General features: G+C 42.8%; 1 long non-coding RNA gene across 10 annotated transcripts; it reads right to left on the bottom strand.

The window, feature by feature from the left end:
* Nucleotides 1–29,972: 29,972 nt before the first annotated feature.
* Nucleotides 29,973–222,055, bottom strand: LOC137339941 (uncharacterized). 10 transcript variants are annotated; one of them, XR_010966648.1, is made up of 5 exons: nucleotides 221,555–222,055; nucleotides 193,785–193,968; nucleotides 191,461–191,825; nucleotides 191,260–191,316; nucleotides 188,759–189,375 (listed from the first exon to the last, which is right to left on the bottom strand). It is a non-coding gene; the product is annotated as an uncharacterized lncRNA (long non-coding RNA). The 10 variants fall into 10 exon arrangements; XR_010966650.1 differs by lacking the exons at nucleotides 188,759–189,375; nucleotides 191,260–191,316; nucleotides 191,461–191,825 and adding exons at nucleotides 29,973–30,395; nucleotides 67,703–67,876 and having other exon boundaries at nucleotides 221,555–222,051; XR_010966639.1 differs by lacking the exon at nucleotides 191,461–191,825 and having other exon boundaries at nucleotides 221,555–222,047.
* Nucleotides 222,056–251,837: the final 29,782 nt, after the last annotated feature.

Raw genomic sequence — 251,837 nt, 5'->3', positions numbered from 1 at the left:
AAAACTCCAGTTATCCTTGCTCAAAGAGATCCAGACATCAACTAAGTATGAATTTCTATGGATCTATGAAAAATTCTTGAAATACTCAACAATTACATTAAATATCATTGTGTTCAAGCTAATTACATCCTTTTTTCTCTAAGAAAAATGAATAGCTAACAATCTAGTTTCAAGATTGAATTGCTTATAACCATTTACTATAAACCCGATGGAGCACATCATTTGTAGAATTCACACCTCTTTATCCTAAATGAGTAATACTATTGACTAACACAATTGCACATTGCCTTGTCCAATACCAGTGTTACGCATGGAGGAGTCTTGGTTTATAAAGAAATGGAAAACATTGGAAATACACAACATGCCTGTCAGCAGCAGTGAGGCAAAATTGCTTCAGTAGAGATTTTTCGTCAGAATTGATTTCCAGCATTTGTAGTTTTTCTTTTTGATCTCTTGGTATTTAAGAGTTGCCCTGGTCAGAGAATACAAGATGTCCAATATCATGGCAAAATGCAGAACAATTGGTAATTGATATGAAAATATAATATTAAGTATCCAAGTGAATCAAATCACATCATTCATGACTTAAGCAGTTCTGCAACCATTATAATTCCCTCTTGAGATGGATCAACTTTCTGGACAGCGTGCAACCAGTACAACAGACAGCACCTTCACTCCGTTACTGTGAAAAAACATTCAAACTTATGTATAGGGAAATGAGATCAAGGTAAGATCCTCTTCTATAGGCATTTAAATTAAGTTATTTGATCCCTGTAGTTTCAATTGAAAGTATTCAAAAGTTTCTGTCTTAACCATATCCAGTGACAATCTACAATGGCTGGCTACTGTTACAAGGCTAGAAGGTAGGAGTGAAAAAAGAACATTCATCTAGTTCAGTTCACCCCAACACTTATGTCCTTACTGAGAACCTGAACAAGCCATTTTTATCTCCTTCCTTGGCACCAGCACCATATCCCACTACTCCATCCATCGCTTCTGAATGCTTCAACAAATTTCACAATCATTGTGTTAATTCCAGAATCTGTCAGCTCTAAATGTGGAGTGTTTACTCTTAACTGTACACTCAATCCATAGATTTTACCAGTTGGCACAGCTGGCAGAAGGCTATTTCCAACAGGGCCAATACTACAAGTGCCCCCCTTCCACCCAAAGAAGGGCACCACTAACACTGGTGACCCAGTCTAACTAAAATTCTGTAATCAAATCAGGATGCTGTTTTCATGGTGTCCACTGGTTGCGGAAGGCCTCAAGTGTACCGGTGGACACTGCCTGATCTTGTTCTAGGGTCACCTGGGCGTGCACAAGACCTCAGAAGAGTGAAGAGCAGGCTGCTGGCAGAGAGCCTTACCTGCTGGAACTGCAGATTGGAAATTTAGAAATATTCTGCCCATGATTTGCTGATATCTCTGCTGGGAATGCTGACTTGTAAAATCACCCCCATAATCAGCCCAATAATTTACCCCATAATCAGCGCAATAAATTACCCCCATAATCAGTGCAATAAGTTATCCCCATAATTAGCCCAATAATTTACCCCATAATCAGTGCAATAAGTTATCCCCATAATTAGCCCAATAATTTACCCCATAATCAGCACAATAAATCACCCCATAATCAGTGCAATAAATCACCCCCATAATTAGCCCAATAATTTACCCCATAATCAGCACAATAAATTACCCCATAATCAGTGCAATAAATCACCCCCATAATTAGCCCAATAAATTACCCCCATAATCAGAGCAATAGATTTTACCCCATAATCAGTGCAATAAATTACCCCCATAATCAGAGCAATAGATTTTACCACACCCCCCTCAGCAATTGTCTTCCATGATCTTAAAAACCTGGATCTGACTTTTTTTCAATTAGCATCACTCCATCACCAGTTGTTCTTTGAACCGATTCTAATGTCTCTGTGGGGCCTATATTTGAACTGTTAGTAATTTTACTGCCCAATTATCACTGAGTGGAATATTGAACTTTTGATGGTCAAGGTACTTTTTGTGGTTTAACCACCGTGTCCAATTTTCCGGCATAGAATGAACATACTAAAAAATGCTTACTGAACCGATTCTGAACTAAAAGCATTCATTTAGCTAAATATTAGAGGGAGGAGCCAATTAACTTAAGTAAGTCTGTCATTTTCAGATATTTTAAATTCCTTGTGCCACCAGAGCAATGCATCAAATTCCATCCAGGTTTGATTGCTGCTGACAGTCTTAATTCACTTTTTTCTTTGAAAATATATGATGGAATTTGCAATATAAAATTATCAAATGATTCTTACTATTTCATTATGATTCTTCATACTGCAATCTAAATCATTTTTTTCCTGACATTGTTTTGTTCAAAATGTATTACAAACCTATTAACATAGCATTCTAGTGCTTCAGTGTTCTCAATAGGCATTTAGGAAATGTTTGAAATTGCCACATATTTGTGGAGGAATTTGTATATTTCAATTACCACAAGCCAACCTACCTTCCATATATGAAGGAAAAGATTAATGAAAGCAGGACCTAAAGGATAAAAGGCTGCTAACATGTGATGGAATGTTATAGAAACTTTAAATGCTGTAGCAAAGAGGGTAAACAGACAATTTGCTGCAGATTCTTTTCCGTTCATAAAATGGTAAAGGACAATTGGCGTGGGAAATAAAACAAAATGGAAAAAGGGGGTAATAGAAAGACTTTATTTATATAGGGCCTTTTCACTTCTCTCAGAAACATCTCACATACAATGAACTTACTTTGCAGTGCAGTGATTATTCTTATGCAGGGAAACTCAGCAGCGAGTTTGCACATGGGAAGATCCCACAAACAGCAATGAGAGGAATGATGGGTTAATCTGTTTTGGCTGGTACTGGCTGAATGAGGAATGTTGGCCAAGATAACTTTCTGCTCTAGCTTCACTTCTCACAATAAATTAAAAGAAAGCAATAACAAGTAAATTGCCAGAACTGACCAAAGGAAGTGCTATCAATATCTGACCAGTTTGTTCACCAGATAACAATAGGCCTGGACAGCACTTTTCTTGTGTGTAGTGCTGGTGCTCACCTAGAAACATGAAAGAAGGAACTTGTGCCTTTCATGTCCTCATGCTTTTCTCCTGTTTGTAATGTCAGTTGCTAGATCTGCTTTATTATATCTTCATCCAGTCTCTTCAGGACCATTTCATTTTTGACTGAATCAACTCAAATGCATTCCTCGCTACTTTTGTGACCTGCTTAGGAACACTACAGCAGCAGTAGGCCTTGCAAACCCTCCAGAAGCCCCTGTCCTAACTTCATGTGTTAGCTTCTGTCAATTACCCAAAGGCAGACAGTGCTTTAATTGCAGAAAATGTTCTGTTCATTAGTGTATAGCAACAGAAATAATGTGGATGTACATCAATACACACAGGAAAAAAAGAGAAATCTCCTTTCAGGTGGACAGAAATCTTGTGACTTTATGGACTTACAGGGTCCAGAAATCCAGGTTTGAAAACCTGGGCCTACACTCTCTGGAATTTAGAAGAATGAGAGGTGAACTCATTGAAACATATGCGATTCTGAGGGGGCTTGACAGGGTAGATGCTGAGAGGCTGTTTCCCCTGGCTGGAGAGTCTAGAACTAGGGGCATAGTCTCAGGACAAGGGGTTGGCCATTTAAGACTGAGATGAGGAGGAATTTCTTTGCTCAGGGGGTTGTGAATCTTTGGAATTCTCTACCCCAGAGGGCTGTGGATGTTGGGTCATTGAGTATATTCAAGGCTGAGATAGATAGAATTTTGGAATCTAAGGGAGTTAAGTGATACGGGGATAGGGCGAGAAAGTGGAGTTAAAGTCAAAGATCAGCCATGATTTTATTGAATCATAGAATCATAGAAAGGTTACAGCACGGAAGGAGGCCATTCGGCCCATCGAGTTCGCGCCGACTCTATGCAAGAGCAATCCAGCCAGTCCCACTCCCCCGTCCTTTCCCCTGCAAATTTTTTCCTTTCAAGTACTTATTCAGTTCCCTTTTGAAGGCCATGATTGAATCTGCTCCACCACCCCCTTGGGCAGTGCATTCCAGATCCTAACCACTCGCTGTGTAAATAAGTTTTTCCCCATGTCACCTTTGGTTCTTTTGCCAATCACCTTAAATCTATGTCCTCTGGTTCTTAACCCTTCCGCTAATGGGAACAGTTTCTCTCTATCTACTCTGTCTAGACCCTTCATGATTTTGAATACCTCGATCAAATCTCCTCACAACCGTATCTGTTCTAAGGAAAACAACCCCAGCTTCTCCAGTCTATCCACGTAATTAAAGTCCCTCATCCCTGGAATCATTCTAGTAAATCTCTTCTGCACCTTTTCTAAGGCCTTCACGTTTTTCCGGAAGTGCAGTGCTCAGAACTGGACACAATACTCCAGTTGTGGCTGAACCGAATGGCGGAGCAGGCTCAAGGGACTGTGTAGCCTACTCCTGTTCCTATTTCTTATGTTCTTATGTAAAACCTACGACATATTCACTAATGAAAAATATACAGATGTCCTCTTGGGATTTAGCAGTACATGTATTCTTCAGTTTTATTGAGAACTTCTGGGTATCTGTATTTATGGTCTGAACTGATTATTCGCCTTCTTTGTCATAGTGGTGTTCAAACAAGCTTCTGCTGAACTTCAGTGGGACTGATCTGTACTTTTGGTACTTGACCAGAACAACACCAGAAGAGTTTTCAGTGTCTAACCCAGACCCCACATTATTACGAAGAAGAGAAGAACAGCTAATAGTTGCAGCGCAATGCTCCATATTAATTTAGAGAGTCTGCAGACTATTAGCAGTGAGGCTTCATAAGTCATGGTTACAGCTTGTGTAGCTCTGACCCAGGACTATTTTAATTGGACCAAAGAGTGACACTGGGTAATCCAGTGTTACCGGGACAGAAAACAGCACTACAAGTGCCCCCACACTCTGAGGAGGCCATCATTATTGAATCATTCTTGCAAATAGATCAATGAAACTAAAAGATGCACAAAATTATCACGGTCAATGATGCAATTAACATCCTGCAGTGCCCACCGGTCGCTGAAGACCTCAAGGTGCCAGTAGACACCGCCTGGTCCCTCTCCAGGGTAACCTGGGTGGACACAAGAGGCAGGCAGTCACAGTGTTCCTCCTCATGGATCCCAAGCATGCTGGACCTGTACATGGCAGTTTTGGCCAGGCTCAGGAGCAGGCCCACAAGAAGGTCGTCTGATCTGCCCATGCCCCCTTGTACTGGGTGGCTGAAGATCAGAAGCCTAGGAGAAAATTTAACCAGAAGTTGAGGAGCAGCCCTTTTAGATAATAAAACAGGGGCTGCAACTTCTCACAATAGAAATAAAATATGAAGGACAGTTTTCTCCAGGCCACAGAACTGACAAGCGGCCTGGGTGACTCTGTCCCAGGCAGTGCCATTTTATGGAACTTTGTTCCTTTTACAGCAACGTTTAAACACAGAGTTAATCGTCTCCAACTGAAAGAGGGTTGTTAGGGCATGACCTTGGTCCTGGAAAGGCACTGGTTTTGCTCATTAGCGCAGTAGGCCTTGTTTATGGGCACACTAGATTTCATCCATTACCACATTAGACCTTATTAGAACATTAATAATATTTCTTCAAATTTCTTCATGTTCCCTGCAACCAATAAGCTCAGTTTTGTGAGCTTACCTTCAACATTCATTGAGTTCTGACGAAGGGTCATTGACCTGAAATGTTAACTCTGTTTCTTTCTCCACAGATGTTGCCTGACTTGCTGAGTATTTCCAGCATTTTCTGTTTTTATTCCAGATTTCCAGCATCCGCAGTATTTTGCTTTTGATTCAGTTTTGTGAGACATTTGTCCCTGGTACATTTGTGTCCAGCTCTACCATCAACCCTGAATAAAACCCATACATTCCCAATTCTTCCCAATGAATTTTTCTCCCTGTGCACTTTATCAAATTAATTTATTTTCCACTTCTCTACAAGGATCCCAGATGGAATATTGAACAATACAACTGCCATATGTCAATACTTGAAGCTAGAAGAAGTTGTCTAGGGTTTCATTGCTGTATCAGTGGTGACTGAGGCAAAATTTGAGAGCAGGATCCCAGTATTATAGCATACAGGAAATACAATACTATCTTCACATTCCAATTAATGTGCCATTATGATCATTCCTTATGATGAGGAAAAGTAAATCTTATGCTGGTGGTGGAGAGACTGGAGGAACAAATCATTAAAGCAGATAAATTGACAATGGTGATCTCCTTTATAAAAAGTGAGAGTAATAGATGCCAATCTAAGCAAAATTTTAATTATACAGCACTGCCTGGTACATGCAATAACCACAGAATGCTTTACTTAAACATTAATGCATATTTTGGAGTTCATTGTTAAAGACCAGAATTAGAAAACATCAATTAGCACAAGAAATACCTTGTTTTCATATCATATTACTATACACCCCATCACCTATCATATTACAAGAACCTAACTTGATCCAAGCCTCTAAAACTGTATTTAATATCCCTATTGCTAAGAATATTCCATTTCAAACTCTTTGGAATTCTTATTGCCTCTACAAGCAACCCTAAATCATGAAATTACAGTTCCTGTAAGACTGCACTGCATTTCACTAGGCAATAAGATCTTAATAGGCAAATTCAGAATCCAATAGGATTTATTAGAAGTTGTTAAAATGTTGTTCCAATTTGACAGGTTCCAGCAATGTTGCAATGGCCCAGCAGCAAGTTCGAGGAAATTCAAGGCAAATATCCCACACAAATACTGACCAGACCTGACATACACATTGGAAAACCTTTTACTGCTGATCAATCAGCTTAATACATTTTCTGGATAATTTGATTACCATTCAGATTTTGGACTGTGGACCACATCACATGTTTGTAAATCTCTGCACTTCCATTTCATTCACATTCCTATTTTAATGTTGAACAGTGTTGAAAAATGAAACCTGCAGATAATGATGTGGTTTAGTGATTTACTACCCATAGGAACGTAGGAACAAGAGTAGGCCAATTAGCCCCTTGTGCCTGTTCTGTCATTCAATTAGATCATGGCTGATCTGTACCTCAATTCCATTTACCCGCCTTTGTTCCATATCCCTTGATACCCTTACCTAACAAAAATCTATCGATCTCAGTTTTGAAAATTTCAATTGACCTAGCATCCACAGCCTTTAGGGAGAGCATATTCCAGATATCCCCAACCCTTTGAAGGTAATTTTGATTTTGGGCGACGATTTAAAACACATGTGGGGATAATTTTAACCCCAAAGAGCGGGTGGGCTTGGGGGGCAGGTGGGAGGTTAAAATAACAGCTTTCTCAAGCGTGACCGCAACTCGGCTCCATAGCGCCCACTTCTAGGTTTAGCGTGGGTGCATTTGAATGCGTGCACACAGCCGAAACCCGGAAGTCGCATCCCCAGTTAATGCCGGCGGGTGGATTGTTAACGGGGCAATTTACCTACTTGACGTACTTGAGGTAGGTAATTTTTTGTTGATTGTAAACCTGAAACAAATTTTACTTAACCTGCATGGGTTGCCCATGGCTTCTGAATCTCACCATTTAAATGGAGGTGAGATGCAGCCGAAGTTCATTTGGCCCTTTAAACCTGTGATTGACACATATCAGTAACAGCTCAGGTATTGCAGCTGGTCTCTCAGCTCTCTCAAGCAAACGTTTGGCTGAGAGTTCTTTGTGTTGGGTCTCTATTCACTCTTCCAGCCATCACTCAATTAAATTAAATATTCAGAAAATAATCAATTGTTAACATCCTGAATCAATCTTGAGTGTGTGCACAAGCTTATATTTTTAAGAATGGTGACAAAATCTGAACTATTGGAATATTCTGCAGTCAGGTTTCTTGAAAGATTCATAAAATATTAAGAGAACTTGGCTGTTTTGCTAACATAAATTATAGCACCCCAAATATGTTTCCAATTCTCATCCATTCTTTATCTTTGTCTGCTCCATCTCTTTCTTTTTTCTGGCTTTCTCTCTCTCCATCTTTGGCAATAGGCTTTCCATAGATTTTTATTACAAGCTCGGACTCCCACAACTATTTGGATTGTGTTTCTTCCCACCCCACTTCCAGTAAATACTTCACCCCTTTCTCTAATTTTCTCCTTCTCTGTATTATCTGCTCTAATAAATCTACTTTCCACACCAGACCTAAAGGTCCTTCTTTACCCTCAGCTGAGTCTTCCCTCGGCAGTGGTTGACGGGTCCTTTGATTGAATCCATCACATTTCCCATATGCAGCAGAAAATAACTGCCAGGGACATCAGATATCCTTTTCATCTTTTAATGCTAATGCTAGTGCTGGTGCTGTTAGGAAGTTCAAAATATGAATGTTATATTGCACTGATCATCAAATTGCTTCTCTGCTGCTCACCCTGGTGTATGTTCCTTATTCCTGGCCTGACATTTACCTGAGGAAGGAGGAAGCCTCCGAAAGCTTGTAAATTTCAAATAAAATCGTTGGACTATAACTTGGTGTTGTAAAATTGTTTACAATGAATCTGGAGCCAGCTCTTCATGCTCTCCTCCCCATGCAGCCGCATGTACTGCAGTGGGTGTGAGATGTTGGTGGCTCCCATAAAAGTCTGTACTATAGTTTTGATGTAACTCGGTGTAATCCAGCATTTGTCCCCCAATGGCCGAGCCTCCCCCGGTGGCCAAGAACCCCCCACCCCCCGATGGCCGAGACCCCCTCCGATGGCCGACCCTCTTCCATGGTATCTCTGACCCCCCCTCCCCCCATCTCAGACTTACCTGGCATCCGCTCCGCAGTTGCTTTCCCTCCCGACATCAGCTAGCTTGTCAATCTGGCTGGCATGGGAAACCCGGAAGCAAAAATAATTGCCTTCAATTGAGTTGTGATCACAGATTCTGACGGTCTCACTTTACTTCCGGGTTTCCCGTGCGAAAATCTACCCTCCCGCTGAAGTAAAAATAAGGCCCATGATGTCATGGAAATGAAAATCAGGAGCAATATATCACGGGCAGCTGATCCGATATTGTCCGTTTTACACTATTGCTCAAAGTCAAAATGACCCCTGTGTGAAAAATGTGCTTCCTGATTTCACTCCTAAATGGCCTAGCTCTAATTTTAAGATTCCCGGCAGTTTTACATTAATTGCAGAATGGAAGCAAGGAACAACACAAATATAGATGCACTGGACAGGCAAGCCAAATGTTATTGAGCAAATAAGAAGCAAACATAGTTCTGAGATGTCAAGCTGTCCCCTTTATCATGAATGTCATATTTCATACCATGCACGATTGAAGACAGGCAATAATGTATTGTTGAATGCCATAAGAATTTGCCTAGACTACTTTACAGCTTGTGTGTGCTACGTCAACTTAGGTCCTCAGTTACTTCCTGACAGCTGACAGTTAACATCAGGGACTTCAGACTAATAATATAGCCTGGTTTGTGAAATGAACTTAAAGTAACATAAATCAATAAACGAAGCATTGCTGCTCACACATTCTGTTTCCTGCCTGTCTTTTGTCATCTCTGTGGTTTGGATTTCAGACGTAACCATTGCTCCTTGACATGCACTTCTCAACTGCCAGCAAGAAAACCTCAATTTGGCAAGAAGCTAAAGGTCACAATAAAGTACTGAAATGCTGTGTCACCTAGACTTCTGAAGATGATTGTGCCCAAGTCAATGCGCTTCAAATCAAAATAAAGTCAAATACATTTTTTTTTGGAATTGTTATAAATAGTCAAAATGAAATGGTACAAAGAGAATACAAAAATTTATGAGTGGTGAGTGACTGCACAGAAATTATAGAATTCATAATAATTTTGCAAATTCGAACTCCTGCCAGGAGTGCATATCGGAAATTTGGAATCGCACTCACCATGACTATCCGACCGTTAATTTTAACGGACAGAAAATTGTGGGGGTGCGCGTTTGAATTGCTGACATTTGTTCACAGTGATTGAAGTTCCTTGCTGGGACTGTGAATTCATAAAATGACTTCTCAAGTCTACAACTTGAGTTATCAGCCTGCACATAACTTGATGATGTGTTTTTCATGCTCGTGTTGCTGAGGGGGCAAAAACCAATACCAAAGGGCACTGAGTACTGCATTACGGTCCAGAAAGATTCTGTATAGAAAGAATGCATATGCACAGCGGGCCCATAATCGAGTCAGACACAAGCCTTTGAGAAATGGAGCCAAATGAGAAGCTGAAGCTGTAAGAGAGTCAAATATAAAAGAAACTAATGGGAGTTAACCTATTTGGCCCTGAAATTACCCAGTTGTTCTGGTGGATTCGCACCATGACTCTGGGCCCCGGAAGTCCATCGGAGTTTCCAGTGGCTTTGTTTGGGTGGATGCCTCTGCCCCTCTCAAACAATGCTGCTGACATGGAAGGGATGGGCCGTTAGCAGGGACTGCCTATACTAGGTGCTCCTGCCTCAGAAGGACCTAGTGTAAACCCGGAGGTCAGTATGTCGAGTACCAGCCTCTTTAAGTGTGCTCATTGGGGCAGATCAGGAAAGCGGCCTGGACCCTACGGATTGTCAGTGGAATTTGTAAAATGAAATAACTGCAAGTGTCAAATGAGACCTCTAGGGGGCAATTTCTAAATTATGGGGGCAGAGGTGCGGTGCGGGTGGTTCCTGACATTTTCCCGATCAGGCATGGACACCAAATTCTTTGGCAGCTAGGGTCAGGCAGGCATTCAAGATACGCCTGTAGTGGCACAGGTACAGGCTGACCCCATGCAAATTAAATGCCCTCCCACTGACCTCCGCACACTCCAGTAGGGTCAGTGTTGGAGGTCACTGGTGGGTGCAATTCTGCGTAAGTCCTGGGACTGTGGCTCCTGGAAATTCGGTCACTTTGTCTTTTTTACACACTTGCACAACTTTAGTGTGTGCACATTTCCTGGAAACTCAGGTGTGTTAAGGTGTACTAATTCGAAAGCACCTGAAGAGTAGCGGGCACCCTGGTAGTGCCAATACTGGGGCAGACACTCATCAAAATTAAGCAAATTGCTTGATCTTGGAAAATCTGATGGGGTCTGGCTGGAAGGTGACCGGCGGGTCAGAACTCCCACTTTGCCATAGTTACGGGACCATAAAGTCGGCTGGGGTGTGTTTAATGATTTATAGAGAGATTTATAGCGAGCCACTTTACATGACTGTGGAAGGGGCAGAAGTGAGGGCAGTAGAAAGGCTGGCTGCTGCTGCATTGGCATCTCCACAAGTCCCAATGAGTCACTTCAAGCAGAACTTTTCCCATTGACCATAACCATCTGCTTTCCTTTGTCAAGCCAGTTTTCAATCCATCTAGCTAATTTGCTATTAATTCCAAAAGCCCTTGCATTTTGAAAAGTCTCACTTGTGGAAATCTATTTTCAAATGCTTTCTAAAAGTCCTGACATATGGCAAGTAACATTTGTGCCACATAGATGCCAGGCAATGATCACCTCAAACAAGAGAAACCCCAGTCATCTCCCCCTGACCTTTAATAACACCACCATTGCTGAGTCCTCCACCATCACCATCTTGGGGATCACCATTGACAAGCCTCATCAACAGCATGGCTAAAGGGCAGGGCAGAAGCTGCATACTCTGTGCCAGTTCACCTCCTAGAATTATAGAATCATAGAAAGGTTACAGCACGGAAGGAGGCCATTCGGCCCATCAAGTCCACGCCGGCTCTATCCAAGAGCAATCCAGCTAGTCCCACTCCCCTGCCCTAACCCCATAGCCCTGCAAATCTTTTCCTTTCAAGTATTTACCCAGTTCCCTTTTGAAGGCCATGATTAAATCTGCCTCCATCACCCTCGGGCAGTGCATTCCAGATCCTAACCACTCGCTGTGTAAAAAAGCTTTTCTTCATGTCACCTTTGGTTCTTTTGCCAATCACCTTAAATCTATGTCCTTTGGTCCTTGACCCTTCCGCTAATGGGAACAGTTTCTCTCTATCTATTCTGTCTAGACCCTTCATGAGTTTGAATACCTCTATAAAATCTCCTCGCAACCGTCTCTGTTCCAAGGAGAACAATCCCAGCTTCTCCAGTCTATCCATGAAACTAAAGTCCCTCATCCCTGGAATCATTCTCGTAAATCTCTTCTGCACCCTTTCTAAGGCCTTCACATCTTTCCTGAAGTGCAGTGCCCAGAACTGGACACAATATGCCAGTTGTGGCTGAACCAGTGTTTTATAAAGGTTCATCATGACTTCCATACTTTTCTACTCTATGCCTCTATTTATAAAGCCCAGGATCTCTCTGTTCAAGTACCCCTTTTAGAGTTATGCCTTCTAGTTTATATTGTCTCTCTTTGTTCTTCCTACTGAAATGTATCACTTCGCATTTTTCTGCATTAAATTTCATCTGCCATGTGTCCGCCCATGCCACCAGCCTGTCTATATCCTCCTGAAGTCTATTACTATCCTCCTCACTGTTTACTACCCTTCCAAGTTTTGTGTCATCTGCAAATTTTGAAATTGTGCCCTGTACACCCAAGTCCAAGTCATCAAGAAAAGCAGTGGTCCCTGAGGAACACCACTGTACACCTCCCTCCAGTCTGAAAAACAACCATTCACCACTACTCTCTGTTTCCTGTCCCTTAGCCAATTCTGTATCCATGTTGGTATTGCTCCCTTTATTCCATGGGCCACAATCTTGATGATAAGCCTACCATGCGGCACTTTATCAAACACCTTTTGAAAGTCCATATACACCACATCAACTGCATTGCCCTCATCTACCCTCTCTGTTACCTCATCAAAAAACTCTATCAGGTTAGTCAAACACGATTTGCCTTTAACAAATCTGTGCTGGCTTTCCCTAATCAATCCACCCTCGCCCAAGTGACTGTTAATTCTGTCCCGGATTATCATTTCTCAAAGTTTCCCCACCATTGAGGTTAAACTGACTGGCCTATAGTTGCTGGGTTTATCCTTACACCCTTTTTTGAACAAGGCTGTAACGTTTGCAATTCTCGACTCCTCTGACACCACCCCCTTATCTATGGATATTTAGAAGATTATGGCCAGTACCTCCACAATTTACGCCCTTACTTCCCTCAGCAACCTAGGATGCATCCCATCCGGACCGGGTGACTTATCTACTTTAAGAACAACTAGCCTTTCAAGCACCTCTTTGTCAATTTTTAGCCCATCCAGTATCTCAACTATATCTTCCTTTACTGAGACTGTGGCAGCATCTTCTTCCTTGGTAAAGACAGATGCAAAGTATTCATTTAGTACCTTGGCCATCCCCTCTGTCTCCATGAGTAGATCTCCTTTATGGTCCCTAATCAGCATTACCCCTCCTTTTACTACCCGTTTACTGTTTACATGCCTGTAGAAGACTTTTGGATTCCCTTTTATGTTGGCCGCCAGTCTCTTCTCATACTCTCTCTTTGCCCCTCTTATTTCCTTTTTCATTTCCCCTCTGAACTTTTTATATTCTGCTTGATTCTCACTTGTGTTATCAACATGACATCCGTCATATGGCCCTTTTTTTCCGTTTCATCTTACTCACTATATCTTTTGTCATCCAGGGAGTTCTGGCTTTTGTTGCCCTACCTTTCCGCCTCATAGGAATGTACCTAGACTGTACCCGAACCATCTTCTCCTTAATGGCCGCCCATTGTTCAATTACAGTTTTGCTTGCCAATCTTTGATTCCAAGTTACCCGGGCCAGACCTGTTCTCATCTCACTGAATTTGAGTATTTTTACTTTAGAGTGGTCCGTCTCCTTTTCCACAGCTATTCTAATACTTATGATACTATGATCGCTGCTCTCTAAATTCTCTCCCACAGACACTTGCTCCACTTGGCCCACCTCATTCCCTAGAACCAAGTCCAGCAATGCCTCCTTCCTTGTTGGGCCAGAAATGTACTGGTTAAGAAAGTTATCCTGAACAGATTTCAAAAATTCGTCCCCCTCTTTGCCCCTTATATTATTATTGTTATCCAAGTCTATATTAGGATAGTTGAAGTCCCCAGTTATCACTACTCTTTAGCTTTTGCACCTCTCTGTAATTTCCCTGCAAATTTGCTCCTGAATATCCTTTATATCCTATACCAACTGCTAAAAAACTAGACTTCAAACACTCGATAGGACAACTATAGATAAAGAAATAGTACTGAAAATAATGGTTGAACTCAAAGTGGAAAAGGTACTGGGCCCTGATCACATGCATCCTAGAATGTTGAAGGAAGTCAGGGAGGAAATAATGACGGTTCTGAGTATAATCTTCCAAACATTCTTAGATATAGAAGTTCCAGAGGACTGGATTGTTACCATTTCTGTTTGAAAAGAGAAAAAAAGAGTAAACCAGGTAACTGGTAAGCTTCTTGAGGCTGTAGTATGCAAAAAAATTAATACTCATGAAAAGACATGAGTTAATTAAGGATAGCCAACATGGACTTATGAAAGGCAAGTCATGTGCAATAAATTTATTAGATTCTTTGAGGAAATAGCAAATTGGATTGATAAAGAAAATAATGTGGATGTTGTGTTCAGGGATTTTGAAAAGGCATTTGATAGAGTGCTGTGAAAGAGGCTTGTTGATAAAATTAAAGCCCTCAGTGTTGAAGGGAGTGTGACAAGATGGGTAAGTAGATGGTTAAATAACAGAAAACAGAGAATAGTTAATGGATTTTTTTTTGAAGTTGAGTGATGTAAATAATGATGTCCTCTGTGGTCACTGTTGGGACTAGAGCACGTCTCAATATTCAGAAATGTTCGTGATTTAGATATTGGGGCCAATATAAAAATTTCAAACATAAAAATAGGGACCATGGTTAACTGTGAAGCGTACTCTAAGTGACTTCAGGAGGACATAGATAGAATAGTAGATTAGTCGGATACATGTCAGATGACATTTAATGTAGAGAAATGTGAGGTGATGCATTTTGGAAGAATAAGGCAAGGACATATATACTAAATGGTAAAATTTTAAAAGAAGAAAAGGAGTATAGAGAGACTTAGAGACTGAGATAAAAGTGGGAGGAGAAGTTGATAACGCTGTAAAAAAAAGCAAATGGGATCCTAGATTTTCTTAATAGTAGTATAGAGCACAAAGCAAGGAGGTAATGCTAGACCTATACAAATCATTTGTAGACTGCAGTTAGAGTATTGTGCCCCTTTTTGAGTGCCTTACTTTAGGAAGGATGTCAAGGCCATGGAGTGGATGCAAACACATTCACTAAGATGATCCCTAGGATGAGAGGCTTTAGTTATGAGGACAAACAAGAGAAACTAGGGCTCTTTTCACCAGAACAATTGGATTAAGAGGATATCTGATAGAGGTGTTCTAAATTAACATAGCACATACAGGCACAGTACAGAAGGAGGCCATTCGGCCCATCGTGCCTGTGTCAGCTCTGTGAAACAGCTATCCAATTAATCCCATTCCCCTGCTCTTTCCCTATAGCCCTGTAAATTTTTTCCCTTCAAGTATTTGTCCAATTCCCCTTTGAAAGTTACTATTGAATCTGTTTCCATCACCCTTTCAGGCAGTGCATTCCAGATTATTAAAACTCGCTGCGTAAATAAATGTTTCCTCATGTTGCCTCTGGCTCTTTTGCCGATCACCTTAAATCTGTGTTCTCTGTTTACCGACCCTTCTGCCACTGGAAACAGTTTCTCTTTCATTACTCTATCAAAACCATTCATGATTTTGAACACCTCTATCAAATCTCCTCTTAACCTTCTCTGCTCTAAGGAGAACAACTCCAGCTTCTCCAATCTCTCCACATAACTAAAGTCCCTCATCCCTGGTACCATTCTAGTAAATCTCTCCTGCATCCTCTTTAAGACCTTGACATTTTTCCTAAAGTGTAGTGCCCAGAATTGAACACCACTGTGATGAGCTTTGATAAAGTAAATCAGGAAAAACGATTTCCACTGATCAGTGAGTCAGTATATAGAGGGCATAGGTTTAAGACCATCACCAAAATGAAAGGAGATGTTAGGAGAATTTCTTTTTACACAGTGGGTTGTTAGGATATGGAATTTCCTATTGGAAACAGTGGTGGTAGCTGAATCCATAATAGCTTTTAAAAGCAAAATGGCTAAATATCTGAAAAAGAAAAAAGTAAAAAGCTCTGGGAAAGGGCAGGGAAATGGAAATATGGGGATAGCTCTTTTAGGAATAAGTATTAAGGCCTCCTTCTGAGCTGCAACATTCTATAATTCTATTCCTATTAAGATAGGATACTGAGGATACTGAGAGGTGTAGAGGAATAGAGGCACCTTGGAGTGCATGTCCACAGATCCCTGAAGGTAGCAGGACAGGTAGATAAGATGGTTAAGAAGGCATATGGGATACTTTCCTTTATTAGCCAAGGTATAGAGTATAAGAGTAGGGGGTTATACCAGAACTGTATAAAACACTAGTTAGGCCACAGCTAGAGTATGGCATACAGTTCTGGTCACCACATTACAGGAAAGGTGTGATTGCACTAGAGAGGGTACTGAGGAGATTTACGAGGGAGTTGCCAGGACTAAAGAATTTTAGCTATTTTTTTATTCATTCATGAGGTATGGGCGTCGCTGGCAAGGCCAGCATTTATTACCCATCCCTAATTGCGCTTGAGAAGGTGGTGGTGAGCCGCCTTCTTGAACTGCTGCAGTCCTTCTGGTGAAGGTTCTCCCACAGTGCTGTTAGGAAGGGAGTTCCAGGATTTTGACCCAGCGACGATGAAGGAACGGCGATATATTTCCAAGTCGGGATGGTGTGTGACTTGGAGGGGAACGTGCAGGTGGTGTTGTTCCCATGTGCCTGCTGCTCTTGTCCTTCTAGCTGGTATAGGTTGCAGGTTTGGGAGGTGCTGTCGAAGAAGCCTAGGCGAGTTGCTGCAGTGCATCCTGTGGAAAGATGAGGAAAGATTGGATAGGCTAGGGTTGTTTTTCTTTGGAACAGAGGACGCTGAGGGGAGATTTAATTGAGGTGTATAAAATTATGAGAGGCCTAGATAGAGTGGATAGTAAGGATCTATTTCCCTTCAAAGAGAGGTCAATAACCAGGGGCATAGATTTAAAATAATTGGTAGAAGGATTAGAGGGGAGCTGAGGAGAAATTTTTCCCCCAGAGGGTGGTGGGAGTCTGGAACTCATTGTCTGAAAGGGTGGTAGAGGCAGAAACCCTCATCGCATTTAAAAAGTTCTTGGATCTGCACTTGAAGTGTCGTAATGTACAAAGCTACGGACCAAGAGCAGGAAAGTGGGATTAGGCTGGATAGCTCTTTTTTGCCTGACACAGACACGATGGGCCAAATGGCCTTCTTCTGTGCCGTAAATTTCTATGATAAGGGGAGAGCCTTGCTTCACAAAATTCGGCAAGACCAGGCTAGGCCTCCCTGCTGCTGGTCAGGGTGAGCCTGTGCCACAGACGAGTGCAGTCTCAATTTTTCCAGTGTCCGAAGGTTGGGGCTATAAGGGTGGTTGTCACAGCAGAAGCAGATAGCTGAGGCACACCATACGGTTGGTTCATGATACCATCTTCATTGTTACCTCTCGCTGTAATATTAGAGGAATTTAATCTGCTGTAGATTACTGGGAAATAACATGGAAGTCTACATCATAGATTAATTGCTTTAATTTTCATGATTGGGGAAAATAATCTGTTAATTATTTATCAAAATAGGTCATCATAACAACTCATTACTCATTAACTACTGGAATATAACCAATGTAATATTAGACTTTAAGTTTTTCATGAGGTTTTAAGCATTTCTGTTATTGTAAACATATGCTATAATAATTCAAATTAAATTAATTTTTCTATCATAATTTATTTCTACAGTCATCCGTATGATAATTCTTTGGAGAAGTAACAGAAAGAGTAAACAAGGGTAATGCGGTAGATGTAATTTATTTGGATTTTCAAAAGGTATTTGATAAGGTATCGCATAGTAGACACATGATTAAGGTCAGAGCATGTGGAGTCAGGGGACGGGTAGCAGAATGGATAGCAAGCTGGCTACAAAACAGAGAACAGAGAGTAGGGGTTAAAGGTAGCTACTCAGACTGGCAAAAGGTGGGAAGTGCTGTTCCACAGGGATTGGTGCTGGGACCATTGTTGTTCACAACTTACATTAACGATTTGGACTTGGGAATTGGAAGTACAATTTCAAAATTTGCAGATGACACCAAATTTGGAGGTGTAGTTAATACAAAGGAAGAATGTGACAAAATACAAGAAGACATTAATAAACTTGCAGAATGGGCATGCACTTGGCAAATGAATTTCAATATGGATAAGTGTGAGGTGGTGCATTGTGGCAGGAAGAATAAGGAGGCCACATACTGCTTGGATAATAGGAGTCAAAATGGGGTAGAGGAGCAAAGGGATCTAGGGATACAGAGACGCAAATCACTAAAAGTAGCGACGCAGGTTAATAAGGCCATTAAAAAAAACAAGCACTGGGGTTCATTTCGAGAGGGATAGAATTGAAAAAAAGAGAAGTTATGTTAAACTTGTATAGAACCTTGGTTACACCACACTTGGAGTACTGGGCACAGTTCTGGTCTCCATATTATAAAAAAGATATACAGGCATTGGAGAGGGTGCAAACAAAATTCCCAAGGATTATACCAGAACTGAGAGGATATTCTTATCAGGAAAGGCTGAACAGATTGGGGCTCTTTTCTCTAGAAAAGAGAAGTCTGAGTGATGACCTGATAGAGGTCTTCAAAATAATGAAAGGGTTTGATATGGTAGAGGTAGGGAAAATGTTTCCAGTTGTGGGGGAGTCCAAAACTAAAGGTCACAAATATAAGATAGTCACTAATAAATCCAATAGGGAATTCAGAAGAAATTACTGAAAGAGTGGTAAGAATGTGGAACGCGCTACCACAAGGAGTAGTGAGGCAAATAGCACAGAAGCATTTAAGGGGAAGCTAGATAAGCACAAGAGGGAGAAAGGAATAGAAGGGTATCCTGATAGGGTTACATGAAGTAGAGACGGAGGAGGCTCATGTTGAGCGTAGGTGCCGGCTTAGACTGGTTGGGCCAAAAGGCCTGTTTCTGTGCTGTGGACTCGATGTAACTCGATGTAGCTCAATGTACAGCAGTCCTATCCCTCATATAGTGTATAAAAATTGTGACAAGTGTGTTATTTGTAATGTCACCAGGAGATATTTGTGACTAGATCTGTTCAACAGAAAGATGGAAGGTATTAACAGTGCTAGCCATTTTTTCCAATTATAAAGCAACAGTATCCTTTGTTAAATAAGAACTTAACAGGAATACGCAGCACATTATATTTGTATTTCCAATAGGTTATTTTGTGATGACTATTTCTTTAGGAAATCCACAGTACTGGCTGTGTTCACTGTTATGCTTCGATGCCTCTGCTTTATAACTGTGTAAATTATAGTGACAGGTTCTGCTTCACAAAAGTTTGTCGAGCCAAGCATGTGTTTAATGGATATTATCTGTGTTGAGTGGAGTACATGAGGCAATAAAAGCCTTGCATGTTTTAACTCTTAACACACATATTATTGTTATTATAAGATACCACAATGCCCAATAAATTAAGATGTGGAGATGCCGGTGATGGACTGGGGTTGACAATTGTAAACAATTTTACAACACCAAGTTAAAGTCCAACAAATTTATTTTAAATTCCACAAGCTTTCGGAGGCTTCCTCCTTCGTCAGGTGAACGGTGTGGACCTGACCTTCGTCAGGTGAACGGTGTGGAAGGAGGAAGCCTCCGTTCACCTGATGAAGGAGGAAGCCTCCGAAAGCTTGTGGAATTTAAAATAAATTTGTTGGACTATAACTTGGTGTTGTAAAATTGTTTACAATAAATTAAGAGTGGTGTTTCTGATTAACTATATTGTGTTATGTTTTTGATAATATATTTTGTCCATGTTGACTACCATACTAGGCATAAAAGTTGAATACTGTGCAGTGCATGTGGCTGTTATTAACTTCTATGGTCCATTCAACTTTAAAATTACTATAACACAGTGCTGTACTATAGGCTTGTATTTATTTTTTGGGCCTTGGCCAGATTCTTTGCCTTTCCTTTATGTGTACCATTAATACACACATTCACATCTTTTGCATAATTGCCCATATCTCTATTTGCTGCAAAATATCTCTCCACTGGTCCATTATGAAGCAAATTATACATAATAAGTGATTGTGTCCATCTTTGTGCCTGCACACAAGCAATTTCCTGCTTAGAATCATGGAATCATAGAAAGGTTACAGCATGGAAGGAGGCCATTCGTCCCATTGAGTCTGCACCGGCTCTATGCACAAGCAATCCAGCTAGTCCCACTCCCCCGCCCTATCCCCGTAGCCCTGCACATTTTTTCGTTTCAAGTACTTATCCAGTTCCCATTTGCAGGCCATGATTGAATCTGCCTCCATCACCCTCGGGCAGTGCATTCCAGACCCTAACCACTCGCTGTGTAAAAAAGTTTTTCCTCATGTCACCTTTGGTTCTTTTGCCAATCACCTTAAATCTATGTCCTCTGGTTCTTGGCCCTTCCATCAATGGGAACAATTTCTCCCTATCTACTTTATCTAGACCCTTCATTATTTTGAATACCTCTATCAAATCTCCTCTCAACCTTCTCTGTTCCAAGGAGAACAGTCTATCCACGTAATTTAAGTCCCTCATCCCTGGAATCATTCTAGTAAATCTTTTCTGCACCCTCTCCAAGGTCTTCACATCCTTCCTAAAGTGCGGTGCCCAGAACTGGACTCAATACTCCAGTTGTGGCCGAACCAATGTTTTATAAAGGTTCATCATGACTTCCTTGCTTTTGTACTCTATGGGCTCGATTTAAAACGTAAATTGCGGGTGCATTGGGGGCGGGGGGGCTGCGAAAATTGCAGAAATGCAGAGCGGGTTCAGAAGCCGGCTCCAAACCGCCAACTTCCGAGTTCCCCACAGACGCACCTGTATGCACGCGGGCGTCCCGAATCCAGAAGTCCCGCCGGCAATTAAAGCCGGTGGATTGACAGTTAAAGAACCAAATGTACCTCATTTGAGGTACTTAAGGCACTTTTCTTGTGACATATTAGGTAGTTAGAAAGATTTTAACTTACCTGGGCGGCTTTCCCATGGCTTGTGATTCACGCCTGATGAAACCAGGTGTGAAAGGCCGGATCAGGCAAAAAGAAACAAAATAAATTACATAAAAAACCATTGCACAAAGTTAAAACACAAAATGAACCTACCTCTCCACCTGCTCCGATGTCCGATGTCTCCCTCTCCGATCTGCTTCTCTTCACCCCACCACGATGTCCCCCAATCACCCCCTCTTCAACCCCCCCGATGTACCCCCGATCTCCCACTCTCTCCCCCAATCTTCCCACTCCCACGATCTTCCCCTCCCCCGATCTTCCCCTCTCCCTCCCGATCTTTCCCTCTTCCCCAATCTTCCCCTCTCCCCCCCGATCTTCCCCTTCTCCCCCGATTTTCCCCTCCCCCCAATCTTCCATTCCAGCGCCGGATGACGTCTCATTCTCTCTCTTTCTCTCCCCCCCCCCCCCCACCTTGGCAGTGCAGCTCCTGTCGGCAGCCAGCCTGTCAATCAGGCTGGCTGCCAGGCGCGAAACCCAGGAAGATCTTTAATCACCATCAATTACGTTGCGATCACGTCGGAAACGGTAAGTTTTGTTTATTCGGGTTTGCCATGCGCACCTTCATCCCCCCCGCTGCCAACCCACCACCATTTCAAAATTAAGCCTTGTTCTTCTATTTATAAAGCCCAGGATCCCATAAGCTTTTTTAATCGCTTTCTCAACCTGCCCTGCCACCTTCAACGATTTGTGCACATATTCCCCAGATCCCTCTGTTCCTCTACTCCTTTTAGAATTGTGCCCTCTAATTTATATTGCCTCTCCTAATTTTTCCTACTGAAATGCATCACCTCGCATTTTTCCGCATTAAACTTCATCTGCCACATGTCCGCCCATGCCACCAGCGTGTCCAAATCCTCTTGAAGTCTATCACTATCCTCCTCACTGTTCACTACCCTTCCAAGTTTTGAGTCATCTGCAAATTTTGAAATTCCCAAGTCCAAGTCATTAATATATATCAAGAAAAGCGGTGGTCCCAGTACTGACCCTTGGGGAACACCACTGCACACCTCCCTCCAGTTCGAAAAACAACTGTTTACCACTATTCTCTATTTCCTGTCATTTAGTCAATTCTGAATCCATGTTGCTATTGCCCCCTTTATTCCATGGGCTGCAATCTTAATAGCAAGCCTACCAAGTGGCACTTTATCAAATGCTTTTTGAAAATCCATATACACCACATCAACTGCATTGCCCTCATCTGCCCTCTCTATTACCTCATCAAAAAACGCTATCAAGTTGGTTAAACACGATTTGCCTTTAACAAATCTGTGCTGACTTTCCCTAATCAATCCTTGAGAAACAAATGTAAAATTTGTAGGGTATCTAAAATGTGGACAAAATATTTTTAACACTACAGTCACTCTCAAACTAGCAACACTCAAAGATTAAAGTGTATATGATTTTATGATATGGGAAAAGAGACAGAACACAGATGTACAGAGTACAATATGCAATATACAATGTACACTAACAATAGTTACACAGTGTGCTTTTTTGTTAACCCATCCTCTGTTCTACTGGGTGAAACAGTGACACTTCCAAAGTCTCTGATATTAGGTCAGTCCAAGGAGATGATCTTGATTCAATTCTGCTCTTCCTCTTCATTCTCTCATTCATCTCCATTGTTCCTGATGTCCATTTCCCCGCTCTGCTTTGATTTTATTCCCCTTTCTCTTGGGGTCAATCGTTTCCATTTTCCACCTGACCGGGTGTTGGAGACGGTAGTGATACTGGCGAAGCCCTTCCATCCAGCTGGTCTCCATTTTGATTGGTACAGAAGGAAGAGGATATGCAGGATAGATTCAAAGATATTTGTCTCACTGAACTGGGCAGTACCTGTAGTGTTCCTATTGTATGATCCATCTACTTTGTTTACCTACTTATCAATGAGTAGTCAAAATAGACAGTCCTCACGCCAAATGCATGTTAATGACATGTGGTGACTTTGATATATGCAACAACACGTATCTGTGCGCATATGACTAATCAAAAACAACTATGAATGACTTTTCTAGCCCTCTCTCTGACACCATTGTCGTTTTTGATTACTCGTATGTGCACAGATACATATTGTGATACTAAAATCACCACGTCATTAACATGCATTTAGCATGAGGAATGTCCATCTTGATTAGAGGGTGTGTATTTACAGATAAATAGTTTAGATATTACACAACAAAAGACTTTACGACAACACATGATCAATGCGACTAAAGTGCTGCCAAATGATTTCTTATGTTAAGTTTCTTTTTTATACGTGTGCATGTGTTGAGGGAATATGACCTCTTCCTCTTTAAAATGATTCTTCCCTCTTGCACTGTTAGAGAGCTTGTGTGAGCGTGGCCAAAACAATCTGTACATCTGAAATAAGTTCTGAGACAATAATGGGCCGGGTTTTGCTGTAAAAATAATGGTGAGGCTAACAGTGCTCACCGTTATTCATGTGTAAATCGGACAGTAATTTCCGGTGACTTCACATGCACAATTAAACACAGAAATCCAGAAGTTGCTGTCGGAGATGTGATGCTCCTCCAAAAGCTGCGCAAAAACGACATCTCACTGTTTGATTCACCATTCAAATGTATTGAACGGCGTGAAATTCCTGTACTGACATCGGAGATACGGACTAAGCTCGCCACAAAAAGTTAGGGCTTACCCATTCCAGTCTAAATGTCAGCCGTGGCTTAATTAGTAGCACTCTTGCCTCTGAGTTAGAAGGTCATGGGTTCAAAGTCCCACTCTAGAGACTTGAGCACAAAATCTAGGCTGACACTCCAGTGCAGTATTGAGGAAGGTGCTGTCTTTCCGGTGAAATGTTAAGCTGAGGCCCCATCTGCCCTCTCAGGTGGATGTAAAAGATCCCACAATACTATTTCAAAGAAGAGCAGGGTAGTTATTCCTGGTGTCCTGGGCAATATTTAGCCCTCAACCAACATCACTAAAAACAGAATATCTGGTCATTATGACATTGCTTTTTGTGGGAGCTTGCTGTGTGCAAATTGGTTGCCACGTTTCCTACATCACAACAGTGGCTACACTTCAAAAATACTTCATTGGCTGTAAAGTGCTTTGGGACGCTGAGGTCGTGAAAAGCGTTATATAAATACAAGTCTTAAGTCTTCCTTTTAAGCACTCTTTTAACAGTATGGTAAGTCTTAATTACTGCCAAACAACCTCTCTGGCACTGAAAATTAATTTTTACAATTGTGGCGTCTCATTCCTTCAGCTTTTAATTATTGTTGGACATTACAAAAAAATTAATTAACATTTTTTTCTTACATTTTCTTTCTGTCTCTTTTATCTCTGTCTCTTAATCTAATCTTTCTTTCCCTCTCTTTATTTCACTTTCTGTACCTGATTTGACATTGAATTCACTATTCTAACTTACACTTCCTGGTTCAGACTCTGCGCTGCTCATTAACGATTCTTCAATCTGATTGGTTAAGAAGATACACAGTCGCTTGTCCTGTTCACACAGGTCCCAGATGTCCTGTAGAGGGCGTTGTGCTGAATGGATCTCTAACTTAAAGGAACTTGCCGTGCAAAAGCTCATAGAAAGTCTATGGGCAAGTGAAAGTCTAACGAACGACTGGCGCCGTTCATTTGCCGCTCACAGCAAAATCAGGCCCAATGACTTAAACAAAATAGAAACTACCATAACAAATGCACTTTGTACCAAATTTAATTTATGTTGATAATCTATTTGTAGTTGATTTGTTTTAAAGATGATCCAATCTTTACTGCCATCATAGCACAGGGGCAGTTTCTTTTTTTACGTTTCTTAAACTGCAGAGCAAAAGCAGCAGTGCACAAATACTGCTGATCGTGCATAATGAGCTAGAATTATAGGGTAAATCTTTCTCCCAAAGATGGAGCTTCGCTCAATGGGAGTATTGATCGATTCCAGTACTCCCAATGTTCTGCTGATTAAAATTACTCTTAACAAAATCATCTTAAATCTGAGCCAGCTTGTTCAATGGTCACTACCGTCCTGCAAGTTATAAGGTGTCTCAGAACATGTAATGGGACATTGTAACTGTATGACCGTTATATCGTAGTCTTTAATGATTACAGCTACAAGAGGCAGCAATTCTGTGTGTGCTGAAGGAATGAATGATTGATGTCATCACAATCAGAATATTTATTATCACTTTTGTCTGCCAGGAACTGAATGAGAATTTTAATGCATGCAGCACTATTCATTCTCCTCATTAAAACGGCAGTATCCCTTGTCAAGCAGACTCACTTGTCATTTTAATTGCTTCTACCATACTCTGTGAGCTTGAGCAGGTGGGTCCATCATGGATAAGTGACAGGGAGATAAAAGATTACGGGGATATATGTGGGTGGAAATGTACAGTTCAATGCTTACTAGTTTTTAAAGCTGGCTTATAAGAACACACACACACACACACACACACACACACACACAAACAGGACACAATAACATTTATGGCTAGTCCGAAATATTGTTTGCGCGTTTAACCAAGAAATGACTGATTGTACTGTTATGCATTCCTTCAAACCACCAAAGATATAATTATTTCTGCACTTACTAAGGCCATACAATTTCAACACTTCAAAGAGCATTATTACAAAACATCATTGTGGACTCATCGCCGTCATGATGGACACTTGCTATTGGTAGAAGCTATTTTAGGCTGCATCAAATCTTACTGTATTATCCTCTCTGGTCAGATGCCAATGTCCCTTTATGAAAGACATTTTGCAATCTAATTCAAAAATGATGTCATTTTTTGTTAGCTTATGGCCATATTTTTTATAGCAATTTAATAACCTCCAGATTGTAGGATGTCAATGAACATTTAATTTGTAAAATTCCAATGAATCTGAAACTTTTTGGAAGACTAGCAACAGTCAGTGGAATGTCACACCTACTTTGTAACATTCATCCATGGTGTATTGAGATGGAAATCCATCCAATTCCTAGCTTGATTTTTGAATACATGTATTCCAGGTCTGTATTGATCCAGCTGCAAACTTTCAAATCATATAAACTAGAGGCCAACAATGAAAAATAATTAAGAATGGGAAATTTTGTACTTTACTGAAACAAAATCTCAGTTAATAATGAATTTAGCACAGTAATGAAAATCAAAATTTGAAGGAGAGTAGGGAGATACCCTGGCCAACCCTCCTCTCTCAACTAACACCACCAAAAAAACAAATTAGCTGGTTAATCATTTCATGTGCTGTATATAGGACTTTGCTGTGTGCAAAAGGCTGCTATATTTGCCTACATTGACTACACTTCTTAATTGTAAACAATTTTACAACACCAAGTTATAGTCCAGCAATTTTATTTTAAATTCACAAGCTTTCGGAGATTTTCTCCTTCCTCAGGCAAATGTTTCAAGATCTCCTTGAAGCCTGCGCATTTATACATATGTATAAATGCGCAGGCTTCAAGGAGATCTTGAAACATTTGCCTGAGGAAGGAGAAAATCTCCGAAAGCTTGTGAATTTAAAATAAAATTGCTGGACTATAACTTGGTGTTGTAAAATTGTTTACAATTGTCAACCCCAGTCCATCACCGGCATCTCCACATCATGACTACACTTCTTAAGTAATTGGTTGTGAAGCACTTAAACATCTTGAGGATGTGATAAGATGCTATATAAATGTAAGTTCTTTCTTTTTTCTTTCTTTCTTCTCTGCTATCAGACTACCTCCTAAAGCCATAAAAGTGGAACAAACTGGATCATGGATTCTTCTACAGTTGGCGCCAACTGGACTATTATTGGCTAAAATGAGAGTTGGTACTGTAATATCAGTGGAGTGGGATCAGTAATATTATCCAGTATCCTCCCTCCCTCTCTCCTTCTAGAGTGCTTCACTGCTGCTTGAGTGCTCATCTAGTTGCTTAATGGAGGCCTTACTTGAGGGCAGATACATTTAATTATCAACAGAGACTGCAGGCCAAACCCTCAGGTACGTCTGTAAGAGTCTGCTATCCTACCGTCGGAGCTAATTAGAGAATATTTGAAATTCCTCCAATCTTAACCCTTCCTAATTGGAATCAAGGAGAATTGCCTACAGCATGTTACTGTATGAATTTCTGATTTATTTTTCCATAACAAAGAGGATTTTAGGAAAAAATAAATTGTACTTCAGAGAAGGTTCTACGAAAAAAAAATTGTACTTTAAATAATGATTTTTTAAAATGTGCTCATTGATGCTTGGTTCCATTAATGAAGCCAATGTTTTGTTGCATATAGAGAGGCTGGGCATTGAGACTTGTCATGGCAACAATTACCCAAGTGCTCCTAACTTTCCCCCTGAGCCTCCCACTCCTCAATGACAAGTCCCTCAGCCACTCAGAGACACTTCAGCTAATCTAGCTTTCAAAGTTATTTTCTGTGATTAAATCAAGATTGTAAGGCATTTCTAAGGAATCCTTAAAATCATAAAACTCTGAAGCCAGTAAAATTTCTTTACCACAGAAGTATTTATTCAGGTCTCTCCAAGGATATGAAATTAGAGGCTCTAAGCAGACAGCTGTCCATAGTAAGTGTATTAAAAAATTATTTGTAAAGGTATATTTTTTAATTTTAATGATGGGGGTATATAGGATGTGTTGTAAATGGTTCCCTCTCCTAAGGTATTATCTCCCTCTCTTTCAAAACTGTGGTCATCACCTGCCTCCTCAAAATACCCACGTTTGGCTCCTCTGTCCTTGAAAATTCTTGCTCCATCTCTAACCCCCCCTTTCCTCTCCATATTCTTGAATGTGTGGTCACCTCCCAAATCTGTGCCCATCTTTTCCTCAATTCTCTATTTGGATCTCTCCAATCAAGATCACCAAATCCCATTCACCCATCACCCCTGTGCCGCTGACCTACATTGGCTTCCGGTCCCCAATGCCTCAAATTTAAAATTCTCATCTTTGTGTTTAAATCTCTTCAAGACCTGACCCTCCTTACCTCTGGTAACCTCCTCCAGCCCTAGATCCTCCTCAAACGTTCCTCTGACCCTGGCCTCTTGTACAACCCCCCTCCCTTCTACCCACCACTAGCAGACTCCTTCTTTGGCTCAGCATTCACCTTTTTTCCATCGGCTCTGTGAATTGCCTGATGATGTTGTTTCTATATTATAGGTACTATATAAATGCAAATCGTTGTTGCTTTGTTATACTGCAGATAAGGAAACTGTTGGATAGGAACATTACAGTATTTTATTTTGAAATATTCCCTTCAATTAGTGGCCTCAACTGAGTTAAATGTGCAAGCCATTTACCAGATGTCTGAAATCTTCAATACATCCAGTTTTCAGATGTAATCTCAGATTATAATCATTTTTCTTAACAATCCACAAGTAGTTTTACTTTGTGTAAAATAACTCCATTTAATCTGCTAAAGTTTTAACGCATTTATTTGCATGCAATTGAAGCTGAGCTGTTACATTTGCAGCCACAAAGTCTTGCTAATTAAATGCACTATTTAATAACATGATATCATGTCTTCTGTGTACGATTCCTACAATCAGTTAAATTGCCCTAGATTACATTTCAAAAATGAGACATTAATGTCTTACTTTGAGAACTGAGAAGCAGGTGTTTTAAAATGTTCATGACCTTTTGCTATTAATATTGACTTCTCTGAATCTATAGTTTCCTTTCTTCTATCAAAGAGCATATTGCCTGACTGTTTAGATTTTTAAAAATATGAAGATTTTTATTCTTCATCGCTAATACATAAAACTTATCTGCGATGAATAGTACATTCCCTATTTCATCTTGAAGTTTCTTTAGTCTTCAAAAAAATGAAGCACATTTACATTGTATGTACTCTAAAACTGTCCCTTTTAATTAAAGCTACATCAAGCAGCAATCTGGAAGCCATCACTCAGTAACTCTTCATCATAATTACTTGCAGCTGAGAATCCAGGTCTCAGTAACATAAGAATAAAAGGGAAACTCAGTTAGTAACAAGTGCAATTGATTCCATTCAGAATTCCCCTGGTGCGCTGCCATGTTTGAGAGGAAACAAGCTTTTTTTCGAGCCAGGAAATGAATTGGCAGACATGAGATGGTCTGTGTGCTGTTAGACTCACATTTTCAGCTGGTCCTTGTTAAATTTGAGACTTTGGGGCTCCTGCTGTTGCCAGGAGATTTTTTTTCCCTTGTAACTGTGTATGCTTACCACTTCTAGAGAGGCTAACACCTTGACAAGCCACAGAAACCTCACTCGCTGCTTCACTCCTGTGATCACCATAGCATTCTCTATTAAAGCAGCCATCACCCCATTTAGCTTGGATTTTTAAAAAATTGTCCAAATCAAAGGTACATAATTCCTGATAATGGAGACCAGCCTTGACAGAAAATTTCAAGACATTTTTGAAATATTTCTCTTCAAATATTTCACTACCAAGAGGGTCAAAATGCCACTTGAAAATTGTATCCATATATAAAGATTCCCCCCTCCACAATCGTGTTTCTGCTGTTTCACATTCACATGAGCAATTCTTTACATGGCACTATTATATGAACCATTTAAATAGCACTACTAAATGCCAATTGCTTTTTCTGTTGATGGATTTACAAAGTTATAACAAATTATATCACCGTCTTAACAAATAATTCATTTCATGCCCCCTGATTGGTCTGCAGCAAAAAAACCCACTTAAACGTTCATAAATATTATCAACAAAGAAAGCACTGACATTTTGTGATTTCATATAAGCCTACTGATGGAGAAATCTGTAGAAGACTGTTCTTATCTTGTGAAATGTATTGTTTACCAGAGAAAGAGCATCAGAATTAAAGAACAGCCGAGATCAAGTGATCTGGAAAAAAAGGAGCTGCAGACTACAGTCAGGCTAACATGGGATTTTAATAAGTTCGGATATCACAGCAAATGACAAGTTTTGGATCACTTATTTATTACAATTCACTTAATACATGAACCGTAAGACAATCCTGACCTTTTCTTCTTTCTGTATTTATGCTCTTTTCTTCATTTTAGTCTTGTTTAAGAATATTAATAATAATACTAATAACATTAGGGCTTCATTCTGTAAAAGAGTTTTCATTTTTTGTTGAGTTTTGCCCTCCAAAGTGCTCAGGCCTCCAGTATAAAAGGGCTAGTGTCTCTTTTGACCTACTGTCGGGTAATTTGCCACGATGATATCTAACAAAAGACCTTTTTAACATGGCTGTAAAGATCATGTTTTATGAAAAGAAAATGACAAAATCAGCAACTCTGGATGTCACATTGACTTCACAGCTGCACTTCCAGTGACCATCTAAGAAGTAAGAATACATTTTTAATTTTAAAAAGTATTTTGGCAATATAAATCACAGGCTCCTGTTACAGATTTATTACAAATAATATTAAAAGATTGTATTATAAACATGCTTGTTCTTAATAAATCTTTTAAAACTGATTGAGCCAAACAATTCATCTTGAATCCAAAAGATCTTATCAGAACTTGAAGTGTAGTAAAAGTTCGAGATCTGAGAGCTGAGACCAGCAGACCTTGGCACTGAAAACATATTTTCCATCGACACCGCGCTTGGGATTGAATGGCGTTTGTGTTTATTCTACTGAAATGTGCTAATCTCACAGCTTCCACGAGCTCTCTTCACGATCAGTAGTTATGCCTTATTAGAGAAAAAAAAATAAAGTTGCGATGATTTAAAAAGACTCCTTGATTCTCCAGCAATAAACGTGAATCAATGAGCTGCGAGATTGCTGAAAGGAAACATTTTCAATGCTGCTTTTGCCCATAGTGGTGGGTTTAACTTTTTTCAGGTAGAAAACTGGTTAATATGCTCATGTCTAATTCCTTTGTCCACTAACCCTGTGGGCTAAGGACTGCATTATAATGCAGCACAAAGGAATTTTACACAAACACATTAATTGGTGTACGATCATGGAAATTGAACCCCTAGATGTGTTTTTTGTGTACGTGTGTGTTTATAACCAGGAATTAGAGTAACTATATTTACATAAAAAATGAATCCATGAGCAAAACACATGACAAGTTGAATTGATTGCTCCCACAGACTCCAAAATTCCACAGACAGCAATCCTGGCAGTCGTGCTAGGACAATGCCCACTGGTGCCCTCTAATACCGACCCCTACCAGGGTTTGTGGAGGTCATTGGAAGAGCACCTCATTTACATGGGGCCAGTGGGCATAACTGCCACTTGCCGAGCTTCAGTGGTGTCTGTCTGCCCCGTGCACCAGGTGGCATGGCTGCTTCACCCGTTGGGGTGTGAGGCTGCGTAGACACTCCCCAACTTTGCCATTGTTCCTATTGTCCTGTTTGGAGGCCAGGCTGACATGGGACCCACAAGCACCTTTGTGAAGACTAATACGCCTAATTTTTCTCGGCGTAGCGGCTGCCACTGATATGTTTGGTCCCCATCCAGGGCCAGGAGTGGGAACTCCCAGCTTAGGGACTCCCCACTCCCCGTCCATCATTTGCCTCACCCAACCCAAACAAAGCAATGTGGAAACTGGCAGAAATGGTGGACGCCTGATATCACTGGGTCTCCCCTATTTCCTTGGAGGATCGACTGATCCTCCGCTGAAGTTATGGCAGGAGACTGATACAAACCCTTGTGAAACTTTGGGGCCTTACATTTTAGTTGCAGTTGGAGCTCTCTGTCAAAAAAATAACGCAATAGGTTATTTTCTGGACCTAGTGTCAGGGTTTAAATTGAAAAACATCATCAAGAAAACGTCAATTGAGAGGGGATTCCTATTTAGCCATTTCAAGCTTATTGTGTTATTTACAGCTTAGCATTGGGATTGGGCAGATGTTTTAAAGCGATGTTATTCAATATATTAGTAACTAGCCACATGTGGCTAATTGGCAATCCAGATGCGGCTAATTGCATTTCTGATTAGTAAGTAAAAAATGAGTATTAGATACCGCTGTTGGGCATGTGATCTCAATACTCAAATTCACTATCAGGCAAACAAAAATTCTGCAGGGGCAGATTTTCCAGTAATTTGGCTTGGAGACCGTAAATTTGGTGATGGGTTTCTGCACCTGGCAGATATCTGACTGACCAAAAGAAAAGCCACAAGTGGGAAATGGGCTTGACCTTACAGCGAAGTAAACAACAACCTGCTTCAAAGCTGCAGACTACACCCCACTTTCTGAGCCGACATGCTTTGCATTTCAAAATGAACAAAAATAAACCCTGCGCAACATGCTTAACAACACACATGAGCCTCATCACAAAGTTCCTTGTTTATTGACGCAGGCCTCCTAACAATACCCAAGGGAAATCGATGGCACCACTTTAATGTTATTATTTTATAACAGAGTTGCCTTCTACAGAGTTCAGTGTGAATTATAGAAAGATCTCCTGAAACTACTGTATGGAGAGATGGAGAGGCTATTACTGTGCCAGACATTTTCCTAAATGGGGCCATAAGTATGTCATAGCCTCCCACTCCATTTAAATTTTAAAAAAGAGAAAAATCCCAATCACTATGTTAACTGACCCTTCCTCAGAAAGAGCAGGAGTTGACCAAAAGCTGAATTATGACCCCCTCCCCGTCAAATAGAAGCTTCTATGCCTGTGCCTATCCTGTAATCGTGTATCCTGCAGCTTTGAATGTTCATTACATTTCAGTTAAAAATTCTTAGTAGGGACGGCCCTTGGGATCTAAAAATATTTCCTGTTACCCAGTTGTTCCCATAACACAACACTGTAGGAAGTATTTGGAATGAACTGTTCCTTCAAAAAAGACTTTTGTGTATATATATTTTTTCCTAGGTTCTTCCAGTTTGAGCCTCCTGAGCTCTAAATACTGTACTCTGGTACCTCCATGGCCCCAGCTTACCTGGAGGGGCAGTGGGCGGAGGGGCATGGCAACAAGATGTATGTGACTGTAAAGCAACCCTGGGATCTCAAACTGTGGACATGGTTACCAACGTCCCCTTAACCAGACATTCCCATTAATGTGACATGCACAACAGCTGTTTTTTTTAAATGAGAAGCCTAGGCGAAGGGCCCAGGTCCATAGTGCAGGACGCCGCCAAAACTGAAAGGAAAGTAGATAAAGTAAATCAAGAACTAGCGATCAGATGATGCCAAACTTGAAGTTTAACGAGTTGCAGATTGTGGGAAGAAGAGAAGTAAGTGAGGAGAGGTGTTCCACAATGCACACAAAGTATTACAGTGCGAAATATCGAGATTTTTTATACTCTGCTGTGAATGATCGTTTTGTACATATTTCATAGGAGAATAATCAGATCCCAGTGTTTATTCAGACTCTGCCACCACCTTTATATCAACTAGTCTGGTTGTTTTTTTAAGACTGGAGGGAAGTACACAGTGGTGTTCCCCAGTATTAGGACCACTGCTCTTTATGATATATATTAATGACCGGACAAAAAACTTGGAAATGTGGTAAACAATGTGAAGAATAGTAACAGACTTCAGGAGGATATAAGACCATAAGACCATAAGAGATAGGAGCAGGAGAAGGCCATTCAGCCCCTCGAGCCTGCTCCGCCATTTAATGAGATCATGGCTGATCTGATTTTTACCTCAACTCCACTTTCCCGCCCTTTCCCCATATCCTTTGACTCCCTTGCTGATCAAAAATGTGTCTAACTCAGCCTTGAATGTATTCAATGACTCAGCCTCCACAGCATTTTGGAGTAAAGAATTCCAAAGATTCACGACCCTCTGGGAATATAGACAGACTGGTGAAATGGGCAGACACATGGCAGATGAAATTTAATGCAGAGATGTGAGGAGTGATACATTTTGGATGAAGAATGAGGAGAGGCAATACAAACTAAATGGTACAATTTTAAAGGGGGTGCAGGAACAGAGAGACCAGGGGGTGCACATACACAAATCTTTGAAGGTGGCAAGACAAGTTGAGAAGGCTGTTTAAAAAGCATATGGAATCCTGGGCTTTATTAATAGAGGCATAGAGTACAAAAGCAAGGAAGTTATGCTATACCTTTACAAAACACTGGTTAGGCCTCAGCTGGAGTATTGTGTCCAATTCTGGGCACCACACTTAAGGAAGGATGTCAAGGCCTTAGAGACAGTGGAGAAGAGATTAACTAGAATGGTAACAGGGATGTGGGACTTCAGTTATGTGGAGAATCTGGGGTTGTTCTCCTTAGAACAGAGAAGTTTAAGGGGAGATTTGATAGTAGTGTTCAGAATCATGAATGGTTTTGACAGAGTAAATAAGGAGAAACAGTTTTTGGTGGCAGAAGGGTTGGTAACCAGAGGACACAGATTTAAGGTGATCGGTAAAAGAGCCAGAGGTGACACGAGGAAACATTTTTTTACTCAGCGAGTTGTAATGATCTGGAATGCACTACCTGAAAGGGTGGTGGAAGCAGATTTAATAATAATTTTCTAAAGGGAATTGGATAAATACTTGAAGGGAAAACATTTACAGGGCCATGGGGAAAGAGCAGGGGAATGGGACTAATTGGATAGCTCTTTCAAAGAGCCAGCACAGGCACGATGGGCCGAATGGCCTCCTCCTACACTGTACCTACTATTACTATGACTAGGATGCAACTACAGCCTGAAACCTACTGTTGATGTTTTTTTTATTCGTTCATGGGATGTGGGCAAGGCCAGCATTTGTTGCCCATCCCTAATTGCCCTCGAGAAGGTGGTGATGAGCCGCCTTCTTGAACCACTGCAGTCCGTGTGGTGAAGGTTCTCCCACAGTGCTGTTAGGAAGGGAGTTCCAGGATTTTGACCCAGCGACAATAAAGGAATGGCGATATATTTCCAAGTCGGGATGGTGTGTGACTTGGAGGGGAATGTGCAGGTGGTGTTGTTCCCATGTGCTTGCTGCCCTTGTCCTTCTAGGTGGTATAGGGTTTGGGAGGTGCTGCCGAAGAAGCCTTGGCGAGTTGCTGCATTGCATCCTGTAGATAGTACATACTGCAGCCACAGTGCGCCGGTGGTGAAGGGAATGAATGTTTAGGGTGGTGGATGGGGTGCCAATCAAGCGGGTTGCATTGTCCTGGATGGTGTCGAGCTTCTTGAGTGTTGTTGGAGCTGCACTCATCCAAGCAAGTGGAGAGTATTCCATCCTGACTTGTGCCTTGTAGATGGTGGAAAGGCTTTGGGGAATCAGGAGGTGAATCACTCACCGCAGAATACCCAGCCTCTGACGTGCTCTTGTAGCCACAGTATTTATGTGGCTGGTCAATGATGACCCCACAGGATGTTGATGATGGGGGATTCAGCGATGGTAATGCCGTTGAATGTCAAGAGGAGGCGGTTAGACTCTCTCTTGTTGGAGATGGTCATTGCCTGGCACTTGTCTGGCACGTTAAATGTAACACCTGTGGTATTGTGGTATGCATGTGTTCCTCTGCTGTAAATTAGCGAGTATCATTTAGTCCTTACGTACTGCCTGATTCCTGACTGCTGTACAATTGCTGTGGAGTGAAAGTCGGTTCTGAGCACTACAGTGCTGAAGATGTACCTTGTAACCTTGTTATTGCCAGTAGGATATCTTGTTAAGATCCCATCACACCACAGGATATATTTTCACCATTTGCTCTCTCAGTGCTGACCGTTGCCTGCTGGAGGGCAGTTCAAGGAATTTGGGCCCATGATTTTTGTCCTTTCATTTTAATAAATGGAACACCATGGGACAACAACTAGGGTATGCACATGAGTTCTTGGTGGATGCTCCTTTTTGTGTGCCGGGATTGCTAAAGACAGAAATTTGCCCTCATATTCCAATATTAACATCACATGTGCAATGCATTGCCAGCCCTCATATTGAACCAATACATTATTTTATAGCATTCAAGGCTCCACTGGCACTGCAATTGGTAAAGAGGGACGGTAAATCATAAAAATTAATCTAACATTGGAATTTTAAAGAAGCACTGCAGATAACTCGGTCAAATGGGAGGCGCCTTACAATACAATCCCCCAGGGTCTCACGAATAATTGTCATTTGCTGCATGCTCCATAATTTCGCCCTGCAAAGGTCAAAGAACAGGATGTCAAAGCCATGGCAGAACAAGATGATGATGATGATAGATAGATAGATAGATAGATAGAGAGATAGAAGGAAAGAAAGAAAGAAGGCCCTGCTTTCATTAGTATATTCATTGATATGGAAGTTACAACAAATAGATTATTTCCTCTACAAAGCTGTGGCAATTGCAGACATTTCCCAACCTCTATTCAGAACACTCCATTAGTACAAAGTAATGTTGAAGGATGTGTTAAACATACTGAGCTATGCAGCGTTATTGAAAAAATAATCTGCATTACAGCACGCAAAATTATAATGGAACTATAAGGTTTCAACAGTCATATTCCATGGAAAAATCTGCAACTTATATTTTAAAAAATGAAATTAAGTGTTATTGATTTAGTTGGTGGCAATAAAACTTGATTGGAACTCGAGCGGTAATTTTCTAGTTGGCATTGCTGGTGGTTCCGGAAGGTAGTGAGTGTGGTGGGGGAGGGTTCAGAAATCTGACAGAGATCCATCTCTTTAGATGGCTGCTCATTCTAAGCCACTCACAAGCTTCAGCACTCATCAGGCCATAAGGTGAATTTTACCAAAAGCATGTAAGGGCTTTGTTTAAATATTATAATATATTGTAGTGATATATTTATAAGAACAGGCACAGTTTCCTATGAATTTCTCATGATTCTCAGCAGGACTGCACTGTGGAATGCCTGTATAAATCTTCCAGACAACCTCCACCACAGGAATGGCACTGCCAGTGGCTGTTAAGATCACTACAGCCCCAGAAGTTTTATGCGGCTGGTTTATGCCAAGCTGACACAGGGGACAAGCATGTTTGGGGCTGACAGGAAGCATTTAACGGTGTATCAATTGCTTTGGAAAAAAAGTGTAATTTAGATTTAGATTTCCACTAGGTGTTATTTTCAGTACTTTTTTGTAGGATTTTTATTTGCTCAAGAGTTTTGGCTGCTACATTTTTAGTTGCTACAATTACATGTTTGTAGGAGGAGGAGGCTCTGCAAACATCCCCATCCTCAATGATGGCGGAGTCCAGCACGTGAGTGCAAAAGACAAGGCTGAAGTGTTTGCAGCCATCTTCAGCCAGAAGTGCCGAGTGGATGATCCATCTCGGCCTCCTCCCGATATCCCCACCATCACAGAAGCCAGTCTTCGGCCACATCGATTCACTCCACGTGATATCAAGAAACGGCTGAGTGCACTGGATACAGCAAAGGCTATGGGCCCCGACAACATCCCAGCTGTAGTGCTGAAGACTTGTGCTCCAGAACTAGCTGCGTCTCTAGCCAAGCTCTTCCAGTACAGCTACAACACTGGCATCTACCCGACAATGTAGAAAATTGCCCAGGTATGTCCTGTCCACAAAAAGCTGGACAAATCCAATCCGGCCAATTACCGCCCCATCAGTCTACTCTCAATCATCAGCAAAGTGATGGAAGGTGTCATCGACAGTGCTATCAAGTGGTACTTACTCACCAATAACCTGCTCACCAATGCTCAGTTTGGGTTCCGCCAGGACCACTCGGCTCCAGACCTCATTACAGCCTTGGTCCAAACATGGACAAAAGAGCTGAATTCCAGAGGTGAGGTGAGAGTGACTGCCCTTGACATCAAGGCAGCATTTGACCGAGTGTGGCACCAAGGAGCCCTAGTAAAATTGAAGTCAATGGGAATCAGGGGGAAAACTCTCCAGTGGCTGGAGTCATACCTAGCACAAAGGAAGATGGTAGTGGTTGTTGGAGGCCAATCATCTCAGCCCCAGGACATTGCTGCAGGAGTTCCTCAGGGCAGTGTCCTAGGCCCAACCATCTTCAGCTGCTTCATCAATGACCTTCTCTCCATCATAAGGTCAGAAATGGGGATGTTCGCTGATGACTGCACAGTGTTCAGTTCCATTCGCAACCCCTCAAATAATGAAGCAGTCCGAGCCCGCATGCAGCAAGACCTGGACAACATCCAGGCTTGGGCTCATAAGTGGCAAGTAACATTCGCGCCAGATAAGTGCCAGGCAATGACCATCTCCAACAAGAGAGAGTCTAACCACCTCCCCTTGATATTCAACGGCATTACCATCACCGAATCCCCCACCATCAACATCCTGGGGGTCACCATTGACCAGAAACTTAACTGGACCAGCCATATAAATACTGTGGCTACGAGAGCAGGTCAGAGGCTGGGTATTCTGCAGCGAGTGACTCACCTCCTGACTCCCCAAAGCCTTTCCACCATCTACAAGGCACAAGTCAGGAGTGTGATGGAATACTCTCCACTTGCTTGGATGAGTGCAGCTCCAACAACACTCAAGAAGCTCGACACCATCCAAAATAAAGCAGCCCGCTTGATTGGCACCCCATCCACCACACTAAACATTCACTCCCTTCACCACCGGCGCACTGTGGCTGCAGTGTGTACCATCCACAGGATGCACTGCAGCAACTCGCCAAGGCTTCTTCGACAGCACCTCCCAAACCCGCGACCTCTACCCCCTAGAAGGACAAGAGCAGCAGGCACATGGGAACAACACCACCTGCACGTTCCCCTCCAAGTCACACACCATCCCGACTTAGAAATATATCACCGTTCCTTCATTGTCGCTGGGTCAAAATCCAGGAACTCCCTTCCTAACAGCACTGTGAGAGAACCATCACCACACGGACTGCAGCGGTTCAAGAAGGCGGCTCACCACCACCTTCTCGATGGCAATTAGGGATGGGCAATAAATGCCGGCCTCGCCAGCGACGCCCACATCCCGTGAACGAATAAAAAAAAATGAGCCTTCTATAGTGCTAAACTGTGTTATTTGGATGTGGAGATGCCGGTGATGGACTGGGGTTGACAATTGTAAACAATTTTACAACACCAAGTTATAGTCCAGCAATTTTATTTTAAATTCACAAGCTTTCGGAGGCTTCCTCCTTCGTCAGGTGAACGATGTTTTTTTTTCACATCGTTCACCTGACGAAGGAGGAAGCCTCCGAAAGCTTGTGAATTTAAAATAAAATTGCTGGACTATAACTTGGTGTTGTAAAATTGTTTACAAGTGTTATTTGGAGGATGAGGAAAAGGAACAAAGAAGTTGATGTGAAGTAGATCAGATTGCATCAGTGGTGGTTTGCCAACACCCATCCTGGAATTTGACCTCCAAACAATCTCCACCATAGGGGTGGCACTGCCAGTGGATGCCAAGGGCATGATAGCACAGATTTTTTCTCCATCTGGCTTTTTTCAAACTGACACAGAGGACATCAGCAATATCAGTCAATTTGTGCATCACAGATGTAACAAGCATCAAGTGTATTGATTTAGTTGGTGGCAATAAAACTTGATTGGAGCTTGAGCAGTAATTTTCCAGTCGGCATTGCTGGTGGTTCCAATTGACTGATGCATTGTTCTCTAGGGCAAACAATTTCATCATTTTCACTATGGGCAGTTGGTAGCAGGGTAAAATGGCTGTACAATATTTTTCACATGCCAGAATTCCTCAAAAACCAAGATGTCATTGATTTGCACCCATTTGGCCCAAGGGCCCCTTTGCACAATTCCCTTGCTATATGAACCGCAAGGACTTCCACTCCAACAACATGCATATCATCTATTTCCCAGGCAGCAGTTATAATGCAATAATTTTAAGGCAATCCATGGCAAGATTACTCGACAGAAAAACAAGAGTGCAAGGTTGATTCCCAGGACACCTCTTCAGCTCTGGCTCCTGACATTTATGTAGAGCAGCAAAGCACAGATGCAATGAAGCCCAGGCAGACTCCAAGTTCATTATCAAACATATGCTAGGCAGCTTGAAGGAGTGTTACAGATGCCTGGATAAATCAGGAGGCATCTTCTAAACAATCCTACCAGGGTCCCCAAGATCACTTTTTGTGCTGCACAGTTTTTCCATCCAAAGAGGCACAATCGTGGAGCTGGTGGAGGAAGAGGAGGACACCCACTTAAGCTGAGCAATAATGAAGAGGAGGAGTGAGAAAAAAATTCTGTTGAACCACCTTTATAGGCAGCAAGAGCCATAGGGCAGGCTCACATTGATGAGATCTTCACAATGTACCCCAACTGCATAATGCATGAACAGTCCTCTTCACATGTGCACAACGTGGTAGTCAACTGTTCGCCTCTGCTGTAACTCACCTGTCATGGCTCCCATTCCTTTTATTTTTCATGACCCTATTCTACAACAACCTAAGAAAATTCTCTGGACACAGTCCACATAAAGTGCAATGAAATTTAATAGCCTAACAATGGATTTGTTCATGCACCTAATGTTTTTGGTCCACTGTTTCTCTTTAGGTGATAGTGTATTGTGTATGTGCTCCAGACCTAAACTAATGCCCCTTCTAGGTGACCCTCCACCCCCTACCCCCACTGGCAAGAGTAAGTGAAGTCATGGGCAGATGAATATCGATGGAAGCCTTTTAGGATTGATGATCCTCTACCTCCTCGTGATGGCCATGAGTTGGCCATGCAATTCAGCAAGTCTGATGCTCATTTTCTGGTACACTACTGTCATTTGAGAAGAGGGGGGCTGGAACGATCAGATGTTGTATAGGCTTGAGAGATAATTGCCTCTTCCGTGCCTACCTCATCAATGACCCTGCTGCTGGGCATTCCCTCAGTGTGTCCAGTTTTAACGTGCTGGGGGATTAATAACAAGATCCATTATACCTTCATTGCTGCCCACAGACTGAAACTGGACATGATAGCCCCTTGGAGGTTGGAACCCAAGGCTTCTATAGCAGAATAGTGAACATTCACAAGAAAATCTCTGGCTGGGTTTAAGATCTCTGTCACTGGGGACTCGGCTGTGGATGGTTCTGGAGTTTTAGACTGTAGATCTGTTAAATGGCCGTGCATGACTGGATAGGGGCTCCTCCATAAGACTTTGCTACACCCTCTAATGACAGAAGGGAACCTTGTGCTGAGATAGCATCTTTCCTTTAAATGCAGCCCATCTGTGCGGTATGGATTCCAAGGCTGATACAAGCTGAGGAAGCATTTAAAATGGACCTCCAGCCAACTGGTTCTAATTCATCTTGTGCTACCACCACCTGCTCTATCTCCTACTCACCTTCTTTGTGCTTCACTCAAAGTATCCTTTCTTTGGGATCAGGTGGGGGTGAATGTCCCTGCGCTGGTATTTGTTGCAGATAGAATGAGTGTTACAAATTGAAATCAATGGAATGCAAATTGGGCGGATTCTACTAGGGTGGGTAATCTGCTCCACCAGGTTGCTGCCTGGCAGCGAAGCTGATAATTACTCCTGGAGTGTCAAATCCCCCCAGTGACACAGGTAGGCCCAATCTGGGCCAGAAGCTCGCCATGAATATGTAATGAAGCCGATGCAGGGAAATTGCTCAGAGGTCGTGCTGTAGGTGGTATAAACAATAACAACAACATTGCATTTATATAGTGTCATTAGCACAGAAAAATGTCCCAAAATGCTTCATGGATGCTTGATCAGACAAAAATTAATACCAAGAAATAGAAGGCAAGATTAGGAGGGCAAAGAGGTGGGTTTTAAGGAAGGCCTTAAGGGAGGAGAGGGAGGTGGAGAGGCGGAGGGTTTTAGGGTCAGAATTTCAGATCATGGGCCAAGACGATTGACAGCATGAACAGTAATGGTGGGGTGAAGGGGGAGATGCACCAGATACCAGAGTCAGAGGATCAGAGAGGTTGCGGGGTGTGTGTGGGGGGGGGTTGACAGTGCGGGGGGCTTGGTGGTGGAAGGCTAGAGGAGGTTGCAAGACATTGGACACAAGGCCATGAAGGGATCAAAACACAAGGATGAGAATTTTAAATTGGAGGCACTGGGGCACCAGGAGCCAATGTAGGTCAGCAAGGACAGGTGTGATGGATGACTGGGACTTGGTTCAGGACAGGTTATGGGCAGCAATGTTTTAGATGAGCTGAAGTTTGCGGAGTGTAGAGAATGGGAGGCCGGCCAGAAGAGCACTGGAATAGTCGAGTCTGGAGGTGACAAAAGTATGGAAGAGAGTTTCAGCGGCAGATAGACTGAGACAGGGACCAGAGTTGGGCAGTGTTATAGAGATGGAAGTAGGCGGTCTTTGTTTTAGAAAGAATATGGGGTCAGAAACTCAGCTTGAGTTCGAATAGGACGCCGAGGTAGCAAACAATCTCGTTCAGCCTAAGACAGTGGCTGGGGAGTAGATTGGAATTGGTTCCAATCTACTCCCCAGTTATAAAATAAAATAAAGTAAATAAAGAGAAACTGTTCCCATTGGTGGAAGGGTCGAGAACCAGAGGACACAGATTTAAGGTGATTGGCAAAAGAACCAAAGGCAACATGAGGAAAAACATTTTGATGCAGCGAGCAGTTATGATCTGGAATGCACTGCCTGAAAGGGTGGTAGAAGCAGATTCAATCATGGCTTTCAAAAAGGAATTGGATAAATACTTGAAGGGAAAAAATTTGCAGGGCTATAGGAAAAGAGTGGGTGAATGGGATTAATTGGATTGCTCTTACAAAGAGTTGGCATGGGCTCAATGGGCCGAATGTCCTCCTTCTGTGCTATAACCATTCTATGATTCTATGGTTGCAAGGGTACAGAGTTTGTGGTGGGAATAAAGATGATAGTTTCAGTCTTCCCAGTGCTTAACTGAAGGAAATTGCAGCTCATCCAAAACTGAATATCAGACAAGCAGTCTGACAACACAAAGAAAATGGAGAGGTTGAGCTGGATATCTTCAGTATACATGTGGAAGGTGTCCCATGTCTCTGGATGGTGTCACCAAGGGGCAGTAGGTAGACGAGAAAGACCAGGGGGCAAATGAAAGATCCTTGTGTGATTCTGGAAGTAATGGTGTGGGTGTGGAAAGAGAAGCCATTGCTGGAGATGCTCTTTCTACAATCACATAGGTAAGATTAGAACCACGCGAGGACAATCCCACCGAGCTGGACAAGGGAGAAAAGGTGTTGAGGGAGGATGGTGTGGTCGACCATGTCAAAGGCTGCAGAGAGGTAGATGAGGATGAGGAGGGACAATGCACCATGGTCATAGTCACAGAGGATGGCATTTGTGACTTTGGTTAGGGCCGATTCTGTGTTGTGGCAGGGACGCAAACCTGATTGGAGAGATTCAAACATGGAGTTGTAGGAAAGATGGGCACGGTTTTGAAAGGTGACAACATGTTCAAGAACTTTGGAGAGGAAAGGGTGGTTAGAGATGGAACAGAAGTTTCCAAGGACAGAGGGGTTGAGGGTGAGTTTTATGAGCAGGGAAGGTGATGACAGCGTTTCTGTAAGTGAGAGGGACAGTACCTGAGGAGAGGGAACCATTTATGTGTCAGTTTGCATAAGGGTCAAGAAGGGAAGTTGATGATCAGCAGTTTAGTGGTAAGGGATCAAGGGAGCAGGAGGTAGGTCTCATGGATGAGATGAACCCGGTGAGGGTTGAGGGGGCAGGGGGAGGGGTTTAAAGAGACGGTTGGTGGTGGAGAAAAGAAGCCGGATCAGATTTGTAAGCAGCTATCACTGTGTTAAACCTGTATCAAAAAATGGAGAGTGATGGTTGCACCATGAAAAGTACCCTTACAACCAAAAGTGCACTTTTCTCCTGATTGGAAAATTACATTATAAAAATAGAACCCTATATGTTTGGTACATGCACAGGAACTTTTGAGATACTGTCCAACTGTAAGTTATACTTCAAAATATGACAACTAACATGTACTGTAGTCGTTATAAGATAAATAGTGATCCTGCAGTCACATGTGATCATCTCTACAGTGGATGTAACCAATTTGACTTTTGCCATAGCCATTTATTATTTTGCACTAGATTGGTGTGTTTGCTTTTATTGTTGCTCAGGTCCCAGGCGTGGAAACACAGCAACACAGAATCAAGAGAGTTCAGAAGTCTGGGTGTGTGATATAATCTTGAACAGTTGTGCCATTCAACTGAGCCAAGATGGGGAAGTGAAAACAGCAAGAGAAACAGGGATAGTGCAAGAGTTCAATTTAGAAAAAAAATCAGCCTCTATATCTGAAATTAACATCTGTTTAAATAAATAAAGTTGTCAATGTTCACCAAGCAGCTATAATGAAGTTGCCTTTTTCCCTCACTGGCCATGAATCAGCTGCTTTTCAGCTTCTTTGTCTCTATGATCTCTGTATCCAGTAAAGTAACAACAATCCAAACTAAACAACCAGTCATGTATGAATTTTGGATTCAACCAAATACTTATGTCACATAATTTATGAAAATGATATTCTGCCAGATGCAAAATACAGAATGAAGATAAGTTTATAGAAGGGGCTGGAAGGCCTATTTCAGTGCATTGTGAAGAGATCGAGCATGCTGGGGCTTTCTTTATTTTCAGATATGGTGCAAACTGTATTGTGGGAGCAGTTGAAAATAACCCTGTAAAATTGCTGCATTCAAACAAGTGAGAATGTTAAATCTTGCACTACTGCTGTATCAGAGGATCACATGCAAACAGAGAGGATAGAAAAAGTTTTGCACAATTACACAGTTGTGAGTGACTGCAGACTGAACATATGCAAACCCGTGGAAAATGATTTTTAGGAGAGGTAAGAGTAATTATCCTCAACATCAAGGCAGCGTTCAACCACGCGAGGACAATCCCACCGAGCTGGACAGCGTTCAACCGAATACTGCACCAATGAGCCCTAGCAAAACTGAGGTCAGTGGGGATCAAAGGGGAAACCTTCCATAGTTGGAATCATACCTGACACAAAGGAAAATGTTTGTGATTGTCAGATGCCAGTCATCACAGCTGCAGAACATCACTGTAGGGAAGTGTCCTTATCCCAACCACCATCAGCTGCTTCATCAATGACCTTCCCTCCATCATAAGGTTGAGAGTGGGGCTATTTGTTCATGATTGCACACGGCTCAGCTCCATTCATAACTCCACCAAGAATGAAGCAGCCTCATATGAACTCACAACTGGACCTGGGTAACTTCCTGGACTGACAAAGGGCAGGAAATATTCACGCCACATAATTGCCAGGTAATGACTATCTGAAACAAGAGAAAGCCCAGCCATCTCCCCTTGACCTTCAATGGCACAACCATTACCGAGCCCTCTAGCATCAACATCTTGGGAGTCACCATTGACCAGATGCTCAATCGGACCAACCTTATCAACACTGTGACTACAAGAGCAGGATAGAGGCTGGGTACTCGATGATGCGTGGTTCACCTTCCCTCTCCACAAAGCCTCTCTATCATCTACAAGGCAAGAATGTGATGGAATACTCACCACTCGCCAGCATGGGTACAGCCACAACAACACTCAAAAAGCTCAACACCACCTAGGATAAAGCAATACACTTGATCAGTGCCCCTGCCACTGGACAATATCCACCTCCTCCATCACCAGCGCACATTATATGCAATCTACAGGGTGCACTGCAGCAACTCACCAAGATTACTTCAACAGCAACCCCCTCCCCTGCGATCTCTATCACCGAGGACAAGAGCAGCAATGTCACGGGAACACTATCACCTCCAAGTTCACGTTTGTGTCGTACACCATTCTGACTTGCACATATATCATTGTTCCTTTATCATCGTTGGGTCAGCATCCTGGAATTCCCTACCTAACACCATTCTGAGAGTACCAGTGCCTCAAGGACTCCAATGGTTTAAGGAAAAGGCCCACCACCACCTTCTTAAGGCAACTAAGAGTGAGCAATAAATACAGTTTTGCCAGGGTCACCCACAACCCAGGAACAAATAAAAAGAAAGATCAGTATGTTTTTAGTCTAACGAGGTAGTGCTGAATCTAGTTCTAGAGAAGTGGGGCACATGAAGGAAACAGAGACCATAACATAATTAGGTTCAATTTAAAAATTGAAAAAGGAAACAGTTAACGGTAAAGGTACTTGACTGGAAAAAAAGCCAATTTCAACAAGATAAAAAGGGAATTAACCTAGATAAATTGGAAAGAAAGGCTTTCAGATAAGACAGTGGATAAACAATTGGGAAATGTTTGAATAGGGAGATGGTTAGGATACTGAATAGACATATTCCCAGAAGAATTAATGGTGGTGCAGCAAAAACTGGAGTTCCTTGGATGAGTAGAGAGATTACATTGAAATGAGACTTATATGACAAACCTCAGGCTAATAACAAAAAAAAACAGACAGAAGAAACAAAAAAGATGAGAAAGGCGAAGAGCTGGTATGAACAAATATTGACAGGTAACATAAAGGGAAAATTATAAACCCTTAAAAATATATAAGAATAGTTAAATAAAGAGTAGGACCAATTAGAGATCAAAAAGGAATTCTCATGGAAGATGAAAGAGTGGCAGAGATACTAAATGAGTACTTTGCCTTGGTTGTCACAAAGTAGAGTGATAGGTGGGAATGAAAATGAACAAGAGGAGGAGGTGGAGCAATTAGGATAATTATAGATAGGGAAATAGTATTGAAAAGATTAGTGGAATTCAAAGTGGAAAAGGCACCAGGCCCTGAATAGAGTACATCCTGGAATGCTGAAGGAAGTCAGAGAGGTAATAGCTGAGGCTCTGATCACAATGTTTCAAACATCCTTGGACATGGAAGTTGTTCCAGAAGACTGTTAATGCTAATGTAGCATTTCTGTTCAAGAAAGGAGAAAGAATAGAATGGGTAACTATAGCCCAGTCAGCCTAACATTGGTAGTGGGTAAGCTCCTAGAGACCATAACATAGGATAAAATTATTACTTGCCTAGAAAAACATGGGTTAAATAAGGACAGCCATCATGGGTTTGTAAAAGGCAAGTTTTGTCTGACAGATTTAATAGTTATTTGAGAAATTAACAGGGTGTATTCGCAAAGAAAATGCAATGGATTTATGGATTTTCAAAAGAAGTCTGGTGACGCATAGAAGTCTTGTTAATAAAATCATGCTACACAGTATTAAAGGGAATGTGGCAGCAGGTATGGGAAGTTGGCTAAAGGCAGAGAGCAGAGACTCGTGGTTATTGGATGTTTTTCAGACTGGAGCATTGTAAACAGTGGCATCCTCCAAGAGCTAGTATAAGAAGCATTGCTCTTCTCTCTTTCTATGATCTGGACTCAGGTATAGAAGGCATAATATCATAAACTAGCTGACGACACAAATATAGGGAGTACGGTTAACTGTGAAGTTGACTGTATGGGAATTTAGACAGATTAGTAGATTGGGCAGATAGATGTCAGATGAAAATTAATATGGAGAAATATGGGATGATTCATTTTGAGAGGAAGAATAAGGAGAAGACATAAAGGAAGAAACAAAAGAAAAATTTGCATTTTTGTAGCACCTTTCACATCATCTGGTTGTCCCAAAGCACTTCACAGCTAATGAAGTACTTTTGAAGTGTAGTCACTGTTGTAATGTAGGTAAACGCCACAACCACCAATGAGTTAAATGATCATATAATCTGTTTAGTGCTGCTGGGTAGAATCATAGAAAGGTTACATGCCGGAAGGAGGCCATTCGGCCCATCAAGTCCGCGTTGACTCAATGCAAGAGCATTCCAGCTAGTCCCACTCCCTCGCCCTATCCCCGTAGCCCTGCAAATTTCTTCCTTTCAAGTACTTATCCAGCTCCCTTTTGAAGACTATGATTGAATCTGCCTCCGCCACCCCCTCAGACAGTACATTCCAGATCCTAACCACTCGCTGTGTATAAAAGTTTTTCCTCATGTCACCTTTGGTTCTTTTGCCAATCACCTTAAATCTATGTCCTCTGGTTCTTGACCCTTCTGCCAATGGGAACAGTTTCTCTCTATCTACTCTGTCTAGACCCTTCATGATTTTGAATACCTCTATCAAATCTCCTCGCAACCTTCTCTGTTCCAAGGAGAACAACCCCAGCTTCTCCAGTCTATCCACGTAACTAAAGTCCCTCATCCCTGGAATCATTCTAGTAAATCTCTTCTGCACCCTCTCTAAAGTCTTCACATCCTTCCTAAAGTGCGATGCCCAGAATTGAACACAATACTCCATTTGTGGCCGAACCAGTGTTTTATAAAGGTTCATCATGACTTTCATACTTTTGTACTCTATGCCTCTATTTATAAAGCTCAAGATCCTGTATGCTTTTTTAACCACTTTCTCAACCTGCCCTGCAAACTTCAACGATTTGTGCACATATACAACCAGATCTCTCTGTTCCTGTACCCCTTTTAGAGTTGTGCCCTCTAGTTTATATTGCCTCTCCTCGTTCTTCCTACCAAAATGTATCACTTCGCATTTTTCTGCGTTAAATGTAACCTGTCACATGTCCGCCCATGCCACCAGCCTGTCTATATCCTCTTGAAGTCTATCACTATCCTCCTCACTGTTTACTACCCTTCCAAGTTTTATGTCATCTGCAAATTTTGAAATTGTGCCCTGTACACCCAAGTCCAAGTCATTAATATATATCAAGAAAAGCTGTGGTCCCAGCACTGACCCCTGGGGATCACCAATCTACACCTCCCTCCAATCTGAAAGACAACCATTTACCACTGCTCTCTGTTTCCTGTCACTTAGCCAATTCTGTATCCACGTTGCTGCTGCCCCCTTTTTTCCATGGGCCGCAATCTTGATGATAAGCCTACCATGCGGCACTTTAGCAAGACTTTTGAAAGGCCATATACACCATATCCACTGCATTGCCCTCATCTACCCTCTCTGTTACCTCATCAAAAAACTCTATCAGGTTAGTTATACACGATTTGCCTTTAACAAATCCGTACTGGCTTTCCCTAATCAATTCACACTCATCCAAGTGGCTGTTAATTCTGACCCGGATTATCATTTCTAAAAGTTTCCCCACCACTGAGGTTAAACTGACTGGCCTATAGTTGCTGGGTTTACACTTACACCCATTTTTGAACAAGGGTGTAACATTTGCAATTCTCCAGTCCTCTGGCATCACCCCCGTATCTATGGATGTTTGGAAGATTATGGCCAGTGCCTCCACAATTTCTACCCTTACTTCCCTCAGCAACCTAGGTTGCCTCCCATCCGGACTGGGTGACTTATCTACTTTAATACAGCTAGCCTTTCTAGTACCTCTTCTTTATCAATTTTTAGCCCGCCCAGTATCTTAACTATATCATCCTTTACTGAGACTTTGGCAGCATCTTCTTCCTTGGTAAAGACAGATGCAAAGTACTCATTTAGTATGTCAGCCATCTTCTCTGCCTCCATGAGTGGATTTCCTTTTTGGTCCCTAATTGGCCCCTTATCACCTGTTTACTGTTTACATGCCTGTAGAAGACTTTTGGATTCCCTTTTATGTTAGCCGCCAGTCTATTCTTATACTCTCTCTTTGCCCCTCTTATTTCCTTTTTCACTTCCCCTCTGAACTTTCTATATTCTGGGGATAAATATTGACTACAACACCAGGAGAACTCCCCAGCACTTTTTCAAGTAGTGCCATAGGATCTTTTATACCCACCTGAGAGGACAGTCACCTCGGTTTAACATCTCATCCAAGTTTCAGCCTAGATTATGTGCTCAAGTCTATGGAGGCAAGGCTTGAACCCACAATCTTCTGACTCAGAAGCAAGAATGCTACCACTGAAGGCTGACACAATTTTCCTGCCCTCCCTTTCTCCGCTGAACAGCAGAGTCTGGGCTGAGGGGTGGGGTGAGTTACCTGGCGCAAGCCCATTTCCAGGTTTCTGGGGCACCCTTGCATCTGGGGAACCTGGGCCATATTGGCAGGAAAGTGATGGTGATTGGCAACCCTTCTTCTGCCTTATTTGCATTTAGAACTTGGGTCTATGACTACTGTAACCGCAAGACTTTGCTTCACCTCCTTGGGGGAAGATCCAGGAATCCTGGGGCAACATAAAGGGAGTAGAGACCCGCCAAAGCAGACGGGAGCTTTGGGCGCCTGCCCCAGCCCAACTCGAAGATTGAGCAGGGACTTGAACAAGTGGGAATCTGGCAGAACTGACTGCCATTGGATTTCCATACTTCTAATGTACCGCAAAAAAAATCCCTTAATTCTCTTTTCTATCTTTTTAAAACTTTGTTAAAAGAAATACTACAATAATAGCTCAAAAATGCATGTCACCTTTTGTAAGGGTTGCGGTTAGTTAGCTCTATGTTATGCTGAAATTAGGCTGTTATAGATCACTCACAAATGAGTGCTTTTGGCCTAATATGTACAATTTTCATTTAGTACTCCAATATTATCATTGGCCACTCCAATATTTTATGGTTTGAGTTAATTTGCAATGAAGTTATTGATGGGCAATCAGGCAGTGTTTCACATCTCTGGAACAATTTGCAAAGTCTCTTAAATTAGTTGGACACATCTGAAACTAGAACCAACATTTTTAATCAGATACATACCAGGACACGATTTATCCATGATAGAAATTTACTCTTCATATTCTTTTATTACAAACTGAAAATACTTTGAGATTTATTGCAAGTTAAGGTTCCTGAATATGTGGAGACTAGTGGAGATTTAATGGCACAAAATTCCTTAAAACAGGTTACTATGCAAATTCTTGGTGTTTGACTCATTGTGCTGTCACTTGCAACTGGAAAAATAAAAACTGAAAAATTCCCTATGGTGTTTTTTTTTGTGTTGTGAGAAAAATACCACAAAGAACAATATGGTTACCACAATGTGACTCCTCATATTGTTCTGATGGCATGACAGTATTATCCTGCACATCACAGTTAGAGCAATGACCCTCGATGAAAATAGAAAGTCAGTTATAAGACCTATGAAAAACATCCAGTTATCTACTCATTGCCTTGGTGCAGCACTGGTTTGTGAACTCAGCAAGCCTCAATGAGAGTTCATTATCCAGGCTAACTTGTTGAGAATAGCCAATTTTCGAGGACTTAATCATATATTACGTAAATCACAAGTGTAGACTCATAATCCATGGGATATACTTTTGATGCCCCAAATATGTGGATTATTGCCAACATTAACTGGTAATTGTCTAACGTTATTGCTTTCCTCATAAGATCATTAAATAAGCTTAATTGCTTTCAGCGCCTTAAGAATTTTCACATAAATAGAAAAACACCATTTAATACATGAAATCTCCTTCTAGTGTTTGAAAATAGTCTTCTGTTGTTGATTCAAATTCAATTGCGGCCAGGCAGGCTCAGATGAGAATATCCTGATGAAATGCTCTGATGTGATGTGATTTCAACCAATCTCACCCTTCAGTTGTGTCAATGCTGAGATCTGTGCTAAGGTTTGAAAGCTGAAAAAGAACCAGATGAAGAAGAGATTGGGGTCGATTATTGTCTTGCTACTGCTAATGCAAGGAAGCAGGGAATGTTCAGCTGAAGCCCTGTTGCTGTCTAAAAACAGGGTGGCAGTGGGACCAATATTGCAGAAAAGATTGAACCACTGACTTACTACCCCTGTTGGTCCACCCATTCCAAGTTTTGGGTGGACCTCGATTTAGGTGCCCAGAGCTCCTGCTGTAAATAGGCAGGGACCTCATTAATATATATAAATCAAGGTCAAAATGACGCAGTTAAGCCCCCAAAGTCATTTTTGTCTCAACCCGCGTTGCTACCGTCAGTTCCACAATCTGTCACAGACCATGGGCAGTACAAGTCGGGAGGCAGCTTTTCTAGTGGAATCTAAAGGTATCATCACTTGCTTTCAACTAAAACACTGCAAAGGTTTAGGAGACATTTTGCTTGTATTAGATTGTGATTTAAATTAGAACCTTATAATTATCCACAGGTATTATTTGATGCTTTGTCAATTTAAAACAATGAGAATAAATGAGCCTTGAAACACATGTTTTAATAATAATAATGTGCAGAGGTAAATAATGACTACAACCACAGAGTCAAAGCAGATAGTCTTCTCAATTATTTGGGAAACAATGCCCAATGTTTTTGATTATCAGTCTTCGTTATTATACTGCTGCCTGGAGGCTTTATATTTCTGAAGGAGCACAGGTTAATATATTTAATTTGTCTCAGCCCTAATAATGCACACATTCCTTTTTATGTAGGCATCATTTCAAATAGCTCTCATCCTTACATACAGAGAAAAATCAGCATTGATTATATGAACATGTGCTTCAGTTAAAAAAAGCTTCTTAGGTTACAACACTCAGATTCTGTGTATATGTACAAACCTTTGTGGTTAGCATTATGAAATCACTCTGGACTCTGCTTTGAGCACGCAACAGGAAGCTAATCTGTGCTCGGGATGACATTTGGGACAGCACTGAACTGAGTCTGTGATTGCTTCCAGCAAAGCTTGTTTGTTCATCATCATCCAAAATCTCCTTAAAAATAACCTGCAGACACAGAGCTGACAGCTGTGTGCATGAGAAGGAAAGCATTGTGAAGTAAATATTGATAATTTCAGAGGTGTCTTTAAAAACATAACCATTAAGTGTGCTATGGGTGGCTCAAAACCAATTCTTTCAATCCAGCAACTTGAATTTTAGCACCACAATATACTAAAGCAAATATACATGATGGGATTTAAGCTCCTAAGTCATTGAGCTTTTGTTGATATTTTCAGCGAAAATAGCAAAACAGCAGTTTTCTGTTATTTTTCCACTACACAAGGTGAGATTTCAAATAATAGAAAATTGCCAATTGTTAGTGGACAGGAAACAGTGAAAATAAGTGCTGCATTGAATTGAAAGCACAAAGTTGTCCAAATTTGGGTATTTAGGGTAATTTGCAAAGATCCAAAATTTGTTTAAATTCAGATCGTTTCAAGTTTGGAGATACAATCCTTAAAAAAAAAGTGCATAAGCACAGAGTGACAGAATGACCCACAAGACGCCATCTTCCATGCTGCATCCTAATCCTCACTTACTCAACATCCTGCTCCCTCGTCACCCATCTCCTTGCCAAACCCTAGTGAATTGGTTTCAAAAGCCTCATCGTTATTATCCAATCTCCAAATGGCCTTGCCCCGTGCTACCCTGGTGATACCCTAAAGCACACACCATTTGCTCCTCTAACTCCCTCTGCTCCACCTACATTTGGCTGCTTTTTCAGTCACTATGGCCCTGCCTCTGAAACTCCCTCACTGAACCTTGCCACCTTATTCCTGTTTTCAAAAGCTCCTTAAAAACTTTTCTCTCCAACTGTGTAATCGTGTCCACCTCTCCCCCTGCACCCCCCACCTACAGGTGCATGCTTTCCCCCCCTCTGTCCTGTAAAGCAGTCTGAGATGCCTTTCTGTACTTGAGGAGCTCTGTAGTAATGTAAGTTCTTGCTTTGTTGAGTGATGCTGGAGGTTGGGTAAAAGTTGCTGCTGGGACCGGAGTCTTAGAAACAAAGGTCACATTTTGTTTATTTCTTAAAAAGAAAACAGAAAAAGAACTATTATAGTTTTTGAGCTTTGGTGGAGGAAGGAATGGTTTGGTGGGTATGTGTTTGATTACTTGATGCCTTTCTGAAGAATGTGCGTCTATTTCCTTTGGTGGCCTCGATGACTGAGAGACAAATGGTGATAGATATATGTCTGAACCATGGTGATCTACAAGGGAGGAGAGCTGGATGGGATTATTTGCCTGTGTTCATTGGCGGTCTTTTGAGGCGCCCCTACCTATTTGGAACGTCACCCCTAGCTATTAGTCTTGGTAAAGCAACCTCAGGTCCTTACTAGGACACTTTCAATAGGTAGGGACAGATAGCAGATTACTACTGTCCGAAGTGGCTTAGAGAATCCAAACAGTTAGCCTCAGACTGTGGCAGGACTTTCAGTACAGTAAGAGCATTTAATCAATATAAGATGTGCCTTGTAGAGCTAACATCAACACTGTATATCTTGTAAAAGGACTCTGAAAAAAACAGATTTCATTAACCATTGTTGAAAGCAAAACAATAAAAGTTATAGGAGGAAAAAGTTACTGATTTTCATATTAATAAGGTTTTTTTTCTTTTTCCTCGTTGTTTTTTCCCCTCCTCTACTGGTGATGCTGACTCCTGCTAGGGTTCCATAGCTCACTATCCAAGCTGCCATTTTGCATGTGTGAGATAAGACAGTGAATTTTGGTAGGTTATTCAACCATGGAGGGTATTACGGTCTTCACCAAATGTCCACGTATGTGCACTTTCAAGCAGGGGTTGCTGGAATCAAGAACAGCGACCCCTGGCTGAATTCCCCCTCCCTAACTCAGGGGTGCTGAGCCCAACTGTCACATTCTTCTCACTACTCCAGGTTTCCATCACCTAGCTCAAGCGATTGAACCCGAGAATTTCCTGGCCTGTATGACTTTGTTCTGCACTGAAAATCTGATTTAAACAAAAAAATGATTGTCTGCATCAGACAGAAGTCACATTTCTAATCTAACATAACAGACAGGTTGTGCTTCAGTGTCTGGAAGGCTGATGAAATTATATGAACAATAGCAGCACTGCAGTGAGACAGTGCAGGAAGATTGTCAAACAACGTGAGATAGAATTGATATTGTTTGGATTTTCTATTAACATATATTTTATTGTTGTTAAAGGTTGTTTCCAAAAGGAATGATTTGTTATTCCATGTGGGGTTTCATTATTAATTGGCCTTGGATGTTTGGATTGTCAAAGACTGCTTTTTGTATAAATCCGTGAGTTGGTTTAGACTGTGCTTGTTGGGCGATGTCCACCTTGTGCTGCAGTTACACTGTCAAGGGTTCATCTGGCAGTGTATGGTGTTGTGCCACCTTGTGTTTTTAAAAGAGCCATATACCAGTATGCTGATGGTTTTACAGGTTATTCTGCAGCTAATTGTGGAATATAGAACGAGGATTCTTTGCAATTTTTTTTCCTGATTAAAATAACGGAGACCTTAAACATTATGGAGGCTGAAAAGATAAAATAATTCTTAACTGGACAGCAACTTTATGGTTGACAAAGGACCAAAAAAAGTTTGCTCTAAATTATGCAAGTGCATCTGCCCCAATACAATGGTTAAACAGAAGACTCCATGAAGGAGGCCTGTGAATAGGATTCATTCAATGATAACTGGTGGAGACAAACTAATATCGGTGAAGTGGGAGCAGCTCCGAGCAATTTTCTGATCAGAATGTCCAATGTAAAGAGAAAAGGTGAGTTCATATTTCAGGTGTACATCATTTGTTGGAATTGGGAACTGGAAGGCAAGTGAGCTCCTTTATAGGACTGAACAAAACAAAGAGGGAGAAGAACAATAGGTAAAAGTAGAGTCAGGTTTTCTAACTTCTATCACAAAGAAGCAGTTAATTGGTTTAATAGCTTATTAAAAAAACCTGGCAAGAGGTGAAAAAGTGGTATAAAAACATAGGCAAGGGTTTTTTTTTTAAAGAATGGGAGAAAAAGTACAGGTTAGTAAGGACAGAAGCTGAAAATACTAGCCTTAATCTTGGCCAGGCAGCAAAAGGTAACAATAGTGCCAAAATAACTCCAAATGAGGAAGTAGATGGGTATAACAGGCTGCAAAATTGGGATGACAGCAAAGGTTAATGTGCAGACCAAGGCTGTGCAGAATACCTAGGATCAGGATGAGATAATAAGGCCTTTATCCACTGGGAGCATGTATTGAGAATTCAGGTGTGGAGGTTGTCAAGCCCAGTGGGATTTTAAGGCCATTAATTGGGAGAGTACATTCATAAAATATACCCTGCTGTTCCTGAGGCTTGTATTGAGCTTGGTTGAAGCTGTATAGGAGGCCAATGGTAGAAAGACTGGAGTAGGAACGGGAAGCAAAATTGAAGTGGAAGCTATAGGGAGGCCAGGATCATACTTGTGGACTGAACTGAGTTGCTCAGTAAAGCAATCACCCAATCCACAGTTGGTCTCTTCAATGTAGAAGAGATTGCACTATATAAAGCAAAATACAATATGCTAGATTGGAGGAAGTAAATGCTAATGACTAAGCTCACATGTAAGGAGTGTTTGAACCCTGACATTAATTTGGAAAGAGGTGAATGGATAAGTATTGCATCTGTTATGGTTGCATAGGAAAGTGCCTGGGAAAGTGTAGCCAGAAGTAGGAGTGATGGGCCAAGAAAAATACTCACCACTCAATACATGAACAATTTATGGAGAGTCCTCAGTATAGAAAGAAACTTCCTTTTTCCACAACAATGGAACTCTACACTAAGTTGTTGAATATGGAACTTATCCAACAAGTGGTGGTGTGGGAAATGATGAAATAATTCACAAATGACTTATCAATGTGATAAAATATTTGTTTTATTATTAATTTGATTTTATTCAAGACTTTTGTAACTGTAAAGGATGCTTTAGTGCACTCTGACCTCCATGTGAGACAGCTTCTCATCTTTCCTTGTTAGGATTCTCAGTTAACACAAAATTCCTGTATGCATAGGAAATGTTATCTTTCCCCCCAAGGCTGGTCTTCACTTAATAAATGTGATCACTGCAATCTGAGAGCAATATGTGTGGTGTATTCTGAAAGGTGGTGTTTTAACTGTGAATAATCACTAGCTATGAAACACAGTATTTATTCATTACTCATCAAACTAAAGAAAGTTAAGAATTTGCATTATATAGTGACTTATCAGGACACCTCAAAGTGCTTCAAAAAGTAATCAGTTGGTTGTAAAGTGTAATTGCTCTTGTTATGTAGGCAAATGTGGCAGCCAATTTGTGCACAGCAAGGTCCCACATATAGTAAGTGAATGACTAGTTTGTCTGTTTTTGGTGGTGTTGGTTGAGGGAAGAATTTTGTCCAGGACACTGGGAGAATTTCCTGCTCATCTTCAAATAATAACATGGGATCTTTTACTAGCATCACATTTGGAATGTTTTTGCACTTGTTTTATGGAGAAAAATGTTTCATATTGCTAAAAACCCAATCAAGAGTTCAGAGGCCTATTGTAACATTAGAATTTAGAGGCAAGTACAGTGTCCAAAACAATGAGGTTGAACTTCCATGGGGATTTTCCTGATTGCTTCATATGTGCTGGCAAGGAAAGGTTTCTTTATATTGCTGCAAAGAACAGCTGTAGACTCAAGTTACATCTGTCAGTTGCCGCACATCCTCGGAGATTGACCTCAGTGTCTACACGATGTTCCTCAAACATCCTTCTGTTCAGGCAAGTACCCATGAGTTTTGGATCCTATGATTCTCTTCACCTCAGCCTCCGCTGAGAAGTTGGCATTTCCTCAACCTCTTCCCACTCCTCTGAGCCCCTCATGCTCTGTGAATCACCCAGTGCCTTATCCTACCATTATCTTATTCCCCCCACTCTGTGTGAAGTTGGCACCTGGGAGAGAGGAAGAATGTTCCGTAGGTGGTGAGGTATGGATTTTGGGGCAGAGAAAGGCGGAGCAGGATTACAGCTGCAAAGGGAAGGTATCTCATTTCTCATCTCCTTTCTTATCATTGTCACTGCAATGAGGGAGAAATATCTAAATATCTTCCCAGCTTCTCCTCTATCTTCTCCTCGTCCTCCTCCTCATCATCTTCCTCCTTCGGTGCCTTCCAACCCCCATTGTTGTTCTGGATCTTCAGGAAAGGATGGTAGAAGCTAAGAATGGGTGTGCATAACCCTCTGTGATTAAGGAGACAGAGAAGGGGGTGAAAGGTTGTGTCTGTGTGGTGCTACAGAGGGATTCCAGGGCAAAAGTGTCGGTGCTACGCTGCTTTCCGACGGCAAGAGCTGAGTGAGTGCCCACTAGCTCCATAGCTTTCTCCTCGAAGATGAGGGGTTTAAAGGTAGGGATACCCTCTCCAGTAGCCTGCCCTTGGTGGGCATTGTGTGCCAATTTGTTCTGAAAGAAGATAATTAATGTGGGTAAGGATGGCAGTTGAGTGTGTGCAAAGTGGCATAGGAGAGGTGTGGGGGTTTGAGGCTGTTAAAATGGAGGTGTAATTTTGTAAGTTGTGCATGTAAGTAACTGCTGTTAGGGAAATTGTGTAGCTATTGTGTGGGATACCAAGTTAGAGTCCCCCAGGACCAGTGCAGAGTTAATTGTGCAAGTGTTGCTTTGAGGGTGAAGAGCGTGCTGGTTCCCAGGGTGGCCAATGAAGAAAAGGAGACAGTGCCCAATGTGTTACCTTGCCAGCCCTGATGAGGTTGTTGAACTTTTTGCAGCACTGCTGTGCAGTCCTAGGATGAGGAAGTTGGCACTCGGTGCAGAGTTACATTCTTGGCTGGCTTGCTGATACCCACACCCAGAAGTCCATACCTCCTTCTTCAATTTCCTCGAGGAGGGCTTGGAGGTCTGCATCCTAAAGTTTTGTCTTCTTTTCCTGAATGGGTCAAATCTTAAGTGCCCCATTTTGACAACTTTGATTGCAGCAATCAAACTTCCACTAGTTCAGCTTTAAGAAAACACAAATGGCCTCGAATTTCCTCAGACTTTCTGCTGCTGTACCGCCCGAGCTTCGCTGTAAGTGCGGCAGAAAGAAATTACAGTGCTGCAGTGACAGAAAGTCTGAAGAAATTCAGGGCCAAAGTGTTACTGGCCTTTAATGGCCATTGTATACGGGTGAGCAAAGGCACTTTACACAGGCCAAAAAGATTGGCTAGAAAATTATGCAATTCATGAATGCAGTAGAGAACCAGCAAAATGGAACATCACACCACAAGCCAGAATCACACCAGGCAGAAAATATTCCCCATATTGTCCTCATTGAATCTCAATGCGTGAGGTAAATACTACTGACCAAACATTCAATAACCTTACTATGTTTGTCAGTTTAGAAATGTCTTGTGCGTGTCCATTGTTCACTTTGACCACTGATGTTACAGACGACAACAACAACAACAACTTGCATTTATACAGCGCCTTTCACGTAGTAAAACATCCCAAGGCACTTCACAGGAGCATTTTCAAACAAAATTTGACACTGTGTCACATAAGGAGGTATTAGGACAGGTGACCCAAAGCTTGGTCAAAGAGATAGGTTTTAAAGGGCGTCTTAAAGGAGGAGAGAGAGGTTTAGGGAAGAATTCCAGAGCTTAGGGCCTAGGCAGCTGAAGGCACGGCCGCTAATGGTGGAGCAATTAAAATTGCGGATGTGCAACTTGCAAGAATTGGAGGAGTACAGAGATCTCAGAGGGTTGCAGGGCTGGAGAGGATTACGGAGATAGGAAGGTGCGAGGCCATGGAGGGATTTGAAAACAAGGATGAGAATTTTAAAATCGAGGCATTTCCGGACCGGGAGCCAATTTAGGTCAGTGAGCACAGGGGTGACGGGTGAACAGGACTTGGTGCGAGTTAGGATATGGGCAGCAGAGTTTTAGATGAGCTCAAGTTTATGGAGGGTGGAGGATGCGAGGTCAGCCAGGAGAACATTGGAATAGTTGAGTCTGGAGGTAACAAAGGCATGGATGAGGGTTTCAGCAGCAGATGAACTGAGGCAGGGGTGGAGGCGGGCGATGTTACGGAGGTGGAAGTAGGCGCTCTTGGTGATGGAGCGGAAGCTCATCTCAAGGTCAAATAGGATGTCAAGGTTGCAAACGGTCTGGTTCAGCCTCAGACAGTGGCCGGGAATGGAGTTTGCGGTGGAGACCAAACACAATGGGGGTTATAACCCCCGTAACCGGGCTCGGGGGTTGCGTTATGTGATTAACTCGCTCCCGGTCATTGTAATGCAGGCAGCACGTAACATTCGTGCTGCCTGGTGATTTCCATGATTGCTGCGTGCAGCCAGCCTGACCTGCACTGTTGAGTGGCTGCTCACCAGCTGGGGGCCCAGATATCACGAGTGGCTAGCACTGCTTAAAGACAGCCTGCACCTCTTAAAGGGAAGGTGCATTGTGGCTGCAGGAAGTGATGGAAGTCAATTGGGAAGTGAATCTGCGCTGCAATATAGTGCAGCATGGTGATGAAGGGACCTTTGGCATTTTTAATGAGGAATAACCGGGCTGCTCAACGTTTGTGGGACTCTGATATTTGCAAAATATAAGATATGGGTCCGCACGGAGTCTGAATGGAGATCAAACACCGCACACGTAAAACACAGATGCAGGTCCCGCCCCTATGTTTACAAACTGTTGAGTTATGTTAAAACATTGAATAAAGGTTGCGCACTACTAAATCCCACATCCTCCAATCTGCACGCCAGACTTCATCAATCTGCTGATCTGAGTTTGTTCTGATCTGATGCTGGCCTGCGAGAGAGCATGCACCAAGGTTCTCTGCTGATGCACTAGAGACTTTGGTGCAACAGGTGGAACGATGGAGGGACATCCTATATCCACAGAGGGGAGCAAGAGGCCCTCCAGACATATGTTCATGAGGCAGTGGGAGACAGCAGGGGACGAAGTCAATGCCAGGCGCATAGCACCACAAATATGGATGCAGTGCAGGAAGAAGTTCAATGCCTTGACACGAGAGGTCAAGGTGAGTGAGGTCAACTGTCGAGTGGCATCTCCTACCAACTGCACTACTACCGCATCCACTGCTCCACACACTACGCCCCCCATCACCCATGTACCAACAAACTCTTTCCATCAGTGTTCAACTCTTCCAATCAGATGCTTCCTCTCACCCGCACACATTACTACTCTTGCCAGCCGCACATCCACAACTCACAGGTCACACACACTGGCAGCTATTCATCCATGACAGCTACATCACTCAAACGTCTTGCAGGATACACACCGACGTAAGTCCTGCTTTCTTGCAGGAGAAGGTGCCTTCCTGTCCCACCCCAGCCACTCCGCCAGTGCCCTTGCTGTTGCCTGTCAGCCAGCCAGCCCACTCTCTGTAGAGTATTGAAACTTTATTATAGGGACACAGGAAGATAGGAACAGGAGTAGGCCATTTAGCCCCTCGAGCCTGTTTCGCCATTCAATGAGATCATGGTTGATTTGTGAGCTAACTCCAAATACCCGCCTTAGCCCCATTTCCCTTATAACCTTTGGTTAACAAAAATCTATCAATTTCAGATTTAAAATTCACAATTGAGCTAGCGTCAATGGCTATTTGCGGAAGAGAGTTCCAAACTTCTACCACCCTTTGCGTGCAGAAGTATTTCCCAACTTCACTCCTGCAAGTCCTGGTTCTAATTGTGGGGGGGTCCTCCATGCTGCTTAAGACCTGTTCAGCTATGCAAGGTTGGCTGGAGCATGGAGTTCCAAAATCGCATCTGACCCTTTAAATCAGCATTGCACTATCGCATATTCTCCATACTTTACATGCTACCGACGTTTGTCATCTGCGTGTGTTCAGTCACCTTTACCAAGATGGCGACCTGCGCACGTCATGCTGGAAGTGTGCGCACGCATTCCGATCGCGGTTTTCCGTTTTTCTGAGTTTAGGAGTGTGTGTAGTGCCTTCACAAGGGGTGCTACGCAGCCCAACTCAGCCCCGATGTCTTCAATCTTCCCAATATTTAGTTGGAGGAAATTTTTGCTCATGTCGGACAAGCAGTGTGACAAATAAGAGACGGTGGGGGGATCGAAAGAGGTGGTGGTGAGGTAGAGTTGGATGTTGTCAGTGTATGTTGTGTTTTCGGATGATGTCACCGAGGGGCAGCATGTAGATGAGAAATAGGAGGGGCCCAAGGATAGATCCTTGGGGGATTCCAGAGGTAACAGTGCGGGAGCGGGAAGAGAAGCCATTTCAGGTGATTCTCTGGCTAAGGCTCGATAAATAAGAATGGAACCAGGTGAGTGCAGTCCCACCCAGCTGAACGACGGAGGAGAGGCATTGGAGGAGGATGGTGTGGTTAACCATGACAGGTCGAGAGGATGAGGAGGGATAGTTTACCACGGTAAACTGAGGGATTTAAATATGGAGTTGCGGGAAAGATGGGCGCGGATTTGGGAAGCAACAACACGTTCAAGGACTTTGGAGAGGAAAGGGAGGTTGGAGATGGGGTGGTAATTTGCAAGGACAAAGGGGTCAAGGGTGGTTTTTTTGAGGAGGGGGTGATGATGGCAGATTTGAAGGGGAGAGGGACAGTACCTGAGGAGAGGTTAACAATATCCGGGGGCCAGAAAGGGAAGTTGGGTGGTCAGCAGTTTACTGGGATTAGGGTCGAGGGAGCAGGAGGTGGGTTTCTTGGTCAAGATGAGCTCGGAGAGGGCATGAGGGGAGATAGGAGAGAAACTAGAGAAAGATGCAAGTTAAAGGAATAGGAGAACATGAAGGACAAGGAGAAATGCTGCTGGAAATATCTACTTGCCAGGGACTAATTAACTGCTATTGATTAAGCAACAATGTGTGCAGGACTTTTGCCTCACCAAAGATGCACACTCTGACATCTGCTACATATTCAGTTAAAACCTGAATGTCTATCACTGATTTCTGCAGCCAGACTGATAGCAATTAAAATAGTTGCTGGGAGCAGTTCCCCAACCACAGGCCTTTTCCAGAGAATGTTTGTACAGTCTAAAATTCAGTTATATTGAGGAAGTGATGGGTGCACTTATACTTAAAGAGGGAGATGCAGCCATTTCCCAATGTCATGAACGGTGCAGGTTACAACCCAGTAGCACCCATATGCCACTGTTGGATTTCCTTGTGGCTTTGAAGCTGTAGATTACATATGTCAGTGGCTATCAGATCCAAATGGTCAGTAGTTTTCTTAGTCTTTTCTGCAAGTTAGCCGTTTTTTTGCAATTGTGGTATGTCAGTAATATTGCACGGTAACATGAGGTGAAAAGGGCTTTTATACAGCTTATAAACAGCTAGTAAAATAATTTTGTGTGCTGTCATCTTAATTTACAAATAATAGTAAATTATCATGGGGGACTACAGACGATATTGTAGTTATGCCTCAGTGATACATATTCTCTATTTGCCCATATTTACCACACAAGTGCTTAACCGCCCTCATCCATGATGATTCCTCCCAGAGTCACTTTATTCTCCCAGCTCTGAGCCACAGTAACTACAGACTCAAACCCTATAGCAACTCTCTAATTGTGCTCAGCTGACTGCATCAGGCTTCATATAGATCATGGCTAGGGATTGTACAGTGTTTAGCTACGATTGCAATCAGATGCAACCCATAAACACTTCTACATGATTCACTTAATAGGTCACAAGGGAAAAGGGAACACGGGACACAATTAACTGGAACATTCTGTAACTAAAACAAATAACAAATCCATTTTGTAGAAAAACAGCTGTGCATATTTCTTTCAAATACGGTTAACACACATAAATTATCTCAGGTAACTTGCAGTTATATACAATGCTCCTTGTTTTGGACTAATGGGTATACTTGTGGCTTCACCACTCATGTACATATTGGCTGAAAATTAGTGCAAGTCTGCATATCTGCAATTCATCTATAATTGTGTACTTTGTATATGTAATTAACTTTAATAAAGGCTTACAATTATATTTTTATCTAGCTATAAAAGGGATTATTACAAGTGTAATGGATACCTTAATATCTCTTCAAGCCATCTCTCACTTGATGTGGGTGGCTACCATCTTGAAGATTCCTGCTGCAGGAACTCATTGGCCTTGAAATTCTACTAGGTCCTCCCAGTCTCCCACTGTACAACCCAGAGAAATGGCGTAAATGGCCATTTTTAGTCATTTACTCTGTTTCTCTCTGGGTTGTGCCGCCAAAGAATCCCGCAGAATTTCTGGGGTGATTGGAACCATAACAGAGCATCTCACTAACCTGGGTCCCAAAACTAAGATTACAATTTGCCTTCATAGCAAGGCACAGAGCTAAAAGCTCATCCCAGCAATATGGCTCAGTTCTGCAATATCATCCACTTTGCATTGAGTTGAACCTATAAGTTTGATGCCTTTTTCCTTGCTGAAGGAATTTTCAAGATGGTGACTGAAATGGATCTATGAATTTCCAGTAGAACTACTGGAATAAAGAAATAATCTAGGTTATCTTATTACTTTAGGTGCATTGAATAAATTCAATATTGGATATATATCAGATATGTCAGATACTTACTGGTCACATGGGTTGTATGAGTATTTTCTCAATTCATGGACTGAAATGCTAAGCAGAAGATTCCGTATGTTTGAACAAACCATTTTTAGTACAACCTCTTAACTGACAGAACAGTGAAGATTGCTTCTTATCGATATCACAAAACACAAGGTAGGGCCTTCCTTAAGCAGATCAAAATATGGCTCATTTTAAAAATAAGCTTAATCCAAAGGCCTATTGATTTGCAGCTCGTCAGTGATAATGATAAACCATTTCTCTCTTGGGTAATTGTAAACAATTTTACAACACCAAGTTATAGTCCAACGATTTTTATTTGAGTAAAGTCTCTTGGGTAAAGGAGAGCATCATTGTTGGAGTTTGAAGTTGTACAGATTGGATTGGTTCAATTTCTTTTGGTAATAAGATGGGGCCAAAATTCCTCAAGAGTTCTTACATTCCCCTGCTGTAACTCTGGCAGTGGGACTGAAAATCCACAAGTGCAATCCTGGCAGTCATGCCGGGATCACGCCAGCCTGTGCCTACAGTGTTGCTTCTGCCAGAATTTGCAGGGCCAGCAGGACGGCACCTCATTAACATGGGACAGGTGGGTCCAAACGCCACTTCAGGCATGTCCCCAACGCCCCCCCCCCCCCGCCCCCCTCCGCCCCCCTCTGCCAGTAGCTGTTGGAAATTCTGATACATGCCTGCCCTTGAGAGGGGAGTTGCCCAGGTCAACCACCCTGCCCTCCCACCCCCCCTCCCAATGCAGGCTATGGTCTCTGCGGTCCCCTGTGTAAGTGGGTCAATCTTTAAGAAAATGTCAACAAAAGGAATCCTTTTGTTTGGGTCACTTCCCTGGTCTGCACCCCAACAGTGGAGCCCACATTCACCCTTCTGGAGGCTGATATGCCTCAATTTACTCAATATAAATATTTGGCCAAGTCCTGACTGAGCTAGAGCAGTGGGATCTCCTGACATAGGGTCCCTGCTCCTGACTCTGCCCCCTTGTCGCCATTTGCTTTGTAAGAGCCTGACAGAACTTCTGGCTCTTTCAATTCAAAAAGGAAACTCCCAGAAATGTCAGAAACACAGTTTGTGCTGTTTTCCAGGGGTACCACTGGTCTCTTGCCAGAGTTATGGAAGGAAACTGGTGGAACGCCAAGGGAATTTTGGCCTCATTATATTTAGTTAGCACACTACAAAAACACTGTATGACAGTTTGTTATTTGTCCTTTCTTGATCCCAAACTCCTCATGCCAAATGTGTTTGTATCCATCTTGGGGGATATTGGCATAAAGAACTGACAATTGTTTCTTCACAAATTTAATCCAATTCTTGCAATGATCTGTTGGTCTACTTTATATATTCACATGGCAGTAGAGTGAACAGTTCCCTGGGGATTTCCTGGTGTGCAGATGTCTTTTATGTTCTTGAAGGGGAGATAAATCAATGCAGAGAAATGAATGCTTTCACACTTTAGGCACATCGAGGTCAGATATAACACAGTTGAATGCAGAGTAGCCACAACGATGTGCCTCAGTCCCAAGCTCAGAAATGTACCCATGTTGCAGTAGTGTGAATTTTATATTCCCCGTATTAGTTATCTATGCTTTTCTGAGGGAAATGCCAATTTAATATCAATTATTGTTGAATTAGTCAATTCTATGCCATAGTCTTTCTCCCACAACTACAGCATTAAAATCTTCTGATTTCATTTAGAGAGAGGACACTTTCATCCCACCAGCCTGAGCTGTGTTCAAATCCTTGTCCCAGAGGTGAAAGGACAGATCTATAATTGCAGTACTGGCCCCCTATATTACCTTGACATTAAACCACAAATATTTCTGGGTTTTCCTACATCTATGCCAGGAGCAATCAGTCTTCATTACGTGAGAGAGATTTTGCAACTATGTACTTATTGCAAAGTTATGACGATTTTTCAAAACATTTTGTTCTGAGGTGATGAAAAGGATCAACAGGAAGTCATATGCCTCATGAGAGCTCAAAGATGACAGTTGGAAAGACAGACTCGGCTTTTCAGTAAAGCCCGATTGCTTAAAAATGCATGAGAAAACATCCTGATGACACGGGATTGACAGTTATTTGTGAGGCAAAGAATTATTTATAACAGACGTGTAATTGCTTATATATTAAGAATAAAAAGGATGTAATATCTGTTCAAAATATGTCAGTCAGTTTGTTGAAATCTTTCATATTAGTGCAAGCTATTTAACCCTTCAAAGGGAATTGTCACTCAAGTTCAATGATGACTTTAATCAATCATTTCTTATAATATTTAGGTAGACAGATGAACTATTTAATGTGGGATTTTGTTACAAGGCTTGTCATGTTATAAGGTCATTATCAACTTTACTGTGGTGCAACAGCCTTCAACTGACATGACGCAAGGGAGTGCAGGCCAGTGGAGGAAGGAGGAAGAGGGTTAGATGCCGGGAGTGCAAAGGGAAGGTAAAGCACAGTTATAGGTTGGGGCCAAAGGGGAAGGTAGATTAGGATTAAAGGCCGAGGGGGAGAGGAAGGGAGAGCGAACAGGGAGAAGGTAAAGAAGAGGGGAAGGGAAACTGGAGAGGAGTGGAAGGAGTGGGAGAAGGGAGAGGGAAGAGAGGGGAAGGGGAGGATGGAGAGAAGATAGAAGGGAGGGAGGAAAGGGGATCGGTTGGGGGGAAGAGGAGGTCAAAGATGCAGAAGGGGAGACTGGCTGATAATGATTCTCAATTTTAAAAATAAATAACATCAGGTTGCAAAGCATAAATAGGCTCTAGAACTGTCTGAGTGCATTGATATTGATGAGGCTCCAATAGTGGCAGCCAAGGGGTAGAGGGTAGGAACAGGCCAGGGAGTGGCTGAACAGTGGGGAGTGGACTTGCAGGACTGCAGGCCGAAGAGGGCTTGGTAACCATAGAGCACCAGGCCACAGGCCTGAAAATGCACAGGCGAGAGCATCCAGAGATTAGTTTCAGGATGCTCCTACCTGCAGCCGCCATGGCAGATCCCGTGGAAGTTTGGGGAACTATGAGAAGTAGGCCTTTGGTGCTTTGGGGTAACATCTGGGCCACCCCCAGCAAAAGAGGTCACCTAATGTGGCTGAATGGGTGAGTCCCTGGCCCCCTGGGGAGCCCTGGGCCACTACCACTTTAAAAAAAAATGATTGTCACCTTTGAGGTTGAGGCAACGATCCTAGCCTGGACTCTCCTCCCCCTCACTTGTGTGGAATGGAGACTGGCATGTCTCTTCTCCCTCAACACACTGGCCTACAATTTTATGCTGAGACCCGAGGGCATGGGAATTCCCAGCATTGAAAGCCCCCACATGTTGCCCCGCCCCCTCTGACATGGGTGTCCAAGTGGATGGAGGTTCCACCATTAACCATTAACGGTAACTTCTGGAAATGGCAGCGACCTGATGCAACCCTTGAAGTTTTGGTCCCATCACCTTTTGATAAAGAAGTAATTAAATATGAACTTACCTGAACAGTTTAAAGGTCAAAATGCGTCAGAGTGGGGAAGAGAAAGCTAAGCAATTTATCTCTGCAGAGCTACCTCGTGGCCAAAGTGTAGAACTGCAGCATGGTAGGCAGTCAAATTAATAGGAAAATTGAATTAAAAACAGGCAGGCGTCACTAGATGGGGGCACAATTAACTCAAAACCTCACAGGCATTGTTGATATAGGACTTCTGAATGGAAAGATGACTGGACATAACCAATTTTAATAATATATAGATTATTTTCAGCAAAGTAAAAGCCACAAATACGGAATAATTTTCCATCTTTGCACTTAACTCCAACAGTTCTTTGCAGCAGTGATGGCAGCTTTCTTCCTCGGAGGGCCTCTCCTGTGGGGACTTCTCTCCAGGTCATTATCTGCATCAACAGGCCCCTTGTTGCAGCACTGCCGATGGAGTCTCTTACTGGCAGTGGCTTCTCTCCAGGTCGCTCTCAGCAGTGAGGCTGGGTCTAAAATGAACGCAGGAGCCTCATTTCAATAACAACATTATTATTATTTAGGACTCCTAAATTTGTTTGCCCTAGTTGGAACTTCCTTAAAGGGACCACTGAAGAGCGCTCAAAAAAGGCCCAAAAACGTGGAAAATTTTCAGTATTTTGTTGAATCGAAAGGAACAGAAGTGCTCATCCTGTCTCCACAGAACTACTGTGGGCCGCTACCAACCTGCCCTCAACCCCCTTACTGATTGCCGACCTTCTCTTCCCGGACTTATCACTGGGCCTCGGCATAAGACGAAATTTGTAAGGCCCTGATAGGTAAGCTGCATCGGGGCACCTCATTGACACCTTTAGCTTGCCTGATTTATTATAATGAGGCCCGAGGATGAGTTCACTTTGGTCCTTGGGCCTCTCCGTTCCAGTGTGCCACCGCTGCTTGTTGCTGGAATCGCTCCCGCTTTGGGGTGATATGGAATTTAGGACCCTCAGACTCTCAGTTTTATATGGTGCATCTGCCTGTGCCTCCACTAAATGTTTGTCTTCTTATTTTATGTTACCAGCAAGTTATTTTGTATCTCTCCAAAGGAATTAGTTTCTGTGAAAAGATAAAAAAGAAATTACAAAAATATTAAAATTCAGTGGCACTCATGTTTGATATACTTGGAACTGTAAAATGATGTCTATTGCTCTCATGGGGTTATCTTGTTACTATTATAGTAAGGCTGATGTTCTACGTGCAAGGCTGATGCAACATTATGATTACTACTGTTTCCATACAGTATGCACACTTAATAACATGAAAAGAAATTAGGAAATCTTTAGAAATTATCTATTTCAGGGCGAGTATACTAAAAGATTCAATAATGAAGAAAGGCAGAAACACAATTACATCAAATTATATCAATTATATTAAATTTGAGGTAAAAATAGCAACGTACTATAAAATTGACTAGTTTTAGAAAGGTATTTAAAAGATTGGAGAAAAAGATGCAAGATAAACATTCGTTCATGTCCAAGTTCCAAAAAGCGATTTCAAAAGAAATACTAACAACAATGAGGGTTTATTCTTTGATAATGGGGGTTAACTTCTGGGCATCATTCATTAGGGTCTCTGGCAGAGCTGCGTATCATACAGTGGAAAGAATAAATGAACATAAGGGAACACTTAAGTTTTCTTTCAGTATCCCTGTGTTCTCAGCTGTTTTACAAACATTATGGAACAAATCAAAGCTGACACGCAATTATCACAGTTTAGCACCTTAACAAGCAGCAACTGAGCCCCTTGATCCCTATAACAAACAAATATTCACCAATACAGATGTGCTGATTGGAAATTTCAGAGCCTTAGCTGAAAAAAGTCAACAAGAACATGTTTTACCAATGCCTAGTCACACCAGATCAATGTGTTGAAGGCAGCAGAATAAACTATTGTAAAATTATCTGCCTTGGAAAGTCTTGAAGATGTGACAGAAATTTAAATGGTGTAGCTACCTGTGCCTCCACTAAGTGTCTGTCTGTCTTATGTTATGTTATCAGCAATGAAGGTATGCCGATATATGTCCAAGTCAGGATGGTGTGTGACTACGAGAGGAACTTGGAGGTGAAAGCGTTCCCATGATATTGCTACTTTTATTTTCTCGGTGGTAGAGGTCACAGTGGAAGGAGATACTGTCTAAGTAACCCTGGTGAGTTGCTGTAGTGCATTCTGTAGATTGTACATTCTACAGCTATGGTGTGCTGGTGATGGAGAAGTGGACATTGAGCTTGGTGACAGGAGCACCAATCAAGCAAACTGTTCTGTCCCGGATGGCGTCAAGATTTTAGAGTGTCACTGCAGTTGCACTTGAACTTTGAGAGGACAGGAGATGAATCACTCATCACAGAGTACCTGCTGCTCTGCTCATGTAGCCACTGTATTGTTACGACCGGTCCAGTTAAGCTTCTGTTCCAATGTATAATAGATTTATTAAGAAGTTATATTAAGTAGTAAAAGATGTTAATATACAATAGTATAAGTTATAAGTACAATTATATGATGATGGAGTACTACCTGGCAAAAGCTCTACAGCGCAAAGTTTCCCGAGGTGATCAAACCCGACCCTGCGATAAGATATTGAGTTATCCAGTCGCTCTGAGAATATTCTAACAAATACGTTTTACACTCCTACCTACATACCAATAATCACACAATAAAACCTGCTGCATCCCAAACTTCCTTTGTGTTCATGTCAATCAATTTCTCAGTATGTCAAACACCATCTGCTGATTCCTTACATTCCACAACAAGGTAGTAACGCATCCCATACCACATGTTTATAAACATCGATAGTATTTGGAGACAGGCATCTCATAACCCGATCAATCGTGGACGCTTAGTCAACAAGGTTTGAGACAATCTCGAATACATTCAAAACAAGTCCAATGAAGACCTTCTGGAAAAATATTGTTACTTGAAAGTAGCCATTGAAGGTCAAGGGAGATGCTTGGGCTTTCTCTTGTTTAAGATGGTCATTACTTGGTACTTATGTGGAACAAATGTTACCTACTCCTTGTCAGACCAAGGCTAAATATTGTCCAAGTCCTGCTGTAGGCTGGTATGGGCTGTTTGGTATTGCAAACATGGTGAATGTAGCTGACCAGTATGGAATCACCATTGAATAGTCCCACTCCTGATCTTATGATGGAGTGAGGGTGCTTGATGGGATTAAAATGGTTGGCCTGAAATTCTGCAGTGATGTCTTGGAACTGTGATGGCTAGCCTCCAACAACCATCACTATTTTCCTTTCTGTCAGGTATATTTCAACCACTGGATGAGTTTCCTTTTGTCCCCCAATTACTTCGGTTTTGCCAGGCCTCCTTGGTGCCATATTTAGTTGAATGCTGCCTTCATGTCTAGGGCAGCTACTCTCGCCTCTCTCTGGCATTCAGCTCTTGTGCCCATATCTGGATCAAGGCTGTGATGAGGTCCAGAGCTGAGGAGGTTTGGCAGAGCAGAACAGAACCCAAACTGAGCATCAGTGAACAGGTTATTGTTGAGAAGGTATCGCTTGATGGCACTATTGACGACACCTTCCATCACTTGACAGATGATTGGGAGGAGCTGATACAGCAGTATTGCCTGGGTTAAATTGATCCTGTTTTTTGATAGACTGAAACATAGCTAGGCAATCTTTGACACTTTTGGGAAAATGCCAGTGTCATTGCTTAGCCAGGAAGCAGCAAACTCTGGTACACACGTCTTCACCACTGCAAATAGAATGTTGTCAGGGCCCATAGCCTTTGCTGTGTCCAGTGTATTCTGCCACTTCTGAATGAACCGAATTGGTTGGACCCTGAAATCCATGATGATGGGAACCCTGGGAGGAGGCCAAGCAGTATCGTCCATAAGCAATTTTGGCTGAAGATACTTGCAAACACTCATGTAATGGGCTCCACCTTTATTGAGGATGGGGATGTTCATGGAACCTCCTCCTCCTCCTATTACTTTTCTGGTTTCCCACTACCATTTTCAACTAGATGTGGTATGGCTACAGAGCTTTGATCTGAGCGGTTGGTTGTGGGGTTACTTAGCTCTCTTGATAGCCTGCAGTGTTTAGTGTGCAGGTGTTCCTGTTTTACAGCTGCAATAGCTTTGTACCTCACTCTAAGATAGAATTCTAAGAGGTGCTGCTCCTCACACGCCTTTCTACACTCCTTATTGAACCAGGGTTGATCTCCTATCTTAATGGGCCATGGTTACAGATTGTGGTGATATACAATTCTGTTCCTGCTGATGGCCCACAGCACCTCTTGGATGCCCAACTTTGGGCTGCTGGCTCTGTCCTTAGTCTGTTCCACTTAGCACAGTAGTAGTGCCACATTACACAATGGAGGATGTCCTCAGATGAGACTTTGTCTTTGCAAGGACTATGTGGTGGTCACTTCTACCAGTGCTATCTTGGACAGACAGGTCTGCGACAGGTAGGTTGATGAGGACATCATCAAGTTAGTTACTTCCTCATATTGGCTCTCTCACTATCTAATGTATGCCCTTCAGGACTCAGCAAACTTGATCCCTGGTAGTGCTACCAAGCTACTCTTGGAGGTGGACATTGAAATCTTCTCTCCCCCCACCCCGATCTGTACATTCTGCACCTTTTCTTCCCTCAGAGTTTCCTCTAATTAATGTGAATGTGATTAGTTTGTTTGGGGGGGTGGGGTGGGGAGGCAGTAATAGTGATCAGCAGGAGGTTTCCTTAACTTTGTTTAACCTGAAACCACGAGATTACATGTTCTCCAAAGCTAATGTTGAGGACTTCCACCTGACTGTATATCACTGTGCCCTCACCTCTCATGGGTCTATGTGAGAGAGGACATAATCAGAGATGGTGATGGAGGAGTTGGGTGTCATCTGCTACCATTTCACATAGTATAGTACTTGCATCTCTGGCGGGTCTTAATCTCCTCTGACACCACTCCTCAGCCAATCTCAGGTACGATATTATGACCCTGTGATCCTTCTTCTCGAGTTTTGTGTTTCTCCTGAGAGCACTGCGCCTGTGTTCTCTTACCACCCATTTGTCCTGTTCTTCATCTGACAGGCTGATGGTAGAAACATCTTTGCCAACCTGTTTCTGATGCTGGAAACAATTGTTGGAAATTGGTAACTTCATTGTTATACCCTTGTCCAAATTTCTGACACCCAAATACATGCCCCAAAGGTGCTTAGCCTGAAAGGCTCACTACCTATAAAAGTTTATACTGTCTTCATCATATTCTCTGAAGGAGGCTGTTATTGCAGGCAGCGGACTGTCTTTTACTAGCAGTTGTGTCCGAAATTTGTACTGATTTCCCAAAAGAGTTTTATTTGGCTGCAAATATATAAGAAAAATCCCTGGTCACTGTAGTCTTGGTATGTAATCAACAGATGCTTTTATTTTAATCTGCCAAAAAACCTTAGGCATAATCACAAAAAGTAACCTCTAATTTGTAACTATGTAATAAAATTAGCTATGTGCTACTACTTGGAATAATGGATACCTTGTGTATGTTTAAGATGATTGCAAGATATTGTTTATAAATTTCTCAATAAGTGATCAATCTGTAATGCTAGAACGTTAATCTTTGATTATGCCAATTATTTTGCATATACTTAGATATCGACTTGTAGATGAATGGGTGTGTTTTACAATGCTGTAACTCAATTGACAGGTTCAGATAACATCGCAAACTTGTGAGCTAAGTTTAAGAACATGAGTGAAAAGAGAAAAGATGATTCCACTCATCGTGACTAGCCCTCCAACAAGCCATGTTCATTTTGCCCTGTCACGGTCTCTGCGTCCTATTGTCCTGAGGGAGGTCAATATACACAGGTAATACTTCCACCAAGATAAAAGCGTGAATTTTTCATTTGAGCCCCAAAGGTAATCAACTGAGAACAGCAGGATACAAGTCTAAAATTACCCTTCAGATTATTCAACTCTGGTCGCATTCCACAGCTAACATTCCCATGGCCCCAAAAGGACTGAAGCCATAGGGGGTGAATTTCCACAAGGATTCTCCTGATTGTCCACTGTAATGGGAGAACCCATGCAGAAAGTCACCCCCATAGTGTTTGATAGATTACTATCTGTCTACTGCCTATACTTATCCTCGTAACCTTCCTTCCAGTTCTTAACAGGATATATATCCAATTCTATTTTAACTGAGTTGTTTAACACAGAATTAACTCTTCTGATGGCAGATTATTCCACATTTCTATTAGACTATGCAGAAAAAGAACAAAATTCTTCTAATGTGTAATCTGACTTGAGGCTTGCCTATTTTGTACTTATTTTCTTTGGCTTTTGTGATCATAGTTTAAATTAAATAACCATCAATCTTTACATCATGTTACCAGGAAGAGTGTAATATCAGGATTATGATGAAGCACTCAATATGATTAACATTAAATGATAGAAATTAAAGTGTTTTCAGGACACTTACTTGCACAGTATACTGTCACTATCTTGCATTATAAAATCTTAACATGGATCATTGTTACTTCTCTCAATGTTATTTCTATACATTACAGGTTCATTTGTCTCAACCTTTTATGAATAAAGACTGCACTCAGAATGGTAGCAGAGACAGATAGTTTCCCCACTCAGATCTCTTAATGTCACCAGTTTGAAATAATAGACAGAGAATCAATTCTAAACATGTGTTTTTAATTTAAAATAATTCAGCAATCAAGTTTAACAGGAACCTGATTACACAAAATGGGACTATTCAGCTCCCAGGACCTTGATCAAATTTTGGGGCACAGGAATAATGATATGAGAGAGCAGTTCTGTAGCCATCAGATCCTGTGCTGGGGCAGTGTGCGTTGTTTTAAATGTCTGTAGACAGATATTCACTGAGTGCCTTTTCTGAAATATCCCTTACACCTTTGTGTTTCTAAGAGTTTGCTATGCATATTAAGTCTCATCTTGAATTAATTCAAAGTGATTTGAGAGTCCTGCCAGAAAAATTCTGTTGCTACTTACCCAACAGAGATGCAGGGCCTGTATGATTACTAACATCTGTTGATGTCTTTTTAAAAGAATGTATAATTACATCATTTATAATATGTAACAAATGTCAAGAGTTATAAATAGTTGGTACAAGGATTAGTTGACTAGGGCCTATGGTTTGAAGATAACTTCCCTACATCAGAGTGTTTATATTACTGTCATCTTTAAAGATGCAGCATCCCTACTCATAGGTCTACCCAGACAGTATTTCAAGATTATTGAATAACTTGGCTGCATTTAATCTTTACTAACTAACCTTGTGACATTAACATTGCAGTCCAGTAAACACAGTTGTCTATTCATTTTTTAAATCTGTATTGCTTTAATTTTTTGTGTTAAATAATTTAGATTTTACAGTCTTACTATATGGGGAAAAGAAAGAAATATTAGCCTTAAACAGAGATTTGATTGTCTTAGTTTGTGTGTGGTGAGGATCAACAGTTATCTAAACTACAGTTTTGAATCTGAACTTATTTTTTCATCTTAGAACATCAGAATTAACCCACTAATTAGGAGCTAATTTTGTTGCACGAAGCAATTTTAGCCTCATCAGCAAAAAAATAACAATACATATTCTACTGTTTGTGTTTTTCTCTTCTGAATATGCATGGGATATTTAGATAGCTTTGCTCTCTATGTAATAGTTGCCAGCCTGAAACCTGCTTTTGGTTAAATCAACCTGAATGCATTTATTCTGTGCTTCCTTAAAAAATCTGGATAGGTGATATATTTTCCTGTATCTTACTGTCACTGTTGGGTAGTGAGCGTCAGGCACGCTGTGTAAGAGTAAGGAGATAATTTTAATCATGGTTCAGATTAGTCATAAAGGGCCCAAAGTTCCTGAGGCTGAAGATGGTAGAAAGCCCCATATCCATCTGGAGGGTTGGAGGTGGAAGGGGCCTAGAATTTGGGGTGGAAGCCGGTTAACTGGGATTTTAAATTCTGGTTTTAAATTTAAATTTTAAGCGGGGGCTGTTGGTGGATCTTCCGTCAGCGCTCCCATGTCAAGAGGGCATGTCCGGGGCAATTTCTGGACCATTATGGGAATTCCGAGCTTTATGTCCTCCATTGGCCTCAGTGAAATTCATGCCAGCTGAGAGCAAGCATGAGTCTGCTTAAGGCCTTAAGAGGCCATAAATCTTTACTAGGGAAAGGTAATCAATTGTGGAGGGGATCAAATACCTTCCCAAACAGCCCACTTGCTCCATTGAGAGCAGAAGATCCGAAAAGGAGAATTTTCTTTTGAGTTCTTACCAGACCTCCTGCCCTCTATCAGAGCAGCATGGCACCATCTGACATTCCAGTTGGCGGTCCAGGGCAGGTACTGCTCCTCTTGTTCCAAAATCTTATCTGTAACAATTCTCTGAGCAGACTGACCCAATTTTTGAATAGCATAGTAGCTAATCTCATTTTTGAGTTCCATCAGGGTCAGTCCTTGACCTCGTCTCTAAACCCTGTTAGAGGCCAGTTTGCAGACTGCTATAATTGCAGAATCCATACCTGCATAGAAAAATGCTGGCCTTGGACTGATCATCCTGATCCCTTTACTTCTACATAAAAGGCATTAAACCATAAAGTGCCGTGTAGGGAATAATCTGAAAACATTTTGGGACTGACATCACAATGTGTTCTGAATAGAAAGAAAGACTTGCATTTATATAGCGTCTTTCATGACCACAGAATGCCCCAAAGCGTTTTACAGCTAATTAAGCACTTCTGAAGTGTCAGCCTAGATCAATTCTTTGGAGTGGGACTTGAATCCACAACCTTTTAGTCAATTCCTGTACTATTCAACACACATTGTGATCTGGACATACATTCCCTACTTTCCATCCCATTCACTATCAATATCATAGTGTCATAGTAGGTACAGCACAGGAGGAGGTCATTCGGTCCATTGCACCTGTGCTGGCTCTTTGAAAGAACTATCCAATTAGTCCCATTCCCCTGCTCTTTCCCCATAGCCCTGTAATTTTTTTCCCTTCAAGTATATATCTAATTTGCTTTTGAAAGCTACTATTGAATCTGCTTCCACCACCCTTTCAGGCAGTGCATTCCAGATCATTACAACTCGCTGCGTAAAAAAATGTTTCCTCATGTCACCTCTGGCTCTTTTGCCGATCACCTAAAATCTGTGTCCTCTGGTTACCGACCCCTCTGCCATGGGAAACAGTTTCTCCTTATTTACGCTGACAAAAGCATTCTTGATTTTGAACACCTTTATCAAATCTCCCCTTAACCTTCTCTGTTCTAAGGAGAACAACCCCAGCTTCTCCAGTCTCTCCACATAACTGAAGTCCCTCATCCCTGGTACCATTCTAGTAAATCTCTTCTTCACCCTCTCTAAGGCCTTGATATCCTCCCTAAAATGTGGTGCCCAGAATTGAACACAATACTCCAGCTGAGGCCTAACCAGTATTTTATAAAGGTTTAGCATAACTTCCTTGCTTTTGTACTCTATGCCTCTATTAATATGTAGCAGATCTGACTTTGGCTGTAACTTTGGCAACGAAAACTCCAGGTACACATGTAAACTGGGATTCCATCGATCTACTGCTGAAGCTATAGTGGCTGATTGGAAGACCCTCACCCCCACTCTGGTAAAATTACTAGCGTTTAATCCTTAAATTAAACATTTTTGTTAAAATAATATGTAATTTTAGGAATTATTCAAACTGTGATAGTCTCATAACTGGAGTGGTCAGAGATGGGACTAGAACATAGAAAAAAATGGATAACAAAGTTTGAACTAGATCATGGAACAGCATAGACATAGAATAGGATTAGATCATAGAGAAGCATAAACACTGAGCAAGGATTAAACAACAGAGGGGCATGGAAAACAAAGCTGAGAGTAGACCACAGAGCAACAAGGACACCAGGGATGGGACTAGATCGAAAAGAACCATGGTCCATAGTTTAGACCATGGAAGAGCATGGACACTGAGTTCTAGGTTTGCTTGCTTATTTCCCTGACTCAAAAAAAAATACTATAGAAAGAATGGACCCAAAAAGGGAAAACTAGGGGTAAAAGTCAAAATGAATAATAAAATTAGGAAGAATGTAATTGGAAAATCCAATATACTTAAAATAAAACATGTGCTAACTTTCAGAATACATTCTATTTAAACATGTGAACTCACTTTAAGTCGCACAGTGAGATTTTTCTGAAACTACCAACAGATGGTTCTCAGTTTTTAAGACTATTATTGTAAGAAGTAAAGGCAGCTGTTGAGTCTAATATTTATTCAGTGGATTGGTCTGTCTGATTAATGCAGAATTAATGCAATCACCTTAGTGTTGTAGTGTCAGGTTGGACTAAATAGGTAACCAACATTTTTTTTTTGTTTATGCTATGGATGTTACCATAAAATTGAATTTAAAAATTGAAAATACTTCTTAGAGGGTCCCACAATTTAACACTTTCACTGGGGCTTGTTGGGTTCTGAAGACAATGTTTGTTCTGTAGCACATGATTTGTGCACTCAATAATTACTTTAGGAAAAACTGTTGCAGTTGAAATTGGTGGCATAGACTTATTCAGGTGGAGATAAAAGATCCCATTGGCACTATTTGAAGAAGAGCAGGGGAGTTTTCCTAGTTTTCTTGGCCAACATTATCCCTCAACTAATACCATCAAAACAAATTAACTGGTCATTTATCTCCTTGCTGTTTGTAGGACCTTGCTGCGCACAAATTGGCTGCCACATTTGCTCACATAACAACAGTGACTGCACTTCAAAATAATTCATTGGCTGTGAAATGCTCCGGGACATCCTGAGGATATAAAAGATGTTAAATCAGTGCAATTTCTTTCTTTCTATTAAAGCACCTGAATGAGTTAGTTGATAAAGGCAGTGTGTAACTGAGCTGTATAAACCAGAAGATCTCAGGTTTGATTCTCAGTCTGTGCTGAGTTAGCTAATCCCTGTCAAGGTGCTAACAGGGGAGGGACAATTGGGCTCAGCATCCCTGGGCTGGGGAGTGGAAATTCAATCTGAATATTAGCCCCTGATTGATAGCCAGTCATCCCTGCCGGAAACCATGATGTAATCTTATAAGCTGAGGACAGGGTCAGGCTCAGCTATGATGCTGTCCATTGTAAAAAGGCCCACTAATGCTCATAATCTAGTCTCACACATAAAGAAAGGGCACAAAAGCGAAACATAGGATGGCATGGAACAATAACCCAGTCAAGAAACTGCCTTCAGGAGAACATATGAGGGGTGATTAAACAATTTAGATTAAATTAGAGTTATATAATAAAAATAAATGATTGCTGAATCCAGCTTGTATATAAAATATTATATGCCTATGTCATGATAAGTCAGAAAAATGGTCATTCTCTTATCTGTCTTTCCTGTCTTCATGTTGCTGTGTATCTCTCTGTCTCTCCTCTTCGGCTTCTGTTTTTTTTCTCTACTCTTCTGCTTCGCTCCCATTAACTCTTTTTTTGCCCCTGTCTGTGTTTTTCTACTTTTCTTCCTGTCTTTTGGCTGAAAGACGGTGGGTGGGGAAATGATCTAATGGTAGCAAGCTGAATGAGGTGGGGACTACAGGGAAAACTTGCCCCTTAGTGGCTCCCTCCCATTGCCAACCCCAATCACCCATGCTTCCCTCTACCCCCTCACTCCCATATTGTCCTAGTCCCCGTCATACCCATTATCTCATATTCATTCTTTCTTTCTTTCTTTCTTTCTTTCTCTGAACCCAGTCTCTCTCTCGCTCTCCCTCACATTCCCTGATACAAGTCTCCCTCAGCTTAATACACTTTCTGAAGTTTATAGAACATAAAACAAAAGCTGTAACAGTTATGCAATCAGAATAATAGATTTTTTTCTCACCCTCTCTCCCACATAGGCATACACAACGGCCTCTCGGTTTAAAAAATATATAAATTTGACTGCAATAATGCTTTTGAAATTTATCTTCTTGATTTTCAAAATCATTTGAAGAAAACTTACTGAGCATAGAATGTTAAAAGGTAAAGAGAAATATTACATTTGTAGAGCTGATTGAATAGTACTGATGTATCCTGGGAATTTTGGTAAACTGTACATGTTCAGACTGCATAATCCAAATTCAGCCCAGAATCACAGCTCTGAGCAAAGTTATCAAACACATCAGATAATTCAATTAATACATTTAATCATGTTATTGAGAACTATGTAATTTTCTGAATTTTGTTCAAATTTTGGACTTGGGAAATTTTGGTTACTGAGAAAAAAAATGCCAGGTAAAAATCTTCTTGAACATCATTTCGAGTGATTTGTAGGAAGCCAGTGGCCAGATTGCACAATCAGACTGATGAGTTTCTATAAGCAAGGACCATTATAAAGGTGGACATAGGAATTTATGATGGAAAAAGTTGACACAAGTATAGCAAAAACATAACAACAGAAAGTCAAGTTTTACTGATAGGAAGCACTTACAGACATAAGATTTTTAATAAGATACAAATATGTCAGGTTGATAACATACGAGAGAATCAGGCAGAACATAGAAAGTTCAGAGGGGAAGTGAAAAAGGAAATAAGATGGGCAAAGAGAGAGTATGAGAATAGACTGGCGGCCAACATGAAAGGAAATCCAAAAGTCTTCTGTAGGCATGTAAACATTAAACGGGTAGTAAGAGGAGGGGTGGGGCCGATTAGGGACCATAAAGGAGATCTACTCATGGAGGCAGAGGGGCTGGCCGAGGTACTAAATGAGTACTTTGCATCTGTCTTTGCCAAGGAAGAAGATGCTGCCAGAATCTCAGTAAAGGATGATATAGTTGAGATACTGGATGGGCTAAAAATTGTTAAAGAGGAGGTACTAGAAAGGCTAGCTGAACTTAAAGTAGCTAAGTCACCCGGTCCGGATGGGATGCATCCTAGGTTGCTGAGGGAAGTAAGGGTGGAAATTGCGGAGATATTGGCCATAATCTTCCAAACATCCGTAGATACGGGGGTGGTGCCAGAGGACTGGAGAATTACAAATGTTATACCCTTGTTCAAAAAAGAGTGTAAGGATAAACCCAACAACTACAGGCCAGTCAGTTTAACCTCAGTGGTGGGGAAACTTTTAGAAACGATAATCCAGAACAGAATTAGCAGTCACTTGGACGAGTGTGGATTGATTAGGGAATGCCAGCACGGATCTGTTAAAGGCAAATCATGTTTAACTAACCTGATAGAGTTTTTTGATGCGGTAACAGGGAGAGTAGATGAGAGCAATGCAGTTGATGTGGTGTATATGGACTTTCAAAAGGCGTTTGATAAAGTGCCACATGGTAGGCTTATCATCAAGATTGCGGCCCATGAAATAAAGTGGGCAGAAGCAACTTGGATACAGAATAGGCTATGTGGCAGGAAACAGAGTAGTGGTGAACAGTTGTTTTTCGGACTGGAAGGAGTGTTCAGTGGTGTTCCCCAGGGGTCAGTGCTGGGACCACTGCTTTTCTTGATATATATATTAATGATTTGGACTTGGGTGTACAGGGCACAATTTCAAAATTTGCAGATGACACAAAACTTGGAAGGGTAGTAAACAGTGAGAAGGATAGTGATAGACTTCAAGAGGAAATAGACAAGCTGGTGGCATGGGCGGACATGTGGCAGATGAAATTTAATGCAGAGAAATGCGAAGTGATACATTTCAGTAGGAAGAACGAGAAGAGGCAATATAAACTGGAGGGCACAAAGGGGTACAGGAACAGAGAGATCTGGGGGTATATGTACACAAATTGTTGAAGGTGGCAGGGCAGGTTGAGAAAGCGGTTAAAAAAGCATATGGGAACCTGGGCTTTATAAATAGAGTACAAAAGTATGGAAGTCATGATGAACCTTTATAAAACACTGGTTTGGCCACAACTGGAGTATTGTGTCCAGTTCTGGGCACCACACTTTAGGAAAGATGTCAAGGCATTAGAGAGGGTGCAGAAGAGATTTACTAGAATGATCTCAGGGATGAGGGACTTCAGTTACGTGGATAGACTGGAGAAACAGGGGTTGTTCTCTTTGGAACAGAGAAGGTTGTGAGTAGATTTTATAGAGGTATTCAAAATCATGAAGGGTTTAGACAGAGTAGATAGAAACTGTTCCCATTGATGGAAGGGTCAAGAGCCAGAGGACACAGATTTAAGGTGATAGGCAAAAGAACCAAAAGTGACATAAGGAAAAACTTTTTTACACAGCGAGTGTTTAGGATCTGGAATGCACTGCGTGAGGGTGTGGTGGAGGCAGATTCAATCATGGCCTTCAAAAGGGAACTGGATAAGTACTTGAAAGGAAAAAAATGTGCAGGGCTATGGGTATAGGGCGGGGGAGTGGGACTAGCTGGATTGCTTTTGCTTAGAGTCGGCGCGGACTTGATCGGCCAAATGGCTTCCTTCCTTGCTGTAACCTTTCTATGATTCTATGTATGGTAATAGCATATACATTACTCAAGCACCAATTCTATGTTTGCTTATTCAGATTAATTGGATCAATCGATCATATTTACTCACCACGAGGGCATCCTCATTAATAGGTTTCTATTGTACACTTATTCTGTATCATACATCCAAAGTACCATCCAGCTTTTTCTGCAGCCCATTTGCTATAACAGCCTTTGCATCGAAAAGCATTTGTGATTCTTGTTAAAATGTAATCTCACACAATTATCGGGAGATACGTGGGTTGCTGCCCAGATTTGGCTGGGCTCTCGCATTCTTCATAAAATATTGTGCCTGATCTTAATCCTGTAATGCTTGATTTTTATCACAGCCATTCACATTTTCCTGGCACTGATTTAGTTCTTGTAGATTATGTCCAACATCTGTAACGTATATGTCACCTGGTATAAATTATGGCCAAAGGAAGCAGTGGCAGACAAGAATAGTTTTGACATTTGTGTTAGTCACACAGTCAATTCCCAGTAAAAATGTTTTACATGTAATGGTCTATGACAGGATCCACTATTTCTTTTCTCTCGGTGATGAAGAAATTGCTTTCACTGGTGATTGAAAGAGTATTAGCACATTAAGTACAATGGGTCAGTGAAAAAAGGTTTCTAAACTACATGATTACAGCATTGAGAATTAATTATAGATAAATTTAGGACTCTCATTTAAACTGGGAAGTTCAAAAAAGTGAACTGAATTGGGCCTATGTAAAATGAGGGTCCTTTAGAGAATATTTTAGATTGCCTTATTAAGGGGCTTTATTGCTGTACCAGATATAGATCTAACCTGGTGTAATGATTATTTTACATAGTAGTTTATGATAGGTGACTTGAATTAAGATCTTAAAATGCAAGACTTATTTCAAAATCATGTAAATTCATGAGGCTTTTGATATAAATGTTTGATTCACCATAAAACTGTCATCATATTTTGACACTGCTGCTTGTAGTACCATGTTCACATTACTCAAGGTCAGCTACATGCTTCAATATCACTTTTGAAGTGTTCAAACATATGCCCAAAAGGTCTCATCTGCATAAGTATCCTGTACAAAGCAGTGACTTAAGTCCCGATTTTGACTCTGGGCAGGAGTCAGCCGAGAGGCGACAAAGTGGATCGTAAACCATCCGGATGTTAGCAGTGTGAGGCCTGGGAGAGTCTCCCGCCCGACCCCGGCAGGGAGCGGCAGTAGAATGGCGGACAGGAGAGATATGTTGGGGAGCAGGACGCCACTGCCGGGGACCTGAAAGGACAGTCAGGTAAGTGGCTGGTAGGGGGAGGGGAAAGCCCAGAGCAGTGGAGGTCTAAGCTTTCCTTGTGACCTCTTCTGGCCCTGATTCCTCCTCTCGGTAGGTTATCATGGCGGGGAAGCCACAACGGTTAAAATTGCAGTTGGGCTTCGATGACGGCATTGGAGCCCAATCTGCATATTTAAAGGACCCTGCTGGCTTCCAGTGGATGACCCTCTTGCTTGCTTAGAAGAACAGGTTAAGATGAGAACCTGCCGGAAGACAGCAGGATCGATGCTGGTAATTCCCACGGACCATTTTAACTGCCTGCCTGCATGGTTTCTGCTGGGTGGGCAGGATTAAAATTGGCCCTTTAGTATTTGAAACCAAGCAATTTCAGTATTGCAGAGAAAATCCATACCACGTTTTTCATCTGCACGGTTTGTTTTTTGATATTTTCTTTGCAATTTCCTGAATTTACAACTGCACTGTACCACCACGCCTTGTTTTTGGCTCCATTTAAAAAAAATTCTCCTGTAGGCCATATTTCGAGAACTGATCAGTCAATAGTAATTGAACACTCTCGGTTTTCCCTTCCCCCAAAAAACTGCTCTCACTGCACTATGGCACTCCATCTACTGGCCTAGGTGAGTAATGACAAAACTTATTTCAACTGAAGGAGGCTTGTGATACTATTATAATTTGGGTGACTGAAGCAACACTAAAGCATCGCTGCTTCACTGCGGCCAACACATTACGACACAGTAAGCTTTGAGCTTTGTCTGAAATTGGAGACATCACTATACAGTGCTCAGCACCAAGTTTCTTAGGAGACTGTATTGTTCATTGGGCGCAAAGTGTGATTCTTCTGGCTGCACCAGTGGAGGTCAGATTCTCACTGTTAATGACTCGCTGCTTTCCAATCACTTTATGTTGGCTCCAGCTGTTAAATTGGTCCTGACATATTGTAAAAGCATGTTAGGTATAAACACAGAGGGATTGTGACACCTTGCAATTATACTGGCGATTTGATGTTAAATTTACACCAAAACAGGTCTGAATTCAGCCCCAAGTTGCTAGCATAACAGCATTAGAGTGACAGGCAGCCCCCACTACTATCAGAGTGACAGACAGCCCCATTACTCAATGCAGAACCTTATTGGTTGGCAAGCAGTCAAATACTTGAGCTGCTTTGCCCCAGGCAGTTCAATCTTTGTTTAATAATCGAATGGACTGCCAATGGCTTCCATCGGACTCAACTGCGACACTTCTGGAGAATTTCTGGTGGCCTTGTTTCAATGAGCAGTGTTTGGGTGTCAGAGCTCGTGCCTGTCCAAACAAATTTCTCCTGCATCTCATACTGTACATGTTTGGTTACCATCATTTTTCCAGGCACTGAAATATTTGACATTATTGGACAAAGTGGTTTTAAAACATGTCCAATTCTTGCAGCTTAACACCTATTTGGTGGTGGATCTGACTTGACAGCATATTTTGTCTCTAAGTTTAATTGATGTATAATTTTTTAAAAACGAAGTGCAGATTACAATTCTCTTTACATGCGTTGCTCGTATCTTATGTCAGATTAGTTCACATTTTATAGAATCTGATCTCAATTGGACTCTGATGTTTAGATTAACTTTTGTTATTTTTAAAAAATGGGTTTGGTAGTAGTCTAACCTGTTTTGTTGTATCAATGAGTACAGTACCTAAAATCATAGATGCTGTTTGCTCAGCAGCTATCTCTTCATCTTGGAAAGATGTCAATAGCTGAAACTTTCTTACAGTATGTATGGAGGAAGCATGAAGGTTTTACAGTCTAGCTCAGTGACAAAATGTTATCATTCCTTGCAGCCTCAAATGACGTCTGTTGCTGTTGCTATGAATACCTGTAACCTGTAAACAGAAAATATTACTATTGTGTTGTTGAAAGCTGTGAAATAATTACACAGTTGCATTTTCTTGTAAAGAAGGCCAAGCTTTTGGAGGACCCAGTCTTTCATCGACCACCTGATGCGGTTTGTACGTAGATGAGACAATGGGGGTGAAATTGGTCTTCGCCGGTTGTTCAAAATGGGCGATAGTCACGGAAAAGAAAATTGGGTGTATTGCACAACTGGCTGCCGATTTGCTACCGCCTGTTTTGCGCTACCGCCGAAGACCAATTTCACCCCTGGTATTCCTGCTGACTGCGTACAGTTCAGGTACTAATTACAGAGAATGAAATGAAGTCAACCACTGACCTCTGATGGTGAACACTGAATTGAGGATGATTGGTAATCGCGGTGCCTTTAAGCCAGAAAAAAACCTTTCACGTCACAGATGGTGTGATAGTAAAGGAGACATTTTCAGAAAGCCCACACCACTAGCAAGGCCTCCCACGCCGTGAGAGACTTATCAAAATATTGTAGGTGCACGGCCCATGATTTTGTGATAAGTTGTCTTATCCTGAGGCCCCGCTAGTGGTGCCGGGTCTCTGAAAATGTTGCTCTACCTGTCATCCTTTCAAGACAACTCTAATAGATCAGATTAGTGATAATAAATGCATCTGATTCCCCAGTCTGAAAACTCACACACATTAACACTGCAAAAGGGGCTGACCCAGACATCAAGTAATCTTCTGGTACAATTAATTTCTGAACACACCAGCAACGTCAACCAGAAAGACCATCTAAAATAACAACTCCTATTGAATCACGTGAGTTTCATGTATTGGCTGCTTTTCTGACACAGAAACAGAAAATACTCTATTAAGATTAATCAAAAGCTAATCTTTAATTCACATTTCTCTGACTACTTAAATTCAGATAAAAAAATACAATACAGAAATGTTCCCTCTGAAGTATTATTACACTCTCTGCATCTGTTATGGCTGTGGAACCGCACTCCAGCAAGAAGCTGGCACCTTTAGAAGAGATGGGGTGGAGAGGGGGAGAGGGAGAAAATTAATGGCAAACAAGAGCCATTTGAGCCAATGATTTATTGTAGTTAGATTATTCTGAAAAATGATGTACCGATGGCTGTGTGCAAAAATGCCAATGTTAAATTACTTCCTACGTCATAGGACCACGATTAGCATATTGGAATGAGGCTCCCGCCTGAAACAGGTGGGCACCTGCCCATGCGGAGGCCCCAGGGAAATGGTAGCAGATGGGAATGGGACAGGAACAGGGCGTTAAGTACAGCACAGTGATTTTTGGGCCACTGCTGCCCGGCTCCCGCTCTGCGGAGCAACTTAAAACCGGCCCCTTCAAAGGTCCAATAAAATGTTTGCAGAAAACAAAGCTAAAGAAAAATTCAATGGCAGTTCCCCCCTGCATTGGTAATGGTTGGAAAAATCCCTGTTCCAAGTTTTAAAAAACTGCATTTATTTATACCCCCAATATGTATATTTATATGCACTTATCTTGTAATCAGTAAGAACATAAATACATCTTTATGTTCATGCTTTGCTCTTGCTTCCCACAGGGTTTGTGGTAAATTCTATCCCTGTGAGTCACTGTGCTGTATACAGACAATTTGCAGGCGTTTTATGGGTTCTTTAGGATCATGCTTACTGTGAAGTCTGTACAGTCAGGGTTTCAGAAACGGCAGAAAGTAGCTGTAGAATTCATGTCAAAAGCTAACATTTTGAAAAAAATCATACACTGCAAAAAAAAGACCTCAGCAAAGACAACTTGCCCGACAAATATCTCTCAACACATGCTGCAGAACCTCTAGTGTGTCACAGTTCATGTCCTAGATCCTGCCACTGTTCCACATTCATTACATAGGAGTATGATCATACAAGCCTCTAAATTCTAAAGGCCCCTCATGTAATGTGACTGTTAAACTCTGTCTTTAGCTCTGCGTGAATCAGATTATATCCCTGATAAGCAAGATTTTACTAGCAAAATTCTAAGACAATGCACAGTCCATTTGAATAGGACTGAGGTGACTTTCACAATAGTGAGATTATAGTCTTTAGCAGAAATTATCGAGTCTCACACAAAATAAATGAACCTTTATCAATCTCCCTTATTGAAACTTTAATAATGAAATATCCCCCTCCCCCAAAAAAAAACATTTAAACTTGTAATTTACAGCAAACTGCAGGAATTCTTAGTATGATATTTAATGAATGCAGTTCACATTTCACCCCAGTAAAACGCGAACGGCATTTATCAAATACCATACTGCCGTCTTCAGTCCGTTTCATTCACAGTGAGTTTTATTCTTGGCATTCAAACTGATATAAGTTGGAATGTTGAAATTATCACAGTCTTTAACAGTGGAATGACACGCCAATATCTGACTAAATGCCACTGACTTATTAAAATAGCCAAAGCCAGCAACACTTTAAAAAAATTAAATAAAAATGCAATTCCATTTATTTTCTTTTGCTCTATGTTCAGCGAATTAACCACACATTCGTGAAACACGCCAGGGATTTTATTTCACTTATGCTTCTACAGTTTTTCTCACTCATGAAGCTAATCACAGCTTCTGCCGACTGATGTGTAATAAACTTTAAGGATATAAATCACTGAACACAGCTAGGAAATGAAACACGTTCTAGACTGTATGATCTCAGGTTGCTTGTGCAGTGCTGTATATTTTATGATTTTCTTAGCATTTTGTGCCTATTCCACGTTATTACAAAAATGATAATTTCATATTATTTATATGAAATGGTTTTCTGAAGATGTTTGCAGTCCAATTTCCTCTCGTGTATAATGAAGATTTATTTTCTGCTGATACCTAGTTAAAGGGACAAAAAAAAATCAAAAATCAAAAATTAATCAATTTAATTTGGACACCGAATTATGAAAATTATTTTATCAAAAACAACAAAACGGAGGTCAGTCATATAGGAACAAAAGTAAATTTCAAACACAGTTTACAGGAACTGGTATTTGTACTGATGTAACAGAAAATGGGTAATAGGATGGAGCAGAAGTTAAAGCCTTTGTTATTTCGTCATTGTATAGATGCTGAATCACATCCGTCCTTCACTACTATGCAAGATTATGTACAGACTGCAAATTGCGGTTTGCAATACTTATAGGATAAGTGAAATGGACAGCCCAGCTCATCATTACTTATTAATCAGCCAGCAAAATCCGCTTTCTTCCTGATATTTCCTCTAACTTAAATGTATATTTTCATCCAAAATTTCTCACCGATGAGCCATAAATTCTTATGTGCAAACAACTGGTTTAGAGTACGCAAGAGGGCAGCGGGAATGCAAAATTCCCTCAGTGGTTGCAGTGCTTTTGGATAGTTTGAAATCTACAATCGTCACACAGTAAGTTTTTCTATAAAAATGTCACCTTTGGACGTGAGTAAGATCTTCTAATGACAGAAACCGAGCTGCAAATAATATCACAGTAATGTAAGCATTACCCTTTCCTGCAAATTGAACAGTGGAAAACAGAATACAAATAACACCCCCTCCCTCAAGAAAAACCTACCTAAAAACAAGCCTTCCAAGAATGGCGCTTAAATATTGATGTTAAAAATGCAATGAAATGCTGTAGACAGCCAAAAATTACAGCAAAGGTGATTTTTCATGAATAGCAAATTTGCGACAAGCTTTAACATAACACATTACTATCTATGTTCTTTAAAGTGCCTTCAATAGCTAAATAAATTAAACTAATAAATCCCAGCGAAATAAAAAAATGGAAAAATGGCACTTTTCTGTTATATTCTGCCACAAGAGGGAGTCTGGTTGACTGGAGACTCAATGTTGCAGTTTGCGGTCTGCTGCACCAGGGGGCAGAGATACCTCATGTTACTTCTGAATTTATTCCTCTCTTATCTTAAACCTCTAAGTACATTGCTTCCTATGACAAAGCTTGGCTGCTATCATTCTGTTTGTCACATTCTTTATTTTTAATATCACACTGAATGGAGCTCATCGTACTTGTTACATTATATGTCAGGATATTTAGGCATTTTCAGACATGTTATTTGATCAGAGTTGGCCTTTTCTGAGTTTTGTTTCCATTCCAATCGTCCATTTGTTTGAAGAGTCAGATCTTCAAAAGGTTTATAATGTCATTGACGTAAACTTTGCTCTTACCATTCAGTAATGGGCTACTGTTGACAGTATATCTGTTTTTGACTAATAATTTCTGGATTTCACCCAGTATTAAATATGCATATTTAAAGGGTCACCCAAGTGTATCTCTGGTGGAGTTGTGGCCATTTCCTATGGTCACACCCAGTGGTGTGAAGAGGGCAAAAGTGCCGTCTTAATCTGGCTGTAGAGGTGAGTTTTCAATTTTAAAAATCTATTTATTCAGCCAACCTATCTTCTCCGTACTTTGGATGAAGGCCATTTGAATTCACAGCTGAAGGCACTTAAGTTGACTCTACAGGTGTTGTATCTATTGAATTGAGGAGTACATAAATGGTAACTGCACCGATTGATCTTTCTCAGGGGAGGTAAGGAAAAGAATTTAGTGCGTCATTTTCACCATTACCACCTGGGTGGTAATTTGGCTGAGTGGTTCGTCCGCCCAGTGTCAAACACACCTAATTTTCATCCTATTGAAATCAATGGGACAAAAATTGAGCAGGTTCTACAATGGGTGGGTGATCTGCTCCGCCAAATTACTGTCCAGGTGGTGAAGATGAAAATGACCCCCCAGTGCTCCTTAAAGTACAGGACCACACAGATGCAAGGGAAGGAGGGGAGGTGGGGGGGGGGGTGGGGTTGGTTGGGGTGGTGGGGTTGGTGGTCAGGGACTGCGAGGGTGTTGGTGTTGGGGGGTGGGGGGATGAGTCCATGATAGGATAAATGTGCATGGACTCTGAATGATGGGCTGAATGTCCTTTCCTGCCTTTAGACTTTTTTTAATGTTCTTAAAAGAAAGAAGAAATTGGCTAATGGGTTGGTAGTTGCTCTGACCTGCTCCTGTTAGACACCCTTGCTTCTTCCTTGGTGCCATCATTATAAGAGCGAGAGAGGGGAGGGTTAAACCTGAAGTAATTATTATTGGGAAATGAAAAAAGCTAAAGAAAACTGTCAGTATCCCTGCCTTGAGTCACCTCCACCTCAGCAAAACCCATGCTGTCCCACATACTGTCATACATACCCTTACGCACTTCTTTTGGATAAAATTAGATACAAATAAAATGCAAAAAGGTGAGCTTGAAAGCTCGGTTGTGACAATAATTCTCTTATCGTAATGAAATATATTCATCATTTTATTGTAAAGGTCAGAGGTGATCATTTGCTTGCCTAGTGGAGTGATGATGATTCACATGAAAAACAAAAATAATACACGCACGTGAATTATTGCCTGTCAGGTGGCAGCTTGGCACAACATCCTACAGTTAATTTAATTTAAAGGCTGTCTTTCACTGCATGGATGGGTCTTCCCGGGACAACTCATTACTGATAGTCAGTCTCATGTGTTCTTTCACTTGTGTAAACAACTGCCGTAATTTATTTGTGCACGTGACATTAGTGGGTTATGCATCTTGTGAAAGGAACAATGTTGAGCCTCCGTCACTGATGAGATATCTTCGACATAATACAGATAAGATAATGAATAACTCAATATTTCACTGCAAAAAGGTTAAGTCGTGGTGTTCCAATACCAGCGACAGGGCTGATGTCATGCAGTTGATTACACATCAACGAGTATGACTCTATGATGCCTCGAAACAGCCTGGAACACAAATAATTCACATGGAATTTGCCACTTTCATGGATAATAAAGTTGTGTATGCACTAAAAGAAAAAGATTGGTGTACAGGTAGGAAGCTGTTAACAACAGCAATAGAGTGCTGAAGTTCAGACAACATGTATACGCCACAGAAGATTTCCTCTTGTAATTTATGACATCTTAAAATCCTCTCAGTTGCAATGATAAAATCATAGACTCATAGGATGTTACAGCACAGAAGGAGGCCATTCGGCCCATCGTGCCTGTACCAGCTCTTTGAAAGAGCTGACCAATTTAGTCCTGCACCCCAGCTTTTTCCCCATAAACCTGAAAATTAGTCCTCTTCAAGTACATGTCCAATTGCCTTTTGAACGTTCCTATTGAATCTGATTCCACCCCCCCATTTCAGGTAGTGCATTCCAGACCTTAACAATCCCCTGTGTGAAAAGATTTCTCCTCATTTCCCCTCTAGTTCTTTTGCAAATTATTTTAAATCTATGACCTTTGGTTACCGATCCACTTGCCACAGGAAACAGTTTCTCCCTACTTGCTCTAACAAAACCCCTCATAATTTTGAATCCTTCTATTAAATCTCCCCTTAACCTTCTCTGCTCTAAGGAGAACAATCCCAGCTTCTTCAATCTCTCCATATAACTGAAGTGTCTCATCCCTGGTATCATTCTGGTAAATCTCCTCCATACCCTCTCCAAGACCTTGACTGCCTTCCTAAAGTGTGGTGTCCAGACTTATATGTTATATTTTAATAGCGTCTAAACCATCAATTATTTTATGTGTATTGTAGTAAATATTGGGATTAGCAGTCATCACCAACCTCCATCAAGTGAAAAACTTCTAAAAAAAGCTAAAGTGATGATAACCAGAGTGTGACTAAGGGTGCTAGCCCTGCGTAAAATACTACTGACCCCGTACAAAGAAAAAAGAAAGACTTGCATTTATATAACGCCTTTCATGACCTCAGGACATCCCAAAGTGCTTTACAACCAATGAAGTATTTTTTAATGTGTAGTTACTGTTGTAATGTAGGAAACATGGCAGCCAATTTGTGCACAGCAAGGTCTCACAAATGGCAATGAGATAATGACCAGAGAAGCTGTTTTAGTGATAAATTTTGATCAGGATACCAGGGATAACCCCACTGCTTTTTTTCCAAATAGTGCCATGGGATCTTTTATATCTACCCGAAAGGGCAGATAGGGCCTAAGTTTATCTCAACTGAAAGATGGCACCTCCAACAGTGCAGTATTCCCTCAATGCTGCACTGAAGTGTCAGCCTGGATTATCTGCTTAAGTCTCTGGAGTGGGGCTTGAACCCATGACCTTCTGACTCAGAGGTAAGAGTGCTACCAACTGAGCCACAGCTGACATGTATAGGGTGAATTTTCTGATTCTAGCTTTCTCGAAGCGGAATGCTGCACAGCAGGCTTTGCACCTACATTACCTCTGCACAGCCGACTTGACAAAACTTTTGGGATCAGCCCTCATTTAATATTCACAGTGAGCTCCCCCCTTGATTTGGGCCTCCTCCCCTCCCCGAGAGCTCACACAATTTCCAGTGCTACTGAAGCTTTTAAAGGGGTCGCAGCAGCCATTTAAAGAAGAGGTTTATTTTTGGCAGCCGAAGTTATACAGACCCTGGAAATATTATAAAACAATGGAGCAGCAGCAAGTAAGAAGTCCCATTATTATTCAAAGACGCAGCTGTGAAACTCCTGAGTCAGGTAGCTTGTGAAAGGCGCTATATAAATTCAAGTCTTTCTTTTTTCTTTGCTTGTAGGACAAGATGGCACATACTGGAGGGAGCAAACCCACACAGGAGGAGAAACCAGCAACTTTAAGTTCTTGAGAATCTTTATAGGGACCAATCTCAAAATCATAGGAATGGAGAGCACTGAAGGGACTAGGGAAAGACGAGCTGGAGTCCTTCTTTTCATGTTATTCTTTCATGTTATTCTTTCTTCCCCTACTCAATACTCACATTCATTTACTCTCGCACAAGGTGTAGATTCCATCACGACCTCATGGCACACAACATAGGGTATGTTTTATGATTTAGCACACCCGGTGAGAGGTGGGAGCACTTATCAGAAATTCAGGCATAGCAGTCAGAGTTACATTCTGCACAACTTCCCAACGATTAAAATTATACTCTGAATTCTCTCCACTTTTTAAATGTCCTTTTAAAGGTGAAGTGCCCAAAACTGTCCTTTTCCAACATAGCTTACTATTCAACCAAAAATAGCTTAAAAAAAGAGAAATATAAAAGCAAAGTATAAGTTAACTTTGATTTTTCAAAAAAGGTAATAAGGGTGATATTAATCTGCCATTACATTTTTCCACTTTAAATAAATGAAGAGAAAGACAGAGGAACAGCCTGTTCTGTGACTTGTTACTTTTTCATAATATATTGGATTTGGCAACAAAGCCCACCAGAAATCCCATTATAGAATATTTTAAATATTTATATACCATCGTAAAATAGTATCACACGCAGCTAGTCTGCGCAGCATGGGATACAAGTAGGAGTGGGGTAAAGTTAATGTGAATTGTCCGTATACTATCAGGGAGCAACTATTTACACTGCTTGTAGTTAATTAACTACATGATCCCATATGTGAAACTAGATTATAGTTCCTAGGCAGGAAATCCTACTTCTACTTCAATAAATGTGACAGACTTCCCCTTTTATAGAAGATACTGAAAGAAAGAAAGACTTGCATTTATATAGCGCCTTTCATGACCTCAGGACGTCCCAAAGTGCTTTACGGCCAATGAAGTACCTTTGAAGTGTAGTCACTGTTGTAATTTGTATTAACCTTCTGGGGTAGGTTTTAACTTTTGGGCAACCAGCCGAAGTGGACTTTTGGAGTTCACCGGTTCCTGATCGTGTAGAGAGCAAAGAGGCTGGAGCCATTTTGAGATCTTATTTAAACAGACCCAGTGAGCTGCATTCCCCAAAAGGGTGTCCTGATGGGTTTGGGACGATGTAATATTGGGCAGCCTCCGGACAGCAAGGTAAGACGTAGGGGGTGGGTTGCAATCGTGGGAGGGGAGCCTGGGGCAGCAGTGGCCCAGGTTATTTTTGTGGGGCCTGGAGGAGCACCCCTGCTTTAAAATATACCTTTCTTGGTCCTCCCAGCTGTACCGCCAGTAAAACAGGTCGGGGAGTGTTTGACGCATACTTTGCCCAGTTCTGTCTTAAAATGGCAATCGGGGTTTTATTTACATCATGGGACCCACATTTGCATATTAAAAGGTCCTGCTGCTTGAAACAGATGGGCACTTTGACCACTCAATGGTAGGCCCAAATGCTGGCAGCCAGAATGTCAGCGATAAGTCTACTGATCCCAGTTTGAGGCCATTAGCACCTCATTAATGCCGACTTGGCCAAGCTAAAATCATCACTACTCTTTCTAATGTGCACCAATCATTGAGAGTGAATCATTGATCTGGACCCTGTTGTCTCGTTCAGTACTAAGTGGAAGCATTCTAGCGTTATAAAGCACAAAACAGGCCAGGCACAAAGCAACATTAGTGGAAGCCATGGAGTTTGTTCTCTTAGCTAGAGTTTACACAGTGTGACCAAGGGACCACACACGCATACACACATACACACGCAAACACGCACACATGCATACACACACTCATACTCACATGTACACACATACACATGCACACATGTATACAGATACACACACACATATACATGCATACACGCACACATATACATGCATACACACAGACACACACATACACATGCACACACCCACCCGCACACGTGCACATGCACACACATTCGCACACACACCCACGCACACTCAAACACCCACACCCACATTCACACACACCATACACCCACACACCCACACACACACCCACACACACACCCACACACACACCCACACACACCCACACACACACCCACACTCATACACACACCCCACTCACACACACACGTGCACATACACCCATACCCACACGCAAATGCACACACACATACCAGCTATTTGCGATGTTTCACTGCAGGTACTTTTTGAGTTATATAACACATGCTAAATCTTATTGTTCAGTTAGTGAGAGTTACTCAATTATTAGAGAAAAATTAGTGCGTTCCATAATTCTTTTAGAATTTTTTACTAGACACAGATGTGATTTCAATGAAATGCCCAATACTGGGAAAGTATTAATAGAGAGATATAAAATACTCCATTTGAGACAAAATAATCAACTTTAAAGCCTCTTGAACAAAATATAAGGTGAACTAATGGAATACAATTCCAGGAAGCACAATATAAACAATTATTCCCATGTGGGGTTGAATATTGATGGATGGATTAATTCATTAATACTCCCTTCACCTCCTAGTGCTGTACAAAGGCTTCTCCAATTGTGAATGTTATAGATTTTTTTAATAAAAATTCCCATTAAAATTTAAAATTACATTTTAAAAGTGATACCCATTTGATAAGTCGCCGTTCAGATTCTAACTGCTGACTCAGGCTCATTTCTTCTCCGGCCAAAGCTACATTTGTCCGTAAATTGAAATTTTAATAAATATAAAATTCAATAGCACTCACTGTAATAAGCTAACTCTGAAGACAATTGTGATTTTACTCTGTTTCAATGTGGGGGTATTAATATCTAAAGTCTGATAAATTGACCTTCCTACGATCGTCAAGAAGTCTCTTCTGTGGAGAATTCAAATCTTAATATCCCTGCAATGAAACCCACTAAAATCCACCAGCGACCCTTTGTTGTAACACTGAGAGAAGATTGCAGCTTTCAAAATCTGTACATCTTTCCCCTCAGTAATAACTTTCTGTAAGTATGTATTCAACCAATTATACAAAGTAACTGAAGTAATTTCTTAATTCATTATCTTCTTGGAATGAACTCAAAGCTTCTTATTGTTCTGACTTTGGCACAATCTCCCAAAGGTTAGGTGAACATGAAGACGCTCTTAAAAACAATGAGATTTTAATATAATAAGTGATCCATTAATATGATGATAACATGGCAATAGTAAATATTTTATGACTGAAGAGTACTGAGAGATGATAAAAACATGATGTGCAGCCAAGTACCTTAATCTGATTGAGATGTCTTTTTCCAGCACAAATTTCGCTAGAATGTTAATTGGGAACAATAGTAGGCCGATTGAAATATGTAATGGAAAGAATGCTTTTAATCTATAAATGCATTCTCCTAAAAATAAAAGAGTGAAAAGCTGTTGATCTGGCTTAATGTTATAAGGGATCTGTGCAATAGATTAACTGGAGAAGGAATCATTTTACTATTTATATAAAGGTATGTGCAAATAAAAATTAATTACTGAATATTTTACAGAATTTTCAGATAGCCACATAATGTAGTATCAATTGTCCATACCTTATCATCGATGACACCAATGCTAAAACTGATGGCACAAGCAAAGAGTGGAATACTGCGAATAAATGCCACAAATTTACCAGGTTTCCTGCCCTAATTTCAGTTGAGGACCGGCAGAACCCACAAGGAAAGCAAATGATGGGATAGGGATGAGGACTCCCTAACCGGGAATTCCCACTCCTGGCCCTGGATGGGGACCCAGCATATCAGTGGCGGCTGATATGCTGAAAAGATCAGGCATATCTGCCTCCACAAGGGCATATGTGGGCCTTACCAGGAGATCCAGGCCCAGCAAGGGAGCCTGAGCTCCCATGGGACCCATTCCATATAATCTGCTGTTGATCCAGTTTCTTCACTTTCATCAGTTAAATATTTATAAAACAAAGTGGCTATAACAGGGTTCAGTATTAAATATCTTTATTTGAACACCACTTCATATAATGTTCACTTCCAATTTTTTTTTTACATATAAGCACAAAAAATTTATTTACTCACATTTATTTCTATAACCGTTCCTGGTTTGCTAACCCATGCTCACCATGTTCCATTCCCCTGCTCCATTCCCCTCTTCATGAGTTCACAAGCTAATTATGGATGAAGACGGCCATTTGACCCATCTTAGTTATTCATTCGGAATGACACTAAATTCCATCCATTGCCGCATATAATTGGGGGAGATATTGGGTTCCAACACAGAATCGGTGATGAATTGAAAAGTCGCGCCTGAAGATGGAGGTCTGGGGCTCGGCCCAAATTGGGCCTCGACCCTCATCTCTATAATTTTAGTAGCTGCAGATGCCAGTCGGACGTCCCACTGCAACTCGCTGGTTTGGCACTTCTGAAAATCGCAGGCAAGTTCTGGGAGGGGAGAGACGAACAGGAGGGGTGTGAGTGCAGACCGGCAGCGGCCCGCAGTATTGCTGTGGGTAAGTGGAAACTGGAAACTTATCACTTCTTCGGTGGCCACCAGTGATTCCTTTAAGGCCCTCTAGTTACTCCTAGAAAAACTGAGCAGAGCATACTCGGATCCGTCCAGATTTTTGCCCAATTTGGCGTCAGGGTCCTGAAACAGGCATTAGGCATCTCATTCCATAACCAAATGGCCTAACGCCTGTTTGAGGTGGGCACCGGGGGTGACTAAAAGACGCCCGATCCAGAGTAAAGGTCAGGTGTGCGATATCCCGGCCCGATTTTGGTTAATGTCTCTCTCATTTGAAAAACGGGCGCAACAAGGTTGAATTTCTCCTCAATTGTTTCTTAAATGATTCCAGGGTTTTCCCTTCCACTATTCCATCAGGAAATCAATTTTATGTATTCATCGCTCTTTGGGGTAGATTTTAACTTTCTGGTGGCGAAGAGTGGATTGCATTGGCTTGCCCGCCAGTGGAGCCATTTTGAGGCCCAGGCCTCATTTAAATAGATTCAGCAAGCTGCTGGAGCCAAAATGGGCATCCCGATGCAGCTTGTCGAATCAAGCCGGTGCAATATCGGGCAGCCCGGAGGCTGTTCAGCTGGCAGCGAGGTAAGTCTTGGCCAGTGGGGGGGTTTGCGATAGCGGGGGAGGGAATCCAGGGGTGGCAGCCGCCCCATTGAGCACTCCTGCTTCTCCTGGTACCAACAAAAATAACTTTAAACTTACCTTTTTGGGACTCTGCAGCCCATAAAATGAAACACGCGCTTCAAACTTAGGGCCTTCATGAAGAGAAAAGATTTGCAGGAGATTAATGTTCAGGTGATATCTGAGGATATTCGGCCCCTGAGTGTCAATAAACTCTTCGAGCTGGGTGGGCAGAGGTCTTCACAGCCCAGTATGACACAGCACACGCGAGGGGTCATGGGATAATGATTGAGGATAGGAATCCTGGCTAAACTTCCCACACTAGCACACGGATGCTGCAGCCAACTGGAGCCCCAACAGAGATCAGCTAACTCAGCGCAGAGCAACAAATGGGATCTTCTTAGTATGTACAATTTAGTATCACACCAGCCAGTGCCTTTGCCCACCTAGCCATCTGGAGAATATATAAAACAGGACTTAATGAAGTGCTTTGATACACATAGGAACAGAAGTAGGCCATTCAGCCCCTCGAGCTTGTTCCACCATTCTATTAGATCGTGGCTGATCTGTACCTCAACTACATTCACCCGCCTTTTCTCCATATCCCTTGATACCCTTGCCTAATAAAAATCTATCAACCTCAGTCTTGTAAGCTCCAACTGACCCAGCATCCATAATCTTTTGGGGGAGAGAATTCCAGATTGCTGCTACCCCTTGTGTGAAGAAGTGCTTCCTGATTTAATTCCTAAATGGCCTAGCTCTAATTTTAAGATCATGCCCCCTTGTTCTGGATTCCCCCACCAGAGGAAATAGTTTCCTGTAGCTAACCTATCAAATCCCTTATCATGTTAAACACCTTGATTAGATTACTCCTCAAACGTCTAAACTCAAGGGAATGGTTGCAAAAACCATTTTTATGCAACCTATCCTCATGATTTAACTCTTTAAGCCCTGATATCATTCTGGTGAATCTGCACTGTACCCCCTCAAGGCCACCTTTCTTATGGGGTGCCCAAAACTGAATGCAGAGCTCCAGATGAGGTCTGGATCTTGCTTGTGATACGAAATAACACTATTATGAATCAGCCAAATGTGAAATATGAAAGTTTTTTTCAAATATATATTATGATGTAAGTCACGGTATCCTGCATTTTAATTTAACACTGCATTGATCTTGTGGAGTTATCTGCATTATGGATGTAAAAAGGAAAGGGTTGCTATCTTTTATGAGGTTGAAGATTGGGCAGGGAGCAGGATTAGGAGCTGGATCATAGCTAGAGTTCTGAGGGGTAATTTGATGAGTCTGTGCTGCTGACAGAGAGCCTTGCCTGATGGCAGAGCATATTGTAAATTAGGGTGTGTGTTGCCCATGATTTTCCAACCATTCATTTTATTGATTGCAATATCATGGGCATCACAAGCCCGGATTTCCGATGTGCAGGCAGGCAAGGGTCTACGCTGGCAACACGGACTCGTGTAATTGCCCTTCTGAAGTTCTCTCTGATGCTGCTGAAAATTTATTGAAACCATTAGTAACTAATTATCCATCTCAGAAGCCCCAGAAAATTGAAAATTAGTGTTTTATTTTTAAAAATTGGACTTTAGTATTCGGTTTACATTTTAGAAAGTTCCAGACAGCTGACTGAAAAAATGGACATGTGGCAGCTCTGGAGAGGATGAATGTTAAGAATACATAATTAGCAAAAATTCTTAAAAAGAAAATAGGCAATTTAATGAACTTCAGCATTTAAGTGGTTAATAGTGCAAATACTGACAGAATGAACACCTGCAGTTGCTAAGTAAATAGTGAATCTTCCCTGTCAGGTTTCCAGATTTGTTTTTGTCTACCGATGTGGGAATGGTTCCTGACTCCGTCTCACTCACCACTTAGTCTCACCTTTCATTTGTTGAACAGTGTACTCTCCTCGAAGGCTTGGCAGCGACTTCACAGCACAATGAAGCAAAGCCAAGTCCTTTCAGTGTGGCTGCACTGTCTGATACTATATGCCAATCAAATGTCTTTTGGCTTTTACCAGCATGAATTGACATTGTGCATTGATCTCAATCGGGCAAGCATAAATAAATCGAGCACGATCATCACTGTGTAAGTACCTTTTAGCAGCTGGTAACAAAAGGGGAGCTTGCTGTAAACGTGGACTCAAATGCAGCACGGTATAAACACACACTACATAACATAGTATAAACAAATGAAAAAAGAGGTTAAGCAAAGGGAATTTTTCCTTTCCTTGAAATAAAAAAATACAAGTTAAAAAGAATAAATGAACGTAAGGGAATTTCTTTACACGATAGGCCTTTTAATGTTATCACAATAAACATGTTTAGAGAATGGCCCCAAAGTTCTTCGGGATATGATCCTGTTGGGATCATGCCTGCCGGTGCCCTTTAGTGCTGACCCCAGCAGAGTTTGTGAGGTCAGTGGGAGAGCCCCTAATTTCCACGAGGCATACAGGCACCCACCTGCCCCACGTGACTGGAAAATCTGGCACCCATGGGGTTAGGGGGATTGTCCCGGTACATCCTGATCCCGGCTACGTCTCCCTCTGTCCCCCATGTAAGTAGGCCAGTCGGAAATCCCTGGCCTGGACTCCACCAGCAGGACCCACTTTTGCCCATCTGGCAGCCAGTATGCCCCAACTCACTTGACACACCAACTTCAAGGGATAATGAGCCAGAGAAGCGGGAAACCACAATGTAGGGAGTCCCCACCCTTAGATTGATTGATGACATTTGTCTTGTAAGGGACAGGCAGAAGTCCCACCCCTTACAAAAGGTACAAGGGATCAGAAATACCAGGAAATGGCTGGTGCAATTGGGTATTGGGCATTTTTCAGGAAGTTCTGCTAGTATCCCACTGGAGTTACACCGCGAGACCAGTGGAATCCTCACAGATTACCATGCCCGATATCTCTAAATCCTCACAGGTGCCCCTTTGGTATATAGCTTATTTATTTCATATTTTTAGTGAACTGATGAAATGTAAGGAAAATTATGTGAGAGAAAGTGATGGGAGTGAAGTATAATATAAAAATACTAATTGGAACATTCATAGAAATGGTACAATGAAGATTTCTTAGAATTATATCAAAAATGAGAGATTCCAATATGTGAGAAACCTTGAAAAACTGAGGCTCTTTCAGAGACAGAGGGGCTCATTTTGATTTTGTGCGATAGTGTAAAATGGGTGGTAGCGAATCAGCAGCCCATTTTACATCTCTCCTGAAAACGGACTGCAGATTTGCTATCACCTGTTTTGTACTATCGCACAAAGTCAAAATGACCTCCCAGGGAATTTAAGAGGGAAGATCCTATAGAGGTTTTCAAGATTATGAAAGGTTTCGAGAGAACAAATATGGAAAAATTGTTTTCACTGTTGGTGAGTCGGTAACAAGGTGTAGACTCAGGATTATCACTAGAAGAGTTTAGGGGCAAATTAGAAGATTTTCTTTTCACATGGAGTGATACTAGAAAGTGAAATGCTTTATCACAAATTGCCATTGAGACAGAGACTGTAACATATTTAAAAGGAATTGGACAATCATTTGAAAATAAACAATATAAAGAATATGGGGAAAGGGTAGGGAAATGAGATTTAAATAGAAGAAGAGATAGCACTGGCACAGGCCCGCTGGGCCAATTGGGGCCGCCTTCTTTACTTTCCATGATTCTATGACATCCGGTCTATGTCTGTAATCATATTAGACCTGCATTGTTTGTTGCAATATACCAAGCAATACTTAAATTCAAAATGTGATGAATCCAGACAAAGGCATCAAATTTAAGTGCCAACAAAGGAAATAATCCTGAATATACTTAATCATTTTTATTATGTGAGAACATAAGGGTAGATTTAAATTTGGGCTGTAAACGGGGTGGTAGCAGTATTGTAATAGCTGTGTAGCACTTACTGCCCTGTTTATGTCGGCATTGATGGCGCTTCCATCTTAAAAGGGGTCTACCGCTCGGTGACCGGAGCACGCATCTCTTTCAGGTTTTTAATATGCAATTCGGGATCCTATGATGTACATAGGACCCCAATTGCCATTTTAGGTGACAACATACAGGCTCTGACCAGTTTTACAGGTGGTACAGCTGAAGATGCCCCAACAAGGTAAGTTTAACATTATTTCTGTGGGGTCAGGAGGAGCAGAAGTGCCCCTGCTCCCTCCGTGATCATGAACCCTCTCTCCTGGACTTACCTTGCTGCTGACCAGCCGTTTTCAGGTCGCTCAATATTGCACTGGTCCGATTCTAGCAAGTAGCATCGGGATACCTGTTTGGCACCTGCAGCTCACCAGTCCTATATAAAAGAGTCCTGGAGCTCGAAATAGCTCCCGGGTGGCTGGTGTGCTCCACCGGTCATCTGCCCAAAAGTTAAAAACTGCCCCATTGTTTTTTTAGGGATGTGGACAACACTTGGAATGCTAAATTTATGACCCGTCCCTACTTGCCCCAAGGCCAATAAGAGCCAACCACGTAGTAAGGGACTGGAATCACGTGCAGGCCAGAATACGCAGGGGTGGTAGAATCCCTTCATTGGAGGATATTACTGAAGAAGGTTTCTTTTTCTGGTGCTAGCCCACAAATTACCAAATTTATTGAATTCAATTTCTCAACTTGATATGGTGGAATTATGAACTCATGACCTCTGGGTTGGAAGTCCAGTACCATACCCACGATAGGCCATCATACTCTTTCCGAAAGTACCGGCTGTGGTCAGTTGAAATAATTTTAAGAGATCACTGTGCGAAAACAACTTAAATTAGAAGTGGAAAGTAAATTTTTAGTATTGATCAATATGACGTACAGTGGTTAGGTGCTTTTTTTCAGTGATTTATCATATATTTGTTATAACAATCATGCAAATTCCCAGACTGAGGGAATTTGAACTCTTGCCTCCTCCCATCAGTCTGGAGTAGGTAGAAGGATTATTAATGTGGTACCTTAAAAGATAAGACTAGAACTGATGCAAACACTTACAGCTGCTGATCAGGAATAAAATTTGTTTAACTCAATTGTTCTTGATGTAAGGAAGACAGTATTCTACAGGCTCTGTTGGTATTGTAGCTGATGTTTTGATTTACTCTAAGTTCAAACAAATCCACATGACAGGGCCAGAGCTGGGGAGAAGCAAGCCCTATATCTAGCCTAACACACCTCTTGTCCCTATCTCTGTATTAGATTACTTGGTGGAGGGGATCTGATCAACCCTACCACTGATATTGTGTTAAATTCTTCCTCTGCTCATCTATTGCTCTGACACCATGGTAAGTAGGGATTTTTGCAGGGTCTACTAATATCTAGCTCTGGTCTTTGTTAGGTTGAGTTCATCGTTATTGCTAAAGATCAGTGTAATTTGAATCCACCTAAAACAGAGCAGACCCACTCCAAACACAGGGTAAGGACAGTTCTCAAAGCATTTTCAAGGGGTCTGTTCAAGAGTCTCTCCCATCAACTTCCCTCGTAACATTCTTTAAGTCATTTTTCTGAGAGGATGTGACTTTTCATGACCCTTGGTATTACTTTAAATTATTATTCATATAACTTGCCACTCTCTCAGTGGATTATTGGAGCCAGCAGTTGCCTATGAAATGTGCTGTACAATACTGTTTTATAGTGCTGGCTACCAACAGAAATTGTTAATCATTTTACAGTCCTCTCCTTGCACAAGCCACTATTGCTCCTGATCAGTTATGATGATTTATAAAGGTGCCTTGAATGGAAATACAACATCCAGCTTCTATAAATTTAGCAACTTCTAGAAACACATAAAATATGTACATACAAATGTAGAAATATATTTATATGGTATCCCGATTCAGTTTAGTGTGAAGGTTGTTCACTTGTAACTAGTCCAAGGCCTGAAAACAGAGCAAAAGTGACACTGTACAGAAAGGATGAATGATGTAAGCAATACTTTATGGAAAGTATGAAGTATCAGACCACATGACACATAAGATCAGCGTCAGCAGATCGTTAATATTTAAGTTAATCACTGCTCATAAGTCATTCATTTGGGTTCTATCAACGTTCAGTTGAATCAATAAATAGTCTTAGCAGTTGCTACTGGGAGAAATAGCCAATTGCTCAAAGTATGGTGTTAAATTGTCAAATTGTTAATGTTTGATTGGGTTTTGGTAAAACACCCTATCAAATTCATTTATTCTTCCTCTTTATAAAAAGCTCAACTCCCTTTTGCTCGGTTCTTTAGTGTAGCAAATTCTGACTTTGAGCTGCTTGTGATTTCTTTCTTTTACTTTGAGATTTTTGTTGTTGTAGTTTTCTTTTTGAACCCGTCTATTCTAATGTAAGTGTGGCTTTTGTTTCACTCAGGGTTTTGCTCTACTTTCTCTGTGATCCCTTTCACTGCCTTTTTGTCGCGCCCTGGGAGACCTTCTTCTCAGGCATGCTATTGAGCTCATAAATGCTTTCAACCTATTTTTCACATTCTTTCCTTAAAGCTAAGCTGCCCTGTGTTAATTCTATTTTGAATGCATTTTCATCAGCTCATCAGTCTTTTTATGCACTCCACGTTACTTGTAGTCTCAGCAGGAACTATCTTCTTACTTAATCTGTATCTTGTGTCTGCTTTCTCATGGCTGTAATAATTGTTTCATACATCTCTATGTTACTGTCTTGTATTTCGTTCCCATTTCATTTTTGTGATCTTATGTTTCTAGCTGATATATTTATTGCTTTTATTACACTATTTCTCCTTTGTAGCACATTTTTAATCTGTTATACTTCGATGCTGGTGAGTCACTTACCATTTTCATTTGTTTCATGATTCATGACACATCTCAAGTCTTGCTAATCATTTCCTACAGTGTCATATGTCATTAGTTTGCTTCTCATTGGCCATTGAGTGTGGGGGATTTTCTCATCAGTTATGCCATTGCATCCCTACAGTCACCTCCTTTAGTAGCGTATCGCTTCAGTTGCCTCATTTAGCATGGTTATTGCTATTGTATTTTCAGCACATCCTGTACTATATCTCATCCCTGGTATCCTATTTCATTTAATTCTTGCCACTAGTTAGCTATGTTTACTTTGAATTAGCTTTGTTATTCTTTAGTCTCTAGAATGTATGTAATTTTAATAAATTAGTCAACTCCCTATAATTCTGGTGAAGGAGGTCATTATCATCTCTCCTGGTTGGTGTAGGAGGTTCTGCTCCTATCACAGAGCAGGAACAAGGCTGTTCCCCACTCCAGGAGAAAATGGGATGAAGGCTCCTGCTTACTGAGATAAAACAGTGAAGTCTGCATTGAAGATGATCAAGTTCTCCATATTTTTAAAACAAAAATAATTATCCTGGACAGTCTATGCCTCCCCCCCTCATTCCTTTTAGTGTCTGCTGACTGTTTCCGAGGTCAGGAATCCTACTTTAGAATTTATTTTTGACTGAATTTGCTACAAACTATGGCAGGAGATCGGGAGAACCCCGCAGAAACTCTCCCCCAGTGTCTCATACTAATATCACTTCTGTCATTTAACCGTCTCCTGTTTTCCACTCGAGCACTTTACAGGTCATTCTATTCCTGCTCCTTCTGGCTCCACTAAATCACTCCAGACCACTGCCTGCTCAGGCTTTCCCCCTCGGCTTTGCCTCTCCCTCTCCCTTTGGACCTACCTGTGGGCTAGCTTGGCATCGGAGCCGGCCAGAATTCATCAAGCCCTGACCGGTGAGCTGCATCGGGATGCCTGTTTGGTTCCTGCAGTTCGCCACTTCCATTGAAATGAGGCCTGATGCCAAAATCTGGCTCGGGCCTCAGGCTCGCATGGACTGGAGAAAAGAGCAATCGCTCCGCCCAAGTCAATTTTCTCTCCCAATGTCTGTTTCAGCCAGCATTTCAGAAAGTTAATATCGGCAAAATTCCTCAGAGTGTATGGAATCTGCTGACTGCCCTAGTGCTTAACTCAAATGAATAAACTATTACTTCTTTCAGGCTCTCTGAAATAGATTATTGCTCTGGTTTAGGGCAGATGGGGCCTAACCTCACTTTGTGCCCTTGACCTATTTGGACGACTTGAACTAAAAACAGTGGAACCCTGATAAATGCAGAACTAGTTTGCCAAGAAATTTTATGCTGGGATCAGGATTATTCATGGGTCCAAAATTATGAGTTTGTATACCTAAAATAACCAATTTGTAATATTTGCTCTTCAGCTCAACTATCATTTGCTTTGTCATTCAATTTAAATTAAAATTTCATGAACCATGCTGCTCTTATATATGTTTCATGGAAGGCAGGTTTTCCTGCCACCCCACTCTCCTACCCCAGCACTAGACAGGGTGTGCTGTTCCTGTCTAGCACCAGGGTCACCTTGCCCAGGCCATTTAGATGGCACAGGCGCATCCCCTGGCAGGGCCTGATGCAAGAGGATGAGGCAGGAGCAATAGGCTCAGCCATAGGCTTGTCTCTGTTAGGGTTGTCAACCCACCCAGATCATCCTGGAGTCTGCAGGAATTAAAGACCAATCTTCCGGACACTGCTGCAAGCAACCGGGAGATTAACACATCTAATGATATCATGGTGGTGGCGGGGGGGGGGAGGAGTGCAAAATTCTGAGGCCTTCCACCCAATAGGAATTAGCACCCTGAAAATGGTGTGGTGTGACTCACTGCCCTGTTCCTGCCAACGGTGTGGCCGCTGGTCTGCCGGAGTGCCTGCCTGAGCCAGGCGATGGGCCCTTTTAATAAGCAAAAGGTGTCAAGAGGACCTCGATTACCATTTTAGGACTCAACTGGGAGGAGGGTGCAGCTGAAGAGGAGTCCAGAAAGTAAGTTTTTATTTATTTTTGTGGGGCTGGGAGAAGCAGGAGTTCTCCTCTGAGCGCCACAAAAACAACCTGGGCCACTGCCGCACTGATTCCCCTCCTCCCGAGAACTAAATCGCACTTGGGCCTACTAATTTCTGGACCTAATTCTGCCAGGTGGCCAGATATTATGCTGGCTGAGAGCTGGACAGATTTTTGGTGGCGGCTGTTGGCTTGGTTTTATCCATGTCTAGTAAACCCAGCAGAGCAGGCTCGATGCTTGCTCCACTTTGGGCAGCCCAATTTGGCCGAGAAGGTCTTAAAACGAGTATTAGCATATGCAAGAGACCTAATGCTTGTTTTAGGCGAACACCCTGGACGCTTGAAAAATGCCGGGTGGGACACTTTTCAGGCATCCTTAGGATGCAGGGTGTTGGACCCCAAAATTGGGCCATAAAACAGGCAGAATGAGGTTTAATTTCTACCTCCAAGTATTTAAATGACCCCATTCCCGCAATTTTGGGATGGAGCCTGCGTCCACCTCCGTGGCATCCGGGACTTCTAGAATTTTGGGGTCTTTGTTTCTATTTCTGGGTATTAAGGAAGTTGAAGGCAGTAAAGTCAAAAGCTTGGGGGTCACTGTTGGCTAGAAGGTGCTTCTAGGGAGCAAGTTTAATTTATTCATAGTGTGCAGAATATAAACAAGTAGATATTATTAATCCTGCAGACCCTAGAATTCAGAGAAAGTGGAATGGAGCAGAAGTTGATGGCTTATTAAAGTTAGTCTGTCAAAAGAAGGGAGGAATGACTGAGTTTTGTTAAACTTTCTTTGATATGTCCAGTATGATAAATCATAATATGATAAACATCAAGTCAGAATGCTCTCAGGTTATGAGGCAGAATTCTTGTGGAAGCTGGAAATGTCCCGTAGAATACCCCCAGAATGCTGCCATGATGTAAGGAATGTAGACAGAAGAGGCAACTGCCCCCGAGAATAGAATTTACTGGACATTGGACAAGGGGCAGAAACCCAGCAGGTCCAGAGTTCTGCCCAAATTATGTTCCTCTGTATTCTACAATTTTTGGGTTAATGCTTTGAAAGACTACATTAAGGTTGAGCACTCGGGTAAGTTCAGACCAGATCTGGGTTTGGCTTCAGAAATTAAGCAAAGTCAAAATTTTAAGGTTGCCTCGGTGAGTGGCCGAACAGTTTTTTTCCAGTCTGCCAGAGACCAGATGGTAATAGTTTATAACCTGTGCTCTTTGGTATTGCTCAAAGTTTGTTGAGCTGTTTCCCGTAAACAAACTGCGTCATCCATTTGCACTTGTAGATTATGGACTCATCACTAAACTGCCAAAAAGTATGATTTAAATTTCAAATAACCTCTTAAAAAAGGACGTGAACGTGGTTTGCCCCATTGTGCAGATGGTGGGGGAGCTTGTAGCAGAACAGATAAATCAGTGAATACATGGACAGGAAGGCATTTTGTCTATCCACACTGGATAATTCAGGCATAGCAGAGGTATATTTACACATGAAGCTTTTGAATCATGTCATATTAACCCAAATTGGCCCAATATATGTCACTTTGGGTTTGGAATTCACTTAACTCTGAACATTCAGATGGTCTTGTTGCGAATGCAATCAAATACTGCATCGTCACATCATAACATTCACTGGGTAATAGATAATAACAGCAAGCTGCAAGTGAGTGACTCAATCAAGCAGTTCTAATGATATAAAGTACAAGAATGAAGTTCAAGTAGTTTATGAATATGTAAAACCTTGTGATTGATGTACTGACTGAAACTCACTGCCAGCTATTTGTTATTCTTCACAAAACATATTGAATATTTAACTTTTAAAAACATTTTCTTACTGTCATGCAGTGGGTAGTGCCGAAGCACTCTGATTTAAGTGAGAGGATAATGACGATCAAAGTGATGGGGATCTATGGCATCAGGTGACAGGTATGATAGTATTATAAGATTTATTTTGGCAGCAGATTATTGAAACAAAAACTGTTCAGGAAATATTGGGGGTGATTTTCAACTGCCGGCCACCCATTTCTTGCCTGAAAAATGGGCATCCAGCAGTTGAAAATCACTGGGGCATCTCAGCCACTCCATTGATGCCCAAGGCCCGCCTGATGCAATTTTCAGTTGGGCCAGTAAATGGGTGAGCAGTCCGCCTGTCTGTTTCCAACGGGAGGCTACTTAAATATGCAAATTCGGGTCCCATGCTGGTTGTAGGACCCCATTTGCAATTTTTAGGTACAAATAGCCGCTCAAGGAATGGCCCAAAAAGTTTGGGGGAACAGGAATGCTCCTCCTGGCTCCACAAAAATACTGTGGGCTGTTGCCAGCCCATGCTCAACCCCCTCTGGGATTGCCCCCACCCCACCGACTGCAGCTGCCAGCTGGATCAACGTGGGACCTAACCGATTTCCTGCCCTCCCATCACCGTCGAGCTGCGATGGGCCTGGGGGAACAGGACTGGTGCCCGCAGTTCACTGGCGGCATTCAAATAAGGCCCGAACCCGAAAATGGTTCAGGACTCCCAACACTGCCTTTGGGCTGACGGCGCAGCCGCTTCAGTGACTTTGCACATGTTTCGGGAGGAAGTCTAAAATCGCCCCCGTTATTTGCTGTTATACGACAACTTCAGATTTAACACACTATGTATAAATGTCACGCAAGCATAGAGAAACAACAATACTCTCCTTTTAATACAATCCCATTTTTTCATACAGTTGTTAATGACAGCAGTCTAACAAGGAGTGTACTATAAGAATGTTGGGGATGAAATTGGATCTTGTTTCACTCATTTTCCGGGCAGAAAATGAGTGCAAATAGGTCAATTTAGGTCCAACCTCCCATGCCTGGACAGCATCAGAAGCATGTCCGACGGCATGTTGGTTCGACGCTGTAGAGGCTTTGGAACATCATGAAGACATGATAAGATGCAATATAAATGCAAGTTCTTTCTAAAATATTATAACCACTAAATATTGATAATTTTTATATGGTACATGGTCAGTATATCTGTCTGTACATGGACAGGAGATGCATTGAGTATAAATTTCTGCTACAAATATGTTAACTAGTGCCGCGGGGGGGGGGGGGGGTTTAAACTAATTTGGCAGGGGGAAGGGAATGAGGACGTAGCAGTAGAGAGGAGAGACAAGGTGCATAGAAAACTAGGAGACACAAATGGCAACAGAATAAAGGATCGTGTAGAAAGAGCAGGAATTAGATGGAGGATAAAAGCAAAGCAGACCAGCATGGTGTTGGAATGCATGTGTGTTAATGGGAGGAGTATAACAAATAAGATTGATGAGCTGCAGGCACAAGTTGCCACATGGGATTATGACATAGTGGCTATAACGGAGACCTGGCTTAAACATGGGCAGGAAAGAGAACTAAGCAGTCCCGGCTACAATGTATTCAGGAGGGGCTGGCAGTATTGATCGAGGATAATATTACAGTTCTACAGAGGGATGATATACTAGAGGTTCAAAGATTGAATCTATTTGGTTAGAGTTAAGGACCAGAAAATTAGCTGTTACATTGCTGGGTGTTTACTGTAGAGCCCCAAATAATGAGATGGGGAGCAAATCTGCAGGCAAATTTCAGAGAAATGTAAAAAGTATAGAGCGGTAATAGTAAGGAACTTCAATTACCCTAATATAGACTGGGGAAAAAACACTGTAAAGAGCAAGGAGAGTGAAGAATTCCTAAAATGTACAGGAGAACATCTGGGTAATAGTGACCATAATATAATTAGGTTTAAAGTAATTACGGAAAGGGAGAAAGATAAATCAAAGTTGAAAATATCCAATTGGAAGCAAGTCAATTTCAGTGATTTGAGAAGGGATCCAGCACAGGTGGACTGAAACAAAGATTGGCCAAGAAAACAGTAAATGAGCAATGGCAGGCCTTCAAGGCAGAGATAGCTTGGGTACAAATCAAGCATATTCCCATAAGGAGGAAAGATAGATGTAAGGAATCTTACAACACCAGGTTATAGTCCAACAAATTTATTTTAAAATCACAAGCTTTCACCTGACGAAGGGGATAATCTCCGAAAGCTTGTGATTTTAAAATAAATTTGTTGGACTATAACCTGGTGTTGTAAGATTCCTTACATTTGTCCACCCCAGTCCATCACCGACATCTCCACATCGAGGAAAGATGGGGCATCCAAAGCTGGAACTCCTTGGATGACAAAGAAAATAGAGGTTAAAATAAAACAGAAAAAGGAGGTTTGTGACAAATGTCAGGTACAGAATACAGTAGAAAACCAGGCAGAATACAGAGAGTGTAGGGGGAATTGAAAAAGGATATAAGAAGGGCAAAGAGAGAATATGAGAAAAGATTAGCAGGTAACATAAAAGGGAACCCAGAAATCTTTTGTAAACATATAAAAAGTAAAAGGATAGTTAGAGGAATGGTGGGGCCGAATAAAGATAAAAAAGGAAATCTTCTTGTGGAGGCAGAGGGCATGACTGAGGTACTGACCGAATACTTTGTATCTGTCTTCACAAAAGAAGAGGATGAAGTTAATGTTACAGAAGAGGAGGGGGGAGCAGAGATATTGGATAGGATAAAAATAGATGGAAAGGGGATGCTAAATAGGTCGGCATCACTCAAAGTTAACAGTCACCCGGTCCAGATGGGATGCATCCTAGGTTGCTAAGGGAAGCTAGGGTGGAGATAGCAGAAGCTCTGACCACAATCTTTCAATCATTCCTAGATATGAGAGCAGTGCCCAAGGACTGGAGGGTTGCAAATGTTACATCCTATTCAAAAAAGGGGAGAGGGATAAATCTGGTAACTACGGCCAGTCTGTCTAACGTCAGTGGTGGGAAAACTACTAGAGACCATTGTCAAGGACAAAATTAAATCTCACGTGGAGAAGCATGCGTTAATAAGGGGCAGCTAGCATGGAATAAAAACGTGAAAATGCTGGAGAAGCTCAGCAAGTCAGGCAGCAATTGTGGAGAAAGGAACAGAGTTAATGGGCCTGTTGTTACCAGGGCTGCGGGTTCTTGGCGGGGGGGCTATCGGGCGCGTGGGTAATGCGCCCGGTGAAATTAGTCAGTTTCCCGCGCGATTGTAGCATCCAATCCACTAATTGGATGCACTTACCTGCTCCTCCGGGTTCCCCACTGCTGATCTGCGCGTCGGGCGGGCTGCGCATGCGCAGTACGATCTGTCAGCTGGAGGAGCTCTATTTAAAGGGGCAGTCCTCCACTGACAGATGCTGCAACAAATAGCAAAAATTACAGCATGGAGCAGCCCAGGGGGAAGGCTGCTCCCAGTTTAATGATGCCTCACTCCAGGTATCAATACATGGGGTGAGGAGGAGGGGGAGGACAGAGATCTTCCTCCCGGCGTGCGGGAGGAAGCGGCCTGCCTCTGCCACCAGGAAGGCCTGGCTCGAGGTGGCAGAGGGGGTCACCAGCACCACCAACATATCGCCCACCTGCATACAGTGCAGGAGGCGCTCCAATGACCTCAGTAGGTCAGCCAAAGTGAGTACACGTAGTCTTTCCCCTACACTCCGTCTGCCACATCACTGCCCCCACCCCACATCTCCTTCAGCACTGCCAACACAACTCTGTCACATCACCCCTCATACCCACTCAAACCTCATCCTCATCGTACCTGCACCTACTCACCTCGCCAGTACTTATCCCGCCACTACCGCTCAACCCAATCCTCATACAATCTCATGGCTCTATCTCATACTCACCCTATCGTGCATCTCTTTCATGGCCAGCCTCACTCAACCTGCCACCACCTGTGCTGCAGCCACAGGGCATGCATCACATATGTGCAGTAGGCAGCGTAAGGCAAACGTGTCGTGAGCATGAAGGGGATGCACAAGGGTGTTTGAGGGTTTGTCATGGGTGTTACTTATATTGAATTTCTGAACAACTCACATTACATATTATATTGGCACCACTACTGCCATGTCTTCGCGAATCCTGTCTGGTTTGTGCAATAATGCCCGCTCCTGAGGATCACTATGAGGACCCACAACTGATGCCACCCATTGTGTCACTGCAGAGTGGGTGTAGGTGTATTTGCAGGGCTCTTTTGCGCAGACGACTGAGAGACATCGGCGATGTCCCCAGTTGCACCCTGGAAGGATGCGGAGGAGAAGTTGTTGAGGGCAGTGGTGACTTTGTCAGCGACAGGTAAGAAGATGGTGCTCGGGCCAGCCAGGAGCAGCTTGGCATGAAAGAGGCTGCAGATGTCCACGACTACGTGATGAGTGACTCTGAGCCTCCGTGTGCACTGCTGCTCAGAGAGGTCCAGGAGGCTAAGCCTCGGTCTGTGGACCCTGTGGCGAGGGTAGTGCCCTCTGCAACGCATCTCTCTCTGCGGTAGCCCTCCCTCCTGCTGTGCAGGTGGATGTGTCACAGCACTGTGTTTGGAGCTCCACGTGTCAGAGGTGGACGGCGTGGATGGCGAGGCTGGTGATGCTGTTCGCCCTCCGAGGAGGTCATGACTGCAGCTACGGCGGCCCCCATCCGCAAGATGTACATCTGAGGGGGCCTGCAAGGTAGGTACATGTCTCCGGACCCCGGGGTAAGTGTGCAGGTTGGTGACTTTGACTGTCAGGAGGAGGGTGGTGGAGGCCAAACTTTGTCCCAAGTGACAGAGTGGCCTCCTGCAATGGGTGAGGGTCGCCCCCTCCCACCTGTCAAATGGACCTTTGCAGCTGCCACAGGCTGACAGCTGCAACATGTCCATTTGACCTGGGAATGTTTCTCCCAGTGTGGGAAACAGTCCCACTTTGTTCTAAAATCCCACATAATCCCTTAATCAGGTCAGTTATTGACCTGAAATACCTAAATAAATACTGTCAAGTGGCATCCCGCTGGCTTTAATTGCCTGCGGGATTCCCACCAGCGGGGGCTGCGCGCGCACGCCGGCGCATCAGCGGGGAACCCGGAAGTGCGCAGGTTCGGGGCGGGCTCCAGTACCGCGCCAGGATTCTCCGATTTTCGTAGCCCCCCCGCCAGGAATGCACCCGATAGCGGGTGCTAAAATAGAGCCCAATGTTTCAGGCCGAAAACCTTTCGTCAGAACATCTAGCATGGATTTGCTAAAGGTAAATCGTGTCTGACTAACCCAATTGGGTTCTTTGATGAAGTAACAGAGAAGGCTGATATAGGTAGTGTAGTAGATGTTATATATGTGGACTTTCAAAAGGCATTCGATAAACTACCATATAACAGACTTATTCGGAAAATGGAAGCACATGGGATTAAAGGGACGGTGGTAACCTGGGTACGTAATTGCCAAGGGATAGGAGGCAGAGTGTAGTGGTGAACAGATGTTTTTCTGACTGGAGAGAAGTATGCAGTGGGGTCCCCCAGGGGTCGGTATTCGGACCATTGCTTTTCTTGTTATATATAAATGACCTGGACTTGAGTATAGGGAGTACAAAACTTGGCAACGTAGTAAATAGTGAGGAGGGTAGCAGCAGGCTTCAAGAGGACATAGACAGACTGGTGAAATGGACAGACACATGGCAGATGCAATTTAATGCGAGTAGTATGAAGTGATGCACTTTGGGAGGATCAACATGGAGATGCAATATAATCTAAATGGCACTATTTTGAGGGAGGGGGGGGGTAGAAGAGCAGAGGGACCTGGGGGTGCATAGTCACAAATCTTTGAAGGTGGCAGGGCAAGTTAATAAAGTGGTTAAGAAAGCGTAAGGGATACTCGGCTTTGAAATAGCGGCATTGAACACAAAAACAAGGAAGTCATGCTAAGCATTTACAAATCACTGGTTAGGCCTCAGCTGGAGTATTGTGTACAATTCTGGGTGCCACACTTTAGGAAGGATGTCAAGGCCTTGGACAGGGTACAGAGGAGGTTTACCAGGATGAAGTGAGGGACTACAGTTATGTGGAGAGATTAGAGAAGCTGGGATTGTTCTCCTTAGAGCAGAGAAGATTTTCACACAGAAGGTTGTTAAGATCTTGAATGCACTACCTGAAATGGTGGTGGAAGCAGAGTCTATAGTCATCTTAAACACTTCAATTAGATTGCCCCTTAATCTTGTATATTCAAGGGAATACAAACCTAGTCTATGCAACCTGTCCTCATAATTTAACCCTTTTCGCCCAGGTATCATTCTGGTGAATCTGCGCGGCACCCTCTCCAATAGGTAAGAAAGCCAATATATGCTTCCTGTGATGCGGTTCCCAGAGCTGAATGCAGTACTCCAGATGGGGTCTAACCAGAGCTCTATACAGAGCTTTGTTTTAACTCCCATTTTCAGTATTTGTTCATTTTTTGCGTTGTCCGTGTATTTTTAGTATTACTCCCAATGTCTCTATTTTTAAATGCAGCTCTCTTATTTTTCCTTAAATAAGAGCCACTCATTGGCTGCAGATTTATAGTTTTTATTGAAAAATGAACAATTGCAGAGTTTAATTCCCAAACACTGATAACATCTCAGAATACTTTGTAAAGAACCAGAATTTGATTTATTCGGTCACTGTAAATCAGTGATCCTGATTACACATTCTGAGTTACATGACACAACACCATTATAATAAGGTGTCACATCCTCTAGCTCACTGAGAGCAACATCAGGGGAATCATCTATATGTACATATCTAGTGTGCACCCCAGACCATCACACCTCAGGCATCGCACCTCAAGGGTGGAACTGTCAACTTCGGCAGGAGCATAAAACGGGTGGTAACGGATGGGCTGCCCATTATACCCCCACCCAATTTTCCTAAAGGAAATATTTAGAACAGCTTCTTCTTTTTACCACCCCGTTGTCTCTCTGTGCTGTTTTTAAATTTATCCTGATGCCATCTGAGGGTATGGGATGCCAGTGGTGCTTGGCTGTGCTGTGATATCATCAGCTACTTGGGACCAAAATGGCTCTTGTCTCAGGGCATCCGAGTCTCAGCTGAACTCTTGAGCAGGCAACATTGGGAGGGCAGACCTGATGGTATCAGTTAGATCCTGTGGACCTTGAAAGATAGCACCTGGATCTCTCGGAAATTAGCTGTCATTGTTCACTTCAAACGATCCCCCAAGACCTCAAGGCTACTGGTCAATGTCTCTACTTTGGAGGCACTGGCTGGTCTCATACTTCTCCAAGAGGGGGAAAGGATGCAGAGACCCCTGATGCTGCCACTTGCTCCAGACAGTGCTGCATTTTGTTGGACCTTTTCAGATATTGACACTGAGTATGGCATGGGACTCTGCTGTGACTCCTGCTACCTGTCTCAGGTTCTACAAGATGGTCCTAAAAGCCTCCATGTGGTCCAGCATCCTTCTTTTCAGATCAAGACCCCAGAGATCTGCGTCTGCGCTATCTGGATCCAGAGGCTGACTTCTGCAGAATCTCTGCTCCCTGTTGTAAGATTCCACTTTCTCCTCTGACTCCTCTAGCACCTTTGAGTGCTGTGTCTCACCTATTGAAAAACCTTCATCAGAACTAACTACATCCCCACTAGGTGGAGTTCTTTGGTCTGGTAAATGACAGAGAAAGGGTGAATTTACTGTGTGGGTGAAGATGCGAATGGTTGGGCAGAGCTAATACTGATAATATTCAGGCACACCAACTTTACTTAGATTGGAATTCCATTGTTTGAACCCAATGTAAACTGAATATATTAAACCAACATCCTAACAGTAATATTCTCAAAAGCTTTGACTATCAGGTGCAATGCTGATATTCTATCTTGGAGGTCTAAGTCCTACATAACTACTTTTATTCACTGTAATCTCAAATGTTGTAAAAGGTTTGTACTACAAATGATCAAAATAGGCAGAATATTAAAAGCTTGAATGTCATAAATATTGCTCCTTAAAGAAGCCTGCATTTACTCTCCAGGTTCTATTACTTTGTTGTTAATCTGACCTCTGGGCGACAATAGTGACCTCTTATTGACTTCCATAGACATTAATTCCTGTGTTATCTTCAAACAGAGTGCATCAATCAAAGATCCAAATTACTCAAGGGGCACAAGTACATTATGGGCTGAAATTACGTCGCCATGGGGGAACTTTTTAATGCATCTAGATAACATACTTTCTCCTTCCCTCTTCCGAAGCTGCAGTATATGTTACATTGAAATTATTATCATACATTTTGCTGACGTTCATTCTGATTAATTTGCATGTATTTTGTTGCTAAAAGCTATTAATACCGTGTTGTTTTATGCTAGCACTGATGATGCAGTGTTGCTATATTTAATTTGTCGTGTTTCTTGCCCAGAGCAATTGACACAAAAGTGTTAAAGCTGTAATGTTCCTTTCTTTGCATTTTATAGTGAGGCTTGATCTCCAATACTCCGGCAGGCTGCAAATATCTTTTTTTCTGTAAAGAAATCATCGCAGGGTCAAATTTTCCACTGGATGCTGGTCAATGTATTTCCTAGTGGACATGGAAACATTCTGTTTTTGACCTACAGTGACTCAATATACTTAGACACGTAAAGTACAAAGGAAAGAAATGCAAACGGTGGGAGTTCACCCCATGAACTTTATTACAATCTCTATTATGGATGAGGTGCATAAATATGACCAGATTTTGCAAGATTCTGTTCCCAACGTGGAGTCTCGCTTGACAGGAGTTGAAATTGGAGAATAAGTCGCAGAGGTCAGTGTGCCTGATTCACGGCACTCTTGATTTTCAAGTAATTCATTTTAATTTTGAGCATCGCAAAATGTCCTCCCATTGTTCTTGACCCAAGGGAGCCAAATTGAAACTGTATGGTAAATTTTGGGACAGGACCTTGAATTTCATTCAATGTGCCATGGATCAGAGAATCAAGCTCTTCCTATTCGCAGTAGGAACTCCTAATTTTCTGGTGATTAATTTTAGTGATGAGAAAATCTGCAAATCAGATGTGCTGATCTCCATGTTCAATACTCTAAGGCCCTGCTGCCAGGAGCAAAGCCTGGCAACATTTACCCTTGGGTCTACTAATAGGGGGTTATTTTCTGAGAACATGCTGGTGGTGGGGAACCTCTCTAACCTCAGCATATATTGAGAAACTGTGGCACAGTGCCCCGATTTTCAAATATACAATGATGAAAGAAGGTTCCACCCCAAAACGAGGCCACAGCAACTGACAGAGAAGGCTGGGACCCAGATATGGCGGGTCCTGTCCCAATTCCCAGCCCTTCCGCTGAACCCCTGATGGGTCAAATGCTGGTGGTTTGACTTAAAATGAAAGCTTTGTGACAGCTGACTGGAAACCAAGCATTAATTTGCATAATGCCACGCTGCACATTAATAGAGTGGAATGCTTTAAATATTCATGTAGGCAGTGGCATTACATGAGAGATCATGTAGGGCTACATGGGTGCAATATATAACCTTCTGAATCTTCGGAAAGCCCGCCACAAATGCAATGCCCATTCACGGTGCTGTCAATTCTCCATAGAGGAGGAGATGGAATTACTTTCTTGAGCAAACTAGGTGTCACTGATTTGTTCAAAACTGGTTTAGTTTGCTAATGTCTTCATTGGCAGCCTGGAGTGATCACAAATAGGAAATTTAATGACATTCGTGACCTTGACAGCTACTGTCAGTGTCTTCCCTGTGCAGGGCACCTTGGGGAGAATGTGACAAAACCCTGTCATAACCTGTATTGTGAATTGGTGCCTTCGCAGGCACTGATCGACTAAAAAAAAGTTAAGGCATGTGCACCTCTATTTATAACGCCTCTGGTGCAACGTGACCAGCCTGATATCCCTCCACTGGTTCTCTTCTTCTTTTAAAAAGCACAAGGGTACGGTAGCATAGTGGTTATGTTACTGGGCTAGTAATCCAGAGGCCTGGACTAAAATCCAGAGTCATGAATTCAAATCCTGCCACGGCAGCTGGCGAATTTAAATTCAATTAATTAAATAAAAATCTGGAATTAAAATACTAGTATCAGTGATGATGGCCATGAAACTACCGGATTGTCGTAAAAACCCATCTGGTTCACTAATGTCCTTTAGGGAAGGAAACCTGCCGTCCTTACCCGGTCTGGCCTATATGTGACTCCAGACCCACAGCAATGTGATTGATTCTTAATTGCCCTCTGAAATGGCCCAGCAAGCCACTCAGTTGTAAAATCTCGCTACGAAAAGTCATAATAAGAATAAAACCGGACAGACCACCCGGCATTGGACCACTAGGCACCGGACACGACAATGGCAAAACACCAAGCCCAGTTGACCCTGCAAGGTCCTCCTTACTAACATCTGGGGACTTGTGCCAAAATTGGGAGAGCTGTCCCACAGACTAGTCAAGCAACAGCCTGACATAGCCATACTTACAGAATCATATCTTTCAGCCAACGTCCCAGACTCTTCCATCACCATCCCTGGGTATGTCCTGTCCCACCGGCAGGACAGACCCACCAGAGGTGGCGGTACAGTGATATACAGTCAGGAGGGAGTGGCCCTGGGAGTCCTCAACATTGACTCTGGACCCCATGAAATCTCATGGCATCAGGTCAAACATGGGCAAGGAAACCTCCTGCTGATTACCACCTACCGTCCTCCCTCAGCTGATGAATCAGTCCTCCTCCATGTTGAGCACCACTTGGAGGAAGCACTGAGGGTAGCAAGGGCACAAAATTTACTCTGGGTGGGGGACTTCAATGTCCATCACCAAGAGTGGCTCGGTAGCACCACTACTGACCGAGCTGGCCGAGTCCTGAAGGACATAGCTGCCAGACTGGGCCTGCGGCAGGTGGTGAGCGAACCAACACGAGGGAAAAACTTACTTGACCTCGTCCTCACCAATCTCCCTGTCGCAAATGCATCTGTCCATGACAGTATTGGTAGGAGTGACCACCGCACAGTCCTCGTGGAGATGAAGTCCCGTCTTCGCACTGAGGACACCATCCAACGTGTTGTGTGGCACTACCACCGTGCTAAATGGGATAGATTCAGAACGGATCTAGCAGCTCAAAATTGGGCATCTATGAGGCGCTGTGGGCCATCAGCAGCAGAATTGTATTCCACCACAATCTGTAACCTCATGGCCCGGCATATTCCTCACTCGACCATTACCAACAAGCCAGGGGATCAACCCTGGTTCAATGAGGAGTGTAGAAGAGCATGCCAGGAGCAGCACCAGGCATACCTAAAAATGAGGTACCAACGTGGTGAAGCTACAACTCAGGACTACATGCATGCTAAACAGCGGAAGCAACATGCTATAGGCAGAGCTAAGCGATTCCACAACCAACGGATCAGATCAAAGCTCTGCAGTCCTGCCACATCCAGTCGTGAATGGTGGTGGACAATTAAACAACTAACGGGAGGAGGAGGCTCTGCAAACATCCCCATTCTCAATGATGGCGGAGTCCAGCACGTGAGTGCAAAAGACAAGGCTGAAGCGTTTGCAACCATCTTCAGCCAGAAGTGCCGAGTGGATGATCCATCTCAGCCTCCTCCCGATATCCCCACCATCACGGAAGCCAGTCTTCGGCCAATTCGATTCACTCCACGTGATATCAAGAAACGGCTGAGTGCACTGGATACAGCAAAGGCTATGGGCCCCGACAACATCCAAGCTGTAGTGCTGAAGACTTGTGCTCCAGAACTAGCTGCGCCTCTAGCCAAGCTGTTCCAGTACAGCTACAACACTGGCATCTACCCGACAATGTGGAAAATTGCCCAGGTGTGTCCTGTCCACAAAAAGCAGGACAAATCCAATCCGGCCAATTACCGCCCCATCAGTCTACTCTCAATCATCAGCAAAGTGATGGAAGGTGTCGTCGACAGTGCTATCAAGCGGCACTTACTCACCAATAACCTGCTCACCGATGCTCAGTTTGGGTTCCGCCAGGACCACTCGGCTCCAGACCTCATTACAGCCTTGGTCCAAACATGGACAAAAGAGCTGAATTCCAGAGGTGAGGTGAGAGTGACTGCCCTTGACATCAAGGCAGCATTTGACCGAGTGTGGCACCAAGGAGCCCTAGTAAAATTGAAGTCCATGGGAATCAGGGGGAAAACTCTCCAGTGGCTGGAGTCATACTTAGCACAAAGGAAGATGGTAGTGGTTGTTGGAGGCCAATCATCTCAGCCACAGGGCATTGCTGCAGGAGTTCCTCAGGGCAGTGTCCTAGGCCCAACCATCTTCAGCTGCTTCATCAATGACCTTCCCTCCATCATAAGGTCAGAAATGGGGATGTTCGCTGATGACTGCACAGTGTACAGTTCCATTCGCAACCCCTCAGATAATGAAGCAGTCCGAGCCCGCATGCAGCAAGACCTGGACAACATCCAGGCTTGGGCTCATAAGTGGCAAGTATCATTCGCGCCGGACAAGTGCCAGGCAATGACCATCTCCAACAAGAGAAAGTCTAACCACCTCCCCTTGACATTCAACGGCATTACCATCGCCGAATCCCCCACCATCAACATCCTGGGGGTCACCATTGACCAGAAACTGAACTGGACCAGCCATATAAATACTGTGGCTACGAGAGCAGGTCAGAGGCTGGGTGTTCTGCGGCGAGTGACTCACCTCCTGACTCCCCAAAGCCTTTCCACCATCTACAAGGCACAAGTCAGGAGTGTGATGGAATACTCTCCACTTGCCTGGATGAGTGCAGCTCCAACAACACTCAAGAAGCTCGACACCATCCAAGATAAAGCAGCCCGCTTGATTGGCACCCCATCCATCACCCTAAACATTCACTCCCTTCACCACCGGCGCACTGTGGCTGCAGTGTGTACCATCCACAGGATGCACTGCAGCAACTCGCCAAGGCTTCTTCGACAGCACCTCCCAAACCCGCGACCTCTACCACCTAGAAGGACAAGAGCAGCAGGCACATGGGAACAACACCACCTGCACGTTCCCCTCCAAGTCACACACCATCCCGACTTGGAAATATATCGCCGTTCCTTCATCGTCGCTGGGTCAAAATCCTGGAACTCCCTACCTAACAGCACTATGGGAGAACCGTCACCACACGGACTGCAGCGGTTCAAGAAGGCAGCTCACCACCACCTTCTCGAGGGCAATTAGGGATGGGCAATAAATGCTGGCCTAGCCAGCGACGCCCACATCCCGTGAACGAATAAAAAAAAAAGTACGAAGGGATTCCCATGGGGAAACCCATTGTGCTATTGTTGTTGTCGTGGATAAGAAATATCAGGACCTAAACGATTACCCCAAGGCTGTTGACCATCTGAATGGTAACAGCAGAGAAAAATTAAATAAAAGGTGCAGAAATAGCCTTCAAATGCTCCCACCAACCTTTTTATAAGGCTTGTTAAACAGCATAGCTTTTAGCAACCGTTGATATCCATTTTAAAGAGCAGTTCAACATCAATGGAAATAAAAATCGGGAGAGATGTAAAATGGGCTGCCGGCTTGCTATCATTCGTTTTACATTGTCGCACAAAGTCCAGATATACCCTATAGAAGGAGGGCAATCAGTCCACCATGTCTGTGCTGGCTCCTTGCTAGATCAAGCCAAAACTAATCCCAGTATCTCACTATCTCCCCATAGCCCTGAAACTTCCTTTGCATCAAATCTTTATCCAATTTATCTTTAAAAGAGTTAATAGCTTCTGCCACAACCACTCACTGTGGCAACGAATTCTATGCTCCAACAATTCTCTGTGTAAAGAAATTTCTCCCAACCTCTCTCCTCACTCTCTTAGTGATAATTCTAAAATGACGAACCCTTGTCACCGGCCCAACCAGAGTATATATTCTTTCCCTATTTACTTTATCAAAACTCTTCATAATTAAAAACAAACTATTAAATACCTTCTTAGCCTTCTGTGCTCCAGTGGAAGTAGTTCCAGTATCTGATAACTACAGATTCCCATTCCTGGCATAGTTCTGGTGAATCTACACTGTATGATCTCTATGGCTTTAATATCCTTTCTATAATGGGATGCAAAAAACGGGAGATGACAATATACCAGTGTGAATGGTGGGAAATTGTGATGCAATTACATCATTTAACCTTCATTTGCATGATCTAATGGTGATGCGCTGGCATGTGCTTCCAGCATTCTTCAAAATTACTATCAAGAACTTGGTGGCAGCACAAAGGCTGCAAACACCTGGCATTCTCCACCCTTTTTTCCAATCAGTTAATGCCCACCTTATGCCCAATGTAACTGATCAGAAAACCTTCCTCATTCTTTCATTGCACCTCAGTTGTTCCAGTTAAGTTATACTGGTTACATGCACTAAATGCACTGGCTTCCTTCAAGGTTCAAAGTCCTATTGCATATGTATGCAGACAGATACATTTTGTTCTCACTTCCAGTTCCTTCTCTCACCTTTCCCTACCCCACCTCAACAAACTTCTCTGGCCTTATGTGCTCACTCTCACCTGCTGCTCCTCTAACATTGGACGACTCTTTGTTCTCTGGACCCTTTATTTCACAATTGGTGACATCTCTTTCAACCAATATACCCGTATACTCCAGCATTCCCTCCCTAGATTTCTCCAACATGTCATCCTCTTCCTGATTACAGAAACTTTTTCAAAACCTTTCTCTTTAACTGTGCTTTCACCCCCCCTCCCCCACAAAGTCCCATCTGCGCCCTCAGGTGGACATAAAAAATCCCATAGCACTATTTCAAAGAAGAGCAGGGGAATTCTCCCAAGTGTCCTTGCCAATAATTATCCCTCAACCAACATCACTAAAAACAGATTATCTGGTCATTTATCACATTGCTATTTGTGGGACCTTGCTGTGCACAAATTGGCTGCCGCGTTTCTCACATTACAACAGGGACTACACTTCAAAAGTACTTCATTGGCTGTAACGCACTTTGGGACGTCCTGAGGTCATGAGAGGCACTATATAAATGCAAGTCTTTCTTTCTTTCTTTGACTATTACCCACTCTGTCCCCCTTACTCCCTCCTACTCGGCATCCGGTATTTTTCCCCTGCCCAGCATAAAGCATTTTGAAATGTCTTTCTGTGCACGAGGACTGCTATCGAAGTGCAAGATGTTGCTGTTGTATCATATGTTGTTTCCATGGCTGCACAGGTGGTGGGGCTCCAAGGTTAACTCAGCCCAGAGAGTTTACTCAATAAGCAAATGAACCGTACAGATAGTTGACTTTAGCTAGGCAGCAGTAGAAGTTCTACAGTTGCCCTCAGTGGCCTTGAGTTAAGAAAAGGACAATCAGTTAGGATTCCACTCCTGACCACCAAGAAACACTCCCTGTTAAACGTGTTCACGTTTAGTTGTCAGGTGAGGACAGGACTGTGATCCTGCCCACATCAAGCAGCCTAGTAATGGTCACTGTGGAGGCTCACGCATGATTGACAGCCACAATAATGGGTAGGTCCCTAGTGGTTGTGGTACTGCATTAGCAACCCATGGGTTGTGCATTCAAGTGCCACCATGGGCAAGTTGTGAAATTGAATTCGAAAAGTGACCATGAAAGCTGCAGGATTGTTGTAAAAACCCAACTGGTTCATTAATGAACTTGCCCATTCCACATGTGACAGGTAAGTATTATTTTCAGCCATTGGCAGGCCGTTTTAAGCAGTAACACTGAAGCATTTCATGGTGCAGAACAGAAGTCTGTTATGCTGCCAACACTTTAGGTTACTATCATGGTTAAGAGTGGTCCTACACTGACAGGTCTACAGACGATGTTTAGTGCTGCATTTGTGACCTCACTGCACACTAAAGATTAAAAGGGGCTCATGTTTCACTGTACGGTAAGCCAAGGACTGAATGAGCTCTTATGATATTACAAAGTGCAACAAAATTTGATAAACAGGGAGCTCAAATCGCTACCAGTTAAAAAGAACAACAGGCTACTTTAGTGCCTTATTGGCACTAAGGCCCTTTAGATGAGCAATCATTGGTAAATACCTTCAGTTACCACCTGCACAGGAGCACAGCATAATTTGATAAACAGCAACCTATTTTACTGCTGTCACTAAATTAGCCAATCAACCTTGATTGCATTTCTTTGAATGCCCGAGTGGAACCAGTGACTGTACGAGGCCCTCCATGCCCTGATACTCTACCATCAGGGAATGTCACTGATCCCTCCCTCAATCCCTCACAGGAAAGCAAAAGTCTCTTCTACCACCTGTAACGTATCCATGCTGCTACTGCTCCCTTTATTCCATGGGCTTCAATCTTGATGACAAATCTATTATGCAGCACTTTATCAAATGCCTTTTGAAAGTCCATATACATCACGTCAACCGCATTGCCCTCATCTACCCTCTCTGTTACCTCATCAAAAAACTCTATCAGGTTAGTCGAACATGATTTGCCTTTAACAAATCCGTGCTGGCTTCCCCTAATCAATCCACATTTGTCCAAGTGACTACTAATTCTGTCCCGGATTATTGTTTCTAAAAGTTTCCCCACCACCAAGGTTAAACTGACTGGCCTGTAGTTGCTGGGTTTATCCTTACACCCTTTTTTGAACAAGGTTGAACATTTGCAATTATTCAGTCCTCTGGTACTACCTCCCGTATCTAAGGATGTTTGGAAGATTATGGCCAGTACCTCCGCAATTTCCACCCTTACTTCCTTCAGCAACCTAGTATGCATCCCATCCGGACTGGGTGACTTATCTACTTTAAGTACAGCTAGCCTTTCTGGTACCTCTTCTTTATCAATTTTTAGCCCATCCAGTATCTCAAATACATCTTTCTTTACTGAGACTCTGGCAGCATCTTCTTCCTTGGTAAAGGCAAGTGCAAAGTATCCATTTAGTACCTAAGCCGTGACCTCTGCCTCCATGAGTAGATCTCCTTTTTGGTCCCTGATCAGCCCCACCCCTTCTCTTACTACCCGTTTACTGTTTACATGCCTATAGAAGACTTTTGGATTCCCTTTTATGTTTGCCACCAGTCTATTCTCATACTCTCTCTTTGCCCTTCTTATTTCTTTTTTCACTTCCCCTCTGAACTTTCTATATTCAGCCTGGTTCTCACTTGTGTTATCAACCTGACATCTGTCATACGCCCCTTTTTTCTGCTTTATCTTACTCTCTATCTCTTTTGTTATCACCAGGGAGCTTTGGCTTTAGTTGCCCTACCTTTCTCCCTCGTGGGAATGTACCTAGACTGTAGCTGAACCATTTCCTCCTTAATGGCCGCCTATTGTTCAATTACAGTTTTGCCTGCCAGTCTTTGATTCCAATTTATCCGGGCCAGACCTGTTCTCATTCCACTTAAATTGGCTCTCCTCCAATTGAATATTTTTACTTTAGAGTAGTCCACATCCTTTTCCATAGCTATTCTAATGCTTATGATACTGTGATTGCTGTTCCCTAAATGTACCCCCACTGACACTTGCTCCACTTGGCCCACCTCATTCCCCAGAAACAAGTCCAGCAATGTCTCCTTCCTCGTTGAGCCAGAAACTTACTGGTCAAGAAAGTTCTCCTGATCACACTTCAAAAATTCCTCCCCCTCTTTGCCCCTTATATTATTACTATCTCAGTCTATATTAGTCCCCCGTTATCACAACTCTGTGGCCTTTGCACCTCTCTGTAATTTCCCTGCAAATTTACTTCTCTATCTCCTTCCCATTAGTTGGTGGCCTATAGTATAAACCCAGTAGTTTAATGGCACCTCTATTGTTTCTTAACTTTAAACCCAATAAATTAATTTAAATTACCATACCTCTGATATATGTGCTTATGAAAAGGCATTGAAATAAGAGTAGGTTCAGTTAACAGGAATAGACAACAGAACAAGCCACTCTGTTCTACTTTAATTTAAATGTAATTTATCTTGCAGTCATAATCTTTCATTGGATGCAAGGTTGGTATGATTGTTTAGCAAATGTGACCAGGTATTGGTTAGTCTGGTATATGAAATTTTTGGATGAGGCACAGGAGAAATGGGCGTCAATCAGATTGTTTCTAAACTCCTGTCCTTAAATTCATCTCATCCCTCCTCTGAGAGAATGATGGCTGTCAAAAAATGTTGCTAACCTCCCGCTGAACTAATACATTCCGTTTAACCCTGCTCTCACTGGGGATTATACATCTATATCAGAAATTTCCTGAAATAGGAACATGGCAAAAATTAATTGGATCCAACCATCCAATAACTGCCAATTGTCGCTTTCCTGCCATTTTATATTTATATCAGGAACTGAGAGCCGGCTGATTCCTACTCAGTTCAAACTGTGCACGTTCTTCCAGCCAGCCAAAAATTCTCTCACACATTCTGTAAAAGGGCTTCGTATTAGTGCATTCAAATTATCCCTCGGGTGATTACTCCCTTGCCCATTTGGAATATGTGAAAAGGGAAACTTCAAGTGCAAAGGAGCTCTTCAAAGGACACAAACTATTATCCTTTTATTTTCATTTCTTTCAATGGCTTTTTAGTGCTTGTGTTCTGGGGTTTTCTTCCTGCTTTTTGTTGTTGTTTGGTTTTGGTATCAGACCATATGGGGAATGAATCTTTAGAAACAAAAGCTGCTAAATATTTTCTGAAAAATCACCAGAAAATCAATTGTAATTGAAGCTTTTTGAAAGAGTGTAACAGAATAGTAAAAAAAAGGGTCATAAAAAAAGGCTCTTACCATCCAAATTTCTACTGCAGCTCAGGGAGTGACAAAGCATCTAACTGCAAACTGGAATCTGTGCTGGTTGGCAAGTCAATGGAAAATTAATGATGAATTCGCTTTTAAAATGTCCCAATTGCAGTATTTAATGGCATGAAAAAAGGCATGCCAGGAAGATCAGCTGTCACCAGAGCTGGAATGGCCATACTTATAATTATTCCACCAACTGATCTGCTGCAAGGACATCTGCATCAGAACTTCAGTAACAGCCAAGCTCGTCACTGTTTCTGCCTTTGCTTCATTTTAGGCTAGCATGCAGATTATCTGCACTATCAGCCAATGTGCTGCCTACAAATGTACCACAACGCATAGCCAGCACTTTCCCACTGAACAACAACAGGTGGATGACACAGCTATCGAATTTGACCATACCGCTGCATTTCCCACCTGTACACTATGACTCACCCAGTGCTATCTCCTCAAGCTCACTAGCTGCATCCCCTGGGATGTGTGGTCCTGTGCTATTGCTTGCAAACATTGGTGACAGGGACATAGGGTGCCTAGAGATACGTAGCCATTGGAAATCCTGGCAGACGGTTTGTCCAGGACTACAATGACAGAAAAGGAACACATATTAGAATACTGGCTGCAAGATAGACATTCAAACAGAGCTTGCGTACTGTGTATGGCGTTTGTGTGTATAACTGTGTGTGATTGAATGAGGAAAGAGACAAGGCACAACAGGAACAAAAGAACATAAAGAACATAAGAAATAGGAGCAGGAGTAGGCCATACGGCCTCTCAAGCCTGCTCCACCATTCAATCAGATCATGGTTGATCTTTGACCTCAACTCCACTTTCCTGCCAAATCCCTATAGCCCTTGATTCCACTAGAGTCCAAATATCTACCTATCTCAGCCTTGAATATACTCAATGATTCAGCATCCACAGCCCTCTGGGGTAGAGAATTCCAAAGATTCACAACCCTCTGAGTGAAGAAATTCCTCCTCATCTCAGTCTTAAATGGCTGATCCCTTATCCTGCGACTATGCCACCTAGTTCTGGACTATCCAGCCAGGGGAAACAACCTCTCAGTATCTACCCTGTCAAGCCCCCTCAGAATCTTATGTGTTTCAATGAGATCACCTCTCATTCTTCTAAACTCCAGACAGTATAGGCCCATTCTACTCAACCTCTTCTCATAGGACAACCTTCTCATCCCAGGAATTAATCTAGTGAACCTTCGTTGCACCGCCGCTAAGGCAAGTATATCCTTCCTTCGATAAGGAAACCAAAACTGTGCGCAGTACTCCAGGTGAGGTCTCACCAAAGCCCTGTCCAATTGTAGCAAAACTTCCTTACTCTTATACTCCAACCCCCTTCCAATAAAGGCAAACATGCCATTTGCTTTCCTAATTGCTTGCTGTAGCTACATGCTCATTTTTTTTTGTGTTTCTTGTATGAGGACACCCAAGTTTCTTTGAACACCAACATTTACTAGTTTCTCACCATTTAAAAAATATTCTGCTTTTCTATTCTTCCCACCAAAGTGAATAACCTCACATTTCCCCACATTATACTCCATCTGCCACCTTCTTACCCGCTCACCTAACGTGTCTGTATCCCTTTGCAGACTCCTTGTGTCCTCCTCACAGCTTACTTTCCCACCTAGCTTTGTATCATCAGCAAACTTGGATACATTACACTCGGTCCCTTCATCTAAGTCATTAATATAGATTGTAAACAGCTGAGGCCCAAGCACCAACCCTTGCTGCACCCCATTAGTTACAGCCTGCCAACCCGAAAATGTTCCATTTATCCCTACCCTCTGTTTCCTGTCCATTAACCAATCCTCTATCCATGGTGATATGTTACCCCCAACCCCATGAGCCCTTATCTTGCATAACAACCTTTAATGTGGCACCTTATCAAATGTCTTTTGATAATGCAAATATGCTACATCCGATGGTTCCCCTTTATCAACCCTGCTCATTACATCCTCAAAAAACTCCAATAAATTAGTCAAACACGATTTCCCTTTCATAAAACCATGTTGACTCTGCCTAATCATGTTATGATTTTCTAAATGCCCTGTTAGCACTTCCTTAATAGGGAGGAGGAGGCTCTGTGAACATCCCCATCCTCAATGATGGCGGAGTCCAGCACGTGAGTGCAAAAGACAAGGCTGAAGCGTTTGCAACCATCTTCAGCCAGAAGTGCCGAGTGGATAATCCATCTCGGCCTCCTCCCGATATCCCCACCATGACAGAAACCAGTCTTCAGCCAATTCGATTCACTCCACATGATATCAAGAAATGGCTGAGTGCACTGGATACAGCAAAGGCTATGGGCCCCGACAACATCCCGGATGTAATGCTGAAGACTTGTGCTCTAGAACTAGCTGCGGCTCTAGCCAAACTGTTCCAGTACAGCTACAACACTGGCATCTACCCGACAATGTGGAAAATTGCCCAGGTATGTCCTGTCCACAAAAAGCAGGACAAATCCAATCCGGCCAATTACCGCCCCATCAGTCTACTCTCAATCATCAGCAAAGTGATGGAAGGTGTCGACGACAGTGCTATCAAGTGGTACTTACTCACCAATAACCTGCTCACCGATGCTCAGTTTGGGTTCCGCCAGGACCACTCGACTCCAGACCTCATTACAGCGTTGGTCCAAACATGGACAAAAGAGCTGAATTCCAGAGGTGAGGTGAGAGTGACTGCCCTTGATATCAAGGTAGCATTTGACCGAGTGTGGCACCAAGGAGCCCTAGTAAAATTGAAGTCAATGGGAATGAGGGGGAAAACTCTCCAGTGGCTGGAGTCATACCTAGCACAAAGGAAGATGGTAGTGGTTGTTGGAGGCCAATCATCTCAGCCCCAGGGCATTGCTGCAGGAGTTCCTCAGGGCAGTGTCCTAGGCCCAACCATCTTCAGCTGCTTCATCAATGACCTTCCCTCCATCATAAGGTCAGAAATGGAGATGTTCGCTGATGATTGCACAGTGTTCAGTTGCATTCGTAACCCCTCAAATAATGAAGCAGTCCAAGCCCGCATGCAGCAAGACCTGGACAACATCCAGGCTTGGGCTCATAAGTGGCAAGTAACATTCACGCTAGATAAGTGCCAGGCAATGACCATCTCCAACAAGAGAGAGTCTAACCACCTCCCCTTGACATTCAACGGCATTATCATTGCCGAATCCCCCACCATCAACATCCTGGGGGTCACCATTGACCAGAAACTTAACTGGACCAGCCATACAAATACTGTGGCTACAACAGCAGGTCAGAGGCTGGGCGTTCTGCGGCGAGTGACTCACCTCCTGACTCCCCAAAGCCTTTCCACCATCGACAAGGCACAAGTCAGGAGTGTGATGGAATACTCTCCACTTGCCTGGATGAGTGCAGCTCCAACAACACTCAAGAAGCTCGACACCATCCAGGACAAAGCAGCCCGCTTGATTGACACCCCATCCACCACCCTAAACATTCATTCCCTTCACCACCGGCGCACAGTGGCTGCAGTGTGTACCATCCACAGGATGCACTGCAGCAACTCGCCAAGGCTTCTTCGACAGCACCTCCCAAACCCGCGACCTCTACCACCTAGAAGGACAAGGGCAGCAGCCACGTGGGAACAACACCACCTGCACGTTCCCCTCCAAGTCACACACCATCCAGACTTGGAAATATATCGCCGTTCCTTCATCGTCGCTGAGTCAAAATCCAGGAACTCCCTTCCTAACAGCACTGTGGGAGAACCTTCACCAGACGGACTGCAGTTGTTGAAGAAGGCGGCTCACCACCACCTTCTCAAGGACAATTAGGGATGGGCAATAAACGCTGACCTCGCCAGCGACGCCCACATCCCAATAAAAAAATTTTTTAAATAATGGATTCGAACATTTTCCCGATGACTGATGTCAGGCTAACTGGTCTGTAATTCCTTGTTTTCTCTCTCTCCTTTCTTGAATAGCGGGGTCACATTTGCTACCTTCCAATCCACTGGGACCGTTCTAGAATCTAGGGAATTTTGGAAGAACAGGATGGTACTAAGCCCTGCAGTTTGGGGAGACTTCTGGTTTCTCCTTCTTCAACTCCTTTGCTGCACTCATGGACAAGGATATCTAGGTGGCATCCTCAAAGGGAATCTAGGGCTTGTAATTTCTTGGTCCTCCTCCAGTCCAGGGCTGTTCCCTTGTATTGTGTGTCACCTTGTTGTGCAAATAAAAAAGTTGTGTTGGTGTGTTATCATTTGAAAGAGCACAAACCACAATGACAGACATATGCTCAGTCTGTATCATGTCTGTCAGTGGCTGATCATGTTTCACGTAACTAGGTTGTATTACCTTGATTTGGTGTGGGAAGTCCTTAAAAGACATCAGTGTTCCAAGGGTTTTAGTTGTATGTTATAGATTGATGTGTGCCCTGTTGGAGTATGGGCATGCATGGTTAACAATAAGCTTGTCTGAGGACTTGGCATGGGCCTGCAGTAAATATGTAACAGATTGACTGGGGACATCTACTTGATATACATTGTGTAGCTGTACCTTGGTAGCTTTTTTTAAGGTTTGTGTTACATTTCTGGGTCTTTTCTAACCTGCTTACTGTACAGTATTTTGGCTCTTGCATCTTACATGGCTGTCATAGGTGAGCCCAAACTCCCCTAAGCCTTCGACAGTATCTATCCGTGTCTTGATTTCTAGGTAAGCTTTCAGCAATGTGCCTGGCTAAACGAACAACAAATCCTGTTGGTAATTGTTTTTAGGTACTGGACTATCTTGTGCCACTATAAGATTTCTCTTCTAGTCTCCAAAAGTGCTAGAGCTGTGTGCAAATCAACTGCCGTGTTTGCCTATATTACAACAGTGACTATACTTCAGAAGTAACCCTTGTTACTCTTCTTCAAATCATCTGCACTCCAACAAATCAATACCTTTTTGAAGGTACAATACCCAAAATCCCACACAATGTTCTAAATGACTTACCAGAAAGTTGTCAAAGTTTAAAATAGCATGTGTTGATCCTGACCTTGAATTGCATCTGTGATTAAGTCTTTTGTGTGACAACCTTTTTGCAATGCAAGAGCACTTTCTGTAAATGGCTGCTAACCAAATCTAAATCTGTCTTAGAGAATCTTAATACATTTTAGAGTCACTCAGTGCAAATTTTTACTTCATTTGTAATGTACTAAATATCGGTTTACATTGGGCCGGATTTTGCTATGAGCGGCGAACGAATGTTTGTTAGACTTGCACTTACCCATAGATTTTCATTGGGTTTTGGAAGGCAAGGTGCTTTCATCTGACTCTCAATCCAGCCCGCACCCTCTCCCGGGCATCTGGGACCTGTGTGAAAGGGGCAAGGAACTGTCTATCCCCATAACCGATCAAATTGAAGCATGTTAATAAGCCATCCAGAGTCAGAACCAGAACCAGGAAGTGTAAGTTAGATTATTGAATTCAATGTCAAATCAGGTACAGAAAGCGAAACAAAGAGAGGGTAAGAAAGATTGAATTAAGAGACAGTGATAAAAGAGACAGAGAGAAAAAGTAATGAAATAAAAATTAAAACTTTCTTTTAAATGTCCAACAATTATTAAAATCTGAAGGAATGAGACTCCACACCTGTAAAGGTTAATTTTCAGTGCTAGAGAGCTTGTTTGGCAGTCATAAAGACTTATCACGCTGTGGTAAAAGTGTGCTTAGTCTTAAATAACTTGACGCACTTTTTTTTGGCGAGATTGCTTCATATCCATCAGGACGGTACAGGAAATTCACGCCATTCCATTTATTTTAACGGTGAGTCAGCCTGTGAGATGTCCTTCCCACAAAGTTTGCGGAGGAGCAGGTAATCTGGTGGAGCATCTTCCGGATTTCCGCGTTTAACTGCGTACGTGCGTTCATAGAAACATGGAAAATAGGAGAAAGAGTAGGCCATTCGGCCCTTTGGTCCTGCTCCGCCATTCAAAATGATCATGGCTGATCGTCTAACTCATTACCCTGTTCCCGCTTTTTCTCCATATCCCTTGATCCCTTTAGCATTATGAAATGTATCTATCTCCATCTTGAATATATTTAATGACTTGGCTTCCACTGCCTTCTGTGGTAGAGAATTCCACAGGTTCACCATCCTCTGAGTGAAGAAATTTCTCCTCATCTCGGTTCTAAATGGCATACCCCGTATCCTGAGACTGTGACCCTTGGTTCTAGGCTCCCCAGCCATCGGGAACATCCTCCCTGCATCTAGTCTGTCTAGTCCTGTTAGAATTTTATATGTTTCGATGAGATCATCTCTCATTCTTCTAAACTCTAGTGAATATAGGCCTAGTTGATCCAATCTCTCCTCATATGTCAGTCCTGCCATCCCAGGAATCAGTCTGGTAAACCTTCGTTGCACTCCTTCCATGGCAAGGATATCCTTCCTCAGATAAGGAGACCAAAACAGCACACAATACTCCAGATGTGGTCTCACCAAGGCCCTGTACAACTGCAGTAAGACATCTCTGCTCCTGTACTCAAATCCTCTTGCAATGAAGGCCAACATACCATTTGCCTTCCTAACTGCTTGCTGCACCTGAATGCTCGCTTTCAGTGACTGGTGTACAAGGATACCCAGGTCTCGTTGCACCTCCCCTTTTCCCAATCTATCACCATTCAGATAATAATCTGCCTTTCTGTTTTTACAATCAAAGTGGATAACCTCACATTTATCCACGTTATACTGCATCTGCCATGTTCTTGCCCACTCACCCAACTTGTCTAAATCACATTGGAGCCTCTTTGCATCCTCCTCACAGCTCACATTCCACCCCAGCTTTGTGTTGTCTGCAAACTTGGAAATGTTACATTTAGTTCCCTCATCCAAATCATTGATATATATTGTGAATGGCTGGGGCCCAAGCACTGATCCCTGCGGTACCCCACTAGTCATTGCCTGCCACCCGGAAAAAGACCCGTTTATTCCTACTCTCTGTTTCCTGTCCGTCAACCAACTCTCAATCCATGCCAGTATATTCCCCCCAATCCCATGTGCTTTAATTTTGCACACTAACCTCTTGTGTGGGACCTTATCAAAAGCCTTCTGAAAATCCAAGTACACCACATCCACTGGTTCTCCCCTATCTATTCTACCAGTTACATCCTCAAAAAACTCTAGTAGATTTGTTAAGCATGATTTCCCTTTCATAAACCCATGCTGACTTTGTCCAATCCCGTTAATGCCTTCCAAGTGTTTTGTTATCACATACTTTATAATAGACTCTAGCATTTTCCCCACTACTGATGTTAGGCTAACTGGTCTGTAATTCCCTGTTTTTTCTCTTCCTCCTTTTTTAAATAGTGGGGTTACATTTGCCACCCTCCAATCTGTAGGAACTGTTCCAGAGTCTATAGAATTTTGGAAGATGACCACCAATGCATCCACTATTTCCAGGGCCACTTCCTTTACTACTCTGGGATGTAGATTATCAGGCCTTGGGGATTTGTCAGCCTTTAGCCCCTTTAATTTCCCTAGCACTATTTTTTTTTACTAATATTAGTTTCCTTCAGTTCCTCCCGCTCACTAGACCCTTGGTTCTCTAACATTTCTGGGAGGTTATTTGTGTCCTCCTTTGTGAAGACAGAACCAAAGTATGTGTTTAATTGTTCTGCCATTTCTTTGTTCCCCATTATAATTTCCCCCATTTCTGACTGTAAGGGACCTACATTTGTCTTCACTAATCTTTTTCTCTTGACATATTTATAGAAGCTTTTACAGTCAGTTTTTATGTTCCCTGCTAGTTTACTCTCATACTCTATTTTTCCCCTCTTAATCAATCTCTTTGTCCTCCTTTGCTGAATTCTAAACTGTTCCCAATCCTCAGGCTTGCCGCTTTTTCTGGCAATTTTATATGTCTCCTCTATGGATCTAATACTATCCCTAATTTCTTTTGTAAGCCACGGTTGAGCCACCTTTCCTGTTTTATTTTTGCCCCAGACAGGAATGAATAATTGTTGTAATTCCTGCACACATTCTTTAAATATTAGCCATTGCCTATCCACCGTCATCCCTTTTAGTAAAGTTCCTCAATCTATCATAGCCAACTTGCACCTCATACTTTCGTGTTTTCCTTTATTTAGATTCAGGACCCTAGTTTCGGATTCAACTATTTCACTCTCCATCTTAATGAGGAATTCTATCATGTTATGGTCGCCCTTCCCTAAGGGACCCCGCACAATAAGATTGTTAATTAATCCTTTCTCATTGCACAATACCCAGTCTAGGATCGCCTGTTCTCTAGTTGGTTTCTCAATGTATTGGTCTAGAAATCCATCACGTACACACTCCAGGAATTCCTCCCCCACAGTATTATTGCTAATTTGGTTTGACCAATCTATATGTAGATGAAAGTCACCCATGATTATAGTTGTACCCTTCTTGCATGCGTCTCTAATTTCCCATTTAATGCCCTCCCCTACATCTCCACTACTTTTTGGGGGCCTATAGACAACCCCCACCAACGTTTTCTGCCCCTTGATGTTTCTTAGCTCCACCCATACAGATTCCACATTGTGATTTTCCAATATCCTTCCTCACTATTGCATTGATTTCCTCCTTTACTAACAACGCTACCCCACCTCCTTTCCCTTTTTGCCTGTCCTTCCTAAATATTGAATACCCCTGGATGTTCAGTTCCCATCATTGGTCACCCTGCAGCCATGTCTCTGTAATCGCAACTATATCTGTGCTGTTAATTCATCTAGCTTATTGTGAATGCTCCGCGCATTAAGACACAATGCCTTTAGACTTGTCTTTTTAAGATTGCTAGCCATTTTAGTTTTATTTTGTACTATGGCCCTATTTGTTTTTCGCCCTTGTTTTCTTTGCCTTCCACTATTGCTTCTTCCCTTTCTGTCTTTAGTTTCTATCCTTGTTTCCCCTTCCTCTGTCTCCCTGCTCAGGTTCCCATCCCCCTGCCATTCTAGTTTAAACCTTCCCCAACAGCACTAGCAAACACCCCCGCGAGGACATTGGTCCCGGTCCTGCTCGGGGGTAACCCTTCCCGCTTGTACAGGTCCCACCTTCCCCAGAACCGGTCTCAATGTCCCAGGAATCTAAATCCCTCTCTCCTACACCATCCCTGCAGCCACGCATTCATCTGGTCTATTCTCCTGTTCCTATACTCACTAGCACGTGGCACTGGTAGTAATCCTGAGATCACTACCTTTGAGGTCCTGCTTTTTAATTTATCTCCTAACTCCTTAAATACACCTTGCTCACCTCATCCTTTTTTTTACCTATGTCGTTGGTTCGCCAGAAGTTGCTCTACCATAAATAACGGTGAGCGCTGTTAGCCTCGCCGTTATTTTCAGATTAAAATCGGGTCATTGTATTTCATGACAACAATTTTTTCATGACACAAGTGGCTTGTTTTAATTTGCATGTCTGCTACATTAACTACTGCATGATAGTTATGGAGATGATGACTGTTTACATTTTGGTTCAAAATAAAGCTGAATGGAACTATTTTCAAATGAGTAAATTGTGTTTTCATTTATTTAACCAAACAATGTGCAAGGTAAAAAAAGTAAAACAAAATGTTCTATAGATTTGTGGCTAGTTGTATATTTCAGTGGGTGCTAACATATTGCCATTGGTGCTAAACGCTCCCTACCCATTGCTCAGTGAATTTGCCAATCCTTACAATAATCATCATAAGATTTAAATATTCACATGACCATCTGGTTGTGCTCTGATAGTCTGGCAGCTAACTTTTTAAAAAGAAGCGCTGAAGTAAGGAGATTAAGGATAGTCTGTCCGACCATTAAATGTGGGCTAAATCCCAACAAGTGAAATTTCCTGTTGTCAGACTTCTCCCACTCACGCTGTTTCAACACACAGCTGAAGCTCACCTGTGCCAGACAGATGATGGACCAATTAAATAAAATCTCACAGTTAATTTTTAAAAAATTTGTTCATGGGATGTGGGCGTCGCTGGCAAGGCCAGCATTTATTGCCCATCCCTAATTGCTCTTGAGAAGGTGGTGGTGAGCTGCCTTCTTGAACCGCTGCAGTCTGTGTGGTGAAGGTTCTCCCACAGTGCTGTTAGGAAGGAAATTCCAGGATTTTGACCCAGTGACACTGAAGGAACGGCGATATATTTCCAAGTCGGGATGGTGTGTGACTTGGAGGGGAACGTACAGGTGGTGTTGTTCCCATGTTAATATTGATCATCTAGAAAATTAGAATACTAGTTGGTAATTAGTCCAACCTATGCCTATTTAGACTGTTCTGCTACATTGGTAGAAGGCCAACACAGTCAGCATTATTACAATTAGCAAATTAATTTCATCTGGCAGTAGTTATTACCACTAGGTCAAAATCAATCAAAAACCAGCTAGTACACTTATTGCCAAGCAAAATATCTAGCTCTAGATGCTGGCTTATGATACTCTTGCCACTCCATGGACTCAAAAGGGTTAATGTGTTAAATATTGGTAGGACTCAGGCTGAGATTGATCATTCGGTGAGTTCTTCACCTAAAGCAGAACCACCTAGAGAGTACTGAGCCAAGGGGGAGGGGGAGTAATAATTAGCAGGAGAAGAAAAAAGGAGGGTTGACTCAAGTTTCAAAGTAGCATTGGTTGCAGTGTGCCCTCTCATTCAGAGCTGGGTGCATGTTGCAAAGAACTTGGCACAGAGGGGGTACTTGAAAAATAGGCATAAAAGGGAGAAAAAAAACAATCATATACCCGATAATACAATTGGAATGAATACCTGATAATTTCAGTAATAAAGAACCTAATCAGTATTCAAGACTGTCCACAGATTTTTATTAGGTAGGAGTATCAAGGAATAGGGATCAAATGTGGGTAAATGGAGTTGAGGTGCAGATCAACCATGATCTAATTGAATGGCAGAACAGGCCCAAGGGGCTGAATGGCCTACACCTTTTCCATGTTGACAAAAATACAAACAACATAACTACCATCCTTATCTACTATGATGTACTGCATATAAATTATATGGTTTTATTTAACAGAGATGCATTTCAGAAGCTCTATAATGTGTGATAGGCATAACATTCAGTAACACTTACTTCCATATTGCATGTATTGCAAAGCAAACAAGTTACTTCAGAAGACTGTAGACATGGTACACTGACTTCTGACCCTCACAGCAGTGTCTCAGAGATACTTTATGACAGTGTTATCTAAAGAGCTATTTAAAACCAGCTGGGCATATCTTTAGCTTTTATCTTCTACTGACAGCATACCTGAACTTTGACACAGGACTTCCTCATGACCATCTCTGGTAAGGTTTATTTCGCCAGCATCTATCCAAATGTCAGAAACTCAGCTTTGGCTCATGAAACGACGTGGGGGAAAAATCCTTCAGAAACAACCACTATTGACCTGCAAAATCCACTCCACATTTCGTCGAGATGAGAGTATCTATATAGAAGTTCACAAAAAACAGCAGTACTGACGATCCAAACATACTTAAGTCAGTTTTAGCTATCTTCTGAAAAGAAAACAGAAAATGAACCCTTATAGAAATAAAAACAAACAATTTCATGACTCTGCACTCCTCCCTAAGCAGTTGGCTCTATAACAGAAAGAAATGCACTAGTTCTGCCTCATACTATGTCTTGTACAATGACCTTATTACGTTTGCTGTCTTCTTGTCAAAGTGAGCAGCCAAGTGCAATGTTTCCAGTTCTGCTTAAACCATAAAATACTGTCAATTGCCATTTCAATGAAGAACAAGAACCATTCTATCGTGTCCCTAACTGAAGTAAAAAGCACATTGCCCCATTGCTCATAGATATATATGAAGACTATTATTCCCGTGGTATCTTGTTGATTCAAATCTAACAAACTATTTACATTGTTCCTTTAAATAATGCTAATAATGGAATAAGTTTGAATTTGAATATTGTTGTTGCTAAAAGGGACATTTTCTCCTTAAGGTGCCCCAATGTTGTTTTTCATGCAGTATTAACAAATGCGCAAACTTTGGCTCTTCTGTGAAATCGATTCTCTCCATTCGGAGCCTGGACTCTCCTAAAGATTTATGTTCAGGTAGATCAATTTCAATCTGTCACAGACTGAACTATGAAAGCCACAAATGCCATACTTTGCTGGTACATCACAGGAGAGTGAAACTTAACCCTTTTAGGGATGAATGATCTTTGTAGTTTGAAGGACACCGGTGCCTATTTTTATGGCTTAATATTTTTGCAAAGGATATTCTGTCAAATATAATGCAGAAAATTACAAATCAAAATTAAAGGGGAATATTATTCTTGAGGGATAGTATTTTAAATCTAAGGTACTCTCACACAAAGACCGAAATAATGTGCTACATATATCTCTTACTTTGTTTTGCCAGTAAAAAAACAGCCTTTTAGGGTCCCACTGTGTTGGCATTTCTGAACAGCAAAAGAAAGACACCTTTGAATGGACTATTTCATGAGTCTGTCTATGGCTAGCTGTGATTAAGTTGAGTGTGGCATCCTTTCTGGTTCCCAATGCCACTTCTGGACCTGAGATCCAAATAAAGAGTTTAGTACTGGTGCAGGCTCTCAGGTAAGTGACATTTCCAACTCTTAGATTTCTAGCAGGTCTAGGGAAACTATGGCCTCACTAGGCTGGTCATTATTGTAAGTTTTCAGCCCACATATCATGATGGTGAAACATATCCTAATATTACAGTAACTAACCCTCTCAAATGCCAAGTAGCTTTATTACTGTAATATTAACCCTAAACTACAACGGCTTCCTCTTTTCTCTGCTTTATTTTCTCTTTGCCAATTCTTTTTTTATGCCATAATATTGTTCCTACTAATATAATTTAATCAAAATAGTCTAGCTCTATTTTTCATCTAAAGCAAAAGAAAACTTTAAGGCCCTTTGCTTTCTTGTTTTCTTCCTATTACTGGTTCCCCAGTCCATTTTGGAGATAAGAGCAACTTCCAAAAACAGAGCTTTCATCAGATAATAACTGGCTCCAAAGGTCATTTTTCAGCCAATTGAAAACCAGAACATAGAAAAGTGACCTTTCATTGAGTTTGCTGTCTAGATGTGAGCAACATTTATTGCCCATCCCTAGTTGTTTTGAGGAGGTGATGACTGGATTTACAGTTGCGTGGCTTGCCCAGGCACTTCAGAAGGCATTGAGATTGTAACACGTAGGCCGAGAATTTCCTTGATCGCAGAAATTCCGTCGAAATTTACGCCGGTTTCTAGGCCGGTCTTGCCGACAGGAACTTATGCCGAAATTTCCTGCGGACCTCATTTGCCTATGGTGGAACGTGAAAACCGGCGTAAAACAAGTGCAAATGCAGTGCTGTCAATGGGGGAAACAGTGGGTGGGCTGCTGTCTTTTGCCATAGCACCTCACTCTCAGAGCCTCTTGCTTCTTCTGCTCCTCTCCCTCTTCCATTGTTATGCAGAACAGGGGTATGCCCATTGGGGAGGCCATTCCAGCTGCTTTGTCCTGAATGCCTGAAGGGGCGAGGGTGCACTGAGACTGACAGCACTTTGCTTATGTATAGTACAGGTTTCAGTAAGAAAAATACAACAAAAGTAAATCATGAAAAAAATTGCTACAAACTGCAGAATCTCAGTTATGCCGATATCAGGTGACTTTGAGCTGTGCTGCACCTAAATTTTTGATAATAAATATTCACCCGCGCATTACTGGCATGAATATCGTCGCCAAAAAAAAAAGCTCTATGCTGCTCTTATGTGGTTGTCATGCCAAAAAGTTCCAGGAAATTCCAGGCCATAGTGGGACTGGAGTCAGGTGTTGCCCAGTCTTGGTATGGATGATAGATTCCCTTCCTTGAAGGATATTAGTGAATCAATTAGATCCTTACCACAATCTGACAGCTTTTGTGGCCTTTTTTTTTGGTGCCAGCCCACAAATTACCAGATTTATTATATTCAACTTCACAGCTTGCTATAGTGGGATTCAGAACTCTGGATTTCTAGTGTAGAATCATAATCATTACATTACCATACCCAATGACACTTATGATATGACCACGTCAATCTTTGACACATGTTAAACCAGGAAGGTCTGTTGAATTTGGCCAATACCCACAGGGCAGTGTAATTTCAAAGCCAAAGTTATTAACATTGAAAATGTAATAAATGACATTTGGAATCCAGTATCTGAAAAAAAAACTAACAAGAATGGAGCTGACAGATCTTTTTACCCTGAGTTGTTAATGAGCAGCAATTCCCACATTGGCTCTAAATTTCCATAGGGATTCTTTCGTTCTCATTGCTGTAACTTTGGTGGCAGATTGGCGGAATCCTTGGAGAAATGTTTAAACAGCCATTATCAACTCTTTATTTTGTTTCTCCAAGGTTTCTTCTGCTCTCCTGCTGAAGTTAAGGCAGAGGATTGATACAACTCCTGTGGGAATTCAGGCCCATTATGTTTTGCCTTTCATATTCTGTATTAATGTAACTACAAACATGCTCTCAAAATAGTATACACAGACAGTACCAAAACTTAGCAAAAATGCATTCATTTTCTTTATCATCACTGAGTTCTCTTTGCAAACATTTAGGCCACTGTAGGCTGTCAGTTTCAGTATTTCTTGACTGTGTTTAAGATGTTTTAGTCAGTGGTTCTATCATAATTCTACCCATTGCATATCCTAATATTACAGATGCTTTGCTGGAAAGTATGAAGAGTTACAAATATGCGGGGGTAGAAACTGGACCTTGTTGTACCCCAAGGACACCTGATAAACGGGAACGATGTGATTCAATTTCTAGGCCATTATACTTCATATATGCAATTTTAAATTTGGCTATAGCCAGGTATATCTCTGTGTGAAGCTCATTATTTCTGTGGCAGTGGTGACCAATACATGCAACTTGCTGCATTCATCCTGTGACAATTGAGAACATCCATCTTGGGTGGTGTTTCTTTGTTTGTGTCTGTTCTGAAATTAATTAAGGCAAAGATTGCTTGATCACTAAAACCAAATGTTAATGTAGTAAGAGCAACAGTCCATGGAATATATAAGTTCAATTAATCTGATCACTGAATCATTAAAATGAGTTGTTTTGGGGAAAACGGTAATACCTACGCATTAGCACTCTATCTCAAAAGGTGTGAGAGCTGATTTCAAAAGGTATAGTTGTAACTTGAAAGGTTTCCCATGGCATTAAATCACAGGTCTTGTTACTTAGCTTTAGTTCTGTCTGGAGATTGAACTGTAGATTGGAAATTCACATCATCCACATACATCACATCACAAAGCTTTGCAAGACAGTTTCATCCAAAGGTCTTGCCAATTACCAAGCTATATAAGAAATATGTTCAAAGTGGATTTTAATCCCTTGTGTACTGATTCTAACTTTACTGTTTTAAGTACCGTACTTTCAGTACTTGCTGTGTTTTACTGCTTCTATATATTTCTCAACTTGCAAATAAATCTGAGGGGTGAGAAGGGTGGGAGGGGGGGGGAAGAGGAGGGAAAGGAAGGTGGGGAAGAGGGAGAGAAGCGAAAGAGGAGGAGAGGGAGAAGAGTGGGAGAGGGGAAGGGGAGAGGATGGATAGAAGAAGGAGAGGAGGAAGGGGAAAGGAGGATGGGAAAGTTGACTCCAATCAACTAAGTGATGCTCAATGGAAGCGCCGGGGGCAGGGTAGATGTGCAAAGGTGAGGAAGCTGGGTTACAGTCACCAAAATAATGCTCAGCGGGTGGAGGGCATGGTTTGGCTGAGAGGCGTGAGTTCCAATCATCTAAGAAATGGTCAAGTGGAAAATGGGAAGATGTGCTCAGGTGAGATACGTGGACTCTGATCACAAAAATGATGGTCAGTGCGAGAGGGTAGTGTTACTGGCTGAGGGGGGAGTGGGTGAGGTGGGTTCCAATCATCAAATAATGCTCAGTGGTGGGGGAGGCAGAGTGATTGGCTCCAAACACTTAGGGCACTACTCAGTGGTGAGGGGTCAATCACTACATTTCTGCTCAGTGCAGCGGGTGCCAAGTAGGGGTTTGGGGGGGTTCCTTCAATGTATATGTGCTCACTGTGGGAGGGGAGAAGGGATTCCAGCGTGAGAGGGGGGAGGTAAAACGATATCTCTGCTCATTGGGAAGGGAATCTTTGGGGGGTCTGGGATATGTCATGATACTTTTACTCCGCAGGGAAGGGAATTCAGTGCTAGGGGACGATTGTGCTGTCTCTGCTTAGTGATAGTGAGGGGAAAAATTCAATAAAGGGGTTAGGCACCGATTCCAATATTTCTGTTCAGTGGGGAGAGGGTTTGTGGTCTATTGTCAGAATTTCTGTCCATTGGGGTTAGGGGGAAGCAATGGAGCCTTTGGTTTTGGTCCCGATATTTATGCTCAGTCAGAGATCTTTAAGTGGATTGCAGTCCGGTCTCGGAATTTTTGCTCAATGGGGTGAGGTTAGCATATCAGATCTTTCTTGGAATCGGCAGAGGAGCACATCAGCTATTCAACCGTGGGACTCAATTGCTTACAGGGTCTGATTGACACCAGACTTTCGATCCAACCAATCATTGAAAATGATTTTTTTCTGAAGCAGCCACGGCACAGTTCAGCCAGTTGGTCCCTCAAAACATGTCAGTCAAAGTACCTGACAAACTGCAGAGTGGTTTCTCTGCTTTTCATTTCATGGCATCTGACTTTATTAGTTCTTAACAAGCAAATGTTTGTCCTGCTTTAATTATTGTAAACTCATTTGAAGATAGGAGCATGACTCGGAGTGGCAGTACAAACCAACCTAAAACCCATTAATGCTTTCTACAAGTTTATTCCTTTGTTTAGTTATGCCCCTTTGTCAAAAATATTAACACATGAAGTCATTCGTGTGTTAAAGCAGCCTTCGTCAGTGGAACTTGCTTAAATCTCTGTGCTAGTAATGAGACTTCTTTTAGGTTTACATTTCCTTTCATTGAGTCCACTTTACTAGGCAGGGTGATTGCCAGAGATACCTAATGATCCACTCTTTGTAGTAGTAACCTGTCAGCAATACCCATCAAATGTTAATAGTGCGTTACAGCTGTTATTGAACCTTCCAAATTTGTTTGGCAAAACTTTCAAAGATTTGAACTTTTGTCAGTTTAATGCATTCCCGTTCTTTTTGTTGCCAGAAGCAAAATATTCAACTCAGCGTCCAGTAATTTACAAAGCAAGGGTATCTCGGTAGGGAAAGTACCCATATCTGTATACTTCAGCTTTCTGTAATGTAACCTTGAAAGACTGATGGTTAAAAAAACAAAGATAGATTGGCAAGTCAATCCATTAGTAACACTCCCTCCAGATAATTCTGTCTCTCAGTCATGCTCTTTTCTCTCTTGTCTTTTCCACCCATTTCTCTCTCTATCTCTCGCTCGCTCGTCTACTCATCACCTTCACTCACCACTTTCAGTAACGTTTTTGTGCAACTGTAAAACCTAATTCTTTAATGCACGCATTTGTGCTCTACTCTGCGATACAAGGATTAACTTTCTTTAAAAAAAGGTAAGCAAGAAGCAAAACTGATACATTAAAAGAGATCATATCCAAAAAAAAGAACTGTAATGCAAATCCACCAAAATGTAACCCTTTTGTCAACATGACCCCAGCCAAAGATGGCAGTTGTTCATCCACTACTCAAGATGCATGCTCAGAGAAGAATGTTGATTTTATGTGCATGTTACCCCCTGTTTGTTTTAAAATGGAACAGGTCAATGCAAACTCAAAATGACCCACATTAAACTAAACCTGGTTATTCAGAAATTGGCTAATTTAGGCTGAGTTGCTTTGAATCCTATTCCTAGTTAGCTGCCAACACTTTCAGAATATCACAATTATTCATGAGCATGTTAAAAGCATAAAGATAATAAAATACATTATTTTTAAGAAAGTAAGATTTTTATCAAAATCAAAAAACATTGTCTTAAGAACTAGTTATTTAAAACTATATTGAAGAATTATATATTTTTTTCTGATTCGTATGGTATTACTTTTGTCAAGAGCTAAGAACTGTTCCTGTTAAACACTCCTGTTCTCATAAATCTGTAGCAATACCTAGAATTTTCTTACGATACAACTCACTGCACTGAGGACAATCATGTGTTACTGCAGATATTTATTAGCCAATAAATTAATCTTCAGCTTTTAATCTTTTAAATCCAGATAATGAATGTCTGAGAGTATCTTTCCAAAGTTAATGAGTCCCAGTCCCAGTCAAACTGAGTCCTGTTAATAATTTAGTCACAAAGGGAGAGTCTGTACCAGATGTTCCTGTATAGTAAATCAGCGTTCACACTGACTTGCTTTAGTCATTTTTAACCTTATCGGTTGACACCAGCCTAACAGCCAAGGTTATTTATCCTCATTCGCGAGCTTTAAGTTACAAAGGAAGAATAAAGTAAAAAGAGAAAAAAAAGTGAAGACATTAAAATGAAGCTCTTTAATTTATATTTAAGACAAATTAACTTCTGATTTAATGCAACCCTAATGCATCAGTGTGTAATGACTCTGTTTAAATTAGTTGCACTACGAAATGCAGTGTTTCCTTTCGAGAAACTGACATCAAAGTGGTAAGATATGGTTTTATTTCAGTTTATACAATTAATTGAAGAAACAGCTTCAATCTCCTCAATCATTCAGAATGCTTTCTTATGCTGAGTCATGCTGTTGCAATCCAGGATCAGGATTCGAGTCTGCACAGACTGAGTGAAGTACTTTGTTTATGCTATTGGATAGTTTCACACCAAGAATTATATTTTATGCATGGTTTAGCACCCAATCTCACGCATTAAGATTCTGCAGGGGCTTGACAGGGTAGATGCTGAGAGTTTTTTTCCCCTGGCTAGAGAGTCTAGAACTAGGGGGCATAATCTCAGGATAAGGGGTCGGCCATTTAAGACTGAGATGAGGAAGAATTTCTTCACTCAGAGTGTTGTGAATCTTTGGAATTCTCTGCTACAGAGGGCTGTGGATGCTGATCCGTTGAATATGTTCAAGACTGAGATAGATAGATAGATAGATAGATAGATAGATAGATAGATAGATAGATAGATAGATAGATAGATAGATAGGGGAATCAAGGGATATGGGGATCGGGTGGGAAAGTGGAGTTGAGGTCGAAGGTCATGATCTGATTGAATGGCGGAGCAGGCTCGAGGGGCCATATGGCCTACTCCTGCTCCTATTTCTTATGTTCTTAAATGCTGCAATATGCAGCCACATGCCAGAATTATTTTTCTGAATATTTTGAATTAATCGCCTCACTGATGTCAAGGAGAGCTGATGGGCAAGATGGACAGATGCAAAAGTTGGTACTGTATTGGGAATTACTGGGGTAGAAATTGGTGTCTTGTGCCTATTTTTTGGGAGTGAAACAGGAACAAAGCATACCAATTTAGCAGAGGGACAGCCCCCACGGTTGCCCTATTGCCCGATCTGACCCCCCCTTCTCCTGGAACTTACCTGAGGGCCGTTATCGGAGGCCTGAGTTTAATTTTTCACGTGAAACGAGCTGCCTGGGGAGGCGCGACAGGTACCAGCAGCTCACCCTGAAGATGTAGGTGAGGCCCAAGGCCCAATTTTGGGATGGTCTCAGGACTCTCTGTTCAGGCGAGTGCCACTCATGCAAGACCAAGTCTGTACCTGGAAGCAGTCACAGACTAATTTCTATCCCACTGTGTTGATTGGGAAGAAGATGACTGCAGCAATTAATACACTGGAAATTGAGTCATGAATCCATTATTAGTTTACACACATGTGCATCTAGATTAGCACCAGCATAAGGCCTCCCTTGTGGAGAGTGGTTTCATACTTGTGATAAAATTCACATTTTACAGCAGAAAACTGAGCTTCAACTTCAGCTTCATACATGATAAAACCTGTCATATCATGCATGTTACTTGTGACTACTTCATTCAGGCAGAACTGTCACTCCTTGTAATAATGCATTCCGTTTTACCACTGTGCTGATATCCTAAAACTTCTGATATAACAGACTTTGGGAAAGATTTCCACTGTTTGCTATTCGTAGTGAAATCACAAATGTATTTGAAATATCTGCATTTGTAGTTTGGCTAAAAATAGTGAACAGAGAAAACTTCCCCTTTTGTTTATTGCTCCCTATCTAACAGAAAACCCGCAATCCTATTTCACACATCTTCTGTAAGGCCTCTGCAAACAGCATTAGAGAATGGGGTCTACTGTATTTAGCTTTGAACAAAATGCGCAAGGACAGAGATGACCTATGTTTATCTATCATATGTTATGATATGCTCTATGGCCCTAACAACATCCCAATTGTAGTGCTGAAGGCCTGTGCACCAGAGCTAGTTGCTCCCCTAGCCAAGCTGTTTCAGTGCAGCTATGACACTGGCATTCATCCAACAATGTGGAAGATTGCCCAGGTATGTCTGTGTGGTTCTCTCGATACACCGTAACTTTGGTGGAAGTTCCACGAAAACAGTGTTTACGCGGTTTATCTGGGGTTTCTGCAGTTCTTCCAATGAAGTTATGGCAAACAATCGGGAGAACGTCTGTAGAAATTAATGTCAGATAAATCTAATCCATACAATTATTCCCCTATCAGCCTCCTGTCAATTATCAGTAAAATGATGCAAGGATTCATCAATAGTGATGCCATCAAGTGGCACCTACTCACCAATAACCTGCTCACCCATGCTCACTTCAGGTTCCAGCAAAAACACTCAACTCCAGACCTCATCACAGCCTTGATCCAGATACAAGCGCTGAATACCAGAGGAGAGGTGCGAGTAGCAACTTTTGAGCTCAAGGCAGCCTTCAACCAACTATGGCACCAAGGAGGCCTAACAAAGCTGAAGTCAGCGGCAGTCAAAGGGAAAAACTTCTGTTGCTAGAGTCTTATCTAATGGAAAAGAAGATTGTGTGGTTGTCAGAGGCCAGTTATCACAGCCTGGGACAGCACTGCAAGAATTCTTCATGGAAGAATTCTCAGCCCAACCATCAGTGAACTTCCCTTCATCATAAGGTCAGAAATGGAGATGTTCGCTGATGATTCCACAGTGTTCAGTTTCATTCACAACTCATCTGATAATCAAGCAGCCCATGCCAGCCTGCAACAGAACCTGGATAACATCTAGGCTTGGGCTAAAAAACAGCTGGTAACATAAGTGCCATGGATTGACCATCTCAAACAAGAGAAAGGCCAATCATCTCCCCTTGACCTTCAATAGCACCACCATTACCAAGTCCCCCATCATCAACATCATGAGGGTCACCATTGACCGGAAGCTTGACTGGACCAGCTATATCAACATCGTGGCTACTACAGCAGGGCAGAGGCTGGGTAATCTGTGATAAGTGGCTCACATCCTGACCTCTCAAAATCTCTCCACCTTTTACAAGGCTTAAGTCAGAAGTTTGGAGCGGTGCAGCTGCAAAACACTCAAGAAGCTCAACACCATCCAGGACGGAGCAGTTTGTTTGATTGTACCCCTTGCACTGGACTTAATATCCACCCCCTTTAACACCCGTACACTCTGGCTGCAATATATGCAATCTTCAGGATGCACTGCTTCAACTCATCAAGGTTACTTTAAAAGTACCTCTCTCCCCTGCAAACTCTACCACTGAGAAGGACAAGAGCACCAATATCATGGGAAGTCCATCACATTTAATTTCTCATCCAAATCACACATCATCCTGACATGTCCATATATCACTGTTCCTTCATCATTGCTGCGTCAATATCCTGGAACACCACTGTGGGAGCATCATCACCACAAGGACTGTAGAGTTTCACGCAGACCATACACCAACTTTTCAGGGCAATTAGGGATGGGCAATAAATGTGGCCTTCCCACCATTGCCCACATCTTAAGAATAAATAAAAACATGATAGACTTTTTTTATCACATTCTTTGATATGACAAATAACTCACATATGCAACCTCAAGTCCGAAACTATTTTCAGATGAGATGTTACACCAAGGCCTCGTCTGCCTGCTCAGGTGAATGTAAAAGATCCCACAGCACTATTCAAGGAATAACAGAGTTCCCCTGGTGTAGTAGCCAACATTCCGCGATCAACCAAAAACAGATTATCAGATCATTCATTCTTTTGCTATTTGTAGGACCTTGCTGTGCCGTGTTTACCTACATAACAACAGTAACTGCACTTCAAATAGTAATCCATTGGTTATAAAGCACTTTGGGACTTTCTGAGGACATGAAAGGTACTATAATAAATGCAAATTTTTCTTTCTTTTACAGCAACAAAAGACTATTTTGGGTGAAATTTTCTTCTTGTCCTCAGTCACTGGTGAAACAAATACATGATGCCAAGCCCTTTTCCCCTCCAGTGAACTCTATACCCACTCTCCACCCAGAAAGTTTCAAGATGTCAGTCAGCTCTGGAGAGAAACATCAGGCAGTTGATATGACGTAATCAGAAATTTTAAAATTTTTTTTGCTTACAATAATCAACAATAAAACTAAAAAAAACCATAATAATTACAAATTATGCAAAACCAGAATATAGAAACAGAATGCTCAATAGGGAACAATTGAACAGTGTGTCATGAGGAAATCCATCATCCATTGACTAGGGTGAGATCAATGCTTTGATTAGCTAGGAGATTTCCCCTGTTCAACATTAGCAGTGGTATCATTAAACCTGTTTTTTATACACGCACTAATGATTTTGCTACAATTAGCAAAAAGAAAATATCCCCCCCGCAGTGTTGTAAAACTCAGCACTGAGAATGTTGCATTGGATCTTCTACTTCACTCAGTTAGACATCTTACCAAGACTAACATTAACTTCTCTGCGGATAATATATTCCTAAATCCAAACTTCTTTAAAAAATTGGGATCTACTGGCAATATACAGCTAAAGTTCCCTCATGTCAGAGATGTTTTAACACTTAGTTTTACTTTGTACTAAAACAATCCCTGCTATGGTAAAAAAAGAAAAAAAGAAATAACTTGCATTTATACAATGCCTTTCACAACTGCAGGATGGCCCAAAGCCAAAATGAAGCACTTTTTGAAGTGTAGTCACTGTTGTAATGTAGGAAACGTCAGCCAATTTGCGCACAGCACGTCAGTATATGCTTGGTTCTCCTTCATTATTGATAATTTGTGACTTACGTGTGGTATTTTTCAAGTGAAACATACAGAAAATAGATAATTGAAACTTCAGCAAATGTAATACCTTTACCTACTGAATACTGATAACCAACATTCACAGACATATAGATAATCATCAGAACGTGATGCCCTGTGGAAAACTTCTGTTTAACTCCAACTGACTAGTGAAACAGATTAGTTAGCCACATTGCTCTCTGCGAGATTCCTTGGCGAATTGCGCCATGGCACACAGATGGGCAATACATCTGGATCAAGAATCACACCTGCACTGTGTAGTTGCAAACTCTTCAATCCACCTCCTAAAGCTGTTATTCTGAATTAACAATAAAAAACGTCCAAATTCCCTTGGGAAAAAGAGTCAGCTTTTTTTCTGAAATTTATGCTACAGTCAATTGACTTCCTTGGACTAGGTTTTTGGTTGAGTCACGATGAATGGCGCTGAACTCAATTAGTGACATGATTAGAGAGGTCCTTACCACTGCATTTAAAGACTAGCTCAACCTTCAAACTGATATTGGCAGCTTTAAAAAAATAAAACAACTCTTAAATGAAAATTGTTCTTTATATCGAGAATTTCCGTCGTTCTCCTGATCAGCAGCAGTAACTTTGGTGGAAGATTGCCAGAAAGAAATACTTGCATTTATGTAGTGCCTTTCATGACCTCAGGATGTCCCATAGTGCTTTAAGTACTTTTAAGAACAATTAAGTATTTTGCAGTGTAGACACTGTTATAATATGGGCAATGAGATAATGACCATAAAATCTGTTTTAGTGATGTTGGTTGAGGGATAAATATTGGCTAGAACACTGGGAGAAGTCCCCTGCTCTTCTTTGATATAGTGCCATGGGATCTTTTATGTCCGGCCTTGGTTTAGCGTCTCATCTGAAAGACAGCATCTCCAACAGTGCAGCACTCTCTCAGTATTGCACTGAAGTGTCAGCCTAGATTATGTGCTCAAGTCTCTGGAGTGGGACTTGAACCTACAACCTTCTGACTCAGAGGTGAGAATGCCACCACTAACCACAGCAGAAACCTGGATAGATGCTTGTCAGGTTTTTGTTGATCTTCCACCAAAGTTACAGCAGCCAATGGGAAGAACCCCTGAGGAAATTCCCAGTGTAATTATTGCTCACTATAAAGAAATAGAAAATGTGGCTGAACTTTATGCAGGCATTGACTAGAGAAATAGTTAATCTTGTGGTCAATTGAAAATAGTCACTCTACTGGCTACATTATTGATTCATTTAAATTCCACATTAGTCTGTGGTAATCATGAGCTGCTAAATCTTGTATTACAGGTAGCAAGTAACCCTTTTGAAACCTGACCCGCCGAGTTCTCTGGTAGTGCTAGTGCACCACACCCACTCCTCCCCAAAATATAGCAACGGTTAGAAAAGCATCAAGCTGTGTGGATCAGTATTTTCTTGGCACCTCAGAACAGTGCTTCTGATTTCTTTTTCATAGGGAATCTATTTAAAATGTAAAGTCTGACAGGTGTCTGAAGTATGCCAAATAACATGATATATTTATTTAATCTTATTTCCAGCACTTGTCATGACAACATCATAAATAATTAAAGATCAGAATTTTTCCACTGTCTTCAGGCTGTGATAAAGGCAAATGCACTTAACTAAGCTGAAAAGAGGCACCGTCATAAATTTCTTCAGTCAGTCTGGAATATAGAAACAAGCCACTAAACAATTGTGAAGAAAATAAATAAAGCATCTACCTTTTTGATGCTAAGATGATAGTTCATCCCTTTGTTTATGAGTACTGCCATCAAAAAACAGACACACCACCTGACGAGACTGAATCTGGACTGAAGTGTAGTTCTGGGAAACCCTTTAATCATTCCTGTTAACTTGGCTCAGTTGTTAGCAATGTCAAGTCTAAGTCAGTAGGTTGTGGGTTTATGTATCACACCACTAACCAGACTGCACAATCTAAGCTGACACTTCAGTGCCATACTGAGGGAGTGCTGCATTGTCGGAGTGCTGCATTGTCAGAGGTGCTGGAGCCTAAATTTGTTAGTGCCCAAACCGGGTGCAATTTTGGCAGCACACAGCGATGGAGCGCCACAATGGAGAGGCCCGAGGACCGAACTATATTCACCCTTGGACCTCATCATTATAATTCATGCGAACTGCGGGCACCAACGAGGTGCACTTACGCAGCTCGCCTGTCGGGGCCTAACAAATTTCGGCCGGCACCAAGGCCCACAGGTAAATCTAGAGGCGGGGTTGGGGAGGGTGGCGTCTGGAAGGTAGGCGAGGGCAAGCTGGCAGTGGCCCTCAGTTGTTCTGTGGAGCCAGCAGGAGGAATTTAGTGAAGTTTTGGGAAATACTAGTCAGAGCTTCCGCATCGGGCCTGAAATGAGCACAGGCGCCTCATTTCAATATTAAAATGAGGCAGCACTCATTTTAGGCAGCTACCAGGACCACCTAAAAAAAAAGGCCCCAACCAATTTAGAAGTGGCCCGTAAAATGGGTGCAACAGTGTTTAATTTAGGCGCCACTGTCTTTTGGATGAGCTATTAAACTCTGTCTGCCTATTTATGTAGATGTAAAAGTTCCCATGGCACTATTCAAAGGAGAGCAAGAACTTCTCCTTGTGTCCTGGAACCATCTTTCCCTCAACCAACACCACCAAAACCAGATTATTTATTTGGTCATTCATTCATTTGCTGTTTGTGGGACCTTACTGTATGCAAATTGGTTGCTGCATTTACTTCTCTCCCCCTAACTATTTTTTGTTTCTTTCTGCCTCCTCTTCGACTTCTTTGTTTTTTCTATTCTTCTCTCATTTTGATGGGAAGATGGTGGATGCTATGGCTTGATATGGTGAGAAAAAGAACCACTAATGGCTGTTAGCTACATTTAGAATTGGGCTAATAGTGAAAATGTGTCCCTCATTGGCTCCCTTCCTATTCCCTCCCCATCACTCATGGTTCCCTCGCCTCCTCACTCTCATTGTGTCCTCTACACTTTTGCTTCCCAATATCCATTCCCCTTCCTACCAACTACACACTCCCATCACTACCCCATCTCTTCCTCTTTGAACAACCCACTCACCCCCATATTATCCACCTCCCACTGCTCCACTATCACTTCTCCCAAGGGTGGGTGCCGAAAGGCCAAAGGCCCCTCATGCTCAACCAGTTTCCTCCTCCCCTCCCCAATCCTCCATTCCTAACTGTTACCGTAAAAGAAGCTTTGTTTGCTTGCAAAGTTCAAATTTGATTAAAATAAATCAAATTGGAACGAGGAAAGAAACTCCTTGTATGCCTTTCTCTGTATTTGTGTCTTTCTCTCTGTCTATCACTCTTTCTCCCTCTATTAGAAATTAGATTCCCTAGGCCTTATCTTAATCCTGCCCACCAGGATGCTCCTCCATTTGTGGGTGGGAGTTTAAAGCTAAAACGATGCTTAGTGCGGAGAGCCTAGGACCAAAACGTTTGTCAGTGTGGGGATCTGAAGTTAGTATGTACCTCTTTATTCAGGGTGCGGGGGGTGGGGGGGCAGGTGGCAAGGGGTGAAGATAAGACCAGAAAGCGTCTCCTTGTGTGTGCAGTGCTGAAGGCCAAGATGCTGCTCAGTAAGAACATAAAAACATAAGAAATAGGAGCAGGACTAGGCCAATCGGCCCCTCAAGCCTGCTCCACCATTCAATCAGATTATGGCTGATCTTCAACCTCAACTCCACTTTCCTGCCCGATCCCCATATCCATTGATTCCCCTAGAGTCCAAAAATGTATCTATCTCAGCTTGAATATACTCAACGACTCAGCATCCACAGACCTCTGGGTGTAGAGAATTCCAAAGATTCACAACTCCCTGAGTGAAGAAATTCCTCCTCATCTCAGTCTTAAATGGCTGACCCCTTATCTTGTGACTATGCCCTCTGGTTCTAGACTCTCCAGCCAAGGGAAACAACCTCTCAGCACCTACCCTGTCAAGCGCCCTCAGAATCTTGTATGTTTCAATGAGATGACCTCTCATTCTTCTAAATTCCAGAGAATATAGGCCCATTATACTCAACCTCTCCTCATAGGATAACCCTCTCATCCCAGGAATTAATCTAGTGAACCTTTGTTGCACCGCCTCTAAGGCAAGTGTACCCTTCCTTAGCTAAGGACACCTAAACTGTACGCAATACTCCAGGTGAGGTCTCACAAAAGCCCTGTCCAATTGTAGCAAGACCTCCTTACTCTTATACTCCAACCCCCTTGCAATAAAGGCCAAGATGCCATTTGCCTTCCTAATTGCTTGCTGTACCTGCATGTTAGCTTTATGTGTTTCTTGTACCAGGATACCCAAGTCTCTCTGGACACCAACATTTAATAGTTTCTCACTATTTAAAAGATATTCTGTTTTTCTATTCTTCCTATCAAAGTGAATAACCTCACACTTGCCTACATTATACTCCATCTGCCATCATCTTGCCCACTCACTTAACCTGTCTATATCCCCTTGTAGACTCTTTGTGTCCTCCTCACACTTTACTTTCCCACCTAGCTTTGTATTGTCAGCAAATGTGGATACACCACACTCGGTCCCTTCATCCAAGTCATTAATGTAGATTGTAAATAGCTGAGGCCCAAGCACCGATCCTTGCGGCACTCTACTAGTTACAGTCTGCTAAGCTGGAAATGACCCGTTGATCCCTACCTCCGTTTTCTGTCCATTAACCAATCCTCTTTCCATGCTAATATGTTACCCCCAACCCCATGAGCCCTTAACTTGCATAACAAGCAGGGAAGTGGTAGGGTCTGAGTCCCAAATCCCAAAGTAATATTGCTCCTCAGTGGGGCAGTGTATCCAAAACCAGACTGCTTCTCAGTGAAGAGGATGAGAGGGTGGTGAGTAGGTGTGTCACAGCTACTCAGTCAATAATGTGGCAGAGGTTTATTCACTATCTAATTGTGTTCATTACTAAGGGACTTGACTTTGTTTGAGAACATGTTTCTCCAGGCATTGAGAGCACATCGACAAATGCTGTGGTCAAGTAACAGGTGTATGATCAGGAAGCTAGAACTTTAAATGCAATACCAAAAGGTCCGGGTCTCTCGTCTAAGGTGACGGGGGAATGAGGGGCAGGTTTTCATTTCAGTTATACACACATAGCGAATAATTTGGATTAATATTCCTTTTGGTGCAGTCGGCAGAATAAATACTCGTGCTAGCCATTTGCACTTCTCTGTGACAATTCACAAATGGGCAGGTGGTATATTATTTTCCTGCAATTGTCCTTTGAGTATGAGGTACAAGACTAAATGGGAGTTCCATGCAGTCATGTAGAATCATAGAATCATAGAAAATTTACAGCACAGAAGGAGGCCGTTCGGCCCACCGTGTCCACACCGGCTGAGAAACGAGCCACTCAGCCTAATCCCACTTTCCCGCATTTGGTCCGTAGCCCTGCAGGTCACGGCTCTTCAGGTGCACATCCAGGTATTTTTTAAAAGAGTTGAGGGTTTCTGCCTCTACCACCCTCTCAGGCAGTCAGTTCCAGACCCCACCACCCTCTGGGTGAAAATTTATTTCCTCATTTCAGCTCTAATCTTTCTACCAATCACTTTAAATCGATGCACCCTGGTTATTGAGCCCTCCGCTAAGGGAAATAGGTCCTTCCTATCCTCTCTATCTAGGCCCCTCATAATTTTGTACACCTCAATCAAATCGCCCCTCAGCCTCCTCTGTTGCAAGGAAAACAACCCCAGCCCATCCAATCTGTCATCATAGCTAAAATTTTCCAGTCCTGGCAACATCCTTGTAAATCTCCTCTGCACCCTCTCTAGTGCAATTACATCCTTCCTGTCTAGCATGTATTTTGTCCATCACACTGCAGAGACTACACACTAGGGGGTGGATTTTGACTTTGTTGCCATAGTGTAAAACAAGTGCAAGCCACCCATTTCACAGCTCTTGAAGTCAATGGAAATAAAAATCGGGAGAGCTGCCGACTCACTTACACCCGTTTTACACTATCGAACAAAGTCATGGTCTATCCCCAGAGAACAAATGCAAAACCCAGTCAGTTACAAAGGGTTCTGACCTGTAGAATGAAATTGAAATTTACAAGCATTTTCCAATCTGCGCATTTCTGTTACCAAATGAAAATTAAACTTTGATTGACCGGTGGGTCTGATATCTTAACATTAGATTTTGTGGCCTTAAAGTAATACAGCTCAATCTTAGCAGCAGGTTAATACATTATGCATTACATGGGATGGCATTCCTTGCTTATAAAATAAGGTATCATGAGGGTGTTTATGGACGCTAGTTGTAAATTTGGTAAAGGTGTCTTTCGGATGTCACAGGACACCTGGGGGGTTAAATTGGATAACCCCCAAAAACAGGCGCTGGGATCGCAGTGCACGATTAACCCGTGCCTGTTTGTTGAGATGCAGGCAGCACATATCATTTGTGCTGCCTGCTGATTTAAATGATAGCTGCGTGCAGCCAGCCCTAACCGCACTGTTGATTGGCTGAACGCATCAGCAAGTGGCCCCAATATCGCGAGTGGCTAGCACTACTTAAAGGCAGCCTGCACGTCTTAAAAGGGAAGTGCACCATGGCTGCAGGAAGTGGGGGGAGTTGTGTGAGAAGTGATTCCTGGGCTGTGATACTTGGAAGAATGGCTGCACCTGCGAGAGAGCGTGTACCAAGGTTCTCTGATAATGCACTAGTGGCCTTGGTGCAAGAGGTGGACAGAAGGAGGGACATCCTATATGCTCAGGGGGGCAAGAGGCCCTCCAGACATATGCTGCCGAGGCAGTGGGAGGAAGTAGGGAACGAGGTCAATGCCAGGAGTATAGCACCAAGAACATTGATGCAATGCGGGAAGAAGTTCAATGATTTGACACGAGTGGTCAAGATGAGTGAGCTCAAGTTTCAAGTGGCGTATCCTACCAACTGCACCACCAGCCACGTCCAATGCTCAATTCACTACACCCCCATCACCCACCTACCAACAATCTCTTTCAATCAGTACTCAACCCTTCAAATCTGATGCTTCATCTCACCCTCACACATTACCACTGTTGCAAGTCGCACACCCACAACTCACAGGTCATACACAATGGCAGCTATTCAACCATGACAGCCATATCACACAAACATCTTGCAGGGCACTCACGGACACACTTCCCTCTTTCTTGCAGGAGAAGGAGATGCATAACAGGAGGCAACTGGAGGAGGACAAGCGCGCCTACGCGTCCTAACTCCCATGGAGGAGACAGTGCTGGCCATCATAGCGCCAAGAACTGCTGGCATTGGAGAGATTGATGATGAGGGCTTCTGTATACCTAATCCTTCTTCTCGCTTCCCACTTCTCCCTCATCCCACAATCTTTTCTGACTCATGTGCAGATGGTGTGAGCACGCACTTCTTACTTTCTCCTCTCCCCTCACCAGAACCCAACCCTTGTCCCTTTGTCATTTCAGATACCCAAGAACTGGAACCGACACAGTCAGCGGAGGCAGAGGAAGATGACAGTGATGATGCAGACACACCGCCACTAGCTCAGAGACTGACACTGCGCGTGGTTTAGAGGCTAGGATAGAGGAGGGACCTGCACATGATGAGACAGCGGGCACAAGTGCACAGGAGTCAGGGTGGGGGTAAGGATACTGCAGGTGCCAGCTCACCGGAGGAGGAGTTAGATGATGACTTTGATGGGCCAGGCTACAGAAGAAGGCTGATGGACGTACACAACCAAATGCTTGGTGTACTGGAAAACCTGCCAGAAAGCCTGAGCACATTGTTAAAGAGCATGGAGGAGTCCAGCTCCAACTTGGTGCAGGGCTTTGCGCAGAGCATGGAACCCATCATTTTCCACATGGAATGGGTGGTCACCTCCATCAGCACATCTGTGGATCCACCATGATGTACAAGACTGAATAGTATCGGTTTGTTTGCATCATTTCATGTGTTAATTTATAAATGTGAATTTGAATTTGCATTCGGTAGTTGTTTTTATTTCTGCAATGAGCTGAGGGAGGAAGCAATGTGTAATCATAAGGAGAACGATTTGATGGTCATGTGAGAGAGGAAAGGTAAGGAGTGTGGGACTGTTGGTGAATGAGGAGGTGTCGTTGAGTTTAATGGTATCGCTCATTAATAATCTGATCTCGCAGAACCCTGGCAGACAGGGCCTGTCTACCTTGTAGCCTTCCTGCCTCTTTCTCGACTTCCTGCTGCACTTGCTCCTCCTCCACAGCATCTTCCTCCTCTTCCTCTGCCTCTTCCTCTTGCTCAGGTTCTTGCTTGAAAGGCAGTGGCAAGGACTGTTCCCTCATAATGGCCAGGTTATGCAGCATATAGCATACAATGACAAATCTTGATACCCGCTCAGCTGAGTACTGCAGGGCTGCTCCAGAGCGGTCCAGGCAGCAGAAGTGTTGTTTGAGGACACCTATGGTGTGCTCGTTAATGTTCCATGTGGCAGCATGGTTCGCGTTGTGATTCTGCTGAGCACATGTGCGTGCGTTCTGGACCGGAGTCATGAGCCATTTCATGAGGGGATAACCCTTGTTGCCCGATAGCCAGCCTTTGACTTGCCGTGCTGTTTGAAACATAGGTGGAATATAGGACTGCTGCAGATGAAGCAATCATGACCTCTGCCAGGATAGCAGGCCTTCACCTGCATGATTCAGAATGAATCTAGCAGCTCAAAACTGGGCATCCATGAGGCGCTGTGGGCCATCAGCAGCAGCAGAATTGTATTCCAGCACAATCTGTAACCTCATGGCCCGGCATATTCCTCACTCTGCCATTACCAACAAGCCAGGGGATCAACCCTGGTTCAATGAGGAGTGTAGAAGAGCATGCCAGGAGCAGCACCAGGCGTACCTAAAAATGAGGTGCCAACCTGGTGAAGCTACAACTCAGGACTACATGCATGCTAAACAGCGGAAGCAACATGCTATAGACAGAGCTAAGCGATTCCACAACCAACGGATCAGATCAAAGCTCTGCAGTCCTGCCACATCCAGTCGTGAATGGTGGTGGACAATTAAACAACTAACGGGAGGAGGAGGCTCTGCAAACATCCCCATTCTCAATGATGGCGGAGTCCAGCACGTGAGTGCAAAAGACAAGGCTGAAGCGTTTGCAACCATCTTCAGCCAGAAGTGCCGAGTGGATGATCCATCTCAGCCTCCTCCCGATATCCCCACCATCGCGGAAGCCAGTCTTCGATTCATTCCACGTGATATCAAGAAACGGCTGAGTGCACTGGATACAGCAAAGGCTATGGGTCCCGACAACATCCCAGCTGTAGTGCTGAAGACTTGTGCTCCAGAACTAGCTGCGCCTCTAGCCAAGCTGTTCCAATACAGCTACAACACTGGCATCTACCCGACAATGTGGAAAATTGCCCAGGTATGTCCTGTCCACAAAAAGCAGGACAAATCCAATCCGGCCAATTACCGCCCCATCAGTCTACTCTCAATCATCAGCCAAGTGATGGAAGGTGTCGTCGACAGTGCTATCAAGCGGCACTTACTCACCAATAACCTGCTCACCGATGCTCAGTTTGGGTTCCGCCAGGACCACTCGGCTCCAGACCTCATTACAGCCTTGGTCCAAATATGGACAAAAGAGCTGAATTCCAGAGGTGAGGTGAGAGTGACTGCCCTTGACATCAAGGCAGCATTTGACCGAGTGTGGCATCAAGGAGCCCTCGTAAAATTGAAGTCAATGGGAATCAGGGGGAAAACTCTCCAGTGGCTGGAGTCATATCTGGCACAAAGGAAGATGGTAGTGGTTGTTGGAGGCCAATCATCTCAGCCCCAGGGCATTGCTGCAGGAGTTCCTCAGGGCAGTGTCCTAGGCCCAACCATCTTCAGCTGCTTCATTAATGACCTTCCCTCCATCATAAGGTCAGAAATGGGGATGTTCGCTGATGACTGCACAGTGTTCAGTTCCATTCGCAACCCCTCAGATAATGAAGCAGTCCGAGCCCGCATGCAGCAAGACCTGGACAACATCCAGGCTTGGGCTCATAAGTGGCAAGTAACATTCGCGCCAGATAAGTGCCAGGCAATGACCATCTCCAACAAGAGAGAGTCTAACCACCTCCCCTTGACATTCAACGGCATTACCATCGCCGAATCCCCCACCATCAACATCCTGGGGGTCACCATTGACCAGAAACTTAACTGGACCAGTCATATAAATACTGTGGCTACGAGAGCAGGTCAGAGGCTGGGTATTCTGCGGCGAGTGACTCACCTCCTGACTCCCCAAAGCCTTTCCACCATCTACAAGGCACAAGTCAGGAGTGTGATGGAATACTCTCCACTTGCCTGGATGAGTGCAGCTCCAACAACACTCAAGAAGCTCGACACCATCCAAGATAAAGCAGCCCGCTTGATTGGCACCCCATCCACCACCCTAAACATTCACTCCCTTCACCACCGGCGCACAGTGGCTGCAGTGTGCACCATCCACAGGATGCACTGCAGCAACTCGCCAAGGCTTCTTCGACAGCACCTCCCAAACCCACGACCTCTACCACCTAGAAGGACAAGGGCAGCAGGCGCATGGGAACAACACCACCTGCACGTTCCCCTCCAAGTCACACACCATCCCGACTTGGAAATATGTCGCTGGGTCAAAATCCTGGAACTCCCTTCCTAACAGCACTGTGGGAGAACCGTCACCACACGGACTGCAGCGGTTCAAGAAGGCGGCTCACCACCACCTTCTCGAGGGCAATTAGGGATGGGCAATAAATGCTGGCCTCACCAGCGACACCCACATCCCGTGAACGAATAATTAAAAAAAAAATGTGCAGCGTTGAGGGAGTGGCATCCCTTTCTGCTCATGAATATGGCTGATTTCAGCCATGTGAAGCATGCATGGCAATATGCGTGCAGTCAATGGTACCCTGCACCATGGGGAAGCCTCCAATGCGAGTAAACCCTCGTGCTCGCTCCGTCTGCTTGTCTCTGGCATGAAGGAATGAGATAAATCTGTTTCTCAGTGCATACAGAGCTTCAGTGACCTTCCTTATACAGCAGTGCACTGCAAACTGTGAGATGTTGCTTATATCTCCAGCAGCAGTCTGAAAGGAGCCAGAGCCGTGAAAATTAAGCGCCACGGTTACCTTGACTGCCACAGGCAACGCTGTCCTTGCCCTGCTGTGGGGCTGCAGTTGTGGCTGCAGCAGTTGACGAATTTCAGTCACGGCCTCTTTAGTGAACCACAGCCGTCTGATGCACTGGTCGTTGCTGAAGTTGAGGTAAGAGAATTGGTCCCTGAAGACCCTCCGTGGATATGGCCTCCTGCTGAGTGCCATGCTCCTGCTCCTTCTCCCTCTTCTGGCAGCTTGTCCTGCTCTACGCGGCTTCGCTTCATTCTCCCAGTCATGTTCAATTCCCAGAGGAAGCTCTATCAGGCCATCCATGTCTGGAAGCGACAATTTTCAGCACAATATTTTAAATGCTACTAAAAGTACTGCAAGACCAGCCAAACCACTCTTTATAGAATATTGAAACTTTATCCAAGTATAGGAAACGTCCAAAAACATGTACAATTGCACCAGCAACCAGCAACTAACCAGTAAGTACTTTATGATCCCTTTAAATAATGCTGGTGGGGTGTCCTTCATGCCGTTTAAGTCCTGTTCAGCTGTGTGAGGTAAAGATAGGGCGTTGGCTGGAGCGTGGAGTTCCAAAATTTCACCTACTGATTCGCATCATAATCTCCCTACTCTACATGCTGCCGGCAGTCATTAAGTGCGCGTGCGCAAACCCCTTTACCAAGATGGCGTCCTGCGCACTTCACGTCGGAGCTGTCCATGCACGCACCTTGGACGCCATTTTCGGTACTTAGGTGTCCACGTAGCGCCTACAAAACGGGCGCTAAACGGCCCAATTTAACCTCCTGGTGAGGTACAACAATTATCTTCATTTGTCACTCCACCAGACTTTTTTGTAGACTCTAGAGATCTTAGTGCAAGCCCTGCCTTTGAACCCTGTCTTGGAAAGGCTTCTCAGGACCATCCTTTCCAAAATCCATGTAATTAAGGTTCAGAGGCTGTGGCTCTGGTTATCTTTTGGCACAGATCTTCCATCTTCTGCCGACTGTAAATTCTTGGGGGAAGGAGATTTCATCTGCGCATTATGTGTAGCAAAATTATAAACCAGTTCTTTGTAGACAGACTTGTGATTTTGTTATACATAGTTCTCAGAGGAATTGTGACAAAAATGAAGTATTTTGGTCTAGTACCAAGCCCATCCTGATACAATGTTGCAAATTTCATCAGTTCTATGTAGAAGAGAAGAATAACTTAAACTCAAACAATGCTGTGTGATTGGTTCAGTTTATATATGACTTTTTAAATTTCCATGGTTAGATATTTAAAATCCTAGTGACTCTTTTTCAGGATTAAAAAATGCACTCTGTTTAGATCAAGAGTTGACTTGGGGATTCTTGAAAGGAAAAAACGGTCAGTTTGAAACTCATGAAAAAGAGAAAAAAGTCACTTTCATAATTTCCAAGATGCAGTTCAGATTATTTTAGGCTCCTACAGGGAGAAGAAATTCAAAAAAGGAACACTGAGTGGCCTTGAAATTCTTGGAGCTGGAGAGGACGTAAGTCACAGTTATACCTGGGGATGAAGGCCCGATTATGGGCTGGATTGTGGCTCTACCGAGACTCCACCCCATTTGAACTGGACTTTTAAATTCCGGTTGGAAAGGCCGTGGGCAGATCTTTTGTTCGTCCATCCCACAAGAAAGAGGTTTATTAAGGATGTAGAATGCACTACCTGGGTTAGTGATTGAAGCAGAGGCCATGTCAACATTTAAGTATAGGTTAGATAGGTGGCTGAAGGAAAGAGGAATAAATAGATATGGAAACAGGGCGGGCACTTGGGATTAAGGCGACTGTTGATGTGGAGGAGAAGCACCAACATAGACTAGTTGGGCTGAATGGTGAGTTTCCATATAATTGCTTAGTTATTCTATATAATTCTACATAAAAGGTGGTATATCGGAGGGAGTTCCTGGGCTTCCCAAGGACTTTTCTCTCTTCATGCCTTTGAAAGGCCTCAGTGAAACTCACATCTGCTGAGACCTGGCATGAGTCTCTTCAGGGCCTTCTGAAGACCCTAAACCTTTACTTGAGTAATGTAATCGATCCCAGAGGGGACCAACTACCTTCTTTAGTTAGAGTTTAGTTTAGTTCTCCTGTGAGAGGCAATCCAATAATGTATTATAATATATCCCTGTTTGGGTTGCCAACTCTCCTGGATTGTCCGGGAATCTCCTGGAATGGAGGATTGGTCTCCCAGGCACTTACTGCTGGTAACCTGGGAAAAAAGTACTTCACATTCCTGGTTTGCACTTATTTACTTTCACTTCTCGTGGGTCAGAGACAGGCCCAAATGCGGTAACAATTAACTCAATTTATTGATTCCCTGCCTCAAATGAGATCCGCTCTGTGATTCTAGGGCTAAATGACAGATGAGCATACCCAGAATACTGCTAGAATACACCCTATCCATTTTAGAGGCAACCAGCATGCAGTTGCAAAAGGTGCTTCGTATGTCATTTGGTAAATCTAGTAAGTTGCTTTCCTTCATTCCACGACTACTCTGTTGACAGAGAATAAGTTGGCAGTTGAAACGGTGCATCGCAAAAAAATCCACTTAATATATTTATAATATAATGTCATTAGGAAAATGTTACATTTCAGGAAAGAGAATTTCAAAATTGTAGAGGAACATTTAAATTTATCCTTGGAAAAAGAATGTTAATCCCGTTCTGAATGGCAGGAAATAAGTTAGGGATAGCATTGAAATTGCACAGCCTGATTAACTGACAACGCTGTTTCTCTGATTTTGAAAGACAATTTTATTATCTCAGGCGCTAGGCCCCAAGTATTTACTCTTGTGTTTAAGCAACCTCTGAGTTTTAAAATCAGAAACAAAGATTAAACTACAATCCAAGTTCTGCAAATTGTATGCATTACCTACTTGTGCAGGTTGCATTAAAAACTGTGGGGGAAAAACGCAATAACATTTGCAAACTGCAGGCAGATGTCATGTGATCATGTCCAGTGAGTGGATGTCATGTGATCGGGCATCACGTGATTGGACCTCCAGGAATACGTCAAACCAGAGTTGGAAACCCTAATCCCTGTGGAAGTATACAATATACCTGTAGTATGTTAAATACAGCATAGCTGTACTGTTGAAATAGAGCAGGGTGACAGGCCTGGTCTACATCTGGTCAACATCTACTATTCCAGGAAAGAGAAGAGGTCCCTGAGGAGCCAGTCATTCAGATGGAGCTAATATCTAAGGAGGCAAGGCAAATCAGGTACTAGTTGGTTCAGGAAAGGTTGACTTGGAGGTGACTAAGACTGTATTTAAAGTAACTGCATAGACACTAGAAAATAAAACTGTAGAAATGATGAATTTTTGCAAAAAATAACAATAAAAATTGTAGGTACTTTGTTTAAGAGCTAGGGAGAAGGTTCCTGTTACCTGTTACTTCTTTGGGTCCTTTCTACCCTTCTTACTGAAGGTTGTTTTCTGCAGTAAGAAGATTGTTTACTGAACATGTGCATTAGATCACTCTCATGGGCAAATCTCAAATCCCATACTTTTAAGGCTATCTATCTTAATCTTGAGATCTAGATAAGTTTTTGGTGGCATATCCAGGATAATGAAATCGAGAACTCTTTTAGTCACTGGATTTATACTATGCCTTCATAGGAACCTTCATGTCTTTGATAAGCAAATAAAGCATCACAAGTTCAGACCACTTTTTAAGTTTAAAACCATTAAGCAAATTTATTTAACAAAAGACAAACAAGTAACAGTCATATAAGACCGTTATATATTTGCAGTAGAAAGTCTTCTATTTAACTCCTGAGTGGTCAAAAGAATAAAAACATCTTGGCTCTTAATTTTTGTGGGAGTTGTCCCGATCTCCTGGCAGAACTTCAGTGGGAGATCAGCGGAACCCCCAAAGAAATGTATGTTTTCCAGTATTTAAAAAGAAAGACTTGTATTTATATAGCGTCTTTCACGAACGCAGGATGTCCCAAAGCACTTTACAGCCAATGAAGTACTTTTTGAAGTGTAGTCATTGTTGCAATGTACGAAACGTAGCAGCCAATTTGCGAACAATAAGGTCTCACAAACAGCAATGAAATAAGTGACAAGATAATCTGTTTTTAGGTGGCGGTTGAGGGAGGCCAAGACATTGGGGAGAACTCCCCATCTCTTCTTCGAATAACGCCATGGGATCTTTTACCTGAGAGGTCTGACCTAGTTTTAGTTTCTCATCCGAAAGATCACTTTACACCCTTTCTCTGATGGTCCTGCCAATCACCTGTCGAAGTTGTGGCAGGAGATGCCTACAGAAATTGAGGCCCTTCAACTCTTAAGAACTAAGCAAATTCTTTACAAATAACTACAAAATAGGATGCTGAGGCTAATTGTAGCATCCTCATCGCTGCATCAGCTGAGATCAGCTTACACTGCAGAACACAAAGATTAACCTGGGACCTTTCTGGTCTGTAAGGCTCAGTACCATACCACACAGTGCATTTACCACTGAGTACAATAATTCTAATAATAATTGTTTTCAAAATAAATTCTGAAAAGCCTGTGTGGAATAACACCAATAAAAGTTAATTTTGATGATCAAACCAAAGTAATAATATATCCCAGGTAGTGAATATTGAGTCAATTATGTAATTATATTATTATCAATGTTATAGCTTTTGAAAAGTTCAATATAGATCAAAAATTGCTTACTCATGTTTAGCAAATAAATATTCCAGGAGGAAAACTGACAGGTGTGAATAATGGTGTGAACATTAAGCCTTTGTGCCATTGGAGAATTGGTTGTAATATGAGTCATGAGAAGACCCAGGGAAATTAGCCCTCGCACTCGGGCCTGTACCCTTGCCACCTCAAACCGCCTACATATTCACAGAGTGGAAGATCTTCTAATTCCTGTAATGTCATTGTGGGCATGTGGACTGAGAGCCACATGTGTACAACCATTTGTCCTTCATGTGACTGCTGTAAAAAGAGACATAATGAATCACTCTCTTAACCAAAGCAACTATTACTTGTTCCACACTGGGACTCAGATGACAGATTTAGTGTTGTTCCACTACAGCAGGAATTTGGGAAGTACCAGGGCTGCAAAAAATCTCAATTTGCACTGAGACTACCTTATCCTGAGCAGTGGAGCTCTGAAAATGACAGATTAAAAATCTTCATACAGACAGGTCCTCACTGTCTGCTGGTTGATTCAGAAAGGTGGCTTGTGGCCTAAAAGTGTCTGGGCCTGAAATTCTGCCCTGGCTCAGGGGGCACCTGCAGCATGACAGCCAGAGGGGGGCTGGAAGATGAGGCAGAACCCAGTTCTGCCAGGATTCCGCCCTGTGGAGAGAAGGCTGAGAAATTCCGATGGGAGGAAGAGGAGGCCAAACTTGATGAGTTTTAAAGGGGCATATTCTTTATGGAAAAGTTTTGCAGGATCTTTTTTATTTTTTTGCCAAACAGATGATTTCTATCAGAATGTGTCATGTTGCAAAACCATCAGTGCGATATTACCGTTTCAAAAAAGACATCAGACTGTTCTCTCCCCCGGTTTAAAATAGTGGCTCTTTAAATGAGGAAAACTCTTAAAATGAAAGAATACTTACATATACATGGCACCTTAAAACTTCCAAGATGTCCCAAAGTGCATTACAGCCAATGGAATTACTTTTGAAGTGCAGTTACTTGTCCTGAAATTCCTGGAGCCCCATTCCACTACCATAAGTGCAGCAGGGCAGGACTGCTGCCAGCCAGGCTTCCCTCATTCGAGCCCAACTCCTGTGAATGAGGTCATTTGCATTACCTGCACCATTTCCTGGTGCTCCCTGAGGCATCTACCCCACAGAGGGCCAGAAATTGTGGAGAGGCATCTTACCGTTCCATTGAAGGGAGCAGGCCATTCCACCAAAGAGCAACAATTAATTTTTGTTTAGTACTGATCCATCTTGCACTTGCCATTAGGAAACCGACACTGTGGGCCCCACTTCCGCCAGGATGTTATCCTGGTACACAAGTATACCTGCATCAGGCAGGTATACTTTCCACGGGGGGGGGAGGGGTGCAAAGGAGGCAGAGGTGGCCAGATTCGTAGCGGATGATGTCATCCAGCCAGTTTCATCTCTTCTTCTGATATTAGCATGGGAAGGTGGTCACAAGAAAACAACTTCCCTTAGAATCTCTCATCATGAAAGAAAAGGGATTGGAGACTTGGACCTGCCCAAAATTCTGCACCTCCCCATCAGGCTTACACTTCAGAAGCACCCCAATAGGCCCAGGGATTTCGGGCCTACAATTGCTATGTAGGGGCCTTGGTTTAATGTCTAACCCAAAAGGCAGCACTCCTTCAGTATTGCACTAGGTATCCGCCTAGATTATGTGCTCAAATCCTGGAGTAGAGATTGAACCCACAACCTTTTGACTCAGAGGTAAGACTGAACTGAAGGTAAGACCAACTGCACCATTAAATGGAACGAACTGACACACCACAGCAACTGTTGCCTATGGTAACTATATCTTCCAGGTACTGAAGATACAATGTTAAAATCTGAAGAGTCTGTGGAAATAAGTAATTAGAATGCAACAAAGATAAAGTGAGGTCAAAGAGGGGGAATTAACAGATGGTACAAAATTGTCAAACTTGATCTCCTGGCAATAGATTGTTTCAACTGCAAACTTCCTGAATTCTATAAATGCCAACAGAGGGTGCTGTTAAAGTGGCTATTGTGATGAATCACACCATTTTAACAACAGACAAACATGAATTTGTAACCAAATAGAACAAAATTACCATTGCATCACCAGCAAATGCATCATCTTAAAGCTACAGTGCTTCATAAATTGCATTATACGGCAAAGCAATTTATTTACCAAAAATCCATCTTAACAGCCTCTTGACATATAAGCTCCTCTGTAATGGAGATTGCTAACTCATGCTCTCACTTTTGTTTACAAAGTGTCCTGACACTAGTACTCTGATTGGGAACAGCTAGAATCTCATGGGCAATGTCATTATACTTTGTAAAGAAAGACCAGAGCAAAAATTATCGATCTGCATCAAAAGTATACACAATATTGAAAACTGAATGCAAGATGATCACAATTTTTGGTTCGTTAGTGAATTTATTTTTCTGAATCAGTCTCAAAATCTCATAAAACAGTTGATGGGGTTTAGTAGCTTTAAAGATAAGGCAATATATTGAATAGCGAATGTGCGGAAGTAGCCCTAAGCTACATTATTGAAAATGGGAAAGATATTAAAAAGATTCTTAATGATGCCTATTCACATGCTTTAGAAAATGAGTACCACGCCGAAGCCTTGACAGTTCATTAAACATAGGACTGTGGATGTGTGCAAAGCCTCATCTTCCCGCTGGCATTTTGACATATTTATGGTGCTTGCTGATGGCTGGCTGTTTGCTCTAGTTCACCATGTCCTGCCAACAGCTTATCTGTCTAGTGAAGGTGACAGTTTGTCCAGGTCTTTCTCGGCAGCATTGGGCTTGCGTTTGACCCTCAGTGCTGAGATGTAATGTGATTAGAAGCAGCTCCTGTGTCCACAAGATAAAAGTAATCCCACACTAAGGATGACGGCTGTGAGGAAGCACAAGGGAGGCTGTCAATGTTCCTGAGGCTGACAGCCCCTGCAGAGCTGCCCTTGTGCTACGGATGTGCCAGTAATTCTTCAATTTGGCATCTGGTGCTCTGTAATTGTCAAGTGGCATTGTCCTACTTGTAAGGGACTTTAAAACCTTATTTCGTTTGTCTTTGATTAAACACCTCCGTTAGGTAAAATGTTCCTGGAATCGGCGATAAAAGCGAATACTACATGTTGGAGGTTGCACCATGTTTCTTAATGGTTATTTTAATCACATTCATGCCATCAGCTAATGGAGCTTCCAATGTCAGATATAGTTGGCATTTGATGCAGAACAATCTGTTTCTGCGGGTCTACGGTTGCTGTTAAACATTGATAGTAAAACAAAACTCCACACCATGTCTACTTCCACCGTCTTCTGTTTTGTTTCTGTTCATATAAAAGATGTAAATAAATTGCTTCAAATGATTTTACATTATACATGGGCCAATTTTGCAACTGCAAAGGAAAACTTATAGCTTTAATAATATGTATTTTCATGGTAGTCAGTAAGAAGGGATGCCACGACTTTAAGGCACTATGTAGCCAGAGGGGACTAAATGGCACAGTGAAAATGGGAAATATTTGGACAATATATTTAGATCATCCTGTTTCTGTAAACATTGTACTTGTCGTCTTCAATCAAATCATGTGGAATTAAGTAGAAATGTCACATAAGGCAGACATTGGCTCTCTAAATAAAATGAGGCGCATGTAGCATCTGTAAGAAAGGTACAAACACCAGCTGTCCAATAAAGGAGGAGGGGGGTAGCTTGTTTATTGTTGTGGGGATAGGACACTGATTCTACTGAGTGACTTGATTAATGGCTGGGCTTTGGCCTGTCACTGAGTTTTGTCTTCGTCAAGAAAAATGAAGCTCAAACACCTTGTAGAGGGTGTCCTATTGATGCAAACTGCTCTCGTTTGCCATTGTCTGTCACTGCTGATGGATAGTGCAGCAGATTGATTGGCCAGTCTCAACAGCCATCCATCAGCATCATCTACAGGGATTACAATTCAGAAGATATTTTATTCTATTAAAATTATTATCAGATATTGACCTCCCAGCTAGAAATGTTTTTTCCAAAAAGAGCAGCTTGTGTCACGTTGCAATCGAAACGCAGTTTACCAGAGAACTGATACAAGTAAAGTGCTACATCTTTGCAAGTTTTCCAACAAGTACAGTTGTAACAGAAAGCAGTCAGAATAGATCCTCTTTATCCTTCAGAAGTCATTGAAAATTCACAATCTGTTGGCGGTGCTAAAAGGAAAGCTGGATAATAGTCATATATTTGCGCAGCTGCAGCTTCAGACTAGTAATTTTTCAGTAAATCCTAATTAAATCAAACTCTCTTAATATTGAAAATCAACATAATTTTAAGTCACAGTGGACCAAAGTCTGCTCCCATCAGCTCCATTGGAAACACACATGAATTTAGCTGAGGAGAAGGGTTTGAGTCAAGCTCTTGTCCTACAACATGGTCCTGAACCGCACTGAAAACAAAGGAGTCAGATGAATAAACCCAGTGCAAGATCACTGTTGATCTGATCTAAATGCTCATGACATTTATTACACTATAAAAAATTTGAACTGTACTTTTAGCAGCCCATATCAGCAGGTATGTACCAAACAATCTATTGAATTGCCCTGAGCTGATGTAATTCAGGATCGTTTGATTTTAGGTTTCGTGCAACCATAAAATCAAAGTATAGTCATTTTTTTTTAATATCACAACCCCATCCTTCGATTAAGGGGATAAGAAAATTGCAAAAGAAAAGCCACGTGTTCAAATTATAAATGGATTCCATGTAAGTCAGGAACAGGGATGCCATTACCTGGAGTTGTAGCAATGAAAGTAACAGGAGACTAGGTAGCATAGTGGGTTAAAACATTATGCTTTCAGCTTGGGTGGGGGGGGGGGGGGAGAAGAGGTCAATTGCAATTAACAACAGGGTGCAGACAGTGGCAGCTGTGACTCATGAGTCTGACCCTGGCGGCTGCTGGGAGCATAGGAAGACTTGCACTGGGCAGCCCAGACTGAGGGGATAAAAATGCTCTCTCTCTTCCAGCTGTTAAAGGTTGTAAGTAAAATGTATTAGGCATTCTGAACTCCCTACAGCAAAAATTAAAACAAAAGTCATCTGTAACTCAATAATAATTGAGTAATCTCAGAATAAATTAGATGAAATGGGGGCAAGACAGGGTGGAGTTAGATCAATGCATAAAAAAAGGATAATGAAAGAGATCAGGATAGGTTTAAGGTCTCCTTAATAAGTGCATACAGAGAAATTTCATACAGTCATGTAAAGTGTTCAAGAACACACAGCAATCAAGAAGGATGGAGGGGCAGTAAAGTTGGAAGTCTTGCCTTATATGTCAAGGACATGGGAGGTTAAGTTAGTCAAGCAAGCAGCGCAGAAAAAGCATAGTATGGAATTCTCTGACGAAGTCTGTGTAATGAGACAAGGGCTATATCAACATTTAGGGGTTCCTACTGACTGCCAAACCAGAATTAGGCGAACTCATTACTTTATGATGAAAGAAGATGGGCCAGCAAGGAAAGGAAATTTGTATTAATGAGGTATTTCAATCAGTCCAACATAAATTGGAAGTGCCCAAGTGGAAATGACACTAAACTCATCAATGTAGTGCCTGATACTAATCTGGCTCGGTGTGTTAGGGAGCCCATGAGACGTAATGTTCTCCTGAACTTGGTTCTTGTGGGTAATTCCAGACCCTTATTCAAGGGCAATTAGGGATGGGCAATAAATGCTGGCCTTGCCAGCGACACCCACATCCCATGAACGAATTTTAAAAAAGGGAGAAGAAGTAATTGAACTCCTAGCTGATAATTACTACAGCAGGATAACATTCAACCAGACTTGGAAAACAACACAGGCACATGACCAAACCCTAGTATACAACTTTAGATGGGTAAACCTCAGAAGTATGCTGATTGAGTTGGTAGGAGTAGGAGTACTCCTCCAGGCTCCACAAAAATGCTACGAGCCGCTGTTGGCTCTGGCTCGCATCCCTCGGCCTCGCCTCGCACCTACCCTCTCCCAGCACCTACCTGCAGTTGCCACTGGCATCCCAGCCGGCCAACATTGCTGTGGCCCAAAACCGGCGAGCTGCCTCATGATGAACACTTGATGCTCGCAGCTCGCCGGCCGGATTCAAATAAGGTTCAGGCCTCAAAATTGATGCGGCCTTTTCGCTGCCAGAACGGGAGGCTGTAGCTTCATTATAGGAGGGTTACAGAAGCCTATAATGAGTCATTTTAACTTATATCGTTGGACGAAAAATGGCTGATAGCGAATCAACTGCCCATTTTACACCCCGTCCGATTGGAAAAGAAAATTCGTAGATGACAGAATAGCAAAATAAATTCATTATGGAAGATAGTGGGCCTGAATTTCCATGGATTGTCCCGATCTCCAGCCATAACTTTGGCAGGAAATCAGCGGAACCATGGAGACATGGAATAAATAGCCGTTTACACCATTGCTCCGGGGGTTTCACTGATCTCCCACTGAAGTTATGGCAGGACATTGGAAGAACCCCCATAGAAAGTGGGAGCCAGTGTACATTGGAAACAAAAATATGAGGCATGCGTACTCCATGGGTGGGATAGAAGTTGCATTTATATAGCATCTTATCATACCCTCAGCATGTCCCAAAGCACTTTGCAGCCAATGGATTACTTTTGAAGTGCGGTTTCTATTATGTAGGCAAATACCACAACCAATTTACAAACAGCAAGATCCCAATAATAGCAAACAGATCAATGACCAATTAATCTGTTTTTAGTGGTGTTGGTTGAAAGCGGAATGTTTGCCAGGATATCAGGAGAACTCTCCTGCTCTTTTTCAAATAATAAGGTGTATTTTACGTCCATTTGAGCAGGCAGACTGGACTTCGGTTTAACATCTCATCCAAAAGCGGGGTAGAATTTCTGCAATGGTTCCCCAATCTTCCACTGTAACTGTTGTGGAAGATTACAGAAACACCAGAGAAACCAACGGTAAATGGCTGTTTACACCGTTACTCTGGGTTTTTTGCTGATGTTCTGACAAAGTTGTGGAGGGAGATCAGAAGAACCCCTGTGGAAATTTCAGGTGAACACCTCCAGCAATACAACACTCACATAGTAATACATTGAAGTATTAGACATAATTATCTGCTTATGTCTGTAGTGGGATTTAAACCCAGTAAACTTATGACTCAGAGGTGAACACTTTTCAGCTACTTGTCTTGTGATTCTACTGATTTAATGTTGAGCCCTGAAATTTTACTGAGAGAGCCTTAACAATGATCTATGGATTTTGTGGCAAACAGAAAGTGCTATTATTTTTTAAACTGTGAAACCTAGATGTTGGGGTGGGCCCATAATGCAGGACATCACGAAAATAGTGATTAGATAACATCAGGCTTGGGTTTAAAAACCTACAGATGATACATATCTTGGCCTGAGAGCAGGATATGTTGTTGGGGCCAAGCAGCGGGGGGCCTTCACCTTGTATACTTGATCAGGGGCACCTTGATATTCAGACTGGACAGAATAAAAAACAATGTTCCATTTCCTGCTCATTTGACATCTTTTGCAATGATGAGGGAAAAGAGATATGAAACAAAACAAAAAAAATCATTGGCCTAGGAATTGCTTTAAGCCTGAGAAGAGAGGAGGAGAAAAGCAGCCTTTGTGTGCTGCACGTGCTTTATGTTCCATATGTGATGAACAGCAAATGCAACACGCAGTGCACATGGTAACATCATGAATGTGATACGTGTGCATTTGGGACCTAATTTTCAGTGCGAAGAACACTCTTTATATCATTTTTCTGGGGTTTCCACAGCTCTTCTGCTGAAATTACAGTGGATGAGTGGAAGAATCCTCATGAAAATTCACCCTCTTCATTCTTTAATATAGATAACAACAAGTTATATTTGTATAGCGACATTCATATAGGAAAATGTCTCAAGGTGCTTAACAATGTGAAGAAAGAGGACAACAAGCAGGAATGAGAAAGATTAAGGAGGGGTGGGTGTTGAAAACTGAGTCAAAGGAAGCAGAGGGTTCAGAGGTGGGAGGCGATCACTTAGGTTGGAATAGATGAGGCTGTGGAGGGATTTTTAAATGAGGACAAGGATCCTGAAATCAATAACTGGGGAACAAGGAGTGGTGAAGTTTGGCAAGAACATGAGTAATGGGATTGTACAGTTTGGAGTGTGAATGGGTTCAGGGTGCAGAGTTTTGGAGTAAGATTTTGAAAGCTTGAGGAGGACATTCAGGAAGTCAATGCTTACCACAATGAAGGCATGGATTACTGCACTGGAGGCAAAAAGGTAGGGCTTTAAACAGCCATGTTACTGACGAGGGAAAATAAAAGCATTACTGAATGCAAATGGTTTCTGGAAAAAAATTGGGCGCAAAGGAGACAATGGTTGATAGACACGGATAGAAATAAACGTGTATACATCACATGACAAAAACTGAAATTATATCATGAAGGTTTAGTTCATAGTTTGATGCAGGAAAATGTATTACCCTCTTTAGTTATTTGCTTTTTGTTAATTCACTGCACATAATAGTGTTATTCCACACTGGAAAATCCAGTGTTTTTCAACTTTTAAGAAATAAAGAATGAACTTGCATTTATATAGCACTTTTCATGACCTCAGGACATCACAACTTTATAGCCAATTATGTATTTTTGAAGTGTAGTAATGTTTGTAATGTAGGGAAACAAGGCAGACAATTTGCTCAAACAGCAATGAGATATTGACCCAAATTTTGCTGTGGCAGGGCATCCAATGGCGTCTGCCGTTAGCCAAACTTGCTCTTGCATGTTTAGGTTTTTAAATTTTTTTCATGGCAAGTTGCTGAAAGTGTGAGCTGATAAAGTTGCAGCGAAAGAAACAGGGCATCTGGGACCTGAGTTAATAGGGCAAGAAACTGGGTATCTCCTTAACCAATCAGATTTAAGGATTGAGAAATAAACAGCGCAAGGACTGAGAGGGAGTGTAAGTTCGAGTGGGTGAATTCAATGTAAAATCAGCTACAGAAAGAAGTAAAGAGGGGGAAAGGAAGATTAGATTAAGAGAGAGAAAAAGAGATGGAAAGGAAAAGTGAAAAAAAAAGTAAAATGTCAAATTTTACATTTTTAAAATCTCCAACAACAATTAAACTCCACACTTGTACTGGTTAATTTTCAGTGCCAGAGAGATTAATTGGCAATAATTAACACTTATCAAGTCGTTAAAAGGGTATTTAGACTGGAATGGACAAAACATAACGTACAGTGACGAGTTTAGTTCGTATCTACCGAGCAAATACTGCAACTTCACGCCGTTCAATGGATTTCAATGGTGAGGCAGTCAGCGAGATGCCGTTTTCGCGAAGCTAACAGTGGTGTGGCGCATCTCGGACACCAACTTTTGGATATTTGAGTCTAACCGCACATCTGCCCCTCCACTGAAGTTGCTGTAGCATTTGCGCATAAATAATGGCGAGCGCCACTAACCTCACCATTATTTTGACAGCAAAATGTGAGCCAATGTCCAGATAATCTGTTTTAGTGATGTTGGTTGAAGGATAAATATTGGCCAGAACACTGGGAGAATTACCTGCTCTTCTTCGAATAGTGCCATGGGTTCTTTTACAACCTCCTGAGAGGCCAGACTTGATTTAACATGTCAATAAAAAATAACACTGAACAACTGTTTTTAATGCTTCACAGTTTTAATACAGTCCTACTTAGACTTGTCGGCATGTTGGGGACCATTCGAATTTGTCTACATAAATGGTTTGTCGAAATAAGCAGACATTACATATATTTGGATGTTTGACATTTCGTAAATGTAAGTTAAATTAAAATTATAATTAAAATTATTTATATACAAAGAATAATAAATATTATAATATAATATATAAATCTAAAAATAAAACCACTGTCACAGAACTTCTGAATTTTAAATTTACATGAATATTCCTTGATTTATTTTTAAAGATAGGCACTTAAGTGTAGACTGTTTCAAACGTGCCATTTGCTTTTATCGCATTAGCGCTTGTAGCTTATCCAAATATTTCGCTGTTCCTTCCATTTCTTTCAGTGGTTCCGATTGAGAAGTTTGAAATCCTTCACATATACTTAATGCTTCTTTACACGTTACACCCATATATTGGCGTCGATGGACTCCTCATCATTGTTTTCAGGTTGCTGGGCTTCTTGTTGACTGTCTTCTTGGCCCTTCTTTCCTGGGGCGATGATATCTTCATCTGCCATTGCCGCAGTGCTCATTTGCATCCACATTAATAGTAAGATTTATGAAGTCTTCTTTTTGCAAGCCAAGGGCGTCATGCAGAACTTGATCGGCGCCAGGCCAGCAGCGTTCAGGAAAATGTGATTTACATGCGGTCTAACTAGTGGTCCCTTAAAGGGATCGCTGGAGGCTGCCACTGAAAAGGTAAGTTTTTAAAAATACTTGCCTGAATGTGGAGTCAGGAGGTGCAGGAGTGCTCTTCCAGGCTCCACTGCAGTGCCGAAGTCCATTGCTGGACCCCGCTCAACCCCCTCCCTTTAGCTCACTTCTCCCCCTCTCCCGATTGCTTTCCCCCCCCCTTCTTCTGGTCGCTCCCCTCTCCCACAATCTACCGGAGGGCTGCTGCCACTAGCCTGAAATTGAAATCCTTTTTGCCGGCGGGCTGCCTGGGGATGTCCAGGCGTTTGCAGCTCACTGACCTGAGGCGCAATATCGGGTGCACCTTGGGCCCACCCGTTCCGGCGTGGGGATCGCTCGCAGGTCATCGCAAACCAATTTCTAGACCTTTGTCAATATGGACTTGAGGTATTTGTGTATCAGGGCTCGCATTTTTACGTGTGCCACTTACTGCTTTGATACTTGTGTCAGGCCCCAGCTCCAAAAGGTTGGACACCTCTGCTGTACAGTACCAGCCTGAGCAGCAGCGCTATAGCAATAGCTGAAGCTGATGTGGCACAGAGCAGCCAGTGCACTACAGCTGATGCTCCAGCTGATCCTGAATGGAAGTCTTTGTTTCTATTGTTTAAAAGGGACAAATTAATAAACACATTTGTTGAAAGCAGCAGGTTTTGAAAACTCCGATTAGAGTCAAACCAGCTCTCTGTGTTTCAACAGCAATCAGTGGTTTTTGAAACTGCTCCTGAACCAGCAGAAGGCGAGCATAAGTCCAATTGGAGAATTTAAAATCTGTCATTAGCAACAGATGTGTTTGCAAAATTGTACCTTTTAAATAGCAGAAACTTAAACTTGAGTTCTGAGATACACTGGAGTTAGATATACTATATGCAGCTGATACAGTAGTGCAACAGTCCAGCTCATAAAGTCCAGCACAGCAGTCCAGCTGATACAGTACAGCACAACAGTCCAGATGATACAGTGCAGCACAACAGTCCAGATGATACAGTACAGCACAACAGTCCAGATGATACAGTACAGCACAACAGTCCAGGTGATACAGTGCAGCACAACAGTCCAGATGATACAGTACAGCACAACAGTCCAGATGATACAGTACAGCACAACAGTCCAGATGATACAGTGCAGCACAACAGTCCAGGTGATACAGTACAGCACAACAGTCCAGGTGATACAGTACAGCACAACAGTCCAGATGATACCATACAGCACAACAGTCCAGATGATACAGTACAGCACAACAGTCCAGATGATACAGTACAGCATAACAGTCCAGATGATACAGTACAGCATAACAGTCCAGATGATACCACACAGCACAACAGTCCAGATGATACAGTACAGCATAACAGTCCAGATGATACCATACAGCACAACAGTCCAGATGATACAGTACAGCACAACAGTCCAGATGATACAGTACAGCATAACAGTCCAGATGATACCACACAGCACAACAGTCCAGATGATACAGTACAGCATAACAGTCCAGATGATACCGTACAGCACAGCAGTCCAGTTGATAGAGTAGAGCACAGCAGTCCAGCTGATACAGTGCAGCACAACAGTCCAGCTGATAGAGTAGAGCACAACAGTCCAGATGATACAGTGCAGCACAGCAGTCCAGATGATACAGTACAACATAGCAGTCCAGCTGATACAGTACAGCACAGCAGTCCAAATGATACAGTACAGTACAGTTCAGCTGATACAGTCCAGCGCAGTTCAGCTGATACAGTCCAGCGCAGCAGTCCAGCTGATTCAGTACAGCACAGCAGTCCAGCTGATACAGTACAGCTGATACAGTACAGCACAGCAGTCCAAATGATACAGTACAGTACAGTTCAGCTGATACAGTACAGCACAGCAGTCCAGCTGATTCAGTACAGCACAGCACTCCAGCTGATATAGTACAGCACAGCACTCCAGCTGATACAATACAGCACAGCACTCCAGCTGACAGTACAGCACAGCAGTCCAGCTGATTCAGTCCAGCACAGCACTCCAGCTGACAGTACAGCACAGCAGTCCAGCTGATTCAGTCCAGCACAGCAGTCCAGCTGATTCAGTCCAGCACAGCACTCCAGCTGACAGTCCAGCACAGCAGTCCAGCTGATTCAGTCCAGCACAGCAGTCCAGCTGATTCAGTCCAGCACAGCAGTCCAGCTGATACAGTCCAGCACAGCAGTTCAGCTGATCCCATGCTGATGCTTAAATTTCTATGATCCTAAAATGCATACTTTATCAAATTTGCTGATCAAGGCACAATCAAAAATTGATCCCATAAAGGACGAAATTTTGAAAACATTGTACCACTTGATAGCAAAATTGTACTTGTTATTGTAGATTACAAAAATGACAAGATTTGTCATGGGATGTCACAGGATGACAAATCACTAGCCTTACTCAGGAGTGGCAATGAGTCTGATTAGTTCTTCACTCACGGGAAAGACTAGGATAACTGACTCATCTGCTTATATACCACAGGATTTTTCACACTGACGAAAGAATTGTTCTAGCTTCGTATATGCACTATACAATTTTTCTATTTAAATGATCAGTGCTTACTTATTTCTATATTATGATAGTAAAATATATGCAGAATAACAGAAGACTGGGAGGATGTCACAAGACTGTTACACTCGAGTGATTCAGATCACATCATATGGTTATATGCCCTTGTATACATTTCTAGCCATTTAAAAAAAATTATATGAACAATTTCTTTTTTCTTTTTAAAACCATTTGCAAACTTCTCCCATCAACTTCAAGTTTTGCTACAAAAAATTGTATCTTCCATTATCACCACTTGATAATGCAGCTGCTTAATGCTGCCTTGTGTTTGAAGTTTCTCATTTTTAGCACACATTTGCATATGAGGCTCAGTCAGTTTACACTGTGTGCACATAGTGCGTCATACACTCATGTTTTTCACATGAGCGCTAAATGTGTTGGCAGAGCTGTATGTGCTTGGGCAGCATTGTGGAGGAGCAGCCTGTAGCATTCTGCTGGTTATGCCTTTCTGGGAGGTTGAGTGTGTTGACGGGCTGGACTGAGTCACCACTGTGGGGTTCAGGGAGGGTGTTGATCTCTTGTTCTGCTCTGGTTGTGCTGACTGGCCTTTTTTGGGGCAGGGACAGGTGGGACTAATCATACCAAGTATGTGTCTGAAAAAGGAGGAGGGGGGCATCTAAATTGCCTGGTATTTCTCTAGTTCCAGGCAAAAATTGTGGATTACCCATTCAGACTGGCCTAAAAACCATGTGCATTTTCATCAAATGACAGAAAGAGGGGAATATCTGAAATTATAACTAAGGAGATATCAGAGATGAAAGTCTTCTCACATCATAGGAAGAGAGTATTTTATATGGCTATTAAAACTCCTGTATACAATAAATGCTAAATAACTGCAAGTATAATAACTGAGTGTGGAATTTCCTTTCAATTTTCTTTTTGAATTGTTTCTTTTAAAATAAAAGATTCAGGCTAAGTGTTGTGGACATGAAGCATGGCGGTAAAATATACACGGTGCGAATTTCTTCACGAGTTCTCTCGGTCGGCCGCCGCGATGTCAGCAGAAGATCGGCGGAATCTCCGTTCACGCTGTGTGTCCGGGGCTTCTGCCGAAGTTACGGCGTTCGATCAGGAGAATACCTGAGGTAATTCTCGCCGACAACCTATGGAGCATTATTGTATCCACTAAAAATGTAAACTTCTATGTGATGTGCTCACTGTCAACAAATTGGACCTGATATGTCACATTGACAATAAACAAAGTCCTCATGCATTTCATTTCACATTTCCATTCAAGAGGATGGTTACTGTCGTGTAACCTGACCCAGTAGCAGCTGGCCTTGCATAGGGTCTGTACAATCTCACTCAAAAATAAATTGAAAAATAGAGTTCATTTACTCAGTCACAGAAAACATCTCGCTCAGTTTGACATTTTATATATACCAGGTGAACAATTGTTTCAAAACGTTATATTCAGTAATGTTGGCTGTCAGTCAGGACTCTTAACAATGCATTTTCTGGTCCCTCGCAATTATTGCTGCTAATAACACATCATCTTGAAAGTGGTGTCCAAATATTTAGAGAATAATTACATTTAAGATTGGCACACAGACAGTTAATATAAACAAGATAATCCAGTTGTACAGGATACAGTTTCAGTCTTGTCTCTGTTGTACCTCCAAGTTCAATCATGGCCTTTGACATGACATAGCAGCTGCAAAAATGATGTTGTAATGGATTACATATACTTTCACTGGCTCTCATTTCCTTTGGTAATAGTAAGAAGGATTTGTGCAACAACTGGTTGACATATGCTGCATTACCTGGGGCAGTTCAGGTCTTTACTTTCTCGAGGTAGTGAAAGAATTTTCCGCGACTAGAAAGTGTAATATTTTCTGGGCATTTACTTTCAATCTTTTAATTTAAAACATACAGCTGAACTTTCTCTGATTCTTCTAAGTGAAGGATCAAAAATAGCAGAGCCCTACATTTTAGAGACATGTACATGTTATTTATTTTTTTTATTTTTCCCCCCTTTTTGCAACATTTTTCTTTTTGTTTTATCTATTGTGCTTGAAGATTTCAATAAATGTTTTAAATAGAGGATACATTATGGGACAGAACAGGGTTACTGACGAGCCTGAAGGGTGAGTAAGTTGTGCAGACTTGACTTACACAACCCCTGTTGTATATTTTATTTATGCCATATGTTGAATGATTCTAGCAGTAGATCTAAGTTTATCTTTAAATTAAGAAACCTAGGTGAAGGACCAATGACCATAGCACAAGATTGAAAACAGTAGGAGAGAAGTCAAGGGAAATCAATAATAATAGCTAGACAATGTCAAGCTTTGAGTTTTAAAAGAAGAAAGAAAATACTGAGGGAGGAAAGGAGTGCCACAGTTTTGCAACAATGAGAAAGAATGAGTTGGAGTAATATATTCTGTGCAGTCTTGATTGAGGATGGTGAACAATGTGTAGAATACTGTATTTGGAGCTCAGGAAGAAAATGAGAGGTGTTCATTTAAGTTCATTTAGGAAAATTAAGACAACATATTAACTATTTTATTCTGGTACTTACTATTATGGAAGGTTTCTGTGCACACTGGGTTGCATGGTACTTGTTGAGTTTATTATGGAGTTGGGCTGGCTACTGTGCACAATATATTGGAAAATAGCAGAAAAAGCTTTTGTGATCATAGAGTAAGACAATTATAATGACACAATTTACCAGCGAGACTTTTGCTGTCTGAAGTGCTGTAGCACATTGTTTAAAACTGGAACAACAGAATGCAGTTTTAAGACTTGTCATTATCAGATGTGCATGTGTACCATGGTTCGTCGTTTAGAAGACGAGAAATTGAAATCACTGTTTGGAGGTGGTCTTGCACGTGCGTCTGTGAAGTGGATGATACTGTAGTTCACTCTAGGGGAGAAGGCCTACCGCCTCTCGGTCCCAGCCTGTTCTCCTGTCTTTCTGGATTCTCCAGTGTAGCCGATCCCCTCTCTCTGACCCTAATGTCTTATTCATCTCTCTCCAGCTTCCAGTCTCCTGTTCCTCTTTCTCAGGTTTCTGGATTCCTTCTTCCTATCTGTGGCAGCACATAGAACAGTCCCGTGCAACTTAAAATCAATCTTCCCGCTCTCTGTTGTGACTAATGGGGTGTTTCATATGCAGTTCATAGATTTTTCAGTTTTTTTTGGCTGAAAAGTAGGAAGGGTCGTCTTATACAGTATGTGTGTGACATGATGCATTGCACAATTTGAGGAGTCAAGTAAGTGCCATGTTCAAATTAATCTTCTGCAAATAACCCACTGGACGGCGTAATCATAAAAAAATGAAACATACAATGCTATAGTTTAAAGGCAGGATATGCCAGAACTGGCATTCTTGACAGTGAAATCAGTGACCTTTTTATTCTACCGCCATCAATCCACCACTATCAATATGTCAGTTGAAAAAGTGATTTGTTTAAGGTCTGTAATACACTGCAGGTTGTACATTTGTACCGTGATTCCCCACATAGGGAGTTCCCTGTCTTGCCCATACCATCGTGTTGAGGTGGCGTGAAGAGGCATGGGAGAGAAAATAGAAGGAAGAGCCATTCTTGGCTCCTCTGACACACCTCTTAGAGGCTGCTGTCAGACGGATAAAGGCAAGCCACTTACTCACCTGTTGATCTAATGGATGGAGTGGAAGCATTTAAACAGGAGAGAATAAAGAAATACCGTAGTAATTTTCTAAAAAATTGCATAACAAGTAGAATAGCAAGGTCTACGATTTAAAAATAGCCTGTGTCATCCCAACCATTTGCAGCCTGACCTTAGTTCTCAGGCAACATGTAAGGATAAGGGATCGGCCAATTAGGACTGAGACGAGGAGAAATTTCTTCACTCAGAGGGTTATGAATTTTTGGAATTCTCTACCCCAGACGGCTGTGGAAGCTCAATGGTTGATTATATTCATGGCTAAGAGCGATAGATTTTTGGACTCTAAGGGAATCAAGGGATATGGGTTCGGGCAGGAAAGTGGAGTTGAGGTCGAAGATCAATCATGATCTAATTGAATGGACCAGGCTCGAGGGGCCGTATGGCCTACTCCTGCTCCTATTTCTTATGTTCTTATATTCTTATGACAAACAAGACAGGCTGACCATTGCATCTATACATAAAAAATACTACAGAGAGGTTAGATTTCATTTTGTCATTGAAGAAAACAAAATAATAATAAAATCTATAAAAGAAATTTGAAATGGAAGCCCAGTGCTCCATTGTCTAGGTTGAACAACACGGTGGGAGGTTGTCACCCAGTCTCTATTCAAGGGCAATTTTAATCCTTGTGCTAATAAATAAACAGAAACTCCATACGAACAGCATAATCAATATCAATTTTAACCAATTTATGCCACGCCAACCAAAGTAACCTACAACAGTCTTTTCCCTTCTGTTCAGTAGATGATTAAATTCAATCTGTCATCGAGTAGGTGAGCAACAATAAGAAGGAATGTTGTTTCAGATTAGAGTCGGTGGCTGGAAACAGATTCTCTATTGTTGTTGAATTCTTTGTTTGATGTGCCAAAAGGTAGATGCTACAGTCCACAATTGGCTGGGCAGCACACAGAGCCCACGAGCTGATGTGAATTTAAGGTAAAAGTTTCATTTCTCACGGATGTTATCTAACCAGGGCAGGCAGGACTGGATCAGGCTGTTTTGCTCTGTGTAGGTAAAATAATTCCATCATAGTGTCCTTTCACTTGTGTTAAGGACAATATTGGCAACATCAAACAGTTAGAAACATTGGGGGGGTGGGGGGATATAATTTGATAGGGCCTATTATTGGTCGTAGGCAGCGTGATCCGCTATTAACCCGCGCCCGGTGCTTCCTGCACAGACAGGACGAGACTTTCAGAACTCTGAGGTACAAAGGCATCTGGGTGTCCTAGTACATGAATCACAAAAAGTTAGTATGCAGGTACAGCAAGTGATTAGGAAAGCAAATGGAATATTGTCATTTATTGCAAGGGGAATGGAATATAAAAGTAGAGATGTTTTGCTACAGTTGTACAGGGCATTGGTGAGACCATATCTAGAATACTGTGATGTGGAGATGCCGGTGATGGACTGGGGTTGACAATTGTAAACAATTTTACAACACCAAGTTATAGTCCAACAATTTTATTTGAAAATCACAAGCTTTCGGAGGCTTCCTCCTTCCTCAGGTGAATGTCAAGAAATCCTCAAACCTTTCGCATTTATAAATCACAGAACAATACCTGGTGATTACAGATAGTCTTTCTAACTGCCCGTTGCCAAGGCAATCAAAGTGTTCAGACAGAGAGGTGTTACCTACAGGGCCACCGAATATACAAACAACCAAAAAAAAAAGAGAGAGAGAGAGGCAGAAACATAGAAACATCCGGAAGGAAGAGAAAGACAGCAAATGACCCGTTATATTAAAAACAGATAACATTTGTTCGCTGGTGGGGTTACGTGTAGCGTGACATGAACCCAAGATCCCGGTTGAGGCCGTCCTCATGGGTGCGGAACTTGGCTATTAATTTCTGCTCGACGATTTTGCATTGTCGTGTGTCTCGAAGGCCGCCTTGGAGTACGCTTACCCGAAGGTCGGTGGCTGAATGTCCTTGACTGCTGAAGTGTTCCCCGTCTCGAAGGCCGCCTTGGAGTACGCTTACCCGAAGGTCGGTGGCTGAATGTCCTTCACTGCTGAAGTGTTCCCCTTCAGCAGTCAAGGACATTCAGCCACTGACCTTCGGGTAAGCGTACTCCAAGGCAGCCTTCGAGACACATGACAACACAAAATCATCGAGCAGAAATTGATAGCCAAGTTCCGAACCCATGAGGACGGCCTCAGCCGGGATCTTGGGTTCATGTCACGCTACACGTAACCCCACCAGCGAACAAAAGTTATCTGTTTTTAATATAACGGGTCATTTGCTGTCTTTCTCTTCCTTCCGGATGTTTCTATGTTTCTGCCTCTCTTTTTTTTTTGGTTGTTTGTATATTCGGTGGCCCTGTAGGTAACACCTCTCTGTCTGAACACTTTGATTGCCTTGGCAACGGGCAGTTGGAAAGACTATCTGTAATCACCAGGTATTGTTCTGTGATTTATAAATGCGAAAGGTTCGAGGATTTCTTGACATTCACCTGAGGAAGGAGGAAGCCTCCGAAAGCTTGTGATTTTCAAATAAAATTGTTGGACTATAACTTGGTGTTGTAAAATTGTTTACAATAGAATACTGTGTGCAGTTTTGGTCTCCTCATTTAAGAAAGGACATAATTGCTTTGGAGGTGGTTCGGAGAAAGTTCACTCGACTGATTGCTGGGATGAGGGGGTTATCGTATGAGGAAAGGTTGGACAAGTTAGGCCTGTATACATTGGAGTTTAGAAGAATGAGAGGTGATCTTATTGAAATATATAAGATCCTGAGGGGACTAGAAGGGGTAGATGCTGAGAGGATGTTTCTCCTTGTGGGAGAGACTAGAACTAGGGGCCACAGTTTAAAAATAAGGGTCTCCCATTTAAGACGGAGATGAGGAGAAATTTTTTCTCTCAGAGGGTCGTGGGTCTGTGGAACTTCCTTCCCGAGAGCGGTGGAGGCAGGGTCATTGAATATTTTTAAGGCTGAGTTAGATAGATTCCTGATTAATAAGGGAGTCAAAAGTTATAGTAGGTAGACGGGAAGGTAGGGTTGAGGTCACAATCAGATCAGCCATGATCTTATCAAATGGCAGAGCAGGCTTGTGGGGCCAAATGGACGACTCCTGCTCTTAATTCATATGTTTGTATATTCATATGGCCTCAGTACTTAATTTCAAGCAGCGTTGGAAATCAGTGTTGACGCGAGGAGTCAATGCAATTTGCACTTTTCGCCAGCAGGGGGAGCTCCAGTCTCTTAAAGGGAGGATGTCTCTTAAAATCGCTTAAAGGTAGCCGGTATCTATTAATTGCTAAAAATAACAGTCTGTTGTCCGCAAGGAGTCTGAACGGAGATTAGAAATCGCACTCGTAAAACACAGATGCAAGTCCGTCCCTATGTTTACTCACTGATGAGTTGTTTTAAATCATTGAATAAAGGTTGCGCACTACTATATCCCACATCCTCCAATCTGCATGCCAGACCTCATCAATCTGCCGATCTGAGTTTGTATCGGGCCTGTGAGAGAGCTTGTACCAAGGTTCTTTGCTGATGTGCTAGCAGCCTTGGTGCAAGAGGTAGACAGAAGGAGGGACATCCTATATCCACGGTGGGGGGGGGGGGGCGCGGCAAGAGGCCCTCCAGACATACACTCCCGAGGCAGTGGGAGGCAGCGGAGGACGAAGTCAACGCTAGGCGCATAGTACCACGAACATGGATACAGTGCAGGAAAACGTTCAATGCTTTGACACAAATGGTCAAGGTGAGTGAGGTCAACTGTCAAGTGGCATCTCCAACCAACTGCACCACTAGCTGCATCCACTGCTCCACACACTACACCCCCCATCACCCACATACCAACAAACTCTTTCCATCAGTACTCAACTCTTCCAATCAGATGCTTCCTCTCACCCTCACAAATTACCACTGTTGCAAGCCGCACACCCACAAACTCACAGGCCACACACACTGGCAGCTATTCAACCGTGACAGGCACATCACCCAGACACATGTCCCACTTTTTCCAGGAGAAGGTGGTGCATAACAGGAAGCAGCAGGTGGCAGTGGCATTTAGCATCTTGAGCCTGTTCCGCCATTCTGTGAGATCATGGCAGACCTGTGACCTAACTCCATATACCCTCCTTAACCCCATATCCCTTAATACCCTTGGTTCACAGAAACCTGTCAATCTCAGATTTAGAATTCACAATTGAGCTAGCATCAACTGCCGTTTGCAGAAGAGTGTTCCAAACTTCTCCCATCCTTTGTGTGTAGAAGTGTTTCCTAACTTCACTCCTGCACGTCCTGGCTCTAAATGTTAGGCTATGTCCTAGCGTCCTAATATTCAAGTATAGGAGACCTCCAAAAACACTTACAATTGTCTCGGCAGCCAGAAGCAATAATCCAGCCACTAATCTGTAAATCCTGCATGGTCCCTTTAAATAGATCTGGTGGGGGTTCCTCCAGGCACTCTAAGACACATTCAGATGGTCGTGGTTAAGACTGTGCATTGAGTTGAGCATTAAGTGCCAAAAGGGCGTCTATCACTTTAAATCAGTGTTGCACACTGATTGTATCCATTTTCTCCTTACTTTACATGCAGCCGGCATTTGGAATTTGCGTTTGCGTTAATACCGATACCAAGATGCGTCCGGCGCACATCACGCTGGAAATGTGCCATTTTGGATGTTCGAGAGGCCGTGTAGCGCCGAAACAACGGGCGCTACACGGTCCAATTTAGCGCCCATTTTACTTTGTAATGGTTTCAAACATTTTTTTAATGTTAAGACATACGGAAAGAGATTTTACACAAGAAAAAAACACAAAGAATGATGTTCAAAATACGTGAGATTTGACAGGTGTGTTAGGAGCAGTTTTGATTCATACAGTAAAACGCGATGACCTGAAGCCTGACAATGGGAGACAGAACAGCAGACAGAAGAAGAGCTGAGACTCGCTGTGAAAGTTTGCTCTGTGTGAGGCTCCAGTAAATAGATTTAAATTCTTAGGTTTTTCTCTATTTGCTCTGTGTAAGAGTGTGTGTGTTTTTGGAGGGTATTCTTCTTTACCTTCTTTACTGTTCTCATTATTCTACATGCTGCCTTCAGTTGAGAAGGTTGATGCCTGCAGGGAGCAAGAAGTAAACAATCTACAATGCCACCTAGCAGAATGGATCTTGGAGACTGACCTTGAAGTAGCTGCAGTGCCAGCTAGGATTGAAAGGACTGAAAAGCAGGAATAAATACCTTACAGTTAAAAAGTAATATCCAGGCAGAGCACCCATGCATACTGCCCAGGCTTGAGAGAAAAGCATGATAAAAAAAAATCATGGTACAGGAAGTATGTGTGCTAGACGCAAGACTTAGGAGTATTGGATCGCCTGGGTACAACACAAGGAGGAAAATTGGATGGTGTGAATCGAATGCCCGTGAGGAAGTGGGCCCAATTTTCCATCCATTAATTTCACTATTGGGTGCGCTCCATTGCCAGCTTTCATTGTTCCCTCACCCAGTTTTCTTCTATGCGCTGTACCTAGACAACTCAACGCACTCAGGCAAAATAACAGGAAAAGCTGTCCTTTAATATACGGTCCCCACCATTTACACTGTCCATGTTTATCATGGGCAGTTGCCTATATTGGGCAAATAGCACTAACCATTTGCCAGTACCACAGGAGTCAATTGCAAAGGCGTGCTTATAACATGTTCAGTGCACCGGCTATTTCAGGCAGTGTCTGTGTCTGTTTAAAGAGGGGTGTGCTGACAGTCCCGGTTCATTCTGTGTCTGTTTAAAGAGGGGGGTGCTGACAGTCCCGGTTCATTCTGTGTCTGTTTAAAGAGGGGGGTGCTGACAGTCCCGGTTCATTCTGTATCTGTTTAAAGAGGGGTGTGCTGACAGTCCCGGTTCATTCTGTGTCTGTTTAAAGAGGGGTGTGCTGACAGTCCCAGTTCATTCTGTGTCTGTTTAAAGAGGGGGGTGCTGACAGTCCCGGTTCATTCTGTGTCTGTTTAAAGAGGGGGGTGCTGACAGTCCCGGTTCATTCTGTGTCTGTTTAAAGAGGGGGGTGCTGACAGTCCCGGTTCATTCTGTGTCTGTTTAAAGAGGGGGGTGCTGACAGTCCCGGTTCATTCTGTGTCTGTTTAAAGAGGGGTGTGCTGACAGTCCTGGTTCATTCTGTATCTGTTTAAAGAGGGGTGTGCTGACAGTCCCGGTTCATTCTGTGTCTATTTAAATGATGTGGAGATGCCGGTGATGGACTGGGGTTGACAATTGTAAACAATTTTACAACACCAAGTTATAGTCCAGCAATTTTATTTTAAATTCACAAGCTTTCGGAGGCTTCCTCCTTCGTCAGGTCAACAATGTGAAAATGAAATCCTCGAAATGAAATCGCATTTATAATTCACAGAACAATGCTTGGTGATTACAGACAGTTTTTTCAACTGCCCGTTGCCAAGGCAATCAGTGTGCAGACAGACAGGTGTTACCTGCCAGGTCTCAGAATATACAAATCACCAAAAAAAACAACAAACAAAAAATAAACAGAGATAGAGAGGTAGAAACATAGAAAAGACAGCAACTGACCCGTTATATTAAAAACAGATAACATTTGTTCGCTGGTGGGGTAACGTGTAGCATGACATGAACCCAAGATCCCGGTTGAGGCCGTCCTCATGGGTGCGGAACTTGGCTATCAATTTCTGCTCGACGATTTTACGTTGTCGTGTGTCTCGAAGGCCGCCTTGGAGAACGCTTACCCGAAGGTCGGTGGATGAATGTCCATGACTGTTGAAGTGTTCCTCGACTGGGAGGGAACCCTCCTGTTTGGCGATTGTTGCGCGGTGTCCGTTCATCCGTTGTCGCAGCGTCTGCATGGTCTCGCCAATGTACCATGCTCTGGGGCATCCTTTCCTGCAACGTATGAGGTAGACAACGTTGGCCGAGTCACAGGAGTATGAACCATGTCACGCTACACGTTACCCCACCAGCGAACAAATGTTATCTGTTTTTAATGTAACGGGTCAGTTGCTGTCTTTTCTATGTTTCTACCTCTCTATCTCTGTTTTTTTTTTGTTTGTTGTTTTTTTTGGTGATTTGTATGTTCTGAGACCTGGCAGGTAACACCTGTCTGTCTGCACACTGATTGCCTTGGCAACGGGCAGTTGAAAAAACTGTCTGTAATCACCAAGCATTGTTCTGTGAATTATAAATGCGATTTCATTTCGAGGATTTCATTTTCACATCGTTGACCTGACGAAGGAGGAAGCCTCCGAAAGCTTGTGAATTTAAAATAAAATTGCTGGACTATAACTTGGTGTTGTAAAATTGTTTACAATTGTCTATTTAAAGAGGGGGGTGCTGACAGTCCTGGTTCATTCTGTATCTGTTTAAAGAGGGGGGTGCTGACAGTCCCGGTTCATTCTGTGTCTGTTTAAAGAGGGGGGTGCTGACAGTCCCGGTTCATTCTGTGTCTGTTTAAAGAGGGGTGTGCTGACAGTCCCAGTTCATTCTGTATCTGTTTAAAGAGGGGGGTGCTGACAGTCCCGGTTCATTCTGTGTCTGTTTAAAGAGGGGGGTGCTGACAGTCCCGGTTCATTCTGTATCTGTTCAAAACACACAGGGCGCTAAATTGGGCCATGTAGTGCCCATTGTTTCGGCGCTACACGGCCTCTCTGACATCCAAGATGGCGCTTTGCATGCGCACACTAGTTTCCAGCGTGACGTGTGCCGGACGCCATCTTGGTATAGGAGTTAGTGCATGTGCAAATACCGAACGCTGGAAGCATGTAAAGTAGGGAGAAAATGCATGCAATCAGTGTGCAACGCTGATTTAAAGTGATAGACGCCATTTTGGACCTTAACACTCAACTCAATGCACAGTCTTAACCCTGACTATCTGAACGTGTCTTACAGTGCCTGAAGGACCCCCCACCAGTGCTATATAAAGGGGCCGTGCAGGTGTTGCAGGTTAGTTGATGGATTATTGCTTCTGGCTGCTGGTGGAGCAGAAAGTGCTTTTTGAAGCTCCCTATTCTTACTGAGAGTTCCGAGACTACATTTGAGATTGGTTTGGCAGGTCCTGCCTTATGGGTCAGAAAGTTAAAACCGTGGTTAAACAACATTCCTGCCAACCATGGGTGGTCTGCTAGAGCTCCCGCTGGGCATTGAGCATGATTGGGAGCATGCAGAGAGGCCACACACAGCAGGTCAAGCTGTGAGGAGACGGAGGATGAGGAGGCATAGGATGATCAGCTGGAGAACAGATTGCTGGAGTGCTGTGATGCCCTAGAAGCCCCGTTCCACAGTGGTCCCCAGACCCATGATAGCAGCAGTCTGAGCTTCCAAGGCAGCAGTCTGAACTCCAAATGCAGCAGTCAGACCTTGGATGGCAGATGTTTGTGCTGCAATGGAAGCTGTGATATCAGTCATCAGACGCTGCATCATGGTGGGTTCCACAAGTGCGCTGATGGAGGTGATCACCCATTCCATGTTGGAAAGGATGGGCTCCAAGATCTGCACAAAGCCATGTGCCAAGTTGGAGCTGGACTCATGCCCCTTCTCATTGTGCGCAGGCTTTCTGGCAGGCTTTCTAGTGCCCCAAGCATTTGTTGGTGTACGCCCATCAGCCGTCTTCTGTAGCCAGGCCCATTGAAGTCCACATCTGACCCCACTGCAGCAGAACTAGTGTGCGATCTCGCCCTCCGGTGAGCTGGCACCTGCGGTATCTGTTCCCCCTGCCCTGGCTCCTACGCACTTGTGCTTGGTGTCTCACCACATGCAGATCCCTCCTCTAACCTAGTCATTGTTGTTCCTCCTCCTCCTCCTCCACCACTGCCGCCTGTTCTTGGGTATCTGCAATGACAAAGGGAAACAGGTTGTGTTGTGGAGTGGGGAGAGGGGCAAGTAAGACATGCGTGCTGACAGCATCTGCAGCATGTGAGTCAGAAAAGATTAGTGGTGGTAGAGGCAAGGACCCTCAACTCTTTTAAAAAGTACCTGGACCTGCAGCTAAAGTGCTGTAAGCTGCAGGGCTACGGACCGGGTGCTGGAAGGTGGGATTAGAATGGGCACCTGGTTGTTCTTCGAGCCGGCAAGGACTCGATGGGCCGAATGGCCCCCTTCTGTGCTGTATCTTTTCTATGGTTCTATTATGGGAGGAGGGAGATGTGGAAAAGGAGAAGGAGCATTAGATGTGCAGAGCCCCCTTCATCGGGACCTCCGGCATGGCACGTTGTCACGGCTGCAGCGACGGCCCGCCCAATGATGCGAAGCACTGTCTCCTCTAGGGGGGTGAGAATGAGCAAACGTGCCCGTCCACCCTCAGGTCCCTCCTGCTGCCAGGTGTTATGCACCACCTTCTCCTGCAAGACAGAGGACAGTGTGTCAGTGAGTATCCTCCATGGTGTGTGGGTGATGTGCCTGTCATGGTCAAATAGCTGTCAGTGTGTGTGACCTGTGAATGGTGGTTATGTGGCCTGCAAGTGTGGTACTATGTGCGGGTGAGATGCAGCATGCCGAGTGCAGCATTGCGAATGAATGGGCAGTGTTTGTTGGTGGGTGGGTGACGAGGAGTGTGATGCGTGGAGCAGTGGTGCAGTTGGTAGGATGTGCCACTTGACACTTGCATTCACTCACCTTGACCACTCATGTCAAATCATTGAACTTCTTTTGGCACTGCACCCACGTGCATGGTGCAATCCTCCTGGCATTGACTTCCTGCGCCACAGCCTGCCAATGCCTGCGGAGGGAGCTGCAGTCTGGAGGGTCTCCGGCCACCCTGCGGGTACATGTTGGCCCTCCTTTCATCCACCCCTTCCACCAGGGCCTCCAGAGTATCATCAGAGAAGCATGGAGCCCTCTCACGTGCCGGTCCTGCTATCCTCATGGCCATCTTTCTCTTCTCCAAGTAAGCTGTTTACCTGCCATTTGAAATGTGTACCTGCATCTTTAAGAGGTGCAGGCTGCTGATGACGTGCACTGTGCACGCCCCATTTCCAACTTCCTTATTCTCCGTGCAGCCTCTCAGCAGCACGAGTAGCGCTGGCTGCACGGAGATATCATGGTAAGTAGCAGGCAGCACAAAGTTCATATGCTGCCTGCGTAGGGGCCATCGGGCACGGGGTACTAGCGCATCATGCTACCCCCGCCCGAAAACGGTCCTTATCGAAATTTTCCCCCACAATTTAGAGAAGAAGATGCTGCACTACAATTGCTCCAATTGGTTCGTTGATGAAGGAGTAACTGTTGAGACAGAATTGGAATCCAGTCAGCCATCTGTTTCCTTTTCAGTTCCTGTTCTCTCTCGGTGTCTCTAAAAGACAATACACTGTTTGGATCGGGAATTGATTTTGGATCAGCCATGTGACAGACAGACTAGAATCCATCACTGAATCACCGAGACACAGGGAATGCTGTTAAATCTATCCGAGGAAATCTTTCATAAGTAGTGAGGAGGCTTCATAAATGGTGGGGACTCTTTTTGGTAATACGTATGACCAACCTAGTATGGTTTTACCATTCAGTGCTTATAGCGGGCTACTTACGTTAACACCAACACCACTTAAGTGGCGAGGACTATATTATAAACATATTCTCAATGGTTACACTAGTTGCATTTCTTTTATTTGTGTTGATTGATTTTTAAATTCTAAAATTAATAAAGATTCATATGAACAGTAACAAGTTCTAGGAGCACTGTGACCTCTCTCAAAGCCCAGCACTGACGGGCGACCTCCACCACCCCCAGAAGCCCACTGGGGTCAGCAGCAGAGGTCTCAGGAAGGCACATCCCACCACTCAATGTGGGATCCACCCCCTCCCTGCAGATTTTTGGGACCTATCCCTTTACATTCATTATCGAAACGCACACCCTAAATAGATGGACAGTAAAGATATGGAGCTGATCTCCCATCCTCTGTGGAGATATTCATTTATGTAACTCTAACATTTATCTATCTGCAGGATGGGTGCACCGGTAGTGGCATGACTGGCACAGGCACCTGTCCCTACCACTAATATTGAAGTGACCTTGTCCCTGGGATTTAGGATGGTGCCATGGCAGGGACAAAGTGGTGGCTGAGGTTCTGCCCCGCCACACTTTGTGCCACTAGAATTTGTACATTATGGTATAATTTCTGGGTCCCTGTGAAAACATTTTCCTACAGCCATTACCAAGTGGGTGCGAGAATGCCTGCAAACATGGCTGGTGGTACCTTGACAGGTGTCGACAATCAGACTTCACTAGCTGATAATCACCCTGGCATGCCTTCTTTCATGCAGTATCACGTAAAGGATGACATGCAGTGATTGCTGCAACCTACCTTCAGAGTTGGAGCCACCGCACACTTTTATTTTCTGCCAGTGGGAGGTTTGGTTGCCTCTGATAACAGATGTGTGTGTGAGGGTGTGCGCAGAGCACCTCTCCTGCACTGCAACTGCCCACCTTCTCCGTGAGGTCTTCCGCTTCTTCCCAGCTCCTCACATCGGGGGAACCCATTGAGGGTGCTGTGGAGAAAGAAATAAAACAATGGGCACAAAGGCTCATGAGAACGTTTAGGGCCAATTGTAATCCCGAAAACGGGAAATCAGTGCAACATCTTACTCACTGAACTGACACTGAGCATGCGCACCTCCCCCCAACACCCCCTCCCCCACCCCCCCCCCCGCCATTTTAACAGGCAGGTGAGGGCCTCATTGACATTCAAAAGTTGAGGTCAGATGACGTATTTGAGACCCAGATGGCTTTTTAATTTACAACAGCACGCCTGGTGTCCAGTGCCGACCTTGCCAGGAACACCATGGAGCAGCAGGCCCAGAAGAGGGCTAAAAAGATGAATACATTAAATTTTTAAAAGGCTTCCTTGTGGGCCAGGAGGAGCAGGAGTTCTAAGGAATTCAAAGGCCTTCCTTGCACTGGGCTTCCCTCTTCTCCCCACCCCCCCCAAACCCCCTCCCACCCCCCCCGATAGCAATCGCCTATCACCCACCTCCCCCCATCCACAACTGACTGCTGGCGGCCTCCTGCCACGCTCACCCGAGCGGGAGTCGGGCCTAGTGTATTTAAATGAGGTCCGGGAGTTAAAATGACCCTGGTCTCATGTCAGCGAGCCGCTGGCCCAAGCTCGCTGCTCGCTCCAAGTTAAAATTGGGGCTGACCTGTCCTGAAAAACGTTAGAGAAATGGCCTCAATATAGCAGAAGGAAATTACTCTGTGAGCTTTTAAATTTACTTAGCTGCACTGCCCATTCCCTGGCAATCCTGGACAGCCAGTCACAATGTATATTAGTTTCAAAGGCCTCAGACACGGTGCTAAACCAGGAAAAAGATGCAGAAGCCTCAGAACAGCATCATTCTGATAAGAAAAATCAGCTTTTACATGTTCTCGGGAAAATTTGTGATTGATCAGTGAAGATTTTTTTTTAGTGTGTCTATGGGGGAGGGGGAATAGTTAGTGAATTCTTAAAACACCATAACATGAAAGAGTTCCCTGTGACCATACAGGGCCAATTTATACTAGCCTGCACAATAGCTAAGTACTTGTGACTATCAATTAAAGGGCTGTTGTTCGTTAGCATGCTACAATACACAGATAGCTGCTTGTAGCGGGAAAAGTCTAACAGACTTAAAATGACAATTTAACATCAGTGGGCAAACCACTAAACTGAACTGCAGCCAGCATTGACACCCCTAGTTTAGTTTTGGAGTAGCTTTGAACTCAGCATAGTTGATGCATACAATTAAGGTCACATTCCCTGGAGTCAATCTCAAGAGGGTTCATGAGCACTATTTGATAAATCAACTCCAAATGTAATGGTATACTGTTACAATCTTTGATTCATTACACAAACTCATGGCATTGAATTCAAGTTGGCAATGTAAAGGTATTGCTGCTGATTGCATTTTACATTTAGGCAATTTTTATGTAATATAGTACAGTGTATACAAGCGCAGAACTACCCTTTTTTTTCTCTCAAGCATAAAAAAATAAAATCATGGGCCAGAATTTTCTGGCACAATAACAGGGAATTTAATGCACACACCGTTATTAATGTGTAAATCATCCAGGAACTTGTGGCGAGGAAGAGATACCCCGTCAATTGCGAATTGCCACAAGTTGCTGGACAATTTGTGCTGTTCCGCCGTTAGCCATGTGAAAATGGGAGCTCGCCGTCAACCTCCCCATGAGTTTCAAGAAATTGCTGCATTTGCGCATTAATTGCCAATCAAACTCGTCGTAGAAAGTCAGGGCTGGTACTTTACAGTGGAAATACCTTTTTAATGATGAGATTTATGTTCCTGTAATACCACTCAATCTCTCCAGCCCAGAAAGGGAACAATTGAAACTGTGGAGTCACATTCCGACAGGTAGTAAATTGTCAGAGATTTTTAAAATTTAAAATTTAACATTTTGTTTCTTTTTACCATTCTGTCTCTTTTTTTCTCTCTTAATCCAATCTTTCTTTCCCTCTCTTTATTTCTCTTTCTGTACCTGATTTGACTGTAATTCACTCTATTTCCTTCTCTGTCATTCCTCTATTTCTTTCTCAACCCTTTAATCTCATAAATTAAGGAGGTAGACTCTTGGTCCTGTCATTCACCAAGCTCCCAGATGCCCCGTCACCCTCACCGCACCATTATCAGCTTTTACTTCCAGCAACTTGCTGTGCAAAAATGTTTCAAGCTGAAGTGGGGGTGCGGGAGGGGGGTGCGGGGGTGGGGGTGGGGGGGAGTAACTAGCAGGATACGCAGCAAGATGTCCCACTCCAGCAAAATCTGGGCCCATGTTATTGTCTAGTTTTGCACCTCTCCTGTTGCTTTTCTTTATCAAGTTACTGCTTACTTGTGCTGTCGGCTTACTCTAGGATCAACACAAGAGATTGAATCACTCTGTCTACCTTCAGCATTCACTTAGCAGCAGTGTTTAGAGAGACCTGGGACAAAATCACAGGACAACCCCATAGGACAGGGTATGATGACCCAAGGAGGAAAAGAAAAATACAGGAAAAGTGAAAATGAAGATTACAAAAGTAATAAATCATTTTTTGTTTTATTTTTAATAAAACAGTTACCAGCTAACCAAATTCAAACTCCATCTGCTGACAGCCACTCAACTTTTTTTTCTCTGTTAAATGTTATGCTTATTAAGGTGGGAGCTGATAGTGCTGCAGAGTGGAGCACTTCCCCATATAAAACAGCTAGTATTAGCACCAAGTACTTCCAGGGAAGCTTGAATGGTTAGCTGTAGAGTAAGTCACCTTCTACTTTGTCACAATAATGAGCCTTAACCCCAGCCTCGGAAGAACACCCCTTATTGCAACAATGTGATATTTTCTTGCTGTCCACACCAGCCACCCTGTGGCCACCCTGAATGATATTGCTAAAATTAGAAGTGATTTATGTATCTCGAGCCTATGTCCATTAGGAGCTGGGATAAGACCACTCACACTTGTTTCACATTGGATCCTTACGGCCAACAGAAAAAGGAGACTTCCCTCCCATCAAACGGAGCTGGATTTAAGCCCTGGTTTCAGTCCGCTGACACACTGCGCCACCCGTCCCCAATGATGGGAAACTTTTGCTGAGATTTGTAAGGCACCAGAGACCAAACTTTTTGTGGGTAAACTGGAGCACAATTATTTTAGAAGGACAGGCATGTCAGAATTCAAATGTCCAACTGGGTCAAACTTCACATTGAGGTAAGTGGCGGGGAGAGGCATTTGGGAAGGTCTTACAGGAGGGAAGGTGGGGTTGGGGGTGGGGTGAAGTCTGGGGCAGGGGAGGCAGCAACTTTCCCTGTGGGGCACTGAGGACCACTCCTGCTCATCCTACCCCAACAAAGGAATTTTTTGACTTACCTGGAGAACCTCTTCGTCCTAACCATCAACTACTGACCTGCTAGTGCCCCGGTTAAAATGCCATCGGGGTCTTATTAATGTTCCAGGACCTCAATTAACATCTATGCACGAGGCATCTCATCCACCAGCAAAACCAGCAGTGTTAAAATTAAAAATTGGCAGGAACCGAGCAGGAAATGGAACCGTTCCATTTTAACTTCTTACCCGCTCCGTTCCTGCCCGGCGGGAGAGTTAAACCACCCCCGCCCCCCACAAAGGTGTAGATTTTCAATTGTACTGTCTGGGTGTGTTGCATCACTCGGGCGGTGTGCAGAACGGAAAATCAGGCGGAAAGGCTCGTAAGGCCCAATTTTTCCTTCCATTTAAAGGAATGGATGGAAAATCAGGCAGACTCTGTAACTAGTGTGCAATCCTTCTCACCCAATTTTCCTCCCAGTCATCCATCCAGGCAATAATTCACACCCAGGCAATACAAATCAAAATCTACCCCAAAGAGTTTGTGTGTGTGTGTGTCTGTGTGTTTGTGTGTGCGTGTGTGTGTGTGTTTGTGTGTGCGTGTGTGTGTGTGAGAGAGAGAGAGCATATCTGCTCCATCACCAAGACCGCCTACTTCCAACCTTTGTAACATTGCCCATCTCCCCCCGTCTCACAGCTCATTTGCTGCTGAAACCCTCATCCATGCCTTTGTTACCTCTAGACTCGACTATTCCAATGCTCGCCTAGCTGGCCTCCCATCTTCCACCCTCCATAAACTTGAGCTCATCCAAAACTCTGCTGCCTGTATCCTAACTCACACCAAGTCCCATTCATCCATCACCCCTGTGCTTGCTGACCTACTTTGGCTCCCTGTCCTGCAACGCCTAAATGTTAAAATTCTTATCCTTGTTTTCAAATTCCTCCATAGCCTCGCCCGTTCCTGTGTCTATAACCTCCTCCAGCCCTATAACCCTCCGAGATCTCTGTGCTCCTCCATTTCTTGCCTTATGCGCATCCCCAATTTTAATTGCTCCACCATTGGTGGCTGTGCTTTCAGCAGGCTTGGACCTAAGCTCTGGAATTCCCTCCCTAAACCTCTCCACCTCTCTACCTCTCTCTCCTCCTTTAAGACACTCCTTAAAACCTACCTCTTTGACCAAGCTTTTGGTCACCTGTCCTAATATTTTCTTATGTGGCTTGGTGACAAATTATGTTTGATAAAGCTCCTGCAAAGCGCCTTGGGATGTTTTACTCACTTGAAGGCGCTATATAAATGCAAGTCTTTGTTGTTGTTGTTGTGAGAGTGAATAACAGTTTCAGAAACATATTTTGCCACTAAGGCTGTCACATGCTATGATATATTAATGAAAGGTGAACATTCCTATGATGCAGTGAATTGAGAAACACCTGCAGCTATAGCATATGTTTAACTGCTCTTGTAAATTAAATTCACTTGCACAATATCCATATCACAAAACTGGGTATGCAATCTAAAGGGACAGTGATAAGAGATTCCTGAATAAAAGATCATTCGAGAAAAAAACACTAAAGGAAGTAGGTAGTTAATAGGGATAGCTATTTGTGCCATACTCAGAATATAGAGAAAAACAAAGATAAAAATTAAACAAAACTGTAAAATTCAATGTATGGATGAATTAAAAAACTTAAAATAAGGTATCTTAGCAAATGATATAAATAGTGAAAATATAAATTTTAATGTAGAATTGAATATAAATGTACACACTGTACAATTTGTACAAGACACTTTGTTATTTCAGATTGTCTGCAAATTGCAGATCTGCAATAAAGAAGATGATAGAATGCGCAGATTGTTTTTATAAACCTCCAACACAGTGGTGATGATAATGATGAGAGCCACCTCGGGATGGAGGTTTGTTGTCTTGCATTTGTCATAAGTGCATAAGCCAAAGGTATATTATACTGCCTGTAAAGAATAATTTTACTTGTACTTGCAGATAATATTCCAGAGGTAAGAGTAACTGTCTTTGACATCAAGGCAGCATTTGACCGAGTGTGGCACCAAGGAGCCCTAGTAAAATTGAAGTCAATGGGAATCAGGGGGAAAACTCTCCAGTGGCTGGAGTCATACCTAGCACAAAGGAAGATGGTAGTGGTTGTTGGAGGCCAATCATCTCAGCCCCAGGACATTGCTGCAGGAGTTCCTCAGGGCAGTGTCCTAGGTCCAACCATCTTCAGCTGCTTCATCAATGATCTTCCCTCCATCATAAGGTCAGAAATGGGGATGTTCGCTGATGATTGCACAGTGTTCAGTTCCATTCGCAACGCCTCAGATAATGAAGCTGTCCGTGCCCGCATGCAGCAAGACCTGGACAACATCCAGGCTTGGGCTGATAAATGGCAAGTAACATTCGCGCCAGACAAATGTCAGGCTATGACCATCTCCAAAAAGAGAGAGTCTAACCACCTCCCCTTGACATTCAACGGCATTACCATCGCCAAATCCCCCACCATCAACATCCTTGGGGTTACCATTGACTAGAACCTTAACTGGACCAGCCGTATAAATACTGTGGCTACAAGAGCAGGTCAGAGGCTGGGTATTCTGTGGTGAGTGACTCACCTCCTGACTCGCCAAAGCCTTTCCCCCATCTACAAGGCACAAGTCAGGAGTGTGATGGAATACTCTCCACTTGACTGGATGAGTGCAACTCCAACAACACTCAAGAAGCTCAACACCATCCAGGGCAAAGCAGCCCGCTTGATTGGCACCCCATCCACCATTCTAAACATTCACTCCCTTCACCACCGGCGCACTAAGGCTGCAGTGTGTACCATCCACAGGATGCACTGCAGCAACTCGCCAAGGCTTCTTCGACAGCACCTCCCAAACCCGCGACCTCTACCACCTAGAAGGATAAGAGCAGCAGGCACATGGGAACAACACCACCTGCACATTCCCCTCCAAGTCACACACCATCCCGACTTGGAAATATATCGCCGTTCCTTCATCATCGCTGGGTCAAAATCCTGGAACTCCCTTCCTAACAGCACTGTGGGAGAACCTTCACCACACAGACTGCAGCGGTTCAAGAAGACGGCTCACCACCACCTTCTCAAGGGCAATTAGGGATGGGCAATAAATGCTGGCCTCGCCAGCGACGCCCACATCCCATGAACGAATATAAAAAAAAATACCATTGGGCTAGCCTCCAAAAGCAATGACAGTACACTGACAGGGGAGCCAACCTGCTCAGTTAAGTTTGCCCAGACATAGTTATGTACGGATGCAATGTCCCAGTGCAGCTGGTTGACAGTAACCCATACAACAGCAAGTACATTTTCATTGCTGTAAGTTTTCAATGCACTATCTTCTGTTGTGGTTAGACCAAATAACGATGGGGGAGGAGTTGAGAAGATAATTTGTGATCCCTGTGGCTGATGCATCCTTCAGGTTTTCCAGGTCAAGTGAAAGATGTTTTCATCCTTTCGTGAGGTGACGCTCTTGTATCACGGTTATGTTGTATCCTATAGATGGAAGATGTTTTGTAATTTACATGAAAATTTTGGTGGAAATCCAAGTATGATTTACGGATATGTGACTTTAGATCCTACATCATCCGAAGAGTTTTTTTTTCCCTCTACAAAGACTGCTGCATAAGGCATTTGACTTTACAAAATGCATAGACAATGGCAAATGTAAATGTGCTTTTGCATACTGTTAGATGGTAGTGGTTGTTGGAGGCCAATCATCTCAGCCCCAGGGCATTGCTGCAGGAGTTCCTCAGGGCAGTGTCCTTGGCCCAACCATCTTCAGCTGCTTCATCAATGACCTTCCCTCCATCATAAGGTCAGAAATGGGGATGTTCGCTGATGACTGCACAGTGTTCAGTTCCATTCGCAACCCCTCAGATAATGAAGCAGTCCGAGCCCGCATGCAGCAAGACCTGGACAACATCCAGGCTTGGGCTCATAAGTGGCAAGTAACATTCGCGCCAGATAAGTGCCAGGCAATGACCATCTCCAACAAGAGAAAGTCTAACCACCTCCCCTTGACATTCAACGGCATTACCATCGCCGAATCCCCCACCATCAACATCCTGGGGGTCGCCATTGACCAGAAACTGAACTGGACCAGCCATATAAATACTGTGGCTACGAGAGCAGGTCAGAGGCTGGGTGTTCTGCGGCGAGTGACTCACCTCCTGACTCCCCAAAGCCTTTCCACCATCTACAAGGCACAAGTCAGGAGTGTGATGGAATACTCTCCACTTGCCTGGATGAGTGCAGCTCCAACAACACTCAAGAAGCTCGACACCATCCAAGATAAAGCAGCCCGCTTGATTGGCACCCCATCCATCACCCTAAACATTCACTCCCTTCACCACCGGCGCACTGTGGCTGCAGTGTGTACCATCCACAGGATGCACTGCAGCAACTCGCCAAGGCTTCTTCGACAGCACCTCCCAAACCCGCGACCTCTACCACCTAGAAGGACAAGAGCAGCAGGCACATGGGAACAACACCACCTGCACGTTCCCCTCCAAGTCACACACCATCCCGACTTGGAAATATATCGCCGTTCCTTCATCGTCGCTGGGTCAAAATCCTGGAACTCCCTTCGTAACAGCACTGTGGGAGAACCGTCACCACACGGACTGCAGCGGTTCAAGAAGGCGGCTCACCACCACCTTCTCGAGGGCAATTAGGGATGGGCAATAAATGCTGGCCTCGCCAGCGACGCCCACATCCCGTGAACGAATAAAAAAAAATTTTAAAAAGATATTTTAGATACCCATATTACATTAGCATTAGTGGAAGATTTTTATGTAATGAATTATATGATAAAATGTGGGAAGTAAAACATGTCTTACCAGAATCGAATGAGTCTGTACACACGCTTCACTCCTGATTCACAAGGAGAAAAGTCTGAGACACTATGGGGTGGAGATTCATCATGGGCAGTGTAGTGCAGAACAGCAGGTATCCCGTTGGCCACCCGTTATATGGCCCTCCTGGTATTCGGCCTGCCTGGTATTCAGTACAATGACTTCAATAGCAGGCAGCCCATGCGATACCCACCCGAGACAAATTTCTACCCTGTTCTTTTTGCTTATGTGAGGATTTTTCTTGGCGCCATAACTCCAATCTTGCTCTTGCTTCATAGCCCTTTATATCGGGTCACCTCAACCTCTGCCGCCCTTTAAGATCATTGAACCACGTCCAACAGTCCTCTGCATTCCTTTCTGTTTTGGAAATGTTATTTATTTTTTTGGACTATTTTACCGCAAGCATTTGATTGCTCATTTGCTACAGATATGTGCTCTTTTTCATCTTTTAATAAAATGTTTCACTAAAATATAAAGCTCATGCTCTGGAATGGGGCTCATGCCCCACTAGGGTCTTGTGTGCTATTTGCTTCAGTTATTGCCAGCAGGAAAGAAATCTTGCTCGTTAGCCAAGGTCAAGTAATTCATTTCTGGGTGATATGCTGTTCAATTTGCATAATTACATCTAATATTGCTTTAGATGTCTTAACTAAGCACTGACCGTAAATTAATACGTGAAAAAGTGCTAAACGTCACGGTATCATTTGGTCTGTAAATGCGGGGAATTACCCCGAATTTACCACAAAAATAGCCCTAATGGTTTGGGACCGAGCGATTCTACCACAAATCTTTTTAGGAAAATGTCCATATGTACAAGATCAGTGTTGCGGTATGTGCTGCTGCCATGTTACATTAGGCATGAATAACTCTGTTTTACAGCCCTGAATTGCAATGGTTTCTTGATTTTACACATTGACATTCTGTGCTCTGCTCAGAATTCAACTTTTCTCTGCTAAAACATGCAGTAATTAATTTTGTCCACCTGTAACATCAATTAGAAATTAATATATCCACAGTTTCAAAAGATAAGTTAATAGTTATATATGTATTTTATATGTAGTGTACAGTGTGTGCATTTATATATCATTCTATATTAAAAATTTCTGTTCACCATTTATATCATTTGCTAAAATATCTTATAATTTAATATATATAAATATGTAATCTATGTATATATAAACTATGCATATACACATTCTATTAAAACAGATTAAAGACTAAAGTAACTTTTCTCTTATTTATCCGTTGTGATGCCAGCTGTATTAACATCCAATTGCGGTTAGGCACAGACAGAAATAATTAATGACAATCGCACACTTTAGCAGAGAAAGGCTCGATTATGCTCAGCTCTGAATACATTTATTTGGAGTGGGCTGTATGTAAATTGAACATTGAAAGACATCAGGCAATTGTGACCCTGCACACAGAGCAGAAACTAATCCCACTCCCGGATGAGAGTTAATCACACCTGAATTTGCTAAATGTTAGTTGCACAATTCGTTCACCATGTTTGGTCAAAATGCCTCAATTATATCCTGACCCGAATTCTGTATTTTTTTGTATACCATTTAAAATCACACACGCACACATGGCCTAAATCACACCACAATTAATCATTTCCATCACAACAATGGCCAAGGAGAACAGCTGGAACCTATTTTAAATACTGTCCAATTCAAACAAAGTGATTGTGATGCAAGAATAATTAATCATAACAATCTGTAACTGTTGGTCTAAAGGTCCTTCATTTGAGTAATGGGCATGGCATGATGTGGCTACGTGAGCTGACACTCTCCAGGTACCGGACCCCGAGTGTTAGAGTTGAAGTAACTCAAGACCCCATCCTTTTATTTGGACCATGGCATATACTGCAGGCTTCCAGAAGAATGACTCAACAGGTCACTGTTTGCACAACAAAATCAGAAGTACGTTGTGAATCAAAGGCAACAAGGAGGGCAAGAGAACAGTGTTGTGTCAGCATCACAATCACAAACAGCATAGACGCACTGTTCTTTGCGAGACACTTAAACAGAAATGCTGGAAATACACAGCAGGTTGTTGGCAAGTTTCAGGTGGGAACTTTTATTTCTCTTTGCAAGGCACCTATTCAGGTTTGTAAACAATGGTGTGTGCGATACCATAATAGATGATATAATGATGTCAGCATTTCACCAACTTCCTATCACCCCAGAATTGTTTTTAAGGTTAAACTTTAAACTTTGGCCTAAAATTCCAGTGTGAAGTGTGGCAGAATGGGACTCCCAGCCTCTCAAGGCCAGTGATGCAGACCCTGTTCCAAATCATGGGTATGGGGATATTAGCATAATCGGGGCAGGTATTTAGAGATGCCCGCTCTGCTCTTCTGCCAGGAAAATCAAAGCAGCACCATACCATTGCGATGGCAGAGACTGAGGCCTGGGAAGGGCTGCAGAAAAACATAAGAACATACTTTTGAACATATAAAAAGACAGCTAGGAAAAGACCAGCTGGTCCATCAAGGTTGTCCCAAACAGTCATTATACAACTAAGCATCATCATGATCCCTAGTGTTCCCTCCCATCAGCAGTCCTGGGAGAGGCAAAAAAATAGATTAAAAAAACCTAAGCCATTTCAGGGGAAAAAATCTAGGAAATTCCTCTCCAACCCCAAAGTGATTAAAACGAGTTCAGGAGATCATAGTGACCATGAGGTACGTGCCCAACAAGTCACCTTTTGTATGCAGTGATATTAGTCATAGCCAGAAAGTCATCCAGCTCCTTTTTGAACTATTGCCGAGAATCTGTACTCACCACACCAGCTGGCAACTTGTTCCAAATGTTGATAACTCTCTGCATAAAGAAATACCTCCTGACATCTAACCTTACATAGCTTAGATGCATGACCCCTCGTTTTCCCTACCCTATCAAGTTCAAATAGTTTGTATACACAGAGGCAGTCAAGTCTCGTCATCATTTTAAGTACTTCAATTAAATCACCCCGAAGTGTATGCTTTCATAGTATCATAGGATGTTACAGCTCAGAAGGAGGTCATTCAGCCCATCGTGCCTGTGCCGGTTCTTTGAAAGAGCTAGTCAATTAGTCCCACTTCCCTGCTCTTTCCCCATAGCCCTGTATTTTTTTTTTCCTTCAAGTATTTCTAGAATAAAAAGACCCAGCTCTCTAATTGTGAAAACTCAGGGCTTTTAAAGTAGGGACCATTCTAGTGGCCTTTCTTTGAACTTTTTCGAGGGTCTTTATATCATCCATTATGTAAGGGGACCAAAACTGGACACAGTATTCCAGATGAGGCCTAACCAGGGTCTATAGTTATTATAGTCTATAAATATAGTTATTTTTCTTTTTTACTGGATTGTCCTCACTATACATCCTAGTACACTATTTGCCTTCGAAATAACTTGGTAATGATTGTGCATCATCAGAAGCTTATGTATTCTATTTCCTAGGTCCCTTTCCCACTCAACAGACTTTAATTTTATACCAAATATGATATATACCTGCTTGGTGTTAGCCCTACTTATGTGCATGACACTACATTTATCTACATTAAATGACATCTGCCAGATGCAATTCCAGTCACCCATCGCATCAAGATCAGATTGTAGTCTTTTTGTACTCATAGAGGGTCCTATCATTAGCACAAATCTTCATGTCATCCGTGATCTTTCAGACAACATCTTCATCTAGATCATTAATATAGATTGTGAAAAGCAGCCGCTCTAACGGATCTCTGCTGGACTCCACTAGTAAACCATCTCCATGCAGAACCACTTCCACTAATAACAACCCTTTGCCTCTGAGAACACAATCAATTCCCCATAAAATCAGGGATATGCCCTCCTATTCCATAGGACTCTTATCTTTTAAAGTAACCTATTGTGGTGCACCTTGTCATAGCTTTCTGGAAGTCCAAATATACAATGTCAACAAGGCTACCTTCAATCACCAACCTAAAAAATTCAACCAGGTAGGTTAAGTTTTTTTTGTTCCTAAGGGAGTGAATTGTTTTTGAATGTAGTCAATTTCTTCTGGCATCATTTACTAGTCCCTCAACAGAACTCATGCCAGCACTCAGCTAGTGAGAGTTCAATTGGTCTTAATGATGGGATAATTGGTGGAATTCCTGGGATGCACTGGATATCCCCCAGGAGTCCCACAATCTCCCCAGACTGAAATTTGGAATGAAATTTAAATGGAGTGGAAGTTCAACGGATCTGAGTTCCAAATTGTAGCCTTCCCCAACTTGGCATCTTTAGCAATACAAACTGGGTGACTTTGTGCAGAGTTTATAGAACAGACTATCGAGGGGGTTCAAAAACTTAACTTGTCTTAAAATCCTCAAAATAGCAATCATGGCCCTTTATATATAAATGTATTGGATGAAAAAATGACCTTTCTGCTTACTCGAGAGACAGAGATGAATATGCTAAGTCAGTTTATTTTTTCTGTTTTTGTTTTCTCATTTTGATTCAATTTGGGTACCACTTCAGCCCATCCCAGCTAAGTTCAGGGGGAGGTGTCATTACAAATAGCAGATAAATTGTACTGTAAAACTATACAAATCCATTTAGAATAAAAGACTTTCAAATCCAAAGTTCAGATTCAGATGCTTCTAACATACTCAGGCCTTGTTTACTTATGTTTCACTTGATTTCCTTATAGATCCTGAAGCACATCATTGAATGAATGATCCATATACATGGCCTAGCAGTACAACTACACCAGCAGGACAGCTCGACCCCATCACCACAAATATTACACAGATTACTCCTCAGATTCTTTTATTAAATTATGCTTATTTTGAGGCCGGAAATCTGTCTTTATTCTCTTCTCCTGGATGTTTTCTCTGCACCACACAGCACCTGCAGCTCAGAGAGCAGCTAAGGGGAGGGGAGGGCACTTGTTTGCCAGCACCAAAGTCCGCTAAGGGGAAGGGGGGAATCTGCCTCATAAAATATTGGTAAGAAACGGTTAAGAGAACACCGGGGAAAAATAATTCTGATTAAAACTACAATCTGAGAAATATCTTTCAGTTACCCATTTATGGTAACCCCCGTGTCCAGAAAACCTCTTTGTTGTGTTTAGCATTTAACTTTTTAAAGTGAAGATCGTTACGATTCAGCAACTCTAAGGAGCTCACATTTCATGTTCATAGCCAAGAATGGATCAATGATTTTCCCATCAATGGGTGTGAAATGTTTTTCCTTGCTGAGACAGGTTAACAAATTGCCTCTTTACAGTTATGGAGAAGCAACATCAAAACTAGCTCATTAGCATCTTAATTGCCTATTCTTTAAACTTGTATATTAAGTTTTTTAAAAGCATAACATTAAAAGTAACTCTTTTTTCCAGATCGATTCTGTGGAAAAATGGTCAAAAATCCCAAAATGTGACAATGCCACAACAGAGAACATTGCCTTGATTTTGACTCGGAGCCATGAAGAGAGTGGTGGGGGGAGGGATTTTCGGACGGAAAATCCAGAATTATGGGTTTCCTGGACGTCCGGGTGAATTTAACTGTAGGAAGTCTTTCAAATTTTCTCAGCAGGTTTCCTGCACAACAGCCAGCAAGATTAACAGGCTGGCTGCCTGTTGAATGGAAAAGCAGCTGGGGAATGGATGCCAGGTAAGTTGGTCATTGGGGGGGTTTGGGGCCGGACATTTGAAGGGAGCTGTCATCGGTGGGGGCGGGGGGGGGGGGGGGGGGGGAGTGGTACTGTGGATAGATCGGGAGGGGTCAGACACCAGGGGCCCGAATTTAGCAGGCCTGCGGGTTCCCAGCGGGTGGTCCTCCGGGAGCGTGGTCAACACGCTCGGCGAAATTAGTGGGTTGCCCGCGCGATCGTAGCAGGCAACACACTAATAGGAATCAATTACCTGCTCCTCCGGGGTCCACGGCGCTGGCCTGCGCATCGGGAGGGCTGCGCATGCGCAGTACGATCTGTCAGCTGGAGGCTCTCTAGTTAAAGGGGCAGTCCTCCACTGACAGATGCTGCAACCAATGGGACAAATTGCAGCATGGGGCAGCCCAGGGGGAAGGCTGCTCCCAGTTTAATGATGCCTCACCCCAGGTATCATCAGATGGGGTGAGGAGGAGGGGGAGGACACAGATCTTCCCCCCGGCGGGCGGGAGGAAGCGGTCTGCCTCTGCCACCAAGAAGGCCTGGCTCGAGGTGGCAGAGGGGGTCACCTGCGCCACCAACATATCGCCCACCTGCATACAGTGCAGGAGGCGCTGCAATGACCGCAGTAGGTCAGCCGCAGTGAGAACACAAAGTCTTTCCCCTACACTCCGTCTGCCACAACACTGCCCCCACCCCACATCTCCTTCGGCACCACCAACACTATTCTGTCACATCACCCTTCATACCCACTCACACCCCATCCTCATCTTACCTCCACCTACTCACCTCGCCAGTACTCACCCTGCCACTAACACGCAACCCACTCCTCATACAATCTCATTGCTCCATCCCATACTCACCCTCTCGTGCATCTCCCTCACGGCCAGCCTCACTCAACCTGCCACCACCTGTGCTGCAGCCACAGGGCATGCATCACATATGTGCAGTAGGCAGCGTAAGGTAAACGTCTCGTCAGCATGAAGGGGGTGCACAAGGGTGTCTGAGGGTTTGTCATGGGTGTTACCCATATTGAATTTCAGAGCAACAAACAGCACACATTATATTGACACCACCACTGCCATGTCTCCGCGAATCCTGTCCGTTGTGTCCAATAATGCCCGCTCCTGGGTATCACTATGAGGACCCACCACTGATGCCACCCATCGTGTTACTGCAGAGTAGGTGCAGGTGTATTTGCAGGGCTCGTCCGCGCAGACGACTGAGAGACATCGGCGGTGTAGCCGGCTGCACCCTGGAAGGATGCGGAGGAGAAGGTGTGGAGGGCAGTGGTGACTTTGCCAGCGACAGGTAAGCAGTTGGTGCTGGGGCCAGCCAGGAGCAGCTCGGCATGAAAGAGGCTGCAGATCTCCACGACTACATGTCGAGCGAATCTGCGCCTCCCTGTGCACTGCTGCTCGGAGAGGTCCGGGGAGCTGCGCCTCGGTCTGTGGACCCTGTGGCGAGGGTAGTGCCCTCTGCGACGCGTCTCTCTCTGCGGTAGCCCTCCCTCCTGCTGTGCAGCTGGGCGTGCAACCACACCGTGTTGGGGGGATCCACGTCTCTGCGGCGGACGGCGTGGACTGCGAGGCTGCTGGTGCTGGTCATGCTCTTCGTCCTCCGAGGGTCTCCACACACCACCCAACTGGCAGGTGTTGGTCTGAGGGGTTGTGCAGGGTAGGTGTGTGGTTCCTCGGACTGGGGCTGCGGTTTCGTGTCGGTCTGTCCTCTGGCTTGGCGGGGGGTGGTGGAGGGCAGGGGTTGCCCTATGTGACGCGGTGGCCTCCTGCGTGGGTGAGGGCTCTCCCCCGTGGAGTGCACCTTGGCACCTGCCACAGGCTGCTGGCTGCAACACGCCTGGTTGGAGGGAGACTGTTTCCCCCAGTGTGGGAAACTCACTGCCTTGAACCGAAAATCCCACACTTCCTCTTTTGACAGCTGCTTCAGCTCATTAACTGACCACAACAAGCAAGGTAAGTACTCTCAAGTGGAACCCCGCTGGCTTTAATTGCCTGCGGGATTCCCACCAGCGGGGCTTGCGCGCGCAGCCCCGCACGTCAGCGCGGTACCCGGAAGTGGCCGGGATTTCGTCGCGATCCGGTCACGTGACCGGAGATCGGGATTTTCGGGGCCACCCCGCTGGGAACCCGCCGGAAACACGATCCTAAAATTGAGCCCCAGGTGTTGGGGTCAGACATGGGGTGGGGTGGGGGGCTTCTGTGGATAGATTGGGAGATCGGACATCGGGGGGTTGGTCGGTCATCGGAGGGGCGTTGGTCATCAGGGGGGGGTCCGTGGATAGATTTGGGGGTCAGACATCGGGGGGTGTCGGTCATCGGGGGGGGGATCCGTGGATAGATCAGGGCTCGGACATCGCTCGGGGGTTGGGACTGGACATCTGGGGGTGGTTGGTCATCGAGGGGGGGGGTTGTGGATAGATCAGGGAGGCTGGACATTGGGCCGGGGGCCGTGGACAGATTGGGAGGTCGAATATCGGGGTGCTTGGGACCAGACATTGGGGGTAGGGGGGCAGTTATCGGGTTGGGGCCGTGGGGGTGTCGGACATCGATTGGGTGTGGGATCGTGGCAGGTAGGCTTGTTGAGCCTGGAGGAAACACTCCTGCTCCTCCTGGCCCACAAGCAGTGCAATAAAGGCACTCACCAGATGATCTGGTCTTCTTGCCTCCTCATACGTGGCATGAATCACGAGTCCCGGGAATCCCGACCGCCATCAGTTAAAAATGAAAAAGCTGTTAAAATGGAGGCCCGCAGCCTTCTTGAAAGCTTTTAGTGACCGACTGGTCTCCTGAGAGCTGATTGGTCACCCGCTCCCCGAACTGCTTCCATTAGAACTGGGTTGGAGTCGGGTTTTACATTTTTTCTATTTTTACCTTCCCACCCGTCTTTGGGAGTTAAAATTATCCCCCCAGATGTCATTGTGAGGAAAATCGTTTTGCAATCTGACTGGAACTACTTTGAATTCTGCACATGGACTTAGCTTCCATTTAGAGCTAAAATTTAAACTTGTATCATGTATAATAGATATGAACTCCAATTGGCAGGATGTGACTAGTGCTGTCCCCCAGGGATCTATACTGGGGCCTCAGCTTTTCACTATATTTGTAAATGACTTGGAGGGAGGAATAGAGAGCCATATATCCAAGTTTGCTGACACTAAGTTAGGTGGCACAGTAAATAGATGGAAGCAGAAAGTTGCAAAGGGACATTGATAGATTAAGTGAGTGGGCAAAACTGTGGCAGATGGAATTCAATATGGGGAAATATGAGGTCATCCACTTTGGACCTAAGAGAGGTAGATCAGAGTATTTTCTAAATGGCAAGAAGTTAGGAACTGTGGAGGAGCAGGGAGATTTAGGGGCCAAGTACAGAAATCACTAAAAGCAAGTGGACAGGTACAAATAATAATTAAAAAGACTAATGGAATGTTGGCCTTTATCTCAAGAGGGCTGGAATACAAAGGGGTGGAAGTTATGTTACAGTTATATAAAGCTCTAGTTAGACTCCATTTAGAGTACTGCGTTCAGTTCTGAGCACTATACCCTAGGAAGGATATATTGGCTTTGGAGGGAGTGCAGTGCAGATTCACCAGAATGATACCGGGGCTAAAAGGGTTAAATTATGAGGGCAGGTTGCACGGGCTAGGCTTGTATTCCCTTGAGTATAGAAGATTAAGAGGTGATCTAATTGAGGTGTTTAAGATGATTAAAGGAGTTGATAGGATAAATATAGAGAAATAATTTCCTGTGGTTGGGGAGTCCAGAACAAGGAGGCATAATCTTAAAATTAGAGCTAGGCTGTTCAGGAGTGATGTCAGAAAGCACTTCATCACACAAAGTGGAAATCTGGAATTCACTGCCCCCAAAAAGCTGTTAAGGCTAGGTCAATTAAAAATTTCAAAATTGAGATTGATAGATTTTTGTTAGACAAGGGTATTAAGAGATATAGAACCAAGGCGGGTCGATGGAGTTAGGATACAGATCAGCCACGATCTAATTGAATGTTGCAACAGACTTGAGGGGCTGAATGGCCTATTCCTGTTCCTATGTTCATTTTAATTACTTCCTAATAAATGAGGGCAAATTTTGAAAATTCACACCCTGATGGGGGAGCTTTGTTGGCTGGGCATGAATTTGTAAAATTAACCTGCAGTATAAACATACTTCAGGTGAAACCATGTCCAATTGGTGGCCCTGGATTATCAGGAGAGACTGATCTTGGTGGTTGAGGGAGGAATGTTAACCAGGAGAACTTCCTTTACTTTTTTTTGAATAGTGCCATGGGAGCTTATTGGTGGATTTTATGAATTCCGAGTCCATCCTGTTCACACATTGAAAGCACAGGACTTGGCAGCAGTTTGGATCAACTAATTAAGCTAATTTCCAAGAACAAAGGCAGCTAAGAACATTGAAATGAAAAAAAAAGGTAACATTTTTAACAGTATCCATTTGGCAGAATAGGCTTTTATTGGAAATGTAAGCCAACAATTGATCTGTTTCTTGTCCCCTAATTCCCACAGACTCCAGCTGCAATTAGAAAGACTACTTCTGAGAATCTATTTGCCTTGTTGCTCACTAGACATCTATAAATGGCTTCAGACAAATGCAAATATCTATTTAAAAAAAAACACCCCCTTAGGATCTGCTCAGGGGAAATCTCAATAGCATAATGGTATACACACTATTATAAAGAGTTGATTCCAATGGGTGGGGAGGAATTTCAAGAAGCAGTAGCAGCCTCAGAAGATTTGCAGAAACTGTTGTAAATAGATTAATAAGTTTCTGAAAGAGTATTAAAAAATTTGCGTGGAAGCTTGGTTAAAATCCAACAAAAATTGATCATATGACAATCTCCTCTCCAATATCTATTAAAATATCCTAAGTGAAATGAATTTGGGCTGTTTCAGTCCAGTTCCCAGTTGATGTGGGTCTATAACACCAAACCACCATCACAAACGGCGCTGATTCATCAATTTCATCCAACAATGGTGATAGACATTGCTGAATGGGAAAGTTCTCCCAGTGTACTGATCTGAGATGAGCACACTGTCATGATAAAGTTGGAGGAACTTTGCATCACACCTGTCTCAAGTCACACAGACAATGCTGGAAATAGGCAACAGTTCAGTCAGCATCTGTAAAGGGAAAAGAACGGCCAGATTCAGACTGACCGGCTGTATTTTTTCAGTATTTTCTGTTACTATTTCAGATAGCCATCATTTGCAGCTTTTCCCTTTTATTTTCCTGTTCCATGTCGTACCTGACCTAGATGCCTCGATGCTGTAACTGATGCAAGAATCCTCCATTTTCCAGCACTGACGTTCCAGATTTTATACAGAATGAGTTAAAATGTGTATCGCTACAGAAACCAATCTATCATCAGATAAAACTACGTTTCATTGGCCCCATATCATGATTCAGCTGTTCCCTGTTTTAATGCTTGTTTTCCATGTACAATGGGACCTGTCTATTGTGGTCACTCACAGGATCGACCTAATTTCCATAATTTACAACTAGCTGTTTAATTGAAGATCTCACTGAACAGCTGCTGACTGACCACTTACATTTTTTAGGAATTAAATTTTGCAAATCGCTTATAAAACACTTGCAGGTTGACTTTGGCTTTTGAGTAGTTGGCCGGCCGGCCACTGGTTCCGGAGGTGAAGAGGCCGTTGTGATTTTGAGGCCCCAGTCTTGGCTGGCAAGCTGCGGATCCAGCTCATCACTTTTCAGCCTCGTGAATGTTGGACAGCTGGAACACAGGTAGGTCCTCGGGTCGGCCCACAGGTAGGTCCTCGGAGGGGGGAGAGGTGACACCGAGGCAAGGTGAGGCGAGACCAGACTGGCAGCGGCCTGCACTACTTTTGTGGAGTTAGGAGGACGTTAGCAGCGCGTGCTCCTCCCTTGTGTCTCTTAAAATTACAATCGGGGTCCTAACTACGTCATTAGGACCCTAATTTGCGATGGAAAGAGGCCTCCCACTTCAAAATGGAGGTGTATTGTACACATGGACAATTCCAACATTAACAGATGAATATTGCTGATATTTCTATGGAAATCAAAGATTTTAAAGAAAAAAGCATGAATTCAATGTGCATCCAATGTACATCCTAATTATGCATCAGGACTACATTTATCGGATTTAACCAATTTTAACTGATAAATCCCAGTGAATACTCTCTAAACTTCTTGTTTCCTTCTATTTTATTTTAAACAATTAGATCATCAATTTGCCTCCTGATATTATCTGCTATCTATTTGATTTTAAATGATAACTTGAGAACCATCCGTAAGCCATTTTTTTTGAGTTGCATGCAACAATTAAAAGACATTGAAATATGACCTCCGACTTCCACCCAACTTAGCAAATTTCAACTTGTGCCCAATTCTGGGCCCTTCATTCTCACTTCACTAGTTTTAGTGCAAAAAACGAGACGTAAATAAAAAATGCTGTTATGACAGTAGAGAGAAGTAGCAAGGTTTTCATCTGTGTTTAGTGAAGTTCGAGAATTTCTACCCATTCAAAAAAGGAGCACAAGAGGCTAAGGAAAAGCATGAAAAGGTTTGATTTTTTTCTTGTTCCTATTTGGAGTTTAATCAAAAGAGAAAACTCCAAAGCATCACCACAGCAGAGAAAGAAGCGAATAACACAGAGTATTCTGCCTGAGAGTATGGGTGCAGTGCCCACTGATTGATATATTGCAGTACATCATGAGAAAAGTGCAGCCCAGACGGCACACAAGGCTCATGACTCACAGAGAGTGCTACCTGACGCAGTGGGGGTGATTTTAAACTCCAAGAACAGGTGGGTTGGGGGCGGGTGGGAGTTGAAAATAGTTGTTTTTTTGGGTCGCAACTGCAAAATTTTCGGACTTTGCATTCCCAGTGGGAAGCCTGTACTTTTCCGCGCTGACGTTAAACCCGGAAATAAAGCCGGGTTGCGGTTGCGACCCAAAAAACAACTATTTTCAACTCTCACCCACCCCCAACCCACCCATCCTTGGGGTTTAAAATCACCCCCAATGAGTCAGCTGCCTGGGCATGGTGAAGGAGCTGTGTGTGGCAGAGGCTCAAGCGTACTGTGATGAGATGTGCCACCTAGTCCACAAAGACCCGTAGTTATAGTCTGCCATCCCTGCTACACGACCAGTGGTGACGAAGGTCACCAGTGCCTTCAATTTTTATGCCACAGGGAACATCAAGGCAGCATCACAGAAATCAACCACTTTTGTTAGGCTTTTGGGCAACTGAAGCTTTATTTTCTGCAGCAAGAAAGAATAAAAGACTGTAAGATATATTAAAAATTAATTAATTTTACTCCGTTGTGTATTACTACTTCGGTATATGTTGAATGTGTTTGCCAGTCATGTTCAAAAAAACCTTCAAGCTCACAGGCCTAGAAATTGAAACAGGCCTGAAAATAGGCTCTGTAAATAAGAACATAAGAAATAGGAGCAGGAGTAGGCTAAACATCCCCTCAAGCCTGCTCCGCCATTCAATCAGACCATGGCTGATCTTCAACCTCAACTCCACTTTCCTGCTTGATCCCCATATCCCTTGATTCCACTAGAGTCCAAAAATCTATCTCAGCCTTGAATATACTCAATGACTGAGCATCCATAGCCTTCTGAGGTAGACAATTCCAAAGATTCACAACCTTCTGAGTGAAGAAATTCCTCCTCATCTCAGTCCGTACTGGCCGACCCCTTATCCTGAGACTATGCCCCCTAGTTCTAGACTCTCCAGCCAGAGGAAACAACCACTACCCTGTCAAGCCCCTTCAGAATCTTATATGTTTCAATGAGATTGCCTCTCATTCTTCTAAACTCCAGAGAATATAGGTCCATTTTACTCAATCTCTCCTCATAAGTCAACCCTCTCATCCCAGGAATAAATCTAGTGAACCTTTGTTGGACCGCCTCTATGGCAAGTATACCCTTCCTTAGATAAGGAGACCAAAACTGTATACAGTACTCCAGGTGTGGTCTCACCAGAGCCCTGTACAATTGTAGCAAGATTTCCTTACTCTTGTACTCCAACTCCCTTATAATAAAGGCCAACATGCCATTTGCTTTCCTAATTGCTTGCTGTGCATGCATGCTAACTTTCTGCGTTTCTTGTACGAGAACACCCAAGTCTCTCTGAACACCAAAATTTAATAGTTTCTCACCATTTAAAAAATATTCTGCTTTTCTACTCTTCCCACCAAAGTGACGAACCTCACATTTCCCCACATTATATTCCATCTGCCACCTTCTTGCCCACTCACTTAACCTGTCTATGACTCCTTGTGTCCTCCTCACAGCTTACTTTCCCACCTAGCTTTGTATTGTCAGCAAACTTGGATACATTACACCCGGTCCCTTCATCTAAGTCATTAATATAGATTGTAAATAGTTAAGGTCCAAGCACCGATCCTTGCGGCACCCCACTAATTACAGCCTGCCAACCTGAGAATGATCCGTTTATCCCTACTCTCTGTTTTCTGTCCTATAACCAATCCTCTATCCATGCTAATATATTACCCCAACCCCATGAACACTTATGTTGCGTAACAACCTTTTACGTGGCACCTTTTGGAAATCCAAATCGAATGCCTTTTGGAAATCCAAATATACTACATCCACTGGTTCCCCTTTATCTACCCTGCTGGTTACATCCTCAAAGAACTCTAATAAATTTGTTAAACACAATTTCCCTTTCATAAAACCATGCTCACTCTGCCTAATCATATTATGATTTTCTAAGTGCCCTGTTAGCACTTCCTTAATAATGGATTCCAGCATTTTCCCAACAACTAATGTCAGGCTAACTGGTCTGTAGTTCCCCTTTTTCTCTCTCCCTCCTTTCTTGAATAGCAGTCTTACATGTGCTACCTTCCAATCCACTGGGACCATTCTAGAATCTAGGGAATTTTGGAAGATCACAACCAATGCATCCACTACCTCTGCAGCCATCTCTTTTAGAACCCTAGGATGTAGGCCATCAGGTCTAGGTGAATTGTCGGCTTTTAGTCCCATTAGTTTCCCTAGTACTTTTTCTCTGCTGATATTAATTGCTTTAAGTTCCTCACTCTCATTATCCCCTAGGTTCTGCACTATTTTTGGTATGTTTTTTGTGTCTTCTACTGAGAAGACAGATACAAAATATTTGTTTAAAGTCTCTGCCATTTCCTTATTCCCCATTATAATTTCTCCTGTCTCAGTCTCTAAGGGACCAATGTTTACCTTTGCTACTCTCTTCCTTTTTACATACTTGTAGAAGCTCTTACAATCCGTTTTTATATTTCTTGCTAGTTTACTCTCATATTCTATTTTCTCCCTTTTTATCAATTTTTTGGCCATCCTTTGTTGGTTTCTAAACCTCTCCCAATCCTCAGGCTCACTGCTATACTTTGCATCATTATAAGCCTTTTCTTTTAATCAAATACTAAACTTAACTTCTTTAGTTAGCCACGGATGGATCACTCCTCCCATGGAATTTTTATTTCTCAATGGAATGTATATTTGTTGAGAATATTGAAATATTTCTTTAAATGTCTGCTACTGCCTATCTACCGTCATACCTATTAATCTAATTTCCCAATCTACGTTAGTCAACTCGCCCCTCATACCTATGTAATTGGATTTATTTAAGTTTAAGACTCTAGTTTTGGACTCAAGTATGTCACTCTCATACTCAATGTGAAATCCTATCATATTATGATCAATCTTCCCCAGAGGATCCTTTACTATGAGATTACTAAATAACCCTGGCTCATTACACAATACAAGATCTAAAATAGCCTGTTCCCTGGTTAATTTCATGACATATTGTTTTAGGAAACTGTCTCGAATACATTAGAACCATAGAACCATAGAAAAGATACAGCACAGAAGGGGGCCATTCGGCCCATCATGTCCGCGCCGGCTCGAAGAACAACCAGGCGCCCATTCTAATCCCACCTTCCAGCACCCGGTCCGTAGCCCTGCAGCTTACAGCACTTTAGGTGCAGGTCCAGGTACTTTTTAAAAGAGTTGAGGGTCCTTGCCTCTACCACCAATTCAGGCAGCGAATTCCATACGCCCACTACCCTCTGGGTAAAAAAGTTTTTCCTCATGTCCCCTCTAATCCTTCCGCCAATCAGCTTAAATCTATGTCCTTTAGTTCTTGAACTCCCGCTAGGGGAAATAGGTACTTCCTGTCTACTCTATCTAGGCCCCTCATAATTTTGTACACCTCAATCAAGTTTCCCCTCAGCCTCCTCTGCTCCAAGGAAAACAACCCCAGCCTATCCAATCTCTCCTCGTAGCTGCAATTTTCAACCCCTGGCAACATTCTTGTAAATCTTCTCTACACTCTCTCCAGAGCAATTCCGTCCTTCCTGTAACGTGGTCACCAGAACTGCGCACAATAGTCCAGCTGTGGCCTTACCAGCGTTTTATACAGTTCCATCATTACATCCCTGCTTTTGTATTCTATACCTTGGCTAATAACGGAGAGCATTCCGTATGCCTTCTTCACAACCTTATCGACCTGTGCACATGCACTCCAAGGCTCTCACTTCCTCTGCCCCTCTCAATATATTCCTGTTTGCTGTGTATTCCGTTTTACTGTTTGCCCTCCCTAAATGCATTACCTCAAATTTCTCCAGATTGAACTCCATTTGCCACTTTTCCACCGACTCCATCAACCCATCGATATCTTCTTGGAGTCTACAATATATCCTTTTCACTATCAACTTCTTGGCCAATTTTTGTGTCGTCTGCAAATTTGCCAATCATGCCCCCTACATTCAAGTCCAAATCATTAATATATACCACAAACAGCAAGGGACCCAACACTGAGCCTTGTGGCACACCACTGGAAACGGATTTCCATTCGCAAAGACATCCATCGACTTTTACCCTTTGTTTCCTGTTACTGAGCCAATTTTGGATCCAATTCACCACATTTCCCTGTATCCCATGGGCTTTTACCTTTCTGACCAGTCTGCCATGTGGGACCTTGTCAAATGCCTTACTAAAATCCATATAGACAACATCCACTGCACTACCCTCATCAATCCTCCTTGTCACTTCCTCAAATAATTCAATCAGATTTGTAAGGCATGACCTTCCCTGAACAAATCCATGTTGACTATCCCTGATTAAACCATGCCTTTCCAAGTGACAGTTTATCCTATCTCTCAGTATTGATTCTAATTGTTTGCCCACCACGGAGGTAAGACTGACCGGCCTATAATTGTTTGGCCTTTCCCTCGTACCCTTTTTAAACAATGGTACCACATTTGCAGTCTTCCAGTCCTCCAGTACCTCTCCTGTATCTAGTGAGGATTGGAAAATGATCCTCAGAGCATGCGTTATTTTCCTCCCTGGCTTCCTTCAATAGCCTAGGAAACAATCCATCCGGCTCTGGTGACTTATCAACTTTCAAGGATTCCAGTCCCTCTAGTACTTCCTCTCTCGTTATGTTTACCATATCCAATATTTCACACCTCTCCTCTTTAACTACTATGTCTGGATCATCCCTTTCCTTTGTGAATACGGAGACAAAATATTCATTTAAAACCCTACCCACATCCTCTGCTTCTACACACAAGTTACCCTTGTCATCCCTGATAGGTCCCACCTTTTCCTCAGCTATCCTCTTGTTCTTAATGTACTGATAAAACATCTTTGGGTTTTCTTTAATCTTACTAACTAATATTTTTTCATGCCCTCTCTTTGCTTTCCTTATTTCCTTTTTTATGTCATCCCTGTACTTTTTATACTCCTCTAGGCTTTCTGCAGTATTTAGTTTTCTGTGACAGTCATAAGCTTTCTTTTTTTGCTCTAAGTTGCCCCATATACTTCTAGACAACCAGGGGGCTCTAAATTTGGCAGTGCCACCCTTTTTTTTTCCATTCCATGGACTCGTCCTCCAGACTATCTTTGCCAATTTGATTTGCCCAGTCCATATGAAGATTAAAGTCCCCCACGATTATTGCATTACCTTTGTTACAAGCTCCTAACATTTCTTGATTAATACTCTGTTCAACAGTATAGCTACTGTTAGGGGGCCGATAAACTCCTCCCTCCAGTGTTTTCTGCCCCTCATTATTTCTTATTTCCACACATATCGATTCTACTTCCTGATCTTCCGAGCCAAGATCCTTTCTCACCATGGTCCTTATGTTATCCTTTATTATCAGGGCTACTTTTCCACCCTGCCTGTCTTTCCGAAATGTCAAGTACCCTGGAATATTAGTTCCCAATCTTGGTCACCTTGCAACCACGTCTCTGTAATGGCTATTAGATCAAACTCATTTATCTCTATTTGTGCCACTATCTTGTCTATCTTGTTACAAATGCTTCGTGCATTCAGATAAAGAGCCTTTAATTTTAACTTTTTACCATTATTCCTTGATTTGACCTTATTCGTTGATGCACTGTTTCCATTAAACTCTTTGTCCCTTCCTGTCACGCTCTGCTTATCTTTACCCAAATCGCTACACTGCTCAATTGTCTTGTCTTTTCTCTTTAGATTTCTAAATTTCCCCTCCCCTGACCCTCCTCCCACCCCTTTTTAGTTTAAAACCCTATCCACAGCCCTAGTTATTCGATTCACCATAACAATGGTCCTAGCCCGGTTTAAGTGGAGCCCGTCCCAAAGGAACAGCTCCCTCTTTCCCCAGTACTGGTGCCAGTGCCCATTGAGTCAAAACCCCTGTCTCTCACACCACTCTTTGGAGCCACGCATTTAACTCTCTGATCTGCTTGACCCTATGCCAATTTGCATGTGGCTCAGAGATTATTACCTTTGAGGTTCTGCTTATTAATTTAGATCCTAGGTCCTCGAACTACCTCAGCAGAACCTCATTCTTAGTTCTACCTATGTCGTTGGTTCCTATGTGGATGACAACAACTGGATCCTCCCCCTCATGCTTTAAGTTCTTTTCCAGCTGCAAGGGGATGTCCTTAACCCTGGCACCAGGCAGACACCACAGCCTTCGGGACTCTCGGTTGCGGCTGCAGAGAACAGTATCTAACCCCCTGACTATACTATCCTCTACCACTACCACATTCCTTTTCACTCCCCCAACTTGAATGTCCCCCTGTACCACGATACCGTGGTCAGTTTGCCCATCCTCCCTGCAGTCCTTGTTCTCATTCATACAGGTATCAAGTACCTGGTACCTGTTGGACAAGATCAAGGGCTGAGGTTCCTCCATCACTACATCCTGGGTCCCCATACCTGCCTGACTCACAGTCACATCCTCCTGTCCCTGGCCACTGACCAACTCTAAAGTACTACTTAACCTAAGGGGTGTGACTGCCTCCTGGATCAAAGTGTCCAGATAACTCTCCCCCTCCTTGATGCATGGCAATGTCTGCAGTTCGGACTCCAGCTGAACAACTCTGAGCCGAAGTTCTTCGAGTTGCAGACACTTACTGCAGATGTGGTTGCCTGGGATCACGCTGGTCTCCACTAACTCCCACATGCTGCAGTTACAACACACCACCTGCCCTGCCATTCCTTCTCTAACCTTGTTTTATTTAATTAGTTTTTTAAAAGTTTTTATTCAATTGATTATTTATTCTTTTATTAATTAATTCGTTAATCTAGTTTAAGTTATTAATTTAGTAAAGTAATAACAGTTATAGGGATGGGCAATAAATGCTGGCCTCGCCAGCGATGCCTACATCCCATGAACGAATAAAAAAAAATTCTCCCAGCTCTTAATTTAAGCCAATGCACAAACTTAGAGGGGAAATAAAAAAAGCTGTAATACTCACCAACCAATCTCCTACCTGCTGTCCTGTGGCGTCACTCCTTGATTTTCTTTTTGATCCCTCCACTGCTCCCAGTGAGTTCTGGCCTTCTCTCCTCGCGCTTTATTTACCTGCTGCCGCTCCGGTCTCTGATCAGGCCCGCTCCTGCCTCCGCTGCTCCCAGTGAATGGGTGTTGTGTGTTCGAATTTCTAGGCCAGCATACCAAGAATCAGTACTCTTTGCACGCAGCTGGAGCAGCTGAGTCTCAGAGCTGACTAAGATGGTTACTTACTGAAATGGCGGCTGACTGACTCAGGGAAGTGCACAAACAGAAAAGTTAGATGTGATTACTGCTAGATGAGATCATTGGCTTCTTAATTACATGGCTTCTTCTATACATTTAACAACTTCCCTTCATGTCCAGCTATGTCCTGTGCTGCTACTTTACAGTAATATTACTCCTTATCTTTGTTGTGCAACTTCTTCCAGACTTCCAGCCAAGTTGTTGACACCACATTCAGGCTTGCTGTCTCCTTGCATATTTTGGGAGCTGTCCTGTCCCAATAAAAAGTCTGCTCCATAACAGCACAAGCGGAACCTCGCCAGTAAATCAATTGCTGTTCAGCCACTTCCACAGAAACATGCATCCACAGCTGAGTTAATGCTGGGAACTTTATAAATAGAACTGTGTATACTGATTGGATTCTATTATCCTTTACAAAATAATGGGCTGCGTTATGCTTACTTGAATCAGTGTTGTGGATTGACTGACAAATTCTGCTGACTCCATCAAACTCATGCGATTAATCTTCTCTCTTCAGCCTCCAGGGTCTAGTCCTTCTATCTGGTCTCGATCTGCTGCACTGGCTCACCCTTTCACTGGTTGATCTTAGTCTCTCATCTTACACAGATTCTAGGCCTTTATTTCTGCCTTATTTTCACTGATCCATAAAATTTTCCAGACCTTTTATATTAAAAATGACAGTTTTCACATTCCCCTGTTGATTTAAGTTCCCCTATTTAGTCCTGGCAATCTCAACATGGCAAATAAAATGCCGAGAAGCTACAAATAGGTTTATGTGAATGTGTTACCATTCAAGCCATTCATGCTCCACAAAGATCAAAAAATAAATTTAAAAATGTACCTTTTCCTAAGCGGTCTGCTGCAGTCCTGGTTAGGACCACTGGTTAGGCCACTCAGCTCTTGGTACCAATGGGTTGGAGTGTGCAGAGCGCACGCCCGGCCATTGGGCCTTAAAAATTGTGTTGGCGTCCTATGCATGTCATTGGACTCTTATTAGCATATTTGAATTAGGCTGTCATTTAAAACAGGTGGGCCCCTGGGCCGCCCATGCAGAAGCCCGCAGAAAATGGAGGTGGGTAGGAATGGTGTGGGAATGTGGTGGTAGGTACAGCACAGCAGATTTGTGGGCTGCTACTTCTCCATTCCCACTGAGCGGAATGATTTAATTAATTGCTGATTGCTATCCAGTAGGCCCTAGCAGAAAGTATGGACATTAGGTGAGGACAGGTTTGTGATTGACTGTGATACCTTCGCAGACAAACAGCTTGCCAACACTCACTATTAGGGATGGGCAATAAATGCCGGCCTCGCCAGCGATGCCCACATCCCATGAACAAATAAAAAAAAATCAGGCAAGGACACAGCTGATTTTGTTGAAGCAAAATCCCATATTTGGACTGGCGCTTCCAATATCTGGCGGAAGTGATCAGCAGATCGAGACATCGGTACAAATGAGCAAAGAACCAGTGGGGTGGCACCTCATCTGGTTTTCTGCCCCCACCACCCACCCAGTACCAATGAAAAATGGGCACAAAAAAAGAAGACAATCTGACCTAACCTAAGCTATCTTGGACTTTACCCCACTAATGGTTGAAATTGCTCTCTGTAATATTTGTAACTAATGGGTTAGCGTGTTCATATGAAATTGTGCTCTCTTTAAATGGGATAAAGGAATTCATGTTGGAGTGTTTATCACAAATCCTGCAGAGAGCATTTTCAACTCTCTACTTTCCCGAGAGAAAGTTCTTCCAAGTTTCCCCAATAATAGGCACAATTCCAAAATAGTTAGCTCTGTTGTATACAGCATAAAATGCACTGCGAGATCGATATTTCTTAAACATAAATCTGTTTATAAGCTTAAGAACCTTAGGATTTTAACAGCCTCTAGTCATATGATCAAAGAGGTACTATTGCAGGCCAAAAACTAACTGTATTTCCCTACTTCAGTGCTGGCTGCTCTCCCACAATACTGCTCCAACTTTAACATGCTATCAAGTGGCACTTACTCACCAATAACCTGCTCACCGATGCTCAGTTTGGGTTCCGCCAGGATCACTCAGCTCCAGACCTGATTACAGCTTTGGGTCCAAACATGGACAAAAGAGCTGAATTCCAGAGGTGAGGTGAGAGTGACTGCCCTTGTCATCAAGGCAGCATTTGACCAAGTGTGGGACCAAGGAGCCCTAGTAAAATTGAAGTCAATGGGAATCAGGGGGAAAACTCTCCAGTGGCTGGAGTCATACCTAGCACAAAGGAAGATGGTAGTGGTAGTTGGAGGCCAATCATCTCAGCCCCAGGATATTGCTGCAGGAGTTCCTCAGGGCAGTGTCCTCGGCCCAAACATATTCAGCTGCTTCATCGTGACCTTCCCTCCATCATAAGGTCAGAAATGGGGATGTTCGCTGATGATTGCACAGTGTTCAGCTCCATTCGCAACCCCTTAAATAATGAAGCAGTCCAAGCCCGCATGCAGCAAGACCTGGACAACATCCAGGCTTGGGCTCATGAGTGGCAAGTAACATTCGTACCAGACAAGTGCCAGGCAATGACCATCTCCAACAAGAGAGAGTCTAACCACCTCCCCTTGACATTCAACGGCATTACCATCGCCGAATCCCCCACCATCAACATCCTGGGGGTCACCATTGACTAGAAAATAACTGGACCAGCCATTTAAATACTGTGGCTACAAGCGCAGGTCAGAGGCTGGGTATTCTGCGGCGAGTGACTCACCTCCTGACTCCCCAAAGCCTTTCCACCATCTACAAGACACAAGTCAGGAGTGTGATGAAATACTCTCCACTTGCTTGGATGAGTGCAGCTCCAACAACACTCAAGAAGCTTGACACCATCCAGGGCAAAGCAGCCCGCTTAATTGGCACCCCATCCACCATCCTAAACATTCACCACTGGTGCACAGTGGCTGCAGTATGTATCATCCACAGGATGCGCTGCAGCAACTCGCCAAGGCTTCTTCGACAGCACCTCCCAAACCTGCGACCTCTACCACCTAGAAGGATAAGAGCAGCAGGCACATGGGAACAACACCACCTGCACATTCCCCTCCAAGTCACACACCATCCCGACTTGGAAATATATCGCCGTTCCTTCATCATCGCTGGGTCAAAATCCTGGAAATCCCTACCTAACAGCACTGTGGGAGAACCTTCACCACACGGACTGCAGCGGTTCAAGAAGGCGGCTCACCACCACCTTCTCAAGGGCAATTAGGGATGGCAATAAATGCTGGCCTTGCCAGCGACGCCCACATCCCATGAACGAATAAAAGAAATGCTACTTTCCCACAATACTGCTCCAACATTGACATGCTGCTCTCCCACAATGCTCATCTGGCCTCGACCTGTTGCTCTACCAGGATGCAACATTTTCACCCCGGTAACATATTTTATCCCGCTGGCTGAACTCATTAGGGGTAATTTTGATTGTGTGATAGTGTAAAACGGGCACTAGCGAAAGGGCAGCCCAGTTTACATCTCTCCTGATTTTTATTTCTACTGACTTCAATTCATTGAAAATAAAATTAGAACAGAGCACAAAAGAATTTCAAATGAAGTGTTATTGCATGATAGAATAAGCAATAAAACAAAAGCAAAATACTACGGATGTAAGAAATCTGAAACAGAAACAGAAAATGCTGGGAACATTCAGTAGGTCAGGCAGCATCTGTCGAGAGAGAAACAGTCAACTTTTCAGGTCTGTGACCTTGCAACTGAAGAATGGGCTAAAGTTATGTTGAGTATCTAGTGCCGAAGGAACCAGGGGACCGTGCTTTCAGGAGGAGAGAGAGAAAAAGAGAAAATTGACAAATAAAAGTAGTAGCGATGACTCAGAATTTATGTTGTGCTAATTTCAAAATTTTCTGTCATATTTGACTAATTGTTAGGGAGATTGCATATGAATCTATGAAGCAGCTAATGTGAAAGTATATATATATCTCATTCACTATGGTGGAGGGTCATTCAAAAAGTATCATATTACAGAAATATTTAAGCTTCTGAGGTAGTGTAACATATTAACTAACAACTGCTGAACTCCTTGTTGATGTTCAGATCAATAACTTGCTTGTAGGTCTGTCAAAAGAGATGTTGGCCTGGAATTCGCTGCAATGGCGATATTGGCGATGAACGGCACAAGTTATACCCGTGGGCTCCCCGATCCTCCAATGGTGAATTCATGGCACAATTTGCTGGAAAAATAGTTTGAATATGCCGCAGCGAGTATAGCGATGGATCGGGAGCGGCGCGGCCAATGTCTGATGTACATTCAAAGTACCGGGGCCCAACACAGAATGGAACAACAGGTTATTTAACAGGGACGGGGGTGTTTAGGAATAATGGCTCGGATCTGATAACGTGAGGATGGATCACAGTATGTCCAGGTAGGGTTTAATCTGATTGATGAGTGATTGATAGTATATAAATCGGCGTTAAGAAGGGCCCCATTTGCATAGGGTTGCTTCCTGGACTGTGTGCGATCCCTAGCCATATTTCATTACCGACTGCAATCCATGCTTAGTGCACAAGCTCAATAAATATTAAAATAAAATATCAATCGGTGGAAAATCAAAACATGCCTGACTGTCAAAACACTTATTTTATTATCTAATTGAGGTTTATAATTTCAATGAGGTTCCTAGACCAAGTCAGTAAAAATGATACCCACATGCAACCTGCGGAGCGATTGAATCCTTTCCTGTTTCTGAGCCCTCCAGCGCCATACTGCAATGGTCTAACTGGCTGTGGCGATCACAGTGGGGTTAATTCAGCAAACTCCATCTCGCCATTGATGTTAATGGGAGGACAGAGCTTTGATAATTAGCTGTTCAACTTTTTCAGCCATGGTCTCTATGGAGCAGCAGAAAAGTCCCAGCAAACTATAGTGTGGTGAATGTGATGGCATGTCACTCACCCCATAATCACCAGGAATTTCTGCACTATAATAATGACATACGCTGTAGATGCACATCTTCAGCAAATTCAGGCCCCATGTATCAGTCAGACGAGCGCGTATCAGAAAGGTAGTGAATTTCTTGAGTGTGTTCAGGACAGCTTTCTGCAATAATATATCCTAGAACCAACAAGGGGGCAGGCCATGTTAGATTTAATAATGAGTAATGAGCCAGATTTAGTTAACAACCAAACGGTGCATGAGCATTTATCTAATAGCGATCACAATATGATTGAGTTCAACGTGTTTGAAAGGGAGAAACCCATATCAGCTATTAAGATTCTAAATTTAGGTAAGGCTGACTTCAACAGGATGAGACAGAGGTTGTCCACAGTAAAATGGCCAATGGGTAAAACGATAGACGATCAGTGGGAGATGTTGAAAAAAGAATTTAACGTGATACAGGATCAGTTTATACTCCGAAGGGGCAAGAGCTCTACTTGCCAAAAAAAAAGCCATGGACGACAAAAGAGGTAAGGGCCAACATAAAACTAAAAGAAAAAACATACAAAAGTGCAAAAAATAGCACAGATCCTGGTGACTGGAAGAGATACAAAAAACAGCAAAGGGTGACACAAAGATAGTAAGAGCTACGAAAAGGGAATATGAAAAGAAACGTACAAGGGATATCAAAATCAACACAAAAAATTTTACAATTATATTAGGAAAAAATGGGTGGTCAAGAGCAATGTGGGCCCCTTAATAACTGATAATGCTGATATTGTAAATGGAAATGAGGAAATGGCAGACATGTTAAATAATTACTTTGCAACAGTATTTACAATAAAACATAAGAACATAAGAAATAGGAATAGGAATAGGCCATACGGCCCCTCAAGCCTGCTCCGCCATTCAATCAGATCATGGCTGATCTTCGGCTTCAACTCCACTTTCCTGCCCGATCCCCACATCCCTTGATTTCACTAGAGTCCAAAAATCTATCGATCTCAGTCTTGAATATATTCAATGACTCAGCAGCCACAGCCCTCTGGGGTAGAGAATTCAAAAGATTCACAACCCTCTGAGGGAAGAAATTCCTCCTCATCTGTCTTGAATGACCTCCCCCTTATCCTGCAACTATGCCCCCTAATTCTAGACTTTCTAGCCAGGGGAAACAAACTCTCAGCATGTACCATATCAAGTCCGTTCATAATCTTATATGTTTCAACCTCTCATTCTTCTAAACTCCAGAGAGTATAGGCCCATTCTACTCAACCTCTCTTCATAGGACAACCCTCTCATCCCAGGAATTAATCTAGTGAACCATCTTTGCACCGCCTCCAAGGCAAGTATATCCTTTCTTAGATAAGGAGACCAAAACTGTAGGCAGTACTCCAGGTGAGGTCTCACCAAAGCCCTGTAGATTTGTAGCAAGTCTTCCTTACTCTTGTACTCCGACCCCCTTGCAATAAAGGCCAACATGCCATTTGCTTTCCTAATTGCTTGCTGTACTTGCAAGCTAACTTTTTGTGTTTCTTGTACGAGGACACCCAAGTCTCTCTGAAAACCAAAATTTAATAGTTTCTCACCATTTAAAAAATATTCTGCTTTTCTATTCTTCCTACCAAAGTGAATAACCTCACATTTTCCCACACTATATTCCATTTGCCACCTTCTTGCCCACTCACTTAATCTGTCTATATCCCTTTGCATTCTCCTTGTGTCCTACTCACAGCTTACTTTCCCACCTAGCTTTGTGCTGTCAGCAAACCTGGACACATTACACTCGGTCCCTTCATCTAAGTCATTAATATAAATTGTAAATAGCAGATCCTTGCGGCACCCCACTAGTTACAGCCTGCCAATCTGAGAATAACCCGTTTATCTCTACTCTCTGTTTTCTGTCCTTTAACCAGTCCTCTATCCCTGTTAATATATTACCCCCAACCCCATGAGCCCTTACCTTGTATAACAACCTTTTATGTGGCACCTTATCGAATGCCTTTTGAAAATCCAAATATACTACATCCACTGGCTCCCCTTTATCTACCCTGCTAGTTACATCCTCAAAAAACTCTAATAAATTCGTCAAACACAATTTCCCTTTCATAAAACCATGTTGACTCTGCCTAATCATATTATGATTTTCTAGTACCCTTAACACTTCCTTAATAATGGATTCCAGCATTTTCCCTACGACCGATGTCAGGCTAACTGGCCTGTTTTCTCTCTTCCTCCCTTCTTGAATAGCTGTGTTACATTTGCTACCTTCCAATCCACTGGGACCGTTCCAGAATTTAGAGAATTTTGGAAGATCATAACCAATGCATCCACTATCTCTGCAGCCACCTCTTTTAGAACCCTTGGATGTAGGCCATCAGGTCCAGGGGATTTGTCAGCTTTTAGTCCCATTAGTTTGTCTAGTACTTTTTCTCTAGTGATACTAATTGTTTTAAGTTCCTCATTCTCATTATCCCCTTGGTTCCCCACTATCTTTGGTATGTTTTTTGTGTCTTCTACTCTGAAGATAGATACAAAATATTTGTTTAACGCATCTGCCATTTCCTGATTCCCCATTATAATTTCTCCTGTCTCAGCCTCTAAGGGACCAACTTTTACTTTTGCTACTCTCTTCCTTTTTGCATTCTTGTAGAAGCTCTTACAATCCGTTTTTGTACTTCTTGCTAGTTTACTTTCAAATTCCATTTTCTTCCTTTATATCAATTTTTTGGTCGTCCTTGTTGGTTTCTAAAACTCTCCCAATCCCCAGAATTATTATTCTTCTTGGCAACATTATAGGCCTCTTCTTTCAATCTAATACTCCCCTTAACATCTTTAGTTAGCCACAGGTGGATCACTTTTCCCGAGGAGTTTTTATTTCTCAATGGAATGTATACTTGTTGAGAACATTGAAATATTTCTTTAAATGTTTGCCATTGCTTTTCAACTGTCAAACCCTTTAATTTAATTTTCCTGTCTACCTTTGACAACTCGCCCTTCATACCTATGTAATTGGCTTTATTCAAGTTTAAGACTCTAGTTTGTAACTGAAGTACGTTACTTTCAAACTCAATGTGAAATTCTTTCATATTATGATCACTATTCCCCAGAGATTACTAATTAACCCTATCTCATTACATGATGCAAGATCTAAAATAGCCTGTTCCCTGGTTGGTTCCATGACATATTGCTCCAGGAAACTGTCTCGAATACATTCCTTGAACTCGTCTTCCAAACTACCTTTGCCAATTTGATTTGCCCAGTCTATATGCAGATTAAAGTCCTCCATGATGACTGCATTTCCTTTGTTACAAGCTCCCATTATTTCATAATTAATACTCTGTCCAACGATATAGCTACTATTAGAAGAAGAAGATAGCATACCGGACACCCCAAGGAAACTAATTTTGAATCAGGGATAGGGACTTATCATAATTAATGTAAGCAAATTAACAGTAATGAAGAAAATAATGGCACTAAAGAGTGACAAATCCTCAGGACCAGATGGTTTCCATCCCAGGTTTTAAAGGAAGTAGGTGAGAAAATTGCAGAAGCCCTAACTATAATCTTCCAAAATTCTCTCAATTCAGGAACCGTTTCATTATATAGGAAAATTGCACATGACACTCCGCTATTTAAGAAAGGTGAGAGAGGGAAACCAGGGAATTATAGACCAGTTAGCCTAACATCTGTGTCAGGAAATTACAAGAGTCTATAATTAAGGATAGAGTGACTGAACACCTTGAAAATTTTCAGCTTATCAGAGAGAGCCAGCTTGAATTTGTAAGGGGTGGGTCATGCCTGACTAACCTGATTGAATATTTTGAAGAGGTGACTAAAGTAGTGGACAGGGGAGTGTCTATGGATGTTGTTTACATGGACTTCCAGAAGGCATTCGATAAAGTCCCTCATAAGAGATTGTTAACTAAAGTTGAAGCTCATGGAATTTAGGGCAAATTATTGACCTAGTTAGGAAATTGGCTGAGCAGCAGGAGACAGAGAGTAGGGATAATGAGCAGGTACTCAAATTGGCAGGATGTGACTTGTGGTGTCCCACAGGGATCTGTGTGGGGTCTCAACTATTCATTGTATTTATTAATGACTTAGATGATGGGATAGAGAGCCACATATCCAAGTTTACCGATAACACAAAGATAGGCAGCATTGTAAGCAGTGTAGATGGAAGCATCAAATTACAGAGAGATATTAATAGATTAAGTGAATGGGCAAAACTGTGGCAAATGGATTTCAGTGTAGGCAAGTGTGAGGTTATCCACTTTGGACCTAAAAAGGATAGATCAAAGCACTTTCTAAATGGTGAAAAGCTCGAAACAGTGGAGGTCCGAAGAGACTTAGTGGTCCATGTACATAGATCATTAAAATGTAATGGATAGGTACAGAAAATAATCAAAAAAGCTAATGGAATGCTGCCCTTTATATCTAGAGGACTAGAATACAAGGGGGTAGAAGTTATGCGACAGCTATAAAAAAACTCTGGTTAAACCACACCTGGAGTACTGTGTTTAGTTCTGGGCACCGCACCTTAGGAAGAATATATTGGCCTTGGAGGGAGTACAGCGTAGATTTACTAGAATGATGCCTGAACACCAAGGGTTAAATTACGAGGAGAGATTACACAAACTATGGTTGTGTTTCCTGGAATTTAGTAGATTAAGTGGTGATTTGATCGAAGTTTTCAAGATATTAAGGGGAACTGATAGGGTAGATAGAGAGAAACTATTTCCGCTGGTTGGGGAGTCCAGGACTAGGGGACATCACCCAAAAATTAGAGCCAGGACTTTCAGGAGTGAAGTTAGGAAACACTTCTACACGCAAAGAGTGGTAGAAGTTTGGAACGCCCTTCTGCAAATGGCAGTTGATACCAGCTCAATTGTTAATTTTAAATCTTAGTTTGATAAATTATTGGGTTTTTTTAAACTCGCTCATGGGATGTGGGCGTCGCTGGCGAGGCCGGCGTTTATTGCCCATCCCTAATTGCCCTTGAGAAGGTGGTGGTGAGCCGCCTTCTTGAACCGCTACAGTCCATGTGGTGACGGTTCTCCCACAGTGCTGTTAGGAAGGGAGTTCCAGGATTTTGACCCAGCGACGATGAAGGAACGGCAATACATTTCCAAGTCGGGATGGTGTGTGACTTGGAGGGGAACGTGCAGGTGCTGTTGTTCCCATGTACCTGCTGCTCTTGTCCTTCTAGGTGGTAGAGGGTAGAGGTCGCGAGTTTGGGAGGTGCAGTTGAAGAAGCCTTGGCGAGTTGCTACAGTGCATCCTGTGGATGGTACACACTGCAGCCACAGTGCACCGGTGGGAGTGAATGTTTAGGGTGGTGGATGGGGTGCCAATCAAGCGGGCTGCTTTGTCCTGGATGGTGTTGAGCTTCTTGAGTGTTGTTGGAGCTGCACTCATCCAGGCATGTGGAGAGTATTCCATCACACTCCTGACTTGTGCCTTGTAGATGGTGGAAAGGCTTTGAGGAGTCAGGAGGTGAGTCACTCGCCGCAGAATACCCAGCCTCTGACCTGCTCTTGTAGCCACAGAATTTATGTGGCTGGTCTAGTTAAGTTTCTGGTCAATGGTGACCCCAAGGATGTTGATGGTGGGGGATTCGGCGATGGTAATGCCATTGAATGTCAAGGGGAGGTGGTTAGACTCTCTCTTGTTGGAGATGGTCATTGCCTGGCACTTGTCTGGCGTGAATGTTACTTGCCATCCCAAGCCTGGATGTTGTCCAGGTCTTGCTGCATGCAGCCATGGACTGCTTCACTATCTGAGGGGTTGCGAATGGAACTGAACACTGTGCAATCATCAGCGAACATCCCCATTTCTGACCTTATGATGGAGGGAAGGTCATTGATGAAGCAGCTGAAGATGGTTGGGCCTAGGACACTGCCCTGAGGAACTCCTGCAGCAAAGTCGTGGGGCTGAGATGATTGGCCTCCAATAACCACTACCATCTTTCTTTGTGCTAGGTACGACTCCAGCCACTGGAGAGTTTTCCCCCTGATTCCCATTGACTTCAATTTTACTCGGGCTCCTTGGTGCCACACTCGGTCAAATGCTGCCTTGATGGCAAGGGCAGTCACTCTCACCTCACCTCTGGAATTCAACTCTTTTGTCCATGTTTGGACCAAGGCTGTAATGAGGTCTGGAGCCGAGTGGTCCTGGCGGAACCCAAACTGAGCATCGGTGAGCAGGTTATTGGTAAGTAAGTGCTGCTTGATAGCACTGTCGATGTCACCTTCCATCACTTTGCTGATGATTGAGAGTAGATTGATGGGGCAGTAATTGGCCGGATTGGATTTGTCCTGCTTTTTGTGGACAGGACATACCTGGGCAATTTTCCACATTGTCGGGTAGATGCCAGTGTTGTCACTGCACTGGAACAGCTGGGCTAGAGGCACGGCTAGTTCTGGAGCACAAGACTTCAGCATTACAACCGGGATGTTATCGGGGCCCATAGCCTTTGTTGTATCCAGTACACTCAGCTGTTTCTTGATATCATGTGGAGTGAATCGAATTGGCTGAAGACTGGCTTCTGTAATGGTGGGGATATCGGGAGGAGGCCGAGATGGATCATCCACTCGGCACTTCTGGCTGAAGATGGTGGCAATCGCTTCAGCCTTGTCTTTTGCACACACGTGCTGGACTCCGCCATCATTGAGGATGGGGATGTTTATAGAACAACACTCAAGAAGCTCGACACCATCCAAGATAAAGCAGCCCGCTTGATTGGCACCCCATCCACCACCCTAAACATTCACTCCCTTCACCACCGGCGCACTGTGGCTGCAGTGTGCACCATCCACAGGATGCACTGCAGCAACTCGCCAAGGCTTCTACGACAGCACCTCCCAAACCCGCGACCTCTACCACCTAGAAGGACAAGGGCAGCAGGCGCATGGGAACAACACCACCTGCACGTTCCCCTCCAAGTCACACACCATCCCGACTTGGAAATATATCGCCGTTCCTTCATTGTCGCAGGGTCAAAATCCTGGAACTCCCTTCCTAACAGCATTGTGGGAGAACCGTCACCACACGGACTGCAGCGGTTCAAGAAGGCGGCTCACCACCACCTTCTCGAGGGCAATTAGGGATGGGCAATAAATGCCGGCCTTGCCAGCGACGCCCACATCCCGTGAACGAATAAAAAAATAAAAAAAAGTTGTTTAATTGTCCACCACCATTCACGACTGGATGTGGCAGGACTGCAGAGCTTTGATCTGATCCGTTGGTTGTGGAATCGCTTAGCTCTGTCTATAGCATGTTGCTTCCGCTGTTAGCTTCACCAAGTTGGCACCTCATTTTTAGGTACACCTGGTGCTGCTCCTGGCATGCTCTTCTACACTCCTCATTGAACCACGGTTCATCCCCTTGGCTTGTTGGTAATGGTAGAGTGAGGAATATGCCGGGCCATGAGGTTACAGATTGTGCTGGAATACAATTCTGTTGCTGCTGATGGCCCACAGCGCCTCATGGATGCCCAGTTTTGAGCTTCTAGATCTGTTCTGAATGTATCCCATTTAGCACGGTGATAGTGCCACACAACACGTTGGATGGTGTCCTCAGTGCGAAGACGGGACTTCGTCTCCACAAGGACTGCGTGGTGTTCACTCCTACCAATACTGTCATGGGCAGATGCATTTGCTACAGGTAGATTGGTGAGGATGAGGTGAAGTAAGTTTTTCCCTCGTGTTGGTTCGCTCACCATCTGCCACAGGCCCAGTCTGGCAGCTATGTCCTTCAGGATTCGGCCAGCTCGGTCAGTAGTGGCGCTACCGAGCCACTCTTGGTGATGGACATTGAAGACCCCACCCAGAGTATATTCTCTGCCCTTGCTGCCTCTCAATGCTTCCTGACATGGAGGAGGACTGATTCATCAGCTGAGGGAGGACGGTAGGTGGTAATCAGCAGGAGGTTTCCTTGCCCATGTTTGACCTGATGCCATAAGATTTCATGAGGTCTAGAGTCAATGTTGAGGACTCCCAGGGCTACTTCCTCCTGACTGTATATCACTGAACTGCCACCTCTGGTGGGTCTGTCCTGCCAGTGGGTCAGGACATATCCAGGTATGGTAATGGAAGAGTCTGGGATGTTGGCTGAAAGTTTTGATTCTGTGAGTATGGCTATGTCAGGCTGTTGCTTGACTAATCTGTGGGACAGCTCTCCCAATTTTGGCACAATTCCCCAGATGTTAGTGAGGAGGACTCTGCAGGGTCAACTGGACTTGGTTTGCCTTTGTCATGTCCAGTGCCTAATGGTCCATCCAGTTTTATTCTTATTATGACTTTTTGAAGGGAGATTGTACAACTGAGTGGCTTGCTGGGCCATTAAGAATCAACCACATTGCTTTGGGTCTGGAGTCACATATAGGCCAGACCTGGTAAGGACAGCCGGTTGCCTTCCCTAAAGTACATTAGTGAACCAGATGGGTTTTTACGACAATCCAGTAGTTTTACAGCCACCATTACTGATACTAGTTTGTTTTTTATTCCAGATTTTATTGAATTAATTGAATTTAAATTCCCCAGCTGCTGTGGCGGGATTTGAACTCATGACTCTAGTTTATTAGTCCAGGCCTCTGGATTATTAGTTCAGTAACATAACCACTATGCTACTGTTAACCAACAGTATTAGGGGATATGGGGCTAAGGTATATGTAGTTAGGTCACAGATCAGCCATGATCTCATAAATGGCAGAATAGGCTTGAGGGGCTAAATGGCCTACTCCTGTTCCGTTGTACCTATGATCCTATGTTCCTAGAGGCGGAAGCCATCAGATTCACTCAGCAATGTGTACACCGTGATGCGATACTTTGCCTCACCCTGGTAGAGAGCACAAGCCACACTGTAGGACCCTATTCTGCTGCTCCGGCAACAAGTGTATGTTTCTGTTACTCACCCCCAAGGATTGAGAGAGAGCCCAAGTAAACACAACTTCATTTTTCTCTTGTTATGTGATTCTTGTCTGATCTGTATCTTTGAACAAATTTTCACTCATGCCACTGTAAAGATATCAAGAAGTAACAAATGGGAGATTCATCTTTTATTCTCATCACATTAGCTTCTTTAATTGGAAAGTGAAGCAGCGTATGATCTTATGTGTGCATGCTTCATATAATACCGTACATTTAAAACTTCTATTTAGATAATAATGATTTTCCATACATTTAAATGAGAAGCGTTTACCAAATCATAATTCATCATGAAGCTTAATTTGTCAGGTTTGGTTAATTGCAATGAAACTTAATAATCTATTATATGATACTATTAGACTATGGTACGCTTCTGGTTCATTTATAACATTTTATAGGAATTCATATTTTACTTTGAAGGGATGCTCCGTCTTTTTAAATTTAAGGTTGGTACTAAAATGGGGGGAAAAAAACAAACTGCACCTAACATCTTGGTTGCAGAGCCACTTGAGAGATTAATGGCATCTTCGAGGATATAATTGATCATTCATAGATCCCTGCTGACAACTTGAGACCACTGGGTTTTCAGTTTTCCCTCAAGATGGCAGTAGTAACCATAATGAGCACCAAAAGAAACGTCTGCAGCTCAACATGGTAGTAGCTGTATTGAGTGAGTGCTCCAAAATGGTGATTTAAAGGAAAAGGGCACCAGGAATGGAGGGACGAGGAGGGTTGATTCAGGCTCAGAACGTTTCTAAGTACCAATCAGTGATTCTTAGTTTTTAAAAAAACAAACATCAAAAGACTTGCAAGCCTAAATATATTCTTTTATTCTTTATGAGTTAAAAAGCAGGAAAAGGATTTAGGATGTGCTGTTTTAATTTCAATGCTTTTGACAGGTGAAAGCAGTCCTGAAGGCCAGACAAGTGGAATACAATTGATTCAATTACCCAAGGAGTCTCCTTCATAGGTTCTTTTAAAACCACTCTTGCTTATAGTATCTGCAACTGTGAACCATCACAGTAAGACCTTATTGTACAACTGTGATCACTTGTAACTAACAGGATAAAAGTGTAAGAACATGGCTTACGTCAACGGAGTATACTCATATTTTAGCCTGCAGCTACAAATTATGAGAAAATGAGTTTCCTGTTTTCTATAATGTTTTAATCTGGAAGTTTTATTTCCTGTCTCACAAATACGTGCAGTTGTACCAAGTGACTTGGTTGGGTGAAATAGAGGCAGGTTAATGGCTTGAGTCTCTGGTAGTTTCTGATGTATTTGACATCTCCATGGTTTCAGTGATGAAAGCAACTCCAACCCCCAGCTTTCTGGCCCAGATAAACATCTCTAATCACTTTCATGTGGAAATAAAAGGAGCTGGGGAACGGTACAGACTGACTGGTTTCAAGTCTTAATAAGAGGCCCAGGGACATATTTCTGTGAAATCATATATAAATCATTTTTTAACCTTAGAGGAGGTCACTTTAGGGAGTTGAAGTTCCACACTTCACATACATATTGTAGCTCAACTTTGCACATAAATCTACTCTTTTACTTTGCAAATACTCGTACTGGGATTGAAAGCCAATGCATATATTTTTTGTTTAGTTGTGTTCCTGTGTGCTTGTCAATCATACCTTGCATCTACACATCCCATTGACCTCCTTCACATTTATGTGCTTTATGAGAAATATTTTGGCTGGTGTTTCTCTTTTTTCCCGAATCCCAGTTGGCTTGTACAGTATGTGAGCAATCAGTTAACTTAATAATCGTCACATTTTTAGTTCAAAGTGTAACAACTACTTCCCCAGAATCGTATCAGATTGTAAAGTACAATTAAAATACGAGGTATTCTTTACAACCACACAGATTCTGAACAGCCACTGAATACAGAATGCTTATTTACATTCAAATCATGCCCTTTTTTTTACATCAGGTATTATTTTTTCAACTCTTTCCCTTTCTGCTGTAAATCCCCCAACTGCCTGCGGTCGCCTTCCAACATTGTGCTTCCTATTTCAGCTCAAAAAGTGGGGCAAACTGCCGTCAGCGCTGCTTCAGTTGTTGACAGGAAACATGCTTTGGAGGATGTGATTGGTCCTCTCAGTTCTTCCTCCCCCAAGAGATACAGCATTCTGCTTTCATGCAGTGCCCCATCTAGTGGCCCGATGTAGGTACAACTGGAAGCATTCAAAAAAACAATTCAGGAGTCTCTCTTGCACAAGCATAGTGCAGTCTTGTTGCCACATGGATATCACAATATTGATCACAATTCCACAAATAAGTTGGCTGGTGAGAAAACACAAACAAGTCTGATGACGATTATGAATGGCCTCTTTTCAAATGTTTGACAGGCTTGATTGTATTGGATTATCAGTTAAAATTCTAATAAAGACAGAACGGGTTTGTGAAAAAATGTTTCCCTTGAATCGAGGTAATTCTTGTACAGCAAAGTAAAGTGAGCAACTAGCAAATTGCCGTGCTGCATTTAATTTAATCATTAGCTATATGTAAATGAAAACACCAGAAAGCACTTAACAGGAAGATATATTTTACATAAAAAGTAATTAGATTTCTTAACTATGTTGCACTTTCTGGGTGGAATTTGACAGTGGATTAACAATAGCGCACTGGGAATTAGCCACCAACAACTGGAGAATCGTTTGTGCTCGAACCAAGAGCCTATATTTAAATATTACACTTGCAGCGAGATTTCCACAGAATAAAGTAAGCGGAAAGTGGATGGTCTGGAAAAGTGGAATTTCGTCTGTGAATGAGGAAGAAGTGGCAGCTGCATAGGAATGTCATTTATTGTTTATAAAACTTACATGTGATGTATACTCATCAAGTATATAAGAAGAGAAATTTATGTCCCTGTTTGGGTCTAAAAGTAGGGGGGAGTTATCTTATATGCGGCTAATATCTATTCTGCTTAGTTGCCTTCTATTTTAGATCAGCAGCAGGAGGATGGACTGGAGTCAGGGGTTAGGAGAGCGAGTTATCATTTAAATATCACAGTAAAAAACAGCTGATAGGAGTGTCTTCTCTTTCAGCGCTGCGGTATTTAAATGACCATTCTCCCTCAAAGCCCCCGAGTATAGTCCAGGTCTCTGTTGCTGTTTTAAAATTGGAGACAGCCCAGCAAGATGCAATGTCCCTGCATCCTATCACGGTTGCTGTCAGCAGCTGATCCACTCCACTTGTGCTGTGATATCTCAACGGCAGCTCTCCCTCCTAACTCCACTCCTGCTGCTAATTTTAAAATCAGAGACATCCCTTGGCACAGGGAGAGAAAGTTTAAAATTAGTAACGGGAGCCAGGACTAGAGTCGAGAGCAGGAACTGTCATTTAAACATCAGAGCGCATGTGGAGTGGAGTGGAATAACTGCCGGCAGCAACAACTGATAGGGACGCATTGGCTAAGATGAGAAAGACCAGGAGAAAATGGGGTAGAAATTGGGCCTCATTGCACCCATTTTACGTGCGTAAAACAGGGGCAACGGGGTCCAATTTCGGGGGCCAATGTCCTGCACCCCAAGGATGCCTGAAAGATGTTTGACCCGATATTGGGTTGGGCTATTCTGCAGGCGTCCCTGGCAGCCGCCTAAAACGGCCATTTGACCCCTGACTGCTGAAGAATCTGCTTACTTTCATCTTACAGATGGGTTCATGGATTTTTGGGCTGTAATCATAGGGGGGCGGGGTAGTGAGATGGAAGAGGAACAAATATCTGGCAGAACTGATTTTTCCAGATTTCCACTCCGTTACAGCCAGGCTCGATTTTTGAGTTGGACCTGGGGTGGGCGTCTGAAGCTCCCATCGGAAACAGGCGGGAGCTTCATTAACCTCGACCCCAGGGGCATGCTGGGCGCGGAGTCTCCAGGACGCCAGTGAAACCTGGCCTGGGACGAAACCTCAAGCAGACCTGTAGGCAGGAAGGCATTTAAAAGGCCCACGCACTTTCATGGTAAGTGGATTCGGCCTTTTAAAGGTCCGTCTTGTAGTTTGTTTCTCGATTCCAGCTGACACCTTCATGAGTCTTTGTGCCAGGTGCAGTTATTTATTTATTTTGCCCCAGGCTCCCTTTATTGGTACCAGAGCTTTTGCCACCAGGAACCCTTTGAGCTGACATGTTTGGAGGGAAATAAACACCAGGCAGGTCAAGCTGCTCAAGAAGTGCTCTGGGCCCTCTTGACCACACCCACATCCCAACATTTGCAGAAAGAGGTAGACAAACTCTAGCAGACGTTGTTGTTGGAGATTCCTCTCTCCAATGATGGCTGCACCAGCAGACTCCTAAGGGCATCATGACGAGGTGTGAGTGCCTGTCTAACCGTTATGCTGGAAGGTTCTTTAGAAGCCTGCCAATCACAGCTGTCATGCTTTACATGGTATTACATGAAAGAAGGCTTGCCAGGGTGACCAGGAGCCAGCGCTGCCTGTTTGGCCGCATCTGTTAAGATGTCACTAACTATTTCTGCGGGCCCTGGAAAACCTACCTAAGAATAATTGAGTTAACCTGCCTCCTCAGAGTCTGCATCAGCAGAGGGGAAGATACCAAACACTGCAATCTATTGCTAGGATTCAAATAGCTATCATGCAGGCTAGAGGTTGCACACGTATAGGTACAGTAATGGTCAGCTACGTCCTGAAACTTGACTGCACTTTCTTGGGTGAGATATGCTGCAGTGTTGACTATGGGATGGTGCTGTAGAGTAGCACAGAGGAAAACCCTCCTTGCAGGCACCTGATGCAGCATTAACTCAATTTCAGCAGCCATCAACAACGAGAACAAGTGTTGGGTTGTGCTGTCACTTGTCTGCAGGCTCATGCTTGCACCTTGGGGCCCCTTTCCCTTCATCCTCGTCTGTCAGTTTTTAATCCCATGCCCCTGCAGCTGTGGCAATGGTTACTGATGGGGTGAGATGCCTTTTAATACTCTCCAGAAGTTTTCTAATTTTTTGCACTCCTCCTTGTGAGACTCCCATTTAATTGTCCCCATCCTTTTAAATTTGATTTACACACAATTCTCATCTTCTACCAGTGTGGAGCCAGAGGAGCTTGCACATAATTATAAATCATTATTGTAAATCATTATACAAATAAGATTAGATATAAAAATTGCATGTTATTAGCACTTGGGGTTCCAGGGAGTCTTAAAGCAGTGCAAAACTAGAATAGAACTGTTTTACACCTAAAGAAGAAAATCATCCCTCACCACCACACCCCCCCATGACTTTACATCCCTATTCTCAAGTGTACTGATCTCAAAGGACAGTACTGAGCTGTTCTTAATGTGAGAACAACTGCTTATGGTCTGACACTGATTTTTGATAGCACTGTTGTTTGTAGAAGTCAGAGTAAATCAGTCAGCTGTGCTATTACAGACACCAAGCTCAGTTATTTTCTGGAGTTAATATACACCGATGTCAATTATACGTCACTTGTATTACTTACTAGGCCTCACACTGTTTTCGGGAGCATCCTTTGTTTTTGATGACACTGGATGCTGCTTCCATTTTTACTGACTTTCAGAATGAAATTTCATGTAACACAAGATGCTTTTACACTGGTGCTTGTTTTGTTTAGATCGCAGGAGAGCGGAGCCTTTGCACCAGCTCCCCACCTTTACTTTGCTAAATCCGGCTCTCTCATCCCAGAGGCAGAAGTATAAAAGCACACACAAAAAAGGTTTTTGATTCTATCATTAGGATGAGACACAACTGCTGCTCTCCTACAGTCTGAACTTAACAAGCATTGGGTATAAAAGTACCTGTAGATTAAGTTCTGTGATTACTATCCATCGTTATCCAGGTCTGTAAACACATTATGTATTAAACAAGTATACTTTGGTGCCAACTTACTGCTCATGTGATGAATATATATCTATAATGTGTTAAGATTCTTGAGACATCCTGTTTGTCATGCCTATTTCTTGTTGTCACAACGTAGTAATGATTTTGTGATATTGGTTACACCTAGAAGTAATGCCCAAAGTATAATGGTAATTACTACTTGTTTCTATTTGTTTTCATAGCTAACACTGTGACTTCTATTATTCAATCCCCCCACCACTGGTGACACTGTGGCACGGGATCCCTGGGTTCACCTGTCATTTTGGCATGTTACAACAGAAACGACTGAAAGACTACCATTTATCCCGACTAACTGTGAGCAAGACCGCGGGAGATTCACTATATTATTATATATTTGTTATCTAATTGACCTCAAAAGGCATTGATCATAGACAAAAATGAACATTTGTATGTCTCCATTTTTCTGTAACTGGCTCTATATTTGTCTCACTCTATATTTGTCTGCCTTACTCTTATCTTTCTCTTTCGTTCTTTCTATCTATCTGTCTCGCTCTCTCTGAATGGCTGTCACACACTTGCTCTCATTGCTTTCTCTGAGAATCAGGAACCAGATTGATTTTTCTGCTCTTTAGTACAGGGGATCTGAGGCCAATTTTAGTGCCCCCTCAATCAAACAGATGGTAACAGCCCTAAGCTATGTTATTGAAATGCTGTAACAGTGAGAATAAAACTAATCTCTTTCCTGCAGTTTTTGATCTGTTTCAATACTTTAACCCTCTTTCTTTTTTGCACTTTGGTATTTACTTTTATCTGTATAAATATTTGTTTTCCTTTTTAGGTTTCTTTCTTATGAAGTCCTGTCATCCCCATGGCACCAAATATAACTATCTTTTTGATTATGACTGTGTGGGATGGAAAGTCTCGCTCTGAGCTTAGATGGCTAGAAATAAGCTGGACTCAAGCCCAGGTAGCTGATTGGAAGTTGACCTGTGCTTAGAGACTGGAACAGAGATTAGTTTGAGCTCAGGGAGCACAGCCATGGAAGAGAACAAGGATCATAGCACGGCGAAGAGGCACAGCACAGTGCGACTGAGAGAGTAGAGACCAGAGAGAGTGAGCTGGACAGCAGGAAACAACCACAGCCCCAGTGGGTGGGAGACATTTGTCTTCCTCTTGACTTTATCAACAGTGAAACTAGAAGTCTGCTCAGTAGCACATGGTAAACCAGAGCACTGAACTGCTCTGAAGGCCCAAGTAAATCACTGTAAACCCAAGCCATGACTGAGGAGTGCCCCAGTAATACAGCCCAAGGAAGGTTAATGTAGACTTGAATTCTATAGCTGTCCTTCGCTCTGCTAACAAATCTTCCCATCAAACCAAATGCAAGCTCCACATTAAATCAGGGGGTCAATTATTAGATCATATTCAGGATTTGTATTGGTGTGTTTGTCTGTGTAACTGCCAGCTTTATTGTGGGACTGTTGTATAGTGTAAAACGGGTGTGCTGTAAAGAAATAAAGGCAGATCGCTGGTCACGGGGTGGGGGACGGGGGGCAGAGGAAGATTGGCCAACTGAGACACTGGTCAAGGGCCTAAGGTGAGTGCGGATGTTGGGGGGGGGGGTGCAGTCAGGAGGGGGGTGAGTGCAGTTATGATGTGGAGCCAGGAGGAGCAGGAATGCTTGTCCTGGCTCCACATTCAGGTAAGTAAAAAACTTTTAACTTACAATTTGGGTGGCAGCCTCCAGTGATCCCATTAAGGACTTCCATTTTGGCTGCTGTGCAGCTGATAAAACAGAACACAACATGCATGGCACATGTCAGTCACCAACCAATTTCCCAAAGGTGCCTGAAACAGGCAATGAGGCTTGATTGGCATAAGAAATGGGCCTAACACCAGTTTCAGCTGGGCACGCTGGATGACTACAGGGTGCAGTAACCAATATGGCGGTTGGTGCACTTCCAGTGTGGACTGAGCACGTACACCATATTGAGCCATGTAGATTCCATCTTATTGATAAGCAGGTGCTGTGCAATCGAATTTCCAAGCCAAATTGTCACTACTACTTACGACTTTGTCCATTCTTTAATTTTCAAACAAATCCAGCGCTGCTCAGCAAGTTATACGGCTCAGGCTGATTAATTTATGTAAGCATTACTCAATCTCACTTCCCAGCAGATTGACCATGCACCACCGTTGACACTAAGATGAACAGTTCGGTCAATTTGGGCTTTACTTTTAGAATTGATTGAAATTCGGCAGCTCTAAATCTAAATTGGAATTCCAAATTGCAGTCCCTGGTACACAAGTGAAAATGGTAGGACAAAGCAGCCCGCTTGATTGGCATCTCATCCACCACCCTAAACATTCACTCCCTTCACCACCAGCGCACTGTGGCTGCAGTGTGTACCATCTACAGGATGCACTGCAGCACTCGCCAAGGCTTCTTCGACAGCACCTCCCAAACCCACGACTTCGACCACCTAGAAGGACAAGGGCAGCAGGCACATGGGAACAACACCACCTGCACGTTCCCCTCCAAGTCATACACCATCCCGACTTGGAAATATATCGCCGTTCCTTCATCGTCGCTGGGTCAAAATCCTGGAACTCCCTACCTAACAGCACTGTGGGAGAACCTTCACCACACGGACTGCAGCGGTTCAAGAAGGCGGCTCATCACCACCTTCTCAAGGGCAATTAGGGATGGGCAATAAATGCTGGCCTTGCCAGCGACACCCACATCCCATGAACGAATAAAAAAAATAATTCCTTGTGCTCCAGTGTGTAGGTAAAAAGAGAATGTTTCATTTAAACTCTGGAGCAGGAGTAGGACCAAACGGTTGAAAGACTGTTCTCCATAGATGACCACAAAACAACATTCAAACTCCAACAACTATACTGGATTGTAAGGAATTCAATGAATGGATAACCATCATTCTTCAAAGAATTTGGGAAACTAAATGGCAAATTAAAAACAAAAGGCCACAAGCCTTTAAACGCAGAGAGAGATTCATTGTGCAAAGTGTTTAGAACTGTGCTCAAAATGTGGAGCTAAGAGATAGGCCACTTGTGTCAGGTGTTATAGTAAAGAAATATTTCTAGCAAAGTTGCTGATTGTTATTTTAAAGGAGTATCAATTTGTAAAACATTTAGGTTGAAATTGTAAACAAAAAGTAAAAAAAAATGGCAGTTGCTGGAAATCTGAAACAAAAACAAAAATAAAGGGTGTAAGGATAAACCCAACAATTACAGGCCAGTCAGTTTAACCTTGGTAGTGGGGAAACTTTTAGAAACGATAATCTGGGACAAAATTGACAATCACTTGGACAAGTGTGGATTAATAAAGGAAAGCCAGCACAGATTTATTAAAGACAACTTGATTGAGTTTTTTGATGAGGTAACAGAAAGGGTCGATGAGGGCATTCTGGTTGATGTGGTGTGTATGGACTTCCAAAAGGTGCTTGATAAAGTGCTGCATAATAGGCTTGTCATCAATGTTGAAACCCGTGGAATAAAGGGGGCAGTGGCAGCATGGATACAAAATTGGCTAAGTAATAGGAAACAGAGAGCAGTGGCAAATGGTTGTTTTTCGGATTGGAGGGAGGTGTACAGTGGTGTTCCCCGGGGGTCGGTGCTGGGACCACTGCTTTTCTTGATATATATTAATGACTTGGACTTGGGTGTACAAGGCACAATTTCAAAATTTGCAGATGACACAAAACTTGGAAGGGTAGTGAACAGTGAGGAGGATAGTGATAGACTTCAAGAGGACATAGACAGGTTGGTGGAACGGGCAGACACATGGCAGATGAAATTCAATGCAGAAAAGTGTGAAGTGATACATTTCTGTAGGAAAAATGAGTAGATGCAACATAAACTAAAGGGTACAATTCTAAAAGGGGTGCAGGAACAGAGAGATCTGGGGGTATATGTGCACAAATCGTCGAAGGTGGCAGGGCAGGTTGAGAAAGCAGTTAAGAAAACATACGGGATCCTGGGCTTTATAAATAGAGGCATAGAAAGCAAGGAGGTTATGATGAACCTTTATAAAATACTGGTTCGGCCACAACTGGAGGATTGTGTCCAGTTCTAGGCACTGCACTTTAGGAAGGATGTGAAGGCCTTAGAGAGGGTGCAGAAGAGAATTTACTAGAATGATTCCAGGGATGAGGGACTTTAGTCACGTGGATAGACTGGAGAAGCTGGGGTTGTTCTCCTTAGAACAGAGAAGGATGCGAGGAGATTTGATAGAAGTATTCAAAATCATGAGGGGTCTGGACAGAGTAGATAGAGAGAAACTGTTCCCATTGGCGGAGGGGTCAAAAACCAAAGGACATAGATTTAAGATGATTGGCAAAAGAACCAAAGGCGACATGAGAAAAAACTTTTTTACATAGCGAGTGATTGTGATCTGGAATGCTCTGCCCGAGGGGGTGGTGGAGGCAGATTCAATTGTCGTTTTCAAAAGGGAATTGGATAAATACTTGAAGGGAAAAAATTTGCAGGGCTACGAGGATAGGGCGGGGGAGTGGGTCTAGCTGGATTGCTCTTTCAGAGAGCTGGCACAGACTTGACGGGCCGAATAGTCTCCTTCCGTGCTGTAACCATTCTATGATTCTATGCTGGAATCGCTCAGTAGGTCAGTCAGCATCGGTGGGGAGAAAAGACAAGTCAACATTTGGCAGAACTTTTTGGGTTGAAATTGTGTGATGCGATATTAGTAACAAACAAGTTAACATACTGTATGAAATTCTTTTGGCTGCTTTTTAACTACATTACAACAATGACTACACTTCAAAAGTACTTCATTGGCCGTAAATGCTTTGGGACATCCTGAGGTTGTGAAAGGTGTTATATAAATGCAAATCTTTCTTTCTTTAATTAAAGCATTAACACCTTTGTTAAAATGATGATAAAGGAATTTCATACAAACATATTATTGCCACCAATATCACACAACAGCATTTCAACTCAATTGAGATTTAGGTCCTACACACATAAACAGAAATTTCAATATGTATAACTGTAAGGAAGATATCACAGACAGGTCTAATCTGTGTGTATTTATTTTGGAAAGTATATTTCATCTGTAGAGAACTAAATACAAAAGGGAAAGTCACCGTAATGTTATATATGTCTTTCAAAGTGCAAAGAGTAAACTGAAAAGATCAGTTGACTAAAGTGTTTACTCTATCATTTTTCATGCTTGTCATTGCTGTAAGTCCAGTTGCTTTACACTGGTGCTTTTTAGCATTTAATGGGATACCACCAGCTTTCCCTCTTCACTTAAGTGGCCTTAGTGTATATCATCTGCAGCACCATACAGCCGATTTCAAGGACAATGTAAAAGACTCTAGTAACTGATACCAGTGTTTGTAAGAGCACTGCTGACTGAGTTACTCTGATTTCCACACTCAGCAATGTTATCAGATACCAGTGTCAGATATAGAATAAGGCTGCTATAACATTAAGTATTAGTGCAGTGACAGTGCACAAGCTAATTATTTAACTCGTGCTGCACTAATAATTATTTTTATGTATTTAACTTCCAATTAAGATGCTAATTTGGACAACTCCATTTATTTCTGATCTGAACACAATTATGATTTAATTCTAAAATTACAATATACTAAGCCACTTCCTATTATACAGATTTTGTTAACTTGATGGTTGAGTTAAAGCAAAAAGATTAAATCCATATATCCACATAATGAAAAAAGTTGTGTCTGTAGTGACCTTTGTATCTGTCTGTCATGTTGTATATGCCTGTTAATTTTCTTGAATTTCACTGGTTCCATGTCTTTTGTTGCTAGGAATGTCAACTAATGAAGTGCGAGATTACCAATCAGCTAAACCATGTCACAAACCCCCCAAAATTAGAGTGTAGAAGTTGTTTACCAACAGAAAAATCAGCAGCTATGTTTCCTGACTTTTTTTTATTCGTTCATGGGATGTGGGCGTCGCTGGCGAGGCCGGCATTTATTGCCCATCCCTAATTGCCTCTGAGAAGGTGGTGATGAGCCGCCTTCTTGAACCGCTGCAGTCCGTGTGGTGAAGGTTCTCCCACAGTGCTGTTAGGAAGGGAGTTCCAGGATTTTCATCCAGCGACGATGAAGGAACGGCGTTATATTTCCAAGTTGGGATGGTGTGTGACTTGGAGGGGAACGTGCAGGTGGTGTTGTTCCCATCCGGCCTATAGTCCTTCTCCCTCATTTTCAGTATTTTCGCCTGATCATCAACAGCACTACTATTGCTGAGTCTTCCACCATCAACATTCTTGGGATTACCATTGAACAGATGCTTAACTGGACCAGCCATATCAACACCATGGCTAAAAAGCAGGGAAGAGGTCGGGCACTCTGCTACGAGTGGTTCACTTCTTCACCTATTAAAAACTCTCCGTCATTTACAAAGCTCAAGTAAGGAGTTCAGTAGAATTCTCACCACTCGCCTGGATGGGTGCAACACTCAAGAAGCTCAATACCATACAAGACAATAAATCAAAAACAAAATACTGCGGATGCTGGAAATCTGAAATAAAAACAGAAAATGATCTCCACGGAAATCCCGTCGGAGAGAAGAGCAGAACTTCTACAAGGTGGGCATTCCTGGAAGAGAAGTGGCCGTGAATTAAACAATAAAACAAAAGTAAAATACTGCGGATGCTGGAAATCTGAAATAAGAACAGAAAATGCTCCATTCCCTTCTTCCTGTAAGGACACTATTCCTCTCTCCCAAATGGACGTCCAGGCCCTCTCCACCTCCATCCCCCACCATGACAGCCTGCGGGTCCTCTGCTTCTTCCTTGAACGGAGGCCCAGCCAGTCCTCATCCACCATCACCCTCCTCTGCCTGGCTGAACTTGTTCTTACGTTGAACAACTTCTCCTTTGACTCCACTCACTTCCTCCAAATAAAAGGTGTCGCTATGGGAATCTGTATGGGTCCTAGCAATGCCTACCATTTTTGTGGGATACGTGAAACATTCCTTGTTCCAGTCCTACTCAGGTCCCCACCCTCACCTCTTTTTCCGGTACATTGATGACTGTATTGGTGCCGTTTCCTGCTCTCGCCCCAAACTGGAAAACTTCATCAACTTTGCTTCCAATTTACATCCTTCCCTCGCCTTCACATGGTCCATCTCCGACTCTTCCCATCCCTTCCTCAACTTCTCTATCTCCATTTCTGGGGAAAGGCTGTCAACCAATATCTATTATAAGCCCACCGACTCCCACAGCTATGTTGATTACACTTCCTCCCACCCTGCGTCCTGTAAGGACTCTATTCCCTTCTCCCAGTTTCTCCATCTCCGTCGCATCTGTTGTGATGATGCCACCTTCCACAACAGTGCTTCCGATGTGCCTTCCTTTTTCCTCAACCGAGGATTCCCCTCCACTGTAGTTGACAGGGCCCTCGGCGGTGTCCGTCCCATTTTCCGCACCATTTTCCGCACTTCTGCCCCCACCCCTTCCCCTCCCTCCCAGAACCACGATAGGGTCCCCCTTGTCTTCACCTTCCACTCCACCAGCCTCCACATTCAACGTATCATCCTCTGCCATTTCCACCACCTCCGGCGCGATGCCACCACCAAACACATCTTCCCCTCCCCTCCCCTTTCAGCATTCCAAAGGGACCACTCCCTCCGCGACACCCTGGTATTTTTCCATCACCCCCAACACCCGCTCTCCCCTCACGGCACCTTCCCGTGCGAAGCAGGAGATGCAACACTTGCCCCTTCACCTCATCCCTTCCCAATGTCCAGGGCCCCAAACACTCCTTTCAGGTGAAATAGCGATTTACTTGTACTTCTTTCAATTTAATATACTGTATTCGCTGCTCACGATGCGGTCTCCTCTACATTGGGGAGACCAAACGCAGACTGGGTGATCACTCTGAACACCTTTGCTCTGTCTGCAAGCGTGTCCCTGACCTTCAGTCGCTTGCCATTTTAATTCTCTGTCCCACTCCTATTCTGACCTCTCTGTCCTCAGCTTCATACACTATTTCAATGAAGCTCAACAAAAGCTTGAGGAACTGCATCTCATCTTTCGATTAGGGATTTAACAACCTTCTGGACTCAACATTGATTTCAATAACTTCAGATGATAACCACAGCTCCCATTTTTTCAAATGTAAGGAATCTTCCAACACCAGGTTATAGTCCAACAAATTTATTTTAAAATCACAAGCTTTCGGAGATTATCCCCTTCGTCAGATGAATGTGTGAAAAGGTTCTCAAATCGCATATCTTATACTATGTTGGGACAGCATCACACCAATCAAAAGGTGTCGTTGTTATTCAAACAGGCCAGTCACGGAGAACAGCACGTCCCAGTACACTGGATATACATTGTGTCGATTACACAGGCAGGCAGAAAGAAACTCAAAATGGCAGAGAGAGAGAGAGAATTTTAAAAAACATATAATTTTTTTCCCCCTTTTTGCTGGTGGGGTTACGTGTAGCGTGACATGAACCCAAGATCCCGGTTGAGGCCGTCCTCATGGGTGCGGAACTTGGCTATCAACTTCTGCTCGACGATTTTGCATTGTTGTGTGTCTCGAAGCCCATTTTTTCAGACAGCAAGTGCTGGTAATGGTTCTGCTGTTGCCACTTACAGCTCCTCTAGACCCATCTTTTGTTTCTTAACCTGTCCCATTACCACCCTCCTTGCCTTGCACCATTATCCCTTTTGTCATTTAATCGCTCGTGCCCTCCGCACTATCACAGATTTTCCCTTTTGTTCTTTCCTCCCCTCCCCTTCTTTGCCCCTTTCCCTGGTTCTGTACTTGCTTAAAACCTGTTTAATCTTCAACTTCTTCCAGTTCTGATGAAGGATCATCGACCTGCAATGTTAACTCTGTTTCTTTCTCCACAGATGCTGCCTGACTTGCTGAGTATTTCCAGCATCTTCTGTTTTTATACCATACAAGACAAAGCAGTTTGCCTAATCAGTGCTCCTGTCACTGGACTCAATATTTACTACCTCCATCACTGGAGCACTGTGGCCTCAGTATGTACTATCTACAGGATCACTGCAGCTAATCACTAAGGTTACCTCGACAGCACCTCTCCTCCCTGTGACCTTGATAAGAGAAGTACAGGATCAGCAATTTCATCACCTTCAAATTCTCTCCAAGAAACACACTTGACTTGACTTGGCCATATATCGCTGCCTTCATTGTTGCTGGGTCAATTTCCTGGAATTCCTTACCTAACACCACCATGGGAGCACCATCACCACAAGAACTGCAATTTTTCAAGAAGGTCCATCACTATTTTTTCAGAGTAGCTAGTGATGGGCAATAAATCTTGCCAGATTCGCCCATATCCCGAGAACAAATAAAAAGAAACTAGCAGTACTTCATTTTCAACACTGAGTAGCAAATGTATTGAATGACACAGCTTTGTGTTATAAGTAAAATGTTACAGTAATTAATACAATCAACTAAATCAAAAATCAAGGTGAAAGAAAGATATTAAATATTAAATTAGCACCAATAGCATAAACATTCATTTTTAGTGTTATTTTAAAGCATTGCTAACAGAAAGAAAGAAATATAGTGCCTTTCACAACCTCAGGATGTCCCAAAGCACTTTACAACCAATGAAGTACTTTTGAAGTGTAGTCACTGTTATAATATAGGAATGGTACCTATTGAGTTCACAGAAAAGGGCAAAGGAATAGAAACACTACAGTTTCTCTGGTTTCATTTGCGATAAACTGAGGATAAAAAGAATCCATTCTGCTAAGGAATTGAGTGGAAACATATGGATACATATTTTCCCATTGCCATTATTTTAATGATGTGGAGATGCCGGTGATGGACTGGGGTTGACAATTGTAAACAATTTTACAACACCAAGTTATAGTCCAGCAATTTTATTTTAAATTCACAAGCTTTCGGAGGCTTCCCCCTTCATCAGGTGAACGATTATTTTAATGCCAGTGTTAACCTATTAACCGGATTAACATCAGGATGAAAACAATGGAGATACGAAAATATGCTCCCTGATTTGTTACATAACTTTGGTAAGTAGTGAGTCACAGAAGCAAGTAGATTGTTGAATACAGTAGTACTATTGTTGCTATTTTGGAATCAAAGATGTGCTGCACCAAATTACTTTAATAGTTAAGATTTCCTCTGCTTGCTATTTGCAATGAACTCATAAATGTGAGTTTAGAAAACATATTAATGATTTTGCTACAAATAATGAACAGTGGAAATTTTTCCCCTAAAGGGCTTGTGCCATCCCCAGGGTTGTTGAAGTGTGCAAACATTATTCGAAGAATCCAGATTATTTTCTATAGCGTTGCACCTTTTTCATATCATGCATAGTGCTA

This window comes from Heptranchias perlo, chromosome 2, assembly GCF_035084215.1.
Source record: "Heptranchias perlo isolate sHepPer1 chromosome 2, sHepPer1.hap1, whole genome shotgun sequence".
Classification (NCBI taxonomy): Eukaryota; Metazoa; Chordata; class Chondrichthyes; order Hexanchiformes; family Hexanchidae; genus Heptranchias; species Heptranchias perlo.
This window is presented reverse-complemented; position numbering and strand designations above follow the sequence as displayed.